The sequence below is a fragment of the Zootoca vivipara genome, chromosome 6 (assembly GCF_965207765.1).
Source record: "Zootoca vivipara chromosome 6, rZooViv2.hap1.1, whole genome shotgun sequence".
Classification (NCBI taxonomy): Eukaryota; Metazoa; Chordata; class Lepidosauria; order Squamata; family Lacertidae; genus Zootoca; species Zootoca vivipara.
The window spans coordinates 80,955,312-81,235,713 of NC_142589.1; the positions used below are offsets into that span (position 1 = coordinate 80,955,312).

The 280,402-nt window shown below is 48.6% G+C and overlaps 11 protein-coding genes, 1 long non-coding RNA gene, 1 other non-coding gene and 1 pseudogene across 29 annotated transcripts; 7 read left to right on the forward strand and 7 right to left on the reverse strand.

Moving 5' to 3' along the window:
• Positions 1 to 3,961: 3,961 nt before the first annotated feature.
• On the reverse strand, positions 3,962 to 9,658 carry OPA3 (outer mitochondrial membrane lipid metabolism regulator OPA3). Its single transcript, XM_035117725.3, has 2 exons — positions 9,509 to 9,658; positions 3,962 to 4,541 (listed from the first exon to the last, which is right to left on the reverse strand). Exons 1-2 carry the CDS (start codon positions 9,648 to 9,650, stop codon positions 4,213 to 4,215), a joined length of 471 nt encoding a protein of 156 aa, XP_034973616.3. The 5' UTR covers positions 9,651 to 9,658; the 3' UTR covers positions 3,962 to 4,212.
• Positions 9,659 to 10,063: 405 nt separating this feature from the next.
• On the forward strand, positions 10,064 to 61,231 carry LOC148685489 (uncharacterized). Its single transcript, XR_015950727.1, has 4 exons — positions 10,064 to 10,334; positions 12,652 to 12,820; positions 20,419 to 20,518; positions 61,020 to 61,231. It is a non-coding gene; the product is annotated as an uncharacterized LOC148685489 (long non-coding RNA).
• GPR4 (G protein-coupled receptor 4) lies at positions 16,209 to 42,193 on the reverse strand. Of its 3 annotated transcripts, none has more exons than XM_060275479.2 (2): positions 41,910 to 42,193; positions 16,209 to 17,691 (listed from the first exon to the last, which is right to left on the reverse strand). In XM_060275479.2, exon 2 carries the CDS (start codon positions 17,445 to 17,447, stop codon positions 16,344 to 16,346), a length of 1,104 nt encoding a protein of 367 aa, XP_060131462.2. In that variant the 5' UTR covers positions 17,448 to 17,691; positions 41,910 to 42,193; the 3' UTR covers positions 16,209 to 16,343. The 3 variants fall into 3 exon arrangements, with proteins under 3 accessions (XP_060131462.2, XP_034973598.3, XP_088528960.1); XM_035117707.3 differs by lacking the exon at positions 41,910 to 42,193 and adding an exon at positions 29,199 to 29,419; XM_088672834.1 differs by lacking the exon at positions 41,910 to 42,193 and adding an exon at positions 24,116 to 24,439.
• EML2 (EMAP like 2) lies at positions 60,376 to 98,078 on the reverse strand. Of its 2 annotated transcripts, XM_035117671.3 has the most exons (22): positions 97,916 to 98,078; positions 91,302 to 91,484; positions 89,462 to 89,582; positions 88,068 to 88,181; positions 83,176 to 83,204; positions 82,523 to 82,652; positions 82,212 to 82,361; positions 81,905 to 81,974; positions 81,306 to 81,416; positions 79,664 to 79,759; positions 78,694 to 78,828; positions 74,970 to 75,069; positions 73,595 to 73,749; positions 70,890 to 71,015; positions 69,449 to 69,580; positions 68,493 to 68,560; positions 66,012 to 66,100; positions 64,226 to 64,323; positions 62,938 to 63,025; positions 62,624 to 62,719; positions 61,640 to 61,770; positions 60,376 to 60,784 (listed from the first exon to the last, which is right to left on the reverse strand). In XM_035117671.3, exons 1-22 carry the CDS (start codon positions 97,980 to 97,982, stop codon positions 60,659 to 60,661), a joined length of 2,415 nt encoding a protein of 804 aa, XP_034973562.3. In that variant the 5' UTR covers positions 97,983 to 98,078; the 3' UTR covers positions 60,376 to 60,658. The 2 variants fall into 2 exon arrangements, with proteins under 2 accessions (XP_034973562.3, XP_034973563.3); XM_035117672.3 differs by lacking the exons at positions 88,068 to 88,181; positions 89,462 to 89,582; positions 91,302 to 91,484; positions 97,916 to 98,078 and adding an exon at positions 86,960 to 87,706.
• Positions 98,079 to 102,081: 4,003 nt separating this feature from the next.
• LOC132592248 (kelch-like protein 6) lies at positions 102,082 to 106,723 on the reverse strand. Its single transcript, XM_060275246.2, has 4 exons — positions 106,651 to 106,723; positions 104,938 to 105,016; positions 103,747 to 103,974; positions 102,082 to 103,621 (listed from the first exon to the last, which is right to left on the reverse strand). Exons 1-4 carry the CDS (start codon positions 106,721 to 106,723, stop codon positions 102,082 to 102,084), a joined length of 1,920 nt encoding a protein of 639 aa, XP_060131229.2.
• A 1,953-nt stretch (positions 106,724 to 108,676) lies between these two features.
• On the forward strand, positions 108,677 to 109,847 carry LOC118086279 (mitochondrial ornithine transporter 1 pseudogene; annotated as a pseudogene). The gene has a single exon (XR_015950728.1). The product of XR_015950728.1 is annotated as a mitochondrial ornithine transporter 1 pseudogene (transcript).
• Positions 109,848 to 112,668: 2,821 nt separating this feature from the next.
• FBXO27 (F-box protein 27) lies at positions 112,669 to 117,170 on the reverse strand. Of its 3 annotated transcripts, none has more exons than XM_088672835.1 (6): positions 116,716 to 117,170; positions 115,636 to 115,973; positions 114,833 to 114,944; positions 114,476 to 114,571; positions 114,240 to 114,375; positions 112,669 to 113,229 (listed from the first exon to the last, which is right to left on the reverse strand). In XM_088672835.1, the coding sequence occupies exons 1-6, from the start codon at positions 116,874 to 116,876 to the stop codon at positions 112,993 to 112,995; spliced, it is 1,080 nt and encodes a 359-aa protein (XP_088528961.1). In that variant the 5' UTR covers positions 116,877 to 117,170; the 3' UTR covers positions 112,669 to 112,992. The 3 variants fall into 3 exon arrangements, with proteins under 3 accessions (XP_088528961.1, XP_034973604.2, XP_088528962.1); XM_035117713.3 differs by lacking the exon at positions 116,716 to 117,170 and adding an exon at positions 116,233 to 116,384; XM_088672836.1 differs by lacking the exon at positions 116,716 to 117,170 and adding an exon at positions 116,233 to 116,364 and having other exon boundaries at positions 115,636 to 116,076.
• Positions 117,171 to 119,749: 2,579 nt separating this feature from the next.
• Positions 119,750 to 142,926, forward strand: ACP7 (acid phosphatase 7, tartrate resistant (putative)). The gene is made up of 14 exons (XM_035117694.3): positions 119,750 to 119,865; positions 122,585 to 122,857; positions 123,981 to 124,181; positions 125,370 to 125,552; positions 125,747 to 125,772; positions 126,521 to 126,618; positions 127,565 to 127,627; positions 129,649 to 129,763; positions 129,882 to 129,995; positions 135,250 to 135,307; positions 137,506 to 137,573; positions 138,328 to 138,399; positions 140,585 to 140,722; positions 141,364 to 142,926. Exons 2-14 carry the CDS (start codon positions 122,749 to 122,751, stop codon positions 141,427 to 141,429), a joined length of 1,311 nt encoding a protein of 436 aa, XP_034973585.3. The 5' UTR covers positions 119,750 to 119,865; positions 122,585 to 122,748; the 3' UTR covers positions 141,430 to 142,926.
• A 3,729-nt stretch (positions 142,927 to 146,655) lies between these two features.
• PAK4 (p21 (RAC1) activated kinase 4) lies at positions 146,656 to 223,367 on the forward strand. Of its 5 annotated transcripts, none has more exons than XM_035117683.3 (9): positions 146,656 to 146,807; positions 197,658 to 197,881; positions 206,922 to 207,629; positions 209,523 to 210,020; positions 210,946 to 211,079; positions 212,885 to 213,011; positions 217,792 to 217,917; positions 218,342 to 218,476; positions 219,009 to 223,367. In XM_035117683.3, the coding sequence occupies exons 2-9, from the start codon at positions 197,678 to 197,680 to the stop codon at positions 219,162 to 219,164; spliced, it is 2,088 nt and encodes a 695-aa protein (XP_034973574.2). In that variant the 5' UTR covers positions 146,656 to 146,807; positions 197,658 to 197,677; the 3' UTR covers positions 219,165 to 223,367. The 5 variants fall into 5 exon arrangements, with proteins under 5 accessions (XP_034973574.2, XP_060131456.1, XP_060131453.1 ...); XM_060275473.2 differs by having other exon boundaries at positions 146,671 to 146,819; XM_060275470.2 differs by lacking the exon at positions 146,656 to 146,807 and adding an exon at positions 176,090 to 176,342.
• A 6,685-nt stretch (positions 223,368 to 230,052) lies between these two features.
• Positions 230,053 to 244,672, forward strand: LOC132592247 (sushi domain-containing protein 4). 6 transcript variants are annotated; one of them, XM_088672838.1, is made up of 5 exons: positions 230,053 to 230,435; positions 235,153 to 235,315; positions 240,505 to 240,720; positions 242,510 to 242,648; positions 243,589 to 244,672. In XM_088672838.1, exons 1-5 carry the CDS (start codon positions 230,355 to 230,357, stop codon positions 243,893 to 243,895), a joined length of 906 nt encoding a protein of 301 aa, XP_088528964.1. In that variant the 5' UTR covers positions 230,053 to 230,354; the 3' UTR covers positions 243,896 to 244,672. The 6 variants fall into 6 exon arrangements, with proteins under 6 accessions (XP_088528964.1, XP_088528967.1, XP_088528965.1 ...); XM_088672841.1 differs by having other exon boundaries at positions 230,337 to 230,435; positions 235,187 to 235,315; XM_088672839.1 differs by lacking the exon at positions 230,053 to 230,435 and adding an exon at positions 230,809 to 230,885 and having other exon boundaries at positions 235,187 to 235,315.
• Positions 244,673 to 249,949: 5,277 nt separating this feature from the next.
• On the forward strand, positions 249,950 to 260,620 carry NCCRP1 (NCCRP1, F-box associated domain containing). 2 transcript variants are annotated; one of them, XM_035117723.3, is made up of 6 exons: positions 249,950 to 250,128; positions 254,260 to 254,331; positions 256,267 to 256,354; positions 257,729 to 257,824; positions 258,784 to 258,928; positions 260,336 to 260,620. In XM_035117723.3, the coding sequence occupies exons 1-6, from the start codon at positions 250,002 to 250,004 to the stop codon at positions 260,474 to 260,476; spliced, it is 669 nt and encodes a 222-aa protein (XP_034973614.1). In that variant the 5' UTR covers positions 249,950 to 250,001; the 3' UTR covers positions 260,477 to 260,620. The 2 variants fall into 2 exon arrangements, with proteins under 2 accessions (XP_034973614.1, XP_088528971.1); XM_088672845.1 differs by lacking the exon at positions 254,260 to 254,331.
• A 1,863-nt stretch (positions 260,621 to 262,483) lies between these two features.
• On the reverse strand, positions 262,484 to 263,154 carry SYCN (syncollin). The gene has a single exon (XM_035117727.3). It carries the CDS (start codon positions 263,108 to 263,110, stop codon positions 262,712 to 262,714), a length of 399 nt encoding a protein of 132 aa, XP_034973618.1. The 5' UTR covers positions 263,111 to 263,154; the 3' UTR covers positions 262,484 to 262,711.
• Positions 263,155 to 268,810: 5,656 nt separating this feature from the next.
• LOC118088043 (U4 spliceosomal RNA) lies at positions 268,811 to 268,951 on the forward strand. The gene has a single exon (XR_004692904.1). It is a non-coding gene; the product is annotated as a U4 spliceosomal RNA (small nuclear RNA).
• A 7,264-nt stretch (positions 268,952 to 276,215) lies between these two features.
• On the reverse strand, positions 276,216 to 278,632 carry LOC148685490 (uncharacterized). The gene is made up of 3 exons (XM_088672846.1): positions 278,222 to 278,632; positions 278,033 to 278,122; positions 276,216 to 277,321 (listed from the first exon to the last, which is right to left on the reverse strand). The coding sequence occupies exons 1-3, from the start codon at positions 278,336 to 278,338 to the stop codon at positions 277,214 to 277,216; spliced, it is 315 nt and encodes a 104-aa protein (XP_088528972.1). The 5' UTR covers positions 278,339 to 278,632; the 3' UTR covers positions 276,216 to 277,213.
• Between the last annotated feature and the right edge of the window lie 1,770 nt (positions 278,633 to 280,402).

The following is a 280,402-nucleotide window of genomic DNA, read 5'->3' on the forward strand; positions in this document are numbered from 1 at the left end:
TTTTTATTTTTAATAATAATAATAAAAAAGAGGATTCCCTCCCCTCTGCCTCCTATCAGGGAGCGTCGAGGGGAAAGCAAGGCATGGTTCTTGGCTTTTCTACTGAGCTGTAATTTTTTGACTTTTGTCATTTTTTTGTCTAGCTGGATGGAATATTATATTTTGATTTTTTTAATTATTATTATTATTATTACTGAACTGCCGGGTATTTCTGCCCACCCTCTGGCCTCACCGCACATGCTCACCTGCAGATCGGCACTAGGGTCTTGGGCACATGCACCAAACTTCTCTAGGAATAAATCTTTTCCTTTTTTGTAAAATTGCAAAAAAAAACAACAACAGGGCCTCTGTGTGGTTTTTTTCCCCCCCTCCCTCTTTCTGGTGGCACACTCGTTGGGCTCAGAGAACTGTAAAGGTAAAACTCGGAAAATTAGAATATCGTCGAAAAGTGCATTTATTTCAGTAATGCAAATTATTATTTTATTTTTATTTTAACAAATGCTTTCTTTTGGAAATTCCACAGTAACAAAACAAATACTATTACATTTCATTAATTACATTCCATTTATAATTGACCCGCCCAACGACAAATAATTACAATTACAACAAATAAAGGCTTGACATATCTTGCTTTGCATGTCATGCATCTATCTCATACATTGGTTTCGCCTTTTAAGTTGCATTACTGAAATAAATGCATTTTTCGACGATATTCTAATTTTCCGAGTTTCACCTGTATGTGGGATAGTGGAAAGGAAAACCCCTTCCTGGTGTTTGTTTGCAAATGGATAAGGAAAGGGGGGTAGTTGATAAGGATTGCAATGCTATTATTCCAGGCTGCATCAACAGAAGTCTAGTTTCCCTATCAAGGGAAGTCACAGTCCCACTCTGTTCTGCCTTGATCAGGCCACACCTGGAGTCCTGTGTCCAGTTCTGGGCATCACAATTTAAGAAGGATGTTGACAAGCTGGAAGGTGTGCAGAGGGTGAGCACGGTGGTCAAGGGTTTCGAAAGTTAGCCTTGTGAGGAACGGTTGGAGGAGTTGGGTATGTTCAGAGGAGATCGAGCCCCTTTGAATATCTCAAGGGCTCTGCCATGGGAGATGGAGCAAGCTTGTTTTCTCCTGTTCTGGAGGAGGGGACCTGAACCAATGGACTCTGGTTACAAGAAAGGAAGTTCCGACTAAACATTGGGAAGAACGTTCTGATGGTAAGAGCTATTGGACTCCATTGGAAAGTGGTGGACTCTCCTTCCTTGGAAGTTTCCAAGCAGAGGTTGGATGGCCATGTCAGGGATGCTTTAGCTGAGATTTCTGCATTGCAGGGGGTGGGACTGGATGACCATTGGGTACCCCTTCCAATTCTATGATCAATAGAGGTTTAAAGACTGTCTCAGGGGAAGTTTTTAAAAATGTAGTATAAACACCAACAATTGGGAAACACTGGCCTGCGAGCGCTCCAGTAACGGCCTTTACCAAAGATGTCATGGGCTTTGAAGACGCTCGAACTCGGGACGCAAGGGAGAAACGTACTAAGAGGAAGGCACGCTTGGCAAATCCACACCGTGATCAACTCCCGCCCAGAAACCAATGTCCCCACTGTGGAAGGACGTGTGGATCCAGAACTGGCCTCCACAGTCACTTACGGACTCTGTGTTAAAACTGTGTTTATGGAAGACAATCTTACTCGGCTACAAGTGATAGCCAAAGAAAGACGAAAGACATAGCCCAGCAGGGCTGGGGAGTAAAAGCAGGTGCCAGGGTGAGTAAACAAGGAACTTCTGGCTGGAGAAGTGCAATGCTATAGACAGATTCTGAGGAACCAAGATCTGCGTGCTTAATTGGCCATACTGAATTCGTCAAAGATTTCAGGTTTAGGTAGCAGCAGTCCTAAGCATTCAGCCCTCATGAACCTTGGCTATTAACCTTAACTTTAATTTGTGCCTACACTGGCTGGCAGCAGTTCTCTGGGGGTCGTCAGGGAGGTGTTCTCGCAACCAGACCTGCAGGTGTCATTGGGGATGGAATCTGGAACGTTCTGCATTGGAAGCAGGCGCTCTTCCGCTGACCCACCACTCATTTTTAAGGGTGGGAGAAGGGAGAGATTTGACGAAAAGGACCAGTGGTTGGAGCAGGTCTTCTCAAAGGACAATATTGCCACCTGCTGGCCATTTGCATTCCCAGTGCTTTTTAAGGCGGTCTTGCGTTCTGCCAAGGGATTCCCCACTTTGGGATCAGAACATATGCATTTTGGGGACCAGTTTCTTAATCTCTCGCCGTATATTTGCACAGTGATAGTGCTCCTGTCGTGGCCCGTCTTGGATCAGGCTGCCTGTTGGAAGACCAGTGCTTTGGGTCTCTCCAGCTGTTTTTGGACTACAACCCCATCATCCCTGACCGCTGTTCCTGCTCGCTAGGGGTGATGGGAGTTGTAGTCCAAAAACAGCTGGAGACCCAAGTTTGGGAATCCCTGGATCCTGGGATGCTCCCTTTGGAACGCAGCTGACCCAGCCCAAGTGTTTAAGGAGATAAGAAAAGCTTGCTGGGTCGAGAGTATGCCCCCGTCTAGGCTAGCATCCTGTTCTCAGTGGCCATAATAAAATGAGAGCTTGCTGGTTCAGGCCAATGGCCCATCTAGTCCAGCACCCTCACAGTCAACAAGAAGATGCAACAAAAGCCAGCAAGCAGGATCCGAGCACAAGAGCAATTCTCCCGTCCTGTGGTTTCCAGGAACTGGCATTCAGAAGCACTGCTGCTTCCCAAGCGTGGAGGCCGAGCCGAGCCATAATGGCTAATAGCCATCAATAGCCCATGAATTTTTCTAATTCTCTTTTAAAGCCATCCAGGTTGGCGGCCTTCGCTGCCACCTGCAGGATCTGCGTAAAGAAGGGCTTTCTTTATTGGAACAGGCAAGCCTCATCTAAAAATATGAATTAAAGGGGCAGTTTTGGGAAGGCCAAGCACAAGGTCACCTCGAATTGGTTTTGGTTCCCCTCTCCCCCCACCTCCACCCCGTATTTCATTGTCGGTAATCCTCTGCCCTGTTACTGTGTGGATTCGCTTTTGCCTCCCATCTAAGCAAAGGCAGTCGATCAAAGTGCTTTTAAGGAAATTAATTATTTAAGTAGCTCGGCAGAAGGCATTTCGATGATGCACAAAGACTTTTTGTCTTAAAGGGACAGTAGCGTTCGGTTTTGCTGCTGGTTATCATGAAATACGGAGGCTTTCCCATGATGCACCACATATCAGTACTTTGATCACCTTTGGGATTGGGTGCTGAAAGTTTTCACCCCTTTTTGGGAGGGTCAGGAAGAGGTTGCTGAGAGTCGTAACCCAAAAGGCAGCAGAGAATGCCAGGCTGGGAAAAGCTGTTTTAGGGCACGTTGAGAGGGCCTCGGTTGGAGGCCAAAACGGTGCCACCCTCTCCCCAAACACCCTGTCCTCCCTCAAAGACCGTGGATGGATTTGCTCTGCTTTATTCCTACATGTTAGTGGAATTCCCCAAACCACTGTACTTGGGGACTGAAACTTGGAGGAACCTGAAAGCAGCTCCCAGACCACCTCCCCAAAACCCCAGCTCCGTAAATGGCGGAAAAGAAGATCGCTGCACCATCTCAGTGCTGAAAAGCAGGACATGCCCTGGCAGTGTTTTTAAATCCATGGCCACAGGGCATCGGTTCTCTCTCCCCACTGCCAGAATATGGGAAATGTTTATGCTATAGATTAACACATGCCAGAAAACGGGAGGCTTTGCCCTCTACAGGTCAGGGTTACCACCATGAACACACCACCCAATATAACACAGAGTTAACCAGGGCTAAAGAACCCCTGACCGATGGCCAACTGTAGTTGGAGGGTACCCCCAGCGGTCATCTAGTCCAACCCCCTGCCATGCAGGAGTCCCAACACCCACCCGCTGCCTTTGCAGCTTCTCCCCACGATCAGCGAGGCTAAGGAGAGAGCTTTTTCTCTGCGGTTTGTTTGTTTTTAATAGATTCAGTATTTACACGCTGGGAGAAGGCCAAGAAACTCAGCACCACAGGGTACGTTGGGACGCGGGGCTTTTGCACCCCGAATCCTGCTGCGTACGCTAGGATCCCCACGGCTCCCTTCGCCATCCAGCAAGGGGGACCTCACAGTGCAGCCGGCAGTTGAGCGCAGTTTTAGGAAGCCGCCTCTCTCTCTCTCTGCCCGCCATCCCCAAGAGAGCACCGTTATTTCTTGGGGGAGGCAGAGATCTCCACGAGGACCCGGTTGACCTCCCGCAGCCGGGCGTCCAGTGTCTCCACAGTCAAGTTCAGCTCGGCCACCTGCTCCTGCAGGCTCTCAAGGGTGCTGCTCAGCTCGTCCTCCTTCTTCCTGCTGTTGGTGGCTTGGCGGGAGTACTCCAGGAAGATGCACAGCCCCCCCACCCCAAAGACGATAGCTTCGCCCAGCAGTTCCGCCCCCAGTTCGGCGGCCGCCTCCTCGTTCAGCGGCTTGATGGCGGCGCCCCGGAAGCCCATGATACGCATCTTGGCTCTCATCTCCACCCAGTGGTACACTGCAAGAGGAAAAGGAAGAGTTAGAAATGACCGGGGTGCCTTCCAGGCATCACTTATTAATTTTTATCATAAATAAACAAGAATAAAAACATGCAGCCCACCCCCGAGACCATTCCAGTGTAACTATCCAACCTCCCAACGTAGAAACATATTACAATGCCAACCAAATACGCCATATAATCCCATATATACTGGAAGACGAGACAAAACAATGGGTACACCTAGAGAGGGACTCAATTGAAAATATCTGCACCACAGCATAGCCATTCCTCCTGAACAAACTAAGGAAAATCCCCATAACACTCAACAGGTACACACAAACAATGTTCAAAGCATAGAAAGCAGAAATAAGCAAACTATCCCCTACCCCATCCCCACTAATTCCCCTGGCTTACCACCCATCATTCCACCATGCAGCACAAAAACCAGATAAAAACCTGGCAAACCAAAGGTTTACATCGCCTAATAGACTTCTATAAAAACAACAAATCTTTGTCAACACAAGAAATACAGGACAAACTAGAAGACATCCCAATGCCCTGGTTAGCACAACACCAATTATATGCCTTTCTAAACAACCCAACAGTAAAATCAACAACTAGACCCCTGACAACCTTCCAAAAACCTCCTCCTTATGACAAAAGGACACAGCAAAGGAATGGTTTCGGCAATATACAAAATACTACTCCAAAATCCCACAAACCCCCTAGACGCAATAAAAAGACAATGGGAGGATGACATAGGATATGAAATCAACCCTACCCAATGGACCAGAATGTGGTCTAAACCCCCCTTTAAATCCATATCAATGAAAAGAAAAGAACTCACCCTAAAACTCACCTACATGTGGTACCTAACACCAAGAAAGCTGGCGCTGATACGCCCAGGAACCTCACCAAAATGCTGGAGAGGGTGCACCGTCACAGGTACATACCTCCACATGTGGTGGGAATGCCCCCAAATCCAATTATTCTGGGCAACAACCATACGAGAAATATGTAAAATAACCAAACAAGTAATAGAAATTAACCCAGAATTGGCCCTACTAAACATCTTCCAAGATAATAATGCCCATTTATACCACAAAGACCTCATAACCCACCTACTTTCAGCAACCAGAAACGTCATAACCAGACATTGGAGAGACCTGTCAGGAGTAAGCATGGACCAATGGTACCAAATAGTAGGGGAAACAGCCTTACTAGAAAAACTAACCAACAAGCTGAAACTGACATGGGGACAAATATAAGAGGATGCCTTCACCCCGGTATGGTTCCCCTTTATCACACACAACAAGATTTGTTGTTGTTGTTGTTTAGTCGTGTCCGACTCTTCGTGACCCCACGGACCATAGCACGCCAGGCACTCCTGTCTTGCACTGCCTCCCGCAGTTTGGTCAAACTCATGTTCGTAGCTTCGAGAACACTGTCCAACCATCTTGTCCTCTGTTGTCCCCTTCTCCTAGTGCCCTCAATCTTTCCCAACATCAGGGTCTTTTCCAAGGATTCTTCTCTTCTCATGAGGTGGCCAAAGTATTGGAGCCTCAGCTTCACGATCTGTCCTTCCAGGGAGCACTCAGGGCTGATTTCCTTAAGAATGGATAGGTTTGATCTTCTTGCAGTCCATGGGACTCTCAAGAGTCTCCTCCAGCACCATAATTCAAAGCATCAATTCTTCGGCGATCAGCCTTCTTTATGGTCCAGCTCTCACTTCCATACAGCACTACTGGGAAAACCATAGCTTTAACTATACGAACCTTTGTCGGCAAGGTGATGTCTCTGCTTTTTAAGATGCTGTCTAGGTTTGTCATTGCTTTTCTCCCAAGAAGCAGACGTCTTTTAATTTTGTGACTGCTGTCACCATCTGCAGTGATCAAGGAGCCCAAGAAAGTAAAATCTCTCACTGCCTCCATTTCTTCCCCTTCTATTTGCCAGGAGGTGATGGGACCAGTGGCCATGATCTTGGTTTTTTTGATGTTGAGCTTCAGACCATATTTTGCACACAACCATATCTTGCACACAACAAGATAATGACAAAAATTTACCACCAGCATATAAATCAGTATGGCTAACCTGACCCCAAAATACCCACCCACTCCACTCACATATGAAAACAAAGACCATCATAGCCAATCACAAATGAACAACCCCATCTCTCTCACCATCAAAAGAACACAAGCGAATAAAGGAGTACCAACACAAACAAAGCTGACATCAAGCCCTACATATATTAAGCAAAACAGAAACATCGTCACCCACTCTCACCCCCATCCACCCTCCCACCCCCATCTACCTTGTTTTCCTTCTTTCTTATTAGTGTCTTAACAAATGAAACTGATTTGCAAAAATGATACATGTAAAAATATGAGAGACACTGCACACACCTTTGTAATTCAAGAAATCTTTAATAAAAAATACTTTTTTAAAAAACAAAAACTATCCAACCTCCCAAAATTTCAACACCTCTTGCGATGGTTTGACCCCCTTCTGTTTTAACAGTATAAATTCTGCAAACACCTTCCATATCTCCTCAAAATCATTTCTCCTGCATATTCTCCATTTTACCTGAATGGCACATGTTAATTTATCATCAACTAGCTGACCCGGCCACGCGTTGCTGTGATTCTTTCCTGTGACCCCCCCCACCCTGTCCCGATCCATGACGTATCCTGACCCTCCTCCATCCACCCCGGCTCATCCCTGTGTTTTGGTAGGATACCCTTCCCTCTGTTGTCCCTGGGGAGTGTTGACCCCTCCCCCCTGTATCTCCATACCTTGGCCCCCACCCTTCGAAAAGGAACTGTCGGCTTCTAGGTTCTATTTCCCAGCATGCACTTTTGTCTGAGCCTTCTGTTGTCCCTGGGGAGTGTTGGGAGCAGACATGGAGCAATGGATTCAAACTACAAGAAATAAGATTCCACCTAAACATTAGGAAGAACTTCCTGACAGTAAGAGCTGTTCGACAGTGGAATTTGCTCCCAAGGAGTGTGGTGGAGTCTCCTTCTTTGGTGGTCTTTAAGCAGAGGCTTGACAGGCATATGTCAGGAATGCTTTGATGGTGTTTCCTGCTTTTCAGGGGGTTGGACTGGATTGCCCTTGTGGTCTCTTCCAACTCTATGATTCTATGATCCTATTTCTGTCCTCCAGGGCAGGAAGGTGGGCAGGACACCTCCTGCAAAACATTATTTAATGGAACAGATGCCCATGAACCATAATAAGTCAGGGGTCAGCAAACTTTTTCAGCAGGGGGCCGGTACACTGACTGTCCCTCAGACCTTGTGGGGGGCTGGATTATATATTTTTTTTGGGGGGGGATGTACGAATTCCTATGCCCCATAAATATGCCAAAGATGCATTTTAAAGAAAAGCACACATTCTACTCATGTAAAAACACACTGATTCCCGGACCGTCCGCGGGCCGAATTGAGAAGGCGATTGGGCTGCATTCAGCCCCCGGGCCTTAGCTTGCCTACCCATGATATTAAGTGCTTCAGCTGGGCAAAAGTGGAGCCCCCCCCCCCCCAGCCCGACATTCAGTTTGCAGCAGAGGACAGCCAGGTGTCCCTGGGTAGGTGACATGCAGGACACTGTGGAGGCAAGCCTGCCCTGCTGCATCTCCTTGCAGGAGGTAGACTGCCTCAGCCCCTGGAAGCTCCACTCTGCCTCCCCCCACGCGCTTGAGCGAGGCCGGCCCTGCACAGGCAGGAGCGGCCACGATCCTCCTCCAACCCCGACACTGGCACCACATAAATCCTGCTCCACATTGGCTACAACTTGATTGTTTTGTATGCTGTGGATCCCATACAGTGGTACCTAGGTTTTTGAACAGCTTAGTTCCCGAACCCAGAAGCCGAATGCAGCAAACCCGGAAGTAGGTGTTTCCCCGGAGGCCGAACGTGCTCCTGAGCTTCTGTTTTTACAGTTGTGCAGCAAATTTGAGCCCCCCCCCATAGTAATTAAGGTTTCTTTGCTCCTGTTTTCACCCTTAAGCAGCAAATTTAAGTCGCCCCCCCCATCATAATTAAAGCCTTGTTTCTGACTGCAGTCTTCTGAGGTGATATTTGGTGCTTTTGTTTTAGCAATTTTTTGTGTTTTTGTTTGTGTGGCTTTTTCATTTTTCTGTCTGTTCCTTGTTTGTCGTTTTATGATTGATTGTGTGACTGTGGAAATGGATAACCCCCCCCCCCAACAATGACTATCATCAGTGCAGGTAAGAAAAAAAATAATTTTAATTTTTATCATCTACATTTATTTTATCATCTTATTCATTTTATAGTACAGAATATTGATTATTGCTTTCATTTTATGGATCAATGATCTCGTTAGATAGTAAAATTCATGTTAAATTGCCATTTTAGGGGTTGTTTTTAATATGATAAAGTGCGCCTTGGTTTTGGAACCCTTTAGTTTTGGAACGGACTTCTGGAATGGATTAAGATTGAGAACCAAGGTACCACTGTACTTGGGAATTCCCCGCCTGGGGACACTAGGCGGCTAAAGAGCACCTTTGCTCAGCCAAGCCTGTCCGGAGGCTTAGAAAGTTGGTGTGTCTGTTTCCACTCTATTGATGAATTTAAGTTTGGATTTCTAACTTAAGTTTTGAACTTTTCATTGCTTTGTTTTCATTGCTTTGTTCTATTTGTAAACTGCTTTGATGGTTTTTCTAAACAACCAAGCGCTGTACAAATTTTATTAAATAATAATAATAAAATTTCCGGCGACTCAGCCTCCTCCTCCGCCCCGTCCGCTTTCGCACGTGCCGCCAGCGAAGGGGACCTCTCAATGTCACCACCGTAGCGGCTCTGCCCCCCCGATTGGCCCACGGCTCCTAGGAGGTCCGCCCCCCTCGTCTCCCTATTGGCTTACTCCCCTTGCGTGCCCGCCCGTCCTCGCTCCCATTGGCTTCCCTTTCAACCCTGACGCGAGACTCCCCCTATCGTGGGGGGCGCTCCCGCCGACTAACTCACGTTGCGCGGGGGGCCCGCAGATGTACTGGCGGAAGAAGGGGCTCGCGCGGGCCCCGTCCTTGATGCGCGCGGCCAGGGGCTTGGAGAGCTGCCGAACGCCCAGGTAGAGCAGCTTGGCAATCGGGAAGGCGCCGGCCACCATCCTCGCGCTCCCAGCGGCCCCCGCGCGGAGCACGGCGCACGCAGACGCCGCGCCTCGGTGACGTCAGCGCGCACGTCACGCCAAACCTCCCTGGCGTGCGTCTGCGGCGTCAGCTCGCAGACTCACGCCTGTCCTGCCCCTGCATATGCCGTATGCAAATAGACCTTATTAATATGCTAATATATTCTCCCACGCATGACACACTGGGTGAGGTAACACGTGGGCGCATGCTAATGAGGCAACGTTGAATAATATTCTTTTTCATCTCATGAATATGCTAATAAGGCGAACTGGAATGTACTGTATTTGTTTTTTTCCTTTTCATAAATATGCTAATGAGACAAAGTGCAATATATTATTTTGACTGTGTTAATTACATGTGTACTTTATATTTTTACTGTGGTTTGTTTGAAGTTGGGTTTTTTTATACAGTACTGAATATACTTCTGGTTTTTTAAAAAGCAAAACAAAAGCCGATTGTTTCCCAGCCTTTTAAAGCAGCGCTCCGAAACGCATTCCTGACGTACACTTCCAGTACAGACCGGAAGGAAGCCGCTCCCATAGCCATAGAGATGACAAGGGTTTGTTGTTGTTTAGTAGTTTAGTCGTGTCTGACTCTTCGTGACCCTATGGACCAGAGTACGCCAGACACTGCCCCCCGCACTTTGGTCAAGGGATAGAGAGGTGCATTGGAACAACGCCAAAGGCGGCTGCGCATGTAATATAGGAACTTGATGGCTGAGGTCATAGAGATAAAATGTAGAATCACCCTTTAACTGTCCGGAGAGGGAACTGCCGAGTTTATGTTAGAAGCTGGTCTATGTGTCGCGCCCCCCCGGGGGGCAGGAGCCACTGCGGCCGCCTTTGAAAGCCAAAGAAGAATCCTGGAATCTCCTTATCGAAGGGGTTGGGCGGCAGCACAGAACGGGAAAGAGGCGCTCCCCTCCTTTTCCAACTTTCTGTTCTTCGTTCGGAAAACGACGTGCTTTTTAGGAACATAATCGCGGCTGCCCTTTTAGGAAATCATAGCCGGTCGAGCTTTTCAGTTTTCTTTCCCGTACAGCAATTTCAATGTTCTTGTGTCACTCTTCCCTTTTTTTCTATCTCTGTGGCGCACTTCCGCTCTCCAATGCTGGCCGTCATCCGCCTCAGCCAATCATGGCTCGTTCCGCCCTCTCCCCCTCCCTCCCGGGTTTTTGGCGGGAAAACTCTCCCGCTGCCGCGCGGAGGCCACATACCAGGAGGCTCCTCCCCTTTTCGCCTCCAGGCAGGCGGGGCAGAGACCTAGGGGCGCATTGCCACCTTCCTGTCCTGGAAAATCCCCTCCCTGGTGCTGTTGCTTCTCCTTCTATACCTATGTGGGGAAACCAGCCAGATGGGTGGGGGTATAATAAAATAATAATAATAATAATAATAATAATAATAATAATAATAATAATAATAATAATAATAATAATAATAATAATAATGTCAGCAATTCAACAGGTGAAGCTGCTGCTGCTGCTGGCATGAAGTTGCTTTCTAGGGAACAGCTTCTTCTGTTCACCTCAAAGGCTAAGGGGCAAAGGCCTGCAGCACCCACAATTCACCCTGCTCCCCAATTTTGTTCAGTGTTGCGTAGAAATGCCGGGTCTAATGGTGCAAAACGATGGAACCTGAGAAGGCAAGGAGAAGAACCTGCCTTTGTGAGAGAGCTGAGCAGCCATCGGTCTTCCTGACCAGACGCCTCCATTTCTCACCTCTTGGAGGTCTCTTGTCCTGCAGCCGATTGACCCAGCCGAGGGTTTCCTGGGAGCTGGCTTACTCAGCTAAATGTGGGGTCCCAAGTCTAAGCATCGTTTACTACAGAACCCTCCTGATAACCTCAGGTGCACTTCTTGGGTCCTGTAGCGATGCAAGTCCAGCAGAGCACAAAGACTTTGGCCGGGCTTAGTGTGTATCTAGCGATATCTGTGTTCCAAATCAAAAGTCCCTGCAACTATGTTTCTAAATAGTCTAAACGTTTGATCCCTGTGATGGTATATTTGATCCCTTGAAAGCTGAGGGAAAGTTTAAGGAATGTCTGAATAGGTCTTTGTCATATTTTCATAGAATCAAAGAATTTGTCGAGTTGGGAGGGGTCACGAGGGTCATCTAGTTTAGGGTCATGCAGGTTTCTTTTGCCCAATGTGGTGCTCAAACCCACATCTCTGAGATTCATAGTCTCATGCTCTACCAATTGAGCCATCCCAGGTCATCCGATTACGCTAAGTTTTTTTACTTCGGCCTTTACTTTTTTGCAATTTTTAAGTTTAGTACATTTTTATAGTACTAAACTTTATATTTATTTATAGTACTAAACTATATATTTCCTTACAGTGGAACCTCAGTTTACAAACACTATTGGTTCCGGAAGTCTGTACCTAACCTGAAGCGTACTTAACCTGAAGCGAACTTTCCCATTGAAAGTAATGGGAAGTGGATTAATCCGTTCCAGACGGGTCCGTGGAGTACTTAAACTGAAAGTACTCAAACCGAAGCATACTTAAACCGAGGTATGACTGTAATTTCAAACTGTAAATAGACCCTTTTTGTGTGCGTGCGTGACTTCTATCAATGCAGTGTGACTGTGATATATGTGATAACCTAACCCTGTATCTCTGAGTTTTGGGCTGACTAAATCATGTGTTTACAAAATCAGTTAAGTGCTAATGAAGGGAGACGAGACAGTTTAATACATATAAATTAGGGGACTTGAGCCTCCCGCTTGTGGGTTTCCCATTGAGGAATCTGGGTGGCCACTGTGAGAACAGGATGCTGGATTAAGATGGGCCTGATCCAGCAGGACTCTCCTTAGGTCATTGTGACTTTAAACATGCTAAAAGATTTACGAAGAGGAATGAAACTTTTATAATCCTCCCCCGAATAAGTTAGATCCTGTTTGGATCCTCAGTTGCTCTGAGGGGGTTTGCTGTGTTTTGCCTGGCCAGGAGACTGATCCCAAGTTCGTTCCTTCCCGCAGGGTCACCTAGACCGTGTGAACACAATAATTAAAGGATTTTCCTGCTGTCTGGCCTGCCTCAGATGCTGCCTTCTTGGCTCATCCTTCTCGTTAGAGCAAAACGGGGTTTTCGGAGAGAGAAACTGAGGCATGGAACCAAGGGGCAGGACCGGGGAAGTGCCCCCAAGAGGTCAGTACCATAACAGCCCAGTCAGGGTATCTAGCACAACCTAATTTCCTTCAGGTAGCCAGGGGTAGTCTTGACGTCCTGTATTGATTAAGCAATAGCGTGGAAGGAATGGAAAGGAAAGTTTGGAACCCGAGCCCCAATGGGAAATCAGAGGGCCTGTCGTTTCCTTTCCCTGCCTGCCAACACGAGGGAACCATGTCCTCTCACGGCCCCAGAGATCCGGCATGCGTCCCAGCAGCTCGAGCGGAAAAGGGATCAAGAGATTTAGGCCGAGTGAGAGGAAACTAAATAAACAGGAGCAGTGAAAGTATCCCACTATGGAATCCACTTTCATAAAGTCCAAAAAAGACCTGAGGAACTGTTTTTGTTGGGGGTGCAAATCTCTCAAGACAAAGAAGTTGATAATCATCATCATCATTACATTTACTTTCTGCCTTTTCCAAGGAGATGGTGTGTGTGGTTCCCCCCCCCTCCCCATTTTATCCTCACAGCAACCCTGCGAGGAGGGTTAGGCTGAGAACCAGTGACACACACCCAGTGAGCTTCATGGCCGAGTGGGGATTCGAACCCTGGTTTCTCCCAGGTCCTAGGCCAACACTCTAACCACAACACCACACGGGCTGGCATGTGGTTAATGGGCTAGCCCCATCCTTCACTCCTTGCCCACGTGGGCATACTTTGATCAGTTATAGAATCACAGAACAGTAGAGGAGAAAGGGGACCCCCGAGGGTCCTCTAGTCCAACCCCACCCTGGCAAATGGCCATCCAACCTCTGTTGAAAAACCTCGCAACGAAGGGGAGCCCACCGAGGCTGCCTGTTCTACTGTTTGGTCTCAGCCTGCTGGAATTGTTGGAAGGTCCCCTTCCCTCCGTGGGTATTTCCACTTGCTTTCACCTTTGGCCTCTTCCTGTTTATTCCCAGAAAGGCCCTTGACTCAGCAGCCCTCGCCTCTTGTTAAACCCTGAGATTAGGCTGCTCCCATCTTGGGACGTCACAGATGACCCTTCTCTTTCGTCCTGTTCCGCGCATTCCTGGAACGCGGAGTGAGTCATCAGTGGGGCAGTATTAGGCTCCAAGACCCATCGCCAGAGATAGAGGTTAATCCCAGGAGGTGTGGGAATTTCAAGAGGCAGCCAGGAGCAGAGGGTGGTGGCGAAAGTAGCTGGCCCTGTGTGGAAATGCGGCTACTTCTGGGGTTAAGCCTGGCAGGCAGGCAGGGATTCCTGAGTTGCCTATGAGCAAAGTGTAAATTATTCTCATGTACAGGGGATTTGTCTTGGCAGGAGGTGTGTGGGAAGGAGCTTCTTACGCAGAACTTTTTGAACTTTAGAGGAAAGGCAAGGAAGAGGCGACAGGACAGAAGCTTATCAAATTAATGCATGGCTGCATGGATAGAGAAAAGTTTCTCTCCTGCTCCCATAACTCTAGAACTTAAATTATTATACAGTACAACACAGTATCAACAGAGAAAAGAACATAGCATTACGTTTATGGCGTCCTGGAGGTTGTGAGGCTGGTGGGAGAGCTTTCCTTTATGTACGGAAAGAAGGGAGACCAGGTTTCATCAAAGGTATTTTCCGCCATAACCCCTTTTGCGGCTCTTCTAAGCCCAGTTAGATTTGCTACCAAGGAGTGTGGTGGAGTCTCCTTCTTTGGAGGTCTTTAAGCAGAGGCTTGACAGGCATATGTCAAGAATGCTTTGATGGTGTTTCCTGCTCGGCAGGGGGTTGGACTGGATGGCCCTTGTGGTCTCGTCCAACTCTACGATTCTATTCTATGGTTCTAGTCATTCTGAACCAGCTATATCAGGCACCCCCAAACTTCGGCCCTCCAGATGTTTTGGACTACAATTCCCATCTTCCCTGACCACTGGTCCTGTTAGCTAGGAATCATGGGAGTTGTAGGCCAAAACATCTGGAGGGCCACAGTTTGGGGATGCCTGAGCTATATCCCAAATATTACTCAACCACATCTCAAGAGGTAGCTCCGCCTGGGATTTCCAATGATACGCTATCACTAGGCTTGTGGCTACCAGTATAAAAATAATTAAATCTTCTTAATGCCACAACTTTGCACCTGTGGCTCTCTAGAGGAGTTGCTCTCCCTCTGTTCCATATTCATAATCTCCTATGCTGTTTGACAGCTGCATCTCACCCGTGAGAATAGGCCATGTTCTCACTCTTCCTTAAAAGGGCTTGATTTCAAAGTACAATAGGAACCCAGAAAGAGTATCAGCTTTCCTCATGCAACCTTGGATATCGGCCATCAGCCTGCCTTTGGGGCATAACAAGAGCTCCTGAAGACATGTTAGGTGTCTCTTCTTCCCATGTGTGAACCACAGGCACCTGAGGGGGCATAGCAGTCGAGCCGAGCTCCAGCCTCAGCCCCTCTCGTTTATTTCAGAACCAACCCGTTACTCAGCTAGCTCCGAGATGCACCCAGTTCTAGGCGGAGCAATTCTAAATCCCGCCCCGTGCTGAAACACAGAGCGGGTGAGCTTTGGCTGACTGCATGGCAGATTTTTCATGGTCCCCAAGGAGCTTTCTCTGCTCATTAAGCTCCATAACCGCCAGGCCTTTGGCCTCTTGTTGTAATTTGGAGATGGGAAACTGGGAGGGGGACGAATGAAAGGACATGTAATGTGTGTTTTGCTTGGGTCTCTGGTGCCACAAAAGGATCCCGTGGGCCGTTTCTCCTACTGTTTGGTTTAACTACTCCCCTCCAGTTCCATCTTTGTCTCTGCCCACCCCTGACTAAAGTGCCTTTGCAAAGAACAAACGTGGCAGGATTTCATGGCGGCTTCCAGCCTGCCATTCCAGGGGCATCGAGACAGCCCAGCAACCAATTACGGCTCGCACCTTCCAAGAACTTTCGAGGTATTTTGCATGCCCCCCAAATACCCGTGGGTATTTTGGAGTTCTTTACAAGCCCTGCAAATACTTGCATGCTCTCTAAAGAACGGCAGGGGTGTCTTCCGGTCCTTAAGCTGTCTTATAATGTGAAACCATGAGCCAAAGGGATAGGGAAGGAATGTGCTGAAATGCTCTTCTCACAGGGGCCAGCCAGATGCCCCAATGGGAAACCCTCGATCAGGATTCGAACACAGGAGCAGCTCTACCCTCCTGTGGTTTCCAGCAGCTGGTGTTCAGAAGCGTTGCTGGCTCCCGTGTCCTAAAACCTCCTTTCGAATCTTACCTTAGGCAAGCTGCTGCTTCTCAGCCACAGCACACCCTCCGTCACCCACTTGTGCCTTCAATGCTCACTTTTCTTACAGGGTTGTTGTGCTAGGGCCACCAAGAAGGGAGGTGCTCTGAACTCTTCAGCAAAGCACTACGCAGGTGCTAGGTATCGTTAATAGAATCGCAGGGCAGAAATGTGCTGGCACGTTTTAAGTTATAATAATAATAATATTATCATTTTATTGTTAGGTCCGATAGTATATCTGTTGGCCACCTGCCCCGGCGAGTTGCCAGTGGGGCCTCTACATCGTCCAGAGGCTGCGTGGATGCGGCTCTGAGCGTTCAGCGTTCAAAAGTCAGTATCTTCATCTGGAGCTCCTCGTCCCCCGCGCCCCCCGCCCCAGCCTGCGAGGGGGGCATGGGGAGCGCCAGCGGCTGCCGGCAGAAGCTGCTCTTCTTGGAGGAGAGAGGGGTGTCCAGGGTGAGGGAGGCGTTGGCCATCTCTCGGGGCTTGGAGCTGGCCAGGAAGCGCAGCAAGGTGGAGAGGGCCTTGGCCACGTCGCCCCGGGCCCCTTCGTTGGCGAAGCAGTACAGGATGGGGTCGGCCACGCAGTTGAGGCTGGTGAAAGCCAGCGCCGTGTGGTAGGCCACGAACACCGTCTCCTCAAAGCCGCAGTCGCAGGGCTTGCTCAGGTGCACGGCGCTGCGCGAGAGGAGGAGGAGGTGGTACGGGGCGAAGCAGAAGAGCAGGATGGCGATGAGGCTGAGCGAGAGGCGCTTGATCTTGGCCTTCTCCTGCCTCTCGGTGGAGATGTTCCCCCGAACTGCGCGCAGGATCCCCCGGTAGGAGAAGAGCATCAGCGTCCACGGGAAGAGGAAACCGATGAAGACCCGGTAGAGGTTCATCCACGCCACCCACTCCTCCATGGGGTACTTCTCGAAGCAGAAGGTGTGGTTGTAGCGGTCGTGGAAGAGCTCGTTGTGGAACAGCGGCGCCGAGTTGGCCCCGATCTCGATGGCCCACACCGTGGCACTGACCGCCACGGCCGTCTTGACCCTGCGGAAGCGGGCGAAGCGCAGCGGGTGTGCCACGGCCAGGTAGCGGTCGACCGAGATGCAGCACAGGAAGGCGATGCTGATGTAGATGTTGGTGTAGAAGATGAAGCCAAAGACCTTGCAGGACTGCTGCCCGTGGATCCAGTTGTCATGGTGCAGGAAGTAGTCGATCCACAGTGGCAGCGTGGCGATGTAGAGCAGGTCGGCCACGGAGAGGTTCATCAGGTAGACGCCCAGCTCGTTCTTCTGGCGCACCTGCAGGTAGGCGGCCCACAGGGCCAGGCAGTTGGTGGGCAGGCCCACGGTGATGACGGCGATGTACAGCGCCGGAGGGAAGAGGTGGTCGATCTTGGAGTCCACGTGGCAGCTCACCAGCGACGCGTTGCACATCCTCGGGGGAAGGGGGCCGCGGAGACCCCCGGGCGGCGCTGGGTCCCCGGCTCAGGACAGGGGTTTGCGGGGCCAGGAGCGGTACGGCTGCAGGGCCGGGCTGGCCATCGCGAGGAGGTTCCTGGAATCGGTGTGCAGCGAGGCCCCCATGGGACGGAGCTGGTTGCTGCCTTCTGCCGTGGCACCTAATCAGCTGGGCTCATGCGAGGGACGCTTCTCAGAGGGGCTTCCTGGCCTTGCAGACCTGGGGAAAGAAGACGGCAAGACACAGATAGAGGTTACGGGAGGGGCACTGCAGGGCAGAGACACCACCTTGAGCCATGCTCCCTACTCTTCCCCTTACGAAGAACACAAGGAGAGCTCTGCGGCTGGATCAGGCCAATGGGGGCTCGTCTAGCCCAGCGTCCTGTGCTCACAGGCGGCTCAACGAGAAACCCGCAAGCAGCATCCAAGAACCCTCTGCTCTGCTGCTTCCAGCAACGGGCATTCAGAAGCGTTGCCGCCTGAGACCCTGGAGGACAAAGCCTAACCATCATAAAAGGGTAGCCACCTGTTGCAAGAGTTGGGTGCCACAGTGAGAAGTGGCAGAGACTGCCGTAGCTTTAAGAAACAGGGTTTGTTCACCTGTTTACACCTTCAGTCTGCATGGAGGGAGAGCAGATCTTGCAGCGTGGTGCTTTCAAGAGGGGCTTGTTCTGCACAGCAGTGCAGCCAGACTTCAGCCAACCTGCCCAAGATGGACCCCAGTCTTTTCTTCCCCTCCTCCTTCTTCCTCCCATAACACCTGGCTAAAGACTCTCTTTTCCTGACACCCCACAACCAGCTGCCCTGACAACCTTCCAAGGGGAAAAGACAGTTCTATTGCATTGCCAGTGGCCCTGTGTTGTTTCTTAATGGCCTTAGCTTGGCCAGGTCCTTTTGCATAAGCTAGTCCAGGAATTCTTCCGCAGCTTGTACTTCTCCCTTCATATCCCAAATCATCCAAATCCTACCATTTATTAATTTCTACGGTTTTGGGGGTAACCCCCCCCAAAAAAAATCTATAACACATCAATAATCCTCTCCTCTTCCTCCATCAATTTGTCCAATCCTCTTTTAAAGCCATCCTGCAACTATCTTACTTTTAAAAGACATCTGAAGGCAGACCTGTTTAGGGAAGTTTTTAATGTTTAATGCTGTATTGTGTTTTTAATATTCGATTGGGAGCTGCCCAGAGTGGCTGCGGAAACCCAGCCAGATGGGCGGGGTATAAATAATAAATTATTTATTTATTTATTTATTTATTTATTTATTATCCTGCAGGAGGGAGTTCCATAGTTTTGCTTTGCAGCATGCGAATAAGTACTTATTACATGCACCTAGCAATTCTCTCTCTCCCTCTCGGTTGCTGGAGTTGGACAGATCAGGAGCAATTCCAGGTGCGGTTGGTTTGGTTGGAATCCAAACATTTTTATTGTTTTCACTAATTTATACAAGAAGCAGCCATCGATATTCAGCCACCCTCCCCAGAAGGACCAAATGTCTATTTAATTACACCTGGCGCTTAAGTCATTTCGCTTTGCAAGCAAAGGCATCATGCCATAAGCTGCCATGTGTCCTCGGAGACCTGTGAGCACATTCGATCGGCGTCGTACAACGATGCCCGGTTGATGGGAGAAGCAGTGGTTTCCTTCTCTGCTCAACTCTCTTGCGCAACTCTGTTTGTCCATGAATATTAAGATCCGGACTGAGGTGTGCATTTAGTGCGGTTTAGGAAGCGGGGCAAACCCCTCTCTGGATTTTCTGTGCCCCTGATAGGATCTGGTTCAGAGGACATTGCATTTTAACAGGGCACAGCGGCAGAGCAAGGAGAGAAGCTCTCGGACCCGGGAGAATTAATCGATGCAAAGTACAGTCAAAATACGGATCGTGGGAAAGTGTGGGTGAGCTCCTTGGATGGGACCATAGGAACAGCATCTTATTAAATTTCCTTTAGCATCACTTTCCCCTTCCCCAGTTACAAAGGGGCACAGCCCACAGTTAAGTTCTCCCATGAGATAACAAAATGAATTGTTTATTATTATTATTATTATTATTATTATTATTATTATTATTATTATTATTTGTACACTACCCTATACCCACAGGTCTCAGGGCGGTTATAACATAAAATCACAATATAGTAACACCAAATACATAATAAAACAAAAACAACCCAATAACCTCCCCTCCCCAACCCATTTTAAAAGGGTGCATTTTAAAATGAATGAGAGCTTGGGAGGAGCACAGCCATTCTCAGGGGGGGGGGATGCCTGGGGTTTGGTACTGGGTGCAAAATTAAGCCGCCCAAGAATCTCTGCATCCTCTTATCAAAGAGCCAGTGAGGTGAGAGTACTGGGACAGGGCCTGGGAGACACCAGGGTTCAAATCCCCACTTGGCCATGACTTCCACTGGGTGATGGCCTGGTGGGGGGGGGGGGTGTTCATCACTGCCGCTCTCAGCCTGACCAACTTTGCAGGGTTTGTCATTGAGGGTAAAACAGGGAGGAGGAGATCTGTGGGCCCCACCTTGGGCTCCTTGGAAGAAAAAGGCTGGGATATAAATGCAATGCATAAACGAAGGCAAGTTTCTAGCCCTCAGGCTTGTAAAGATTTGTTCAGAGAGGTGCTGCCTGGTGAGATCCCAGAATGCAGAAATTAAGAAGTCTCTCGGGGGAAGGGGATGGGGCTCCTGTGCTTTCCGGAGGTCCTTGGGGAGATGGATCAGAGCTCAGAGACGGGCACCTGCTTTGCCAGAGACAAGACTGGGCTAGAGTAGCCTCATCTGCTGAAAGGGAGCTTCTGATCTTCCTCCCCACCCCCACCCCACTGAAAGGGGGCAAAACCAGAACGGACTATGCAAACAGGAATGATTTATACAGGCTGCAGACCTCAGCGTTTTTGGGGAACCTAGTGTTTTATTTACCACTTTGCATCTTTTCTGTATTTTTAGCCCTGAGTGCACGTGGTCCGGTTTATCAGGACAATTCATGGAGTGAAACGTGGCAGAAAAAGTTGGCGGTGGAACAGAGTCGTCGTCGGGAGGGCAAGAGGTAGGCCCTTAGTTAGTGGCGGGCGGGCTTTGACAGGGCTGTTGTGGTGGGTTTTTTCCTGGCGGTATTAACACAGAGGCAGTGTGGTGCAGCGGTTAGAGCAGGGGGGTCAGCAAACCTTTTCAGCAGGGGGCCGGTCCACTGTCCCTCAGACCTTGTGGGGGGCCGGACTATATTTTGAAGGGAAAAAATGAACAAATTCCTATGCCCCACAAATAACCCAGAGATGCATCTTCTATATATATAAAAGCACACATTCTACTCATGTAAAACCATGCTGATTCCTGGACCGTCTGCGGGCTGGATTTAGAAGGCGATTGGGCCGGATCCGGCCCCCAGGCCTTAGTTTGCCTACCTATGGGTTAGATCAGGGGTAGGCAACCTAAGGCCCGGGGGCCAGGTGCGGCCCAACCGCCTTCTCAATCAGGCCGGTGGACTGTCTGGGAATCAGCGTGTTTTTACATGAGTAGAATGTGTCCTTTTATTTAAAATGCATCTCTGGGTTATTTGTGGAGCATAGGAATTTGTTCATTCCCCCCCCCCAAAAAAATATAATTCCGACCCACCGCTTGGTCTGAGGGATGGTGGACCGGCCCACGGCTGAAAAAGGTTGCTGACCCCTGGGTTAGAATGTCGGTTTAAGACCTGGGGACCGAGCCTTGAATCCCCACTTGGCCATGGAGATCCCTGGGTGGTGGCCTTGGGTTCCTGCCACTCAGCCAAGTCTCCCTCACAGGGTTGTTGTGTTATTAAACAAGGAGCGCTCGCGCGGGGGAGGGGGGAACCATGAGCTTCCTGGAGAAAAGGGTGCAATAAATAAAGGAACACATGAGAGTTTTGTGACGTCTTCGTGGCTGTAACACGTTTGCTATGGCATAAATATTCCTAAGCCACAGAAGGCTCCTCCCAGGATAGTTGGCTAGACTCTGAGCCTCATGCTGATAACGGCAAGGTTGCAGGTTCGATCCCCTTATGGGGCAGCTGCATATTCCTGCATTTCAGGGGGTTGGACTAGACTAGAGGATCCTCGGGTTCCTTCCCAACTCTACAATTCTGTGATTCTAAGTCTTTTAAGGTGTCCCAATACTCTTTTCCTTGTTTTTGCTGGAACCAGCTAACTCACAGATAGTACTTTCTGACATTAAGAGTTGCTCGACTGTGGGACGGGCTGCCTTGGAAGGCGGTGGGCTCTCCTGCATTTGAAATTATTCAACAGAACTGGGGTGGCCACCTCTTTAGCTGTGATTCCTGCAGCGTTGCAGGGGTTGGACTAGATGACCCTTGGGGTACCTTCCAGCTCGACAGGTCTGTGATTCTATACTCTCTTGAGGGCGCATCTGCCTTCCCCACCCAGATTGGTGGCCAAAAGCTCCATCCGCTGCCAGGAATCGAAGCAGCACGCTCGACGTTTCGCCCAGGCAAGCAGCCAAACCCGCCCCAAACCTTGCCCCTCTGCTCAGCGGTTCTGGGAAGGAGAGGCCATCTGCAGAGAGAGGTTGTGCCGGCAGCACCACACCTCTGTCTCGTCAGTAGATATCTCGAAAGTCGATGGGGAGCCATGCTGTCTGACTCAGGGAGATGAGAGGAGGAAACTTCCTAAAGATGAACTGCAGCCCAAAACTTTGGGCTCTAAACAGAGGGGGTCTCCAAACCCCAAGTATGTCACAGCAAGCTCACAAAGGCAGATGTGAGGGTGTCGGAAGCTCCCCATCAGGGGCACATCTTTTGCCTCCTGCAAAAAATGCACAGACATCTAAAATGTTAGAGCAAAGACTAAATAGGGGTATTCGAATCCTTATTAAGATAACACGAGCCGCTGGACCAAACTGATATCTCCAGTCTAGTCCAGCATCCTGCTCTCACAGTCGCCAACCAGACGCCCAGGGGGAAAGATTATGGAAGATTATTGCAATACGTGATCGCAACGGCGAGACTGTTATATGCACAAAGATGGAAGGACTTCTTATTACCTATTATGGAAGAACGGCTATTAAAATGAATTGATTTGGCTAGGGCCGCACAACTGACGTGCTAAACTAGAGGAAAATCACTGTTGACATTTACCAACGATTGGAAACCCCTTATGGGCTTTTTGCGCAAAAAAGAAAATCGGCTTGTGATATCTGCGTCTGAAGACTGGGGGGGGGGGAAGGTTGGAAAGCAAAAGAGATGGCTGTCACTATGGAGTAAGAATTTTGCACAAGTTTTTAAAGTGGAGAGATGGAGAAATGGAAGTATCTTCCCCTTTTTCTTTACAGTATTTACTTTCAGTTTTTATGTCTAAACATGAGGCCAGGCATGCTCCACTTTGGGGCTGCGGTTTTAGACATCAAGCACCACACCTGGAAAATGACCCCCCCCCCCTCTGGAAGGGCCACCCCTTCAATCACACAGCTGTAGGAGAGGAATGTCAAGGAGGCCCTCGAAAACAGAACTGGGCAGGTTCATGGGAGGCAATTCTCAAGAAACTCTGCTTGCAAGGTGGTTTAGGTCTTCAAAGAGCAACGCTGCTTGGGATTGAACCAGGCAGCCAAGTTCTCAACTGGTGAAACAGGCAACCATTTGTGTGCGTGATCTGAAGCCCCACAGATATATTCTGAACCAGTGGAAGCTTCTGGGCTGTTTCCTTTCCCATTTTTTTCCTTTTTGAAAGTATTTCTGTTGAATTTTATCCCTATGACCCAAGCAACAAAATACACAACCATATTTAAAAAAAACCTAGACCGATCCAAACCAAGGCTGGCATTGGATGTTACATTACCTGGAAGAAATGATAAAGCAGGTTATCCGGATATTTGCGATGAGATAACAGGCAGGTACAAGTGGAGAGAGCCGTTGTAAAAAGCGAGAGAGCAGGAGGTTTGGCACAGCACCTGACCCCAAAGAGTACCCAGAATAAAAGCCTCTCTATTACGTCAAGAAGTAAAAAATCCAGCCAATTAGATGTCACTTATGCCAAACTTGTGGAAGAGACAAATGTACTTCTTTAATGTATTCAGTAAATTCTGGGCTGTTTCCAAGGGCTTGCCCTGCCTTTTCCCTGCAAGTGCTTGGGACGCGTGCAGAGTGCAGAAGCCCTGAGATGCTGCGTTTGCAGGGCTGGATGCTGGTTTCCGGGAAATTGGGGTGGGGGAACAGACTGGGACATAGCCCCCCCCCCGAGGCATTTACCCCCAGCTTAGCTCTGCAGAAGCGTTAATTCTCCAATTAATTAATAAGAAGGGCTCCTGAAAAATTAATGCTGACCTTTCTGAGGTCTTAATCCCTCTGCCTGCAGCTGAAGGTCATGGAGACCCCCTTCCTCCCTAACACAATTCTCTGGCACTCTCCTGCCAAGCTCTAAAGGGCAGGGAACAAAGGAGACACAGGCTGATGCTGGAATGGCAGGGCTCCCGCCAACCCCAAACAGGATACAGCCACATGCCACCTTCCTCAAATTAAAAATCCAGGTTCAGTGCAGAATATATGAGGGGGTGGGGTGGGGGAAACCCTTTAGCCTTCCAGGCTGCCTCCCTCTCAACCAAGCCTACTTGCAAGAACCCCGCAGCAGCTGCCTCAGATATGCCAGTTCACTTCAGTGCGGTCCAATTAACTAACCTGCTTCAAGGACACCGTGGCAGAAGAGTGGGCCTGAAAAATCCAGAAAAGAAATGTGGAACGTGGAAAAGGTATTTTAAAAATAACTGAAGCAAATGTGCAAATCTTGGACGCTCTCGATAGGGGAGCCTGTGCCTTCCCTTGCTGCAGTTTACCAGAGTTTTAGCACCATTCATGGGCTGTGTCTAAACGGAAAGCATAAACAGCTCGGAAACGCATTCATTCATCTTGGTCATCCCCTTGGCACCTTGCAAAACAGGCTGCCGGCAGAGAATTAATTCATGGGGGAAATAAGCTATTGGCTTGGGGAGAGAAAGGAAGAGATGTTCCAAGCAAGCCTAGGCCAGCCTAGGCTGTTTTGGACTACAACTCCCATCAGGTTGGCAAGAGGTGATGTAGCAAGCTGGGTCTCTCCGGTTCTCTGCCACCTGTTGACGTGATGATGAAGAGGAGAAGATGATGGCTGCATTGTGGCCACAGCAGCAACGATCGGAAAAGTAGGAGGCTGATCGTGAACATTAGACTCCTAGAATTACAGCAGTAGGGCAATATCGGGAGCAACTGAAATGTCCACAGTGGAGAGCTTTCTTCAGCCCACCAGAACACTTCTTCAGGCTGGGTGTTAAGGAAAAATAAACTCTGTGAGAGGAAAGAGCAGGAGGTGTTGCTCCTGTGCATTGCAAAAAAAAAAAATCCCTTTTGTCTTCAGTTTTTATGATGGAACAGAGATTTAACGAGGCCACACAGTGCTGGGCATAACATAGATCTCAGGTTGCAACAAGAGGCTATTGAAGCAGCCACCGCGTCCCTCTTTGGAAAAACACAAAACAGGCGATCACGCGGACGTCTGCATCCTAAGTTCACCCAAAGAGTGGAACCTATGGGGCGTGCTGAATTGTTCAATTTTCATATTCCCAAAATGAAGGGTGGTAAAAAGTTGTAACGTGATTCGGGAATTCAAAATATATTTTGGCTAAATTGATATAATTTAGTTTTGCTTGGTAGGTAAAATGTGTGTAGAATTGCATATAAGTCACGATTGCCAAACAGCTGCAGTTATATCATCATCATCATCATCATCATCATCATCATTATTTAGCATAACTGGCATTTTCAGAAGCTAAAATTAAAATTCCTTTGTTTCCCGAAAGCAGTCCATGCGCTTCTTCATCAAACGCAGACTTGCCAAGCTAAATGTTGTCCAGTCACAAAAATAACAGCAGATTTGGTTTCCTCGCACCCAAAAGCATATCTTCACTGAAGAGATTTGCAGAAATTAAAGTCTGGCGCGCCCTGCGACAGGAGTTCAGCAGGACAGAACATCGTTTCCGTGGCTCTGCCATTATTTAAGGCCAGCCGTGCTGGCAGGGGCTGATGGGAGTTGTAGTCCAAAACAGCTGGAGGGGGGCTCAGGTTGGCGGCGGCTGTTCGAAGCACCGGTTGCCCTCATTTTTCTGAAACATGTGGAGGTGTGAGATGGAGAGCACGCATCACAACTACAAATAACAAGACGTGATTGCAGCAAGAAATGTAGGAGTAAAACACACAGGGTGAAGCCGTTCGCCCGACTGGGGGCAGGCAGCGGAGGTGGTGAAGGATCAAGGTCAGTGAGTTTCACAACATCCTAAGAGCCATGCTGGATCAGGCCCCACCATCTTCCTGATCCACCATCCCGATTCCCACTGGTGCCTTTGAGAAGCCCCTACAAGCAGGGCATGAGGGCAGCAGGCCCCTCTTTTTTGCATTTGACGGTGCAGAGTTAAACTGCGGAACTCCCTCCCACAGGAGGCAGTGGCGGCCACCAACTTGCGTGGCTTTCAAAGAGGGCTGGGCAAATCCATGAAGGAGGAAAGGGCTATCGGTGGCTCGTCAATATCCTCCTTAAAGTGTGGTGCATAAAATATTTAAAAATCCAGGGTTCAAGCTTTCTTCCAGCTTTGAAGCAACGTCCAAAGCTGGAACATCCAAAGCTGTATCTGGCAAACTCTCATTGAAGAATTTAACTTTCTGTTATGCGAAGGTGCTGGAGATGGGGGGGGGTCCTATTATCCTCTGTGAGTCTTAGAACAACCTTTAAAATTGGGGAGGTCTTTAAATTTATAAAGTTTTGTTTAGGAACGGGGACTGAAAAGCAATACTTGAACAAACGACTGGACCAGGAGTCAGCAAACTTTTTAATCAGGGGGCTGGTCCACTGTCCCTCAGACCTTGGGGGGGGGAGGAATCATAGAGTTGGAAGAGACCACAAGGGCCATCCAGTCCAACCCCCTGCCAAGCAGGGAGAGGAGGACTTGATTTCCTGCCTTTCATAAGGAGTCTCAAAGCTGCTAACAATCTCCTTTCCCTTCCTCCCCCACAACAAACACTCTGCGGGGTGAGTGGGGCTGAGAGAATTCAGAGAAGTGTGACTAGCCCAAGGTCACCCAACAGCTGCATGTGGAGGAGCGGGGAAGCAAACCCGGTTCACCAGATTACGAGTCCACCGCTCTTAACCACTACACCACGCTGGCTAAGAACGAATTCCTATGCCCCACAAATAACCCAGAGATGCATTTTAAATAAAAGCACACATTCTACTCATGTAAAAACACACTGATTCCCGGACCATCTGTAGGCCGGATTGAGAAGGCAATTGGGCTGGATCCAGCCCCCAGGCCTTAGTTTGCCTACCCATGGACTGGACTTTCAGCTGACTCACTAGAGGGGAGCATTTCAAGGAAGGAGATGGTGGCTGAGCTCTTGCGCCAGCCTTCAAACTTCACCCCCCCCCCTTCCCAACTACACACACCCCATGGAAACCTTCGAGGTCTGCATTTGCATTTCCTCCTGATAGCTCTCTTACCAAACAGGGGACCTTTGCTGCCTCATCCGGGCAGAGCCTGCCCTACAAAATCCAAACACACACACACACTGACAGCGTTCATCCTGCTGCTCGCTACCCAGCAGAATTTATCCCGCACAAGCTTGCAGCCCTACTCATTTCCAGAGATGCCCGTGCAGGAGAATTTTGCCCCCGCGGTACAGCTTCCTCTCCCTCTGATGCCTTTGACAGCATCCAAAAATCTGCCTGAGCCAGCTTGAGAGCCGCTGCTGCCAGTCAGTGTAGACAGTACTGAGCTAGATGGGCCAATGGCTCAGGACCACAATACCTCATTTCCATATGAACCTACCTGGACCCTGAGATCACCTTCTGAGGCCTTTCTTCATATGCCTCCTCCGCAAGAGGCCCGGAGGGTGGCTACACGAGAACGGGGCCTTCTCTGCAGGGGCTCCCTGTCTGTGGAATGCTCTCCCCAGGGAAGTTCGCCTGGTGCCTTCACTATACACCTTTAGGTGCCAGGCAAAAATGTTCCTTTTCAACCAGGCCTTTGCCTGACTTGATCTGCATCCTATACCCTTTTTCAAAATGCTAGCTCTTTGGGGTTTTGTTTGTTTGTTTGTGGGTTGTTGGTTTTGTTTTGATTTTATATACTGTATTTGATATTTTATGTGAACCGCCCTGAGACCTTAGGGTATAGGGCGGTATAGAAAACAAACAAACAAACAAAGGCCTGATTCTGCATGAGGCAGCTTCCTATCTTCCTAAAACTGCCCTCAGGGGACACCAAAGTTCAGACATGGTCTGTACGAAGCAGCGCTTGACTCTGTAATAAACAAAAACTCCGTAACCTATTTCTGATGCAATGAGGTGAAGGGAATGCGCAGGGGGTTCTGGCGGGGGGTGGGGGCAGCCAGGCTCTGCAAGCCCAGAACGAAGGAGCAGGATACCAGAAAGGCTCTTCTGAGAAGTATTAGGTGCATTTCTCGGGGAGGAGTCGGAGGGAGGCTGCACAGGCCCCTGGAGCTGTCTGTGCTTGCTTCTTTGTGGGTTCATTGGAATCTATGGAAATCAAGCACTTTGCATGGTCCCCGGATTTATAAAGGTGCGCTTTGCATCTTTAACAGCTTTCCCAAAGCCGCTGGTAACCGCGGGAGGGGTGAGAGGGTTTGAGAGAAGGACGCTGGGCTTGCTGAGCCCCCTTCGGACGGATCCAGGAACAGGGGTTCCTCCTAGCTCCCTGTGAGCCTGACTCCTCCTCGACCCCCAAAGCAATGCTCCGCTACTTGAGCCCGTGATGTGGGAGAGTCAGGAGAGCGAAATGAAGCAGAAAACAAGGAGCGCATCTCATGCCAGCCGGCCTGTGCGGACGGTGTTAATAATTGGCCCGGTGGTGCCAGGAGGGGCATGCTCTCATCCCATGTGCTCACACGCGGGAGCCCAAGTGAAAGGAAGAAGAACATCATTACTGACCAACCAGGCAGGACAAAACAAAACAAAAAAAATTCCTTCCAGTAGCACCTTGGAGACCAACTAAGTTTGTCATTGGTATGAGCTTTCGTGTGCATGCACCCGTCAACGTGGTCCAAAGATGCCCAGGAAAAGTTGGGCCATCCAGGCCGTGCTGTCTTTCTTCTTCCCAGCCCCAATTGAGTGCTACACACCTGGGTGGGTTTTGGGGTGGTTTTGTTTTTTAAACGAACTCTTCTCGAGTTCCTCAGAACGTTCAGTTTTGCGCCAGAATTCACAAGTTACGTGCTGGGTTTGATTCTGTTCACTTACCCGCTGCCTCTGCACAGTGATCTGAGCCCAAAGTGCTTTGCAACAAAAACCCAATTACCATCATCCACTTACTGCTGCTGCTTTGAAAATGACGTAATGATTCCACCCGAAACTCTCTTTATTCCACCCGGAATAAACTCTCTTTATTCCGGCTTTTGGCACCTGAGGTGCATGTTCTTAGGGCCCACCTTATTTCTGTGATTGTAAGTTGCTTTAAACTGCTTTTTAACATTGTGTTCTAATTGTTGTAACCCGCCTGAGACCTTAGGTTAACCATATTTCGTTTGAAAACACGTTGAGGAAAAATGTAGAAGTATGATGCGCAAAGGGCAATCATAGAATCATACAGTTGGAAGGGACCCCCAAGGGCCATCCAGTCCAACCCCCTGCAATGCATGAATCACAGCTAAAGCATCCCTGACAGGTGGAAGGAGAGTCCGCCACCTTTCAAGGGAGTCTGTTCCACAGCTGAACAACTCTTACCGTCAGAAAGTTATTCCTGGTGTTTAGTCGGAATCTCCTTTCTTGCAACTTGAAGCCGTTGGTTCGAATCCTACCCTCTGGAACAGGAGAAAACAAGCTTGCTCCATCTCCCATGGGACAGCCCTTCAGATATTGGAAGATGGCTCTCAGATCTCTTCTTAGTCTCCTCTTTTCCAGGCTAAACATACTCAGCTCCTTCAACCGCTCCTAATAAGGCTTGGTTTCCAGAACCTTGGTCATCTTGATCGCCCTCCTCTGCACACATTGCTTAGCTGTGCCCCTCCCTCCCCCCAAGGACATTGGCTTCTCTCCCCATTACCGGCCCAAATATAATTAAGCCTGTCTGGACTGTGCTGCCCACCTGCTTCCAAACAGATGAGTCGGCTGCCTCCCTGGAAGGAAGGAAAGTTGCTGGCTGCCTAGTCCCAAAAATGTTCAGCCCTGGCATAAAGATCCCTCACTCAGTGACTTGAAAAAAACGCCATGAGAATCACAGACCCTAGTAGCTAATAAACCACAACCACTGACTTCCCCAAACCTGTGCCATGGCCTCATTTATGAAGGGGTGTCCTTTGTCAGGACAGGGGGGGGAAAGAAAGAAAGATCCCAGGTCATCTGTGCATTTTTTAAAAAATTAGAATCAGATCCAGACACTTCAGAACTTTGCATACATTTTCACATCCATCTGTTGGCATCCATCTGTCTTGAGAGACAATGGAGTGCGCCTCCGAGGGTGAAGTCAAATTGTTGCGTTGGGAGCACCTCCAGGGGACGCAAGCCTGGGCAGTGTGTCTGGAGGTCCTGGGCTGCCCAGATGACAAGACCCCCTCTGGGCAGGGCAAGACGTTTGGCACCCGCTCGGCTGCAGGAGTTGTAGCTTGGCTCATGGGAGCTGGAGGGTGCAAAGATTGGGGGAGATGGGGCTGAAACGATAGGCATGGGATCAGCAAACATTTTCAGCAGGGGGCCTGTCCACTGTCCCTCAGACCTTGGGGGGTGGCCTGGACTATATATTTTTTTTGGGGGGGAGAACAAATTCCTATGCCCCACAAATAACCCAGCGATGCATTTTATATAAAAGCACACATTCTACTCATGTAAAAACACCAGGCAGGCCCCACAAATAACCCAGAGGTGCCTTTTAAAGAGAAGGACACTTTCTCCTCATGTAAAATCATGCTGATTCCCGGACAGTCCACGGGCCGGATTAAGAAGGTGATTGGGCTGGATCCGGTGGCCCCCGGCCCTTAGCTTGCCTACCCATGCGATAGGCCTTGCAGCCCCTTCCCAACCAGGTCCTAACCTGGTGGTTATAGAGACTTTAAAAACTGCCTCTACGGGGCTAGAAATGCAGGTCGCTCAGCCCCCTGCCCTCTGTGCCCCCACATGCAGGCATGATCTGCAAAGAATCTGTGGTACCTTAAAGACAGATTAATGATGGCAGATGGCATCATTTTCATCGCCTGCATGAAAAGTTCTCTTTGGTTGCCACCTCTATATCTGTGTGGGCGTGAAAGGTGGGACAAATGCGGCAGTTCTGTGTACAGATATATAGATGACCCTTGGGGTCCTTTCTAATTCTAAAATTCTATCATACACACACACACACACACCTGATTATGCAGAGTGAGCACTGTGAAGGGAATTCTGATAGACTTTTGTAAAATAGAACTCCCAACGAAACAGACTGTTGGAAGATTCAGGACCAGTAAAAGAATCCCCTTCTTAGAACTGTAGAATCGTAGAGTTGGAAGGGTCCGTGTGGGTCATCTAGTCCAACCCCCTTGCAAGGCAGGTATCTTTCACACACTGCATTACACGAACTATGGAACTCCCTCCCGCAGGAGGCAGGGACGGCCCCCAACTTGGGTGGCTTTAAAAGAGGACTCCTGATGTCCTGATGAGTCTTCAAGGCGCTGCAAGACTCTCCACTGTTTTTTGCTTCGACAGACGAAAACAGCTGCCCCTCTGGAAATTGCATGCTCCGAGAGAGGCAGGAGGCGGCGGCCACAGGCTGCAAGACTTGTGTGTCACAAAGAAGGATGGCCTGCCTGCTTCCTGGGTTCTCTCCCCCCACGACTCCCAGTAACAGCCTATGCTCGGACCCCCCAATTTGATTATCCCGCCACTGGCCTATTTATATCCCAGAAACGCACTCTCTGCCTCTGATTTGGCCACAAACCAGCTGTCGTGTGCGCACACTAGGTTTACAGGAACCCAAAACTTTCCACCAGGCTCTGGAGTTGGTGGGAATTCTTGCCCAAAGCGGCTTTTGCCCTTCCCACCGTGGCAAGCAAAAGGAAGTCATAGAATCTTAGAACTGAAAGGGATCCTCAGGGGCCATCTATTCCAACCCCCTTCAATGCAGGAATCAAAACTAAATAATCCCTGGCAGATGACCACCCAACATCTTGTTTAAAAACCTCCAAGGAAGGAGAATCCACCATCTTCCGATGGGAAGTGTCCCTGTTCTGGTAGTGCAGTGACTTGAACTCCAGAATTGAGAGGATCCACCCCCAAAAAATGCTCTTTAGCTGGGATTCCTACATTACAGGGGGTTGCACCCTGGGGGGTCCCTTCCAACTCTAAAATTCTATTATTCTATGAAGCCATTGCTTGTTCAGATTGAAGCACACCGTTGTTTGATAGCTCAGTTGGTTAGAGCTTGGTGCTGATGATGCCATGGTTGCAGGTTCAATCCCTATCTGGGACAGCTGCCAATTCCTGCCTTGCAGGGGGTTGGACTAGATGATGGTCCGGGTCCCTTCCAAACCTACGATTCACCCATCTGCTAAATGCAGACAAGTTTTTGAAATTCTCGCAGGGTCCCTGTTCCTATAGAACTTCTGCTCAACAGGCAGAAGTTCAAAAGGTACAGAATGAACCGGGCTCTGCTGGGTTTCTGCCTAGCAAACAACTCTTAAAAGACGCTGCTGGAGGCAGGGGACCCCGCTGGCTCACTTTCAAAAGGACATGACTTCTCTTAAATCAGCCTTGCAACAACCAGTTAGGAACCAGGAAGTTTAGAGACAAAGGCAGGCTTGTGACAGTGGACAGCAGTCCTTTGATTGACACCTCCAGTGCCTCAAAAGGGAAGAGGCAGCCAGGTTTTGGAAATAGGCAAATGGGTTTAAGTGGTATTGATCAACCCCAGCCGCCTTCCCGAGGCAGGCAGGGTGCTTCCGCCTCGGATCTGCTCTGAGCTGCACTCCCCAGCCTCCCTCCCAGCCCCTTGAGTCAGGGATTTTCATCACCTGGGCATGTTTGGTTTGGGCGCGTCTGCCAAGCACCTGCCCAGCTAATCTCGAGGTCTGAGTAAATAACCACGTCTAGGGTTTGGTGCAAGCCTGGGCGTGAGGAGTGTCCAGGTTGCCGGGGCCTCTTTTTGTCCCGCGGAGAGCAAGCGGGAATCTGGCACGGCCAGGCTGTAGCTGGGGCCTGGCTGTTTCTCGGTGCTGCCTGCCTCGAAATGCAAAGGAATGAAATGCAAAGGGCAGAGTGCTGCCGAGCATGTGCAGAGCACCAAGATGCCGCCACTATGTCACTGTGGCAAAAAGCAAACCCAGCTCGGATTCGTGGGACAAAAGGAGACAAGAAGAAAAGTTCAAGAGCAGTAGCCGTGCTAGTCTGTTGCAGCAAGAAGAGTCCAGAATCAGAATTGTCAATTTGAGATCCTGGGGTCATCTAGTCCAACCCCCAGCAATGCAGGAATCTCAGCAAAATCATCCATGACAGATGACCATCAAACCTCTGCTTAAAAACCTCCAAGCAAGGAGAGTCCACAACCTCCACTGTCCAACAGCTCTTACCCACAGAAAGTTATTCCTGATGTTTAGTTGGAATCTTCTTTCTTGTAACTTGAAGCCATGGGTTCGGTCTTCTCCTCTCCAGGCTAAACATCCCCAGCCCCTTCGACCGTTCCTCAAAAGGCTTGGTCTCCCAACTCTTGATCATCTTGGTTGCCCTTCTCTGCGCACCTTCCAGTTTGTCAATCTCCTCCTTAAACTGGCATGGTCAGAACTGGACACAAGACTCCAGGAGGGGCCTGACCCAGGCAGAATAGAGCAGGGCTATTCCTGCTGGACTCTAGACTTTTGTTGGTGCAGTCTGGAATTGCATCAGCCTTTTTTGGTAGCTGCATCACCTCACTAGGGAGCTAGTAGGAAGCCCCACACTCTTAACATGGCCAGAGGCACTGCCCAGGATGGCATCCTCCTCCAACCTGGTTCTCTGCAGTTGTTTTGGGCCCCAGGTTGGCGAAGTCTGGCAGGCTGATTCGCTTCCTTCTCCACTAAACCCCCACCAGCATCACAATCTCAAAACTTGTTCCCTTCTCTAGACCACAAACCCAGAGAGATTCAGATCAACCGGCCGCGCTTGTCCTCATCTCCTGCTACTGCAACAGCTGCCAATTTGTGCAGATATTTCAGCCTCGACAGATGGAGATGCCATCTCAGGCTTCCTTTCGCTCAGAAGAAATACAAAAGCTGCCTTGTGTCACATCAGAAGGTTTGCCTCTCTCTCCTGGCAGCAAACTCTCCAGGGACCAAGAAACCCTCACCAGCTATCTGAGATCCCTTTAACTGGGGTGGTGGTGGTGGCGGCGGCGGCGGCGGGGGGGCATATTCCTGTGTCCGGCCCGACCATAACTCCACCCAAGGCCAGCCACTGTTTGGGAATCTGGTTGCAGCTGCTCAGTGGCCACAAGTTTACTTGTACTTGCCCCTTCTAAGGTCTCGTGCTGGAGATGTGTGCCACAATCCTTGCCTCCCCTCCCCAAACACCAAGCCTGCATGCAACACATGCCTTGACTTAATCTGAGCAGCAGAATATGTTTCAATAAGTAATTATAATTTTGGGGTTTGCTGGTATTTACAGTACCAGGAGTCAGACTCAAAACATGTGAAATAATGAGAGAGGGAAAGACCTGAATCATCTTTCATGCCAGGGTCCCAAGTAAGAGGCGGTGGCTTTCCAGCCAGGCTTATAGAATCATCAGAGTTGGAGGAGGGACCCTCAAAGGTCCTCCAGTCCAACCCCCTGCTCCAGCATCCCTGGCAGGTGGCCAAGCAACCTGGGCTGAAAAACCTTCCGGCCTGTGCCGCTGTGGAACAGCCCGAACTGCTAGAACGTCCTTCCCAATGTTTAGTTTTAACCCCCCCCCTTTTTAATTTGGATCAATTGGCTCCAAATGTTCTCCATCACCTGTATGTGGCTGCCCTTGGGATACTGGGAGATCAGAAGAGCCTGCTGGATCAGGCCAGTGGCTCAGCATCCTGTTCTTAACAGTAGCCAGGCCAGCCAAATGCCTGTGCGAAACCCAGAAGCACAACCTCTCCTCTCAGAAGCCTTGCTGCCTCCAACAGTAGAGGCAGAGCAGAGCCATCCTGGCTAGTAGTAGCCCTTGACAGCCATCTCCTCCTCCATGAATCTGTCTTATCCTCTCTTAAAACCATCCACGTTGGTGGCCATCACTGCCTCCTGTGGCAGGGAGTTCCATAGGTTAACTGTGCATGGCATGAAGAAGGACTTGGCTGCCAGAATACCTCTCCTATCTGTCTCAGCTTCTCCGGCTGGCTAAACAGGGATCCATCTTGTCTGGCTGTTTCCCCCCTCCTAGGACGCTGTGTCTCCCGGCCACTCACTGTCTAGGATCATAGACCTGCAAGGTTTGGAAGGGACCCCCAAGGGGCATCCAGTCCAACCCCCTGCAATGCAGGAATCACAACTAGATGGCGTTGCATGTTCCAGTTTGTGAGTGTCCTCCTTCAGTTGTTGGTGCCCGGATGGGTGTCGTGGCATGTCCCCTTCTAGAAACCGACCACTGTTCATGAGGCCTAGAAACTTGTTCTTTCTGAGAAGCTGAGTCACCACTGGGAATCCTCAACTACCGTACGTGGCCTGGCAGAGGCATCAGCCCTGGGGCCCCTGAGAGGTTAAGGCATGAAGGAACCCCTGCGCAGATGCCTAAAGCACCCATGGAGGCTGAGGAACAGGAAGTCCAACCCAGACAAGACGGAGGTGTTAACAGCGGGGCAGCCCATCGTCCGGGCAATTCCTTCTGGGGAAGGTCACCCCCTCCTTGAAGGATCCAGTGTGTGACCTTGATCAAGAGTGTGTTTTATCAGCTGCAGGCATCTCTACTTGTTTGCAGAAGAAACACAATCGGAATGATCAAGGGGGTGGAGCAATTCCCCTAAGAGGAAAGGTTACAACATTTGGGGTTGCTTTTTAAAACTTTTTATCTAGCCACACAGAAGTGTGTTACATTGTGCATGTTGTGGAGAAAATTGATAGAAAGCTTTCCTCCCTAACATAATACAGTGGTACCACGGTTTAAGTACACAATTGGTTCCGGAAGTCTGTACTTAACCTGAAGCGTACTTAACCTGAAGTGAACTTTCCCATTGAAAGTAATGGAAAGTGGATTAATCCGTTCCAGACGGGTCCGCAGAGTACTCAACCTGAAGCGTACTTAACCCAAAGTATGAGTGTAATTCATTCTGGAGGTCTGTTCTTAACCTGAAGCTGTTCTTAACTAGAGGCGTGCTTTCACTAATGGGGCCTCTTGCTGCCACTGCGCCGCCGTGGGCTGACTCTTACGACAGTTGGCACATGATTTCTGTTCTTATCCTGGGGCAAAGTTCTCATCTCGAGGTAACTTCCAGGTCACTGGAGTTTGTAACCTGAAGTGTTAGTAACCTGAGGCGTTTGTAACTCGAGGAACCACTGTAAATGAATGAATGAATGGAGGATTAGTAATTTTGCGGGCATCTCTCAGTCTCCAGAGACAATGGAGTGTGCCTTGGCAGGTGAAGTCAAACTGCTCGAGAATTGCTGTAGCTGCAGAGACTGATAACTCATAACTGCTGCCTCCTGCATTGTTTTTGCTGCATTAGCATCACCGAAGTGACTTCCCCGGGGCGCAAGCTTGGGCAGTGTGTCTGGAGGTCGTGGGCTGCCCAGATGACAAGACCCCCCTCTCAGCCTCACGGATGTGGTCCAACGGAAAGCAGAGCAAGACGTTTGGCACCTGCTTGGCTGCAAGAGTTGCTGGAAGGAGGCGTACAAGGTGCCATCCAACCGTCTTAGGGATTTGTGTAGGCTTTTCTCCCAAGCCTTTTCTTTTCCTAAAGATTTCCCGCAAAGCAGTGGATACAGATTTTTCCTCGGGGTTTACTCCTGAAGCCTTTCTCAAGGCAGCAAAGGTTTAGGATCAGAGTTTTCCTTCTCCTGGATGAGCTACCTTCCCACCTGCCCAGTAATAAGGTAAAGGTAAAGGGACCCCTGACCATTAGGTCCAGTCGTGACCGACTCTGGGGTTGCGCGCTCATCTCGCATTATTGGCCAAGGGAGCCGGCATATAGCTTCCAGGTCATGTGGCCAGCATGACAAAGCCACTTCTGGCAAACCAGAGCAGCACATGGAAACGCCATTTACCTTCCCGCTGTAGTGGTCCCTATTTATCTACTTGCACTTTGACGTGCTTTCGAACTGCTAGGTTGGCAGGAGCTGGGACCGAGCAACGAGAGCTCACCCCGTCGCAGGGATTCGAACCGCCGACCTTCTGATCAGCAAGCCCTAGACTCTGTGGTTTAACGCACAGCGCCACCTGGGTCCCATCTGCCCAGTAATAGTCCCACTCTATTCTGCTCTTTGATCAGGCCACCCCTGGAGTTCCTGTGTCCAGTTTGGGTGCCACAGTTTAAGATGGATACTGCAAGCTGGAAGGTGTGCAGAGGAGCCTTATGAGGAATGGTTGAAGGAGTTGGGTATGTGTAGCCTGGAGAAGGGAAGACTGCGAGGTGACAGGACAGCCATCTTCAAATATCTAAAGGGCTGTCGTGTCACATGGAAGAGGAAGCCAGCTTGTTTTCTCCTGCTCTGGAGGGTAGGACTTGAACCAATGGCTTCAAGTTGCAAGAAAGGAGATTCTGACTAAACATTAGGAATAACCTTTTGCCAGGAAGAGCTGTTTGGACTCCCTCTGAAGGTGGTGGACTCTCCTTCCTTGGAGGTTTTTAAACAGGTTGAATGACCATCGGTCAGGGATGCTTCAGTTGAGACTCCTGCATTGCAGGGGGTTGGACTGGATGACCCTTGGGGGTCCCTTCCAGCTCTACAATTCTATGATTCAGATAAATACTGCAGGCCCAGGCCAGGCTGCCCTAAGGGGAGACCTTTTCCTTTTCCTCTTTGAAGTTAGACTGGTCATGAGGAACGTATCCAGGCCTGTCTTTTAAGTCATGTTCTCCCTTCATCCCTATCGCTCCCCCAGAGCCATTAAGCCAGGCAGATTAAGACACCCCACCGCCACATTTCCCCAAAGCAAGCAGAAGCATTTAGGGGGGGGGGAGAGGCAGTTTTAACCAGGTTGCTCATTTATGCCCCGGCTGCCGCCTCCATGTGTTCTGTACGCTTCAGAAATTGCATTTGCGCTGATGCAATTACCACTTTAAACTCGTTTTTTATCGCCACAATTTTGTTAGCTGTGCCGACGGGTGGCAAAAATGAAAACATAAATAGGAACCGGGAGGGCCCCTGCGTAGCTGGGGAGAGAGGCGGAATCTTTTTTCTTTGTGTGCTAGAAATACTCCCCCCCCCTAAAAAAAGAGAGAAATTGCTGTGAGGAGGCTCCCCCTTCAAGGCTGCATTGACTTCAGGGCAGAGTTGGACTAAACATTAGGGAGAACTTTCTGACAGCAAAGGAGGTGGTCGATTCTCCTTCATTGGAAATTTTAAAGCAGAGGTTGGATGGCCATCTGCCATGGATGCTTTAGCTGAGATTCCTGCACTGTGGGGGGTTGGACTAGATGACCCTGGGGTGTCCCTTCCAACTCTACAATCCTATGAACCTGGTGCCCTGCAAATGTTTTGAACATCTCCCATTAGGTAGAATGCTGCTGCCAATCAGTGCAGGCAATACTGGACGCAGGTGAAGCTTTCTGTGTTCACTGGCTGAGGAACGAAGGAAGCGGCCATGCACCAGAGATCATGTGATTTGACCATCCGTCCAGCCCGGTTTTGCCTACTCTGACCAGCAGCCGCTCTGCAGGGCAGAGGAGGAAATGGTTCCTTCCCACATCGCCTGCTGTATCCTCCCTTAACAGCCCTCCCCAACCTGGCGAAGGCTGCATGAGGGTGTTTGGAAGCCCTACCATGGAATACGCCCCCACCCCTTTGAGCCCCCACCCCTTCCACCACGAAGAAGGCGCTGGCACTGTTAAAAGCCATCATCTCGGGAAATAGTTTGTGATATGCATGAACTCTTTGTCCCCAAACACCCACAGCCCTGCTCCTTAACGTACTTTGCCAAGAGGAGGGTGGGGAAGGTTTTCAGGGAGGGAGGAAAAAATCCTCCAGATCAGGGTCCAGCTCTGTCAAAGGGGGCACAGCTCAGGGTCCCACACAGGGCACAATCCACCACCAAGTCCTCCCGCATAATCCCTACTGAAATGCATTGATGTCAGTGGGGAGGGGGGCCCTTGTCCAGGAGCCCCAAAGGCTGCCCAGATCCAGTTAAGACGCTGCTGATTACTAAGGGCCCCTCCAGACATCCTTTTTATTATTATTGTGCATTCGCGATGAATTGCACTTGTGACGCTGTCAGGGCGGTTATACGCGATTCTGCTTTCAATAGCTTTTGTGCCTGCAAAGCCTTTGGGGTAGTCATCCCACTCTGTTTCCAGAACGCCCAGCGGAAATCCTGTCTTCCTTTAATGCGACAGGTGATGGTGGTGATGATGATAATTTTACTCTTCCTGGGGTGTGGAGTTGTGTCCTGCATTTGTTGCGCTGTAGTACAAGATTGCTTCTCCAGATGGCAATCATAGAATTGTAGAGATGGAAGCGACCCCCCAGGGTCATATTCTAGTCCAACCCCCTGCAATGCTAAAGAATCTCTGAAGGCTTAAGACCCTACAAGGAGGAGAGTCTTCCACCTTCCTAGGTTGCCTGTTCCACTGTTAAACAGCTCTTAGCCCTCAGAGAGCTCTTCTTAATCTTTGGTTGGAATAGCGTTCCTGGTATTTGGTTGGAATCTCCCTTCTTGCAGTTTGAATCCCTGCCCCCCCCCCCCTCTGGAGCAGCAGAAAAACAAGCTTGCTCCATCATCCATGGGACAGCCCTTCGAATTTTTAAAGGCGGCTAGCATATTACTCTTGAGAGTCCCATGGACTGCAAGAAGAACAAACCTATCCATTCTGAAGGAAATCAGCCCTGAGTGCTCCTTGGAAGGACAGAGCCTGAAGCTAAGGCTCCAAGACTTTGGCCACCTCATGAGAAGAGAAGTCTCCCTGGAAAAGACCCTGATGTTGGGAAAGATTTGGGGCACAAGGAGAAGGGGACAACAGAGGACAAGATGGTTGGACAGTGTTCTCAAAGCTATGAACATGAGTTTAACCAAACTGCAGGAGGCAGTGGAAGACAGGAGTGCCTGGCGTGCTATGGTCCATGGGGTCACGAAGAGTCGGACACAACTAAACGACTAAACAACAACAACAACAACAAGCATATTCTCAACCATTCCTCGTAAGGCTTGGTGTCCAGACCCATGCGGGAAAGGTCTCAGAATAACTAATAAAACGTAATGACATGTAGATGGTCTCATATAAATCCTCCACTAACACACCATTATTGTGTCAATGGCATAGCCTCAGAGTTGGGCAGGAGCACAAGGGTCATCTAGCCCAGCCCCCTGCAATAGAGGAATATTTCGCCCAGGGCCCTGAGATTAAGAGTCCCGTGCTGTAGAAATGGAGCTATACATGTTGCAGAATACCACCCAGAAATGCCAGTCCGGAAGGCCCCGAAACCAGAACGTAGCGTAGTCTTGACTGCACAGTGGCTTTCAAGGTTTTAGAAGTCTCCTTTTGGGGGTCCATAACTGACCTCGGTGGCTAAGGGAGCAAAAGGTCCAGGGAACTGGGAGAGACAGGCAACAGTTCCCTCTGCCATCCTAGAGACATTATTAGGCCATGTCTAAAATTACTTCTCAGTCACCAGCGATCAGAAGAGAGGCTGACATTTATGGTGGCAGCGAGGCCCGGTGCAATCTTTGAGGCCCCTAATCAGGGCAAGAATAGAATCACCTCTGTAATTCCCACACTGAAGGGGGCTGGGCTAGATGAGCCTTAGGGGTCCCCTTGGGCTCTGCAATTCTCCTGCCTATCTGCCCCTTCTTCTTAACACCCAACCTGAAGAGGAGTTCTGGGGCATTTGAAAGCTTGGTCTCCACTTCCGTTGGTCCTACTTAAAGGTTGCAACTCAACTGTTCCTTTTGGGTATCTACGATTGGCCGAGGCTCCTGCTTTGCAGGGGGTTGGACTAGATGACCCCAGGGTCCCTTTCTACAACTCTACGGTTCTATGATACTTTCCCAGTTGGACCAACATGGGGCTTCATTTGAGCCCCGGCCTTAATTCCAGAATCTTTTTTCAGCCCCAGGAGTCAGATCTGGAGCTTGCGAAGGCCCCTGGGGACGTGCAAAGTACATTCCTCACTGAGCAACCAGCCCTGCACGTTATGCATTTTCACTAGGAACATTCGCCAGGTGCTTTTGTTATATACTTTTAGACGCCTGCTAAATATATACATTTCAGCAAGCCGATCTGTCGGGACGTGCAATTTAGTCATGCATACTTGTTTGTGAATTCGGCTGATTTTTATCTGCGTGATTATTTCACTTTTTTTATGTGCACAACTGGGAGATTTTCTGATTATCAAGCGGTTTGTAAAATTTATTAAATAGTTAAGTGTGTGGAATAGATCACCCAGAGCGAAGGGCTTAATTTGTAAGCAGGGCTTAGAACCCCAGAACCTCTCTTTTTATAAATTAAGCATGGACTGGACTATCGGTTTGTCTGGCTCAACCTGGCACAGACTCGAAAGGAGTAAAGATTGCCAAGGCAAAGGGGTTTTTAAAAGCCAGTCTGCTTTCCTGAGCCTGGTAGATGTCAGGCGTGGTGTGACAGATTTGGGCAAGGGAGCCCATTATTTTTTGTTACCCTGAGGGCAAAGACCCTAGTGCAAATACTGTATGTACTCAGCTATGATGCTCACTGGGGGGGTTGGGGGGGGAAGTTTCTGTCCACAGCCTCATCTACCTCGCAGGGTTGTTCTGAGGATAAATGGGGATAGCCCACTCTAATGTACATGTGTGTTTTATCGTAAGCTGCACTGAGTTGTTTTCGTAAAAACAAAACAAAAAACCAACTGGTAAATTTAATTAATTTAATTTAACCCATTTTAATGTATGTTTTTATTTACTGTTGCAAGCCTCTCTGAATTGCATAGCTGTCAAGTTTTCCATTTTCTCGCGAGGAAGCCTATTCAGCATGAGGGAATTTCCCTTTTAAAAAGGGAGAACTTGACAGCTATGGAATTGTCAAGTTGGAAGGGACCCCGAGGGTCGTCCGGTCCAACCCCCTGAGATATTTCCTTATATTAAAAAGTGACCAATACGTGTAATTAATTGCAATCGTATAATTAAATTTCTAAGAGGAGAACTTAACCATCACCGTGCGCAAAGCCCAGGCCGCGCGGCTGCCCAGAAGAAGAAGGGAAAACACTCTGCACGTGTTCAGGGGACCTCTCTCGCGCCGTGGCGCAGGAAAGAGAGTAGGAAGAGGAGCCCTAACCCAAGAGAATGGGGTCCCCGCACCCACGTCCCCGCGGCTCTCCTTTCCCAAACGCGCAATCGCCGCTGCTCACCTCCGTCCCGGCCGGTCGATGGAGAGGAGGCGGGTGCTCTCTCCGGGGCTCCCAAGGGGGCTTCTGACCGCCGCTGCCGCCTGCTCATGCCGCCGCCGTCGGGGCATCGTGCCGGGTTCCCATCGGGGTCCCCCTCTCGGCAGGTGCGCTTGGCCCTGGGGCGCAGAGACGAGCAGGGGAAAGAAGAAGCGCACCCCGGCAGCCCCGGCTCAGCTGCGCTCGCCCGGCTCAGCCCCGACTGAGCAGCGGCTGCCCGGTGGCTCCTTTCCCCGGAGCCAGCCGCCCGCCCTCCTTCCCTCTCTCTCGGGGCGTGGGTGGGGGGAGCAGCCTTAACCCTCTCGTCGCCGGAGCCTCTGCGGATAGCCCTAGCCGGCAGAAGAACCGCGGAACTGATCACCACGAGGATCATCCAGCCCAACCCCAGGCTGCGACGCATGAATCTCTTGCCCCAGTCAGAACTCGAACCCACGACCCTGGGATTAAAAGCCTCACGCTCTAACGACCGAGCTATTGCAACCGCCGTCTAAGGAGCCGCTTCCCCCTCTGGGGAAGGTGTGCATGGGGTGGGGGCACCCCCCTCGACAGAGATCCCCCCCGTACAGCCCACTCACAGCCTTTGAGAGAAGGCAAAAAAATGGATTGGGGTTTTTTTTTAGAAGTCGCCCCCATTTCCTACATACCTTCCCTGGTTAAAAGGAGTGCCCCCCCCCCCCAAAAAAACCTGCATGCTTCAATGCCAGCAGACGGAAAATAACAGAAAGTTGTTGAGGACTAGAACCCCCAAAGATGGGAGTGGGGAGGATCCCTCTCCAGGGTAGGTGGGGGTCAACCAGTGGAGAGACAGAGCCCTGGCCATCAGCCTGAAGTGAAGAGACTCATTGCTGGGGCTGGACGTTCCGCAAAGACAGCCACTCAGTCTGTACAGCATGAGACTTTAAACCTCAGGATTGTGAGTTCGAGCCCCACGTTGGGCAGGAGATCCCTGCATTGCAGGGTTGGGCTAGATTACCCACTGGGTCCCTTCCAACTCTACGATTCCAGGACTGTGGAGGTCAGGCCTGACTGGCTGGAACATGGGTCCACTTGGCAGCCCCTAAGTTTGGGGCGAAGCCTTTCAGTACTGCCCCCTGCCCCCTCTTGAAGTAGTCCATGGGGCGAATGAATCGCCACCCACCCATGAGCAGGGTTCACTTCCTCAAGACCAGCTTGGGAACAGGACACCTGGGCTCAGGACCCTCTGCCCCGAGTTCAAGATTAACCCGACGGGGGCGTGCTTTGCCAGCCAACCCACGGTGATAATTAACCTACGCAAAGCCGCAGTGGTGCAGATGAGCACCTTCTCCAATGAAGCTGAACGCTGGAAGATTCAGGGTGGAGAAAAGGGACTACTTCTTCACACAAATGCATAGTTAAACTGCGGAACTCCCTGCCACAGGAGGCAGCGATGGCCAACAGCTCGGGTGGCTTTAAAAGAGGACTGGACAAATTCATGGGAGCGTAAGCCTATCAATGGCTGCTGGTGCCATGCTCTGCCTCTCCAGTTAGCGATGCTTCTGAATTCCTGGAAACCGCAGGAGGGGAGAGGGCTCTTGTGCTTGGATCCTGCTTGTGAGTTTTCCTCTGGGTGGCCCCTGTGAGAACAGGATGCTGGACTACGTAGTCCCTTGACTTGACCCAGTAGCCAGGGTTTTCTTGTATTCTTACGGAACCTCCAGCTCCAGAGGCAGTCTACCCATATTCCTAGGTTCTGAGGGGCATTTGGCCACCGTTGAGAATGAAGGCTGGACGAGATGGTGTGTTTCCCGCTTTCCTCCAGGAAAAGGCGGCCCCTCCATCGCAGTGCCTCTTTCCCCAATCTTGTGGAAATCTCTCAACAGCACTCCTGTAACAATAAAGGATTGTTCTTGGCAGGAAACAATTAAAAGGCCTTTTCTTGGAATCAAGGAGTCACATCCAGAGGCACCCCACCCTCTCCTCCTCTCCTGTCCTCGGAGCTGACAACGCAACCTCAATCCTCCCTTCCAGAGCCCAGGGAAGGATTCTCAAGAGAGACGGTTACATGCTGACTGCAATCCATCTTTAACTTACCGTACTTTTTCTCGTCTCCCTGTGATTCTTGCACTGCAGGGGGCTGAACTAGACGACCGTTGGGGGTCCCTTCCAACTCCACAATGCTAGGATTCCCCTTCCATGCGTGACCTTCAAATCAAGCATCCAAACCAGAATTTTATAATTTAAGGTTTTCAATAAGAAATGTCTTTTTTTTTTTAATGCCCAGATTTCAAATGAGTGCAGAAATTGATTTGATTTCTCATTTCTGAGGACCTTTGTGATGTTGATTTGCCCTGAATTGTTCCCAGTGTTTCTAACATGGATTAGATACCCCATCCTGTGGCTTTTGGAAGAGACAAGAGACACCCCACCCCCGTCTTTAACCATCCTGATTGTACTTAAAATGTGTGTGTGTGTGTGTGTGTGTGTGTGTGTGTGTGTGTGTGTAATTTTCCACTGCTTATGCAACACAACATGAGGGGTTAGAACCGTTAGATTGTTCTTCCTTTCCTGACAAATTCTCCCTAAGTGTTTTGTATGAGGTTTTTGAGATCCTGTGTGCCACCAATAGCCCTCTCCTCCTCCATGAATTTGGCCCATCCTCTTTTAAAGCCATCAATGATGGTGACCATCACTGCCTCCTGTGGGAGGGAGTTCCACAGTTTAACAATGGGTATGCTTGACCTGGAAAAGAGGAGACTGAGAAGAGATATCAGAGCCATTTCCCAATATCTGAAGGGTCTGGCTTTCCCATGGAAGAGGGAGCAAGCTTGTTTTCTCCTGCTCTGGAGGGTAGGACTCGAACCCATGGCTTCAAGTTGCAAGAAAGGAGATTCCAGCTAAACAAGAGGAAAGAACTTTCTGACAGTAAGAGCTGTTTGACCAAGGGATGGAAGGTGGCGGACTCCTCCTTCCTTGGAGGTTTCTAAGCAGAGGTTGGATGGCCGTCTGCCATGGATGATTGAGTTGAGATACCTGCATTGAAGGGGGTTGGACTGGATGTCCCTTAGGGGTTCCTTCCAATTCTAGGATATGCTGTGTATCACAAACTTTTTAAAAAATCTGTCTCGAATCTCCCAACTTTCAGCCTCATGGGTTTGTACACGAGTTCAAATGAGAGCCTTGCATAATTTTATAAATGTCACCTCTGCTTATTCATATAAGGAATGAAAGCAAGAACAGGGACTCGGACCCAGTCTGTGTTACAACAAGTGCTCTGTTTGCTAAAACCAGGCAAAGTATGGATCATGCTAAAAATCTCCCCGTCCATCTCTTACCCTCTCCCTCTGCAACCACACCTTGCATAATCCTTGCTTTCGCTAATCTTGAAATCTCAGGTAATTGCATGAGGCTGCTGCTGAGATTACTGGCCTTAAACCACCATATTTTTACCGTAATTCAGTTTCTTGCCCACCTGTTGACCTCTGGGTGCCCAGGACTACGATTCCCATCAGCCCCCCCAGCCGAAGTTGTCTGCTGTGAGCATCTTCTGCTGTTTTAAATTGCACATGGCCTCCCTGCTGGCTCTGAAAAGAGACACTCTCAGAGTGGTAAATAAATGCTCAAATAATTGCTTTAATCTGCTAATTCGTGGCTCTGGGGGAGGAGGAAGAGGCGGAAGCCTTCCAGCAACTGGGATGACTGCATGCCAGACTGACACTGAGGTTTTCCCCCTGCCTTCTTTTCCCAAACTTGGCCAGAGCTTATCTTGGCCAGAGCTGGTGGCTGCAGGATTGGGTCATTTCGCATCTCACCGCTCCAAAACATTCCCAGTAGCTCTGTGTCCGAGTGGAATGTGCATGCATGCATACATTGCGTTTATTCTTTTGGTGCATTTCTACCTTTCTCTACCCCACGAAGGAGCTTTAATAATAATAATAATAATAATAATAATAATAATAATAATAATAATAATATAGGCCATGTTGCAAGCTCAGTGCAGGAATGCTACAAGAGCTCCACAAGGACAAAGGCAACAACCCCCTTCTTGTTTGCCACTCCCTGCCAAAGCGGTATCCAAAGGTAGACTGTCTCTGAACATGGGTGCTCCACTTAGCCGTTGCGGCTAATAGCCGCTAGTAGATGTTTCCTGCTCCTTGTCGTTGCCTCGTCCCCTTTCAGAGTTGGTGACCATCACAATATCTCGGTGCCTGCAAAGTGCATAAACTGATGAGCTGCATGACCAGCACCTCTGGGAGACCTTTCCTATTATTTGAACACTTCTCGGTGACCCCAGTTCACACCCTCAGCCCCCAGCCCCCGCCTTTTCTGACCACATCACACCGGTCTTGTTTAAACTGCGCTGGCTCCCGATTTGTTTCTGGGCTCGACTCCAAGTGCTTATTCTTCATACTTATTAAGGCCTCTGTGGCTCGGAACCGGGATGGTTGAGGCCGGGCAGTTTTGCAGGGAGGATGGCAGGGATGCAGGATGAGGCCTTTTTGGTGTCAGCACCCGGACTGCAGAACTTCCAGCTGTTGTCCTTTAGGTGGGTGATTAAGGAATTTTTGCGCCACCAGGCCTTCGGTGCGTTTTAATTTTACCCAGCAATGGTTTTTGTTTATCTGGCTTATTGTGACTTGAACGCTTTTTCTAAGTGCATTTGTTTCTCTTTGCCAAATGTCTTCCAGGCTCTTTTTGTAGACAACAGACAGTCTAGATGTGCTTCTGTCAATAAATAAAGACTTATCGAGAGCTGGCCCACTGCTTGGTCGCTCCACATGTGAGAGCCAGTGTGAGCCGCTGAGAGCCAGTGCGGTGCAGTGGTTAGAGCATCAGACACTAAGGCCAGGGTTCAAATCACCCCCAGGCCGTGAAGCTCACTGGCTGGCCTTGGGATCCTGCCAGTCTCAGCCTAACCTACCTCACAGGGTTGTTGTGGGGCCTCCTCTCCTGGGTGCAAGCCTGGGCAGTGTGTCTGGAGGTCTGCGGCTGCCCAGACGACAAGACCCCCCCCCTCTCAGCCTCACTGATGGGGTCCAAAGGAAAGCGGAGCAAGACGTTTGGCACCTGCTTGACTGCAGGAGTTGCCGGAAGGAGGCATACAAGGCGCCATCCAACCGCCTTGGGGACTCCACTCCGGATTTGTGTAGGGTTTACACCTGATCCTTTTCTTCTCCCTAAGATGTCCCACAAGGCAGTGGAGATTTAGGATCAGAGTTTTCCTTCTCCTAGATGGGCTCCCTTCCCAGGTGGATGAGGCCCACTTGCCCCTCTCATCCCTCTACAGCAGTGGTTCCCAACAGGTGGTCCGGGGACCCCCAGGGGTCCGCGAGCTATGCCAGAGGGGTCCGCAATATGCTATTAGAATAAAAAATATATTAAATATATTTCGTATGATAACAGATTTTTTTGTTTTGGCCGCTTCCTGCATGAGCAGAGTCTAGCGCAAAACTAGAATTAGATAGAGGCAGTAGTTCTGCTGTATGCCGTTAGGTGGCGCTTTACAAACACTACTGTTTTGCAAATGGCAGCGCGCGCATTCTACTAACGCTCACCTCCACAAGATGCTTTGCGCGCGTCGGCTTCATTTGTGCGCTACTGCGCAGGTACCCTGTCTTCTCCATTCCCCTCCCTCCTCCCTGGCGCGCGCTGCCTCTTTGCAAAACAGTAGTGTTTGAAAACAAGAAACTTGGAAATAAGGCAATGAAAAAGATCCTTCCATTTGCAACCACATATCGGTGTGAGCAAGCATTTTCTTCCATGTGTTTCATGAAAAACAAATATAGGAATCGGCTCGACATGTGGTCGGATTTCAGAGTGAAAGTTTCAAGTTTGGAACCTAATATTTCAGAAATAATGGACTCAAAGGACAGATTTAACTCATCTCATTAAGAACTGAAAATTAAAACTAACTGTATACTGATGGAGTACTCTGTTGTAACTGTAAAAAACGTATAAATATAAAATATAAAAAGACTCTTAATTTGGCTCTCACTTTTTAATTTTAGGATTAGGAATTAATGGGGGTCCTTGTCACAATAGTGGCTTGATGAGGGGTCCTCAAGAAAATTTTGTTGGGAACCCCTGCTCTACAGCATGTGGAGAAACCACCTTCTTGACCTTTGGACCCACCCTTGGCCTGGTCCACTCCATCTGCCAGAGCCAGTCTTCGCATGTAAGGTCAGTCCCTAACAGGCCGAGGGTTTGAGACCCATCAGCTCCCCTCGCCTTATTTAGGCAGCCAGTCGAAGCCGTTTCCTGGGCTTGTGGCTGTAGTTGCCTGCCGACAGCTTCCAGGAGCCACAGGTGAGAGTTGAGTGCAGGGTGGGGGACCAAAGGTGGGCAAGCTGCCCCAGAAGGAGCACAACGTGGCCCCCATCAGATGTACTACCCCTCCCCTAACACCAGAAAGAAAGAAAGAAAGAAAGAAAGAAAGAAAGAAAGAAAGAAAGAAAGAGGACTCAGTAGGCCACAAGAGGCAAGAGAGGACTGGAGGGTTTCACAAACCTGCCCCAGTGGCTTGTTGTGCACATGCAAAAGCCATTTGCTTGAACCCGCAGCCGCTAAGTACAGAATGGGCTGTGAGATCAAGGGGTGGGGGCAGCCCAGAATGCTCAGTGGTGCAAAGAGCCTTCCTTTTCGCTTCAGGTGATGTTTGCTGTGCAGATACAGCCTTGTTGTGCCAAGTCATTGCACTGGGCAGGAAGAGGGATGGCTTCCTTTTGCACCTGAGTTCTGCACCCTCCAAGCTGCTCCTCCTTAAAGGGGGGAGCCCCACCTCTGCTCACCAGCTGACCCTCTCACCTCCTTCCCAAGACAAGGTTGTTTCCAAGACCCAGTTCCTTCCTCCTTTCCTATCCAGCAGCTGAATCAGCCAAGCTGAGCGTCTCCACCCCCATCATTCTGCCCGGACACTGAGGTCCAGTACTGAGGGCCTTCTGGTGGTTCCCTCGTTGCGAGAAGCCAAGTTGCAGGGAACCAAGCAGAGGGCCCTCTCGGTAGTGGCACCCGCCCTGTGGAACGCCCTCCCATCATATGTCAAAGAGAAAAACAGCTACAGTGGTGCCTCGCTAGACGAAATTAATTCGTTCCATGGGTCTTTTCCTATAGCGAAAAATTCGTCTAGCGAATCCCATAGGAATGCATTGAAATTTTTTTGAAATTTTTTTTTGCCCATAGGAACGCATTAATTGAATTTCAATGCATTCCTATGGGAAACCGCGATTCGCTAGATGAATTTTTCGTAAAACGCATTCATCTAGCGAGGTAACCTCCACTCGAAAAATCATTTCGTTAAGCTGAAATTTCGTTAAGCAGGGCATTCGTTAAGCGAGGCACCACTGTACCAGATTTTTAGAAGACATCTGAAGGCAGCCCTGTTTAGGGAGGCTTTTAATGTTTAATAGATAATTTTATTTCATTTTTCTGTTGGAAGCCGCCCAGAGTGGCTGGGGAAACCCAGCCAGATGGGCAGGGTATAAATAATAAATTATTATTATTATTATTATTATTATTATTATTATTATTATTATGGAACCTCCAGTGCCAGAGGCAGTCTATCCAGATTCCTGCATACCAGTTGTTGGAAAACAGAGAAGTGGGGAGTGGCTCTTGGGCTCAGATCCTGCTTGCTGATTTCCCACGGGCATCTGGGTGACCACGGTGGGAGCAGGAGGCTGGGCTGGATGGGCCAAGAATGCTATTCTTACGTTCTGGGGGGGAAGTCTAGTGGGTGGGAGCGTTGAGCCCAGAGCAGGCACCCTGTCCTGGCAGAGGCAGCTGCCAGGAGCTGCAGAGTCTGGCAGAGGCCACCAAAGCTGGCTCAAAGCTGAGACCCTAATCCTGTTTGGGTGCTGTGCCTGCTGGACGCTAATATTTTAATAGCACACGAGTGTTGTTGTTCTTGTGGGTTATTTAAAGATGATATTATGATTCAACTCCCCCATCCCCTCTTAAGCCCTTTGTGAGACAGTGGCAAAAGAAAAAAGAAAAAAAGTCAGATAAATAAGCAGAAAACAAGCAGGCAACATATCTTAGAATCATAGGATTGCAGGGTTGGAAGAGACCACAGCCCTCTTCTCACTTCCGTTGTTTAAAATATTGCAGTTTTATTACACTGATACCTACAAATTTCCTACAAATAGCTCAAGGTGGTCTATAGGGTTCCCCGTCCCCGTCCCCCACACATTTTACCTTCACAGCAACCCTGTGATGTAGATCAGCTCGGGAAGGGATGGCATGCCCCAAATCAGGAGAAGACAGCCCCTCCGCAGGCTGGGAGAACAGTTTTCACCCTCCACTTACCAAAAGCCGCACAGACTGTGAACAGGGGACCAGAGCGAAAGGTAGACCCAGGGGAAACCTGCTTTTACAAGAACAAGGGCTGATCTCCAGGAGGAACACCAAATCCCAGTACAGGATTTAATGTGAACAGGGCCTTGCTAAGTCTCTGCCCCAGAGATCTTCCTATGCTAAATCCTTATGGGGTGGTTGAACTGTTAAACTGTGGGACTCCCTCCGGCAGAATGCAGTGATGGTCACCAACCGAGGTGGCTTTAAAAGAGGATCGCCATTGGCCTGATCCAGCAGGCTCTTCTGATGTTTTAAAGTTATCATAAAATCATAGAATTTTAGAGTTGTAGGGCTCCCCCAGGGTTATCTGGTCCAACCCCCGCAACAACGCAGGAATCTTTTGCCCAACGTGGGGTTCAAACCCGTGACCCTGAGATTCAGAGTCTCCTACTCTGCTGGTGGTTCTTATGAACTGTGAAGCAAGCCACAGTTGTGACCTGGAAGCAAGTGGCGCAGCAACTTTTCCAAAGCAAAGTAGATCTGGATCTGGCCCTTGTGTCCGGACAGAGCCCCGGCTTGCCAGGAAAGCCCCACAGACACGCCTTGAAGTGGCACTGAAGAAAGGGGGAGCAGCGAGAGCATAATAAATAAACAAGCAAGCAAAGAAAAAGGAAAAACCGGGTCTGAAAAGTTAGAAAAGAATGAGGCTTCTGAACATGCGCAGAGTGTGCAGCCTTCGTCAGGCCCCTGAGCCATTGCTGCTTGCCTTAGCTAGGGCTGGAGACTCCCCAGTCAGATAATGGGCTGTACATTTGTGTGTGAGAAAGGGAAGGGAGCCAGATCTGGAGCCAAGGACTTCTGTTGCTTTGCTTTCTCCTTGCGGCCTCTTCTAGAAGGAAGCAACATGATATCTTAAGGACGATGCACTCAATAAGTAAGGGGACGGGAGGCACAAGAAGAGGACAGGCAGGGAGCTGAAAGCTTCCCAAGAGCGAATCTGGCACCATTGCAGCAGAAGACAACCGGGGATTCGAGGTGGGGCGAGGGAAAGAGGGGGACGCGCATCCTTTGCCAACCAAGTGCCCTGACAATGTTTTGGACACGACTCCCATAAATGGCTGAGCTGTCTGGGGGTTGCTGGGAGTTGTAGTCCAGGACAACTGGAGAATGCCAGGTTGGCAGAGCCTGGAGTAGGTGGGCAGCTTCTGAGAGGCAGCTGGGATGCTCAGATGTCCTGAGACCCCCACGGCAGGAAACATTCAGGGGGTGCCTCGATGCTTTCCACTCAGCCACCTGGCTCATTGCAGCTTGTGGGTAGTTCTCCGGCGATGGGACTTCTTCTGGCAAATGGACCACCTAGTTCACCATCCTGTTCTTGCAGCGGCTAACCAGGTGCCCATATGGGAAACCTGCAAGCAGGATTCGAGCACAAGAGTCCTCTTCTAGAATCGTAGAGTTGGAAGGGACCCCCAAGGGTCATCCAGTCCAACCCCCTTGCAATGCAGGAATCTCAGCTGAAGCATCCCTGACAGATGCCTATCCAAGCTCTGCTTAAAAACATCCAAGGAAAGAGAGCCCACCGCCTCCCGAGGTTCCACTGTCAAATAACTCTTACTGTCAGAAAGTTTTTCCATACGTTTAGTCAGAATCTCCTTTCTTGTGACTTGAAGCCATGGGTTCGAGTCCTGACCTCCAGAGCAGCAGGAAACAAGCTTGCCCCATCTTCTGTGAGATAGTCCTCACGGCCCTATCTCCTCTCAGTCTCCTCTTTTCCAGGCTAAACATATCCAGCTCCTTCAAGCGCTCCTCATAAGGCTTGTTGTTGTTGTTGTTGTTGTTGTTTAGTCATTTAGTTGTGTCCGACTCTTCGTGACCTCATGGACCAGAGCACGCCAGGCACTCCTGTCTTCCACTGCCTCCCGCAGTTTGGTCAAACTCATGTTCGTAGCTTCGAGAACACTGACCAACCATCTCATCCTCTGTCGTCCCCTTCTCCTAGTGCCCTCAATCTTTCCCAGCATCAGGGTCTTTTCCAGGGAGTTTTCTCTTCTCATGAGGTGGTCAAAGTCTTGGAGCCTCAGCTTCAGGATCTGTCCTTCCAGTGAGCACTTGGGGCTGATTTCCTTCAGAATGGATAGGTTTGATCTTCTTGCAGTCCATGGGACTCTCAAGAGTCTCCTCCAGCACCATAATTCAAAAGCATCAATTCTTCGGCGATCAGCATTCTTTATGGTCCAGCTCTCACTTCCATACATCACTACTGGGAAAACCATAGCTTTAACTATACGGACCTTTGCAGCAAGGTTATGTCTCTGCTTTTTAAGATGCTGTCTAGGTTTGTCATTGCTTTTCTCCCAAGAAGCAGGCATCTTTTAATTTCGTGACTGCTGTCACCATCTGCAGTGATCAAGGAGCCCAAGAAAGTAAAATCTCTCACTGCCTCCATTTCTTTCCCTTCTATTTGCCAGGAGGTGATGGGACCAGTGGCCATGACCTTGGTTTGTTTTTTGATGTTGAGCTTCAAATATTCAAATATGGTCTGAACCTCATAAGGCTTAGTTTCCTACAAAGGTGCTTATCTCTCCCCACCCCCCATTTCTGGTTCCTAGCATCTGGTCCTGCTCTTAGGTCCACTGCCTCTGAATGTGGAAGGTCCATTTTAGCTGGTAGGGCTAAGTCCCACCAGCCTACCCAGCTGTAAAGAACAGATCAATCTGCCTTACGCAGAGCCAGACCATTGGCCAGGCAGTGTCTACTCTCAGAGCAGCTCTCCAAGGCCTGGATCAGAGATAAGCTGTTCCCACGGCTATTACTAGAGGCCCTGTTTAATGGAGATGTCAAGGGCTGGCTGTTTGCAAAGTGCGCTGTCATCACGGCTGAGCTTTGGCCCCAATAAAATGGTCTGCAATGCTCTTTAAAAGCCAAATAAGCCAGTAGCCGTAAACGATGAATCTCCTAAGTTGTTCCTTTTCCTGCCTTTTAAGCTGCATCTTTCTTTGCCCTGGTCCTACCGACAAGGGTGGGTGGCTGGGGAATCCAGATTCAGTGCCTCGAAAGAGGAGGTGCTGGCTCTGGCTGTTAGCAGGGAAAGCCACGCGGGAGCAGAGAAAGATTCAGAGGCGGAAGCACAAAGAGCCGCCAACTCTCCCACTCCTGGATCCTAGGAGCAACGCATGCCTTCTCCAGAAATAAGCCCCAGGGGTGCCGTCTCAGATAAATGTATGAAGGACTGAAGGCTCCACCTTCTTTAAGAGGACCCCAGAGCAGCAACTCATCCAGAGAAAGAGCAGGCAGCCTCCTCTATAGTTCAGTAGAGCTTTTGATTGATTGGTTGGTTGGTTTCTTACAGGGTCTCAGCGATAACTCACACAGCGACAGTGCAGTTAACTCTTTATCCCAAGAAACAAGACAGCCCAGGAGGCTAGGCCTAGTGAGCACAGCAACTCTTCCCCATAGATCTTGCCCCAATGAGGCAGTTGTGGGGGGCTGAAAGTTCTCACCTTCCCATAGCTCCCTAAGTCTCCTCCTCCACCGGGTCCCTCCCTAACAATCTGAGACTATGCCGACAGGCCTGTCTCTACTCCGCCCTCTTCATACCTCCAGTTACAGGGAGTCTAAGGGAAAGGGGAGCAGGGAGCAGGAGGGGGAGACTCCCTGGCTTCTTCCCCAGTCTGCCTCCACTCTGCCTCTTGGCCCCTCTCCTCTCCAGCCTCCTCTCCTGTCTGGACTGCTCTCTGCCACAGCCTCTTCCTGCTCACCAAACCCTGTAACCCCTTCAGCTTCCAGCATCTCCTCCTCCCAGTCTGCTCCTCCTCCTCCTCCATCTGGTCACATTCCTCCACCAATCCCCTGGCTCCGAGGCTTCTTCCATTGGGTGGGGGGTCCCCAACTGGTGGCTCCCCCCCCACTCCTGCACCCAGCCTGTCCATGACAGCGCTTGCATGTTAACAGCAGAATTGCCAGCGGTGGTAGCAGACACCTTGACCTGCCTTCCAGTGCCCTGCAGGGCGGCACAAAGCCCCCTGGATGTTCCCGTGCGCCAACCCTGACGCCAGGCCATGGTTACATAAAGGTGCTGAGCAGGGAGGCCAAATTGCAGCATCAGGCATCTGCGCGCCAAATCAAGGATTAATGGCAAGAGAGCAGGTGAGGAGAAGGGTGTTGCTGCTCTCTCAGTGAGGGTGACAAACCCCAACTGGGCCTGAAGGAGCACCCAGTCAATGCCAGCTGTGAGGGGTCATTTGCAAACAGGACAAGAGGCCTGGCAGAACAGTATCAACCTGGGAGACGGAACACCCACAGTGTTTGCCCAGAGAAGTTAATTTCACATGACATTGGCTGCTTCGTGTTTCCTCAGCCCTCTTCAAAAGGCTGCAAGGTGATGAGATATTATACAACACTCAACAGACTTAGAGATCCAATCAAACACGAACAAACAAAACTTTTTTTTTTTAAAGAGCTGCAGGAATCACGCTGAGACAGCTTCCCATGCAGGCTCGGAGGTCTTGCGCAGCTTCCATACAGGACTTGGGTCCAGAGGTTGCCAGGTCTTTCCTGGAGCGGGGAATGGCCTTCTATCTATTTCAGTTCATAAGATGAATGAACGGCTTAATTGCAAAAAAAGGCAAAAAGTCTCAAAGCGGTTTACAAAGAGAATGACGCCATAAAAGCTCAAGTAAAAACGACTCTTTTTAAAACATTCGGACGATAAAACCAGCAATAAACTTAAGACAGTTTAAAACACACACCTGCATTCTTGATAACTAGGTAGGCCTGTCTGAACAAAAGTGTTTTCAGCAGGCTCCAAAAGGAGTACAGTGAAGGCCTGGCGTCAAGAGGCAAGGAGTTCCAGAGGGCAGGCACCGCCACACACACACAAAATTGATTTCTTACACATGTGGAACGGGTATGATGGGTTACCTGTAGCAGCGCTAGCTCTGTGCACATTTTCTGCCTACATACGGTATGTTAGACGTTGGGCTGTGTCTGTTGAACTTACAGATCATCGAGGTACGGAGCCCCCATACCTCACGCCCAAGATGTTAAGGGATGGAGAGATCAAGGCCAGGGACAGCTGGCATCATGTGCTTAGCCATGCGCCATCCCCTTTCCCCACTGAAACATTTCGGGACGGCTTCCCTCCTAGATCTTCCAACGTCTTACAGTTTTCTTCGCTGATGCTAAGCTGGACGGCTTACGAGGGAATGCTCGGCTTTTTGAACTCTAAATCCCATCCTTCAAAATATTTGCAGTTCCTGCCAGTTGTGTGTCATCTCCACTGTAAAATAAAAAATTGTATCCCTTCCTCCCTTCCTACCACAAACCCAGAGGAGTCTTCTCCTGCCCAGAATTTCCATCCTCATAAAACAGGGGTGGGGTGAGGTGGGGAACCTCCATTTGGGGAGGGGGGCTGAATGTGACCCCAAACCTCTCAATCTGGCCCCTGGGATTCAACCCCCTCCCTCAACCACAACATCGGATTTCTCCCAGCTGAAATGCAACCTTGCAATCGGTTATTGCCTCTTCCTTCTTTGCACAGAGGTTATTGAGGGCTGTAGAAACCAGCCTAGAGTATGGAGGGAACATTTACCGGTAGGTTCATTATTCTGCTCACTTTCATCTCTGGTCCTGCCCAGGACAGGCATGTTATCCCCCAGATTGAAAAAAAAGTTCCCTATTTCTATCATAAAGCTCCCCAGAGACTGGGAATGGTCTTTGCCTTTGCCTTTATTATTACTGCTATTAGATGATGCCAATTTTGGCAATTCCAGGGGTAACTTGCTTGAGGAAACCCATCAGCCCTTGTTGCTTTTTGTGTTAGCCATAACCATGCAAGGAGTTCCATGGGAACAGCCGTAATTGGCAGTGAAGTCTCTTCCCCCCCCCAATCTTCCTCCCTTCCCAGAAGCTGCTGCTGTTGGAAATTAATCATAGGAGGTCAGTTGGGATTTATTGAGCCTCCCTTCCCTATCCCCTCCACCCCCCACTCTAGACTTTTATGCACCTATTCTCTCCCCCCCACCCCTCCAATTGCTGGTGAACATAGTTAGCACTCCTGCCAATGAGAGCAAATCTTTTTTAACCTAGGGCAACAGAGAAAGAGAATGATTTTCTCCTTTTAATAAACCCGCACAATGTACACAGCCGAGCGGACCCAGGCAACTGCAGCAGCGTAAATTGCCTGACATTTGTCAGGAAAGCTTTTATGTTGGATTCCACCTCACTGGGTGGGAGCAGGAAATGAAGTGGGGCTGAGTATTTTCTTCTTCTTCTTCTTCTTCTTCTTCTTCTTCTTCTTCTTCTTCTTCTTCTTCTTCTTCTTCTTCTTCTTCTTCTTCTTCTTCTTCTTCTTCTTCCTCCTCCTCCTCCTCCTCCTCCTCCTCCTCCTGTGATCCCTTGTAGGCAAGTAAAATTGTCTTCCATAAACACAGTTTTAACAATGAGTCCATAAGTGACTGTGGAGCCCAATTCTGGATCCACACATCCTTCCACAGTGGGGACATTGGTTTCTGGGCGGGATTTGATCATGGTGTGGATTTGCCAAGCGCACCTTCCTCTTAGCATATTTCTCCCTTGCATCCTGAGTTCGAGCCTCTTCAAAGCCCATGACACCTTTGGTGAAGGCTGTTCTCCAATTGGAGCACTCGCAGGCCAGTGTTTCCCAGTTGTCAGTGTTTATACTGTTTAAGGGGTGCAGGATAGGCAAAGTGTCTGGCTAAGATTGTTTCTACATGGGAGCTCTTAAGTGCTGTCAAATGATTGTTTTTCCATACCCAAGTGGAAGTCTTCCAAAAGCAACTACTATATTCCCAGCTTAAGAATGGAAAGCGCAATGCCGGTGGACAACAAAAGAGGCTTAAAGATGCTCTCAAGGCAAATCTAGGAAAAATATGTAGTATAAACACCGACACGACTAAACAACAACAAACAACAACAACAACTGGGAAACACTGGCCTGCGAGCGCTCCAGTTGGAGAACAGCCTTTACCAAAGGTGCCTTGGACTTTGAAGAAGCACAAAGTCAGGGCGAAAGGGAGAAATGAACTAAGAGGAAGGCATGTTTGGCACATCCTCATTCTGATTAACTCCCACCCAGAAACCTATGCCCCCACTGTGGAAGGACGTGTGGATCCACAACTGGCCTCCACAGTCACCTACGGACACACCACTAAGACTGCGTTCAATCTTACTCAGCCACGAGTGATCGCTGAGAGAGGAATTAAAACAGCAGCTCCACCTCTTCCTTGGTATGACCCCATGTCACCCAGAAATGCCCTACCCCATGGCCAAGGCCCCTCTCAGAATAGCTCCCCTTCAGCAGACGCCCTTTCCTACCTTGAATTAGTAGCTTCCTCTGGGCTGTTTCTGCCTCTTTAATAATGCTTCCTGTTCAGTCTGGTGGTCGCAAAAATCCTCAAATTTCCTGCCACTTAGTCAGCTCCTGTTCCTCACCAGAGCTTTAATTACTTTTTTCCTCTATTTTTTTTTAAAAAAATCTGCAAAATAGCTTTGCTTCTCTCTCTGGTGTGTACCAGTTTCTCTAGACTTTGGATGGCTGTTTTATAGAACATAAGGATCAGCTCTCCGTGTTGAAAGGGAGAATGCTGCCAAAAAATTTAATTCTGCATGGGACGCTCCAAACCTGACAGTGAAGCCTAGATCTCGAACATCACATTTAACACCAAAATTCAAGTGCTTAACATTTGCGGGGGGTGATCTCTTGATTATTTTGAAACTGGCAGAGCCTCAGCAGTCCCGAAATCTCGTAAGCCGTCAGCTCCAAGAATTGTATATTAACCAAATACTGTACGATAAAATCCTAAATATCATGATGTGTTGTCTGGCAAACATACCACCATGTAGCAAATACTTGGGTGCCAACTGCTAAAATCATCTAGGGACAACCTCCAGCATATTGCAATTGGGGGGAACAAACTGATTTCTAGAGAGAACGTTTGGAAGAACCTTTGTAACTAGAAATGTGGCAGATTTTTCCAGGGGGAAGGCAGTGGAAGCCCTGCTGCAGGAGACCTTTTAAGAGAACAGAGGAGAAAAATCCTGGCTGGCTTGATTTGGGTCAGGAGTGGGCAATGTCCATGGCTCTCCAAATATCGTTGGACCTCCAGGTACCCAGCCCCAGGCAGCCTATGCCAGGCATCCCCAAACTTCGGCCCTCCAGATGTTTTGAACTACAATTCCCATCTTCCCTGACCACTGGTCCTGCTAGCTAGGGATCATGGAAGTTGTAGGCCAAAACATCTGAAGGGCTGAAGTTTGGGGATGCCTGGCCTATACAGTAGTTGGGAGAGGATGGAAGCTAGAAGTCCGGCAACACTGAGAAGCCACAGGTGCCCTTGCCCTGATTCAGGCACGGAGGAGAGGGCTATTGATAGCCTCGGAGGCAGCCATGCTTCCGAATGCAAGATGCTGGAAGCCACAGGAGGGGAGAGTGTTGCATCTTCTGCTCGGATCCTGCTTGCTGGTTTCCCATAATGGGCATCTGATTGGCCACTGTGAGAACAGGATGCCAGACTAGATGGGCCATTGGGCCTGATCCAGCAGGTGCTCTTCTGATATTGACACGTTCCAATCCCAGGTGTCATTTTTTCAGCTGGAATTCTAGCTAGTTTCTGGTCTCATCTTTACAATCCCACAAATAAGGGTCCCATGTCGCCTGATTGCTGAATTACGTAATCCTAGATGAGCTCCCCCCCACCCTGCCGCTCTCCCTTCCCCACTTGCTTTCTTAAATCCCCTCTCTGTGTTTTTTTGAGAGAGAGCAGCAAAGATGAGAAACTAATCCAGTAGCAGCAGCAGCTGCAAATCATGAGAAGGAGCTGGCGAGGCTCCCCCCCCCCCCGCACACTGGGGCTCATCAGCCAGCAATGCAGGGGAGGGTTGGTGTTTGGCATTTCTATAAAAGGGCTTTCCAAAATCCTCTGGCCCAACCCCAGACTATGCTCAAGGGGCTTAGCTCTGGGACTGCTTCTGTTGCTTCTGTTCCTCTGAGCAAAGAGGCCTCACATTAAAAAGCCCCAAGCAGAGGGTGATGGAATCATAAAAGGGACACCCCAAGAGTCATCTAGCCCACCCCCCGCAATGCAGGAATATGCAGCTGTCCCATCCGGCGATCCAACCTGCGCCATGCTGTAACTAGCTGAGCTACCCCAGGCTTCTTTTGCTCCGGGTAACATGACATTCACTGGGCAAACAATTCGCCACAAGCGCATTCGACCGCACACCTGACCTCGAAAAACGCTGCTTGTTTAGACTCACCCCGTGAGGTCTGTTTAAGGTTCAGGAGTTGCCCCTGACAATGACATTTACACACAGGAAGGCGTATGTATGTGTGTGTGCGTTGTTAGGTCTCTTTTTTATTATGTCGTATTCTTATTAAACAGCTTTCTAAGCTCTGCCACATTTTCTTTGGAAAATACAGAAGACAGACAGACAGACATGCTTTGCCCCCCCTCCCCATCTTCCTGCTCCTCGGCGGGGCCTGAAATTGCCAAAAACGCATGCCCCCCATCCCCAAACCATCAATATGTCCAGTGCAAAATACCGCCAACCTGGGCTGAAAATGTGACTCAGTTGGGAGTTTTTAAAAAAGACGACTATATTGTCCCCATGCCCTCAGCTTTAGCTCCCCAGTAATCCTCTCTTTCCCTCTGATTCAGACAGCGACATGTGATTCCTCTGCTCCCAATATTGCTATCCACCCTTCTTCAACCTGGTGTCCTCTGTCAGTTTAGGAATATACAATTTCCCACCATCCCCAGACTGTTAGGGAAGCCTGGCCAAGTCCGATGCCATGGCGCGAAAGGGCAGCCGTCTTCATTCATGGCTGGATGCATAAAGTAGGGGGCAAATGGACTGGCAGGAAACCCAGGGCAGGCAAGAGAAAGCTCTTCTCCGAAGCAGAAGATTGGGGGAGCAGGAATCAAAAACCTTGATGGTCAAAGCAGGTCTCAAACTGCTTGACATCAATAGTGCAAACATCTGGGGAAGAGAGAGAAATCTGCGAGTGGCAGCTTCTCCCCCCACAATCTCTTAAAGGAGAGGAGCAGGGGGTGCCTCTCAATTTGGGAAGAAGCCCCCCCTCCCTCGCCAACACTGTCACATTCTCAGCCTGTGCAACCTTCAGCCTTTAAATATAGATATATAGAGATAGATCTGGATATATATTATCATTATTCATATAGAGATGTTTGTAAAATATAGCTCCACTGCGCCCTCTTTAAATCTTCCTCTTTCCACAATCCCCCCCCCACGCCTCTCAGCAATGATAGAGCCCCCTCCCTCCCCAATCCACGAGGGACATACCGCTGTCACTCCCAACCTCAAAAAGTGTTTAATAGGATCCAACCCCAACCCCAACCCTACTCGTTGCCCCGTTCCCTCCCCCTGGGAGGGGAAAAGCCCAGCTTGCCCCCCGCCCTGTCCTGCCCTGCCTTGCCCTCCCCCTAGACGAGGCACCACTGGAGGATGCTGGTGTCAGTCCCACCGGTGGAGAGCAGCAGGCTGTCGTCGTGGAGGAAGGCAATGTTGGTGACGTGGCTGCTGTGGCCGTTGTACGTGTGGCTGGGAGCCTGGAGCAAGAGAGGGGAAAGGGGTCTCAGCAGAGGGCAGGGGAAACCCCACACACAAAGGCCGACCGCCCCGCTTGTCAAAAGCCTTCCTGAAATCAAGACACGCTATGTCCACAGCATTCCCCTAATCCACCAAGCTTGTAACTCTGAGGATGGCAAGTGGAGGGAGATTCCAAGACAAAGAAACATTTAAACATTTCAGCATAGTACAGTATAGTTTCTTCTTCCTCTGCAGAATATGGATAGGTGTCTTTTCAAAACGAGAGCAAGAGCATTCAGTGATACTGAGGACAATCTCATCCTTTAAATGAGATCACCCAGCAAAAGCAAGCTCATACTTCTCCTCGAGTTTGCATACATACTTAAGGTACATATAGGCTTGTTTATAATTACATTTGGGGAATGATTCATGTTTTTATGTAGCTGCACGCTTTTATATTTGCTGTGGGGTCCCATGATGACATTATAAAGCAGTTGTGCTCTATGTTATAAATCAAGCCCTGCTAGGAGTTGTTTCTTTTTGTCCTCCTACGTATTTCTTATATTTAAAAAATTAGTGTGCTGCAAGCAAATTTTTATTCTGAAGGTATGGCCCAGAGAAATCTCTTCGAGAACCACTGGGCTAGGAAGGGGGGCAACCCAGAAACTCAGGCACTGCAGCAACTGGGGGGGGGCACAGGGTTGAGTGGCGGATGCTGCGAGCAACTCGGAAAGAGCCGAGCCGAGAGAGGTTGGTGGGGAAGTCTCAGGACGCTCCTTGCCCACCTTCAGGTTACTTAGAAGGAGAGCAGAAGGAAAGGATCTGGGCAAAACGAGAGGATAAGAAACCCTGGGGAGGTGGGGCTGGAGGCTCACCCGCGGCTGGCAGCAAGGGTAGGAAAACAAGTGCACTTTGCCGAAGTCGTCGGCAGACGCCAGGAGCTTCCCGTCGTGGGAGCGGCAGACGGCGTTGATGTCGGTGCCATCTGCACCCTCGGGCCAGATCCCTAACAGGGCAGAGAAAAAGTCAGAGCCAGAAATAACAGTAAAAATAATACAGTCATACCTTGGAAGTTGAACGGAATCCGTTCTGGAAGTCTGTTTGACTTCCAAAATGTTCAGAAACCAAATCGTGGCTTCCGATGGGCCGCAGGAAGCTCCTGCAGCCCATCAGAAGCCACAGAAGCCCCGTCAGATGTTCAGGTTCCAAAGAACGTCTGCAAACCAGAACACTCACAAAACGTCCGAGTCGCAAGGCATTCAACAAGCAAGGTACGGCTATAATAATTTTATTAATTGTACCCCACCCATTCAACTGGGTTGCCCCAGCCACTCTGGGCGGCTTCTAACATATATAGAAACGTAACAAAACATCAAACATTAAAAAGCTTCCCTATGCAGGGAAAGAAACTGTACATCCCACCAACCCATCTCGTTTTCCTATTTTGTGCATCGTAACCTGCAATTCCCAAACGAAAACCCTCCGTTGCATGCTGCACCAGCATGGCCGAAAGGACTGGCAGGAGTGGGTGGGGTCTGTAAGGGGCATTTGCCATATCCTATTCTGCGTGGTTTATCGGTAACCAGCGGGATGCTTGCCAATGTTTTCACGGTTTGAAAATAAAATAAAAGAAGAGGAAGTGGGGGAGCCCTGACCACCACCCCCCTAGACCAGCCAGATGGGTGAGGTATAAATAATAATTATTATTGTTCTTATTATTTCTTCCATTTGTGCTTCTGGACGGAGCCAAGGGCATCATCCTGTCTGAGGCGGTTAAAGGATGACGTGTGTGCCTCGGTTTTGGGAGACCCGCAGAGCCTTTCTTGCTCACACCACCCGCCCAGCCAGGAGACACTCACCAAAAACCCCAAAGCCCAGGACGCAGGTGGCTGTGGCCCAGTCCATGTTGCGGACGGCCTCGGCGCTGGTGATCTGGCGGCAGGTGGAGGGGTCCCCTGTGGGGAGGGAGCAGGAGGAGGAGGAAGAAGGAGACACAGACAAGAGAATGTAAAGCACGTAATGCCAACAGGACCTGAGATGTTCCCTCTGCAGGGATCTCAGATTGTGGAAAAGGACTCTAAAGGAGAAGATCGTCTGATAAGGAGGACTCCTCCTAGTCCCTCTCCTAGCGCAAAGGTGGTACTAAGAAAAAGAACCCAAACTCTATACTCACAGTACAGGATTTCGTAATCGCCAGAATTGGTGACCAAACAGCTGCTGTCAAATGACCAGTCCAGATGGGTGATGAAACTGGAGTGGCCCTGGAGCAAAGGGGAGATTTTAGATTCACACACACACACACACACACACACCTGCAAGGGGAACACTTCCTGTTACACACATAACTTGCTTGATGCTCTACAACCCCTTAGAAACCACAGAATCGTTGACTTGGAAGGTACCTCAAGGATCATCTAGTCCAGCCCCCTGCAATGCAAGATTATGCAGTTGTCCCATAAAGGGATCGAACCTGCGACATTGGCGCTATCACCCCCATGCTCTAACCAACTTAGCCCATAGCGTTTTATTTCCGTTCAAGGCGAAGGACCCTGGCACTCATGGCCACCGTGTGCCCTGCTAATCTCCTCACTGCGCCCAAATGAGGTAGACACTCTGTGCATGGCCAGAGGCTCATGTTGTTCAGCATCTTCTGGGGCCAAGTCAAAAAAGGCCCAGGAAATCAGTCTGTTGTGGACAGCTGCACCTACCCAGAGGAGTGAAGCACCACAAACCCTTATCCGTTGTTTTTTTTTAAGGATAATGTTGTTGTTTTTAAAAAGACACATACCCGGTCATTTGTTTATGCATAGCTGGCTGGACCCCTATATCCGACAGAGCAGCTCCCTCTGCTGCCCACTTGCAATATTACAGTGTTTCGCTACCTTAATATGGCAGCCTTCGTCGACCTGGTGCCCTCGATATGCTTTGAACTACAATTCCCATCAGCACCGTCACTGGGGCTAATGAGAGCTGTGGTCCAAAACATATGGAGGGCACTAGGTTGGCGAAGACCACCTTACAAGGATGCAACGGGGGGTGCCTGAAACAGAAGATGCCCAGCACATCCGTAAATGCTTCATAGCTGGACATCAGACCCAACTGCTCAAGTGGGGGCAATGCTAAGAAATCCCATTCAGCCATGTCGCCACAGGGACATTTCTGCTTCTGAAACTATATTTGGGTGTTTCTTTTGCCTTAAGTATTTGTCAGCTGCTTTGGAGAGCCTCTCTGGGCTAGAGAAAAGTGGGGTGCAAATATTCCACCCCCTGGAGACGCACCTCTTTACCCTGTTTTCAGCACTTGAGGTGTATATCTTTAGCACCTGCCTTGTTTTGTGATCGCAAGTTGCTTTTAAACGTGGCATTTTGGATGTTGTAACCTTTGGGTGAAAGGAAGTCAGGGGAGGAAGGGAATCTTTCTGGGAAGAATGCAATTCTGTCTTTGATTGTGCCTCCACTCACCGAACACTTGCCGACGCGCCCATACTTCCTGCCACCCTCAGAAACCAGGTAGATGTAGACAAAGTTGTCATGGGAGCCCAGAGCCAGGTATTTGCCATCTGCAAAGCACAAAAGCAAGAGTCAGGGGACTGGAGGGGTGGGCAGACACTGGAAGGCAAAATGGGGGTCTTAATGCAGCTCAGAATTTTTAGTCTCCAGTGCACACTTAGAATCAGAGAGTTGTAGAGTTGGAAGGGACCCCGAGGGTCATCCAGTCCAACCCCCTGCAAAGCAGGAATCTCAGCTGAAGTATCCGTGACGGACAGCCATCCAACTTCTATTTAAAAACCTCCAAGGAAGGAGAGTCCACCACCTTCCGAAGGAGTCAGTTTCAATAGGCTTAGTTTTTTTGTAATATTTTAACCGTTTTCCACTGAAAAGGTCCCGGAGAATATTCCCAACCAGGCAAAAAGAATGAAAATCACATAAGCCTTGTTAAAAACAAATTGAACAGTGGAACAACATATCTCTGGGATTCAGTGTCCCTCCAAATCCCATTGCATTATAACTAGGGCTGCCTCTGAAGATTGTTCGGAAACTCCAGCTGGTGCAGAATTCAGCGGCCAGGTTGCAAGACAGTTTGAGCATTCAGTGGAACCTTGGTTTACGAACGCAATCCGTTCCACGAAGGCGTTCGTAAACGGAGGCATTTGCTCCCCAAAGGCATGCTTTTGCGTGTGCGCAAAGCATCGATAGAGCACTTCTGCGCATGCGCGATCTGCGCATCCACCGCAGCAGAACCCGGATGTAAACATTTCCAGGTCCGCAACGTTCGTAAACAGAGGCGTTCATAAACAGCGGTAGTTATAAACCGAGGTTCCACTGTATTACACCGGACCTGGTCTGACTACACCGGCTACCAATTAGCTTCTGGGCCCAATTCAAAGTGCTGGTTCTGACTTATAAAGCATCAAACGACTCGGGACCACAATACCTCAATGACCTCCTCTTTCCATATGAACCTACCCTGACCCTTAGATCACCTTCTGAGGCCCTCCTTGAGAGGGCCGGAGGGTGGCAAACAAGAACAGGGCCTTCTCTGCAGTGGCTCCCTGTTTGTGGAATGCTCTCCCCAGGGAAGTTTGCCTGGCGCCTTCATTATACACCTTTAGGCGCCAGACAAAAACATTCCTTTTTAACCAGGCCTTTGGTTGATCTGATTGACATCCTATGCCCTTTTAAAATGTGTTTTTTTGTTGGGGAGGGGCTATTGGGTTGTTTTTATTAGGTATTTTGTCATTTTATATCTTGATTTTATTCTGAGAACTGCCCTGAGACACCTGGGTATAGGGTGGTATATTAATAATAATAATAATAATAATAATAATAATAATAATAATAATAATAATATGTTGGGAATCGCAGGAGGGAGAGAGAGCAATTGCATTCATGTTCTGCTTGTGGGCTTCCCATAGACATTCAGCTGGTCACTTGGAGACAGGACACCCTCTCCCACTGGCCAACTATCTGAATATTTGGTCTAATCCAAAGCTCTTTACACTCCTTCCATCAAGAATGGAGGAACAAACCAAGAGGACAAGCCCTCCTATCTTAACAGCGAATGCTCTGCTTGCCTTTCCCAGGCAAAAAAAACCTACTTTCAGACATCACAATTCAACAACAACAGCAGCAGCAGCAGCAGCTAAACGCAATGACAAACAAACAGATCATGGTAGGATTCTGCCACAACCTTCCTTCCAAATCCACCCGTTGGCTCCTCCCTCCGTCCCGTCCCCCAATCTCCTACCTGGGGAGAAGCTGACCACAGAAATGGGCTCCCCTCCATCCGTGTGGATGGTCACCAGGTCTCGGGTCTCTGTGTCCAGCACCAGCCACCTGAATTGAAGCAGAGAGGGGAGGGGAAAGTTTTACAGGAGGCCAGAGCAGCCGAAGATGCCTGGATCAAAGCAGAGAACAGCGCCGCAAGCTGGATTTCTGCACCTTCCCTGCCTCCAGTATCTAAGTTGTGGGTCCAGAAGCTCTTCTCTTTCTCTCCCCCTTTCGTAGGATAGAGTGTGCCTTGGAGGTGCTAAGTTTCTTTGGCTGTGTAGTGGCAGGACAGGAGGGGAGGAAGAGACTCCCCAGAGGAAAATCAGATCTGCTGGACTGATTTTGGTGAAGGGCCAGAGCTCAGAGGGGGAGCACCTGCATTGCATGCAGAAGGACCCAGGTCTAATCTCTCGCTTGGCACGTTTGTTACATATCTCCAGCCGCCAGGAGAAAATGTTTCTCTTTAGGGCTTTTGGCTGGCTAACATTCTACAGCCTTTGAAATGTGCTTTGTTTTATTATGAATTTTGTGTTCTTGTTTTGTGTTTTTAATATTGCGAACCGCCCTGTGAACCTTGGATGAAGAATCTCCACAGGCACGTCCAACAGGTAGATCGTGATCTACCGGTAGATCACTGGACGTCTGTGGTAGATCACCGGCTCCCCCAAAGAAGCTCAACAACTTTGGCTCCCCTGAAAAAAGCTCAATTCTTTTGCCCTGCACCCCCCAAAACAGGGCTTTCCTTCTCCCTAAAAAAAGCTCATCAACAACTTTGACCTGAATGCCTAAAAAACGGGGCTTTCCTCCTCCCCCCAAAATCTCAACAACTTTGACCTGAACCCCCCCAAAAGGGGGTAGATCACTGCCAGTTTTTAACTCTGTAAGTAGATCACAGTCTCTTGGGAGTTGGCCAGCCCTGAAGAATGGAATGCAAATTTAAATCATCATCTCCATCTCCAGGCAGGGCCAGGAGACAGCCCTTGTCTGAAACCCTGGAGACATGCTGCCTGTCAGTGTAGACAGAACTGAGTGAGATGGACTGACTCATTTTAAGGCAGCTTCCTCTGTGTTCCAGTGGTGAGAGAAGTTGCCATTCGCAGAGGCCTGCGGGGGCAGTGAGAAAAGACACGGGGGCAGCATTGGCAGGGGGGCGGGAAACATAAAACCGATTCTGACCCCTTCCAAAAATACTTGTGCAGGTTGAGAGTTCATTGCCCACCTTAAGGAAATTGGCTTTGGGGGCGGGGGCAGGGGCGGGGTGGGATCCTGCTGTTCCACCTCTTCCAGCCAGTGTGGTGCAGTGGTTAGAGTGCGAGACTAGGACCTGGGGGAGACCAGGGTTTGAATCCCTACTTGGCCATGAAGCTCACCGAGTGACTGCCTTGGGGAAGAGAAGGACCACACACACCACCTTGATCTCCTTGGAGGAAAAGATGGGAGATAAATGGGATGAAAAAATACATCCCAAGAGGGTCACCCAGGCAAACAGTAGGGTACCACAACATCATCTCCAGCGCCTCCCCCCCCCACACTTTGGATTGAGCATCCCTTCCCCGGCTGCCAAGGTGGCTCAACAGGTCTAGTTGGTTTGAGCATATCACACCGACCCTGGCCCAACTGCACTGGCTACCAATTAAGTTTCTGGCCCCAATTCAAAGTGCTGGTACTGAGCTATAAAGCCTTAAATGGCTCAGGACCACAACACCTCAAGGACCGCTTCTTTCCATATGAACTGTCCTGGACTCCTATGTGGCCCTTCTACTTTACGTGCCTCCTCCACTTGAGGTCCAGAGGGTGGCAAGACGAGAACAGGGCCTTTTCTGAAGTTTGCTTCCCGTTTGTGAAATGCTTTCCCCAGGGAGGTTCGCCTGGTGCCTTAAATTCTATACCTTTAGGCGCCAGGCGAAAATGTCCCTTTTCAACCAGGCCTTGGGCTGATTGGCATGGCGCTGTGGGTTAAACACCTTTCAACATGGGTGGCGCTGTGGGTTAAACCACAGAGCATAGGCCGGACTTGCCGATCAGAAGGTCGGCATTTCGAATCCCTGTGACAGGGTGAGCTGTTGCTCGGTCCCTGCTTCTGCCAACCTAGCAGTTCAAAAGCACGTCAAAGTGCAAGTAGATAAATAGGTACTGCTCTGGCGGGAAGGTAAACAGCGTTTCCGTGTGCTGCTCTGGTTCGCCAGAAGTGGCCGGAAGCTGTATGCCGGCTCCCTCGGCCAATAAAGTGAGATGAGCGCCACAACCCGAGTCGTCTGCAACTGGACCTAATGGTCAGGGGTCCCTTTACCTTTTCCTTTAACCTTTCAAAATGTGGATGGGGGGGAGTTACTGGGTTGTTCTTGTTTTCATTTTTATTATGTATTTTGTGTTTTTATATTGCGATTTTATTCTGTGAACCACCTTGAGACCCATGGGTCTAGGGCAGTTTGCAAATCTAATAAATAATAATAATTACCTGCCAGTTACGGTGCCCACCACTAACACCGAGCCGCTGGGATGGAATCCAGCCGAGCGAGCTGCATCCTGCAGGAGACAGAGAAAGGAAGTGCAATATGGGGTGTGTAGCACTAAGCATGGGAACTGTTTTATGGGAATCGGGGAGGGAGGGACCCCATGGAACTGCGTTGGCATCACCCAAATGACCTCCCTTGGGGTGCAAGCCTGGGCAGTGTGTCTGGAGGTCCTGGGCTGCCCAGACGACAAGACACGCCCCCCTCGGCCTCACTGCTGTGGTCCAAAGGAAAGCAGAGCAAGAAGTTTGGCATCAGCTTGGCTGCAGGAGTTGTCGGAAGGAGGCGTACTAGGTGCCATCCAGCCGTCTTAAGGACGCCACTCCAGAGTTCTGTAGGGTTTACTCCTGAGCCCTTTCTTCTCCTGAAGATATCCCACAAGGCAGAGGAGGTTTGGGGTCAGAGTTCTCCTAGAAGGGCTCCCCTTCCCAGGTGAGCGAGCCTCAATTGCCCCTCACTCAGAACCCTACCCGGAATGCCCGCCCGCCTAGGAACGGCTTAGGGAGCTGGGTATGTTTAGCCTGGAGAAGAGAAGGTTAAGGGGTGATATGATAGCCATGTTCAAATATATAAAAGCATGTCATATAGAGGAGGGAGAAAGGTTGTTTTCTGCTGCTCCAGAGAAGCGGACACGGAGCAATGGATTTAAACTACAAGAAAGAAGATTCCACCTAAACATTAGGTTCCCGACAGTAAGAGCTGTTTGGCAGTGGAATTTGCTACCTTCTTTGGAGGTCTATAAGCAGAGGCTTGACAGGCATATGTCAAGAATGCTTTGATGGTGTTTACTGCTCGGCAGGGGGTTGGACTGGATGGCCCTTGTGGTCTCTTCCAACTCTATGATTCTATGATTCCCCAACCCAGTCCTCGCCTCTGCCCCCCACCCGGCACAAGAACTCACCTCGATCCCCTTGCTCCACAGGGGCTGGTGGGTGGCCACGCTCCACAGGTGAACCTGCTTGTCTTGCCCGCAGGTCAGGAACTGGTCCAAAGCAGGGTGGGTGGCCAGGCCCCATAGTTCTTCTGTGTGTCCCTGGGGAAAAGGAAGAAAGACTACAGTCACCGGAACCACCCAAGTCTCCCACTGCAAGCAAAAATATCAAGGGGCCGGAGCGGCTCATCCTTTGAAGAAAGGCTGTAACATTTGGGACTTTTTTATAGTTTGGAGTAAGAGGCGACAAGATGTAAGTTCGTACAATTATTCACGGCATGGCGAAAGTGGAGAGAGAAAAGCTCTTCTCCCTCTCTCATCACCCTAAGACTAGTTGACGCTTGATGAAGCTGTTGAAGGATTCAGGGCAGATAAAAGAAAGCCCTTCACGCAGCGCATGGTTAGCTTATGCTTATGGTATTAGAGCAGGCATCCAGAAACTCGGCCCTCCAGATGTTTTGGGACTACAATTCCCATCATCCCTGACCACTGGTCATGTTAGCTAGGGATGATGGGAGTTGTAGTCCCAAAACAGCTGGAGGGCCGAGTTTGGGGACGCCTGTATTAGAGGTTACCGCCCACACACTTCGGCTGCGCTTTCTGCTTGCATGGTGGCACCTCAGTAAAACCACTTCTCACTGTTTATAGCAGAGTGTTTCCCCGGAGGCAGACGACAAGAACAGGAGTCATGGTCAAATTCCTCAGTCAAGAGCTTCTTTATTGCTTGGCGGGTTGCACAAGCATTTCTATTACAAATATATACAAACTCTTTACATGCTTTCTATATCTCCCCAGCAGGGTATAAACGCTGTGTGTGTGTGTGTGTGTGTGTGTGTGTGTGTGTGTGTGTGTGTGCTTTCCTCGTGCTGAAATTGCGGCCTGCAACTTCCTCCCTTTATTTGCACCTCCAGCTGACACCAATCAAGCCAAGAGTGCCACTCCCCCACAACAAAGAAAATTCTGGAACCCTCTTTAAAACTTAAAGGAGCTTTTATCTGTTTCTTAAATAATGTTTTCCTAACATATGGAACTCCCTGCCACAGGAGGCAGTGATGGCCACCAACTTAGATGGCTTTAAATGAAGATTAGATAAATTCCTGGAGGAGGAGAGGGGTATCGATGGCTACTAGCCATAACGAAGGCTCCGCTCTGCCTCCACAGCTGGAGGGAGCAACGCCAGTTGCTGAATAGCACAGCACAGGAGACCTGCTCTCGCACTCAGGTCCGGCTTGCGGGTTTCCCCTTGGGGCACCTGGTTGGCTACTATGAGAACAGGACGCTGGTTCAGAAGGGCCATTGGCCTGATCCAGCACAGTTCTTTTGGGGTCCTTATCAGTCACCCAGTGATCCCAGTTGCTGCAGCTCTTTGAATCCAGGCATAAGCATGCCCAGTAGCTGCCGTCCTCCTTACCTGAACTAGGAGGGAGAAGCCAGTTGCCAAGGATCCGTGGAGCACTGAGTTCCGGGTGGTGCCCACAAAGAGGGAGTCGCCCTTTCCCTCTGCAATGGTGCGTACTGGCCCAAATCCCTCAGGCACCTGCAGGGAGAGGGAAACACAGACCCCCTCAGGGAGAGCAGACAATGCCCAGACAGGGCTAGCAGAGACGTGCATCCGAAACAGTTTGCTTTGCTTTTTAAATAGGTACTCGAAAAATGCAACGCTGAGGTTAAGCATGAGCAAATGAGCTTATTGAATGAATGCCTTTATTATAATTTTTTAAAAAAAGATTTGACCTATAGGCAGATCTGACCACTGTGACCCCTCTCTGTTCAGAGACAGTTCACTGCCAACTAGCAGGTACTAGAGGACGGGTTTTACAACAGAAGATAATATAATAAATTAATAATAATAATAATTTATTATTTGTACCCCGCCCATCCAGCTGGGTTTCCCCAGCCACTCTGAGCGGCTTCCAACAAAGATTACAATACATTAAAAGATGCCACCCTGCGCCATTTGTAAACCTCCCAAACCCGGCAGAGGGCCTTCTCGGCAGTGGCGCCCGCCCTGTGGAACGCCCTCCTCTCAAATGTCAAGGAAATAAACAACTATCTGACTTTTAGAAGACATCTGAAAGCAAACCTGTTTAGGGAAGTTTTTAATGTTTGATGTTTTACCGTGTTTCTAATATCCTGTTGGGAGCCACCCAGAGTGGCTGGGGAAACCCAGCCAGTTGGGAGGGGTATAAGGAATAAATTATTATTAAAATAATAATAATAATATACACAGAGGAATTATACCAGAAAGATATGGTCTCGTACACCCCAGGTAGTGTGGTTGCTGACCTTGAGCCAGACATCTTGGAGAGTGAAGTCAAATGGGCCTTAGAAAGCACTGCTAATAACAAGGCCAGTGGAAGTGATGATATTCCAGCTGAACTATTTAAAATGTTAAAAGATGATGCTGTTAAGGTGCTACACTCAATATGCCAGCAAGTTTGGAAAACTCAGCAGTGGCCAGAGAATTGGAGAAGATCAGTCTACATCCCAATCCCAAAGAAGGGCACTGCCAAAGAATGCTCCAACTACCACACAATGGCTCTCATTTCACATGCTAGCAAGGTTATGCTTAAAATTCTACAAGGTAGGCTTAAGCAGTATGTGGACCGAGAAGTGCAAGCTGGATTTCAAAGGGGCAGAGGAACCAGAGAACAAAGTGCAAACTTGCGCTGGATTATGGAGAAAGCTAGAGAGTTCCAGAAAAACATCTACTTCTGCTTCATTGACTATGCAAAAGCATTTGACTGTGTCAACCACAGCAAACTATGGCAAGTTCTTAAAGAAATGGGAGTGCCTGATCACCTCATCTGTCTCCTGAGAAATCTCTATGTGGGACAAGAAGCTACAGTTAGAACTGGATATGGAACAACTGACTGCTTCAAAATTGGGAAAGGAGTATGACAAGGTTGTATATTGTCTCCCTGTTTATTTAACTTATATGCAGAATTCATCGTGCAAAAGGCTGGACTGGATGAATCCCAAACCGGAATTAAGATTGCTGCAAGAAATATCAACAACCTCAGATATGCTGATGACACAACCTTGATGGCAGAAAGTGAGGAGGAATTAAAGAACCTTTTAATGAGGGTGAAAGAGGAGAGTGCAAAATATGGTCTGAAGCTCAACATCAAAAAAACTAAGATCATGGTCACTGGTCCCATCACCTCCTGGCAAATAGAAGGGGCAGAAATGGAGGCAGTGAGAGATTTTACTTTCTTGGGTTCCATGATCCCTGCAGATGGTGACAGCAGTCATGAAATTAAAAAACGCCTGCTTCTTGGGAGAAAAGCAATGACAAACCTAGACAGCATCTTAAAAAGCAGAGACATCACCTTGCTGACAAAGGTCCGTATAGTTAAAGCTATGGTTTTCCCAGTAGTGATGTATGGAAGTGAGAGCTGGACCATCAAGAAGGCTGATCGCTGAAGAATGGATGCTTTTGAATTCTGGTGCTGGAGGAGACTCTTGAGAGTCCCATGGACTGCAAGAAGATCAATCCTCTCCATTCTGAAGGAAATCAGCCATGAGTGCTCACTGGAAGGACAGTTCCTGAAGCTGAGGCTCCAATACTTTGGCCACCTCATGAGAAGACTCCCTGGAAAAGACCCTGATGCTGGGGAAGATTGAGGGCAGAAAGAGAAGGGAACGACAGAGGACGAGATGGTTGGAAAGTGTTCTTGAAGCTACCAACATGAGTCTGACCAAACTGCAGGAGGGAGTGAAAGACAGGAGTGCCTGGCGTGCTCTGGTCCATGGGTCACGAAGAGTCAGACACAACTAAACATCATCATCATCATCATTATTATTATTATTAAAGCAGCTGGCTGTTTCCTGCTGGAAGGTCAGGTGCTGAACTAGAGGACCTCTGTAACATGAACCAGCAAGTTCTTGCGCCTCTGTTCCCCTGCTGGAATTGTGCCTGGCGCATTGTTCCTGCATTGCAGGGGGTTCGATCAGATGACCCTTGGGGCCCCTTCCAACTCTACAGTCCTGTGATTCTATGATCCCTCGTTCCACAGCGCCTTTGGCCATGACTGGGTCCACGCAAGACATGAAAGGCTGCTACCCTAAGGAGGCAGGACTCCACCCACCCACCCAGCCGGCCGGCCGCAATACCTCGTTCTCCTGCAGCTTCTGGTAATCCCGGCCCCAGAGCACGACTCTGCGGTCCCTGCCGCCTCCCGTAACGATGGTCCCATTCCGCAGCACACACAAGCCAAAGATGCCACCTTCATGGGCTCCTGGCACTGCATGGCAAATCCTGTTCCCCCCTGCCAGGTGAAGGACAACACTGTTAGACAGGACAACCTTCCCCCATGCCCAGGACAGAACCTGGGAAGGATTTTTCTTCTGTAGTAGAAACCAGCTTCCCTAACAGGGCCGCAGCATCAGTTTGCAAGCCTTTCCACGCTTAACTTGGGTACAAGTCCCTTTGACGTCAGCGGGACTTATTTTTGAGTATACCTGCCTTGTCTTGTGCTGTTAATCTGCAAGGCCACCATAAACCTTCCCCAACCTGCTGCCCTCCAGCTGTTTTGTACTGCAGTTCCCATTGGCCCCCCAGCCAGCATGGCCGTGTGGTGGCCCAGGGGCTGATGGGATATGAAGTCCACCACCTCAGGAAGGCATCTGAATGGGGAAGGGTGCCTTAGAGGCCCAAGTGCTTTCTGGAGACGCAAGGGAGCCTGTATGGCGTAGGGAGAGTCAGTTTGGTGTAGCGGCTGGTTTGTCAGACTAGAACCTGAGAGACCAGGGTTCGAATCCCTGCTTGGCTGAGAAACTCACTGGGCGACCTTGGGGGCCAGTCACTGCCTCTCAGCCTAACCTACCTCACAGGGTTGTTATAGGGATAAAATGAGGAGGCGGGGAACCATGTACACCACCTTGGTGAAAAAGGGTGGAACATAAATGCAATAAATCAATAAATACTTTCCCCATAATATTATGCTCCACTTCCCAAACTTACATTTCTATTCAAAAAGTGATGGCAAGAGCAGCACCCAAGGGAGGGCAAGGAAAGAAGCCCCCCCACACACACACCAGAGGAGTCATTCACCTCCCCCAATGTCTCATTCCTTTCTTTCAGAAATCTAATAGGAGAGGTGGTGCTCTTTTCTCCCCCTGAGCCAAATGCACTTGGCCCCTCTGGATATTGGTTTTGGGTTTTTTTCTGGCGTCGCATCTGAGTGTTGGGAATCATCTCTTCGGTGAACCTATGCTTCTCGTCCCAAGAACATTGTGCAAGCGGAATATTACAGGTGCCTAATAAAATGTTAATGCAGTTATGTGACTGGTCGGTACAAGAAAGGGAACGAACCCTGCATGAGAAAAGGCGAGTGAGGGATTCAGCAAGAGTAAAATCATTTTTAGTCCCTGCAGCAACTCACAAATCTGGCTGTGTAGAAACACTCGGGAGCACCTAGCTAGACTGATACAGCCCAACCAGACAGAGCTGCTATTTAGGAGCACCTCAACCCATTCCCAAACTGACCTTTCCCCCAAATGTAGAGGTTCCCCCCAGAATCTCCAGTCACAGTGTCTCCGTTCTCTGTGAAAGCCACACACAGGACATATTTGGGCTTCTCGTGTTTCTGTGGAAGGAAAACAGGTGAGCCTCAAAAACAGGGAGCAGAGGGGGCGGGAAACCCACCCCAAATCCAACCTGGAGCTCCCACTTCACCCCACTTCTAAGGAGAGCTGGCCAGCAAGACAACAGCATCTTGAAAGCTCACTGTGCAAGAAAGGGTTAAGAGTCAACCCCTTTAGCAAACAGATCCGAACTGGTTCTCCAGGACCGTGTGTGTGTGCGCACAGTAGTTGGTTCAACTGGTTTGGCTGGGTGGGGTTGGGAAAGTGCCCCCCCCAAGTCCCAGAGAGCAAACGAAGCAGAAACCCCCATCTTGTCTGCAACGCAAGAACTAGTGAGGCGCTATGGGCTGGGACCTGGGAACAAAGAGGGTTCAAATCCCTGCTTGGCCCTGAAGCTCACTGGGTGACTTTGGGGGCTGGTCACTGCCTCTCACAGCCAAACCTGCCTTGTAGGGTTGTTGTGGGGATTCAATGAGGAGGAATGGAACCTTGGGAGGAAAAGGTGGGGTAGACATGCAGTAAAGAGGACAAAGAAAATTAGTGGTCCAATTGGGCCAGAAAATGTCTCTCTGGCTCAGCATATTCATACGCTGGCCAGTTGGCATACATTTGTCTTGAGAGGCAATGGAGTGCGCCTCCAGGGGTGAAGTCAAACCACAGCGTTAGCTGCACCCAAATTACCTCCGGGGGGGCACAAGCCTGGGCAGTGCATATGGAGGTCCTGGGCTGCCCAGTCAACAACACCCCCTCTTGGCCTCGCAGTTAGTTATTACTGAAGCAATACAGTGGTACCTTGGTTCTCAAACACCTTGGTTCTCAAATGCCCAAAACCTGGTAGTAAGTGTTCTGGTTTCCGAACGTTTTTCGGAAGCCGAACATCCGATGCTGCTGTCGGCTATTGTTTCCGGGGGGCCTGCACCAATCAGAAGCTGCGCCTTGGTTTTCGAACATTTTGGAAGTCAAACGGATTTCTGGAACGGATTAAGTTTGGCACTTTTGTTTTTGCTATTTATTTTGCATTTTTGTTTTTGAGGCTTTTTCGGTTAATTCGTTTTTGTGACTGTGTGGAACCCAGGTCAGCTACTGATTGATTGATTGATTGATTGATTGTATGACTGTGGAACTGGATAAAAGCCTCCCATCCAAACAATGACTGTCATCAGTGCTGGTAAGAAAAAAATTATTTTAATTTTTATCATCTATAATACTGTCTTTATTTCTTTTATAGTACAGTTCATTGATTATTGATCAATGGTTTCATTTCATGGATCAATGGTTTTGTTAGATAGTAAAATTCATATTAAATGGCAGTTTTAAGGGTTGTTTTTAATAATAATAATAATAATAATAATAATAATAATAATAATAATAATAATTTATTATTTATACCCCGCCCATCTGGCCGGGTTCCCCCAGCCACTCTGGGCGGCTTCCAAAAAAAAACAGAAATTCTAAAATACAGAAATCCATCAAACATTAAAAGCTTCCCTAAACAGGGCTGCCTTGAGATGCCTTCTAAAGGTCTGGTAATTGTTCTCTTTGCCCTCTAGTGGGAGGGCATTCCACAGGGTGGGTGCCACTACCGAGAAGGCCCTCTGCCTGGTTCCCTGTAACTTGGCTTCTCGTAATGAGGGAACCGCCAGAAGGCCCTCGGAGCTGGACCTCAGTGTCCGGGCAGAACGATGGGGGTGGAGACGCTCCTTCAGGTATACCGGACCGAGGCCGTTTAGGGCTTTAAAGGTCAACACCAACACTTTGAATTGTGCTCGGAAACGTACTGGGAGCCAATGTAGGTCTTTTAGGACCGGTGTTATGTGATCTCGGCGGCCGCTCCCAGTCACCAGTCTAGCTGCCGCATTCTGGATTAGTTGTAGTTTCCGGGTCACCTTCAAAGGTAGCCCCACGTAGAGCGCATTGCAGTAGTCCAAGCGAGAGATAACTAGAGCATGCACCACTCTGGAGAGACAGTCAGTGGGCAGGTAGGGACTCAGCCTGCGTACCAGATGGAGCTGATAAACAGCTGCCCTGGACACGGAGTTGACCTGTGCCTCCATGGACAGCTGTGAGTCTAAAATGACTCCCAGGCTGCGCACCTGGTCTTTCAGGGGCACAGTTACCCCATTCAGGACCAGGGAGTCCTCCACACCCGCCCGCCTCCTGTCCCCCACAAACAGTACTTCTGTCTTGTCAGGATTCAATCTCAATCTGTTAGCCGCCATCCATCCTCCAACCGCCTCCAAGCACTCACACAGGACCTTCACCGCCTTCACTGGTTCTGATTTAAAAGAGAGGTAGAGCTGGGTATCATCAGCATACTGATGGACACCCAGCCCAAACCCCCTGATGATCTCTCCCAGTGGCTGCATATAGATGTTAAAAAGCATGGGGGAGAGGACAGAACCCTGAGGCACCCCACAAGTGAGCGCCCAGGGGTCTGAACACTCATCCCCCACCACCACTTTCTGAACACGGCCCAGGAGGAAGGAGCGGAACCACTGCATGACAGTGCCCCCAGCTCCCAAGCCCTCTAGACGGTCCAGGAGGATGTTATGGTCGATGGTGTCAAAAGCCGCTGAGAGATCCAGCAGAACAAGGAAACAGCTCTTACCTTTGTCCCTAGCCCGCCGGAGATCATCGACCAGTGCGACCAAGGCAGTTTCAGTCCCATGATGAGGCCTGAATCCTGACTGGAAGGGATCCAAATGGTCCGCTTCTTCCAGGCGTGCCTGGAGTTGTTCCGCAACCACTCGCTCAATCACCTTGCCCAAGAATGGAAGATTTGAGACTGGGCGATAGTTGGCCATATTGGCCGGATCTAAAGATGGTTTTTTAAGAAGCGGTTTAATAACCGCCTCTTTCAGCGGGTCTGGGAAGGCTCCCTCATGGAGAGAAGCATTTACCAACCCGCGAAGCCCATCGCCCAGCCCTTCCTGGCTAGCTTTTATAAGCCAGGATGGGCAAGGATCAAGGAGACAGGTGGTTGGTTTCATTCGTCTAAGCAGCCTGTCCACATCCTCGGAGGTAACAGATTGAAATTGATCCCACAAAACTTGACTACTTTTTTAAAAGTCTGGAATGGATTAGTCTGTTTTGCATTACTTTCTATGGGAAAGTGCGCCATGGTTTTGGAATGCTTTGCTTTTTGGAATGCACTTCCGGAACGGATTAAGTTTGAGAACCAAGGTACCACTGTATTACTGAAGCAATACGTGCGATGTGCATTTTTCAAATCGTTAGAATGCTCTGTAACACCTGTATTTGAACAGGTGTCATTTCACAGAGTCACACCAGGTTTCCCCCTGGTTTTACCCCATCTGGAGAAAGGGGGCTGACCAAGAAAACAAGGGGAACAGCCCCCTTGCCCCCACGTGGCCATGCAAAGTGCTTTGTGGAAGAGAGGGGAACCGGTCCCTGTACTTCTCAGGATGCAGTTTGTAACCCACCTAACTGAAGAGGGGTCCGGGGAAGATTTATGTGCAGAATCCACCAGGAAGCCCTCGTGTCATGTGCAAGCCTGTTGATGTGACCAGGAGCTAGACGGGGGCACAAGCCCGCCAGCCAGCCAAATCCTGACCTACCCACAATCTACTGCAGCTTATCCCTCTCCCTTCCGATCCCGCTCTCACCTCAAAAATGCCCTGCCTCTTGCTGAGGCTGCCTCCCTCCAGCGTCCAGAAGTGGATGTGAGATTTCCCGCAGGTAATGAGTAGCGTTGGCTCTGTAGGATGGAAAGTTGCGGCCAGCACAGACTCATTGGAGCACTGCGGAGCAAAAGGAGCAGGAAGGAGAGAGGGGTCAGTACAGTGAAGCATCAGCAGGCAGGGGCCAGAGGCAGGGGCCGCAAGAGACTGTGGCAGCCAGGGGCAACCTGCTGTCCTTAAGCCTCAGCGAACATGATTCCAGTCCAGAATGTATAAACGCCATTTCCAACTCCTCAAAAGATTCCATCAACGGTGTCTCCGGCAAATTTTACACACCACTTGGGAAGACAGGCGAACTATTGCCAGTGTACTGGAAGAAGCAAAGATCCCCAGTGTTGAAGCAATGATTCTTCAACATCAACTTTGTTTGACTGGTCATGTTGTGCTTATGCCTGATGATCGTCTTCCAAAGCAACTGCTCTATTCCCAACTTAAAAATGGAAAGCGTAATGCTGGTGGTCAACAAAAGAGGTTTAAAGACTCTCTCAAGGCAAATCTATATAAATGTAGTAAAAACACTGACAACTGGGAAACACTGGCCTGCGAGCTCTCCAGTTGGAGAACAGCCTTCACCAAAGGTGTCATGGGCTTTGAAGACACTCGAACTCGGGACAAAAGGGAGAAACGTGCTAAGAGGAAGGCACGCTTGGCAATTCCACACCGTGATCAACTCCCGCCTGGAAACCAATGTCCCCACTGTGGAAGGACGTGTGGTTCTAGAACTGGCCTCCACAGCCACTTACGGACTCATTGTTAAAACCGTGTTTATGGAAGACAGTCTTACTCGCCTATGAGTGATCGCCAAAGAAGGAGAGTCCAGAATGTCTGGAGCGCCAAACCCAGGTTGGGAAAGGCTGGATTTTGGCCAAAGGAATGGGGCAGAATGCAAAGTTACCTTCACGTCTGCCAGCTTCTGCTCCTTTTGCCAGTCCCACACAGATAGTACGTGGTCATTGGAGTCATCGACAGCACATAAGAGTCCTCCGCCATTCTGGTGAGAGAGAAGAGACATGGATAGAGGTAGCCGGGTAGGCGCCCCTCACTACTGCCGTCCAACACCTTGGATTCACCATGGCAAGCCATTTCTAGAAGCGAAACCTAATTAGAAATCTCATGCCAGCTCCCTCTTTCTTTAAAATACAAACCAACCAGTGCTCTGTAAAACTAAGGTTTAGGCAGTCTTGATAACAGAACTGATATCCCCCCCCCAGCTACAGAATTTGAGTCTGGGGAGAGTATGCCTTGGCAGAATATGAAGGCAGTGGGATGGAGGCTGGGCCTCCTTGAACTTGCAAACTCATCTTCCTTCCACCCCCACCCCCACCCCCCACAAGAATCACAACCTTACTAGCGGTCAACAGGCCGGGCCTTGCAAGCAGAAGCTCCTAGGTTCAATCCTGGCATCTCCAGGGTTTGGAGAAGTTCCTGCCTGGAATCCTGAATATCTGCTGCCAGTCAGTGTAGGTAATACTGAGCCTGATGCACCAATGGTCTGACTCTGTACAGTAGGTTCCAATTGCTTTCTGTGGGGGGAGACAACATCAGGGGCCTTTTCTGCTGTGGCTCCCCATTTGTGGAATTGCTCTCCCCAGGGAAGCCTTTTGTAACAAATCTTTAGGCTCCAGGCAAAAATGTTCCTCTTCTCCCAGGCCTTTGGCTGATTAATCTACGGCCTTTTCAATGTGTCTGTGGGAGGGAGGCGAGTTATTGGTTTGTTTTTGTTTTGCCTATGTCTTTTGTGTTCTTGTTTCATATTTTTATGTTGTGAACCGCCCTGTGATCTTCGGATGAAGGGCAGAATACAAATTTAATACATTGTTGGCCTCTGTCTGGCTGAGGAGACAATAGAGGATTGGGGTTTCAGGGATGAAGTCAAACCACTGGGGAGTTGCAGCTCCTGCTGTGGCTGTAGAGACCGATACAGGAGAGACATGTTTTGTTGCAGCTGGGGCAGATGAGGGTGTCCTGTTGTGCTACTGCAGATGCACTGTGGCGTTTATTCTTCCTAAACTCCCCCCCCCTGGCCTCTACTAGAGCCAGGGCCTTTTCAGTACTGGCCCCAACTTGGTGGAACACTCTTTCCCAGGAGACCAGGGCCCTGCGGGATTTGTCATCTTTCCGCAGGGCCTGCAAGACAGAGCTGTTCCGCCTGCCCTTTGGGTTAGACTCAGCCTGACCCCTGTGTTTTCCTTCCTCATGGCTTGGACTTATGGACTACTTGAAATGAGGCTGCACTTTAAATTTTAATACTGTATTTTAATCTGTATTTTAATTAATTGTTTTTATGTTTTATTGTAATTCTGTTGGTGTGAGCCGCCCTGAGCCCAGTTTTTGACCGGGGAGGGCGGGGTATAAATAAAATTTTATTATTATTATTATTATTATTATTATTATTATTATTATTATTATTATTATTTATTACCACCATCATCATCGTTATCTGCCTAACCCAAGCTTGTGGGGTGAACAGTGGGTTCTGGGTTCCCCCTTTTTGGCGGAAGGAAGAAAGGGAGGGAGGAAGGGGAAGCATCACTCACAGACTTTGAGAATCCCACGCAGCTCACAGCTCGGTCGAAGGGCCCAGGGCCCAGGACATGGAGCGTGTTCAGACTCACAGAATCCCAGACCCGAACGTGGGGAGGCAGCGGCTGCCAGAAGGAAAAATGCCGGTTCAGGATACACAAAAGGAAGCTGCCCTTCACACAACACAGAAACAACTTGTGGAACCTGGGGGGCTCTGGAAGAGGCACCGGCCACAAGGTTTGTTTTAAAAGCAGAACAGAGGAAGGCAGGGCTGCAGTCGGCTATTAGCTGCAGCTGATCACTGGTGCAACCACTTTCAGAGGGGGCAGACGCTTCTGGCTACAAGATACTGGGGAGAAACAGCAGCAGCAGGAGACCAGGATCTCCATGCCTTGGCTGGGACGGGGAAGGGATGCTAAAGTAAAGAGACATAAAGGGCAGCTCCTAAGTACACAAATGTTCAGCTGCCCCATTATTTGGGAATGGGGGGGATTTTTCCCGTTGGCTTTAAATGCATGCAATCTGTTTCCGTTTCTCCTTTGCTCCCTCTCTCTTCCCACCACCGACACCTCCCAATCTCTGGCGCCTCCTCCTCTAGCCAGTTGCCCCTCACCTTGCCATCTTTCGAAGTCCCGGCCACCTGCCCAGTTGCTATGGTGACCATGTCAGGATGCACAGCTAGGCTGAGTGAGACAGGAAAGGATAGAAGTCACACACTCGTATGCAGAGAGAGCACCGGGGGCTCCGAAAGGCCAGCCAGCCACCCACCCACTCCTTGCAATGGCTCCTTCTATTTTTAAAAGTGGCGCCGCCTCCAAAACTGGCAATGCATCTTCCGGACCCCCCTCGCTGCTCCTCTGCTGTTCCAGCTGGAGAGGAAAGAAACAGCGCAGGAACCGCCTCCCCCCCCCCCCGCTTACCACTTGATGTCATCATTGTGGCCCAGGTAGTGGCGTTGGCGCTGTTCTTCCACGTTGTAGAGGACAGCCACGGCAGCCACGAAATACACGATCTCCCCCGTGGGCAGCAGGAAAAGGTTGGCGCGGCAGTCGCGACCCCGATACCCATAGCTGGAGTGGATGCCGGTGGGTCAAGGACAAAAAGAGAGAATGGGCTTTGCGGTCCTGGCCACCAGCTCTGGGATCCAAGGAGGGGAAGATCCAGAACTCGCTTCAAGCACCCCACTCCCTTTTCTCTCCCCCCCCCCAGGAGACTGCTTTGAGTAGGATACACCCAGTCCAGCTTCAGCTTCTTATGGGGTAGATCCAGCTTGGAATCAAGGCTGTAGGTGGCGACAACAGCATCGGGGACAAACATGGGGATGGGCCGCCCCCGCAGGAACATCTTCACGTAACCATCCTCTGCGTACGGATCACCGGGGGGGGGGGGGAGAGAGAAGGCATCACGATCACCCATAACTGCACTTGCAAGACCTCCTCCAGCTGCCCAGAGGGAGCGGGGCTGCCTCTACACAAGAGAGCGCCTTGATTTCCCCTAAAACCAGATGCTCTCCTCCATCTCTCACCTTAACTGCCCTGAAGCAAAACTTGCAGAAAGATAATCACTTGGGGCAAGCAAGGCCTGCCCTCCTGGAGGGCACGAAGGGAGAATTTGCAGAAGGCAAGCTTATCAGATGAGTTTCCCTCTTTGACCGGTCTTCTCCCCCCACTATTCTAAGAACACTTGGGCTGTGTTAAAAGGGCGCGCGCACACGCACAACCATCTCTCAAGACTTGTACAACCTGGACCATGCTGGCGCACGCCATTCATATATTCCGCATGACCTCCAGGCTTCTATGGCCATGCCCAGCTCCCAGCCTCGGACTGGATTTCTGGGTGTTTCCCCCCCACCATAAACTGCAAAGTGTGGCAGCATCTACTCACCAGCGCTGAAGGTGGATTCTTTAGGTTTGCTGCGAGGGAAAGAGAGAAGACAGTTAGGATGAAAGGGGAAGTCTGCAGTGGGGGAAGAAAGGAAGGCACATCTCTGCTGCAACAATCCGACTAGAGAGTTATTCTCCCTCTCTCATCTTCAGCAAACAGCTTCCAGCTGACCCTCGCATCTCTTCCTGCCTTTCTGCCCAAATACACCCGCTGCTATCCTTGGATCCTGCGTGTGGTTCGCTCTTCCACCTCCCCTTTGCCGGGCTTGTACTCCCCTCATGGCAGCTGCACCCGCATCAAACAAATCCACGCATCCCAGCAGGCAGAATGTTGCTGCTCATTCCGTGACGTCAAAGCAGATCAGTCTATAGCAGGAGAGGCACCACCGGAGGGGAAGCCAGCTTGCAGCCCATTAGAGACGTTTGCTTCAGCAGGACAAGCCACGCCGAGCATTAGAGGAGAAGAACAGGCCTCTGCAGTCGTGCTGCTCACAAGCTTGTGAATGCTTAGGGAGCGGGGGAGTTTGCAGAAGTGCATTACCCGCCAAGCAAGTGCCTAGAGTCCTACGGTTACCAGACGTCCCCATTTCCCAGGGATAGTCCCCGGATTTGCAAATCCGTCCCCGGAAAAAATCCATCCCCTGGATGGATTTAATGTCCCCGGATTTATATTTTAAGTGTTGTAGATTAGTAGGAAATGAATGTTGTGATTGGTTCAATGGCACAAGACACATCATACGGGGGACTACTGGCAAGACAAGATGGCAGGCGCCACGGCAGTGAGCAGCTCCTGAAACCAGCCAGAGCCAACTGCCCTACCAGGCTGGCTCCGGGCTGCTGAGACTGCTGGTTCCGCCGCCACTGCCAAGGGGGAACCAGGGATGCCTGGCGCGTCAACTGGGGGAACCTCTGACCCCCATCAAAAAATCGCGAGTGCCCGGCCCCCGGCCAACTGCCCAGTGGCGCTTTGGGGCAAGGAAAACCCTGGAGCCGATGCAGGGAGAAGGAGGAGAGGAGAAGGAAGAGAGAGAAAGAGGAAGGAGAAAAAAGAGGGGAGCCCGACCTTGCCACGCCACCCAAGAGGTAGGGAAGCACCGGGAGGGCAAAGACACGTGGCCGAGCCCAGGCCTGGCCCGAGTCTACTCCACGACAGCTAGCGCTCCAAGAGAGCAGGCCGGGGCCCAGAGGAAGGCGACGCAACAGAGGAGACCACAGAAGAGAAGATATTACTTCTTAATTTTTTTTAAAAAAAACTTTTCTCTTCTTTTCTTCTTTTATCCCAAAAAAAGAGAGGTGTCCCCGGATTCTTTGAAAAAAAATCTGGTAACCTTAGCCTAGACTCCAAAACAGCACGTGGCAAAGTTTTATAGGCCGAGCCGTATTCTCTGAAGTCTCTTAATGGCTCTGGACATTTAGTCCAGTACAATTCTTAACAATGTTCCTCTGCCAGCTATCGGGATGCTTTCAGCCTTCAATATAAGGTAGGATGCAAGACGCCAGATGGGGGAACAGAGAAGAACATAAGAACCCCGCTGGATCAAGCCAAAGGGGGCCCATCCAGTCCAGCATTGTGGTCTCACAGGGGCCAACCAGGTGCCTGTGGGAAACCCGCAAGAGCCCTCTCCCCTCTTGTGGTTTCCAGCAACTGGGATTCAGTAGCGTTTGCTGCTTCCAATGTAAGAAATGCGAGTAAGAACGCAGAGCACAGAACTGTCCTGCTAAGTCAGGCCTAACGGTCAGTTTAAGTCAGCCTGCCCACCTCCAGCAAAGGGGCAGGTGGATGCGCAACAGCCTCCAGCGTGGAGACTATTGGGGTTACCTCAAGATATGTGGGTCTGGGGGTAGCTCCGTTGGTTAGAGCGTGGTGCTGATAATGCCAAGGTTGCAGGTTCGATTCCCAAACGGGGCAGCTGCATATTCCTGCATTGCAGGGGGTTGGACTAGATGACCCTCAGGGTCCCTTCCAACTCTACAATCCACCTCTCTTTCTTTCCAAGCCCTTTTTTTTGTGTGTGCTCATAACACCCATCAGTAAAACCTCCTCAAGCCCCATACTAGTGAGTTGATTAGCATCAATTAAACTTGCTCCTGCCTTCTAGTTTTCCAACCAATGAGTGCAAAAGCACTGGGATAACCGGCAAGCAGCCTGGCATGACTAAGAAGAAGAGGGTGCAGTTCTGGAGCAGAGCAGACACCTCAAGGTATAAGGTGCCAGGTTCCTTCTCAGCATCTCTGCAGAAGAGGCTCCCCTGGGGACCCCAGAATGCACTTTATCGCAGCTTGATTTTGTTACGAGAAACATTTAAACTATCAGCCTCTCCCCCCACCACTCAGCGACCAAGGGGTTAACTAACTCCCTTTCTCTCTCTCTTTTGGAGAAGGGCGGGACTACCTCCCTGCCAGTCTTCTGAGGCTCTTTTATCTCCCTCCATCCAGAGTAACAGTTGGCAGGGCGTTCCCCACCCTTTTCCATGCCCTGCCCAGGGGATTCTGCCTCCTCCTCCCTGTTTGTTTTCTCTCTCTCTCTCTGGGGGGATCCTGCTAGGATCTTGCATCAGCCAAGGCAATGGGCCTCCTCCCTCCCTCCCTCCCTCCCTCCCTCCCTGGCAGCACTGCAAGACCCTCCACCAAGGAACAGGCTGTAGGCCCCCACAGGATGGATTTTTACGCCTCCCTTGGGCTGTGCACCTGGCATCTAGTTTCCTGAGGGTTGGGGGCAGGAGAGGCTTCGGATTCAGTCCTCCTCCCCTTGGGCACAATTCCAGGAAACCGAACAGGTGGCCTTAGCCAAGTTCGAGAGAGGAAAATGGGGCTGCAGGTGCAATAATAGTCATGTATGCCAAGGCTTGGTGCTCCCCACCCTCTGCTTCTTGCAGGCTGTACCCTCCAGGACTGAGCCAAACCATTTTGCTATGGTGGGGGGAGGGGGGCAGAAAACCCAAAAGGTATTCTTCATATGGTACTTTTAAAAACAGCTGGTCGCCTGCCACTCTGTGGCACCTAAAGCCACCACCCCACAGCAGGACCAGTCGTGATGCCAACAGCCCCTCCTCAGCTTAGAGCAGTGCAATATTAGCACCTTTGCCCCCTCCACAGCCCCTTTTGTGGGATCCCCAAGCCCTGCACCAATAAGGGTCCCCCACCCTATATTGTTTAGTCGTTTGTGACCCCATGGACCAGAGCACGCCAGGCACTCCTGTCTTCCACTGCCTCCCGCAGCTTGGTCAAACTCATGTTCGTACCCCACCCTATACCCGATTTGTTTCTGGAACCCAAAGATCCTGCAGGGCTGGCCTCCTCTCCCATAAATGGCATACAGCTAGCTCCCCATCTTTTGATTCCTGCATTGCAGGGGGTTGGGGTTGGACTGAATGACCCGTGAGGATCCCTTCCAACTCCACAATTCTGCTGTTTCATGATTCCTCCCATGGAAGGCCCAACCAAGCCCAGCAAACCAAGTCACCTATCTTAAGGAACATTGCACCCTTCACTGAGAGGGAAGAACTCCCCCTCCCACTTTAACATAGAGAAACTCATATCCAACCTTAGCAACGGTATCGGAGGTGCCCCACCCCGAAAGAAGATGGCAAAGCAGGTCATCCAAACACATTGCTCCCCCTCCGTTTAAAACGAAAAGGGCTGAATAGGATGCAATTCCTTGAGAAAACGCTTAATGCACTCTGTACGTGCTCAGAGGCACTCTTTTTCATCTGAAGTTGAAAATAGGGGCTGGGGAAGAAGTAAGGCCCAAAGCGGTCCCTCTATCAACGCAAACGCCGCCTTACCTGGGGCTAAGGCTCCCTGCCGCCTTCTTCATCGTGGATGCTCGGAGCTGCCCCTGGCTTTGCTCTTAGGATTGGGGAAAGGGCTCCTGCTCTTTATATTTGATACTCCGGAGGTGGAGAGGGAAGCTTCTTACGAGCAGCGATGAGGAGGATTCCTGCCTGGGCTGCTTTTTGCCCCACCCGCCGGTAGCTGGAAATGCAAGGCAACTAACTGCAAGGCGCGTCCCGGGGGATGCGGCGGAGCAATGGGGCCCGGACGGGAAACTTTCCAACTTTCCCCTCCTTCCTGGCTTTAACTTTCCCTCCCCCAGGCCGGGGCCTTTCTTTAACCCTCTACGTGCTGGTTACCCGCAGTGGAGGAGGCGGGGGGTGGGGAGAAGGGCAGCGCTGTTTCAGACGCTTGGGAAAAAAACGGACGGTTTTCCCACGGAGCGCACGCGAGAAGCAGCCGCCGTTTCGTCCCGGCTCAACCAGCGGGCCAAGGGCCGTTCTGCTCGGAGGGATGGCTTAAGATGCGTGATGGCCGTGCACGTGTGAATCCTGCTGTGCGCGTGTAGACATGCTTGTAGGGCTCCGCGAGGGCCTTAGGAGGGCACCTGTGGCTTTAAGAGTGATACGGAGGGGAGGAAACTCCCCCACCCGGTATCAGGAACGGAGAAAAGTTGCTGCGCGCCTCAAGAAGGAGATATCCGGTTTTGGGGAGTAAGGCATCGCTTCCTCCTTGCTCGCGCTTTGAAATCCGATCTCGCAACTCTCCGCCTTTCTGCTGGCGCGTTTTGCTTCCGGTTTACGCTCCCGCGGGTGGTTTAGGTAGGCTTTCAGCTGGCTCGCGTCGAAGCAAGGCGCACTTTGCAAGACCTCAGCTGCTCTGCGAAGTAGAATCAATGGGTCTTGCAGAACCTGAGCTGCTAAAAGCGAAGGCGGAGTCCCTAGCAAATACACTCCGCTGCTTGGGCTAGTGCAAGTCAAATGAGCTTTGCTGAAGCAGAGCCGCGAGAGAGGAGTTTATTTCCCTGCCTAGAATAGCATTATGTTATGTCCGTGAAAATTGTCCTAAAGATCATTCAGCCTCCATAGATGGATTTGCAGGTCTGGCTTTCACACGTACCCGTCGCGTTTCCCGCTGCACGAGCTGCTTGAGGAAGTGGTGCGGCTCCTCTGGTCCTTGACCCCCTCGCGCTTGAGTGAGGCTGGGCGCTCTGGAGAAGGGCAGCTTCGCCCGCTGTGGGAGAGAGAGCCTCAACAATATAGCCAGAGACAAGGGCAAGGGGCAGGCAGGTGGGAGGGCGAGCTGGCCGAAGAAAAAGAGGGATGATGCAGGGAGGGAAGGAAAGCAGCGTGATGTGCGCCTAAGCAGAAGCGAGCGAGGAGCGGGAGCCGGCTGCGTGAAAAGCTAAGCACTCTGCAAGACCGCTTCTCTGCAAGATGGCTTTTCGAAAGACTTGAGGCCCTGCACCAAAGAAACTCCTTTGCAAGACCTGGGCTGCTGCGTCCTTGTAACCCCTATTCAAAGACAAGATGGACGCAGAACGACAGTGGCTCACTGGCAGTGAATTTGCCAGCAAATGCATATTGGATGCATCTTGGGCCTTCCCCTTGTGGACTCTCTGTATTCAGAGAAACTGGAAGCCGGCCATTCAGCAGCTGACTAACAGCTACTGGGAACAAGAAGCCCATGGATCTTGGGTCCGATTCAATACTTGAGCCCCCCGCACCCCAGGGTAGTCATTCAAGCAGATTCTTAAAGATGATAATTTTTGTTCTTGTGCTGTTCTATACACCTGCCAGTCTCCATTCAACCTTAATCATCGTTCAGCTCAGCAGATATTCTGAAAGCAACGCCCTGCCCAAACAGGCCTTTCAAAAGAGGGGGAAAGAAAACTAAATTCTCATTCATGCCAAATGAAAACAAAAGCGTCTAAGCCTCCCTTCTCTCTCCCTGAACCAGTCTGCAGAGAGAAAGGGAAGCGAGGAAAGTTACAGCCAGTTTTGACAAGAAGCCAACCTGCACAGTGGAAAAATTTACCCACATTCTGTGGCTTTGAAGCACCTCATTCAAGTCTCTTCTAATCTCCCCTGGTTGTTGAATATCTCTTCAATTTGGAAAAAAATGAGGGGTTTCCCTTTACTCCAGGTAAATATTTGTAGACCTATTTAAAATTAAAGTGCTCCTAAAAACCGAGCTTTAAAAGAAACACCAATCACTTCAGAATTTGAAATTTGGATTTGTGTAAATTTCTCCATTTCCTTTCCTCCTCTCTTCTGTTCATCACCTACATTTTTTGGCTCAAACTGGCCCTTAAGGTTGGCTTCCAGTCACGAACCATGCTAAAAAAAATGCATTTAAAACACAGCCAGCCAATACAAAACATTTCAGAGTAATCCCGCAGCCTCTCCCAGTTAAATAATTGTGATAACAAGAGATTTAGCAGCAGCAGGAGGAGGAGGAGAGAGGAATATGAGGCCCTTGTACAAGGTGCTCTTGTGACCAAGACCCATCACCTTTTCCCAGGAAGCAGCTCTCTCTTGGGGGATGACGGGGAGGTCGAGTAGCCTCTCCTCTGGGGGATGATCCCATTGCTCAAGCCAGGCCTGGAAGGCAGACCCCTCAACAGCTGGTAAACTGCAAGGGAGACAATGTGTTAATTCCAGAAGGGGCCACAATTGCAGAATCACAGAATTGTAGGGTTGGGAGGTACTCAGAGTCCAACCCCCTGCAATGCAGGAATCTCGGCTATCCAGAGGAGGGTATCTAAATTAACCCTCCTAGTCCAATTCTGTTGCCCAGAGCTCTTCATCAGGCAAGGTGTTGTAATAATAATAATAATAATAATAATAATAATAATAATAATAATAAATTTATTTTCTTAAATTTTGAGTCCCTAAATTTTTTGAGTCCCGTCTCATACACGGGAGCGTGTTATGCACGGAAAAATACAGTGTGTTTGGAGCCTGCCAAGTTCCTATGCAATTTGGCCTTGGTACACCTGGAGATAAATTTGGTGAAGAAAATCGGCAAACGGTTTCTTCGAGAGGGTGGGGACCGGTGGGCTTTGCTGGAAATCCCAGGCTGTGGGTGGGGAAAACCACCCCAACACTGCTTTGGCCCAGGCAGGAATGGCACTTTCAAACCCAGCAATTCCTAGACTTGTAGAGTTGGAGGGATGCAATTGTCATCTAGTCCAACCCCCTGAAGATTAGGAGCTGCCATATGTCCATATAATGCCCAATATGAGTACAGAATAATATTTTCACAGGCATCTGATAGCATCATCAAATTATTCTGTATTGAATTATACAGAGCGTTAATTCTTAACGGTCATTGCACCCACTTATTGTCAGACGCAGAAGTGTTCGTATCAGCAACTTAACTTCTTCTTGCAGCCAATAACTAAAGCTTGCTCACAGAAATGGAAAAAGCCCCTTGCTTGTAGTAAATATCCAACTTACTATGGACAGAGATTCCGAAATATATACTGCCCACAATAAATGATGGATGCGTACAATAGCGAACCTGACACTGCCTAAATTTAGGTGAACCAGAGCGTAGCACCAGATGCTGCTGTTGTCTGAAGGAAGGTTGGTGGGGGAAGGCTTTTGTAGTTGCGGCAGCCAGACTCTGGAACTCGCTCCCCCAGGGGACCCACCCAGCTCCTTTCCTGTCAGTGGGAGACCATCTTGTTTTGACAGGCCTTCAGATGATTCATTCGCCACATTCGATAGATTTCTCTCCCATGTTAGTCGCCTTCAGTCTCTTATGTATTTACAAAAATAAAAAAAATCATAAATAAACAGTAAATTAAATTACTTTTTATTTGGTTTATTGGAGGGGGCAGTATTTGGTTTACTGCTTCTCCCCCTAAAACAAATTATTCTATTGCAGTACAGTGGTACCTTGGCTGTTGAACGCCTTGGCTCCTGAACAAATCGGCTCCCGAACGCCACAAACCCGGAAGTAAGAGTTCCGGTTTGCGAATGTTTTTTCGGAAGCCGAACGTCCAACACGGCTTCTGCTTGAGTGCAGCTAATCGGAAGCAGCACCTTGGTTTTCAAACAGTTTCGGGAGTTGAACAGACTTCCAGAACGGATTAAGTTTTACAACCGAGGTACCACTGTACTGTTGCTTGCTGATTTGTAGGCCTATTTGGGCTGAAAAACAGCACATTCAGTCTTAATAAGCAACAAGAGGAGGTTTTATTAATATTATGTCCTAGTTTGGTTAAGTCAAGGACCCGGACAACTCGGACTACAGGGCGTAGCTGACCCAGACCAGAGACAAGGGAGCTGCAGGACAGACGGACGGACACCCACACCCAGTGCCTCCCCACCAACACCCTCATACCTTTGCTGGGTCCCCTTTTCTGCAGGCTGAGCCCGTTCTCTTCGCAGGTGCTGAGACGCCGCAGGACATCAGCCAGAGCAGCCTTCAACACCTGGATCTCATCTTCCTGCAGCTGTAACCGCTGCTCCAGGTAGGAGATGCGGTCATCCACCTCCATCCCGCTGATGCCTGACAAGTTATCATCTGGGGAACAGAAGGGATCAAGTGAGAAAGAAGAGGCGAGCCATTTTCTAAGGCAACATGCTATGTGTCATTTGTCAAAACAACCCAATAAGGTCGGTTTGGCTAGGAAACCCAAGCTTTTCACCCACAGTTGTTGGGTGTGTTTCCATCATGGCAAGAGACTTTATTTCATATTTCTGACATCCAAGCTCAGCATTCTACAACACTGCACCACATTCGCCCTCCAATGCCGAATACCTTGCCTTGGGAGTGTTGCTTTTAATATGCAGTGGTACCTTGGTTCTCAAAGTTAGTCCGTTCCCAAAGTCCGTTCCCAAACCAAAGCATTCCAAAACCAAGGCACGTTTTCCCATAGAAAGTAATGCAAAACAGATTAATCTGTTCTAGACTTTTTAAAACAACCGCTAAAACAGCAATTTAACATGCATTTTACTATCTGACGAGACCATTGATCCATAAAATGAAAGCAATAAACAATGTACTGCAGTCACACACACAATCAGTCAGTAGCTGAACTGGGTCACACACAGTTACAAAAGAAAAAAAAAGCCACACAAACACAAAATAAATAGCAAAACCAGACAGACCTCATCGTAACACTCATATCGGAAGCGTAACACTCAAAACTGAGCACATTTGGCTTCCAAAAAAAGTTCGCAAACCAGAACACTTCTGGTTTTGCAGTATTTGCGTTCCAAGTTGTTTGAGTACCAAGGCGTTTGAGAACCAAGGGACCACTGTAAACAGGTTTCTAGACCTCATGGCTGGAGAGGGGCACTTGAAAGGGGGGGGATACAATGTTATGGTCGAAACAAAGCTCTGCTAATTTCTTTTAAAAAAAGAAACAGCGTCCATCCACATAGGCCCATTCATCTGTGCCAATTGGAGAGGAATGTTTTATATAAAACATCTCACAAATGAGTGAAAGGAGGAATTTGTGAGCATATGAGATGGTTGTTGTTGTTTTTAAGTAGGCTCACATACTTGCATGTTCTTCTGTATGAAAGGCTGACAGGCAGAGCCCACCAAAATACAGGAGGCAGTAAGAGGAGATGCTGTTTGCCAAGGAAATTACAACAGGTCATGAGGATTAGATGATGGAGCCAACAGTTTATGGCCTTTTAATATCACTGTGCAGCTTATATCAATATCAATCTATTTGAAATACCCCTTGATTATTATTTTTAATGCACATTTACGAATATATCTCAAAGATTCAATTCCCCAAAATAGAAATTATTGGATAATATGACCACATCAGCGTGCATTATATATGCGAATTATCAGAAGCAAAAGGAAACTCATCAATTTAGGAAATGTTTTATGAAACCATTGAACAGAATAACTTGTGCTGTGTCAGTGAAGTGAGGGGAGTATCAAACTAATAGATCAGGACAAGAATGGGAGCACTTTAGAGAATATAAAGTGAACCGAAAGAGGAACACAATTTGTGGTACTTATTTCATTCCTCTTTCTGCCTCTGAAGACGGTTTGTAAACTTTGGTTGGTGCAGAATTCGGCAGCCAGGTTGCTCACCGGGGCAAGATGGTTTGAGCATATTACTCTGATCCTGGCTGCCAGTGAGTTTCCGGCCCCGAATCAACATACTGTTTCTGACCTATAAAGCCTTAAATGGCTCAGGACCACAATATTTCAAGGACCATCTCTTTCCATATGAAGCTAGGTACCCAGACCCTGATATCATCTTCTGAGGCCCTCCTTCGTGTGCCTCCTCCCAGTGGCGGAGGGAGATTCATGCACCAGGGGGCGGGAAGCAGGAGGGGGCGGGGTTGGCACGCATCTTGGGGGCGTGGAGCATCTCCTGTGGGGGCGTGGTGCCCAGCATGGGGGGGGGCAGCCGCAATGGCACCCCACCGGGATCGTTCTGCCGGGGGCGGTGCGCTCCCCCCCCCCCGCACTCCTCTTCCTCCGCTAGTGCCTCCTCCTCAAGAGGTCTGGAGGGTGGCAACATGAGAACGGGACCTATCCTGCTGTGGCTCCTCGTTTGTCAAATGCTCTCCCCAGGGAGGCTCGCCTGGCGTCTTCACTACATATCTTTAGGCAGCAGGCAAAAACATTCCTCTTCTCCCAGGCCTTTTGCTAATTAAACGATCTATTGTCTTTTAGGAACAGGTGGGATGTTTTTCAAGTATTTCTCTTTCCTCTTGGTTTGAATGTATCTATGTGGGGTTTATTGCCTGATTGCTTGTTTGGTTGGAAGTCACTTTGGGTTGCACTGGGCAAGAGAACAGATTTAATTAATAAAAATAATAATATATTAGAATTACTTCTCAATGACTAGCCTAATTTTATGATAATGTGATGTGATTATTGGTCACAAGCTTACGGTTTTATTATTAAATTACCAATATGGAAAACATAATTTTATATTGCAATGAAATTTTATATGTAGCTATGTTACATTTGTAATGAATGTGTATATTTGTTAAATTAGAAAATAAATAAATAACCAAAATATGTACCAAAATATGTAACTGTTGAAACAGTGAGCCTGTCCTGTTCAAATCTGAGCCTCTATCCACATGAATTCGGCATTTAAGCAGTGCATAAATTTTATCAAAGGATGCATAAAGTTTATGAACTAAATGAATAAATTTGGGTGATGGCAATGCCACAGTCATTGTGAAAAGAGCATATTCATGACATCCAAACAGGTTTCAGGCAATGCATAGTGTATTGATTATAATTTGTTTCGTTTCTTAGTTGTTTTTCTTGCAAATGCAGCCCAAAGCGACTTACAGTAATAAACAAGTAAATAAGATGCACTTAAAACCTGTGTAAAACGAAGCACAGAAAAATCTAAAAAGTGTTCATTTTTTAAAAAAAGGAGGATTAAAACATCCCACCTACTAAAGGAAGCCACAGATAATGAAAAAGCCAAATGCACTTAATTATTGTTTTATATATAATATAACCCCTGGGCTGAAGCCCTGCCTGCTTCTACATATGGGAGGGCTGAGATAAAAGCATTGAAATATATGTTTGGGGAGCTCTTGAATTTTGTGGATCAAAGGAGCTACCAGTATCAGTAGGGTCCAGTTTATTGCAGACACTGCCCACTAGTGGCAAATTAGTGGTACTTCCAGCTGCTTTCAGTAAATTGGTTTCTCTCTGCCACACCTGTCCTCCAGGTACGTGGGCATCAGATTATGTCGTTCACATATTTGGAAAGGGATTAGGATTTTCTCGGGGCAAGGGCATAAACCACATACCAAAAGCAACCGGTGACAGTTAACATGGAATAAATACCACCACTGTGCCCCATAGTTGAAATATACAGGTTTCAAGTGTGCATTGAAAATACGAGGAATAACACCACTGTTTGAAATCACGCTTTCGCCACCCTGGTGCCATATCCAAGACTCTTGTAATAATTAATTTGAAATAACTACCACCTAAAATTCTGTAATCATGGTCAATAATGTGTATTAAAATCCCCAGTTCACTTATATGCTGCAAAGGCGGGGAGGGGAGAATACTTATTTTTACCAGTCTTTAAACAGCTGACCAATGCTATCTCTGAATCCTATTCACACTTACTTAGAAGTAAGCCCCACTGAAACATGCATAGGATTGTGCTGTGACCAACCTCCAAGGATGCTGTGCCTCAATGCTGTGCCTTCGAAGGTTAAGGTGTATTATGGGCTAGCTAGTGGTTCTCTTAAATGGCTGTGAATACATTGATCTGGCCTCTCTGGAGCTAAAAAATGTTTCAAGACAGAGGGTCTTGTTTACTGTTTTGTTTTTCCGCCCTGGTTTTCTCTGGACCCCTTCCTGACAAGCAAGTGCTCTGTGCTGTATCTGTCTGTATTCTGCCAGGGGAGAGCTTCCTTTCTGAGGCTGACCAGGGCAAGGATTAGGATCTGGGGCCTGCTGGTGGAAGAACTTCCCCTGTGCAAATAAACAGTGCATTTCCCTTCCTGCTAACTTCTCAAAACAGGGATGCTGGGATAGCCAGAAGCTTCATTCTCTGACATGAATTCTTGCGAGTCCTTCATTGTTGGTGTGCGTGATAAACCTGGGGAGGCACTCTGTGCATTCTCAGAGGCATGCATTCTCCTTTATTTAAATCCCATGCCTTTGATAGCAGCTAAAAAGAAGTCCCAGGGCTGGTGAATTAAGCTTTGCTCTCCTGTGGTCAGTAATCAGGGTGTGATGATGGTGCCTGCCTCTGGGGGGGGGAACTGAGTTTTCAGTTAAGTCGGCTGATTTCCCCCGCTTTTCTTCTAGGCTTGCAGGTTGGTGGTGGGTGGTATGTTTTGAGAGAGCGATCTGCGCAGGCACGTCAGTTCCCTTTTCCCACCTCCCTTGCCAAGCTTTTCTTCTGGCACCTCTTAGAAATGGCACTGGAACAGCTTCTCGCTGCGCTTCCCCCACACCAGCCTTCCGCGAGCAATATTGCCATCCTTCCTAAGACCTTACACGATGAAGAGACGGCTCAGGCGCATCGACATTTGGCGTGTGCATTGCACACACTCACACATGCATAACCCGCGTGTGTTGTTTCTCCGCCCCGCCCCCCCAATGTTCCTCGAATTCCCAGAGCTCCCTCTCTGGAGGGGCTGCGGCTGCATGCAGAATTGGGCTGGGCACAGGCAAAGTGGGGCAAAGGCGAAGCGAGGGGCGCAGGGCCAGCAGCCACCCACCTGTCATGCTGGGGTTTGCCCTGGGCCCGGTGCCCTCGCCGCCACGCTGCCCCTGCCTGCCCTTTTCACGACCTCTGCCGCAGTGCCAGGGGCTCGCTCCCTGCCCTACCCGGGTGCTTGCCGCCTCTCGGGTTCTCCTCCTCTGCAATCGTATTTCTTAGCTCGCTTCTCCCTCCTCCCTCTTTGCAGCATCTCCCAGCCGCCGTCCAATCGCGAGCGACGGGCGGGCGCTGCAGCCAGGCAGAGTACCAGGTTTGAGAGGCGAGAGAGATGGACGGACGGGGAGTCTGTTCCCCCTGGACGCGGCTGATGCTGTCCAGCGACCTTGGACTGGGCAGGAGGGCGCTGGTCAGTCAGAAGTGACGTGGAAACACACGGAGCCCGAGCCCCTTGGCTTCAGAAGCAGAGGGGCGCAAGAGATTTTTTTTGGGGGGGGAGAAGTGTTCCTGCCATGGGGAAGATGTGCAAAATAAGGCTGGCACTAAAAAGAGAGAAACGGGTATGCCTGGCAGATGAAGGAGGTGCTTCAAATACCTGCTCAGCTCTGACCTTGGCCCACTCACAATTTCTTAGCCCGACCTACCCAGCAAGGTTGTTGTGGGAATAAATTTGAAAAGCCGTCGTCGTGGGCATCGCTCTTGAGAACCGTGGAGATACAAAAAAATTAAATAAAGTGAAACCCAGCCCTGAGAATGAGACCCAGAACCTGTTCGGAATGCTAGGGCTCAGCTCTTGACATGTATTATCATAAAACACTGCATCTGAACATCTAGTGCAAACTGAAAATCTGAGACAGGGTTCAGCCTCATAACCTGTTGCATGCTAGGGCTCAGCCCTGGAACAAGCATAGATTTACTCGCGCAACGAGTATCTGGAGCATGTGCAGAGTTCCCTCCCGGAACCAATACTTTGATGTATGTGGGGGCACATACTCAGGGTCCCTTGGCACGGTTTAGTTTATCCTTCGCAGTTCGCACGCACTTTAACCCTCTTTACTTACCATCGGAGTGGTAAATTTAATTGTGGCAGAAGGCTGGCTGGCTAGCTCGGAAACCCCCCCCCCCAATCTTTCCGTGCACGCTTATTATAGGCGATGCGAGTGATTTAATTCCGAAATTAGTGGTTTCGGGTGCAGAACGAGAGGTGGCAGTTATTCCAGAGCAATTATTCCTGCCTTAAAGCGCACACCTGACCCAGCCACCCACGGATGGAGGTGGATGATGGGCTTGGTTGCGAATTTCCCAGTTTGCATCGGGCGGACAAGCGCGGGTGTAGGGCGGCGAGCTAAGCTGGTGGATGACCCATTTGGGCGCGGGGTGTGGCATCGCGGCAGGGCCGGGCGAGCGCACGGGGGCTTGCTCAGAAAGGGGGCAGCAGGTCAGCCGAGCGGCCCCCTTGCACTCTCCCCACCCCTCCCTGCCCCAATGTCCCCTTGGCGCCGCACCAGCCCTCCTCGACCCTCCCTAGGCATGGAAAGGCACCCGCCCCGCCCCGCCCCGCGCCCATCCCTTGGAGTTCTTGCAGAGCTGTCTCGGAGCGCCCAGCGGGCACCTCCCTTGCTCTCGGCGTGCGTGCGCGCATGCAAGCGATGAAGCCAGGTCTGCAGCATCTTCCAAAGCGGCGGGCATTTTCCCCACCCTAGCCAGGCGTGGATGGATGGATGGAGCACTCCCGGCAGGCTGGAGGCGCGCGGGGCTGGGGCGCCTCCGAAGGGAGCCCCGGCGGTGGTCCAGCGGGGGGAGCGCGGACGTTGCAGGGACTCACCATTGCAGAACTGCAGCAGCAAGGAGGTGTCGTACAGGATCCCACAGCTGGGCATCCTCTCGGCCATGCCCGCACCCTGCGCCCCTACCGCCCCACCCCCACCCCCACAAGGACCGATTCCCCACCCACCCCGTCCCCCCACCTCCCTCCCTCCTGCCTGCTCTCCTTCGCTCACACCGTGGCTCCTTCTGTCTCTCCACCCGCCTCTCCCTCCCGCTTGGTCCCCTGCATGCCTGCCTCCCGTTACCATAGCAACCCACCTCTTTCCTGCATCTTCTTGGCTAAGCACCCCAGTGGCTCCGCTAAGGGCCCCCTCGCTGGGCTGCCCTCTTCAAGTCCCCACTTTAAGCAAATCAAATTACACATACATTACACACCCGCGCCCGCACTCACACGCTCGACCCTACCTTCAGCTCAACATGGAGCCCCACCCACAACCCCCCAGCCCCACCCACACAGCTCGTCCTTGCTAAATCTCTCTATTCTCCTCAGATCTTCACCCCCTTTTTGCTTTTTTTGTAGGCGGGAATGGAGTTGGTGTTTGCTAGGGACACAGGGTTATTTAAATAATATCCGGACGATCAGGAAAAAAGGGTTGTATCCAACCAAGTTATGCCCAGAGTAGACCCGTTGCAACTAATGGGCCTAGCCCTAGATTAGTTCTCACCCATTAATTTCAACGGGTCTACTCTGAGTAGGTCTGACATTGGCTGCAACCCAAGATTTGGAAACTTTCCCACCTCAGTTTCATCTGCTGCTACCTGTCTTTCCTGCTTTCTGAATGCAGGCAATTCAAAACTAATCAGAGGAATACCCTCCCCCAATATAATAGAGTCATAGAATTTCAGACTTGGAAGGGACCACCAAAGGTCATCTAGTCCAACCCCTTGCAATGCAGGAATCTCAGCTAAATCATCCATGACAGGTAGCCATCCAACCTCTGCTTTAAACCCTCCAAGGAAGGAGAGCACCACCTTCCTTCCCACAGTCAAACAGCTCTTACTGTCAGAAAGTTGTTTCCTGATCTTTAATATACAGTAATTGGTCTTTGGCACTCACTGCTGCAGGATACGGCTGCATCTCTTGGTATCAGTTGCTTGCTGCTGCATCTGCTTGCAATAGTGAATTGGCAGGGACAAGGGAGCCAGCAAGACAGACTTAATGTACCTCACAAGCTGCTTGTGCAGATAAAAGACAATAAACTTCTGTATGCCACCTTGAGCATCTTTGAGGAACTACCAGATAGATACCAGGCCCATCAGTAAAATACCACCCCATTGGCACAGGTAGGCTGTCTCCAAACATGGCTGAGGGACACACTTGTGACTCTCTCCTACACTGCTTGGTGGTGGTGGTTGTTTGTTTGTTGTTGTTTTTTAGCAAGACCTGTTGTCCTCTTTAAACAGCTCTAGTCCACCAAAGCTGATGTCCCAGTAAATCTATTAGTTTCCCAGGTGCCACGAGATTATTTGTTGCTTCTAACCATGAGGGCTCTATTTCTAACTAGCTATTTCTAATGATGGACGACCATGGGTTGGAGCTCTCCTTCTCCATGAATCAATCTAATCCCTTGAAAGCCACTTCAGCAAATTGCTAACCCAACCTCCCAGTGGCAATGAATTCCATAAGTTAATTAACGGTATGCCTTGCTACAGAAGAACTATACTGTACTTCATTCAATCCTTCCCACTTTATATTCATGGGACTTTTGTGACATCTAGTGGCACAGTAAGGGAATATAACTCCAGCCCACTCCATTTAAACAAATCTGGCACCTTCTGCCCGCTTTACCCATAAAAGATAAATCTCTCTTTGCCCTCTCTCACTCTCATGCATGCCTCTTTAATTTTCCTTCTAACAATAGACCTTCAAAACACAAAGTGTTTCCTTCCTTTCCTCCCTCTTGCCCTGCTCTCCCACTTCCACCGAATATTACTTTGCCCTCTTTTCTCCTAGCCTCCAGGCTTTCTTAATTCCATCCCTGTTAAAGAGGAGCATGTGAGCTCTGCATGAGCTCACCTGCATGAATCAACTCCAAGACATGGGAGATAAAAGTGGGGGTTGGAGAAAGAGAAAAGAGGGAAGATGCAACAAGGAGCAGGAGCAATCAAGGCCAGCTAAGGCACCAGCAAGCTATTGTTTGTTTATTTAGTACCTGCCCTTTACCCGAATGCCCCAGGGCAGGTTCCAGCGTTAAAACATATTTAAAAAATTGATACAACTTGCAACCATAAAATAAGTGGGTCCTTAAAACATGTGTCTCAAGTGTCAAAGGCCAGGGTAAAGAGGTGTGACTTAAGCTATATCCTGACAGTGGCAGACTTTTAGCTCTCAAGTTTCTGAATTGGTCACACTGCCCTAAAACTCCCTTTGCTTCTGAAGCTGTCAAATGAAGGTGCCAGGCACACCTCTGTGAGGAGGGAGTTCTACAGCTTGGAGGCCACCACAGAGAAGGCCACTACCCTAAGCCTCTGAAGGAAAAACTACGGAGAGGGACCCCTCTGCCAATCTCAGCTCCCAAGTGGGTCTGTTGTACTGAAGGAGGTGGTCTTTCAGATAAAGCTAGTTGAAGCATGATTGGAGGGGCTGCAGATTGCGTAAATGTGGTTTCCACCCACTCAATTTATCAGGTGCTTGGTTTTTAGACCCTCCCTTCTCTTTCTCCATTCTGTTTGGGCTTGTTCCATGGACTTGCCAATGGAGAAAGTGAACATGTTTGCAGTTGGGGAACTAACTAGCTGAAGTCTGGACTAGATCTTAAACACAGCAGAGCATCCTTTTCATCAAGATTCAAAGCCTGCTCTTAAGCCTTTACACAATAAAATGTTTTTTTTGGACCCTTTAACTTGGAACATACATTTCTAGGAATATAATTGTAACGAATGTTAAATGGCCACTTCCATACGTCCTGAATTTCCTGGATATAGCTGTTAAACAGCGTACAAGCAGTAATCGCTGAAATGTCCGGGAAAATCTGGACTTATGGCAGCCCATGTTGGTAGTGTAGATTTGGGCATATTTCATTTAAAAAAATAGCTCAAAAACACATTCTTTTTTTAATATTTCAACAGCATTTGGCCAAAAAAAGCTCAACAACTTTTGTGTCCTGATTTCCACTTTCTGAAATATGGCAACCCTACTTCCAGGTCAAACTTGGCCAACCAGGTGCCTCTTCACCCAGTGCTGGCTGGGGCTGGTGGGAGATTGGCCAAAACACCTGGAGGGCACCAGGGGAAGGCTGTCCTCCATTTCTTGATGTGAAGGCCAGCACGGGTCAAGGCAGGGCATTATGAGTGTTGGATCTTATTTGGTAAAGGGTGGGGTTTTTCACTCAATGTAAGGATTTATTAACATTTCAGTATGTTAGTAGGGATTGCCGTTGGGGCAGAGATGCAGGGAGGGAGCCCAGGGATGGTTGTGTCATGCTTCTCTCTCTGCGCATGTGTCAGAGGCGGAGGGGATGAATATTTAACAGCCATGAATGATTAAAGACAATTTGCCTCCCTCTTAAAAAACTCTGCTCTTTGCTGGAGCAACAGAGGCTTAGTCAATGCTTTCTTCGGTCAGCAAACAATAATCTTCCTTCTTCTGTCAAACACCTTAAGTCAAAAACTGAAGCTGGGTGAGGAGGCAGACTGCCCCCTGACCTCTGCCCCAGACAGTTGTCACCTGTCCTGTAGACATATTGCTTGCAGTGTCTGCTGGCAGGTGACCTCATTCAAGCCACCATGCTTTATTGACATATACTGTGCTGTTGGATTTTTATTTTATAATTTGCAAAGGCTGAGATTGTTTTCCAGCTGGAACTGGTGGCCTGCATGCTTGCTTCCGTGTCCTCACGATACCTGCTCAACCTGTACATTTGTAAACAAGAAGGTTATTACAGAAACACTAAGTTTCCAGTGCTTTTTGCTCCACAGGAAACTCCTCCTTCTGCCCTGAACTCCCCATATCTTGGGGAATAATTTGCTGAAGGTTGGGCCCTGAACCTGTGCAAAATGCTAACACGTTGGCCGAGAATGTTTAGTGCCCGCCTTGATACAGGAAAGTGAGAAAGAAGCTGACTGAGAGAGAAAGAAAGAGAGATGTTCTAGGTTTTTAATGGGCTAAATACTGGAGGAGTCCAGATGAAAATATCTCTTCCCTTTGGGGAATTTCTTCAGCTCTTATGGTGTGCCAGCTCCCAAAGATGTCAAGGGATCTGGGGGACAACTGGAGGCGTTATCCTCCCTCCTCTCTTTGAAGGGGACCTTGGTGTCTGCAAGCCCAATAGCCACCCGGCTTGCAGAATTGTCTTGGACGAGGGCCTTCAAGTTTGGCTTCAGCACCTTCAAGGTCACACATTTCAGCACCCTCCGCACCACTGTTCCTTGGCCAGTAAGGCTCTCTGGATACTGAGTCCAGGAACTTTCTCCAGGCTCCCAGTGGTAAATGGCATCGTGAGTCCTGGAGGTGCATACCCCTCCCATCACATAAATTTTCCCCTGGAAGTAAGATGCGCCTGCAAAGGCAAGAGGCAGTGGCAGTGGAGGGATGGTGACCTCGTTGCTTATGATGCCATCCTCGCGCATGAAAAAGCATTTTGAGGTACATGGAAGAAGCTGGCTGAACCTACTGTTTGGGTACGTCTGAGTGTTTTTTTTGGCAAAGAAGCCCCCTAGGATGCAAATCCCGGTCTCCATGGTGACAGCAGCTGCACCATGGAGACAGAATTCCAGAGGCACCTGTACCCAGGTATCCAAGAGGATGTCATAGAGAAGGATGCCCTGGTAAACCACTTCATCGGAATCTGCATCTCCTCCGATCAGGTAGAGCTTGTTCTTGTACGAGGCCGAGGCTGAGAAGCGCAGGACGACGGGCAGGCTGGCGATGGGTGACCACGTCTGCTTAACCACGTCAAAACTCTCCGCAGAGGCGAGGGGGCCTGTGTCATTCCAGCCACTCAGGGCAAACAGCTTGTGCTTGCAAGTCAAAAGTATGTGGACGGACCGGGGTGTTGACATGGCAGGGAGCTGGAGCCAGTGGTTGGCTACAGAGTTGTACTCGTGCAACGCCTGAGAGTAGGAGCCATCAGGGTGTTTGCCTCCTGAGATGTAGAGCCTGTGATCCAGGGCTGAGCAGCCAGGGAGCGCCACGAGCTCTAAAGGTGGCAGTTTGGTCCTGGACCCCGTAGATGGATCTAAGCACTCCATGTAGCAATCCATGTCTTCGTTGACAGAGAGGATGTCCCTCAAGCGAGGCACTTTGATGCAGATGATCCTTTCCTGGTACATGCCCTGCCGGAGACCCCCACTCGCCTGCAGCCTCCCTGCCCCGTCTAGGTCTCCCCACTGCAATTCCACTTGCTGGCCAAGCGTCGCTACATCTTCCTGGACTTGTACAATTTCCCTGGGCGTCAGGAGAGGGAAGCGTACATGTTGTAGGAGCATCTTGAGTACCGAAAGCCGCTCAGCGGGTTCAGCTGCCACCCACCGCTGCACGGCCCTGAAGACGTACATTTCGGAGGTGATGACTAGGTGGCCCGAGGAGATGAGGCAGTTCAAAGCGCCGAGGTCGAGATTCGGGAAATCTTTGTGCTCCAAGAGGGTTTCGAAGTTGAGGCCCAGGTAGTGCATTGTGCTTCGCAGCAAGGTGGGGTTGTTGTGATCGTGAGCCAGCATGTACAAGTGGAAGCAGTTCTCCTCGGATATCCTCTCTGATAGATATCTGCCAGGGAGCAAAGGAAAGAAAGAACGTCACTGGAAATCCTGTGGGTGGAAGCCGCTTATTTCTATGGCTTTTGAAACAGGTGTTGGGGAGGAATGTAAGGGGAGCCAGACCTCTTGCGCTACCTGCTGATGTGTTCAAGGGCTGGCGTGACCTGGAGGCGGCTGGCTGCTGTGAACAGATCTTCAGCATTCTCTGAAGTGAGGGCCAGTTCCCCCGAGTAGAGGTAGGCTAGCAGATTCTGGAGGAGGGAAGGATCCATGTCTTTCAGCAGAACTTCCCCGTCTCTGGATTCCTTAAAGTCGCTCGTAAACACAGCCTGGAAGTAAGGGCTGACGGAGGCTAACAGGGCCCTGTGTGGGAAACGGAGACCGTCAGATTGGCCGTGGGGCAGTTGGGTACCCTCAAGTACCAACCTTCCTTTTACCCTCAGTTGCCGCACCTGCAAAATGGGAGGTATCTCTTCTCTTGGAGGTATGTTGGGCTTATGCAAAGGAGAGGGTCTTTTCTGGGGTGGTGCTTCTGAGTACTAGCTCAGACCACGGGAGGGGAGAGTTACTCTTGTGCTCAAATCCTGCTTGCAGGTTTCCCACAGGCCTCTGGTTGGCCGCTGTGAGAACAGCATGCTGGACTAGGTGGGCCTGATCCAGCAGGATTTTCTTGTGTTCTTATGCTCCGACTCTGAACTGCTCCTTCTAAAGAGTCACGGTGCCAGGTGCTGACATTATGAGCTGTTCAGCACCTGGTGAAGAGCTTTCTATTTGTCCATGAGTTTTAGACTGTAGATGGTTTGGGGAATTGTGTTTTATTCAGTTTGGGGTTTTTTCAGGCTTTTATTTTGTCTTCCTCTGTTTTGTTACTGTTTCCGGTTGATTTTCAAATTGTATTTAGTCACACTTTCGCATGCCACCCTGCGAATAAGACTTTAAATGAAGAAATAAATTCCCATATCCGATGGCACTGCCTACACCCCCCCACCCATCAAAGGATATTAGGGAGGCTTCCAAACTTCCAAATTTCTGGGATTTCTAGGCATGGGTGTAAGAGGTTTTTATTTCCCCACCACCACTTTCTCTGGGAAAACGCACTGTTTACTGCTGAATTGGAATAAACGTCAATCGGTTTCCCACAGATTGTTCTGATTCATCAGCAAACAGAGGGGAATGCAGAAGGACAAAAGAAAAATGTCTTGGGGGGGAAATGCATGGGAATCACAGGAGAAGCAGAAGTGTGGATGAACTCTAAGAAAGAGCAGGCTGCTTGGCTCCATATTCTAAAAGGGTATTTCTGGCCCTCCTGCCCGGCATGGGACCCACCTGTTGCACGGAAACCGCTTCACCCCAGCTACCAAGGTGGCATTGCAGAGTTCCTGGGTCTTATGCAGCTGCTTCAAACCTGAGGGAGAGGGAGGGAAATGAAAGCCTTCTAGGTCATTATAGCTGGCCACCTGGAGGGAAAGGGTAGCTCCCTAGAGAGGGGAGGTTAATGTATGGGCCATAACATACAGTCCAGAACAATTGCTCAAAAGCCCCTATCCAAGGAGAAGTTTAGTGCAACTGGATTGTGCTCTATGGTCCCCTCTGCTAAATCATTGGGAGGGGAGAGATGTCACTCAGGATATCGTGGGTCAGATCACCAAAAAGAAACCCACCACCACAAACACCAAAAACCCCTCCAGCCACTTGTGTTTTATTCTTTTATCTTTTGTTAGCCACACATTGAATGTATTGTTATGAGCTTGTAAGTGCCAGACCTTTGAACACCTGGACCCAGCAAGTGTTAAAACATAAGCCAGGCTAGCTTCCTGATGAGCCATTAAGAGAACCAAGGATAGGGGCTCTGTGCCAGAGGACAAATGGGTGGGGCCCCTCCTCCCTCTCTTAGGGAGTTAGTAAGACAAAGCAGGAGACTGAGGGCAGAATTTGGTGTGATGTTACCTAGAGGGGGAAAGGTTGCAGATTGGAAAAGGCAGAGAGCGAGAGAGAGCTATGGCTGACTTCTGTTTGAATCCAAGGCTGTGGCTATGGGAGAAACAAGACCCTTTTGGGGAGTTGATGCTGTGAGCCCCTCATCGCAGGCTCAGGTTGTATATGTGTGTAAATAAACCCTATATCCTGAAGACAACACAGTCTCTGCTGTGCCTCATTTCCACAAGGAAACACAAACCCTGGGTAAGCGCCTGGAACCCCTGGAATCTTGCACCGATCAGAGATTGGGGTGGCAAGTGGCAGTATATTATCGGGCAGCCTATATAAAAACTGTTAATGATAACAGCGGCCAGAAAAATAGTTGCTCTTTTCCTGCCATGCAGAAAATGCTGCAATAATTTGCTGCTGACAGGGTTTCAAGATCAGAAAAAAAGGCTTTGCTCAGGTGGCCAAGTGAGATCAGAAGGCTGGGCTCTCAGTATTTATTCCAGGACTGGCGATTTTCCACATCCCCTCCTACCCCCCGAAGAGGCTTTGGCCTCAAGGACAATGAGGCTGCTGGCTACTATAGAATCAGAGAGTTGGAAGGGACCCGGAGGGCCATCTAGTCCAACCCCCTGCTGTTATGTATTAAGTTAACTGCAGTACTCCTTCTGGCCACCGTGGCTGCAGTTCTCACTCAGGTCCACAACATGCAAATGAAGGATTGAGAATGCTGTTCACGGATTGGGTAGCTAGGGGAAGTTTGTTACTGTTGCTAGTTACTGAGTACTATATAAGCCAGTTGGCTAAGCTACTGTTCAGTCTGGGACTCAGAGCTAGAATAAAGAGCTGGTTGTTTTGGGAGCTGTGTCTTCATCCTTCTTACCCACTATTCAACACCTGCAATGCAGGACTATTTTGCCCAACTTGGGGCTCGAACCCACGACCCTGAGATTAAGAGTCTCATGCTCAACTGACCAAACTATCTGCAGCTCAAGCACCAGAGGCCCCTATGAGCAGGGGCATCGCGCCGGGATAACCCCAGTCAGCCCTCTTTGGGCTACTGCCAGTTTGCTTCAGGTTGCCAGTTTCCGAGTTTGAGGTCAGCCTCAGACTCACCCTGGCTGAAACAAGCTTTCAGAGAAGAGGTCTCCGGCCCATGTTCCTCCTCCTTTCTGCCGACCTCTGCCATGTCCGCTGGATCCATGCTGCCTGCCGCCGAGTCCCAAGGGGCTGCCACTCTCTCTGGGAACCAGCCCAGGGGGGACTCCGATTTGCCTCCCACTTGCCCCCTCAAAGCCTCTCTTAAAAGCAGCCTGCAGCTCAGGCACCAGTGTCCCTGGGGCAGCCATCACCACCACAATGGTCGCCATGGCACCTTGGGCCTCTTCAGGGTACCCTGGGAATTTAGTGGCTTGCCCTGGCCCCAACTTGCTGCCAGGGCGGCATAGGCTGCCGGAGCCAAGGGAGCCAGGGGTGCTGCAGCAACCATTGTGAAGATGGCACCTTCAGGAACCCTGCGGTCCCTTGCTCCGCTCCCTCAATGTGGGAAGAAGGACTGGGCACCCGGGGTAGCTCCCTGCCTCGCGGCAGATCCATGTGGCACCCTCTTTGCCGGACAGAAACTCGGTTTCCGCAGCTCTCACCACCCGTTCCATTTTGGCCCGCTCCTGATCGCAACCCAATCGCTTAGTGCGTTTTCTTGTGCGGAAAGCTGGTTTTCTTTTTATCTTGCAGTTTGTGCAGGGGTAATAGTAGTATGTGCTTTGATAAGATAGCTTACATGAGAAGAGGTGTGAAAACTGTGACAAACAGAGATCACTAGGAGAACCTGCTTATTTTAAGAATGGGCCAAGAATCATTATTTTATTTATTAAATTTGTATTCTGCCCTATACCCCCTATACCCCCAGGAATGTTTGTGCAGGAAAACTCAGCCTTGAGAGAGAGAGCAGGCAGCCAGTCTAGGGCTGGGCGATATATCGATATATCATCCAAAACTGGTTTGAAGCCCATATTGTGATTTCATAATTTTTGACCTGGCAATATATCGCAAATCATGACGTGCATTAGGGGCTGGGCTATATATCACCCAAAACTGGTTTGAAGTTCATACTGTATTGTGATATCGGCAATATATCGCGAATCATGATATGGGTGTGCTATGCAAAAATCACGATGCGGGGGAAACCGTGAAGGAAGCCAATGCCTCTACATAGCTCCATCCTGACTGCAGACATTGTGACATATCCGTATATTGCGATGTTTACCGGTAGTTGGTAATATATTGCGATGTCTAAAACCAGATACCGCCAACCATGACCTTTTTGCTGAATTAAGCATCCGGCTCTGATAACGCAGGCATGCTTTGCCTCTGAGAAAGTGGTTTAATTTTTACACATGTGTAAATGTAAGCTAGGGACGTGGGTGGTGCTGTGATCTAAACCACAGAGCCTAGGGCTTGCCGATCAGAAGGTCGGTGGCTCGAATCCCTGCGACGGGGTGAGCTCCCGTTGTTTGGTCCCCCAGCTCCTGCCCACCTAGCAGTTTGAAAGCACGTCAAAGTGCAAGTAGATAAATAGGGACCGCTCCAGCGGGAAGGTAACTATTTTCGTGCACTGCTCTGGTTCACCAGAAGCGGCTTAGTCATGCTGGCCACATGACCCGGAAGCTGTCTGCGGACAAACGCCAGCTCCCTTGGCCTATAGAGCGAGATGAGTGCGCAACCCCAGAGTCGTCCGCGACTGGACCTAACAGTCAGGGGTACCTTTACCTTTTAAATGTAAGATGGGGGGGCTGCCTGCATCTCTCTAAGGCTGTGTACTTTATATGCCTGTGGGCACCACTTTCCTCCACCGGCCGGCAGTTGTTCTGACCAAGTAAAGCTGCCTCAAACATCACAATGGGGCATTTGTTGGGGGGGGGACCCACTGCAATTGCTTATACAGTAGTTTATTATGTGAGCCACCATAAGTGCTTTAAAAGGACTGAAATATAGTAGTTGTGGTAGAAGAAGATAATAGCAACAACAAATAAGAAGAAGGGGGTCCAGGGCAGGCGAGTCAGTGGCAAGTTGGAGCTGGAGAGGGGTACCCATCACATCTCCCCGTGGGCTGCAGCAAACCTCATGATTTAGAGCCACCACAAAACCAGTGGGAAACATGAAAAGTAACCCTGTCATCCAAGCTGCCATTGACCTCACAGCAGGGGCCGCAGGAGGCACTGCCCGTGTGATTACTGGCCAGCCATTTGATACCGTCAAGGTGAAAATGCAGACGTTCCCTGCCATGTACCGGGGATTTGTGGACTGTTTTGTGAAGATTTACAAGCAAGTGGGGTTCCGCGGCTTCTACGAGGGCACCACCCCGGCTCTGGTCGCCAACATTGCTGAAAACTCCGTGCTCTTCATGTGCTACGGCTTTTGCCAAAGCGTCGTGAGGAGCATCGCTGGACTGGACAGGAAGGCAAAGCTGAGCGACCTTCAAAACGCTGCCGCCGGCTCCTTTGCTTCTGCCTTTGCCACCTTGGTCCTCTGCCCCACAGAACTTGTGAAGTGTCGCCTGCAGGCCATGCACGAAATGCAGCTATCCGGGGAGGTCGTGCGCGGACGCAATACAGTTTGGTCGGTAGTGAGAGATGTTCTGAAAAAGGACGGTCCCCTTGGATTCTACCGTGGCGGGTCCAGCACCTTGCTGCGTGAAATCCCAGGCTATTTTTTGTTCTTTGGAGGCTATGAGCTGAGCCGGACGTTTTTTGCATTTGGAAGGCCAAAAGAGGAATTAGGCCCTGTGGCGCTGATGATCAGCGGCGGTTTTGGTGGCATGTGTCTCTGGGTTGCTGTATATCCCATTGACTGCATCAAGACTAGAATTCAGGTTCTTTCCATGACTGGAAAACAGGCAGGATTCATGGTCACGTTTGCAAGCGTGCTCCGGAAAGAAGGTATCTTTGCCTTGTACTCAGGACTGAAACCTACTATGATTCGAGCTTTCCCAGCCAATGGTGCCTTGTTCCTTGCCTATGAGTACAGTCGGAAACTGATGATGAACCAGTTTGATATGTAATATTTTTTACTGTAGACTTTAAATCAGTGGAAACCTTTATAGGCCACGAGAGCTGTCGCAAGAACAACAAAAAATCAAGTTTTAAAGATTCTGGTTTTATTTTTTAAAGTATCTGGTGTTGGGTTTTCCCCCCTAAAAAAACCAAACAAATAAGAAGAATATAATACTTGAACAGAATGTGGATTTGAATTCCCCCCAGGGTCAATGTAAAAAGCTCCTAGAGTGAATGAATGCCATTATTAAAAATCCTTCCAACTCTTCCCCGACTTTTATTAAAGTAGCTTTGGCTATAGGTGTGCAATTCTTGTTCCAGTAATGAAAAAATATGATAATCCACCCTTCTTTTGAAGGATTCTCTCTCCCCAATTAAAGCAACATTGCACAATGATCTCAACCCCTGTGAAGTGCATCACCTCCCGCGACCTAAGATGAACAGTATTTGCTGTAATAAAAGGATAATGAAAATAATCTATATTTAAAACTTCTGGAATCTCCAGGTATCTGAACATGTCTCTGAGGGCATGATCCAATTTGCCCTTAAACCCATTATCTCCAGAGGACATTTTCAATAGTGTCTACATTGATGAAAACGACATTGGGAGGTTGTAGACTCTCCTTCTCTGCAGGTTTTTAAGCAGAAGTTGGACGGCCATCTGCCATGCTTGATCTCCTCATGTTCCAGCAAAAGGGTTTAGGCCTATGCATTTGTGTAACGAAACCACTGCAGTGTGTTAATTTTTCACAAAAAAACTTTAATTTGGGCCTAGTTTTTGCGGAAGGGCATAGCCTACTCTCTGCACTGGGTACGTCAGGTTGTGTGCTTTTATTTTCTGAACATCCCTCTATTTGGAGGGAGTTGCAAAAATGTTTGGGTTTTCTGTCGGTTCCTCCCTCCCTCAGAAACCTAATAATACTACTTCTACTAATGATAATCATTTTATTTTTTGTTTCAGGGTTGTTTCTTTGGAGAGGTTAGACATTTTTCCTCAGAACAGGCAGGGATTTGAGCAAACAGGGCAGAGACCCTCGAGCTGAGGCGTTTTCCCGCCTTTTTCCTCCTCCGCTGGATTAACGCCAAGCTCAAAATGGTTCCCTTTACGGAGCTGCCTCCACCTCCTCGAGGCCTGGAGGGCCAGGTGAACCTTTCCAAGGCAACAATTTCTAGAAGATTTTGCAGCCAAATAACATGTATAAACGCTCTTTCCCTCAGGATTTTTTCACAAGAAGGTTCTCCCTCCTCCATTTCATTCTCTCATACACACACACACACAGCACATTTTTCTCAGCTGGTTACATACAGTGAAGATACCAGGTAGCCTGATATCTGGCTGGTTGATAGGGGATCAAATACTTATTTCACTCATTATAATGCACATCAATCTCTGACTTTTGTCTTCTGGGTTTCTGGGGTTTTTCTTGATGTTATTCTGTCTCTCACAGCTACAATAACCCTACCATTAAAATTATGGACTGGTCATTAATTCGTCAGAGGGCAAACGGGCAAATTTAGCAGGGGATCAAAGACTCCCCCCCCCACTGTATTTTCCAGTTAATAATATACATTCACATCATTATTATCCACTTTACCTCCCTGGCTCTTTAGAGCCTATCGACTTCCTTCCCTCCCGCCTCATGGCTTTCAAAATTAATCTTTATATCATTGCATTTTGTACGTTTTCCAATTCCAATTGCACTCATTACAAAATAGCTCAAAATTTAAATAAATCTAGAAAGGTAGAAAACTTCTCACTACAAGTCAAGAAAACTTCTCATTACAAGTCATCGGACAACCCTGCAAGGGATGTTAATTGTTTACGATAATCTTTCAGATATTGTATAAATTTACTCCAGTCCTTTTGGAATACTTGATCTTGCTGGTATCGGATTTTTCCTGTCAGCTTCGCCAGTTCTGCAAAGTCCATCATCTTCATCTGCCCCTCTTCTTTCGTTGGTACTTCTTGTTTCCAGTCTTGAACAGTCTTTTATCTCCCCTTGGTATCTCTTCACCTACTATACCCAATAAAAAGGCTTCTGGTTTTTTAACAAAAGTATTTTTAAACATTTTCTTTAACTCATTATATGCCATTTCCCATAAAGCCTTTACCTCTTTACAAGTCCACCACATGTGGTAGAAGAGACCTTCCCTTTCTTTACATTTCCGACACTCGTTGGTTCTTGTCTTGTACATTTTAGCAAGTTTAGCTGGTGTTAGGTACCATCTGTACATCATTTTCATAACATTTTCTTTAAGTGCACTGCATGCAGTAAAATGAATACCTTACTTTCACAACCTTTTCCAGGATTCTAACTGAATTATTATATCCAAAATCTTTAGCCCATCTCCCTCCATTTTGCCCCAGGGTTGTTAGCATTAGATTTTGAAGCTGAGGAATCCCACTCCATCCTTAGGGGATCTTCCATCCTTAGTGGAAATTAGGAGGAATTTCTGCGGGCTGGAGGCCGTATGGTTGCTATATTGTCCTCTGTTCCCAAAGCACGTCCTCTTTTTTATGAGCAGTCTCGTCATAGCGATCCATAGTTAAAACTAGAAGTTGGAAAATGTGTCCTAATTTTCTGCTCTTCGAACTATGGCAACCCCTAGCCAAGGACATTTGCCAACTTCTGTTTTCCCCTCTGCATTCTCTTAAGTCTTACAGAGTATGGATTCATGGGTTTTGGTTGTCCCGGTTGCCTGTGTGACGTAATATTTTTTTTGTTATCAGGTATGGTCACCATGGCCTATTTTGTTGCAGGCATGGTCCCCAGTTAGATCTTGGGTGGATCCTGCCCCAGAAGTGGAGGCAGAAAACTTTGAAAGGCCCCTCCGGTCTGGTGGGGGAGAAGATATCCCTTGCGCAGTGTCTTCCAGCCACGTCTTCCTACAGACCTTTGTGGTTAACGGGCCATTTCCATTTTTCTTCCCTTAGTGATCTGCTTGTCTAGGTGCCCAAAACACAAACATTTTAATATTTTAAGACTAGCATGGTTGTCTTAAGAGAGAGAGTGGTTGGGCCCAAGAACCTGGAAGATGCTGGTTGCTGCAAGCGGAATATTCAGTTTCAAGGAACCAGCCAAATCTTTTAAAATTTTATTGAATGATTGATTCGAGATTATTATAGTAAATTGAAGAAAGGAGGAGGCAGAAAGAATAGAAAACAAAAAAAATAGAATATATATATATATATTTTAAAAAACAGCCTTTGCTCAAGGTCTCTTGTGAATTTAAGTTATTTTCAGAGTGCAAAAAAACCCCAGAACATTAGTTAAACATGGATTATTTGATTTCACAGTAAGGGAACCCAAGGGGTTCTTTAATTTGATATATTTTAAAAAATATATATGTTTAGGTTCCTGTATCTCAAAACTCCTCCTTGCAAGCCGCAAACAACGTCCTCTCATCACTTCAGGATTTTTCTCCACCTGGAAGAATGTGATCTGGGTGGAATATGTTTTGGCGGCAGCGAAAAAAACACCCTGGTGGGAGACCGCAGGGGCTCCGGCGAGAGTTTTACCAGGACTGTAGAGTTTGTGATCCGAGCCCCATAATGCCCTGCCCAGAATTGTGTGTCCACCCCTTTGTGCCAGAGCTGGACATAGTGAACACCAGGGCCGTAACTCCTGAAAACGTGGGACACCTACAGAGGCAGAGAGGGGAGCAAAAAGTCAAGAAGGAGCACCCTTGGAAAGCAGCAACACCTTAAAAAGCTTTCTCATGTCCTGCATCTTTTTTGCTTTGATTAAAGCCTTGCAGCGCTTCCTCCAGAGGCAACATTGGCCGATGTTGCTCTCCATACAGTCGGTCTTCCTCTGTTAAGAGATTTTTTTTCATGGCGATACAGGCATGGTCACACCAGTGCCTGAATTGTTTAATGAGTTTGGATGAAGCCTTGGATTTCAAACAGGTTTTGCAAGAGCAGGATTGTATCATGAAACAAAGTGAAAATTATTATTGGTGTCTCTGCAGATCAGTGTTTCACGATACAGAAGGCTACCTTTGGAGTACATGATGGCCCTTACGTTTTGACATAATTTACTTGTCCATTTTACTTGTCTAAATCTTTTCTCAGCCTCTGTGTTCAGCATATCCATGTACACTCTGTACGAGCATTCTGAGTGCTATGGTTTAGTGTTAAAACTAGGGGTAGGTGGTCACTCTCGAGGCGTTTTATCGCCTTGCAGGTGGTTATAGTGTTTAACAGACTATGCGAGGGTGCAAAGTAATCAATGGTGGAGGCTCCCGTTCCTGAAAGGGATGTGAATTCTCCCGTTCTGTCCCCTTCAATGCTCCCATTTAAAATTACTACATAATAACGCCAAGATCACGGGTTCGTTCCCTGTGCCTTATAAAGTGGGCAAACCTAGCAAAGAATGGAGCAGTAATTCAGAGTTTTAACTGAATACCCTGACTTTAATATAATTAGCTTCAAAGTAATCTTACCTGACACTTGTATTTAGGTTTTGCTGTTTTGACAAATGAGGCTGCCATGCCTCCTTAGTGGTCCATTAACTCCTCCTCCACCCCCACCCCCAGGTTTTGGCTTTGCATCTGCATTTGGATCAGTACTATTCCCATGCAGCCTTTTGGCACCTAGGATCTTTAATCCTAAAAAGAAGGAAAATAGGCCTTGGAGATAGCAAATAACACCTTTTGATACTGGGCGTCGTTCCACTGCGGAATGGGATCTGGATTAGCGTTGAACTCGGCGATTACTGACCAATCCGCTGCCAGGAGCTCCACGCGGATTTTGTATCTGCAGCCGCAGTCTTCCCGGGCACCCCACCTGAAAGGGATGGCAGAGGATTGGGTATATCCAAGGCAGCGAAAGGAAAGGAGCATATGTAGGCTAATTCTCTGGAGATCAAAAGAAGAGTAGAGCTCACCAGTCGCAGATAATAACATCAGGTTGGCAGGTATCCATGAGCTCCTCCGGAAAACCTTCTTTCAGCAAATCAATCAGCTGTGATTTTACACACCACCTGGGTGGGGGGGAGTGGGGGGGACAAGAAAGACATTAATGCTATGTTTACAGCGTGTTGGGCTCCTTGCGTCTTCCAGAAAGACGGCATCATTACAGAAACACAAAGCAGCTAAGAGTTTGTGACCTGTAAGGGAATAGCAAGGAAAAGTGGTAACTCACCACCAGCAGCGTTTCAGCTGCAGTTAAAAAGGATGTCCCAGGCCACAGGGAAATGGAGTTGCCAAAAAAGGGGAATGTGACATTGCCCACATTGACTCACACGTATGAAGAGGCAAAGCAAGTCTGGGCCTCTGCTCCTTCCACTTGCTGTCTGTTCTCTTCCACTCTCCACCCATCCCCTCCATGCCGGATCACCCAGTGTCGAAACTGCTCTGTGGGCACAATAACGGGTTTCAGTGGAGATATTTTCGGATGCAAACTGCGAGGGCTCATCCACACTGATTTCCTCCACACTTTCTAGGCACAGGTCTGTGCTTTCCTGGACACTGTCTGTTTTTGTTTCCCGCCCTGCCACTTTCCCCACGAAGAAACACTCTTGGCAATCCATGAAAGACCTGAATCGCCGTTTGTTCCAATTCAGCATTAAAGAGCAGGTCTTCCTGGGGAAGGTAGTAGTGCAAAACAAACCAACGGAACAGCTCAGACACAAACTGGGAAAACATCAAAATGTGCCTAGAAAGCTTGGGGTAAAAAGTAAATGTGAATGAGCCCCAAGTTGACGTAGGAATGTATTAAGAGCCTGGCTGCTGGATCAGGCCCAAGGCCCAACTGATCCAGCATCCATGAGTACAATGCACCACCAGAACTCAGAGACATACCGGTAATGCTTCTGCCAGGGGAGGACAGACCTTGACATCATGACTAATAGCTGTTTTTAGCTCCTGCTTTGGAAAGCATTGAGAATTGTCTCTGGGAATACGCAGAGTACGTTTCCTCACACCACAATCCCAACAGTGTCTTTGAATAGAGTGCAGGCATTTGAAGGTACAAGTTATGAACTTTAGACTCCCTGGGACCCACCTGCCTCCCACCTTCCTGACCCATCGTGCACAGCTCCCTCACCTGCCCCACAGGGATTCTTGATCAGGTTCCTCCCAAAGGGCTGCAGGACCCCGACTCGGCTGCAGTCCATTCGGGGGCATCGGTGGGCAGCTTCAATGGCATCGTGCATACGTGGGTCCCTCTCCCACTGAAGTTTCCAGACTGTGGGCCTGTCAATTAGGTCCCTCCACCTGTGGCACACCAGGCGGCAGTGGGTCACCAGTGTCTGGGCAGGCACCCAGCTCAGGATCAGCTCCAGCAGTTCCTCGGGCAACGGGTTCAAATCCACCAGGCACTGGATTTCCATTCCATTTGTGGAAGTGCTCTTGCTTTTTACAAGTCCCATGTCTGGTCTCTCACTGTGGTCAAGTTTCAGAAATAAAAGTTGAATACGTTTTAAACTAAAATACCTTGGGACAGAGGCCTGTTCTTCTCCCCCATCCTCCCGGGAGTAGTGTTACCCTGGAAAGGAAAAAACCTGAGGCTGCTTTCTTGCTGTGATAATTAAGAGTGAACTGGAGTGCAGACAACAAATTCAAGCTTGGTTCTCCCACCCACCGAGAAGCAAAGTGATGCCTGCTTGTTTGTTTTCTTGCAGAAACCACGACGTTTCTCTACCTTTTCCATCGCAGGTATAAACCGGCTTGCCCAGGGACCACTCCTTCCGCAAAAACAAACCGCGCCTGGAGGAAGAGCAGGGAAAGGAAGCGAAGCCGGCAGGACCTGGTTCCCGTGTAGACAGGAAAAGCCAATCAGCTGCCGGGGAAGAGAAAGGGGCGGGTCCTTCGCGCGCAAGAGCAAAGCTAGCGAGGATTGGCGAAAGGGTTGATTGGCATTTGCCACGCCCGTCATTTCCGATCACGAGCCTTGGAACTCCAGGCGGCAGGCAGGAATTCAATAGGTGAAGCTTCCTCGTGCGCAACGCGCTGGGCAAAGAGCGGCGTGGGGGGGGGGATGGCAGAGCGGCGGCGGGGGGGAATGCAAACTTTGGAAGCCGCCCGCACCATTAAAATAACCATTCGCTTCAAACCAAGGAGAGCATTAAAACAAGGCAGCAGAACCAAGCAACAGCGGATCAGAGTGTAAATGCCCAAAGCTTACCTTTGAAAGATATTGTGGGGGTGGGGGCGGAGTGCCTTCTGATCCCTGCCAAAATCTTCCTTAGCAGAACTGTGGAAGGTGCGCAGGAGCCCTGCCGCCCTCTTTCTGCATCCGCAGAACCATAGGATTGTAGAGTGGAGAGAAAGGGTGCCACAGGTCATCTAGTCCAACCCCCTGTAATGCAGGAGTTCCTTCGTCCGGTCGAATTGGTGGGGGATTGGAGGAGCCCCCATGCCTCCCTGCCAAAGATCAACAGGGGACGGGGCCCTCTTCCTTCCTAGCCTTGTTGGGACCCTCTCTGTCCCTGCGCCTCTTCCATCATCCTCCTGCCTCCCGGCTTCAGTTCAGCTCCGGGATGACATCTTCTCTGCCTGGGCTGGACTTCCGTTTTCTGCTTGGCTCCGGAGCGCGATGCTCCAAAGTAGAAGGGAAAATGTGCTACTCCCTGTAGTTCTGGGTCATCCAGTGCATCTGCTGGGTCCAGGAAAGGCACATTTAGCATTTCTACCCAGGGCCACAAGATGTGGCCAGGCGAAGGTCAATGGCTTAGGTTTTTTTAAATGCTGTATATCTATAAGAGTATTTGTATCCCACCCTCCTATTGTAAAAGCTATGCTCATCGTTTGGGAGGGGCGACGTTATTATAACATTAAAAATAAGAAGGGATACATTCAATTACAGTATTCTTGGTTTCACAGAATGAAACCAACAGTATTCTTGGTTTCACAGAATGTGTTGACAGTTGTTTTTGGGTGCTGAATTAATCAAATGGGCAAATTCAGAGACAGCAATAAACATTTTTGGATGGGTCACACAGCAGGGGCCAGCCACCCAGCCAGGAAAGTTTCTTTCTGATAGGATTACTCAGATCACACTAACAGGAGGGTTGAGCTAAACTCCCCACACTTCTTTTTAAAGGACATGCTATAATCTGTTCTTGAAACAAACCATGTCTGGGTAGAATTACTGCTCTTCAGTTTACAAGGAAAATAACATTCAAAGCGATAGGATCTCTTTGTTTTCTTTTTATAGAGCCCAGACGTGTAAATAGAAGCAGAAGAGAAAGTGATTCAGCCGTCAAGATGGAAAACACCCACGATATTCTGGAGAAGTACATGACAGTCTTCATAATACTCTCCCTCCTCCACATTTGGGCTTAATTTAACCATAAAGTCATGGAATTGTAGAGTTGGAAAGAACCCAAGGGTCATCTAGTCCAAAGCCCTGCAATGCAGGAATCTCAAGTAAAGCATCTATGACTGGAGCTCTCTCCAGGGCCTGTGAAAGTATATTTGTTCTTTTAATTAACTAGAGCTGCCCTCGTTTCTGTACCAGTGGGAGGGGGCAACAGGCAAGATTTCAGCAGCATTTACCCATCTCTTCATATATTTGAGGAAGCTGCCTCGTTGAATATCTGCTTGCTTGCACTCCTCACTATGAGGTGAGGGGGCAGTGCCTCGGATGCTCTCTCCCTTCTTCAGGCACTTAGTTTTCAAAATGAAGAGGCGACTTGCAAAGGGGAAAAAATAAAATGGCAGAGTTGAAAGGGAAACCCACGGTCATCTAGTCTGACTCCCTGCAATGCAGGAATCACAGTCAAGCCTTCAATACTGGTAAATTGCCTTGAAATATTTTTATGCTGCTGTAACACTGCCCTGGGATTCTTGAACGGAAGAGTGTGTATAAATGTTAAGAATGAAAACATCCCTGTGGGTAGCACAGTTGGCAGAGCTCTTAATCTCAGGGTTGTGGGTTTGAGCAAAAGATTCCCGCATGCAGGGCGTTGGACTAGATGACCTGGGTGGGCGGGTGTCATTTTCAACATTACAATTCTATGAATTAGGGTTGCCATATCTTGAAAAGCAAAAAAGAGGACAGTCCAAGTGGCTGCCAGCCTGAGCTGGTGTTGCCGGCGCCAATGCTTGCATGTCTCTTTCCTGGCTCGGGCTGGCAGCAGCCATGGCATGCAGAGCCACGTACGCCTGTACCCGTGCCTGAGACTGAGCTGTCCAAGCCAACCCCCCCAATAAATATATAAATCCCAAAAATCCTTTAAAATGTGAAAAGTCCCTCAGATGGGCAGGACTGGATTTAGGTTTGATGAGGCCCTAAGCCAGTGATGTCCAAACTTTTTTCAAAGAGGGCCAGATTTGATGAAGTGAAGGTCCGTGGGGGCCGACCCAAGGGCCAAAGTTGTTGAGCTTCTTTTTGGATTGAAGTTGTTGAGGTTTTTTAAGGATTTTACCCCAGGAAATAAACTGCCACAGGGGCCGGATTTAACCGACCAGCGGGCTGGATCAGGCCCCCCAAACGGACTTTGGACATGCCTGCCCTAAACTACTGAAAGTAATGGGGCCTTTTATATGTCCAGCTGTCCTTTGTCAACAACAAATTGTCATTTTTGGGGGTAATTGGTGGACCTCATAGGTCCATACACAACACAAAACCCTGTTGCTGTAGGTAGGTTTTATTTTTATTTTTTAAATCTTATATTTTGGAAATGTACATCCAGTTTTTTCCCCCTTTAAATTTTTTGCCCCCCCCCCAAGAGAGTGGAGACCTAAGCTATAGCTTGTTTAGCTTACACGTAAATCCGACACTGCGGATGGGCCTGCTAGCCCCCCAAAAGAGGACATGTCCGGGATTTCCCGGGCGCTGCGCAAAGAAGAAGCCCTTTCTTTCACCTGCCTCCCCATCCCCTCCCCAAAGGAAGCAAAGCAAGACCCAAAGCAAGACAGCAGCTGCTGTCATCTTCCATTTTTGGGGAGGGGAAGGAGACGGGGTCCGGTGCTGCCAAACCGCAGGCATTCTCGGGCCGGGCCAGCCGTGCTCCTCCTGCTGCATCTCGGGGGGCGGGGAGTTGGACTAGATGACCGTAGGAGATCCCTTGCAACTCCTCTGAGCCTCTGGCTCTCGGCTACCCCTCAATGCAGAGTGAGCCGCCGCCAGAGGCTGCGAAAAGAACCAGGAAATCCGGTGCGCGGACAGAGGCGCTGAGCGACGCGTTCCCTTCGGGGTGGGAGGATCTTTTCCCAGAGTCCAGAGAGCAGCAATAGAGCAGCCCCGTACTTCCTTGCGATCGACGCGACCTGCTGCTCCGCTTTGCTCTCCTCCAGCGCGCAGAGGCGTCCGGCGAGCCTTCGGTCACAGGTCAGTGCTGGGAGGCGCTCTGCACACGCTCAGGAGCGCCACCCCGTCCGGATTTGCGGCTTCCTAGCGGCTAGCCAGTGCTTGATTTCCAGAAAGGAGAGGTGCCGGGGCTCAAGGCTGTTTAAGGAAAGGGGGGGCATCCCATGTCTTCTGCTTCGTATGCTCCCAGATTTAACTCGCTAACCCCGTGATACTGTGGGCTTTGGGGCTTTAGTATGGGGTCGCCTTCCATCTGAGACGCTGGAGTGCTGCTGTCAGTCAGTGTGGGGCGGATGGGAGTTGTAGGCTAAAACGTCCAGGGGGCACCAGGTTGGGGAAGGCCGCTGTAGTAGACACGCCTGAGCCTGATGGGCTAGTGATCTGATTTGGTATACCCGGCGTTTTGCCCAAAGATGCCAGGACGTCTCATGGCGTGTGTGTTTGTTGGGTTGGCAAGCTCAGTCCCCCAATTGTGCTAATGTATGATACACAATGGCCCAAGTCTATTTTGGGCTGTACACACCCCAGTTTCTTCTTTGTAGCAGGACGAAGGCAGCGAACTTGAGAGTGTCTTGCACCCAAAAGTGTAACTGGGGCCAGAACAATGCCAGGACATCTTATTGGGGTCTGGGGATATTATCTGGGGTGGCTCATATCCTCTTTTTGAGGGTGTAAATCCCCAGTTCCTTATTCCTTAGTCAGTGTATTGCACCTTGCATTTTGAGCTTTTGACCCGAGAGAAAGCTCTCCTTGAAAAGTGGTGGTTTCCGTGTGTGTGTGTTTCCTATTTTGGGGTGCAGGGATAAGTAAACTTGGATTCCTTACTCGGTCTGTTGGTCTGTTCCTTCAAATCTGTGTCCAATAAGAGGATAAAATGTGGTGAGGGCAATTAATTTGGGGTTTAGACACATCACACCTGTTCCACATTTGTGAGAAATCCATCTTCTAGTATGGTGGCAACTCAGAACTTGGAACTCCTTGCCTATTTGTTGTTGTTTAGTTGTTTAGTCGTGTCTGACTCTTCGTGATCCCATGGACCATAGCACGCCAGGCACTCCTGTCTTGCACTGCCTCCCGCAGTTTGGTCAAACTCATGTTCGTAGCTTCGAGAACACTGTCCAACCATCTTGTCCTCTGTCGTCCCCTTCTCCTAGTGCCCTCAATCTTTCCCAACATCAGGGTCTTTTCCAAGGATTCTTCTCTTCTCATGAGGTGGCCAAAGTATTGGAGCCTCAGCTTCACAATCTGTCCTTGCCTATTTACCACCTGCTAAAAACATTTTTGTTCAGGCGAGATACGTAGAATGTGGACATGTGTTTTTATCTGGTTTTATTTTTTGTGGGTTTTATTTTATTTTTTTTAGAAAAGGTCTAATTAGTTGTTTTAAATTGTTTTTATTGATAATTTTATCATTTAATTCTCTCTATATAAAACAAAATGTTCACAAACTAGAACCAGGGACCAACATTAGCCTTAACGTAGCCTTTCAGAGAACATGTGACTTTTAGAAGAGGTTGCTGCCCCAAAGAGCTTGAATAATAATTAAAACCCCCCAAACTGGAGAGATAACAAGGAGGAACCAGGAAGGCATTCTTTGATTATCTGACTTACAGGAAATGGGTCACCTGGTCTCCTCCCAGTCATTATCTGGCTGGTAAACATTTCCTAGGCTCTGCATTCACTTTAATGGCACCCTCAGCCTTGATTGGCTTTTCCCAATTGTTGGATAGCCAAGAAATATTTTCCCCCTAATTTAAATTTGTAATCTCCCTTAATAACTGAAAACCCCACCCTGTGCTATCTTTGTGAGTCAGTGTTTCGGTGTGCACCGACTGATTGTATTATATCTCTGATACATACAGAGACATAGTATACCTGAAGGAGCGTCTCCACCTCCATCGCTCTGCCCGGACACTGAGGTCCAGTGCCGAGGGCCTTCTGGCGGTTCCCTCGCTGCGAGAAGCCAAGTTACAGGGAACCAGGCAGAGGGCCTTCTCAGTAGTGGCACCCGCCCTGTGGAACGCCCTCCCACCAGATGTCAAAAAGAAAAACAACTACCAGACTTTTAGAGGACATCTGAAGGCAGCCCTGTTTAGGGAAGCTTTTAATATTTAAGAAATCAGTGTATTTTAATATTTCTGTTGGGAGCCGCCCAGAGTGGCTGGGGAAACCCAGCCAGATGGGCGGGGTATAAATAATAATAATAATAATAATAATAATAATAATAATAATAATAATAATAATTTATTATTGGCTCCCTGCTCTCAAGCTGGGCATTTCTGTTGCGTTCCTGCCTCAGGACCAGTGGTTCACATTATACCTGTTGCTGAGATGCCACAGGAGAATTAATTCCATGGCAGGCTGCAGCAGGGCATCACTCAGAGAGCCTTCAAATGGTTTTCTGTTTGGGTTGGGCAGGCAAATTTCGTAGAATCGTAGAGTTGGAAGGGGCCCCCAACTGGAGGGTCATCCAGTCCAACCCCCTGCAATGGAGGGATCCTGCCTGCAGCTGTCCCTGGGTGGATTCGAACCAGCAGCCTTCTGGTGAACAGCCAGGCGCACTGAGATTCCACAGACAGTAAAGCTACCATGAGGTGTCCCTTTTCCCCCCCAAGGATCAGCACCCACTGCTGCTGGGCACCTGTGTCTTGTCTTTGCAGCTCATCTGGCTTTTGTTGTTCTCTGGCCTCGGCTGCCCTGCAGTAACCCTGGACTCTCTCTGAACTTCTTCCTTCCCCAGCCTCGGGTTCCTGAGTGCAAAGCAGCACCAGCAGTTTGCGACGTAGGACATTATAATAGCCCCATGACTTAGCAGACCGGCTTGCAGCGACCCTGCCAGGGTTTGCAGCTGGTCTCAGTTTGCTTCTGAAGGATTTCAGCAGAGAGGAGACCTTGGTGTGCAGCATGAGTCGACTGGGGAGGCTGGTTGGCTTCCTCTGCCTGTGGCTCCCTCACCTGCAGTGTCAAGGGTTCAGCTACACCCAGCCTGAGCAGGTGCACCTGTCCTATCCAGGTGAGTTTTACGGCTAAGGGGGCTTTGTGTGTCTTCAGTCTCTGCCTATTTGATGATGATGGAGATGATTAATATATTTATTACCCAACGTCCCAGGACAGGTCAAAGCATTAAAAACAATATTATAAACAATTTAAAAGAACTTGCAAATGTAAAATAAGCTAGGTCTTCTTCTTCTTCTTCATCATCATCATCATCTTCATCTTTGTATGGCCTTTCATCCAAAGATCTCAGGGCAGCTGACAGCTTAAAAATATAAGATAAAAACACAAAATGCATACTAAAAACAAGAATGAGAAGAAAACAAACCAATAACCTCCCTCCTACAACTAACATTTAACAGGTTTTGCTGTTGTTGTTTAGTCGTTTAGTCGTGTCCGACTCTTCGTGACCCCATGGACCATAGCACGCCAGGCACTCCTGTCTTGCACTGCCTCCCGCAGTTTGGTCAAATTCATGTTCGTAGGTTATAGGATATCATAGGTTATAGGATATCAATCAGCCCAAGGCCTGGTTGAAGAGGAACGTTTTTACCTGGCGGTTAAAGGTGTATAATGAAGGCGGCAGCTGAACCTCCCTGGGTCTGCCTCTGCATCTGCGAGGCAGCTCTGACAGTGGTTTGCAATGCCAGCAGCCATTCCTGACTCTCAGCGGCTTAACAATTATTATGGTTATTTTATTATTATGCTGTGTACTGCATTTTTATTATTAAGCTCCATAAATTATGTTCTTAATATTGTACACTGCCCTGGGATCTTTGGATAAAGGTATAACAACAACAATACCTTTGGATAAAGGTATAACAACAACAACAACAACAGTATTGATTTATTAATTACCTTCTAAACCACCACCTCAAGGATATTTACACATAAGGTAATTTGTGGCTGGGGTCTGCGTCGGGCATCTTCGTAACTTCCTGTGCTGTAACTCATCATAGAGGAAAGGGTTTTCAATGGCTGTTAGTCATGATAGCTATGCTCTGCCTTCACTGGCAGTGGTGATCCTGTTGATGGAAGCACCTGGAGGGGAGAGGGTTCTTGTGCCCAGATCCTGTTTCCTTCTTTGGAAAAGGCATCTAGTTCTGATGTTCTTAACACAGCTGCCTGTCCCTTCCCCACAGGAGACCCCACCACCATGATGGTCACCTGGACCACCTTTGGCCCAGCAGAATCCATCGTGGAGTTTGGCCCCGATCCGGGAGAGGCCTTCACTCGCTCGGCCAGAGGAGATGCCACGCGGTTTGTGGATGGCGGGAAGCTCAGACACACCATGTTCATCCACAGGGCCACCCTCCAGGGTCTCGTGCCAGGACAGCGCTATGGTAAGGCATGCCGGCATTCTGGAGCTGTTTGGCAAGTGCCGCCAGAGAGAGAGAGACCCACCTCCCTGTTGACTGAGCTGCACAAGCCTCTAGCCAGCAGTGTTTGATCCCAGAAAGAGCCACGGCGGAGGCAAGGATTAGGCCTCAGTGGTCTGTTATTGTGAGAGATGGTCAGTGCAGTGGAGCAGTAGGAAAAGGAGGTCTGAGTTCGAATCTCTGCTCTGTGACAAAGCGCCAGGTGTGGTTTTATGCCTCACCTGCCTCACAGGGTGGTTGTGAATAAGGGAAAAGTGGACATGGACACCCTCTAGCTTAGGGTGTGACTTTCTTTGGAAAGGGCAGTCCTCTATTTAAAGGCAGCCCATCTAGGAGAAGGACCCTAAATCTCTGCTGCCTTGCGGAACGTCTTCGGGAGAAGAAAAGGCTAAAGAGCAGTGCTGTTTTTCAAGAAAAAAAAATGGTACCGGAACTCACCACAAATGCCTCCCCTGTTCTCTTAGAACGGCAATGGCATCCACCTGAAATGTGCCGGAACTGTGTTCTGGTGAGTTCTGGCTGAAAATAGCCCTGCTAAGGAGCAAACCTTACACGAATCTGGAGTGGAGTCCCTAAGAAGGTTGCACGCCTCCTTCCAGCAATTCCTGCAGTCAGGTTATTGCCAGATCTCTTGTTCTGCTTCCTTTGGACCACATCAGTGAGGCTGAGAGCGGGGTCTTGTTGTCTGGGCAGCCCACTGCCTTGGCTTGCACCCCAGGGAGGTCACTTTGGTGCTGGTAATGCAGCAGTTTGACTTCACCCCCAGAGGCATCTCTCCAGACAGATCTCTCCAACAACAACAGGGTAGGGGGTGTTTGGAAACTGCTTAGAAGGTGAGAGCCATCCGGATGCCCTGCATTGGGTACGGAGATACCCTGGGCCACCCTTTGTCAACCCGGTGCCCTCCAGATGTTCTAGACTATGACTCCCATCAACCCAGGGCACCAGGTTGGCAAAGGGTGTCCAAGGTCAACTCTGGCTGCTTACAGGCGGGGTGGGAAGGGAGTGCTGCTGTCTCCCAGTCCCACATCAACTTGGGCACATTTGGTTTGGGGGAAGGAAATGAATGAACTTTCAAGCGCAACATGCACATCCCACCTGGAAAAGCATTCTGGGAGTTTCCAAGCTGATCTCTCCTGTCCTCCTTTGCAGCCTACCGCTGTGGAAGTGAACAGGGCTGGAGCAGGTCCCACGGTTTCCGGGCCTTGCTGAACGGCACCGACTGGAGCCCCCGCTTCGCCATCTTTGGGGACATGGGCCTGGAGAACCCCCAGTCTTTGCCTCGACTGCAGCAGGAGGCCGAGATGGGCCTGTTTGATGTGGTGCTGCACGTAGGTACGATCGGAGAGGGACTAGTCCCATCTGAGGATTTATCTTGAGGGGGATGCGAAGCCAGCTCTCCCTAAGACCCCCTTCCTGATTTGGAGGAGAGGACCAGCATTTGTACTTCTTAAAAATTAAAAAGTCCTCTTTTGTCCCCTGCAAACAGCCCTTACCCTGTTTGATTCCAATCTGGTTTCCCTCCACAGGAGATTTCGCCTATGACTTGGACACGGTAAGAACTACATAACTGTAGAGTTGGGAGGGATCCAAAGGGCCATCTAGTTCACCCCCTCCTCCCTTGCAATGCAGGAACCACAGCTAAAGAGGACTTGCTACCTTTGGGATTGGAAATGGGTGGCTTTAAAATCGTTATTTGTGTTATTTACTTAGAGCAGTTGAATCCTGGTCAAAAAGGCTCCTAGCGTGGCTTACATGCAGCCAAAGCAAGACAGTCCCTGTCCACAGGCTTACAATACTAATAAAAGTAATCACAATAATATGACATGAAAGGGGAAAGGGATGGGGAGAGAAGAGGAAAAAACAAAACCCTGCCATTGATTCTTAAGCAGTTGTTGCAGAATGGCAGAGCTGGCCTGTCCTCACAGAGCTGATAGAGCGAGTCCTGCTTCTCACTGCTGGAATGGATGTGGAGTAACCACATCGGCCTGGCTGATGCCAACAGACAAGTCTGTGTGCTCCTCTGAGCTTATGAGAAGTCAAAATCCTCTGCCAAGGCAACTCCACGTGAAGCAGATTTGCACAAGTTCTTTCAGCTTGCATTTGGCTTCCCTGTTTTGCATGATGAGGCTTACGTTGGGGTGTCAACATCAGACCTCAGTTCCATCATAGACTGGACTGTTGTAACACACCGGAAATTTCATGGAAACATACAGGGGTGTGGAGCGTTGCTGTAGAATCCTTGTGGGTGGCTCTGCCTGTGCTTTCCCCTCACGCCAGGCTTGCTTTTCCCTGTCTTGCAGGACAATGCCTATGTTGGAGACGCCTTCATGAGGAAGATTGAGCCTGTGGCCGCCTTGGTGCCATACATGACTTGCCCAGGGAATCATGAAGAAAAATAGTGAGTAGCATCCAGCTAACTGAGAATAAACTGGTTTTAGCAGGCGCTGAAAAGAGTACATTGAAGGCAGTAGGCAGGGCGTTTCAAAGATTGAGTTCTTACAAGTGTGGAACAGGTGCATCAGGAAGATTTGGGGCATCACATGGCAGGGCAGAGTCTCAAACAAAGATGTGTTCCCCAAGCCCACATTCCCAGCAAGCATGCTTGCACTCCTGCCTCAGTGACATCTACGCTGGCTTGGCCATGTCTACAGAATCGAAGATGGCAGGATCCCCAAGGATGTGCTCTGCGGGGAGTTGGCTTCTGGCATGAGACCAACTTTGAGCTACAAAGATGTCTGCCAACATGACATGAAGGCTGGCAACGTCAATCCCGCCGTGTGGGAATCCCTTGCAGACGACCGCAGTGCCTGGAGAAGGACAGTCAGGTTGTGCATCCCTAGTGGTGACCAGAAGAGGAATGACTGCTGGGAGGAGGGCAGAGAGAAGAAACGCTACGGTGCATCTGCAGCAGCTCAACCAGACGCCTTCATCAGCCCCAGCTGCAGCAAAACATGTCTCTCCCATATTGGTCTCAGCTGCAACTGTCCCAACAGCTTGACCGCACCCCCAAAGATGCACTCCTCCACTGTCTTCCAAGACAGACAAATGCCACTATTATGTGGCACCAGTAAGGGTGCCAATTCCTTTTGTGAGTTCAAAGCGATCTCACAGGTAAAATGGTGCCAAGTTGTTCAGGGCTTTATGTACAAATAGCAACATCCTGAACTTGGTCCAGTATCAAATCGGCAGCCAGCACAGATCCCTGAGCACGGGAGTTGTATGCTAACAGATGGGCGGGGTATAAATAATAAATTTATTACTATTACATATAAGCTTCAAAATGAAGGGCAGGGGCTGAGATGTCCCTCTTCCCCCGTGACTTTCTCCCTCGCTTCCTCTTTCAGCAACTTCTCCAACTACCGCTTCCGCTTCAACATGCCCGGTGGCACGGAGAGCCTCTGGTACAGGTGAGTGTCGTCTAGCCCAGGCAAAGCGGCCGGATTTCCTGCTCGTTTGTAGCCGTCTTGCAAAATGCTGAAGGGATGGGGTGTCACTAGAGCCATCCGGGTAATGTGTGCATTTATGCTGATTTGTGTAAAATGCAGGCTTCCTGGAAAAGGGCCTATTGCAGAAGCCACCACCATTACCTTGAGGGCACCACTGGCCATGCCAGGAGAGCTCAGGGGTTAACAAAGTGAGTGGCAGCGGCCTCTGCAGAAGAGGTGGTATTCCCCAGGGGGTGCCCTAAGAGAGGCGGGAGGGCAGTTTGCTGAAGGTACTGTAAACGACTCTCAGACTTTGAAAAGCTGGTATCACGGGACCAAGTTCTCCCATTTGGGTGAATTAATTAAACTAAATAGCTTTAATTGGATTTTGAATAAACGGGCAATTAATCGTTCCTGGCTTGAATTTTATTGTGTCATTATCTTCCTTAGCGGGCCTTGCAAAGCCCTATTCTGAACAGTGCTTTTCATAGAGTAGAGGGCACTGGAGATGAGTTTATGGAACTGCAGGGGCAGTGATCCAAAAAAGCTTGAGAACCACACAGCTTCTCAATCCTTTTTTTTAAAAAGCAATTTATTAGATTTTTCAATTAAAACACATTAAAATACATTAAACAAAACAAACATTAAAAAAAACAATACCACACATACATCAGTCTTTTTTAACCATTCTCTCCAAATCTCTCGTTAACAATGCTCCGCCGAGCTTGACTTCCCTCCCTCCCCTCATTTGGTTTTCTATTCAGTTCTTATCTCGCAGTTCCTTTATACCTCCCATTTAATGTCAATTTGTAGGATTTATTTCAGTCCTGCAAGTGTCTTTAAACTTCTACAGTTCTTTTCCATATAGTCCACAAATTTACTCCAGTCTCTTTGGAACCTTGCTTCCCCCTGGTTCCGAATCCTGCTAGTCAGTCTCGCTAGTTCTGCATAGTCTATCATTGTTAGCCCAAAAATGGAAAACTCAGGACTTACCAACGATTGAAGAGTGGCAGACAAAAATGATAGACTATGCAGAACTAGCTTCTCAATCCTAGAATTGTAGGAAGGGACCCTGTGGGTCCACCAGTCCAGCCGCCTGCAATGCAGGAATCTCAACTCAAGCATCCATGACAGTGGGTCATCCAACCTCTGCTTAAAAACCTCCATGGAAGGAGAGCCCAGCAGCTTCCGAGGGAGTCTGTTCCCCTGTCAAACAGGTCTTACTCACAGAAAGTTCTTCCTAATGTTTAGATGGAATCTCCCTTCTTGTAACTTGGATCCATTGCTGGGTATATTGGTTGAAAGAATTTAGAGCATCTCCCCGGAGCAATTGGCTGGTTTTAACAAAAACAAGCTGGGTGCACAGGAGCATAGAGGAGAGGGAGCTGTGAGCAGCCCGGCCTGCTGCATTCTAGGGCTGGGCCTTGCCATATTGAAGTGTGACACTCCTAATAATAAAAATAATAATAATTTATTATTTATACCCCGCCCATCTGGCTGAGTTTCCCTAGCCACTCTGGGCGGTTCCCAACAGAATATTAAAAACATGATGAAACATCAAACATTAAAAACTTCCCTAAGCAGGGCTGCCTTCAGATGTCTTCTAAACGTCAGGTAGTTATTTATTTCCTTTACATCTGACGGGAGGGCGTTCCACAGGGCGGGTGCCACCACCGAGAAGGCCCTCTGCCTGGTTCCCTGCAACCTCACTTCTCGCATGGAGGGAACCGCCAGAAGGTCCTCAGAGCTAGACCTCAGTGTCCGGGCTGAACGATTGGGGTGGAGACGCTCCTTCAGGTATACTGGGCCTTTGAGGCCGTTTTGAGCCCAAAGGCATCAAACACTTTGAATTGTGCTTGGAGACGTCCTGGGAGCCAGTGTAGGTCTTTCAGGAGAAGTGTTATGAGGTCTTGGTGGCTCCTCCAAGTGAGGAGGTGGCTCCTCCAAGTGAGGCTTGTTGGTCTTCCCCTGGGGTCCTCTGACTGCTCATCTTTCCCCTTCAGCTGGGACATTGGACCTGCCCACATCATTTCCTTCTCCACTGAGGTCTACTTCTTCTTGAAATATGGACAGCAGCTCGTGGCAGAGCAATTTCAGTGGCTGGAGAAGGACCTGCAGGTGAGGAGCAGACCCCTGTTTTTTTGGGGGGGGGGGAAATGGGAAAAGTGGCACTTTGCGTCTGGGAGGGGTGGTGTCACCACTCACTGCTGACGGCTACCTTTTCCCTCTCCGGCAGGAGGCGAACCAGCCCGAACGGCGCAAGGAACGTCCCTGGATCATTACCATGGGGCACAGGCCCATGTACTGCTCCAACAACGACCAGGATGACTGTACGCTGTACGAGAGCATTGTAAGTGAGAGGAAGGAATAATAGAATCATTGATGTAGAATGGACACCAAGGGTCATCTAGTCCAACCCCAGGCAATGCAGGAATCCCTGACTGATGGCTACGCAACTTCTGCTAACACTCTCCAACCAAGGAGAGTCCTTTCCACCTTCTGAGGGAGTCCTTTCCACTGTCGAACAGCTCTTACCGCCAGGAAGTTCTTCCTAATGTTTAATGCGAATCTTCTTGCTTGTCATTTGAATCCGTTGGTTCGAGTCCTACCCTCTGGAGCAGCAGAAAACAAACTGACTTCCTCTTCCTTGTGACAGCCCTTCAGATATTTGAAGAGGGCTCTCGTATCTCTTCTCAGTCTCCTCTTTCCCAGGCTAAACATACCCAGCTCCTTCAACCGTTCCTGGTTTGGTTTCCAGACCCTTGATCATCTTGGTCGCCCTCCTCTGCAAACCTTCTGGCTTGTCAATATCCTCCTTAAACAGGGGTGTTTATGCCATGTCCCATAGGCTGTACCGATTCACAGAGCATACAGTGTAGAAAAAGGGCTTTTCATGCTTGGCACAACTAATTCCATTTGACCCAGATACCAGGAGGCTGTGGAAGGAAGGAAGGAAGGAAGGAAGCCTCTTCAGCTCCTGAGATTTTACTAGGCATTAGTTCCCACACTGTCAAGCATATCTTTGCCACCATGAGGGCTAGAAATTTGTTTTTTTGGCTTATTAAAATGAGAGTGAGATTTTTTGGAAGCTGGGTTCTCCACTCAGTACCACATCCTGTCTTCTGCAGAACTGAGGTGGGGATGCATTCTTATAAGATCCTAAGAACTTAGGAAGAGCCTGCTGGATCAGGCCAATAGCCCATCTAGTTCCCATAGGGGCCAATCAATGCCTGTGGGAAACCGGCAAGCCGAACGTGAGCACAAGAGCGACTCTTCCCCTCCTGGGGTTTCCAGCAACAGGTGTTCAGAAGCGTTGCTGCCTCAGGTTGTGGAGGACGGAACATAGCCATTGTGGTAGGAGCCATTGAAAGCCTTCTCCTCCATGAATTTGTCTTATCCCTCTTTTAAAGCCATCGAGGTTGGTGGCCATTGCTATCTCCTGTGGGAGGGAGTTCCACAGTGTTATAGGAAAAAAACTGTTCCCTTTCCCTTATGGGGTATTCCAGGGCCTGTATAAAGTCCTTAAGTGGGTTACCTATCGGTAGGAGAAAATAACAGAGGCCAACCAGAGTATGCTGAGTAGCAAAGCAGCTAGTTGTTGTTGTTGTTTAGTCGTTTAGTCGTGTCCGACTCTTCGTGACCCCATGGACCATAGCACGCCAGGCACTCCTGTCTTGCACTGCCTCCCGCAATTTGGTCAAACTCATGTTCGTAGCTTCGAGAACACTGTCCAACCATCTTGTCCTCTGTCGTCCCCTTCTCCTAGTGCCCTCAATCTTTCCCAACATCAGGGTCTTTTCCAAGGATTCTTCTCTTCTCATGAGGTGGCCAAAGTATTGGAGCCTCAGCTTCACGATCTGTCCTTCCAGGGAGCACTCAGGGCTGATTTCCTTAAGAATGGATAGGTTTGATCTTCTTGCAGTCCATGGGACTCTCAAGAGTCTCCTCCAGCACCATAATTCAAAAGCATCAATTCTTCGGCGATCAGCCTTATTTATGGTCCAGCTCTCACTTCCATACATCACCACTGGGAAAACCATAGCTTTAACTATACGGACCTTTGTCGGCAAGGTGATGTCTCTGCTTTTTAAGATGCTGTCTAGGTTTGTCATTGCTTTTCTCCCAAGAAGCAGGCGTCTTTTAATTTCGTGACTGCTGTCACCATCTGCAGTGATCAAGGAGCCCAAGAAAGTAAAATCTCTCACTGCCTCCATTTCTTCCCCTTCTATTTGCCAGGAGGTGATGGGACCAGTGGCCATGATCTTGGTTTTTTTGATGTTGAGCTTCAGACCATATTTTGCGCTCTCCTCTTTCACCCTCATTAAAAGGTTCTTTAATTCCTCCTCACTTTCTGCCATCAAGGTTGTGTCATCTGCATATCTGAGGTTGTTGATATTTCTTCCGGCAATCTTAATTCCGGCTTGGGATTCATCTAGTCCAGCCTTTCGCATGATGAATTCTGCATATAAGTTGAATAAGCAGGGAGACAATATACAACCTTGTCGTACTCCTTTCCCAATTTTGAACCAATCAGTTGTTCCATATCCAGTTCTAACTGTAGCTTCTTGTCCCACATAGAGATTTCTCAGGAGACAGATGAGGTGATCAGGCACTCCCATTTCTTTAAGAACTTGCCATAGTTTGCTGTGGTCGACACAGTCAAAGGCTTTTGCATAGTCAATGAAGCAGAAGTAGACGTTTTTCTGGAACTCTCTAGCTTTCTCCATAATCCAGCGCATGTTTGCTATTTGGTCTCTGGTTCCTCTGCCCTTTCGAAATCCAGCTTGCACTTCTGGGAGTTCTCGGTCCACATACTGCCTAAGCCTGCCTTGTAGAATTTTAAGCATAACCTTGCTAGCGTGTGAAATGAGCGCAATTGTGCGGTAGTTGGAGCATTCTTTGGCACTGCCCTTCTTTGGAATTGGGATGTAGACTGATCTTCTCCAATCCTCTGGCCATTGCTGAGTTTTCCAAACTTGCTGGCATATTGGGTGTAGCACCTTAACAGCATCATCTTTTAAAATTTTAAATAGTTCAGCTGGAATATCATCACTTCCACTGGCCTTGTTATTAGCAGTGCTTTCTAAGGCCCATTTGACTTCACTCTCCAAGATGTCTGGCTCAAGGTCAGCAACCACACTACCTGGGGTGTACGAGACCTCCATATCTTTCTGGTATAATTCCTCTGTGTATTCTTGCCACCTCTTCTTGATGTCTTCTGCTTCTGTTAGGTCCTTACCACTTTTGTCCTTGATTATGGTAATCTTTGTACGAAATGTTCCTTTCATATCCCCAATTTTCTTGAACAGATCTCTGGTTTTCCCCATTCTATTGTTTTCCTCTATTTCTTTGCATTGCTCATTTAAGAAGACCCTCTTGTCTCTCCTTGCTGTTTTTTGGAAATCTGCATTCAGTTTCCTGTATCTTTCCCTATCTCCCTTGCATTTTGCTTGCCTCCTCTCCTCCGCTATTTGTAAGGCCTCGTTGGACAGCCATTTTGCTTTCTTGCATTTCCTTTTCCTTGGGATGGTTTTCGTTGCTGCCTCCTGTATAATGTTACGAGCCTCCATCCATAGTTCTTCAGGCACTCTGTCCACCAAATCTAAATCCTTAAACCTGTTCCTCACTTCCACTGTGTATTCATAAGGGATTTGATTCAGATTGTATCTTACTGGCCCAGTGGTTTTTCCTACTTTCTTCAGTTTAAGCTGGAATTTTGCTATAAGAAGCTGATGATCTGAGTTACAGTCAGCTCCAGGTCTTGTTTTTGCTGACTGTATAGAGCTTCTCCATCTTTGGCTGCAGAGAATATAATCAATCTGATTTTGATGCTGCCCATTTGGTGATATCCATGTGTAGAGTCGTCTCTTGTGTTGTTGGAAAAGAGTGTTTGTGATGACCAGCTTGTTCTCTTGACAGAACTCTATTAGCCTTTGCCCTGCTTCATTTTGAACTCCAAGGCCAAACTTGCCAGTTGTTCCTTTTATCTCTTGATTCCCTACTTTAGCATTCCAATCCCCTGTAATGAGAAGAACATCCTTCTTTGGTGTCATTTCTAAAAGGTGTTGTAGGTCTTCATAGAATTGGTCAATTTCACTTTCTTCAGCACCGGTAGTTGGTGCATAAACTTGGATTACCGTGATGTTAAAAGGTCTCCCTTGGATTCGTATCGAGATCATTCTGTCATTTTTGAGATTGCATCCCATTACAGCTTTTGCCACTCTTTTGTTGACTATGAGGGCCACTCCATTTCTACTACGGGATTCTTGCCCACAGTAGTAGATATGATAGTCATCCGAACTGAATTCGCCCATTCCCTTCCATTTTAGTTCACTGATGCCCAGGATGTCGATATTTATTCTTGTCATCTCATATTTTTCTTTACAGCATCGGACTTTCCTTTCGCTTCCAGGCATATCCGCAACTGAGCGTCCTTTCGGCTTTGGCCCAGCCGCTTCATCAGCTCTGAATCTACTTGTACTTGTCCTCCGCTCTTCCTCAGTAGCATGTTGGACGCCTTCCGACCTGAGGGGCTCATCTTCCAGCGTCATAACTTTTATATGCCTGTTGTCTTTGTCCATGGAGTTTTCTTGGCAGGGTTACTGGAGTGGCTTGCCAGTTCCTTCTCCAGGTGGATCACGTTTAGTCAAAACTCTCCACTATGACCTGTCCATCTTGGGTGGCCCTGCATGGCATAGCTCATAGCTTCTCTGAGTTATTCAAGCCCCTTCGCCACGACAAGGCATTGATCCATGACAAGGCATTGATCCATGAAGGGGATGGATCCTTAAGTGGGTCCTTAAAGTCCTTAAGTGGGTTACCTATCGGTAGGAGAAAATAACAGAGGCCAACCAGAGTATGCTGAGTAGCAAAGCAGCTAGTAAGCCTGATCTTTATTCAAGGAACTGTTGCAACAGGGTCCCCACTCACCCCCCCAAAACAACAACAACATCATACATACATCACAGAAGAAAGCAGTCTACCTGATAATGGTCACTCATTGCATTACCTGGGCAGTCTGGCCATTCTTTTGTGAGGGTAAATATTTTAGTTCCTGAATCCAGGTCACAGGCTCACTCTATTCATACACGAATACGACCTTAAGACAGGATTTGCAAGCGACAATGGGAAGACTTTCCCCATTTGCCTCCCTTCCTCCAGAGGAATATCTGAGGTCATTGGGAGAGTCAAAATGGCTTCAGGATTGCTCTCCCATGCTATTTCAGACACGTGGCTCATATATTTAGATTTGTGTGCATTTATGAATATTTATTCTATATTTGAGACCTTAAAATTCTTGTACCAACAGTTTGAACTGAAAGGGCGGCTTTCTTTCATCTGCCCTGAATCTCCCAACATCCAGCTTCGTTGGAGGTCCATTAGTGTCATGAGAGAGGGAGGCAAACTTTTCTCTATCCGCTTTCTCCAGGACATGCATAATTTTTAAAATTTCTCTTGTTTTGCCTCTGACTCGCCTTTTCTCCAAACTGAAAAGTCCCAAATGCTACAACCTTCATTCACAGGGGAGTCTTGAGTAAGTAGTGGCCTGGCATGGATTAATCTGTTCTTTCTCTCTCTCCTTTCCCCCCACCTCAACTTCCCAGATCCGCCGAGGCCTTGACCCACAGCAGTTTGGCTTGGAGGACCTGTTCTACAAATACGGTAGGCCTTGCCCTTCTGCATCTCTTCCTCCTTCCCTGCCTACACTTCCATTCTGGCTATCGGATCTGTTGAGATTATACATTAAACTAAAGCTAGCAGAAATCTGCCCCGAAGAACTCCAACAGTGACACAGACCTCGGTTCTCTCACGGGAGACAATACTGTATTAACTTTTATAGCTTAAAGTTCTCTTCTCTGAGTGGCCAGGCTAAGAACTTGGAGGGGAGCTTCTCTGACAAACTGGTGCTACGAAGCAGGGCAAAGGCCACTTGTGGAACAATTAAACTATAAAATAACATAAAATTGGGACGATTAAACGGTAAAATAAAATTGGCACAAGCCCCGAAGCATACTCTTTTGCAATTGAATGATGTGGCTTTATTATGTACATGGCTAAGAACAAGGGACCCAGGTGGCGCTGTGGTTAAACCACTGAGCCTAGGGCTTGCTGATCAGAAGGTCTGCGGTTCGAATCCCTGTGACGGGGTGAGCTCCCGTTGCTTGGTCCCAGCTCCTGCCAACCTAGCAGTTCAAAAGCACGTCAAAATGCAAGTAGATAAATAGGAACCGCTACAGCGGGAAGGTAAACGGCGTTTCCATGTGCTGCTCTGGTTTGCCAGAAGCGGCTTTGTCATGCTGGCCACATGACCTGGAAGCTATACGCCGGCTCCCTCGGCCAATAATGCGAGATGAGCGCGCAACCCCAGAGTCGGTCACGACTGGACCTAATGGTCAGGGGTCCCTTTACCTTTACCTTTAAGAACAAAACTAGAGGGCTCCCCTCACATTATAAAAACTGTTTTTATAATTTAAACGGTTTATCACCTTCTACTGTATGTAGATTAGAATTAACATTGTTTTGCATGTATTGCCTAAGGACCGGCTCCTCGTCTAGGGTGGTATAGTTCATTATTATTATTTTATTATAGTTTTTATTAAGTTTTTCAAATTTACATTTCAAGATAATCATTTAGACAACCTTAAATCAATGACTTCCCTTCTTCTATTTCTGTGGTTCAATTTGCATACTCTACATCACTGCAAATCAGCGAGGTGTGCATATTCCATCAATTTAAGTTGCCATTCTTCTTTGTTTGGGACCTCGCTCGTTTTCATTTTTGGGCTCACAGAACACAGGCTGCAGTAGTAGCATACATAATGATTATGTATGATTAAAAGGTAAAGGGACCCCTGACCATTAGGTCCAGTCGTAACCGACTCTGGGGTTGCACGCTCATCTCGCATTATTGGCCGAGGGAGCCGGCGTATAGCTTCCAGGTCATGTGGCCAGCATGACAAAGCTGCTTCTGGCAAACCAGAGCAGCACATGGAAACGCCGTTTACCTTCCCGCTGTAGCGGTTCCTATTTATCTACTTGCATTTTGACGTGCTTTCGAACTGCTAGGTTGGCAGGAGCTGGGACCAAGCAACGGGAGCTCACCCCGTCACAGGGATTCGAACCGCCGACCTTCTGATCAGCAAGCCCTAGGCTCAGTGGTTTAACCACAGCGGGTAAAAGGACTCCTGACCATTAGGTCCAGTCTCGGACAACTCTGGGGTTGCGGCGCTCATCTCGCTTTACTGGCCGAGGGAGCCGGCATACAGCTTCCAGGTCATGTGGCCAGCGTGACTAAGCTGCTTCTGGCGAACTAGAGCAGCGCACGGAAATGCCATTTACCTTCCCACCTGAGCGGTACCTATTTATCTACTTGCACTTCGACATGCTTTTGAACTGCTAGGTTGGCAGGAGCAGGGACCAAACAACGGGAGCTCACCCTGTCACAGGGATTCGAACCGCCGACCTTCTGATCGGCAAGCCCTAGGCTCTGTGGTTTAACCCACAGCGCCACCCGCATAATCTTTTTTGACACCTGGGAATTTCCGACTGAATTATCCCCAACGAAAAGGACTCTGGTTTTTTGGGAAAGGTACTTTTAAACATTTTTTTCAATTCATTATATATCATTTCCCAGTATTCTTTTACCCTTTTACAAGTCCACCACATATGATAAAACGTACCCTCTACCTCATTATTAATCTGTATGATGTTGTATGTTGAAAGAATTTAATAATAAATAAATAAATACAATGGAGCAGGCCACTTTGGGGGAGTAGAGGTTGGGGCAGGGGCTTTTCTCTCTTACTGGCACCAGCTGCTGTTCTCTGCCTTGCCAAAGCCTCTTCTTCTCCTCCCTCCAGGGGTTGACCTGGAGCTGTGGGCCCACGAACACTCCTACGAGAGGCTGTGGCCGGTCTACGACTACAAGGTGATTCCAGGCATGGCACAGGGGCAGCATCCTGTTCAGAAGCAGAGAAGGGCACCCAAGACCTAGGATAAGGGGAAAGAGTCCTTACCCCACAGCAGAATCTCTGCGGTGGGAGATTCAGAGACCTTGCTGGGTTGGAATCTGTAGAAACTCGATCTCTGCTACACCTGCTTCAGTGGCTGGGAGCAGCGAGCATCATCCCAGAGCAGGCATCCCCAAACTCGGCCCTCCAGATGTTTTGGGACTGCAACTCCCATCATCCCTAGCTAACGTGGTCAGGGATGATGGGAATTGTAGTCCCAAAGCATCTGGAGGGCCATGTTTGGGGATGCCTGTCTCAGAGTTTTGCCAGCAAATCCTGAGCCACGTGATCTCCTTTTGCAAAAGGGTCCCCTGCTCCGAGGAACTGCCCATCCTCAGGCAACTGGCCTTGAAGGGGCTGGTTTCATTCAACTGACTTGCCAGCAGGAATTTCACCACTGCTAAAAGAGTCCTGCTCTTCTTACTTGAACAAGCCCAATCTCATCTGATCTGGGAAGTTTAGCAGGGTCAGGCCTGGTTAGAGCTTGGATGGGAGACAGTGTAGGAATACTGGCTGCTAGAACCTGGTAGACCCAGTCATGGCCTCTCAGCTTAACCTACCTCGAGGGTCATTGCGGGGATTAAATGAGGAAGGGGGAAGGACCAGGCCCACCCGTGACAATGGAATGGCCCAGTAAATGAATAATCTTCCTCATCTCTCTTTCTCCTTCAGGTTTGCAATGGCAGCACCGAGGCCCCTTACACCAACCCTTGTGCCCCTGTTCATATTATCACTGGATCAGCTGTAAGTGTGAGGTTTTGGGTGGGTGGGTGGGCAGACTTAATTTTAAATGGTGGCTTATGAGCTAATTACACCGTCCCTCTGAATATATACAGAGTTCCTCACATATCAGACTGTTTTGCCCATCTAGCCTACTGTCAGGGTGCTGTCAACGGCTCCCGGCTGGCTGCCCAGGAAAGTATAAGACAAGGAAAAGTTTCATAGAATCATAGAGTTGGAAGAGACCACAAGGGCCATCCAGTCCAACCCCCTGCCAAGCAGGAAACACCATCAAAGCATTCCTGACAGATGGCTGTCAAGCCTCTGCTTAAAGACCTCCAAAGAAGGAGACTCTACCACACTCCTTGGTAGCAAATTCCACTGCCGAACAGCTCTTATTGTCAGGAAGTTCTTCCTAATGTTTAGGTGGAATCTTAGGTTTAGGTTTCCTTCAGTCCTTTTTTATTTCAGTCTTTACAGAGAGGCTATAGAACCCAGCCTCTTGGATAATGGTGTTGTCCCATGTGAATCTCCACAAACACACACACACACACACACACACACACACACACACACACACACACACACACACAGGTCTCTTCCCCATTCGTCATTCTCATCGTCTCCTCTACAGGTTCTGCTATGTGCTCTCTGTCTGAGCTCTTTGCTCTCCTACTTTTAAGGCTCGCCAGGTTCTGGGAGATGGAGGGCCTGGCATGCTTTCTGATGATAAAGTGTCAGCCAGGTGTTGCTCTGCCTCTCCCACAATTTCCCAGCTTTCACCCTAATCTGCCTCTGAGCTGCAACCTCCCGCAAACCCCTGTTGTAAATCTATACTGTCTTCCTCGTCCTCCTCCCTGCAAGGGTCAGGATGAGGAGGTGGGTCTTTACCACTCCTCCTCTGCCCAGTCCCTGACACCTAGGACAAAACATAATATGAGCCTGCTGGATCAGGCCATTGGTCCATCTTGTGCATCATCCTGTTCTCACTGGGACCAACGAGATGCTTCAATGGGAAAATCAGTGAGCAGAACATCAAGTACAAAAGCTGCCGAGCCCGATCACAACCAGGGAACCACTCAGTACTTAGGAATGGGACCATGCGTCAAAGGTGCCCTCCTGTGGTTCCCAGCCACTGGTATTCAGAAGCATTGCTGCCTCAGACTGTGGAGACAGAATATAGCCATTGTGACAAGTAGCCACCGATAGCCCTTTCCCCCCTCCATGAATTTGTCTCATCCTCTTCTAAAGCCACCCTAGTTGGTGACCATCGCTGCCTCCTGTGGCAAGGAGTTCCGTAGTTTAACAATGCATTGCACGAAGAAGTAATTCCTTTTATCTGTTTGTCCTGAAACATTTGGCTTCATGGGATGTCCATGAGTTCTAGTGTTATGAGGGAGAGTGTTGTTTCCTCCCGCCGGTTACTGGTCTCCAGAATTTTGGGCAGAAGGGAGCCTTTCTCATCGCCTTCCACCTGATAGCCTTCCAACCGGATATGCCACCGGATTGAACCTGGGACCTTCTGAATGCAACACATGTGCTCCACCTTTGGCGCATGGTCCCATTCCTAAGTACTGAGTGGTTCCCTGGTTGTGATCGGGCTCTGCAGGTTAGGGAGTGCTACCTTGCTCTCTCCCCATCTGAGCAGTTTCCAGAAACAAAGTGAGGGGAGGGAGAAAGGAAGCCTTGGCAACTGGAAGGGGTTAGGGCAGGAATTCCCAAAGTGGGCATCCCCTGTGGGGGGAGGCAGGGGGCACTGGAAGGGTAAATGATTGCCAGTCTTTGAAAAGTTTGTATCACTGGATTGAGGTCATCAAATTTCTTCAGTTAATTAAATGGTTTTAATTGGATTTTGAATAAATGCGCAAATAACAATTACAGATTTGGATTGCTTTGTGTAATTTATTATCTTCCTTAGTGGGGACATGCAAACCACTATTCTGACTAATGCATTTATAGGGTAGGAGGCACTGGTGATGAGTTTATGGAATCGGGGAGGCCCAAGAATGTTTGAGAACCACTGGGTTCTCTGTTGTGCAGCTAGGCCAGCCCTCCCCAACTGGGCGCCCTTCAAATGTTTTGGACTGCAACTCCCATCTGGAGGGCACCAGGTCGGCAGAGCCTGAAGAAGACCTTAAGTTTCTGTGCGCTGTGGAAAACTCCTCCAAGCTGCCCGGCCTTTGAGCCTCTTCCTTCCTCACCCCACCAGGGCTGCAGAGAGCGACTTGACCCCTTTGTCCCCGACCCACGAGAATGGAGCGCCGTGCGGATTGAGGATTATGGCTACACCCACATGCAGATCATGAACAGGACTCACATTTGGCTGGAACAAGTGTCGGACGACCAGGTAGGCAGTGCTTAAGTCCTGCGAAAGAGCAACGCTGAATGCAGGGGTTTCCAGTGTAGCTCAGCTGCGGTCCGATGTCATCCAGGGTTGCAGCAGGCCTGCCATGGCCTCGTGTCAGAGCACAGGAACCATTCATACCCGCTGGATCCCGATGAGAAGAAGCCTTGGGGCCCCTGAACCCATTCCCTTGCTCCAGAAACAAAAAAAATTGTTCAATAAATGTTTAACGTTTACTATTTGGGACCCCCAGATGTGCCTAACCTCTGCATTGTTTCCAGTATCGTATGGAGAGCCACTGTGGCGTAATGGTTATAGTGATGGACTATGACCTGGGAGACCAGGGTTCGAATCCCCACTGGGCCACGAGGCTCATTGGGTGACCTTGAGCCAGTCACCGTCTCTTAACCTAACCTACTTCACAGGGTTGTGAGGATGATATGGGGAGGAGGAGAACCATGTGCATTGCCTTGAGCTCCTCAGAAGACAAAGTGGTACATAAACGTAGTAGTAGTAGTAGTAATGTTTCTGAAAAGCCATATATTTGAACTAGGTGTGCAAACTGCAGCTAGGTTGTACAGCTTTTCCTGGAGAGCCTCTAACCCCAAAGACACTCTCTCTCCCTCTCTCTCTTTGCTTTTCAGAGTGGGAAGGTCGTGGATGGGATTTGGCTGATCAAAGAACTGCACGGCCCAGAAGCCTGGCACTAGCAGGTCCTTGGTGACATCCCTGTTCCCTTCCTGGTCTAGATGGCGCCTGAGGCCTTTTCCTTGTGACAACCAGCTTTCAACGCAGGAAGAAGAGGAAGCCACCAGAGCCATCTCCCTCACTAGTCCCAGAAGCAGTAAGAACGTCAGAAGATCACAGCGAGGGGATCAGGCGAACGACCCATCTATTCCAGCACCCTGTTCTTGCAGCGGTCAAGCCGATGCCCCAGAGGGAATCCCGCAAGATTCCCTCCAAGCACGAGAGCACTTTCTCCCTTCCTGTGGCTTCCAGCAACTGGTATTCAGAAACGTTGCTGCCTCCAGCTGTGAAGGCAGAGCACAGACATCATCGTCATCGATAGCCCTCAGTTTCGTTGGCTCACCCCATTAGGTTCTACTGTTATGAAAAGTAGCATATTCTCTTTTTTTATTTGAACTCAGGAAAGTCACCAAGGCAGCTGTGGGTAGCAGGGCATGCCATTATAAGGGGTGAAGCTTTATTTTTGCAAATCTCTTCAGTGAGAGATTTAAATTATAACATAAAATTATGCTTTGGGGGTGTGAGGAATTCAAATCTGCTATAATTTTGTGACTGGACAACATTTAGTCTGGTTTGTCTACAATGGATGAAGAAGCACATAAACTGCTTTAGAAAAAGCAAAGAATTTAAATTGTACCTTCTGAAAATAATCATAATAATAACATAGTGGACCCTCTGGATATGATTGTAATTTGTTCCAGGGGGTCTGTGCGCACCCCAAAAATTAGAGGTAAGTAGAGGTGTCACTTCTGCGCACGCGAAACCCGGAAGAATACACTTCCGGGTTTGCCACATTCGCAACTTGAAAGTAACGTAACCCGAGGGTCCACTTTAATAGAAAATTAATATATAACGTAACTGCAAGTACTTGAAAATCATTTTAAATGATTGCTATTGAATTCTACACACAATTTGCTTACCAAGCAACAGTAAATACAATTAATTAAACCAAAATATATTTGGAGCGTTACAACTTTTTAGCACCCCTCATTTTTGAAAGTTGAAAAATGCAACCCACCCTACCGTGGGTAGGATCCTGCTTTGCTGTCTTTCTTGCCATCTCTGCATTCTCCTCTTCAGCAACCACAACCTGGGATTTCTCTCTCTTCTTCAGTGTAGTCTTTTGCTTCGCTTGCTCCTTAGCCAACCGCTCTTCCTCTCTGGAAGCACAAGACCTGAGGCAGGTGTTTGATTCACATCTCTACTCAGAACATGACCAAGCAGAAAGTGAAAGGAAGTCTTGTCACTACGCAGATTTGCAGGTGAAATTAATATTATTAAATGGCAAGTTGTGAATGACGTGCAGCCGCAAGCTTTTGAAAGGCTTAAGAGCCATGGGAATTGCTGTCACCCAAGCAATAATCTGGTGTGAATTGTGTTTTCCTGTAGCACAGGACAGAGAATATTGTTTTTCCCCCACAACAGAGAAATTACTTGAATAAAAGTTTGGAAAAAGGGAAGCCCAGAATACTACAGTTCTTTTTTTAAATTCAGCACCCTGAAACAGTTGCTTGTATAGATGACCCTTGGGGTCCCTTCCAACTCTACAGTTCTACCTGCTCAAGCCAAGATATACTGAAACCCAAGAAGACAGGTCGGTCACCTCTAAAAGATGACACACAGGATGTTCACAGAAGACACAAAGTAGCTTGTATTAGTGCATTTTACCATGATTTTGACTTCATCATCATCATCATTTATTATTTGTACCCCGCCCATCTGGCTGGGCTTCCCCAGCCACTTTGGGTGGCTTCCAATATAAGATTAAAAATACATTAAAACATCAGTCATTAAAAACTTCCCTAAACAGGGCTGCCTTCAGATGTCTTCTAAACGTCAGGTAGTTGTTTATCTCTTTGACATCTGATGGGAGGGTGTTCCACAGGGTGGGTGCCACTACCAAGAAGGCCCTCTGCCTGGCTCCCTGTAACCTCACTTCTTGCAGCGAGGGAACTGCCAGAAGGCCCTCGGCGCTGGACCTCAGTGTCCGGGCAGAAAGATGGGGGTGGAGACCAAGGCCATTTAGGGTTTTTAAAGTGAACACCAACACTTTGAATTGTGCTTGGAAACGTAGGTCTTTCAGGACTGGTGTTATATGGCCTCAGTGGCTGCTCCCAATCACCAGTCTAGCTTAAGTGGGAGATAACCAGAGCATGCAAGACAGTCTGCCCTGGACACAGAATTGACCTGCGCCTTCATAGACAGCTGTGAGTCCAAAATGTCTCTCAGGCTGGGCACCTGGTCCTTCAGGTGCACAGTTACCCCATTCTGGATCAGGGACTCCTCCACATCTGCCTGCCTCATCCCCCCCCAAAAGAGTACTTCTGTCTTGTCTGGATTCAACCTCAATCCATTAGCCTCCAACCGCCTCCAGGACCTTCCGCCTTCACAAAATTGTAGCAGTGAAAATCAGGATTTAGAAAGCATGGGTCTCAGCCATTTCCCCCGTGCTGCTCCCTTCCCAGCCTGCAGCTTAGCTCTAAATCGGAACAAACCCAGCTGCTGTTTGCTCTAATCAAGAGCGGGGTTTTTTGCTTGGGGGGGGGGGGGAATAGTAGGACAAGTGGAAGTGTGGATCAGCCCTAAGACACACACACACAAGGCATTCTAGATTTGCAGTATCTGAAGAAGTGTGCATGCACACGAAAGCTCATACCAAAATAAAAACTTAGTTGGTCTTTAAGGTGCTACTGAAGGAATTTTTTTATTTTACTTCGATCCAGACCAACACGGCTACCTACCTGTAACTAGATTTGCAGTGTTGGTAAAAAGCAAATATGTGTGTGTGGCGGGGGGAGCCTTCCTGCCCTGTTCTTCCAACGGCCTCCCCCTAGACTTACTGCAGCGAGTGGGGAATGAGAAGGGGAGGCGAAGAGGACAGGGGGGAAAGCAATGGCCTGGTCCCTTGGGGGGCTGGATAATTTTTAGCTGGGTAGGTGACAGCATCTGTTTGACACTTCCTCCAAGTGGCATCAGCAGCCTTGAATCTGTAGTTTTTCTTAATATTTAGATACCAGCTGCTGGGATTCAGGCCGAGGAATAGGGAGAGACGTGGCTCAGATTTTAAATGTGGCTGGCTGCACCACCAGGCCTCTGGCTTTCGTTGCGGCTGTTACTATTGGCAATTGCCCTCCGTTCGCTCTAAGGTCCCTGGGCAGGTTGCAACATCAAAATACCAAGATTAAAAACAGTTTAAGACACCTTGCAGAAGTAAGGCGGGTGCTGAAAACATACACCTCAAGTGTCAAAAACTAGGGCAAAGAGGTTTGTCTTCAGCATTTGCTGGAAGCCGTATAATGAAGGGTCCAATGGGCACTTTGTGGGGAGGGAGGGCTACAGCTTAGGGGCCACCACGGAGAAAGCCCTCTCCCCATGGGCCACACCCTCCCGAAGTTTCTGGGAGTGGAGGACTCCCTCTGCCCTTCTCAGCACCCGAGAGGGTATTGATGAGGCAGAACTATGGCCTGAGGGCCACAGGTAAGTGATAGAACATCTACATACTATGGATGCAGAAGGTCCCAGGATCAAGACTAGGAACGATAATTTAATTCATTTCTGAACTGCTTGCATTCCGAAGTGATTTACCATGAAGCGATTTACCACGTAATAACCTTTATAAAGCAGTTACGTATATAAAAACAATGGTGCGTATAAAAACAATTAAAAAGCCAATTATAAATATAAAACCAGCTTAGAACAACAGGACAAATGTTATGACCAATTCAGTTCCAAAACAAGATACCAGTCGAGGTAATGATTTTAGAAGGCTGGAAGAGGAATGTCTTTTGCAGGTTTCAAAAAGACAACAGAGAAGGTGTGTGTCTGACAGGCAGTGGGAGGGAGTTCCAAAGGTGCCACCACACCTGAAGGCACCTGGGCACATGGGATCTGCAGGACACCCTCTCCAGCGTGACGCAGTGATGTTTTGGGTACATATGGGGTAAGGCAATGTTTTAGGTATCCTGGTGTCAAGCTGCCTAGGGAATGTCCCCAACCCTGAAAGCTTGGAGAGACGCTGCCAGTCAGTGTAGAGTAGACAATCAATACTGAGCTAGATTGAGCAGCTTACTACATTCCTCTATTTGGCTTTTGCTGCACTGCCCACAAAGGGGCGCCCTTGCTCTGCAACGGAGTCCCAAACTGAACAGGACTTTAAATTTCCACTTTTTCTTACAAATTAGAAATGCCAGGCTCATTTCATCCTTCCACCCAAAAAACAGCTTTGCGTTAGTTTGGGCTAGGCCTGGTCCTAGAACCCTGGAGAGACACGGGTTCGAATCCCCATGCAGCAAGGATGCTTGCTGCGGGTGACCTCTCTCCTGAGCCTGCCCTACAGGGTTGTTGTGATGATAAATACAGGGAGTGGAGAAACACGCCCAGAGGAAAGGTTGCCTAAACTATAAATTTCTAAAAACAAAAACAAAATGATCATGATGATTATTAAAATTAACACCATTAATCTTAAAAATCAGATTAACCATGTTAATGTATTTTCATTGATACAGTAATAAGTTTTATACGATGGTTTTGATAAAATCAATGCCATGACTATTAGTAATTAATTAGATCATGTTAATGTATTTACAGTTATAATTATTTAATACTTACGATTATCAAAATTAAAACTATCAATACTGTATGCATATTTAGGATAATTACACTAATATATTTGCACTAATATATTTAGTTGCACTAATATATTTAGTTATAATTATTTTATACTTACTGTTATCAATGTTAATACTGTCAATATGCGTAATTAGGTTAATTACATTAATGTATTCACAATTACTTCATACTAATCATTACATAGATAAATGATTGGATTAATTACAACGATTATATTAATATACTCACAGTTATTTTATATTACCGGTTTTTAAATCAGTATTATCGATGTGAACAATAATAACAATAACAACAATAATACTAACTTACTAACAACAACGATAATATCAATGTATGTATAGTTAGGGTGATTTTCCTCCTTCCCTCTCCCGTCTCCTCTCTCCGTCAATCATTCATTGAGGCAGCCAATAGGCGCGCGGGCTCCTCCCCTCCCCTCGCTCACCGCGCTGCTGGGCGACGCCCCCTGAGGAGCGCCGCCAATCGGAAGCGGCGTCCGGCCTCCCCGGCTGTGCGGCGGGGAAGGGGCGTGGCCGCTGTTGCCGTGGCGACGGCGGGAGAGCGGGCTTGTCCCCGGATGTTGCCTGGTTTCGGCTGGGCCGGCTCCCAAGATGGCGGCGCGGCAAGGGGGTCCCTGAGAGGGAGCCAGAAGGCGGCGAGGAGGAGGAGGTGGAGGAAGGAACGAAGGGCGGCCGGAGCGCGGACCGGAGAGCGAGTGAGCGAGAAGGCAGGCAGCGGGGAAGGGGCGCGGAATTGGAAGCGGGTGGGGGGGGAGAGTGCTCTCTGGGGTGGCCCACCTTGCGGGGTTGTTGTTGGCGGGCAGCCCAGGGGGGCGGAGCTGGCCTCGGGGCGGGGTTGGCGTGGCTTATTTATCAATATGCCGCTGTTCACATCCCAACTTTGCCCCCTCTCTTCCCCCCCCCCACCGGCACGGGGTTCAAATTCTTCTCCCTGTTTTATCCTCGCCACAACCCTGCGAGGTAGGCCAGGCGGAGCGTCAGTGAGTGGGTGGGCGACAAGGTTCTCACCCGGCGGGCTGAAGGGGGGAAGGGGCAGGAAGGGGGTCTCTCCCCCCCCCCAAGGTCTTAGCTACGCCATGCACCCGGTGTAGGTAAAGGACAGGTAGGAAATGCAGTCGTAATATTCGCATCCCACCCTCTGCTCCAGGAAGCTCAAGGTGGGATATGTAGCTCTTTGCTCCCCCACCGCCCACCTCCTATTTTATCCTCACAGTAACCCTCCAATGTAGGATGAGAGGAGAGTAAGCAGTGGCCCCCAAGGTCACCCCCTCCCCAGTGAGCTTCATGGCCTGGTGGGGATTTGAACCCTGGTCTCTCCCAGGTCTTAGCTAAGCCATGCACCCGGTGTAGGTAAAGGACAGGTAAGAAATGCAGTCATAATAGTAGCAACCATTCGCATCCCACCCTCTGCTCCGGGGAGGTCGAGGTGGGATATGTAGCTCTCTGCTCCCCCACCGCCCATCCCCTATTTTATCCTCACGATAATCCTCCGAGGTAGGATGGGAGGAGCATAAGCGGATGGCCCCCAAGGTCACTCCCCATGCCCGTGAGCTTCATGGCTGGGTGGGGATTTGAACCCTGGTCTCTCCCAGGTCTGGCGCTCTAACCACTAAGCCAGTGCTGGATCTTTCTGGGGAGTGGAAGGGCAGCAGGGTTTGATGGGTACAGAGGGGCTGGGGTGGAATTTGTGGTAGGGAGATTTGTGAGAAGCAGCAGTGTGTGTGTGTTGGGTGAAGATCGCTGGGTTCGAATTCTGGGGGGGGGGTTGTCCTGGGGGAGAAAGGGGGTGTGATGGGGGCTCCTGGGGGATGTGGGCGGGGGAGGGTTTTACTGACTCATTTTGGCATTCGTTAGCTGCCTTTTCCAGCTGAAGCTGAATGTTCATAAAACAATAAAATGCAATGGGAAAGAAGGAACTGCAGCGAAGCCATTTCGTCATCAATATGTATTGGGGGGGGGCACCACCACCTGGGAGAGTCAGGAGGCCAAGGCCCCAAGGGCCATCCTAAAGAAAAAAGATATTGTCTTAAGAGTTTGATGACAGGCCTGCAGCTAAGGGGCCACACACACACACCTGGAGTGTGGAGAGGTGTTGTCCAGGCACAGTGCTGCAGCTAAGAAGTCCTTGCCCCGTGCCAACCCAACCTCTGGCAATCTCGGCTGAGGACATTAACACATGAGCTGCGCCCTATAGGGAAAGGGGTCTCTTTTTATTTATTTAAGTTCAATATCACCCTTCATCTGAGGGTGGTTTACAATATAAAAAACACAAAAATACATAACGTAATGACAAACAAAACAATGCCCCCCCCAACACAAACACATAGTAGGAATGGCTGCAATAGCTGCTAGAGGGGAGATGAAGCGGTGGCTGCTTGGGGTGGCAAAGTGGGCCTAAGGGTGAACAAGTCACAATGGCTGTCTTCTGTATCTCCCCACCCCCCTCAGTTATGAAGCTCTCTTATTATGGGTTGACTTGGGGTGAATTTTCTCCAAGGGGCTCTAAGTGGTGTACATAGTTCTCCCCCTCCTTCAATCCCCACAACATCCCTGTGAGGTAGGTTAGGCTAAGAGGCAATGACTGGCCTCCAAGATCGCCAAGAGAGCTTCATGGTTGAATGGGATATTGGAACCCTGGCCTCCCAAGTCCCAGACCGGCAATCTTGGCAACTAGACTACACTGTCTTTCTCTAGTTTCTTGCCATTAGACCTTTGTGACAGAACAGGCTATGCATCTGAAGAAATAATGGGAGCAGGTAAAGGTGGCTGTTTATGAAGTAGTGTGGGCATGAAGGGTCAAGGGGGCAGGAGCAAGGAAGAGTGGCATGTGGCTTATAAGAGTTTGGCACGTTCCAGATTCTCCCTCATTCTTTATTCCATAAACAGCATATGTTTTGTACTCACGGAAATGATCAGTCTGTATTTATTGAGCCTGAAATAATGTGCCAACAGTTTTCCGCCGCTGAAAATGGTAAAACACCCTTCTGCTACTTGGCAGGATTGGCCTTCTGCCGTTTCAAAGACTGTCCTGCAACAGAAACCCTTGTCAACGGAGACAAATAACTACTGTCCAAAAAGCTGCCTGTGGTTATTATGAGCTGTGTATCCAAATTGAGTGAATGTATCAAATAGCCCAGGGGTCATCAACTTTTTCAGCAGGGGGCCGGTCCACTGTCCCTCAGACCTTGTGGGGGGCCGGACTATATTTTGAAAAAAATAAATGAACGAATTCCTATGCCCCACAAATAACCCAGAGATGCATTTTAAATAAAAGCACACATTCTACTCATGTAAAAACACCAGGCAGGCCCCACAAATAACCCAGAGATGCCTTTTAAATAAAAGGACACATTCTACTCATGTAAAAACACGCTGCTTCCCGGACCGTCCGCGGGCCAGATTTCGAAGGCGGTTGGGCCAGATCCGGCCCCCGGGCCTTAGTTTGCCTACCCATAAACTAGCCAGAATGGTGTTTGGAGAGCCCATCATAGCCTGAAGGTTGGTCGGGGACACAGGGATGGACACAGGGCATTTCATGTGGGAAGGAATGCCACTTCAAAAGGCAGCTGTTTGGGCTGTGGCATTGCAACACAGCTTATTGCAAGATGAAATGGAACCTTATTCATAACACTTCTTTGCTTGTTTCATTGGATGGGGCGGAATCCAGGGGGGCACTTCTGCCAGAGTGGCTGTAATCTCTTGGGATGGAGCTTGCGTGAACTGACCCCTTTTTCCTATCGTCCATTGAGCAGATGTCTCCAACAGACGATTTCTAAATCTCCTTCAATTAGCTAGAGTGGAAATGCCTCTAATTGCTGGGAAGTGAAATGCAAGTGAAAATTTAAAAGTGAAGCGAGCCTTGGCCTCTTTGCACCCGGAGACATTTCTGTTTATGCAGGAGGGTGCCGACCAGTCCCCTTTGGTGGATGTGCTTGAAAAGTATCGCCTTTCTCTAAAAGCATATTGATTGGTGGACATGCTTCCGGAGGCTTTTCTCTTGGCAGAGTTGCTTCTGATTGATACATCTCGTCCAAATGGACAGAGCGCTGGCTTGTAATTCACTTAGGAAGGGCGATTAATACATCTGGTGTGACGATCAAAGCTCTGCTGCAACACTCGGAGCGAGTGTGTTGTGTTGTTGTAGTTACAGACACCAGCAAGCAGGTTTCTCTTTGCCAAATGTTCAGCCCTGGGGATGTTCCACAGTTGCGGGACAGCCGCTATAAAATTTCCAGGCTGGGAGTGCAGCAAATTCAGGAGGTCCTTATCTAGTCTTTTGGCTTGTGACAGCTAATTTGGTTTGGGATGGGGGTGTTCCTGTATCTTCTGCAAAAGGTTTTTTTGTTTTTCTTTGAAGTGGAGAGATTCCCCTTTTGGTTGTTTAGGACAGGCATCCCCAAACTGCGGCCCTCCAGTTGTTTTGGCCTACAACTCCCATGATCCCTAGCTAACAGGACCAGTGGTCAGGGATTGTGGGAATTGAAGTCCAAAACATCTGGAGGGCCGCAGTTTGGGGATGTCTGGTTTAGGATTTGCACTTCCTACAGCAACCCACAAGCCACATTCACTTCTTCAAGTGTTTGTATGTGGTTCACAGGCACCTGGAAAATCCATTACTGCAACATAATGTAATAATAGTAAACTCAGATCTCTGAGTGCTGGTCCTTGTGTATCCAAAATGGCACCATCCATGCAAAAGGAGGAAGTATCAGAAGGCTTTGGAATACATGAAGGGCAGGGAGAGGAGGCAAAACAGCCAGTAAGATCTGAGCATATTCAATGCCATGAGATGCTGGCTCATTGCTTAGAGGCGAGGGAATGGAGTATCCTGGAGCAGGGCATAGCTGGCTAGGGCCCTCAAAAGGAACACTCCATACAGCAGTATATTGTTTTAATTCTAGCTCTCAGGGTTACAGAAATGTAACTTGAGAAACAGGCTTGGGGAAACAGGATCCAGCTCAAGGGCCAAATCCTTATCCCCCCCTCCCATGGACCAAGTTTGACTTGGTGGGCCTTCACCAGCCACATTTGTTAAAATGATTTCCGAAATGTAACTTGTCAGCAGTGTGCAACCAATATTTGTATTCTTGTTTTTCAGTAGAGCTCAAAAGGGGTGTTTTAACCTGGCAACAGCTGTGCGGCAAAGATTAGCCAAGAGAGTATCACTTGCCCAGGGCCATCCGCTTAGCAGGAGTCTGATTTGGGGTTTTCCTGTTCCAAACTCAGTGCTAGCTACTGCACTAACTGCCACGATTTATCACGGGATCTTTTGGACCTGGTAAGCTGAGCAAGTGATAGAAGAAATCTGCTCCGATAAACCCTTGCTCAGAATAAAGAGGTGGCCTGTGTGTTCAGGTAGCTCCTTATCAGATGCATTTCTGCAGGCTTGTTTACCCAGTCATGGATCAGATGCTATCTCAAGTTTATTGGGGGAACAACCCCTGCCTTCACCAGCAAGGCATCCCAGGATGTCCCAGTCGTGTACCTTTGCTGAGTACTGTGTATTATAGCTCATTTACAAGGTCACTGGGTTTCTCTACGAAACTCTGATTTCTATCCACCAGTAGAACTGAGGCTGATACTGATTGTCTCATGATATACATACTGTATATGAGATTGATGACTCAGAATTGTGTTTGTATAGGTCGGTAGTAAAAGCCGAGTCTAGTCTTGCCAGGAGTTGATTGTCTTCCAGCTCATTTTAACCTCGTTTGCCCCTTGGACATACCAACCAAAAAAGAGAGGTTTGTTGCAGGGGGTTGTGCCCCATGATCATGGAAGAAATACAAAAGCACTCCCAAAATGTTTCACAGAATTGACAAACCCTCTGATGCAAAAAGCAGACCTGTAGCTCTTGGCCCCTTCTGGCAAGCTGACACTGTTATGTATAATAACTAGCTTGGAACCACTTCAAAGGAGGAGAGGATCTCTCAGCAAGGAAGCAACCAAAGGAGAACCCAGGGAAACTGAAGATGAAACCATTTGTAAACTTGGCAATAGTCCTTAAGGCATGTGGCACAATTGCAAATTTTTCATGAGGGGAGGGAGAATTATTCGTCTTTGAAATGTTTGCCATTGGAGTTGCCTCTCTACAAATGGTGAGGGCTAGAAACTTGCTGCTTTAAACATGATGAAAACGAGAATTCTCAGGGCCTAATGAACCCTGGGGCAAAAGAGCCCCCGGGGGGGTGAGCTGTGATTCACATTAGGCAGCCCACAAGCGTCTTACTGGGTATCTACAAATTGCCGTTTGCTGGAAACCCCCAGCTGCGGAGGGGAAAGAGATGTGATTGACTCTGGCAACTCGAAAGAATGCTTTCGATACAAAGCACCAAACAAGGCCTGAAAGCTAGCCAAGAAGCAGCTTTCTCTTGCCAGTGAAAACATTAACTAATCCCAGCAACATTTTAAAGAAAATGCTCAACTTCTGGTAACGGAACAAACCTGTTGGATGAATAAATATATTGTTCTTTGCCTCTTACAACTCTGGCTGGGGATAAAAAGACTTATGGAAATAAGACTCCGGAAGCATCGTTGTTGAGTTCAGGAAGCGGGCTGCTTGTAGGCAGTGGGAGGAGAGGGGCCTGGCTACGCACAAGATGGTCCTGTCTAGTATTGCCCCAAAGTTCTGGTCATTCGGACTCCCTGCTGTACTACTGCATTTTCCCAAATCCATGAAGTTTAGAATCAAAAATTCTAGTTGAGCATCACTGCTTTTTCTTACAAGTGAATAACTTCAGAACAAAACCCCTTGCCTATTCTTGATCAGAATATGGTTCAGTCTAGTCCACCTTTCCAACTCCAGCAGTGGCCAGCTAGAAACTTACAAGCAAGTGGCATATTCTGTGGTATATTGCCTCTGCATGAGGAGGCTCTCCTTTGTTGTCACAGGGGCTGGAGCCCCTCCCCTAGGAAATAAGGTGCCAATGTTGGGGGGGTCTTTTAGTTTGTGAGGAGGAAAAGTGATAAAGGGGGACATGATAAAATAATGCATGGTCTGGGGGGTGGGGAAAGGAAGTTTTTTATCTGTCTCATAGTACCAGAGCCCAGGACCATCTGATGAGGAAGCTGAATGTTAAAAACACGGAATCTTCTGCCACAAGGTGTGGTGACAGCCATAAAGTTGGATGGCTTTAAAAGGGGTTTAGACCAATTTCTGGAGGATAAGGCTATCAGCAGGTATGAGCCGCAATGGCTGTGTTCTGCCTCCACCACCAGGAGTAGGAGGATTCTGAATTCCATTTGATGGGAATCCTAAGCGGGAAGAGCAGAGGTTGCTCTCAGGCCCTACTTATCACAGGGATCTGGTTGGCCATGGTGGGTAACATGATGCTCGACTAGGTGTTGATGAGACCTCTGCTCCATGAATTTATGTTTCCTACGGTAGTTCTGCTGGATCTCTCAGCGGCTTTTGACACCATCGACCATAACATCCTTCTGGACCGTCTAGAGGGGTTGGGAGCTGGGGGCACTGTCATACAGTGCTTCCGCTCCTTACTCCTGGGCCGTGTTCAGAAGGTGGTGGTGGGGGATGAGTGCTCAGACCCCTGGGCTCTCACTTAAGGAGTGCCTCAGGGTTCTGTCCTCTCCCCAATGCTTTTTAACATCTACATGCAGCCGCTGGGAGAGATCATCAGGGGGTTTGGGCTGGGTGTTCATCAGTATGCGGATGATACCCAGCTCTACCTCTCTTTCAAATCAGAACCAGTGAAGGCGGTGAAGGTGCTGTGTGAGTGTCTGGAGGCGGTTGGAGGTTGGATGGCAGCTAACAGATTGAGGTTGAATTCTGACAAGACAGAAGTACTGTTTGTGGGAGACAGGAGGCGGGCAGGTGTGGGGGACTCCCTGGTCCTGAATGGGGTAACTGTGGGACCAGGTGCGCAGCCTGGGAGTCATTTTGGACTCACAGCTGTCCATGGAGGCGCAGGTCAATTCTGTATCCAGGGCAGCTGTTTATCAGCTCCATCTGGTACGCAGGCTGAAACCCTACCTGCCTGCGGACTGTCTCGCCAGAGTGGTGTATGCTCTAGTTATCTCTCGCTTAGACTACTGCAATGCGCTCTATGTGGGGCTACCTTTGAAGGTGACCCGGAAACTACAACTAATCCAGAATGCGGCAGCTAGACTGGTGACTGGGAGCAGCCGCCGAGACCACATAACACCGGTCTTGAAATACCTGCATTGGCTCCCAGTACGTTTCCGAGCACAATTCAAATGTTGGTGCTGACCTTTAAAGCCCTAAATGGCCTCGGTCCAGTATACCTGAAGGAGCGTCTCCACCTCCATCGCTCTGCCCGGACACTGAGGTCCGGTGCCGAGGGCCTTCTGGCGGTTCCCTCGCTGCGAGAAGCCAAGTTACAGGGAACCAGGCAGAGGGCCTTCTCGGTAGTGGCACCCACCCTGTGGAACGCCCTCCCACCAGATGTCAAAAAGAAAAACAACTACCAGACTTTTAGAGGACATCTGAAGGCAGCCCTGTTTAGGGAAGCTTTTAATCTTTAAGAAATTAGTGTATTATTATTATTATTATTATTATTATTTATTATTATTATTTATCTAATTTTTTTAAAGCCATCTAAACCAGAAGCACTTGCTTCCCTCTTAAGGAATTATGTGTGTGAAATTGTACTTAATATTTTCAACTGTTATATGTATAGCTTATTGTTGTAGGGAGCCCAAGAAGAAAGGTCCCTGCCCTGAGATGCTTATGATCTAAAATTTGACCCCGGGGCATCACCTGCTACCTGGCACCTGCGATTATCAAGAGGGATATTGTTTGGTTTGTTGCTATGTATTTTTGTGGTTTTGTACTGTAAACCACCCTATGATCCTTCAGATGTCTTCTAAACGTTAGATAGTTGTTTATTTCTTTGACATCTGATGGGATGCCACAGGGCAGGCACCACTACCGAGAAGGCCCTCTGCCTGATTCCCTGTAACTTCGCTTCTTGCAGTGAGGGAACCAGCAGAAGACCCTCGGCGCTGGACCTCAGTGTCCGGGCAGAATGATGGTGATGGAGACGCTCCTTCAGGTATAATGGGGCGAGGCCATTTGGGGCTTTCAAGGTCAGCACCAACACTTTGAATTTTGTCCGGAAATGTCCTGGGAGCCAATGTAGGTGTAACCAAGTGCAGCTTGTATGTAAAAAAAAGTCTGCTTTTTTTTTAAAAAAAAGTCTTCCTGTTGAAACCTTGCTACTTGATTTTTGTCTTCTTTCAAATGAAAAATTTCATGGTTTTGAGAGGAAAGGAAGAGACCGGGGGGGGGGGGAGGAGGAAGAGATATTTTTACATCTGAGTTGGAAGCCTCGTTATTTTGCAGAGCCTTATGCTCTAATTTCGAGTGCCTGAAAAACATATGGAAGACTGTCTCTTTGAACATCTATGCTCAAGAGTGGGGGGAGTCTCCCATCTGTTCAATGTACAGTTTGATGTGTTCATAGGCTGGACAGGGTGGAAGCCTCTTGCCTGTGCCCTTTGTGCTATCCACAATTCCATGGATGCATATTTATAATGTGGTAGTGTGGACAGAGCCAGGCATCTCAAAATCTGATACCTGGAAGCTTTAATTATTGTTTTTTAAGGCTTGTGCTGCAAGGTGCCCAAGTTTAATGCTATCGGCTTAAAAAGCCACTTCTGGTGTCTAGGAATAATTTTAGCTCATATATATATATAGAGAGAGAGAGAGAGAGAGGTGTTGATCTTGAATGGCATTACTTTGGTGACTTGCAGATGCAAATAGCATGACATGTGGAAATGTGCTAATTGGGCAGGGAGAGTAGACACAAGACAGATGGGGAGCCTGTTGTCTTAACACTGCAGAAGAAAAACGTAGCATGGCTGCAATTTTAAGGCAGCGAACTCCGAATTGATTAAAAATTGAAGTACTCTGAGAATCCATTAGACGGTCTGTTGGTATGCCTGTACTTCTAACAATTTAAAGCCGCATTTTCTGGCAGAACGGCACTTGGAGTGGCATGCAACATGGCAATAAAATAAAGCAGTAATAAAAAATTCACAAAACACCAACATAATCCTAAAAGCCAAAGACAGATATATGAAGAAGAAGAAGAAGCACCAGTTAAGAACAGGGCACAGTCAGCCAGAAGGAATTCTTGAAAAAGAAGAAGAAATGTTTTTGCCAGCTGTTGAATGGACAACAAGGAAAGACCTCCTGGGGAAGCAGGTTCTGCAGATGGGGTGGCACCACGACTGTATACGTTGAGCCCCTGCCTTTTCCACCCACCCCAAAAGTCTCTCTTGTCAATCTGAGAGAACAGGGAGCAGGTGCTTCCTAAGGTACTCAGGACCCCGACCATTTAGGACTTCAAAGCTCAAAACCTGCCTATTAAATTACATCCAGGAGCAAATAAGCAGTCAGTAAAGCTTCCCTCTGAAAATCAGATAGTGTCCATACATGGCTTGTAAAAACCTCAAGACAGATCTGAGGCAGACCGAGGCTGGACGTGCTTGTGCAAGCTCTGATCGCCAGACCAAGCTCCACCTCCACATAACTCCTTAATGGATCTGTGTTACAGGTTGGAGCCAAGTTATCCTTTGACACTCTTGAGTAATTTATATTTCATGGGCTTTCAGGGGCTGGGAGAATGGGCAAGTTCAGGGTGGTGAAGGTGGTGCTCTGCCCACCTGCTCAGTGAACTTGCCCACTGCCTCCAATTTTGCCTGCTAGTGCATCTCTGATCTTCTCTAGCCTGGCTTGTTGGGGGTCCTCTTCCAGGGCATTCCGAAAGTCTGTGCTGAGCGTCCATTATGAGTCAGTGCCGGGCTCTAGTAGCATGGCAGCCAGGTTTGAGCTCTGTGATCTGCTGGGATGCATTTGAGATTTCTCTTCTAATGATAAGCAGTAGAAAAATATTATTAAGTTAACTAAATGAACTGTATAGATTACATATCCCTAACCTCGTCTTCTTTTTTTTTTTCCAATAAATTTTTATTGATTTTTTCCATTAAATTCTTTACAACAACTTAATATCTCCACATTGTATCTTAATCAGATTCTTACAAGTTCAGACTTCCCTCCTCCCTTTGGTAGTAGGTATAGTTTTCTTTAGTTTGCGCATTTTAGAAAGGCATAACCCCACTTTGACATCTTATATGGTTAACCAAAAAGAATAACTTGAAAACATCAACGTTGTAGGTTCTAACATATACCCGCCAGAGTCTTTAAACTTTTATAGTTCTCCTTGACATACTCCCGAAATTTGTTCCATTCTTCACTGAATTTCGTGTCCTCCTGGTCCCGAATTCTGCATGTCAGGTTCGCCAATTCTAAATATTCCAGCATTTTCACTCGCCAGTCCTCGATTGTGGGCATTTCAGTCGTTTTCCATCTCTGGGCTAGAAGGATTCTCGCTGCCGCTGTGGCGTACATGAACAGTCTTTGATCTATTTTCCGAATTTCGTTTCCCATCAGCCCTAGCAAAAAGGCCTCCGGTCTTTTTGGGAATGTGTATTTAAATAATTTTTTAAGCTCATTGTAGACTTGTTCCCAAAAGCTTTTGACTTTGTCACACGTCCACCACATGTGGTAGAAATGGCCTTCAGCTCCCTTGCATTTCTAGCATGCTTTGTCTTTTTTTCTATACATCTTTGCCAACTTAGTTGGCGTCATGTACCAACGATAGACCATCTTTAGTACATTTTCTTTTAGTGCTATGCATGCTGTAAATTTAAGGTTTTCCTTCCACAGTTTTGTCCATTTGTCAAAATCTATATTATAGCCCAGATCAATAGCCCATTTTATCATGCAATCTTTCGTTATCTCATCCATTGTATACCAGTTAAGTAACAGAGCATACATTTTTGATAACAATTTAACATCACTCTCCAACAGCTCAATTTGGAATTTCAATCTTTTCTTTTCAAATCCTAACTTTTTCTTGTCTGCCAAAAATAAATCATTAACCTGGTGGTACTCTAGCCATACAGAAAAACAATTTCTAACCTCATCATATGGTTTTAATTTGAATCCCGAATCCGTTTCGATAACCAAATCCTCATATGTGGTCACTTTCTCCTCCATGTTTACTTTTTTAACTGACAATAGATTTGTTGGGGAGATCCACCATGGGGTTTTCTTTTCCAATATTCTTTTAGTTCTGTCCCAAACCTCATAAATTGAACTTTTGAATATATGGTTTAGAAAACCCCTGTGGGCTTTGACTTTGTCCTGCCACAAATATGAATGCCATCCGAACCGGTTTTGGTAACCTTCTAGATCTAAAATATCCGTATTTTTTAGCAAAATCCAATCTTTCAGCCAACATAAACATGCCGCCTCATAATAGAGTTGTAATTCTGGCAGAGCAAAGCCCCCCCTTTCCTTTTTATCCACCAATATTTTCATTTTTATCCTGGGTTTTTTGCCCAGCCAGACGAATCGTGACAGAACTCGCTGCCATTCTTTGAATTGAGCAACTCCCTTAACCACGGGAATGTTCTGAAACAAGAACAGCAGCCTAGGCAGTACGTTCATTTTGATCGCGGCTATTCTGCCCATGAAGGATAGTTTTAATCTTTTCCAGTCTTCTAAATCCCTTTTAATTTCCTTCCAGATGGCTTCATAATTGTCTTTGTACAAATTTATATTTTTCTCTGTCAGCCAGATTCCTAGATATTTGACCTTCTTGGCTACCATAATCCCAATTTCATTTTGTAATTCCGTTATCTCTTCCTTTGTCATATTTTTGACTAATAATTTCGTTTTTGTTTTATTAAGTTTGAAACCTGCCAATTGGCCATATTCTTCCATCGTCTTCAACGCTTCTTGTAAGCTTATTTTTGGGTTTTCAACTGTAAGAACCAGGTCGTCCGCGAACGCTTTCAATTTGTATTCTTTAATCCCAATTTTTATGCCTCTAATTTCCTGCTGCTTCCTCAGATGTTTATTCAAGACCTCCAGGACCGTGATGAAAAGAAGCGGCGACAATGGGCAACCTTGCCTAGTGCCCTTGGTTATTTCAAATTTGTCTGTTAGATTGTTATTGATTATCAATTTAGCATTTTGTTCTGCGTAAATCGCCCTGATCCCCTTTAGAAATGTTTCTCCCATTCCCATCTCTCTTAAGTTTGTTAGCATGAAGTGCCACGAGATGTTGTCAAACGCCTTTTCGGCGTCGACGAACATCAATGCGGCCTGTTTGTCACATCTATTTTCCAAATATTCAATTATATTGACCACATTTCTGACATTGTCTCTTATCTGGCGGCCAGGTAGAAAGCCTGCCTGGTCTTTATGTATTGCTTCATTCAGAACCACCTTCAATCTGTTCGCCAGAATATCTGCGAATAACTTATAGTCATTATTAAGCAATGAGATGGGCCGGTAACTTTTAACATTTAAGGGGTCCGAATCTTTTTTTAGTATTAGTGTAACAAATGCTTCCTTCCAAGAATTTGGAATTTCCCCCGTTTTAAGGACATTATTCATCACTTCACATAACACAGGGGTTATAAGCTTGCCCAAAGTTTTATAATATTTAGCCGATATGCCATCCGGCCCCGGTGCCTTTCCCATCTTCATCCTCTTTATTGCCGACTCGATTTCCTTAATTGTTATATTGCCATTTAATAAATCCTGTTTGTCTTTTGGGACCATCTGTATTTTATTTTTCTGAATATATCCTTCTATTTTTTTAAGGTCTTCCTTTCCTTTTCTATAAAGATCTCTATAAAAGTTTTGGAATGCTCTACTTATTTCCTTGGGGTCCACTGTTTCTTTTCCAGCGTGCACTAATTTGTTAATTGTATTTTGTCTTTGTCGCATCTTGATCTGCCAGGCCAAGAATCTACCTGCTTTGTTGGCCGATTCAAAATTCTTTTGCCTCATCCATTTGATTTTCTACTCCACTTCCTGGTTGATCAGCATTGAAAACTGAGTTTGCAACATTTTGATCTTTCGTTTCAAATCTTCATCCTTGGGTTTACTTATTAATAATCTCTCACTTTCCATGAGGTGGTTTAGGATTTCTTCCTTCTTTTTCCCCCGTTCCTTTCTCTGTTGGCTATTTTTCTGTATCAGGAAGCCCCTCATCACGGCTTTTCCGGCGTCCCACACCACATCAATCGGTGTTTCTTTATTTAAGTTCCATCTCAGATAGTCCTCTAGCGTTTCTTTCGCTTTCTCTGTGATTTCCTTATTGTTGAAGAGGCTTTCATTCATTCGCCACCTGAATGATGTTTTATTTTTATCTTTTAACTCTAAATAGATTGGATTGTGGTCCGCTAGCGTTCTGGGAGAAATTTCCGTCTTGGAGACTCTTGGGACCAAATCGTTAGACACCCAGATATAATCAATCCTTCCCGAACTCTGGTTCGGTTCCGAAAAAAAGGTGAATTGTTTTACAGTTGGATTTTTGAGCCTCCAGATGTCTACTAGACCCGCCATATTAACCATATCGAAAAATGATCTTGGTAGCTTCCCCTCATTTTTGTCTTTTCTTTTCATCGATCTATCTAGATCGGGTATTACCACCCCGTTACAATCTCCCATTAGGATTATCTTAATATCCTGATAGTCCAACAATTTCTCGTTAAGGTTTGTATAGAACTCAGCTTTCCTTACATTTGGTGCATAGATGCCGATTAATATAACTTTTTCACCCTGGAGTACCACTTGGATCATCAGAATTCTACCTTCCTCATCCTTATAGACCCATTTAGGTTCATATTTTTCTTTAATATACATAACAACTCCCCGTTTTTTACTGACATCTGATGCAACAAAGTCAATCCCAAGTCTCTTATTTACCAGAACTCGTTTGTGTTTTTTCGCAATATGAGTTTCCTGTAAACATAACCTCGTCTTCTAGATGCTGTAGGTCTTGAAGCCAATTGGGGATCAAGGGGTTTTGTGAATGGATCCCCCAAATCCAAGGTCTCATTGCTGACTCTCTCTCTCCCCTACCTGCCCCGCAATGGTGTGGGCAGCACTGGAATGTTAATGGCTTGCCCATTTCTACTGTGAATGACTTTTTTGTTGCTGTTGTGCAAGAAATTTCCTGGCTACCCAACCTTGCCTTTTGCCCTCGGGTTCAACTGCACCTGCATCTCTTAATAAAAGCAGATTTTCTCCAGCACGGAGGAATTTGCAAAGTGGAGTCAGGCAGTCTGCTTTTAAAAAACAACTGCTGTGCATCGTCCTTGTGCAGCAGATATCTCCCTGCGGTTCTCCCAGACAGCGCAAGGCTTTGCTCAGGATTTGGGCCTTGCTTTTCTCCGGGGTTTCCATAATTGTTAAGATGGAAGTGTGCTGCTTTAACTGTGTTCTTCTTCCTCCATCCCTCTCCCCCCCCCCTTTTCTCTCCAGGCTTAATGGGAACACACTCATTCAGGAAAGAAAAGAGAGGCAATTTCTGAGCGCTTTGCTGATTTGGCTAATCCCAGATAGCTAATTCTCTTGTATGGGCCCAGTGAGGCAGGCTGCTGCGTAAGTCCCAAACACAGCTCAGCAGCAGCATTTGTGCACCCGTATTGGGGGGGACCTCTGTGGTGCTTTGCTTTCCTCCAAGGAAGAAAACCTCTGCTTTTTGCTGGCACCGGCTCCCTTTATGTCGCTTTAATGGGAGATTTCAGAAATAGGTCTGCTGCAGAGAGCATATTATGGGGGCAGGAACCCCCAGCTCTCAGGGCCTTAGACTTCCATAATCCCACCCTTCTCATATTCCTCCCCTTGTTGTTTTTTAACCCTTTAGGTTAGCTCCTTGAAATAGCTGTGCTCTTCTGGTAATTGGTGAAGCGCATTGCAGCCTCTGTTCCCTTAAGAAGATTCGAAAAAGGTGGAGAGCTGTGTTGATCCATTATTTTGCTTACACCCACAGAGCAGGAACACTGAGCAGAAGGCCCAGTTTATTAGAATCAGCACAGCTGCATTCCTGAGCATGGTTCCCTGGGAGGGAGTGCCACTGATCTCAGAGGTGTTGACTTCTGGCTGAATCGGGTCAACTTGTAAAACACCTTGAGCTTTAACAAAAGATATTCAGCCAGCTGAATTTCAGTCTCTAGCTTTTAACTGGAATTGCAGACCATCTTCCGAATAATTATTACAGTTTGAAATGCTGGTGTGAAGTTAGGAGCTGCATCAGATAAAATGAATGGATCCGACCTCTTTGTGATCGTTGTCTTCATTCTCAGGCTGCTTCTATGCTAATTTGTCTGTGTCGTGCAATTAATCTGGAAAGTTTCGTTATCCCTTTATTTGCTTCCCAGTAACTGTAGTGCTCGTGCAGGTGAGTTCATTGTTCCTAAAAGCCCAAAAGGAGCTGCACTTCACTGTATTTCCCCTCCTCCACTTCACCAATGGTTCAAGCACCATCTCTTGTGCAAGCTGCTCTTGGAAATAAAATGCTGCAGAGGGTGGACTCCTGCCTTTAAGCCAATTGCATCTGAGGGATGCACACCAAAGCCCAGGAACTGCAGAGGAAAGGGAAGCTCAAACCTCCCTCTCATGTGATTAGTCTGCTGCTTCATGTTCCTCGTTTATTTTACCACGCCAGTTGCCTCCCCCCCCCCTTTCACGTTCCTGCCACAGAGGTCTGCGTGTCCATGGTGAACTTGCCAGCGTTGTTGCATCCTTGGCCTTTTCTCCTTGGCTTTGCTCCAAAGAACCAAAGACAAGTGTTTGGGAAACTTTATTCTCCTATGTCCGTATAGTTAAAGCTATGGTTTTCCCAGTAGTGATGTATGGAAGTGAGAGCTGGACCATAAAGAAGGCTGATCGCCGAAGAATTGATGCTTTTGAATTATGGTGCTGGAGGAGACTCTTGAGAGTCCCATGGACTGCAAGAAGATCAAACCTATCCATTCTTAAGGAAATCAGCCCTGAGTGCTCCCTGGAAGGACAGATCCTGAAGCTGAGGCTCCAATACTTTGGCCACCTCATGAGAAGAGAAGACTCCCTGGAAAAGACCCTGATGTTGGGAAAGATTGAGGGCACTAGGAGAAGGGGACGACAGAGGACGAGATGGTTGGACAGTGTTCTCGAAGCTACGAACATGAGTTTGACCAAACTGCGGGAGGCAGTGGAAGACAGGAGTGCCTGGCGTGCTCTGGTCCATGGGGTCACGAAGAGTCGGACACGACTAAACGACTAAACAACAACAACATTCTCCTATGTGGTGCTATCTGCATTCAGGCACGGGGTGGAATGCAACGATTGTCTCATCTTGTTGATGGGAGTCCGACAGGGAGAGGTGTGTAATCTGTCACCCTGTTAAATGGAATATTCGAGTCCGGTGGAGAAAGAGAAGAGCAGAGGCCCAATCGCCGGAGCAAGGTACCTCTTCCAGGTGTGTGGCTTCATGGTTAGGCCCAGGGCAAGTGCCTCATACATGAGTGAGCTGCATACGCAAGTGAACCAGACAGCCGGTGTGGTGCAGTGGTTAGAGTGTCAGACTAGGATCTGGAAGACCATGGTTCATATCCTCCCCCCATTCAGGCATGATGCTCATTGGGTGTGACCTTGGGCCAGTCACTGCTTCTCAGCCTAACCTACCTCACAGGGTGGGGATTAAATGAGATGGGGCAGAATTGTGTACACCACCTTGAGCTCATCAGAGGAGAGGGTTGGGATATATATACACAATTAAAAAAAAACTTGTGAGGTGTGAGCAGTCCTAATAGTGCTGCCTGTTTGTACCTCTTGCTCTTAATCCAGATAACTAGGAAGTCTCTGGAAATTCCAGAAATTTCTTGGCTCTCAGCTTCTGCGCTTGAGATGGTTCCAGTTGTTGCCTCGTTTCTGTGTGTCCCTTCCTTTGTTTACATTGTGCTTTGAAAAGTAATGAGGGTTTTGAATGTTGGCGACATGTTTGAATGAGCAAACTCTGGCAGACTCAGTTTCTGACATAGCCAGCCTTGCAGGAGGGAACTTTCAGTATTTAGAGTGAAAATGACAAGGCAATTGGCAGGAATTACTTTAATGGGTAAGAATTAGTTTTAAATTATTCTCATTATAAATAGCTGGTATTGTAGTTCCTGGCTCTGAAGCAAGCAAGATGGAATGATGTGTCACAGAAAGGAAAGGTTGTAATTAATAAAACAAATCTTAGTTAAACTAGCACAAAACACACACACAGAGAGAGGGGGGGGGAAGGTTGGTAAATCAATTACATTCATCCATTTCCCTACAGATCTGCCTCTAATTCATTCCGCAGGAGTTGGCTGAGACTTGCAGAGCTTTGTGGGATGGGGGCGAGAGAAGATGCTCAATTATTAGGCTGCATCTTTTAATTATATATATTGACACCTGCTTTACAGAGGGAAATAGGGGAGAACTGACACTTCCTAGGTTTTCTGTAGTGGGTAGGTGCCATTCTCTAGTGGAGAGGTTGTCCCAGCGCCATCATGGTTGAGATGAGCAACAGATAAGGAAGCAGCAGAACCTTCCCCTTAGACTCACTTTGATATTTTTTAAGTAATGGGTATGCTTCCTGCTAATGAAGATTAGTAGCAATTGCTGTGAGTTCCACCAAACTGTCCTTCCCTCCCATCCCACGTGTGTGTGTTTTAGCAGGGAAAATATGCTGTAATTTTGGTAACGATGTAAAGAGCTAATTAAGGGTCTTGCTCAATCAACTAGCAGCTTAATTACCACCAAATAGTAATCGCTTGCGGAAGCACTGCTGCCACCACAAGCCCTGTGACATTTCTGGTTCTGCACCTGAGGGGCTTGTGCAAAATGGGGAAAGGACACCCCCCTTTTAAAAGGCCCATCCCAACTGGGATTTCTGGAGGCGGTGGGAGGATCTGCTGAGGATTGTGATTCCTTAAACGTCCACATCTTCCCTTTCCACTGGGGAGTACACAGGGTGGCATATATGGGCCTCCTACAGGGAGGTCTGCTATTCAGACACCACTTGGACTGTCTTTGCCCCCACAAGGCGCCTTCTGACCACCTCTTCGGCCATTCAAAACAAAACAGTAAACCCCAGTAAAGGGGCGGGGTGTGAGTGAGTATTCCTTGCATATTTTCCTTGTCTTCAAATATTCCTCCCTGGGCCATTGCTCACTGGCAGAAGGTCCCGGCTTCCATCCTCAGCATTTTCCAGCAGGGCTGGGTCAGGCTCCTGTCTGAAACCCTGGACTGCTGATGCCAGGTGGTGTATAGACAACGCAGACTTAACTGGACCAGCGGTCTGACTGTACAATGCAACTTCCTGTCTGGCTTGTCTAGCCTGATTGCACCACTGCTGTTTGCGTGTGGAGGGTTGGCACAGCATTTCCATGGCTCAACCTTGCCTCCCAGTTCGTGTGGCCCCAGGGAAGGCTTTGAGCCTGGTGTCTCCACCAGAGGCATCCCTGCCACAAGGCAAGGTGAGATGGTCACCTCAGATGGTAAATTTTGGGTGGCCGAGTGAGGGAGAGGGACTTGACCCAGGGCACAGTGTTGGGTTTTCATTTCCATTCCGCCTCAAAACAGTTGGATTGCATTCTATGTTTTAAATGATTTGGGGGGGGTGGAATTCTGTCCCACTCAAGCCCCCTAAAGAAGAAAATGCCATAGGCTGATCCTGAAGGCCACATGACTGCTGAAGAGCTGGTCCCCAGAGTGCAGCGGCTGGCGTGTTCTTGAGGTGGGATAGCTGGAGATGCCTGTGTCAGATCTCTCCGCATTCCTGGCATGCCTGCTGGTCCCCCTGCCTCCCTCCTATGCCCCTCTTTCCTTTGGAGGCTGCTCAGGCGCTGACTGCAATTGGCCAGGGCCTTCTGCATCTCTCAGAGCTGCAGTCCATGCGGAGGCTTGTGTGTGTGCTGAGAGATGATAGACCTCTTGTTGCCCTCCCTCCTTGTTTAATGCCTGCACCTACCCATTTGCCTTCTGGGCATGCTAATCCCTAGAGAGAGGGATGAAATCAGAAGGTGCCTGACTCTTTGAGAGGGAGGGAAGTGAGTGCACTCGGCTGGACCAGCAATTTCCAGAAGTCCAGTTTGGCGCAGACCCATTCTGAGCTTGGCTTTTCTCTGGTGTCCTGATGGCAAAAGCTCTGGGGCAGAGTATTTCAGTGCCTCTTGAGTGAAGCTGGCAGCCAGACTCTGGCAGTGGCTGATAGTCCTCAGATATGACTAATAGAGAGTCACTCTCCTGGCAGCAGATGTGAAAGATTTCATAGGTCACTTTGCACACTCTTTATCTGGTTACAGGGGAAAGAGTTTCCGCTGGTAAGAGCAGAGGCCCATTGGGAATGCTTCTGAGGCCAGTGGGCTTGAATGGGCAGAGCCTGCTGAACCTTGAAGCTCACAGGGAGCCTGGTGCAAATCACTATTTCAGTTTGAACTATATTTGTGGATATAGCAGACATGTTCTGGCCTGTGGGAAGCAATAATTTCTTCTAGAGCTCTGATCTTACAAACATCAGAAGAGCCTGCTGGATCAGACCAATGACCCATCTAGTCTGACATCCTGTTATCACAATGGCTGACAAAATACTCAAAAGCAGAACCCGAGCAAAAGAGCCCCTCTCCCTTCCTGTGTTTTCCAGCAACTGCTATTTGGAAGCTTCAACTGTGGAGGCAGAGCATAGTCATCGTGGCAAATAGCTATTAATAGCCCTCTTCATCATTTGTCTCAATCTTTTAGAACCATCTAGGTTGGCGCCCATCACTGTCTCCTGTGCAAGCGAGTTCCATAGTTTAACAATCTTCAGCTGGTGTGTTTGGACCCCCTACTGGGTCAGGTGGGTTACAACAGGAGCACCAGCACCGTTCAAGTGTGGGGCCCTGGGTTTGAAAAGGTTGAAGACCACTGGTCTAGAGAGCTGGTAGGAAAGGTCTTGTAAGCAGGATGGGAATGAATAGGTGATGTGAGGTGAGAATATTCTCTGCTAGAAAATTCTCCAGAGAATATTTTCCACAAACTGTAAATTTTAATGTAAGAACCAGTTTTACAACCCACATTTTAAAAATCTAGTAAATAATAAGTCAAGCTGTGATGTTGCCAGTGTAAGTAATGAATAATGATTTTTTTTTGATCCAGTTACATTACTGGGCATTGTGTCATTCACCATTGGCAGTTGGCAACCTAATTAGAATTCAGAGTTGATGGTAAGTATACAGTTAGTGGCAAGCTTAGTGATCGAATCATTCACGTTGAATTTTCAATTTCAAGTTTGTTGCAAAAAATCAAAGAATGCAAATTCACAGCATTGCCCCATTGAATAAAATTATCTGTACAGTTTTTGGTTGCCATCTGAACAAGTTTACCCATGAATAAACATGTACAGTATATTAACTAATTATATCATTTTCAATGTACGGTATTAAAATTATATCATTTTCAATGCATTAAAATGAATATTCTCCTATTTTAAATGAAAATTCTCTAATATTCTCATTAATCGAGAATATTCTCGAGAATTTAACATCACTAGTAATGTGGTCTCCCTTTATTACATCTTGCAGATATGACTTAAACAAACCTAAGGGCAAGTAAGGCATTGTGGATTAACCGGCATCTCCAGCTATCCCACCTCAAGAGCAGGCAGGCTAGTTGCCCAAGTTCATAAGGCCCACAGTTGCAGAAATTGCAACTCTGTTCAGGACTTGCTTTTGAGCCCCTCTTCCCCCCCCCCACCATAACATAGAATGACAAATACCTGGGGTGGCTCTCCAGGTGTTGTTGGAGTCCCAGTAGTCCCCATCCACCACAGCCAGTGGCTCCGGATGATGAGAATGGTAGTCCAACAATATCTGGAGAGCCACGGTTTCACTATTCCTGCCATATGCAAACAGTTGTGTGGGTGAGGGGAGCCAAGATAATGCCTTTAAACTCTTTTAATTTTTACTTTCCTGTCGGGGGTGGCTCTGGTGGTTGTGATGTTCTTTATTAATGAGCACTTTGGAATCCTTTGGTGTCAAGTATATCTTTGTAGAATTGGGTAGGAAGTCGCTTGAGGAATGTGTGGAAGCCCAGGCCTGTGAAGCTTCAGCCTCTGCTCATTAATGTCACAGGGAAGCCTTTATCTCTTACTTCCCCCCTGCACGATGTGCCTGCTTTCCCATCACAAATATTTCTGTTTGGCTGATTAAAAACAGATGTGCGATGTGTGGGCTGCACACAGGGGTGGACGCCTGGGAGAAGCTGGAGAAGCGTAACGATACCGTTCTATGAAAAGATCAGTGAGAGGACTCCTGTCAGGGGGTTTTAGGGGAGTGACAAAGTATTTGGAAAGTTGTAGCAGCATTGGCTGTAATTCCTCCTTCAGGCCTTGGATGCAGTCCGCCAAGCCCTGTCAAATGAGTGGCAGGTTTTCAGAAAGGTGCCATATGCCTTGGGTTTTGGGGTGGAGACAGAACGGTTCACACGAAGCTCTTGTGTGCATCATTCAAGACTTTGATCCTGCCATAGTTCATTTCTGGGTTCACCATCCATGGTTGACTCGAAACAAGCTGCGTTGCAGAGAACCTGGGAGAAGGCCACATACATGGTGCCTCCCCTTCACCCTTATCATCTTGGGAGCCTCCCAGATCATCTCAAACCAGGATTATGTTTTGAAGCATCACCACAAAGCTCCTCATGTGCCCTGAGATCTGGGCTGCAGCTAATCACTGCTTCCTCTCTCTTTCACGTCTTAGCTTTTATGTGTGAATTCATTATGCAAGGTTTCTTGGTTTGTTTTTTTTAAGCTGTGTAGATTTATTTCATAGGAAATCCTGAGATTTTTCAAAGGAACAGACTTGCAGATGGCTGGCACTTTTGCATTTTTAAATGCGCTGCTTTTCCCAGTCTTACCTGATCTGGTGCCGGATGCCTGTTTGCCACATTTATGAAAGACACCTTTAGTTTGGATATATTTCCTTTTCACCACAATGTTTTCCAGTTTGGGTCAGTGTTAGAAACTCAGATACATAAGTTGGAGCCCAATGGCTCTGTAAACGAAAGTTACAGTTGCCAAAATGGAATGTCTAGTTGCCATTTTGGAGAAAGACAGCTCTCAAGTCTTATTTTTCAAATGATGGACTGACTGTGATTAATTATCAGTTAAACATCTGTCTACTTCAGATGACAACCTTGAGCTAGGTTAAGGGCTTTGAGAACTTAAAGAAGAAAAGTCCCTTGATCCAGGGACAGTGATACCTTGGTTTAAGAACAGTCTAGTTTAAGAACGATTTGGTTTACAAACTCCACAAAACCAGAAATAGTGTCTTGGTTTGAGAACTTTACCTCCGTCTAAGAACGGAATCCGAACGGTGGAAGGGCACCGGTGACGGGAGGCCTCATTAGGGAAAGCGCACCTCGGTTTAAGAACAGTTTTGGTTTAAGAACGGACTTCCAGAACGGATTAAGTTCATAAACTTGAGGTACCATTGTATTGGCTTATTCTGACTTCCTTTTCTTAATGGTAACATGGACCATTCACAACTGTGAGCAGGGCAGTGGGGTGGGGTAAGGGAAGGCAAGCAACAACAATTCACTATAACATTGTTCACTGCTCCTGCTCAGGCTGCACAGAGAATGAATTTTTGGTTCCTGAAATTGATTCTGATTGTGCAGATAAAATATAACGGATAAATAATGCTGTGGTATTAGTGTGTGAAAACAGTCAAGATCCAAGGATCTCCAGGCAGGCACCTCCAGATGGTGGTGGTGTCAGGCACCATCCTGGCATCCAGGCACCTTCACTCGGTTGCAAATGACTGATAACCAGGTGCAAAATGTGCCTGGTGCCTGGCTAATTTCGAACACTGGTTTAGGTTCAAGCAGGCTCTGCGAAGACCCACCTAGGCAGGCTGCTGCCACGTCTGCCTGAATTGCTTTCAGGCAGGTCTTTCGGTTTATCTTCTCAAGCAGCAAGAGGAGGCCAGCTAAATGGAGAGCTCTTGCACAGCAAAGCTGGTAGGGGAACAGCTGGAGAGACTAAATTAAGCTTAGGAGGCCTGCAAACAACCTGCAGGGGGAAAAGTCTGTTTTCTGAACATTCTTCCCTCCATCCCTGCCAGTGATCTTTCTCTGTCCTGAAATGCTTTCGCTGCATGACCCAACTCGACAGGGTTGAATGGTTTCTGCTGCTCGTTTTTAACTGTTCCTGTTTTGTTTAGGTTTAATATTTGTATTTAGCTTTTCCAAAATACCAAGTTGAGCTCAAAGTGGCTCGTAATAGCATTAAAAATTAGCAAACATCACTATCACTAGGCTAAAGACACAATAGTGTACAAATAAGGCAAAAGGGGAAAAAGCTAATGAGATAGTTAATACAATCTCATAGAGATGCAGAAATGGCTGCTGGGCACCAGCCCTGTACCAGTTGAAGGGGCTTCTGTACCCACTACATCAGCACAATTGCAGGCAGTGGTCACTGAAAATGCAAAGGTTGCCATTTCACGCCCATCCCACGAGGAAGGTAAGACTTGGTTTCAATCTCATTTCTGCTGGTGGAGACCCTTAGGGACTTGGTATCACTCTGAGAACAGAATCTTTCTTGGGAGGTTGGGAGGGGGAAAGAAAGAAAGAACCCACAACCTCTGTGTTGTCCAGTGAAAGGATAGATTTCGCGTAACCCCCCCCCCCAACACAATTAGTTCTTAGCGGTATGGTCTGCTGCCAGACTGCATTAAAATCATCATTACAGCAAATTCCTCTTGGAAGCCATCAAGAGACTAAGATTGATTATACGTAAATGAAAAGGGACTTTGATTTCATTTGTGATTGCTTTATTGCTTAGAAAAATCTTAACGTTGCCGTTGGGAGTTTTGTCCAGGTTTGCATGACCTTGTAGGAGAGTTTCTCTGTTAAGGTTGGAGGTGAATTGTCACTGTGTTTTGTTTTGTTTTTTCTAAAAAGCAACAACTTGGAAGCTGACCTTGACTTATCCTTGAACAGAACCTGCTTCAAAGGCAAAGTCCAGTTTCTTGTTGGCAAAAAGTGCTTTGGTTTTGAAGTCCTTTCCTTGTGTGTGTCTCAAAGGAATGGCTAACGCTGGCGCTTCATGATACATGCCCCTCATTTGACTGGAGGAGCACACTTGTGTGGCATGACGCATCTTTCGGCTACTTGCTTCTCTGACTGGTGCTAACAGCTCCTAATTGTTTTGGGTTTAATTAGAACCGTCTTCAGTGAGAACATTCTAATTAAGCCCAATGTATAAAGAGACCTAAGGGTGGAAGCCCTTTTAAAACACAAGAGGGCTTCCGGAATGACCTTCCCTGGTACTGTGTAAGCTTCCAAATGCCTGTGCAGTGAGCTCAAATGAGCCCAAAGCCGATTCCTTCCTCCTTGCCCTTTCTGCCATCGCTAAGGGCCCCTGTGCCTTTTTCTGTGATTCTTGTGCAGTAGGAAGTTAGTTACTGCACAACTTGGAAGAGAGCTGGCAGAATCCTTGGGGCCAAATCGGTTGCGTCTTGATTCGTGGCAAGAACACGAAGCCCATTTGCGCCATCCCAATCTCCAAGCAGTGCACGAGACCAGGGGCCCCAGGCACTAACCCAGGGTTCATGTTTCCTTTTGGAAATGAGGTACAGCAGGGACAGTGGTGTCTTTACCTGGACCTGCGATGGAGCGGTTCAGAGCATTAACACACCAAGGGGGAGCCTTGCTTCTCCCATCTTGCAGCCTTGGATTCAAACAGAAATCAAAGTTTGCTCTCAAACGTTGCTCTGGCTCGCTCTCTAGCTTGCTGCTTTACTTCTAGGTCGCATCACTGCAAAACTCTCTACTCCAAACTCTGGCTTTGTCTGTTAAGGGAGGGGCCCCAGCCCATTTGCAGGGTCACATGGAGCCCCTTGACCCCCCATCATCTCACCGGGAAGCCATCCTGGCTATTTTCGGAATTAGAAGGCTTGATTAGCTTTCAGCCCTTGAGGGATCCAGGGATTAGAGGGGGTCTGGCATGCAGCCTATTTCCCCAAACTCTTAACATTAGGTTAAATTTGGATTTCGCCTCATTTGGAATTGTGGGTCGTGTAAATGGCATTTTTGTTGGTCCTTTTGGAGAAGGAGTAGAGCTGAGTGAGCTTGCAGGAGAGTTTGGATTAGAGGATTCAGGGAGGGATCAGGAAGTGCTGTGCCAGTGGTTTTAAACCAGTGTGCTGTGGTACCCTGCAGTGCCTTGAATGATGGTCAGGGGTGCTTCTGTCCCTCTTTCCTTCACTCCCTTACGTCTCTGCCTGCCAAAGGCTTGCACAGCTGTTTATTGCAGCAGCGCTGGCTATAAGCTCCACAGGTGAATGGTGTCTCTGGGAAACACCTCCCTTTGAGGAGGCGGCGGCGGGGGGGGGGAGAGCTCAGAGACTCCCAAGGGGAGAGGAGTGGAGGCTGAGAGAACACTCCACAAGGGAGGGCTTTTGAAAAAGAGTGAGAGGCTGCCAGCTCTGCAGGCAAGGGGTGGTGTAACTGGGCTCCTGGGGTGCCGCAGAAAGAATGTAGTTGGTTAAGGGAGCCATTGACTCAAAAAGGTTAAAAACCTCTGTGCTATGCAGAACCTAGTTGACTCAGCCCTGGTGAATTGGCCGGTGAGCTGCCTGAGACTTGCACCTGTCAGGAGGAGGACCAGGAAACCTGCTGGTTTCAGCCCCTCGCAATGTTGATGACTAGAAGTTGAGTCATCGTGTTGCTTGCAATTTGGAGGCGTGAGTTGGAAGATCAGAATGCCGACCCAACTCCCCTAAAGTTTCAGCTGACAGTGTTTTTAGTAGGGCTGGAGTGTAAAAGGTTAACGTACCTGTTTAGAGTTGGCTTCGTAAGCCAGCTCTTGTGGCTGCCCACTCAGTGGAAAGGGGGCAGGGTTAGTGGCTAAGAAAAAGGTCTTTGTCAGTCTCCACAGGTAAATTGCTCCACCCAGAATTGTCCTGAAGAATGGAATGGAAGCCATTGAGCCAAATTAGTCTGGTTGCTTGGATACCACTGACCGGATAGGGTTGAGCCAGTGTGATGTAGTGTTTAGCTTTGACAAGGAAGATCCCTGTTATGAAGATGGGTGTGTCCCTTAAGTCTCCCTTGCTGGTATACTTTCTATGGGGCAATTAAAAATAAGCTGGGGGAACTCCTTGCCCATGCCTGGAATCCAACAGCTGTTAATTGGCCACTTACCTGAATGGCTCGTCCTTACAGATGCTTTTGAGGTTGTGCATTTCCTCTGCTATGTGATGGGGCAAATCTGGAATCGCTTGGATATTCCTTGGCTCAGACTTGCTCTTTCCAGACAGAGACCTGTTGTACCCCACCTCTTGATTCAGGTCAGAGCTGGAATACTGGTCAGACACACACTGCAGGGGATGCAGACTCCCTTTATGGAGTGGTTGTAATGATTGCTGAGATATTTTTTTTAAATGCATTTATCTTGTGAAGCACCCTGAGACCTATTGATGAAGGGTTTGGGTGGGAGAGGGGTGTGTGTCGACATTTTGCATTCTGTGCACAAATCAAGGTGATGTTGTTAACCTTTAAAGCCCTAAACAGTTTCTGCCACTTTGTGCGGAGTAAGGGGAGTATAGCCATCTGGAGATCTAAACCAGTGTTTTGAGCTTACGTTGCTACCTAAGCAGCTCGTGGACTCGCCTCCTGAATTGCACATGGAGGGTTCTGCAAGGCATAAATGGCATTCTTTCCTTGGTGATACTTTGCAACACGGGGTGGTGGTTAGGGAACACCTGAGTGCTTTCTTCTTTTGAATTGCACTCCTGTGTTCCTCGGTGTTCCTCGATGGGCATCTCAGGATTTACCACTATGTTGTCCTTTTCCCTGAACCCCCTTTTCCCTTTTGATGTTGAACCAGCAGATGCGGCACCTGATTGGCCATCCTTGTTTCAAAACGCTGCCGCCTCATTGGCTGCAGGCGGAAACCTCTGTGTGCTTTTCTCCCTCAAGTTCCTTCTGGCTACAGTCCCTCTTTCTGTTAACCCCTTTCTCTTCTGCAAGATCATGGCATGCCAACAGGCTCGAACACAACCAGAATCTGGCAGATGGAAGAGCTGCCAGAAGAAACAATAACAAGGAAATCATAGCAGCCTCGAGTCATTACCGGGGGTGGGGGGGGGGGTGGAGGAAGCCGAGCAGGGAAATCCTTTGAAACCCTGATACATCTCAAGGCACAGGCTGGGGCTTAGGGGAATTTGTGCCTCTTAGGAAATCTGGATAAGTTGTTTGTACCATAAAACCTCATTTGTTCTGTGTGGTTTAAAAGTGCCTGTGCATTTCTAACACGTGCAGAAAGTTCTGATGCCGGGTCCCCAGCAGGCCAAGAACTTGGCCTCTCTCCCCAGCAGGGGTATATAAGGTATATAAGAGAGGACACCCCCCAGGGAAGAGCCATTAGCTGGATGGTGAACAGATCTCAGTACAGTACATGTTTTATGTTCCTTTGAGCCTAGAGACCTTGTTACTTTCCTCCATAGGACAGGATATATCTCAAACTCTTTAAAGGCACTGGCGAAGTAGTGCTAAAAAAAATGATTCCTTTGCTAAAGATGACTGCTTCTGCATACTTAAAACCCATTGCCCTGGACATTGTGCATAGGCCAGGGTTTCCATTTTTTTTAAAAAAAATTTTTTTACTCACTCTACCTGGCTTCTGAATCTCAGGTTTCGTATCTCTCTGTGAGAATGTCCATCTCCTTGCTATAGATAAAACCCATTCTGATTTTCTGTGGCTTGTGTTAATCAAAAAGTTGAGGTGGGTTCTTTAATATTGTATCTCTGAAAACAGTTACAAGCTTAAAATTGGAAACTTGTAACTGACTGGCATATTTTCCCCTGGCTTTGGTTTCTTCAATTCCACAAACTTCAGGCTGCTCCTTTCCTTGCCTCTGATAGCTTTCAGTCCTAGTACAGTACAGTATTGGTAACCCAGCCAAGTGAAACTATGAGAGGATGGGAGGGTCCAAAGTCCCCGTTCTATTGGATCTGTGTCCCAGAGCAGAGTAGGGTTACCAGCTTCCCAAGATGTGGGAGGTTGCTGTAGATCTGTGTCCATTTGAATCAATATAAGTAAAGAAGGAGGGAGATTATGTTTTAAGATGGTGGGGAGGAAAGAGTAGATAACAGGCAGGCGCTTTTGTGTCCTGGGGAAAGGTGCCAACTTCCCCCTGGAGATAACAGCTGGAGGAAAAAGGAAATGCCGCTTGATTGAAACTCCACGTTCATAGAAAGGTGTACAAAGATCAAGTGACAGTATAGTTGGCAGCGTCCTGGATGTTCTAACCTGATGAGGCAATTGATGAGGACGGGTGATTTTCTAGATAGCTGTGTCTTTCCCACCTTGTTTGGTAACGGGCATTGAGTGTGAAGTGTGTGCTGAGTCCAGTGAACGGCATTTTGACATTTCAAGCGCCATAGTAAGGGGTGAGATAGGAGAGAAAGACTGAGCTCGAGTGTGTCGTTTGGGAATGGCTCTGCCATTTGCACACCTGCATTTCCTGTTCGCACATCTGCACATCCCAGTCTCTCCCACAGATGTATTCAAAGCCCAGGGTGTGAGGGCACCCACTTTTCCCACTCTGCGATGGAGCCTAATCTTGAGTCAAACCTCACTGTCGTTGCATTGCGCTAGACCCAAATGTTGGGGTTGGGCTCTGGGCACATCATTTTTATTCATTAGTCGCTTCCCCCCCCCCCCCGAAGGGTGAACTGAAAGCAACTTTACGCCCTCAATCTTAAATTTTGTACTTGTAGTGTTTACTTCTGAGCATGTGCAGAGTGTTTTCCCTTCATCTTTCCCTTCCTGGGTCGCCACCCCACACCCTTAAAACCAAGAGGCTTTCGAAGCTCATTTTGCAAATGCTGCTGCTGTTAAGGGGGACCCTTTCCTACAAATAATCTTGGCCCCTTCCCTTTGAATGCATCAAGAGGCCCGAAACGGCACCAGGCTAACCCCAAAGTTTCCTTCGCCTTTTCACATCTTCCTCTTTGGGTGTCGCTGCCTCACTCCTCCAGTGAGGGCAGTGCTGCTGCCTTTCCCCTCCTTTCACCCAGTTCAGAGTGCTGGGAAGGGAGGGGAGGGTGGGGTGGAGCTTCTGGCCTTGCAACGTCAGGAAACTTGTGTGTAGCAGCCAAGCGAAGGAGTGTGTGCAAGTGTGTGCGTCCCTACCCGGATCAAGTGTCTCCTAGTCAGGGAAACCAACTGACTCTCCTCTCTTGGGCAGAGAAGAAAAATCCAATCTCCTCTTCCAGAGGAGAATCGTTCTCTCTCCCACCCTGTCCGCCCACCCTCTACTCTGCCGTGTGATTTATTCCTCTCCAGCACCCTGTGGCTGACTTTTCAGGAAGTACAGCGATGGTGGAGGTAAGTGAACTTGCTGGCCAGTTGCTCCCCCTCCCCCACCGGGCGCTTTCAGGAAGGGTGGGATCCCTGTCCATGCTGGGCAAGCGAGGGGGATGCCAGGCTCTCCCCTTACCCCCACTCCCCCCCCAAAAACCCCAGTGTGTTCAAGCAGGGCATTGACCTCTGGTGGAAGCTGCTCAACTCGGAAGAGGCACACAAAGCGGCGAAAAGGGAGAGGCTCTATTTTCAGGGTGGCCTCTTTCTTTGTGCATTTAATTTCAATTTTCTGCAGAATTTTCTCTTTTGCAAAAAAGCTTCTGGAGAAAACTTTTTAGAATGGAAATCTAGTGTTGCAGGTTTAACAAGAGAGTTGCTCACCCATTTCTGAAATGGTTGCCTAGAGGCTGAGGGCAGGGAAGGGCATTTTGACAGTCAAAAAGTAGTCTAACTTCACGGTCAAATAATCTTGAGTTAGATGTCTGCACCGCCCAGTTGACTGCAGCCTGTAAGGCTGGGGAGGTGGGGAGGCAGTGGCCAAATGGGTGAGGCTGCGTGTTAAGAGTTGGTGAACTGCTCCTGTACTTCTAAGCCTTTGGGCTTAGGAAAGGGCTGTGGAGATAAAAGGCCCCAATAATAATAATGCAAACTTCAAAGTGCCTTTGGGTATAAACCTATATCCCCTTGCCCAGTTTGCTCAGGACCAGACTCAATTTATCAGCATTGCAAAACTCAAGTGTGTGGTTGCTCCAAGGAGTTTACAATTAAACGGAGAAAGGGGAGGGAAATGGAGTTGGGGCCAGCAGGGAGCTGTGTACGGTTATTTCATATTTCAGTTCTGTGTACGTAAGCCTAGTTACTGTGGGGTATGGAGATGGAGGAGTTCTGCCAAGAGCTTTATGCAAAAGGTGCGTCTTGAGGGGGAATGAGGGAAGAAAGAGGGGAAGCAATGGGGAAATATTCTGTGAGGGAGCTTGTGGCATCAGGGGTATCCAAAGGAAAAGTAGACCTTCAGGCGGCTTGGAGTGGTGAGGCTGGACTCCTGAATGTCTTTGGTGAGGATGTAGCAAGAAGAGGGGTGGGAGAGAGAGAAAATGGGGACCACAGAGGGCTTGGGAGTAGCATGTTTGTAGTAGCAAGAATCCACCCTTCAGCTTTGGCAGAGAGAGTGCATAAGAAAGTGGGGATCCCTGGCTCCAGGTTGTTGTGTTCCACACTAGGAGACCTCAAGATGAGAATTGTAGCGTGCAGCTATTTATATGCAATTTGCAGCTTTCATTCCCTGCCTACCAAGAGCTGAGCGTTCTCTTGCTTTTCTTTCTCCCTTCCCCCCATGCTTTGCCTGCAGCAGTGTGGTGCATAAATGCTGCTGCTTTTGAATAGGCCTCTGCTAAGAATGAAAATTCCACTATTGAGCCCAAAAAAAGGGGACTGGCTGAGCAGGGTGCTAATGGCAGGGTAGTGTTGCAAGAAGGAGCTGCCTGCTGATGCTTGGTAGCTATGGGTTTTCTGGGAAATTTTTATTAGAATTTTTTCTGATGCCCATGTGTGATCTAATTTAGCATGTTTGTTTTACTTGTGTTTACTAAACAAATCTAAACATGTTGAAACATCCAAGCTTACCTAATACTGTATTTGCGTTTGGCACCTGTTTATTGTTACGTACCCAGTACATTTCCAAGCACAATTAAAAGTGTTGGTGCTGACCTTTAAAGCCCTAAATAGCCTTGGCCCAGTATACCTGAAGGAGTATACTCCTTCAGTCTGGACACTGAGGTCCAGCGCTGAGGGCCTTCTGGCAGTTCCCTCCCTGTGAGAAGTGAGGTTTCAGGGAACCAGACAGAGGTCCTTCTTGTCCGCCTTGTGGAATGGCCTCCCATCAGTTGTCAAGGAAAGAAACAACTATCTGACTTTTAGAAGACATCTCAGTCCCTGTATCGGGACATTTTTAATGTCTGATGCTTTACCATTTTTTATGTGCCGTAAGCTGCCCAGAGTGGTTTTTTTTTAAAAAAAAAAAAAAAAAATATATATTTTTTTTATTAATTTTCCAATTAAAACCAATTATATCACATTCAATATTTCAAATTATACACATATATATATCAATCAAACCGAATGTTATGCCAAATCATCTAAATAATTTATTTTTGGGTTCCCATGCTTCAAGAAATTGGGAATTCCTCGCAACTGTCCACTGCCGTCTTATTTCTAAAGTTCAAATCGTCCTCCAAGCTCATAATATTCCAAATCTTCCCCTTACAGTCACCTAGATGTTTTCCACTTTCATCCGATTGTTCCAGCTGCTGAGATAAATGTCAAACGAAGTTTCACAGATGTTCTTTCTCCTGTGTGAGTTAATCAGTCCAGCCTCCCCATAAATCTTCTTAGTGGAGCTCCCTGTTGCGACGGAGTAGCAGCGCCATCTTAAAAGGCTCAAATCACTTTCATTTTCTCTCATAGCCATGAAGATTTACGATTTATTTATCTTTATAGAATTTACATCTTTTTCAGGCAGGAGACCCAAACATCCAACCATGAACTCTTGGTAAATTAATGGATCTCCTTGCCCTATAGCTGAACTTAGCTTCAGGTCGCTGCTCCAATTTAAAGTGCGTCACAGCTCATAAATCCTCCGAACGCGTCCAGAACTCCTTCCGTCTGACTAGGGGGGGGCTTTTCTCATCGGCAACTTCACATCTTTAAGAAATATGCTCAGTAACAAAGCTATAAAGTTCAACTCACACAGTCTTTTGCTTCTCTTTCACTCCAAACAAGCCAGGACATCGCGTCCGGGAAGATACGAGGCAACAATATGAAGAAAAAATAAAAACTTGCTTCCCTTATCGCTCCGTCCCCATCAATCCTTCTTCCAGATGCCGTACATTCTTTGACTCCTCTCGCTCAGCAGCATAAAATTCTCAGCAGTAAACAGCGCTTCTTCCCCTCCTTCTGAAGTATGTCCATAGATTTAAGCCTAATTATCTTCTTTAACCATGGAAATCCCCGCCATGCAGATTAGCGTCCGGGAGTCCTGGCCGTCGTAAGTGCTCAGCCCAAGCTCCCCCCACTCCAAAAACAGTCGGAGTGGGTCTGGGGGCATCGCGGGCCAGCGGCCCCTCTCCGTAACCCCCGGAGAGGGTAGGGGGTTGCCATTTACTCCCCTAGCAACCGCCAAATTCCTTACGAAGGTCAGAGAGATGGAAAACAGGTCCGCCATTCCTGCCGGCGGAGAGATGGCTGGTGGCTCCTGCAGATGAGCTTTGTGATCGAGCTGGGATATAAGGGTTCAGGCACTCCCTGAAATACCCAGGACCTAAGTTGTTAATAGCTTTGCAAATCAATACAAGAACCTTCAACCTGGCCTTGTAGTAGATGGGCAGACAGTGCAGATGCTTTAATGACCACATGTTCTCGACCTAGTGTCCACATCAGCAGTTTGGCCTCAGAGAACACCAGCTGGAGTTTCCAAACCAGACCCTAGGGCAGCCCCTCATGGAGCACACTGCTGTAATCTAGCCTCGCGGTTACCTGTGCATGGACTCCAATGACTAGTGTTCTTGTATTGGATAGCAGGAATGTGCTCAGAAGTTAGAGCCGATCAACTTCTACCTTGAACTGTCCTGAGAATTTTTCACGCTGCTGCCACTTTGGGGTGGCATAAAAGTCACTTCACAAAGTCACTACACTGTGGAAGAACAGTCTTGTGCTGGGAGTGGAACACCTAGTGAACTCCTCAGGCTACAAGTGGAAGCCAGGTGCAAGATGCTCTCTGAGGGTTGTCTGGTGCCTACATCCAGGGATGTAGGGCAGAAAGTTTTCTGTGGGAGAATTTCCATTTCATAAAATAATTAGCAATGATGGAATGCCAAATGGCAAGCCTAACAGTTTTAAAAATGACATTTGGCATTCCATCATTTGTAGCCTCTTTAAAAAAAAAGAATTACAAGGAGAATAAGCATGCTGAATTAAATAACTATCGGGCAGTGGTTCCCAATTAGCTAAGTACTGTAGACCCCCTGTTTTTGAAAAGCCAAGCCATTGACCCCCTACTTATGAAAATGTTGATACCTCTATTGTGGTATTTGTTATGTGAATGGTGTCATGGACCCCCCTGGGTGGGTTACACAGACCCTCTGGGGACCACCAACTGGGAATCACTGGTATAGGGCATGGAAAATTACCCTATGCAGATTTACCCCAGAAATCTTTCCATCAATTTTTCCATTTCAGATTTTTTTTGAAAACCTATTGTTGCCTTAGGCTTTACTGTGGAAACCTGACCGACATCAACCCAGTAACTGAAGCTTCCCCTTTCACTGGGCTGCCAACAGGATTTTGGGGGGGCCCACGTACTGTATGTGGATTGGGCCCTCTGCTGTACTCACTAAAGAAGACTTTATGTCATGTGCAATTTTGTACCCTTGTTTGCAGGTGGGGTGGAGTGCCCCAAAATAAATCTGGAGTCACACAACTCTACAGAATGTCAGCCAGTGACACTTTCCCTATAATTGTTTCATACTAGAAAAAGCTTGCCCTGTTTAATTTCTGCCTGCCACATATCTGTTAAAGGCACAGAGCCCTTTTGTCCTCATGTGCCACCTCTAAACCATTCAAAGAACTCAAGTTTCATGGGTTGTAAACATTATACAGTATGTCATCAGCCGAACTTAGGGTGGCAATACTACATTCAGGGCAAGACCAAGAATGGCATTTCAGATGGAGGGGCGTCAAAAGTGAATTGAGATCTACTACAGTTTTTTCAGATGCTTGTGCCTGAATCAATTCAAAGTGTAAATGGTAAAAAAGCAAGCACTGTGTTCATTTCTTATGGCTATTTATTAATATATAACAATTGTGGCGTTTCTTTCTTTCTTGTGAAGATGGCAGCATTTCTGGATCTAGAACAGGCATCCCCAAACTTTGGCCCTCCAGATGTTTTGGACTACAATTCCCATCTTCCCCGACCACTAGTCCTGTTAGCTAGGGATCATGGGAGTTGTAGGCCAAAACATCTGGAGGGCCGCAGTTTGGGGATGCCTGATCTAGAACATCTTGAATTTCATTTATGTTTACATAGTAGACACAGGAATTTACACGTTGATGCTGTAGATTCTTGCATAAAAGTCTTTGGGCAACATGTTTTTTTTCAATGAGTAAAACCTTGTTTACCAGGCAAAAATGTTCCTCTTTAACCAGGCCTTTGGCTAATTGACATCCAATGTCCTTTTTGTTTTTATCTTGATTTTGTGTTTTGTGTTTTTATTTTGTGATTTTATCTTGTGAACCACCCTGAGACCTGCGGGTATAGGACAGTATACTACTACTACTACTACTACTACTACTAATAATAATAATAGCATTTCACTCATCCCAGAAGAGGGTTTTTGCATCTCTAAGTGTAGAGTCTGTAGACTGTATGCTTTGTGTGTGGAAGGTCTCATAATCAGTCTCCATAGAACTGTGAAAGATCCCACCTGAACCCTGGAAAGCCACTGCTAGTTCTTGTAGACAAGGCAGCACTGATCCAGGTGGGCCCGTGTTCCTCCTTGCTCTAAAGCAGTTCCCAAAGGTGTTGTGAGCAGGTTAATTTCAGGGGGCCGCAAATGTTTCTAAAACATTATGGTTGCATGCCCAGTAGGGGTTTCCTTTGTATCTCTGCAGATGGTCTTAGAATCCTTTTCACACAATGCCTGTGTGCTGACGCTGTTGTTGTAACTCAGCCGTACAAATACACAGTGTTCCAACTTCTTTTTAAAAAGCTGCACCACAGAACCAGTTTATATCTGATCCTGAAGAAACTAGTTTTGTCAGTCTCTTCCAGTCTCCCTCTCTCTCTCTCTCTCTCTCTCTCTCTCTCTCTCTCTCTCTCTCTCTCTCTCGCTGTCTTTTTTTTTTTTAAGGTGGTGGTTATATTTTCAGCCAGTGGCAAGATATTAACTGCTGGGTGTGTGCTGGTGTGTGCTAGTGGACGTGGGTGTGCTTGCTCTGCTCCTCTGCTTATCCAGGGCTGTGAAAAAGTGTTGGTTTATGGCTGACTAATTAAACAAGGCAGGGAGATAAAGGGAATTTGACCTAGGTTAAGGTTGGTGGATGTGGCTAGTGGGGGGGTAGGCCCTTGGAGAGTAATTTAACCTTCTCCTCTCCTTCAGCAAATACTGTATGTACTTGTAGGTCCCTTTGCAGAGGTGGCAAAAATGAAAAAAAGTGTTAGCTCTGAACTTAACCTCCCCCCCAAAAAAAATCTCTGGAAACTGGGTGGCAATCGGTCTTTAGTTGCTTAAATGTATTGGGACTCGGCTTTGTGCATCCCCTTAAAAACTGCTCAGCCATGAAGATTGCTGCTGAAGTTATTCTGGGAGTTAAAGTTCCCAGGGCAAAAAGGGTTTTGCCCTTTTTGAGAGGGTGCAAAACCTGGAAAGGGAAATTTTTTGTTTGACCATTTAATGAAGTCTCCCCCCCACCCCCGCTGTGTAGTATTAATATTTTGCTGGATTTCCTCAAAAGACAGTTGGATGGCACCTTGTACTCCTCCTTCCGGCAACTCCTGCAGCCAAATGCACTGCTCTGCTTTCCTTTGGACCCCATGAGTGAGGCCGAGAGGGGGGTAATGTCATCTGGGCAGCCCAGGACCTCCAGACACACTGCCCAGGCTTGCGCCCCAGGGAAGTCACTTCAGTGATGCTAACACAGCAGTTTGACTTCACCCCTAGAGGCACACTCCATTGTCTCCCAAGGCAGACGGACGCCAACAACAATATGTTTTCATTGCACAGCAAGAAAATTGTTTTACAGTATGTCAAAAAATCTCTTTTAAGTCATAGAATAATAAAATGCAACAAGTAAGATGAGTGAGGCGGAGTAAAAATATTCTAAATTAATTATTTTTACCTTATGTTCTGGGAGGATCGCTATTGGCTAACCCATATTCACCAGGCACCAAGTACAGCGGTACCTCAGTTTAAGAACAGTCCTGTTTAAGAACGATTCGGTTTACGAACTCTGCAAAACCGGAAGTAGTGTCCCGGTTTGCGAACTTTACCTCGGATTAAGAATGGAATCCGAACGGTGGAAGGCCACCGGCGGTGGGAGGCCTCATTAGGGAAAGCGCGCCTCGGTTTAAGAACGGTTTCGGTTTAAGAACGGACTTCCGGAGCAGATTAAATTCTTAAACCGAGGTACCACTGTAATGGCAGAAGTACTTGAGCTCCAAGGAGAAAAAGGTGGCAAATATATGCAACAACAACAGCTACCTTTTCAATAGGGGATCTTCTATCTGCCTTTTTCTTACCAGACTTGCTTCTTCATTTGAATAAAAAATAGGAAGGACCTCACTCAGCATTTATTTATTTCATAAAATTTATATATAGCTTGATTATAGACAAAAACTGAAAATGGTGTTCTAGCCCACGCTCTACTCATGGCAACCTTGTCTGCCTGAGCAATTGATATATACTACATCCCAGTTTCCAGAATCAACTTATTCAGTGGTAGTTAGACTTTTACTCCGTCTCCCATCACCCCCATTAATGGTTTTAATTCCAGCTTACTTTTTCTGCAGTAGAAACTGTGTGTCTCCTTCTTTTGGTGCAAAACGTGGAGAATTTCTCCCCTTTTAATGAACGGAACGCCAGAGTCAATTCGGGGCAAATCTCATCAGGATTGTAAAGCACACTGAATGTGTCATAGGAATACAGGGATTGGAATATTTCCAGCATCACCTGGAGACTGAAAATATTACTGCATTTCTTTTGCTTAAGCTTTTTTTAAAATTCCATTTTATAATGTAGTTTATTGCATTTTCTGACACATCAGCATCTGGGGTCAGGAGGAATTTTCCTTCACACTGGCCATTGCCTGGGTGTATCGCTGTCCTCTTCCAAGAGGCTCTGGCAATCTACATTTTCATCAGCCTCTGGGCATTTCTGATATGATTCTCTCCTGCTCCTTTTGTGGCATTCCAATGAGGGCTAGGCTCATCCAAAAGTGGAGAGTGGAGGGATCTGATATTGCCTGGAGCTTTAATCTTAAATCATGTGGGAAAACCTGGGCTACAGGGTGGATCCTGATCTTCCCCCAACCCTGACCCACTTTTGATGGGTGGGTCTGTCCACCTGCCAGTCACCTGACACCGCCATGATGCTGGGCGCCTCAACTTCAAAGGGAAGAATATGCTCAAGGTGGACTGAAGAGGAAAACAGTGCTCCTTTGCAATAGTGCCGTAAACAAGATCAGCTCTAGAATGATAGAATTGTAGGGTACCCCAAGGGCCATCTAGTCCAACCCCCTGCAGTGCAGGAATCACAGCTATTCACAAGTTGCTGAACTCTAATTTCCATTTGCCCCAGCCAGCATGGCTGGTGGTCAAGAATTATGGGAACTGTAGTCCAGCAAGATCCAGAGAGGGCTGCAGGTTTCTCCATTCCTGCTGCTAGTGCACAGGCAGCCAGAAATGCCAGGGAAACAGGAACCAGCCCACTTTCCACAAAGGCAGGTAGGGCAGCAAATAAATACAGTGGTACCTCTACTTACGAATTTAATGCGTTCCGAACGCACATTCGTAAGTCGAAAAAAATTGTAAGTCAAATCCCATAGGAATGCATTGGGAGAAAAAATTCGTAAGTAGAAGCAACCCTATCTAAAAATTCGTAAGTAGAAAAAATCCTATCTAAACCGCATCCAAGATGGCGGACGGAGCTCCATTCCTAAGTAGAAACATTCGTAAGTAGAGGTACCACTGTACTTTGTTTCTGAAGCATGGGTGTGGATTGAGTGCTACCGTAGTTAGTTCTTCTCATTAAGACCCACACAAGCATGTTTCAAAGCAAGCCTTGTGACCTGTTGAGGTCAGCCAGCGGTGGGACTTGAGGGCAAACGTACCCAGAGCTCTTCTGTGGAGCTCCAGCAGGCCAGATTCCCTCATGGATCCTCTGCCAATCGACTGGGATGGGTCGGAGGGACGGGAGAAGGGAGGATACCCCTTTCCGATCCTGGATTGCCTTGTTACATTAGGTCACCCCTCCAGAATGATCCACAGAAGCATGGGGGGGGGCATGTGGTGGCGGAAGGGTTATAAGAGAGGTGGGCTGGGCATGCAAACAGATAATAGACTTGTCTTTGTCTTTCCCCCTCATGCTTCATATGTTGATCTTGTAGCAGGAGTGGCTGAGGGCTTCTTTCACTTCCAGATACAATTCTGTCTTTGTTTAGACAGCGCATGTGGGGAACGCCATGCAAATGGTGTGAAATTGCTAATACACTCCTTAAGGGATAGTGGTGTGGTTCCTTCCTGGCTTTTCCCACAGTACAAAGGGGCCCCCAAGCAATGTTTTCCCTTTGCCATTTGTCCGGGTCAACAGGGGGCCAGTAGAGCAAGTTTCATTGGGCCTAAATGGTGGTCACATGACCAGAGATTGTGTGTACGGGTTCAACCACTGTGGGGGTTGCACACAGCTAGTATTTTTAGTTTGTGGCTACTTGTTATTTAACCCTGTGAGGGCGGTTAGGCTGAGAGGCAGTGTGAATGGCCCAGCATCACCCGGTGAGAGCTTCATGGCCGACAGGGGATTTGAACCCTGGTCAACCATGTCCCAGTTCAACACACGAACCACTACACCACACTGGCTAATTTCTCTTTGATCCTGGGTGCTCATGTCTCATTCATGTAAACAGGTTATTTTAATTGCAAGGTGCTGAGAGAGGTGTTGGCTAAGTTTAAAGGACAGGTAGAAAACGTTAGAAATGGTGATTTGCTGAGCTGTGGTCAGCTTGTGTACTTGGTGTTTTGCTGCTTTGAGGCTTTCCGTTTATTTAAAGCAGGGCCCCCCAAACTAAGGCCCGGGGGCCAGATGCGGCCCAATCACCTTCTAAATCCGGCCCGCGGATGGCCCGGGAATCAGCATGTTTTTACAAGAGTAGAATGTGTCCTTTTATTTAAAATGCATCTCTAGGTTATTTGTGGGGCCTGTCTGGTGTTTTTACATGAGTAGAATGTGTCCTTTTATTTAAAATGCCCCACAGGTTATTTGTGGGGCATAGGAATTCGTTCATATTTTTTTCAAAATATAGTCTGCCCCCCCCCCAAGGTCTGAGGGACAGTGGACCGGCCCCCTACTGAAAAAGTTTGCTGACCCCTGATTTAAAGCGACTGACAGACACAATAAATAATATTCCCTCTGTTACTCAGCTCTGGGGGGGGGGGAGTGAAGTTACCTGCAGTTGTCTTCTGCACTCTCAGCTCCCATTGGTCCCAGCCACCACAGCTGTGCTGGCTGATGAATATGGGAGCTGCAGTCCAAAACATCTGGAGGGCACCAAGTTGGGGAAGGCTGTTTTTAAAAGGAGGTAGGAGCTGATGCGGTATGTTAACAACAGGTAGGTGCCTTTGCTGTACTCTTTTGCCTATATGTCAGCAGTTCCCATTATGGGCCCCCGCCTCCTTGGTTCCATAAATTCCTCGCCAGGGCCCCTTACTACCCTACTGTATAAAAATTTTTTTATGTATGACCCACTAAGAAAGATAATTACACAAAAAACGCAGACAATTAATTGCACATTTATTAAAAATCCTATTAAAACTACTTAGTTTAATTAATTCAGCACAGTTGATCCAGTGATGCCAACTTTTCAAAGTCTGATAATCTACTTCAGTACCCCGCCCCTGCTTCTTAGCAGCAACCCCCCCCCCCCGGTAATTTCACTGCCCCCAAGGGCTCTGTGCTATGCCAGTGCTAGTGATTTTAAGAACAAGGGCAAAGGTGGCCGTGTTCTGTTGAATTGAGGGTGGGATGCAGAAAGTGACATGTGTTCAACCCAAACACATTTTTGCCACATCAGGGCTGAGCGGAGCCTGGAAGCTAGTTGGGATGCAATATTTTTGTGAGGCACAAAACAGATCATGTAGCCCCTTGGTGTTGAAGTTTAGTTCTGGGCCTGGAAAACACTTCTTTAAGGTGTGTGCAAGAGGCTTCTGAGCTCTTTGGTGGTCTCTGGGAGCGGCCCTTGAGATGGTGGCCTGCAAGGGTTTGTGCTTCCAAGCAGCAGATGTAAGGAAACTTCCACCCAGCCAATGGACTGAGGAGAAGGGAGGGGTCACCAGCCGTTTAATTGAACAGAGGATGGGCCAAAGAGTCATAAACAGGAGCTTAGTCTTGGTTACTCCCTTTTTGACGCGGCAGCCTGTGGAGGAGCGCCGAGCAAACCAAGATGAAGTCTCACGAGGAGGAATGGGATTGTAAGTCTGGCTGCATCTTCACTGCTTGGTTCAGCACCAGTAACACTGAGAGCCTTTTTTTGCTGGGTTTGTCCAGAACTTTCGGTAGCGAAACTTCTCTGCAATCCTCTTTGTAGTTTCTTCTTCTTTAGCTGTGACTAAACATGGCCACCCATCTGGAAATTCTTGAGCTCTGCTCTCGTAATCATTACCAGGGAAGGCAAGGAGGGTGTGCATCCTTCTCTGGTGGCTCAGATGCTGTATCTCTTAGAAGTTGTAACTGGCTTGGTCTGGAGTTTGTCAGCTCTTTTGCCTGGTGAAGATATGTGTTCAGCCGAAAGCTGGTATATTATTCTGCTTTGTGGTCTTGCTGTTGGGCCCGCAGTTGCGGCACTTCTTAGAGCCTAAGGTTGCAATCCTAACTCCGCTTACCTGAGAGTAAGCCCCATTGAATTCAGTAGTACTTAGTTCTTAGTAGACATGGTGAAGATTGTGCTGTTTGTTGAGGAGGCACTATTCCTCTGTTGCGGTTCAGAGATAGCACTGTTTCTTGTTTTCTGGGACAATTTAAGACATCAAATTCTTCACACCCCAAGAGGAGAGCAGGAGTGAGGCTGGGAGTTGCCGTTGGCTGAGAGTTAGCTGCACAGTGGGCTGTCTTAGCTCTTGGGCTGTGCTGGATGGAAGGAGTGTTGGAGAGACATGGCTTGGGACTCTTTGTCAGAGAGGCGCTTTATGATTCTGATGGTTTTCAGGGTGTGGAAAAAGCAGAATGCCACAGAAGAAGCACAAGGGACCTGAGAAGTGCAAGCTCAGCCCTCAGAGATCGAGTTGGTGCTGTCTTCAAAGGAGCTTTTGCAAGCCTTCTGCTGTTTAGTGGCTGTTCCTGCTGTAATGTGTCATTGGAAACTGGACGGCGGCTGCACAGAAATAGGAGAAGTGGTTACTTACTCCACTTGGAAGGCTTTTATCCCATATGCATTCTTTAATTTAGCAACCCAGGAAGCAAAATGGCTATAGCGCACAAAAAGGCATCTTTTAACAAGACTTGTCTGCTCCCCTGTTCTTTCTGATTTCTCTGTGAGAATATATGGTTGCCATCTAGCTGGCTGTTTTAGCACATGCATTGATTCTTGTTGGGGAGGGCAGCAAGTTTCAGGGGTAACTAATATGTCTGGGGATGATTCAGTAGCCAGAGGTGAGACTTTCTAGTTAAGAAATTGAGGCTTAGGATAGGTCTTCCCCACCCCAGTGGCTAGTAGAAGCCGAGGAAATTATGTCAGTTTAACTTAATTTGCTAATTGGCTTAATTTGCACCTTTTCTTCTAGATCAGGCTTCCTCAACCTCGGCCCTCCAGATGTTTTGAGACTACAATTCCCATCATCCCTGACCACTGGTCCTGCTAGCTAGGGATCATGGGAGTTGTAGGCCACAAACATCTGGAGGGCCGAGGTTAAGGAAGCCTGTTCTAGATGCACAACTTGGCTGTTCTATTGGTGAAGATTTCTGAATTTTCAATCTCCAGCAGAGTGTTTGTTTGCCCCCATCTGCATCTAATTTTGCAGGAGATCCACTTGAGGTGGGGGAGAGATATAGTGAGCCAGCTCTCCCTCACCATCCTGCAAAGTGGAGGGTGCCCTCTAGGCTTATTGCCACGGCCACCCCTTCGCGACAGGGAGTGTGAAACAACTGGTGCTATTCCAGGATCTGGATTTGACTCTGGGATCAGCAGTTGCCAATCTGGAATGTTCAGGACATTTCTAGGGACCAGCCCCAAATGTCTAGCATTTGTTCCTGTACAGGATTGCTGACACCTTTGGTGCTCGCATCAAAAGGCTGGGCGAGCCAGGGACATGGACCTCTTCTAGACTTGTAGATGGGTGGTGCCCGTCTGGCAACCTGGGCAGATTATGGGCAGGCCCCAAACAAACATCCTCCTTATGAAATTGTTATTGTTTGTTAATATGGATTAAGTGCTCATATTCTTGCTCTGATTAGCAATATCCTCAAGACTGCCAATTACAGGATATTGGCAATTTGGGTATGCTGGTGTTTTGCCTTCCGGGTAGCAAGGTGAGGTGCAAGAGGCAAAAAGTACATGAAATTATCTCTTATCTGGCCAGCTAATAAAGCATTGCAAGCTGTTGATTCCAAGGGGTGTTTCTTCAGCGGTGCAAGAAGTTGGAAGAACCATCTCTTTGGGTTGGAAAGCTTGCTGGCCGCCTTGAACTTTGATGAAGATCTGTTCTTCACCCCAGTCCTGTATAATCAGGAGATAGTAAATCAGCATGATGCCCAGCGTGTTAACCTTTTGGTCTTGCTGCAGTTCCTGCTGCTTCCTATTACAGTGGTACCTCTACTTACGTGCCCCTCTTGTTACTTATCCTTCGGGATACGCACATGGCAAACCCGGAAGTATATTTCCGGGTTTCGCCATGCACGCATGCGCAGAAGCGCTTTATCGCACCGTGTGCAGAACAGGCACCTCTGGTTGCAGAAACCTTGGGATCCGACCAGAGCTCCGGAACGGATCCCGTCCACAACCGGAGGTACCACTGTATGCTTAATTCTCCAGTGCAGGAATTCACAGGCTTGTTCCCTTTACCCAAGTTCCAAGAAAGTATAAGAGGAGGAGGAGGACTGCTCTTGTGCTCAGATCCTGCTTGCAAGTTTCCCACAGGCATCTGGTTGGCCACTGTGAAAACAGGATGCTGGACTAGATGGGCCATTGGCCTGATCCAGCGTGCTCTTCTGATGTTCAGCTAGCCACATGCCCTCTATTTAACTTGTAACATGGGGTCAAAGAGAGAGCCATCTACCCAGAGGCTCACTTCAGACACAAGGGCAAGACTTGGTTTGTCCTTAGGAAAACGAGCCACTTCTTCCTTTGAAGGAAACTTTTGCTGCAGACTTAAAATCAGAACCTTTGGGTGCCCTTCCCTTGTTCATGAATGAAAGGGAAAGAGGGACCATTACTCAAGTCCTCCATGAACTGCTCTAATCCCCTTTTTAACTTGTCCAAGTGAAGAAGTACTTTATTTTGTCTGCTCTGAATCTTTCAGTATTCAGTTTCCTTGGATGACCCTGTTGGATTTTAATATTATGTCCCCACTCCAAATGTTGTGAGCTTTCCTCAGATGGGAGTTGCTTCGCCCCCTGAATCTTTTCCAGCTCCACAGCATCCTTTTGGGGTCTGGCAACCAGAACAAAACACATTATTCCAAGTGTGGTTGCACCCAAAATTTGTAGAACGCCATCATGCTATTGGCAGTTTTACACCAGCAATTCTGCATGTGAATTCTTTTAAGAGCTCTCAGGAAGACGTCATCTGGACCCGTGATTAGTTCATTTCTAATTTGCCAGGCTGTGACTGGTAATACAGTTTGCAGGTATGCCACAGGTATGTTACGTGGCGGCTGTGATGTACCTTAATTGGCTTAAGGGGTGACATCCCTGCAGCCGGTTGGGTCCAGCAGTGCATCTGGGGTCATGGCATATCTCCAGCCCCGCCAAGGAAGCCTGAGGTTTCTCTTGAAGGATCCGCTAAGGGGATCAAAGGCTTCTGCAAACTTTTGTAGGTCACCAGTTCAGATCCAGAGCAGGTCCACCAGATGGTTCCTGTGTGAATCGCAAAGTGGCTGGCTCAGAACTGTCCCCGCTGGCCAGATGCCAGTGTGTTGCCACTGGCAACCTGGGCATCGGGGTCACAAGAGGTGGCAATGCCAGGTCACTCCTGATCCTTCCCAGCTTTGGGGTCAGGCACTCTGCCAAACTTGCCCTGCTTGTTTCAACCGCATTTCCACACAGATCCCACCTTGGCCTGTGGCAAACCCTGGCTCTCCATTTGAAAGAGGGTTTTCCTGTCTCAACACAAAATGGAGGAAAATGGGGAGAGGTTGTGTTTATCCTGCGTTATACTGGCTGGAGTTTCGTGCTTACGTACCCAAAGCCACAATGCCCACATGTGAGAGAAGTGCCTGCGGACTTGTGGGTGACCACAAGGTATGCTGTTTAGTCGTGTCTGACTCTTTGTGACCCTATAGACCAGAGCACGCCAGGCACTCCTGTCTTCACTGCCTCCCGCAGTTTGGTCAAACTTATGTTGGTAGCTTCGAGAACACTGTGCAATCAACCCCAAGGTATACACAAGTACAAAAAAAACCTACAGAGAAAAATTAATTTATAGGAGTGGTACTCAAAATGAGCCCCTTAACTCAAGTGGCACAGGATGTTGAGAGATTGATAAGGGAACGGCAGGACAACTGCATGGTGGACAGCTGGGGGCTAAAATGCAGTGGTATAGATGGTGCATATATTTAGTATGGATAGAAAGAGCCATAGGTTACTTCCTGGTTCACACTGAAAAGCTGTTTCTCAATGTCCCCAGGGATAGAAGAGAGAGCTTCCCATAGACTTCACTGGAGAAATTAAAAGAATGCAATATATCTTGAATTGGACAGAAGTGTGTTCCTCCCTAAATAAATAATGGAGGATAGAATGGAGGCAGAGGCATTCCATACGGCAATATTTTGTTGTAAGGCCCCAATGGTTTTAAAAATCCAGCCTTTTGGCCTCAGATATTAAAAACCCTCTTCATTCTTAGAATTGCCTGGTCGTGCTGCTTCTATTTCAAGACTGCACCAATTTTCTTCCTGGAATTTTGGCTGCAATTTTAGCTGTTTTTGCCACAGCACATGGTTTGAGGCGACTTTGACAGAGAGGTGCCTGCAGGTCAAGCCTTTAAAATCTCGGTTGGGGTGAAAGAGGAGGGATCTTTGTATGTGGAAGGGGCATGAACTCCAGGTCCGTGTTTTGTGGATTAGAGATTTGAATCCATTTTCTGCCTTGTGCCCCTCCACAGTCAACTCGGTCACTAGCAGATCTTCAGTGAAATCCTTCGCAGCAATCTTAAGATGCCTTTGTGCTCAGTTTTGCCAAAGGATCAGACTTCTTCTTGCTTCTCCACCCTCCTTTGTGATATGAAAATCTGACCCGCTTCTGTGTATTCGCTTTGCACTTGAAAGCGAAAATGTCAACCAGGACAGATCATTCATGCTTTGGTTTTCGTTCTGCTCCATGCTTTTATTTTAGTCAAGTGGTGTTGTAAAAAGTGATCTGGGAAGGTCAGGACTCAGGAGTTAACACTTTCTGCACTGCAGAACCCCCCCCCCCCCCCCGCATCTGAGAAATCTGATAAGGGGGTTTCCTCAGTGCCCTCATAAACCAAAAATCAAAGTGCTGTTAACAGTCAAAGTGCATGTTTAATAGACGGAGAGAGAAGCCAGCCGTGTTTCACGTTTACAGTGCATCTTAATAATGGGTCAGTCCTGGGTAGAGAGATCGTTCAAGGAACAGGGTTCCCACTGTAAATCCCTCTGGAGCTTGGAGGGTCTTAGAATACCAGTTTTATATAGTTACTTTGGTCAGCATGCACATTTATTCAGGAGAGATCAAAGGAAGTCCATCTTCACAAAGCACATTGTTAATCTATGGAACTTGCTCCCCCAGGAGGCAGTGGTGGCTACTAACTTGGATGGCCTTAAGAGAGAATTGCACAAATTCATGGAGGAGGAGAGGGCTATGGATGGCCACTGGCCATGATGACTCTGCTTTGCCTCCATGGGTGGAGGTAGCAATTCTTTTGAATCTCAGTTGCTGGAAACCGTAAGATGGGAGAGAGCTCTTGTGCTCAAGTCCTGCTTGCAGGTTGCCCTTTGGGGCATCTAGTTGGCTGCTGTAAGAACAGGATGCTGGACTCGATGGGGCACTGGCCTTGGCCCAGCAGGCTCTTCTTATGTTCTTATTTATTTTGTTTATTTATATGCTGCTGTGTCATAAAATATATCAAAGCGATTTACAGCAACAAAACATAAAACCATACAACCAGAACCATAAAAAGGTTAAGATCAGACATCAAATAACCATTATGGAAGGATATATTCTTAATTGAGGGACGCGGGTGGCACTGTGGTCTAAACCACTGAGCCTAGGGCTTTCCGATCGGAAGGTCGGCAGTTCGAATCCCCGTGACAGGGTGAGCTCCCATTGTTCAGTCCCAGCTCCTGCCCACCTAGCGGTTTGAAAGCATGCCAAAGTGCAAGTAGATAAATACCTTTACCTCTGACGGGAAGGTAAACGGCGTTTCCGTGCGCTGCTCTGGTTTGCCAGAACCGGCTTAGTCATGCTGGTCCCATGACCGCTGTCTGCAGACAAACGCCGGCTCCCTCGGCCTATAGAGTGAGATGAGCGCCGCAACCCCAGAGTCATCCGCAACTGGAACTAATGGTCAGGGGTACCTTTACCTTTAAATTCTTAATTGCCTGCATAGGCCTGGCAGAATAGAAGTTTTCAGCAGGTGTTCAAAAGTTGGTACAGAAGGCGCCTGATGACTGTCTAGTGGCAGAGAGTTGCACAGGACTGGACCAGTGCCACTAAAGGCTTGGTTTCTTGCTGTCAAACGAGCCTCACCAACTTGGAACAGTCAACGGCACTGCTGGAGATGATCTTGGCTATTGAGATGGAATATAAGGGTTCAGGTGGTCCCTGAGGCTTGGTAGTGGGTAGGCAGTCAGTGCAGATGTTTTAACAATGGAGTCACATGTTCTCAACCAGAAGCTCCCAACAGCAGCCTGGCTGCCACATCCTGCATGATCAAGGGCCCTGTAGGAAACCTGGCCACTTAAGACCTGAACTCTGGTGATGCCTCTTGCTTCCCTGGATGGAGAAAAAGTCACATGTTGCCCCACCCACTTTCCCCCCTGCTCTCCTTTGTTTTGGCAACCCACAAGGTGGCTTGATTTAGTATTAAAAGAAGTGTGGCACGTAATAGCTCCCACAGCCTCTTCTGGTCAGCGGCATTAAGTATGGATCTCCATTGACGCTGATTTTCCTTCAAGTACATACAGGCTGCCTGGTTGAAGGGAAGGCAGTGGATGATCAGCAGGTGAGATCATAACCAGAAATACGTAACCATTTTGACTGCTTCAGCCATCTTCTTTGTACTGATTCTGAGTGCTCTTCAGTCTGCCTTGAGGAAAATGTTTGCCTGTTCTCTTGTCCTGCTTTTGTCTTTCAAGGATGCACCATCCTACGGATGTAAACAAGCCAGGCCTTATTTACACCAGCTCAGGAAGACCTGCTTAGATCTCCCTTGGTGCCAAAGCTTCCTTGCAGCCCAGAAAAATCTGATTTCCTCAGATCTCTCTGCAGTGTCACCCTCTGCTTTTGGGTCTAGAGCAGTACAATCGCATCCTGCATGCATTTGTGTGATTTCAACCGGGCAAGATTGAAGGCAGGCTGGTTGAAATGGCGTAAGTTAGATCCAAGCAAAAAAGCTCTTTTGTATCAGGTTTGCTTGGGGTTACCTGGTGCAGAAGGAACTTTTAAGCTCTCCACCTTGCTTGGGGAGCAAGTCGCACTCAGCACACGGGCTCTGGAATGCTGCTGTGAGGTCATTGTGTTTCCGTAAGATCTCACATGAGCACCCCAGCCTCCTTGAGTTGGTGCACTGAGCAAGCCTTGCCCCCCATGCAAATCAGAGAGCATAAAATCTCTTTTCACACTGAGTCCTCTGAGTTACCAGGTGCAAGCAGCTCTTTTAAGCTCTCTCAGCACATAGTCTCTGGGCATGTGGGGATTTCTCTCTGCCCCTCACCCGCTAGCTGCAGGGCAACTCCAAGGATTTGGATAAGACATGATTATATTGTACAGGAAAAGTTGTGACGCGATGCTCTCTTCATCATCGCTGATCAGAGTCTCTTGGAAGTGGTTTGGAGTTCCTCCCTTGCCCTGGTTCAAGAGAGGGCCACTGTCATTGTGCAATAAGAACCGGATGTGTCTGTGTGTTTGCAATTAAGCCTCCAGCCGGGATTGACATAGATCTGATCCTACAAAGTGCTGAGCGCTTCTGATTGCAGTCAGTTTTAGGAATGCTTTCCGGGGTCATCGAGGGCTCAGGCACCTGTGGGACAGAGGAGTCAAAACAAAACTATTCCTCAGAGTAGGAGGAAGCTCCCCCCAAGGATGCACTGAGGCAGGGGTGTGTGGGCAAAAGCAGGACAGAAGCTGGGAAAGGACCAGCCTGGCATGTGGAGCAAAGAAGAGAGATCCTGCCCCACTTTCAGAATATATTTGGCTTGCTGTGGGGAGTCTAGAAGGGGCAGCTCACAGAGTTCCTCAGGAGAACTGTTGTTGTTGTTGTTGTTGTTGTTGTTGTTGTTGTTGTTGTTGTTGTTGTTGTTGTTGTTATACCCCACCCAGCCACTCTGGGTGGCTTACAGCACATATAAAAACATAGTAAATCATCAAACATTTAAAAAAACCTTTCCAATACAGGGCTGCCTTCAGGTGTCTTTTTAAAGTTACGTAGTTCTTTATCTCGTTGATCCACATCCCCTCCCTATTCCCAGCATCTGGTGGCCAAGAGATATTTTAAGAAGCATGGGAATGTCATCAGGAGTCCTGTGGGTTTTTTTAAAAGCACTACCTGTACACATTACCTGCTCTGACTCTATTAAAGAGAGCTTCACTTGTATGCATCCGATCCTTATCCTCGTGGCTAAAGTCTCACTTCAAAACACACTTTGTTTGTATGACTCGTAAGTGGCTTTTGTATCTTCGAGTTCCCTTTGAGAATGTTTGATGTGCTGCTGTATTGATCTCCAAGGTTTCCCTTGGAGGAGGCTTTTTTCCACCCTGTTTTATGTTAACCAAGGCAACCTGCAAATGCTTTAAATAAATGAGGTAAATAAAAATACTTCTGTCATGCCATGCGCTGTGCTATTCCGTGCTCTAATGCAGTTGTGTGTACTTTTTTGGCATTTCAAGAAATGCCTAATTACAAACGATATAGATAGATAGATGATAGATAGATAGATAGATAGATAGATAGATAGATAGATAGATAGATAGATAGAGATAGATAGAAATATAGATATAGATATAGGTATAGGTTGGATGAAAGGTTGTCTTCACTTCCTCCAGGAGAGTAGATTCTCCAAAAGTGTTTGGAAGGCTTTTGGTTTCATCGCTGGAGGAAGGTTTACAGCCAGCCGGCTCTGTAGTCCTTTGTAGCCAGAATTCAAGGGTTCCCAGAGTTGTGACTAGGAATGAGTTTGCACTGATTATGCTGCTGACATTGGAAGCAGTGATCCTGCAAGGTGTCTTGCCCCGAATCTTACTGACCTCGTGGCTCTATTCTTTCTTGTGTGGAGGGACTATAACTCAGTGCAGAGCACCTGTTTTGTAGGCAATAAGTTTGAGGCTCAGTCCCTGGCAGAGCCTCCAGTTAAAAAGACCTGAGTAGCAAGGAATGGGAAAGACCGCTCCCTCTCTCTGAGCACAAGGCCCCGGAGAGCCATTGTCAGCTAGAGGAGAAAGTACGGAGCTAGATGGGCAAACAGGCCAAACGGATAACAGCTGATTGGTATTGTAGAACTTGAGTTTGGATCCCAATGGCTTGTCTTGCTTTTCTCTTAATATTTGTCAAGCGCCTTAATCGGTTTCTTCATTGTGCAGCAACTGCAAAAGAAGAGAGAGCACAAGGCAGAGCACATAAGAGTGTAAGAAGAGCTTCCTGGGTCAGGCCAATGGCCCATCTAGTCCAGCATCCTGTTCCGGCAGTGGCCTAATTAATGCCTGTGCAGAAACCAGCAAGCAGGATCCGGGCACAAGAGCACCCCTCCCCTCCTGTGGTTTCCAGCAACCTATCAGTCTTGAGCAAAGGAAGGGAATGACTGGAGTGTTTTTCTAGCTCCTGCAACAAGCCTGAGCTTCATTTGCTTGAGGTTTCTTGAGGCTCATCCTTCCCCCAGCCTGGTACCCTCCAGATGTTTGGGGCTACAGGCGCTGTACTGGGTGGGGCTGGTGGGGGTTGTAGTCCAACATTTCTGAAGGGCCCCAGTTGGTGAAGCCTGGTCCTAGGAGAGCATTTGAGTTCTGTGCCCTTTTAGTTTGCTATATGTCTGTGAATGGCTGACCATGTTGGGGATGTTTCTGCAAAGCTGTTGTCCATTTTCGATTTCAAGCCATGGCTTTCCAAAGCTTTATACTGAACCTTATTTGCCTGTTTTCTATTATTTCCTATTGCTTTTAGTTTTTCTAAACCGCCTTCTGTGTTTCCTTTCAGGTCTGCTAGCCAACATCACCATGTTCAGCAAGAAGAAGAAGCGCATTGAGATCTCTGCCCCCTCCAACTTTGAGCACCGGGTCCACACGGGGTATGACCAGCAGGAGCAGAAGTTCATAGGGCTGCCGAGGCAATGGCAGGGCATCATCGAGGAGTCGGCCAAGCGGCCGAAGCCGTTGGTGGATCCAGTGTGCATTACGGCTGTCCAGTCTGGCTCTCAGAAGGTAGATGGCACAAGCTTTGCTCTCGTGTGGGACCTGAACGTCATGCATTTCTGTTGGAATGGGAATGTGCTTCTGAGCGGTGGCTTAGCGAGTAAGCCATAAAATGGCCAGCTAGTAGCTGCAGCCTCTTTGATGCTGTGTAAGAAGTATGCACCGGGGGGGGGGGGAGAGACACACATCCTGAACCTAGAGCTTCAAACAGCTAGAGGAGACTCTCAAAGCAACCTTGGGGTTGTTTCACACAACCACTTTGTCACCAGCCATAAGGTTGGAGTGGTTTTGGGGAACTCAGCGTATCCCCCAAGACTTGCAGTTTGCTGCCATCTGGCAAAACTCCTGGACATGTGAGTTGAGCCGGGTGATGGGTTCCGGTTGCAGTGTAACCTTGAAGGCTTTGGGGTGCGTTCACAAGACTAAACGCAACATCAGAGCAGCTTCCTGATTTTCTTTCTGATGAAGTAATGAGCAGATTCTGTAGGACTCGAGTTCTGCCCATGTCAGAAGTTTGCTACCCTCACCCACCCGGTATCCTGTCTGTCGCTTGTGCTGTGCTTGGATATAGGAGTGACTGGAGTTTTGGACCCACGTCTCTGGGGTGTAGCATGAGAAGCTCCCCTTGCCGAGCATGCAAAATGAGATGTTGTCTCTGAACTATTGCTTGGTTCAGGCATAGATCCTGGAATGGCCCCTTCCATTTGTGAAATGGGGCAGTGTATGTGTCCTGCATGTAATGAGTTTGCAGCTCAGCTAATTTTCCCCCCAGGGTGAGGTGGGTGGGGGAGAGAGTGAACCGCAAGCCTGACACATTTCGGAGCTGCGGGACAACCAGGCCTGAACACCAGAGCCAAAATCTGGATGTTGGAGTGGAGTCCCAGCGCAGCAGGCAAGGGGTCAAATGCAACATGTGTGAGGCAGCTCTGAGTTGGCCTCTGGGGGCAGAAGCGCCTGGCTCTTTCAGAAGCATCACGAGGTTCAGCTTGAGGCGGAGGAGCTGAAATGCCTTCTGTTGGCGGGTGCAGGGGGGTTGGTATAGTGCTGCATGCTAGCAAGCCAGGAACTTGATCCTGAAAACAATGTGGTTTGTGTCCTCAAGTCAACAGTGATTCACCCAGACCTGGAAACCGACAGGCTTTTAAAGGTTTGTGTCTGATGGGGGAAGGGGTTTGCTGGCTTGTTTTCCTGGGTTGGAGGAAGAGATTTATCACATTTCCTGTACTATGGGGTGCCGGTTTGGGACTCATCCTGATAGCCAGCCCACCCTTGACAGCTTACCAGTATGAACATCCATAGCGGTAAGGAGAATGCCTGTGTTTGTCTTTTTACTTAGCCAAGGAGGCACCAAGGGATGCCCTGCTTCAGCTTTTAGTTCAAGCCAGGAGCAGATAGTAACAGGCAACCCTGTCAGGGTTAGCTGATGGAGAAGGTAACTGTTTAGGCATTAGGATATCAGTGTCTGGCTTTCTATGGGCTAGCAGGATTCAAGGACAACAAAGTGTGTTGGGAAGAGTTAAATAAATCATTGTACTGCCAGGCAGAGGGCAGGCGAAAGGGGTGGGCTCTCCTTCACTGGAGGTTTTTAAGCAGGGGCTGGAGGGCCACCTGTCAGGGGTTCTTCAGCTATGATTGGGGGTTGGACTAGATGATCCCTAGGGTTCCTTCCAACTCTACAATTCTATGACGCTTGGTTAGGTCTGAATGCTTGCATGGCATTGAACCTGGCCTTGAGGCTTCAGTGTTCATACCAAAATCGATTGGAATGCCTTTTTGCGTGTCCAGGTGTTTTGTATGTGGTTTATCTCCTGGTCGCTCTGCTAAAAATACTGCATTTTAAAATGGTGTGTGCATGTTTGTTTGTTTCATTTATTTTTGTAAGCCAAAATGTTGGCTTTTTAAATAAGCCTGCTGGCTGGCACGTCCAGGCGCCACCTGCTTGCTTCCCCTGCCTCCAAGTACAAGGTAGGGGAGGAAACCCTGTCTCATCCCTGACCACAGAGGAAGTGGCTTATGACTTTCAGGTCACAGCAGAGGCTGCTGCTCCGTGTAATTTCAGCAGAGAGTGACTAAGCCAGTGTTGCCTTCCTGGAGAGAAGCGAGGGAAAGGCTTGGGTCTGAATAAAAGCCAAAGACCTGTTGTTCCAGTCCTGCCGCAGCCTGGTGTGGGGCTTGATGAGACTGGTCTGCTTGGGTCCAGGAGGCACTGATGGCAGGAGAATTTGTCTCTTAGCCAGAGCCCCACCTTGTTATTCTGTGTTGGAAGTGCCAGCTCAAATCTCCCCCTGCCCCATGTTCTAGCTGCAATATTCCAGTAGAGCCACCTTGCTGGATAGCAGCTCCCCCACCCTACCTTCTTGGCTGTTCTTCCAAACCTCTTCCCTGCTTTTCCCATGACCACTCACCCACACCTTTCCCTGCTTCTGGTGTCATCCTGCCCCCTGCCCCGTTTCCCCGGGCAGCCTAATTTGCCCAGAATTTGGGACGTGCCTTGTTTAGGGAACTAAACTACCCCTCCCTGCCTTCCCAATAAGCACTACAGCAGTTTTGTAGGGATTGCTTGTTTCCCTTGGAAGCGCAGCTCTGCATTTCTGGGGAGGGCGAGGCACCTCGTTCCAGGGGTGCTCTGGGAGCTGCAGTGGGGAGGGGCCCCTGTTGCCGCCTCCGATGAGGCGGGGGTCCCATTCCGTGTCCTGCAGCTGCAGGGTGGGATCTTATGTTTCTGCAGGCCTCTGCAAAATGCCTCTTGTTTACCCAGGAGGACACTTCAGAAACTCATTCAAGGCAATATGTTGTGCATTGCTGCTTCAGGCCATTTCCTGGCGAGCCCGAGAGAAATCCAGGAACAGCATTTGGAGCTGTTGCTGTGTGAAGAGGCCCATCCCTCTCCCTCTTGCTCTTTGTGCTTAGGCACAGAACCTGCTTTGGAAGGTTCAGCTCTGAGAAACACAGAACTGTAGAGCTGGAAGAGACCCCAAGGGTCATCTAGTCCAACCCCCTGCAATGCAGGAATTGCAGCTAAAGGATCTCTGGCACATGGCCATCCAGCTTCTTTTTAAAAACCTCCAACGAAGGAGAGTCCGTTCCACTGTCGAATAGCTCTTACCAGCAGGAAGTTCTTCCTGATGCTTCATGTCATCTGAGCACATGAAGTGGTATTCGTGATGTGTCATTTGAGCACATTGGTTTGGGCCATCCCCTCTGGAGCAGCAGAAAACAGGGTTGCTCCCATCTTCCATGCGGCTTTAGATACTACAATCTCCCTTTTCCCTTTTTTAAACAAAACACCTGCCATTGTAGAGAGAGCAGTTTCCATACATGTGGGAGCAGTTAGCGCACTGCACTTGGGTATTTCTCTGACACCAGGCACAGATCCCGCACGGCTTGTGTGAACTTCAGTGGTTTTGTCAGACAAAACTCCTGAGCAAGGCCAACCACACCATGTGCCTCTCCCGGGACCCCCTTTCACTCAGCCTTCCCCTACTCCCTGTTGCCTCATAGATCTCCTCCTGCTGCCACATGCCCACACGGAAGAAACCTTCTGGTTCTGCCCCTTTGGATGCTGCATTGGACTAGAGCCAGTTTATGCCAAGTGTGCTTGAGTAATGGCACATTATAGCGATTAGGAGTGTTCTTGGCCCAGAATCTGGACCTTGTTTGATCAGGTCGGGATGGATTCTCCTTCCTTGGAGTTTTTAAGCAGAGAGTGGATGGCCTTCTGTTGTGTATGATTTAGTTGAGATCCCTGCATTGCAGGGGTTGGACTAGGTGGCCCCTGGGGTCCCTTCCGACCCTGCAGTTCTGTGATTCTATGTTTTTACCTTGACTTGGGAGAGCCTTTCCCCCTGGGCTGCCTGGTATCCCTCTCCTCCTGTGTTGATCCTGTATCTCAGATCTCTCTCTTCCATGAGCACATTCCTTCTCTTCCCCCCCACCCCACGCCCTCCGGCAAGCCTGCCTCTTGGGAATCTTTGCCTCTTGACGTTTCCAGCTGGCTAGATGAGGGCCGAGCACTCTCTGATAAGGAAATCTTTATGCTCTTGCACAGCTCTCAAATGAAAGAGGTTCCACAGTGTGGAGCTATGCATTGTGTAGGTTGGGGGCAAGAGGCAGCCGCTCTTGGCATACTAAACACATTCATTGAGGACGGCCCACATCGACCGAAGGGGCTTCAGCGGGGGAGGAGGGCACGTGCATGGATTTTGTGCGCTGATGCACTATAGATGTGTCCCTCCTCTCTTTCCCATCTCCGTCAGCCACTTCCCTTTCCTAGGGGGCGTAAGGCCCTGAATGGCTCCTAGTCATGCTGGCTCTGTGTCCTGCCCCCAGAATCACTGAAAGCATGCGCCTTAAATTCTGGCAACTGTAAGCGAGGAGAGTGGCGTTGCATTCGGGCATCTGGTTGGCCACTGTGAGAACAGGATTCTGGGCTAGGTGGGCCCCCTTGGCCTGATCCAGCAAGGCTGCTCTTGGGGTCTTAGGTCCTCACCTCCAGTGATGCTGTGCGGCCCCTTTTTATACAGTCTGCAGGATTATGGACTAAAATGGTGCCGTTTCAGGCTGCAGGGGTCTACTGAAGTTTTGCACATAGACAACATTGTTACATATAGAAGAGGCTATGCTGCAAGCTCTTCTCCCTGCCTTCCTAATAATAATAATTTTATTATTTATATGCCACCTGTCAGGGATGCTGGTGGCTACCCTCGAGTAACAATGCTCCACACCGCCGTGTCTTTAAGACTTTTATTGGCGCATACTTATTTACAGTGCAAGAGATAAGAGAAATATGACTGTTCAGTCTTCATCAGAATCTCGCAATGGCGCTTTCCCACTACGCGCCCAGCAAAGTAGTTTGGGGACCCCTTGCTCCTGTGGGAGCTGGCACGCCTCAAATCAGGCGTTGGGGGAAAAGGGCACCTGTCTGATGCTCCTCCGCTGGCCATTTCCTGTATAGGAGATCTAGGCTGTAGTTGCGGCTCTTGGATGCTGCCGGAGCCCTGTACTGACCTGCTCAATTCCTCCTGCCCTTCACTGGACCCGCTGCTGGAGCTCTGACTGGTTGAGGAGCTGGACTTTATGATGGGGGGGCTGTTCTCTGTAACTCTGCCCCCTTGTTGTTGTTTAGTCGTTTAGTCGTGTCCGACTCTTCGTGACCCCATGGACCATAGCACGCCAGGCACTCCTGTCTCGCACTGCCTCCCGCAGTTTGGTCAAACTCATGTTCGTAGCTTCGAGAACACTGTCCAACCATCTTGTCCTCTGACGTCCCCTTCTCCTAGTGCCCTCAATCTTTCCCAACAGCAGGGTCTTTTCCAAGGATTCTTCTCTTCTCATGAGGTGGCCAAAGTATTGGAGCCTCAGCTTCACGATCTGTCCTTCCAGGGAGCACTCAGGGCTGATTTCCTTAAGAATGGATAGGTTTGATCTTCTAGCAGTCCATGGGACTCTCAAGAGTCTCCTCCAGCACCATAATTCAAAAGCATCAATTCTTCGGCGATCAGCCTTCTTTATGGTCCAACTCTCACTTCCATACATCACTACTGGGAAAACCATAGCTTTAACTATACGGACCTTTGTCGGCAAGGTGATGTCTCTGCTTTTTAAGATGCTGTCTAGGTTTGTCATTGCTTTTCTCCCAAGAAGCAGGCGTCTTTTAATTTCGTGACTGCTGTCACCATCTGCAGTGATCAAGGAGCCCAAGAAAGTAAAATCTCTCACTGCCTCCATTTCTTCCCCTTCTATTTGCCAGGAGGTGATGGGACCAGTGGCCATGATCTTGGTTTTTTTGATGTTGAGCTTCAGACCATATTTTGCGCTCTCCTCTTTCACCCTCATTAAAAGGTTCTTTAATTCCTCCTTGCTTTCTGCCATCAAGGTTGTGTCATCTGCATATCTGAGGTTGTTGATATTTCTTCCAGCAATCTTAATTCCCTTCATGGATCAATGCCCTTCATGGATCAATGCCTTGTCGTGGCGAAGGGGCTTGAATAACTCAGAGAAGCTATGAGCTATGCCATGCAGGGCCACCCAAGATGGACAGGTCATAGTGGAGAGTTTTGACTAAACGTGATCCACCTGGAGAAGGAACTGGCAAGCCACTCCATGGACAAAGACAACTCTGCCCCCTTACACCACCCATATGACTGGGTTGCCCCAGCCACTCTGGGCGGCTTCCAAGAAAATAATAAAAACACAATAAAGTGCCAACCATTAAAAACTTCCCTACACAGGGCTGACTTCAGATGTCTTCTAAATAGTTGTTTATTTCCTCGACATCTGATAGGAGGGCGTTCCACAAGGCAAGTGCCACTACTGAACCAAGCCTTCTGCCTGGTTCCCCGTAACCTTGCTTCTCGCAGTGAGGGAACCGCCAGAAGGCCCTCGGAGCTGGGACCTCAGTGTCCTGGCTGAACGATGGGGGTGGAGATGCGCCTTCAAATATACAGCGTCCATATTCCTAATTTCCTGTGTAGAGGCAATTATTTTCTGGGGGAAGCGTTCACCTCTCCTCCCCACCACCACCATAGCCTGAAGTGGTACAGTCCAGGAAGAAAGCCTGCTGATTGTGTAAACTGGAACGAAATCACTCTTTGCAGAAAGATCAGGGATCCTTGGGACGGCTGCAAGCGCTGAGGTCAGGTTTTCATATCCAAAGGAGCAAGGAGCGAGAGTGCATTTCTGGAATATTTATTTATAAATGCGTCCTCGCTGCCACCATCGCCTGTTCATATAACTGTACAGTCACTGAGCCAATTACCCGAAAGCTGTACTTTTCTCTGTGGGTGTGGGTGCTTATTTGTGTTGCTGCTTTGGCCCACATGTGAGGCTGTTGGTGGAGAGCGTTTTTTAAAGCTCCTGGTCTGAGGAATCTGTGCATTGTCCTCCCAGGGTAGAGTGAAGATGGCAGCATCTTGCTTGCTTTGGATTTGGGCCGGAGGAACATTCATGGCAGCAGTCGGGTGTCACCATGCTATGCGTCTGGCTTACGAGTCCTGTTTTGGCAAAGGCGGAATAACAGAAGTTTGTGTGCCCACTCGTCTAGTCTCCTCCTCTCCTTCACCAACCAGCCTCACTGGGCTTAGGAGCCGTTCTGAAGGCAGAGTGTGAGACTTCCTATCAGGCTTCTGGAGCCTTAGCGCTGCTTGTTCTGGAAATAAAGCATTGCATGTAGGCCACAAATAGAAGGGAGGTTCTTGGTTCTAGTAGGTCACACATAACTGAATGTTGACTTGCACCATTTGCATCTCTGTGAAACCAGTGTTAGAAACTCAGATATGTAAGCTGGATGCCAAATGACTCCCAGGGTTACAGTCGCCAACACGGAATGCCTAGTTTGCCATTTTGGGGTCCAGGCGGCTTGAAAGTTGTATTTTTCAATATGACTTTTTGATCCTGAAATTTGTTCTGATTTGGCAGATAGAATATCACTGATAGAATTCTAAAGGATGTGTTGTTAGCGTGCAGAAAACAAGCAAGAACCAAGGATCCCCAGCCATGCACCTCTAGACAGTGGAGACGTCAGGCACCGTCCTGGCGCCCAGGTATCTTCGCTTGTTTGCAAGTGACTGATAGACAGGTGCAAAATGCACCTGGCAAATTTCAAATGCTGTGTGAACCAATGGCTGTTACGTTGGTGCTGGAAATTTTTCCTTAAAGTCTTCCAGTGTAAAAGCAGCTCCACCAGGCCTCTCTTGCAACTGTCATTTGGGGCAACCATTCCACCAGACTGTGTCATCAGGAGAGATAGGAAGCAGGGCTCTCACTTGATCAGCTTTACTGAAAGGCCAGTTCCATCAGGCACTTCCTGCCCCTGAACTGTGACTGCTGGTCAGTATAGAAACAGCTGTTTAGAAATGGGTGCCTGAGTTTTGATTTTTCCTCTTCCCTCCTTGTTCCCTTCCCCTTGAGTGTCTTTTCTTTTAGATTGTAATCTGTGGGCCAGGGACTGTCCTGTTTTGATGGGATATAAGCCGCTCTTATACCTGAAGAGCCAGGTACAAATGCTCTAAATAAATCAGCATGGCAGAAAGGGCCCTCGTGAGTGAAAGCAGCCATCCTTGGAAGCTCTCCTGCTAACACCCACAGATCTATACTGCAGGCCTCGCACAGGCCTTGCCTCCCAATTCCTTCAGCGCTCTTGCAGGAGTTTCTTGTGGTGGATTGTGTTGGGGTTGGGGTTGGGTGTCTTGGTTCCAGACACCGCAATCTGTTTTCAGTCTGGTAGGGTGTGCTTCAGAGTGTTCTAGCAGATGTGTGGGTCTGGTTTTGAAAGGGGAAAACATCATCTGCAGGCCTGGCCTGGCCTGGCTGTTGTGTCCTCTCGCTTGCTTGCAGCATGCAACTGATCTTTGCACTGTGCAGAGTGTGATAAGAGCCGGTGCAAAAGTATAGGATCAGGCCTTGAGGAGGGGAGGGGGGAGCAAAGCAACACATCTCTGGTTCGGAAGCCAGTGGAAAAGGTGGGATGTGAAAGTTGCTTTGCATTTGAAGTGCTTGGCAGGCGCAGGGGGGAGGGGGGGAGGGAAAGGTTCTTGCATTCTGGCTAGAGGAAGAGACGGTGGCCATGCTGTGATTGGAAGGTTCTGAAATCAGAGCTTTGCAGACTTATGCAGCATAAATGACAGCAATGCATTTTACGTAGATAGCATCTTGGTTTGTGCCTTCGGATAACAAATCTAGAGGCCTTACTATTTCCTTTAAGCAATTGCTTTTTGAGTCAAGTGTTGTTATCGCCTGCATTTGTGGTTTTTCAAGGAAGGTTCAATGCACAGATGGAATGGGTGTACTTTGGGGTTAAGAGCAGCTTCCTTAAAGGCCTTGCATCTCCAGTGTGTGAGCAACAGCGCCCCCTCCCGACGCCCGCATGCTTCTGTACGCTTCATTTTGTGTGTGCGTGTGCCAAAACTGACCTGCTGCCAGGCATCCACCAGACCCATTAATTTCTTTTTTGTTTTTGTGTTGCTCACCTTATTTTTCTTTTGTGTTTGTGTTTGTCTTTTTTCTCCCTCCCCTCCCCGCCGCTTCCGTTTTCCATGCCCCGTGCATAAAGACCATCGTGCGGGGGAACAAGGCGGCCAAGGACGGCTCCCTGGCCTGGCTGCTGGATGAGTTTGAGAACATGTCCGTGTCGCGCTCGAACTCCCTGCGCAGGGACAGCCCCCCCTTCCCACCTCGGCACGACCAGCTCTACCAGGAGAACGGCCTGAGCGAGGCCCTGGCCAGGCCCTCCCGCCACCACCACCACCACCACTACCATGCTGCCACCACCGAGGAAGACTCTGGGGGCAGCAGGGGCAAAGAGCTGAAGGAGCGGAACCGCCACGGCTCCCGAAACGAGCTGGACCAGAGCAGGGAGAGGAGCCGGGAAGACAGGACAGCCGCTCAGCACCCCCGGGGGCAGGAGCCCACGGGCAAACCTCACCATCGACCGCCCCCTCCAGACTACCACAAGCCCTTCTCGGACCACAGGCACAGGCCACACGAGCGAGACGGGAGGAGAGAGATGGGCGCCGAGAAGGAGCCATTGGAGCGCGTGGTCAGAAGGGAGCGTGCGGACATCCCCGACAAAAGACCCAAATCCACCTACACCGGGGAGACCAGCCCGCAGTCCCCCCGGGAAAAGCGGCCCCTTTCTGGACCCAATATCCGGACCCCAAATATCCCCATCTCTGAGGGGGTCATGAAAACGGCACAGCAGACCGGGCGGCCTTTTAACACGTACCCGCGAGCAGACACAGATCCCGTCCGGGGTGCTCAGGTAATGTTTCCCCTTGTAGGTTGTGGCTCTCTAGCCCTTGCCAGCCAGGACTGACCCCCCGCAAGTGCCTTTTCCTGGAGCACAAGCTCATCAGCAAGTGAAGACGCCTCTTGCTTTTAAAAGGGATTTGCGTCTTACTGCCAGCATCCCAGAGTGGCTGATGGTGTGGTGGGTAGTGTGCACCTTCTGAGCCGCAAAGCCCAGCTCTTCTGCAGAAGCTCCACCCCGTAGAGACCTCCGAGGCTGGCTCTTTGCTCTGCTCCCTGCCATGTCGCTGTGCCTCCTCTTTCTCGGGCCTTCCTTCCTCCTCGGAGCAGCGCTCCCTCGCTTTGTAACCCGCTGTCTTCCTGCAATGCCTGGGTGTCTGTTCCGCCTTTCCTCTCCTCCACTGTCACAGCCCTTGCTCCCACTAACCTGAGATACTCTGGTGCTGCCTACCTTCTGAAGGAGACACTCCTCTCTCTGCTCTTCTCCCTCCGTGTGCTCTCCTCTAACCTCCCTCCGCAGCCCTACGGCCTCCTGCACAGTGACTCTCTCTCTCTCTGTAGAAACACTGCAGCAAAGCAGCCACATACTGCGCTGTGGGTGCCGCAAGCCTCCATCACAAGGGAATCTACCGTACAACTGTCAGGTGTCTGGGACCCTTTTTTCTTGCACCTCTGCCACTTTTCTTTCTCCTCTTCCTCTTCCTCTTCCTCCAAGGGCAACGCCACCCTTAGCTTCAACTTTCTTTTGCGTCTAGCTAACCGCTATCATCTCTGCCTCGGTTCCTGTCTTTTGTGCTAATCTAGCAGGAGGTCCTTCTGCTTTCCTGTTGTGTGCGTATGTGTGTGTTTGTATTCTGGGCATAACTCTGCCAGGGGCAACGGGAGAGATGAGCTACAGAGGACAGGTGCAGCTCCTGTTGCTTTCTGGGTCCCGTCCCCCCCCCCATTTGCAGGCTTCATCTCTGCTATCTCCAATTAAAAGAGAACCTGGTTTGTGGGCTTTCCAGAGGGCATCTGTTTCGACACTGTGGGGAGGAAAATGCAGGGCTAGGTGTAACTTTGGTCTGTTCAAGCAGTCTGTTTTTACTTTCTTATGGTATAGGTTAAAAGGGCTGGGGAAACACCTGTATGTCTGGGTCTCTTGAGGCGTTACTGAATTGCAGGAGGTTGGACTAGATGACTCTTTGGGTCCCTTCCAATTCTACAATTCTATGATTCTGCTGTTGGGCAGAGAATACGGCCCTGGGCTGAACGGATCAGCAGTCTGTCACTCCATATTAGGCTGCAAGAGCTACCCACAAATCTCTCTCCATCAGTGCTCTTCAATTGTTGGGTGCCCAGGTGTTGTTGGACTACAAAACCTATCACCCCCAGTTTAGCTAATGGTCAGGGATGATGGGAGTTGTAGTCTGGCAACATCTGGGGGCCCAAGGTTAGAGGGCACTGCTCATCCGTGAAAAGGGAACGTGCAGAATGACACACAGAGAGTTTTCATCTAGGGAATCGGATAACATAATTTCTGGGGCGGGTGGGGGTTTCAGAACACATGACCTGCTTGTGGGCGAGATCCATACTTCACATATTATCGGAACTGGCGGTGGGGAATCTCAAATCCTAAGGCACCAACATCACCGTATTGGTTTCTGCCACTCAGTGCACTGGTTGAGGGTCCCTTGGCAACCAGGCAGCTGGAGTGTGACCTTCTCTGCACCTTCCCTTTCTGGTGAGTAGTCTGAGGGGATAGTCAGCCTTTCCACACTTGCCTGAAAGTAGACAATGCTGGGGGTTGGACTAGATGCCCCTCCTGGGCTCTTCCAAGTCTACAGTTCTATGGTTCTCTGATCTTTCCTGTCCTTTCCAGTTGCTGATGTAACCATTTCACCCCACCCACCCCTGCTTCTTTTAGGCAGAGCACAGGCCCGGGAAACCCCAAGAAACAGCTTCCAACGGCCCCATAAGTGGAAACAGCAGCTCCTCCAGGCCCCCACCATCGGGCCCAACGAGATCCCGGAACCCAGAGCCGCCCCACCCAGGACTCTCCCAGCACGCCTCGGACCCCCACTTGACACACATCCCACCGTCTGCCCACCAGCCGCCGTACTCTCAGCAGCCCCCTCCCCAGCATCCGCCCCCACAGCCCCCAGGCCCCCCTCCCCCAGCCCCACAGCAGCCCCGCTCCCCACAGCGCGAGCCCCAGCGGGTCTCCCACGAACAGTTCCGGGCTGCCTTGCAGATGGTGGTGGACCCGGGCGACCCCAGGACCTACCTGGACAACTTCATCAAGATTGGTGAGGGGTCCACTGGCATTGTCTGCATCGCTACCATCAAGAGCTCCGGGAAGCTGGTGGCCGTCAAGAAGATGGACCTGCGCAAACAACAGCGGCGAGAGCTGCTCTTCAACGAGGTGAGGGGCCGGGAGGTGGGGTGGAGAAAGGTCCCCGCTCCGTAGCCTCCCTTCCTGTTCTTCTTCCTGTGTGTGTGTGTGTGTGTGTGTGTGTGTTGAAAATGGTGCTACCCTTCCCCAAAGGGTATTGGGTATAAGGTGGGGTGTCCTGGCAGCAGAGGCGGCTAGTATAGAAAGCCCTTAACACAGCCTTTCTCAAACTTGGGTCTCCAGCTGTTGTTGCACTGCAACTCCCATCATCCCTAGCTAGCAGGACCAGCGGCCAGGGATGGTGAGAATTGTAGTCCAGCAACAGCCGGGCACCCAAGTCTTAACAACTTGGGACCAGTTCACCTGCAAGATCGCCTCACCCCCTTTGACTGCTCTGCGGAACTCTTCCAGGTGCCATGCAGTGATTTTTTCCCCTTAAAAAAAAGGTTTAGGGGTACTCTCATTTTCCTACTCATATTGAAATACTGCCCCTCAATGAAGCCAAACTTAGATTCACAAAATGTTTAGGGGTATGCATACCCCTGCGTCCCCCCCCCCCAGAAATAAAGCACTGGTGCCATGTAACACCTGTTCCATGTTTTGTCAAGGCTGCACCTACACTTTGGAACTCCCTGCCTCTTGAGATCAGGCAGGCGCCTTCACTGTACTTCTTTGGGCACTTATTAACAACATTTTTGCTTTGACAAGCCTGCCCAGGTGTTTTGAAAGTTGATGCGAGTGTTAATCTGTTCTTAATTTGCTGTTACTTTGACTTGTTACTTTAACCGCAGGAGGGGAGATTTGCTCCTGTGCTAGGATCCTCCTTGGCATGCTTCTCTTTGGCCCACCTGGCTGGCCACTGCAAAAACTGGATGCTGGGCTAGATGGGCCACTGGACTCATCCAGCGGCTCTTCCTCCCTCCCAGCTGCCACTGTCTATTTCCCCCCCTTTCAGGTTGTGATCATGAGAGACTATCAGCACGAGAATGTGGTGGAGATGTACAACAGCTACCTGGTGGGCGATGAGCTATGGGTCGTCATGGAGTTCCTGGAAGGAGGCGCTTTGACAGACATTGTCACACACACGAGGTATGGGGAGCGGAAGTCTTGAGCCCCTTCTCTCCCAGGACTCTGCTGCTATTCTTCCCATTTTCCTTACAGGTTTTCTTGAGTCCATCTGGACAGTAGGGCTGGGCGATAAAACTATATATTGTCCCAAACTGGTTTGAAGACCATATCATGATACTGGTTTCATAATTTTTGACCTGGCAGTGTATTGTGCAAATCATGGTGTGTGTGTGTTTGTGTGCGCTATGCAAAAATCACAATGTGGGGGAAACCATGAAGCCAGCCAATGCCTCTACAAGTGCCATCCTTATTTCAGACATTGTGCTATATTGGTATATTGCAATGTTTAGCTAGTGATATATCACAGTGTTGAAAACCAGATATTGCCCAGCCCTGCTGGACAGAGAACCCTGTTCTCCTAACAGCGGCCGGCTGTGCATACACTGACTTTTGTGACCAGCTAAAAGAAGCCAGGAGTGTGCATGTGTTGATGTAAAGGCCTTTAGGGAAAAGAAGCATTTCCAAAGCTTTGCAGCGTGGGGCAGGGAGAGAAGTGTTTGTTTTTAAGTGCTCCACAATGGCCTGACCTTGCTCTTCACTTGAAAGGCAGTCCCATGTGGCCGAGTTGGAACTGGGACACAGTTGAAAGTCCCTTTTCTACTCCAGCTTGGAGCAGAGCTTCAGAAGATGGTTCTCTCTCTGACCTCGGGTCTGGCTCCTGCTGGATGTCCAGAAATTGTGGACACGCAATGGAGCTGAATATTGGAAGATTCAGGACACATAAAAGGAAGTCCTCATTCACCCACCACCTCCTAGTTAAACTGTGGAACTCACTCCCACAGCTTTCTCCTAGTTAACTGTATAGAATTTCAGCTTGTACAGAATGACTGTAAAAATACATACCGTAACTTCCCCCCCCCCCTAATGATTATGTTTTTAAAGGAAAAATCATCTCAGTATGGAATGTCAAAAGGTATAATTGAAGCAATTATCAAAAAGAGCAGCTATGCAGAGAGCAGCATGTAGATTCAGATGTTGGCCAAATTTTGCCCAAAGGTGAACCTTAGGAAAAACAAAGGTAGAAACTAGATGAGTGACTATTTGAGAAAGTGCAACTTTAAAAGAGGATAAGACAGATTCATGGAGAAGATGGCTCTTGATGGCTGCTAGCCAGGATGGCTGTGTTCTGCCTCCATAGTCAGAGGCAGCTGTGCATCCGGATCCCAGTTGCTGGAAACCCCAGGAGGGGAGAGGGCTTTGCTGGTTGAATCCTGCCTGCAGGTTTCCCACAGGCACCTGGTTGGCCACATAAAAGGGATTTCTTGGAGAGACAGGAAGACGAACCAAAGTTTATATTCCAGATCGCCAACTCCTCTTTAAAAGGAAAGCAATGGGAGGTTTTTCTCACTCTCTCCAAATGCCAGAGCTTGGGTTTGGGACAGGCCACAGAGAGTCCCTCACACAGCACAGAATAGATTCATGGAATCTTCTGCCACGGAATGTGATGAGGGCCGCTGGCTTAGGTGACTTTAAAAGGCAGCTCCATAAATTCGTGAAGGAGCAGGAGGGAGGGGCCTGTCACTGGCTATTTGCCATCTTAGCTGAATGGGACCCACTCGATGTACAGGAGGCGCCTGACTCAGAATTATTGCCGCTTGGGGAAACAAGAATGGGCAAAAAGTTGTCGCCTTGATGCCCTGATTGTGGGCTTCTCAGAAGGGGATCCGGTTTTGACCTCTAGAAGCTGTGGACAAGGTGGACCCACCGAGGTCTGAACCGGCCGAGCTGCTCTTTTAACGGGGGCTGTGTTCTTATTCCGCTTCCAGGATGAACGAGGAGCAGATTGCGGCCGTCTGTCTGTCTGTCCTCAAGGCGCTCTCCGTCCTCCATGCCCAGGGTGTCATCCACCGAGATATCAAGAGTGACTCCATTCTGCTCACACACGACGGCCGGGTGAGTTGCACATGGTCCTAGGTGCTGATTTTAAGCTCGAGGAAAAAGTAGGAGGAGATGCCAGCTAAACGTCAGGCAGAACTTTCTGACAGTAAGAGCCGCTCCACAGTGGAACGGTCTCCCTCGGAAAGTGGTGGGCTCTCCTTCCTTGGAGGCTTTTTAACAGAGGTTGGATGGCCGTCTGCCAGAGGTTCTTCACTTGTGGTTTCTGTATTGCAGGGGGTTAGACTAGATGACCCGAGGGGGTCTCTTCTAACTCTATCATTCTGTGATTCTAGCCCATCTTTCCCTAATAATTAACGGTGATGGTGATTATTACCCAACCTTCCCCAGCAGGTCCCAGGGCAAATTGAAACAATTTAAAATTCAGAATTCAAAACAGTTAAAACAAGTCACAGGAATTGGGTCTGTCATGAAAACACACAATTCACATCTCCAGGGTAAAGAGGAGCACCTTCAACATTCGCTGAAAGCTGTGTGGCGAAGGTGCCAGTTGCAATTCTGTGGGGAGGGAGTTCCACAGCCCAAATATTTGCAGGCAGTTTGCTCCTATCACACCAGTTTACATCAGTCGCACTGGTTATACCTTTGTTTCTGAGTTCAAACCCTTCATGAAGTTGCCTGGGCTCTGAGGTTGGCCTCTGCAGCCCTGCTCTTTGGCACTGTCACTAAGGGCCATCGGGTTGGTGGGGACCAAGGATTGGGACTCTTCAGTGGTGGCCCCACACCGGTGCAACGCCCTCCCCTGAGAAACACTGCCTGACCTTATGCAGTCACTAAAAACTTGTTATTTCTCCATGTTTTTATTGATTTTATTGCTGAACTCCTACATACAATTTCATCTGATGCTTTTTTTATTATTGCAAGCCAACTTGTAAGAGATTTTCCCTAAGAGGTGGGGGTAGAAACAAAGGAGTAAAATAATGTCCCTGTCCCACGTTCACCTTTTGCTGAAATTGCCTGGTCCTGCAGTGCCACCTGGAGGTGACTCTTCAGTGGTGTCAGGCGGCCCCAAGACTTCTGAGGAGAACTTAAAAACATAGTCATAGAGTTGGAGGGGGCCCCAAGGGTTATCTAGCCCAACCCCAGTGCAATGCAGGAATCTCAACTAAATCATATGCAACAGATGACAACCCAACCTGTGCTTAAAAACCTCCAACGAAAGAGAGCCCACCACTTTCTGAGGGAGCCCGTTCCACTGTCGGCCAGCTCTCACTGTCAAAAAGTTCTTCCTAATGTTTAGTTAGGAGGCCTTACAAATAGCGGAGGAGAGGAGGCAAGCAAAATGCAAGGGAGATAGGGAAAGATACAGGAAACTGAATGCAGATTTCCAAAAAACAGCAAGGAGAGACAAGAGGGTCTTCTTAAATGAGCAATGCAAAGAAATAGAGGAAAACAATAGAATGGGGGAAACCAGAGATCTGTTCAAGAAAATTGGAGATATGAAAGGAACATTTCGTACAAAGATTACCATAATCAAGGACAAAAGTGGTAAGGACCTAACAGAAGCAGAAGACATCAAGAAGAGGTGGCAAGAATACACAGAGGAATTATACCAGAAAGATATGGAGGTCTCGTACACCCCAGGTAGTGTGGTTGCTGACCTTGAGCCAGACATCTTGGAGAGTGAAGTCAAATGGGCCTTAGAAAGCACTGCTAATAACAAGGCCAGTGGAAGTGATATTCCAGCTGAACTATTTAAAATTTTAAAATGCAGAGACTCCATCAGGCAAGGCCTCTTTCCACCCGCCTTGCCCCCTCCGGCCCTGGGACTCCTCATAAGGGAGCTGTGCCTGGAGGAAGAACTGTGAGGGGAGAGACTCCATCAGGCAAGGCCTCCTTCCACCTACCTTGCCTCACCCTCCAGTCTCTATTTTTCAATTTGTATTGTATTGTTTTATGCACTGTGGCTTGCTGTTGTTTTATTGATTATTGTTTTGAAATTATTTATTGTAAATGTCAAGAGTGGGTTTCTGTTTAATTTTCATATGCTGATATTATTCTATACTATTTTAATGATTGTTGAACGTTACATTATTTGATTGCTTATTTTAAAGCTATGTTTTATTATCATATTTGTGTATTGCATTAGACTGTTATAAGGTTGTTTTGTATTGTATGAGATTCTGTTTCTTCAGCTTGTAAACCGCTTTGAGTATTGTATGATAGAAAGGCGGTACACAAATTAAAAGTGATGATGATGATGATGATGATGTTAAGGTGCTACACCCAATATGCCAGCAAGTTTGGAAAACTCAGCAATGGCCAGAGGATTGGAGAAGATCAGTCTACATCCCAATTCCAAAGAAGGGCAGTGCCAAAGAATGCTCCAACTACCGCACAATTGCGCTCATTTCACACGCTAGCAAGGTTATGCTTAAAATTCTACAAGGCAGGCTTAGGCAGTATGTGGACCGAGAACTCCCAGAAGTGCAAGCTGGATTTCGAAGGGGCAGAGGAACCAGAGACCAAATAGCAAACATGCACTGGATTATGGAGAAAGCTAGAGAGTTCCAGAAAAACGTCTACTTCTGCTTCATTGACTATGCAAAAGCCTTTGACTGTGTCGACCACAGCAAACTATGGCAAGTTCTTAAAGAAATGGGAGTGCCTGATCACCTCATCTGTCTCCTGAGAAATCTCTATGTGGGACAAGAAGCTACAGTTAGAACTGGATATGGAACAACTGATTGGTTCAAAATTGGGAAAGGAGTACGACAAGGTTGTATATTGTCTCCCTGCTTATTTAACTTATATGCAGAATTCATCATGCGAAAGGCTGGACTAGATGAATCCCAAGCCGGAATTAAGATTGCCGGAAGAAATATCAACAACCTCAGATATGCAGATGACACAACCTTGATGGCAGAAAGCGAGGAGGAATTAAAGAACCTTTTAATGAGGGTGAAAGAGGAGAGCGCAAAATATGGTCTGAAGCTCAACATCAAAAAAACCAAGATCATGGCCACTGGTCCCATCACCTCCTGGCAAATAGAAGGGGAAGAAATGGAGGCAGTGAGAGATTTTACTTTCTTGGGCTCCTTGATCACTGCAGATGGTGACAGCAGTCACGAAATTAAAAGACGCCTGCTTCTTGGGAGAAAAGCAATGACAAACCTAGACAGCATCTTAAAAAGCAGAGACATCACCTTGCCGACAAAGGTCCGTATAGTTAAAGCTATGGTTTTCCCAGTAGTGATGTATGGAAGTGAGAGCTGGACCATAAAGAAGGCTGATCGCCGAAGAATTGATGCTTTTGAATTATGGTGCTGGAGGAGACTCTTGAGAGTCCCATGGACTGCAAGAAGATCAAACCTATCCATTCTTAAGGAAATCAGCCCTGAGTGCTCCCTGGAAGGACAGATCGTGAAGCTGAGGCTCCAATACTTTGGCCACCTCATGAGAAGAGAAGAATCCTTGGAAAAGACCCTGATGTTGGGAAAGATTGAGGGCACTAGGAGAAGGGGACGACAGAGGACAAGATGGTTGGACAGTGTTCTCGAAGCTACGAACATGAGTTTGACCAAACTGCGGGAGGCAGTGCAAGACAGGAGTGCCTGGCGTGCTATGGTCCATGGGGTCACGAAGAGTCGGACACGACTAAACAACAAAACAACAATGTTTAGTTGAAACCACGTGCCATATTCAGACTTGTGAGAGGCCAGATTTTTTATAGCACCCTCTGGAATCTCAGTTGCTTCCTCTTGTCTTCTCTCCCCTGGAAGTCCCAAAGCAATTACGTTCAATAATGGTTTGAAATTTCTGCCAATATATTTTTTAAAAATTGTATTGTACCTACACACGCAGCAAACTTTCACGGGCTCCTCCACCGTTGTGAAGAAATCCAAGTCTCTTTAACCCATGGGTTCCACACGTCTCTGAACCAGAGTGTGTCTAAGGTCGAGCAATGAAGTGCCCCAAAACAGTTTCAGGATGACAACATGCTTGGGTCCATATCAGTGGTTTCCAAAGTACCGTAGGTGGTACCCTCCGGGTTAGGGTGGGGAAGTGGAATTCCCTAGGGGGGGTTCTAAGAGGCAAGGGGTCAGCATGGGGGTGATGAAAATGTAAATGACTATCAGACTTTGAAAAGCTGGTATCCTAGGATCAAGGTCACCCATTTTGTTGAATTAATGAAACAAAATAGTTTTAATTGGACTTTGAATAAATGCTCAATTGCTGTTTCGATTCTTGCTGTGTTACTATCTTCCTTAGTGGGTCGTGCAAGCTGCTCTTCTGAATGATGCTTTTTATAGGGTAAGGGAGGGGGAACCGGGGTTGAGTTAAGTAAATAATCATTATTATAACCAAGGTGGCGGCAGTGGCCCCAAAAAGTTTGGGAACCACTGGCCTGGGGGTGGGGCATGTTAGGCCCTTGCACTGAGGTTTAGACTAAGTATGGAATTGAGCCTCACGTTAATGAGGTGGGGGAGGGAATCGCTCAGTGGCGGAACGCAAACTTGGCATGTGGAATAAAAGTCCTTGGTTCACATGTTGGCATCTCCAGCTTCCAAGGACATCTGGTAGCCAGGATGGGCTGCCACTTGTCAAAACGGAGAGAACTGGGCTAGGGTGACCAGAGGGGTGAGGCATCACGATAAGGCAAAGCCATATATTTGTGGGAGTTTGTCTGCCTCTCATCACTTTTTTTTTTAAAAAAAAGGAATATTGCTGATCTGCACTGCAAAGGCTGGAAAGATGCTTCCCACAGAAAATGAGCCTTCTGCTTCCCAAGCATTCAGCCACTGACCTCCTTCGTTTGCTTGGCTCTCCCTTCCAGGTCAAACTCTCCGACTTCGGGTTCTGTGCGCAAGTGAACAAGGAGGTGCCGCGGCGCAAGTCCCTGGTTGGGACCCCTTACTGGATGGCGCCAGAGCTCATCTCCCGGTTGCCCTATGGACCGGAGGTAAGAGGGCTTCAACTTTCTGAACCTCTGGCTTTGCCTAAACAGAAATGTTTTCAGCAGATGCTGAAAGAATGCAGTGAAGGAGCTTAAGAGGCAGGGAGTTCCAGAGGGTATGTGCTGCCATGTTCCACTGATCAAAGCAGTCAAGTGGTCATTTACGTGGTTTTGATGAAGTTCTCATCTTCTCTCATCAGATTTTTTTTTTGCCTCCGTCATCCATCCTAGGCTTTCAGGGGGAGGGAAGCTGTAAAATCCAAATGGAACGAAAAGCCTGCTGCCAGGCAGACTTGCCAGTCCAGTAGGGCCCCCATTTTGCAAATCAGTTACAAAACTGTCCAGGCTGGGGAGGGGGGGCGGAGGCACCTTTTGCTCTTGTTCGCCTTTCTCAATTCCCCTCTTCCCCCCCCCCATCTTTCTCTTTCAGGTGGACATCTGGTCCCTAGGCGTGATGGTGATAGAAATGGTGGATGGGGAGCCCCCTTATTTCAATGAGCCCCCTTTGAAGGCCATGAAGATGATCCGGGACAACCTGCCCCCCAAACTCAAAAACGTGCACAAGGTAAGAGACCCCTTTTCCTTCTCTCTTACTTTTCCTCACTTGACTTCCCCACCTTGGAAGGATCAGATTCAGGACTGAAATTTGATGTCGGGCCTCTAAGGATGAGGATCGCAGGGTCCGGGTCAAGTCATATGACGAGAGGCAGTCCTGAGCCATTTGGATTAGAGAGCCAGTGTGTTGTAGTGGTTAGAGAGCTGGGCTAGGACCTGGGAGAGACCAGGGTTCGAATCCCCACTCGGCGAGGATGAAGCTCACTGGGTGATCTTCCGCCAGTCATTGCCTCTCTCAGCCTAACTTACCTCACAGGGTTGTTGTGGGGATTAAATAAGGACTACAGGGCTTGTATAGAGGTACCCCCCCCAGCTTTACTTTACACGTGCATAGAGAACAAGCCATATTCTTAGAGAAAAAGCATGTCTCTGTCAAAGTGTATACTATAGTTCCCGCTACAGGTGCTTCCCCTTCCTGTTTCTGCCCTCCTTACTCTTCTGCCCCAAATGCGGCTCATGCCTTTCCCCTTCTTTCTCCGCAGGTCTCTCCCTCCCTGAAGGGCTTCCTTGACCGCCTGCTGGTCAGGGACCCAGCCCAGCGAGCCACCGCCAATGAACTCTTGAAGCACCCCTTCCTGGGGAAAGCTGGCCCCCCTTCCTGCATCGTGCCCCTGATGAGGCAGAACCGGATGAGATGAAAGAGGCAAAAGAAACTGGACCATCTTACCAAAGAGAGAGAGAGAGAGAAGACACCTGCATCGTCCCTGGCTAACCCCCCCACCCCACCCCAACGGCAGCTGGAAACCCTCCAGGGACAGCGGGCACCCTGTGGCACCTCCCAGCTCTGTTCCTGCTGAAAGAGGGGGCTTCTCTTCCTTCCTCCGGGCAGCGTGGCCAGGGAGACTTGTCACCTCTGCGTTCCACCCTCAGGCCGATCCTCCCTTGAGGGACTCCTCTACATCCGCCGCTGATGCTGGAGACACAAGTCCCACAAACAGTGTCCTGCCTGCCCACCTCTGGCGAGTAGGACGCCCTCTCTGCGCCACACCTTCCGTACTACTGAGCTCGGAGCAGGGTTTAGTGCCCTGGAGGGAGGGGGGATTTTTTTTTTAAAAAAAGACTGTAACATTTCCGATTGCTGTTTAGCCATTCATATCACACAAGTCTGGGGGCAGCGGCGATTTGGGTGGGTAGGGGAGAGCTCGAAACACAACCCCTCTTCAGTCTGGTTTCCGAGACCCCTCTCTCGTTCTTCCCTCCTTGGTAGCATGTCTTTCCTCCCAGATAGCAAGAGGACAGAGGGGGCGGGGGCCATTGGCAAAGAGTGTCCCAGAGAGGGGGTGGGGGGCAGGGAAGCCCCCCTCCCCACAGTCCAGTCAGATTTCTGGGGACTTCAGTTGAGCCAAGGCTGCCTCTCCCCCTCCCTGAATAATCCTCTCCCTGCCCCCCCCCAAGCCAAACCTGCCTCAGATTTTTAAACTGGGGAGAAGCACTGCTTCTCCTGGTATTGGAGAGGAAGAGAAGGAAGTGAGGTGGGTTTTCTCAGGGGCTTCCATCTCAGGCAAACGAGACTCTCAGCTCTGCAAAGCGGTCCTTTTTTAGAAAAGAAAAACCTCCCTCCATAAATTCCTCCGTGCTCTTAACTGCCAGTTAAAGAGTTTCAGGCCCTCTTTTTGAATCAAGATGGCCGCTTCCACCTACCCAGCCCAGTTCTCTCGTTTTTAAAACTGTCCCTTTTCACAGGGTTGTGCCCTTCCTGAGCTCCTTCCCCAACCCACGTCTCCTGTGCTGCTGAGGCAGGAACTGCAGTCGTCACTGGGAATCCTGACCTGGGAAGGCTGCTTTTAATCGCAAGCCTGTCTCTTTGTCCCTGGTTTCTGCGCCTCTTGTCGCCGCTTGGCCAGGATAGAGCTGCACTGGCCCCTCTCTCCCCCCTGCCTTGTCTTCTCTTCTCCCTTTGCTCTTTCTCCCTGCCTGCTGTTGCCGTGCTGAGCTTGCTTCCTGCCTTTGATAGTGGCAGCCGTTGCCCCTCTGCTTGCTCTTGAGCTGTGTGCTTCCCACCCCAGGCAAAACTGTGACTAGCAAGTTTCTCCGGCCTGGAGGGCAGACTGGATTTATGGAAGTCCTCGTTGTGGGTTTTGTTCTGATCTCGGCCTAGGGTGTGCCAAGAACAGGCCTTGTTCTGGTTTTATTTTTTTGTCCTGTCTTGCAGCGGGGAGACTTTCTCTGGACTTCTCCTTTGTGGCTGGTGACGCTCAGCTTGGAGGATGACTTAGTCTGCCGCTCGCAATCTCAGAAGTGTGGTGTGGGGCTCCTGGGGCCAGGCAGCCACGCGCCTCTTGGTGTTGCTCACCAGACCTGGAAACCTGCCCAACCCTCCCCGCACTGCAAACCTTGAACATAGCAATGTTAGGCAGGAAGAAAAGGGAGCAGGAAGAGCAAATGAGCTTCCTGGGTGTTTCTCTGTGAGACTGAACCCGTCTGTGGTTGTGATGCTCTGTCACTTTGCTCCCCTCCGGCTGAACAAGCAGTGGGATACCAGCAACAGGGCCTCTCCTGTCATTGCCCCCCACCCCAGCTTATTGCTAGGCTGGGGGGCGAGGAGATAGGGAGATCACTGCTCCTATGTTCCTAGTCTTTAAAATAGAGGCCAGTATGAGCTTGCAAAGTGGCACTTCCCTAAGCTCTTGCATTGTTAGCTTTTTTTGGGGGGGGGTCTGCCTTGCCAGTTGTTGGGGAGCAGCAGCAAAGGCCAGAGGCCACCCCCTTGGCTCCCGACATGTCCCTGTGTGGCGTCTTGTGGCATGGACAAGGCAGGAATGTCAGGGGCAGGACAGCAGCTTGAAAGATGAAGGCCACCAGGTTTGCTAGCCCTGGGTTGGATCGGAAGCTCAGGCCCGTCCTTCCCTCCGCACATGCACCCTCTGGGTTGGAGAGGGCTTGAGTCCCCCGTGGCAGGAAAGTGGGGAAGGGTGTGGCATTCACAGCGCTTTCTGGAAAGGAGGCTTGCTTGGGGGCCCAGGAGACACCAAGAGTCCCCTGGCAGGGGAGGGGAGGTGTAAAGTAGGTGCAGCTGCCTTGAGGAACAGAGCTGGCCTCCAAAGGTCTCCACCCCCCCCCTCCTTGCCACACAAGGCACCCCCTCCTTGCATGCTTGTACATACAGGATGGGCTTTTCTGCATGCAGAGTTACGGGGGAAGGGTTTTGCAGGGTTTTCTTCTTCAAGAGTTTGGGGAACTTTCTTGCTTCCTGGTTTTAGGTTCTTACGGGTATAGGTTATGCATCACATTTGCCGTGGAAATGCTTTTTGGGAGCGGGGAGGAAGCACCCCGCTTTCTGATGCCCCTCCTAGGGCTCAAAGAGCAAATATTTCTCATTTGCCCCTCCGCGAAACCAGGATCTCCCTGTTGCTGCTTTTGCCACACTCCTGGCAAATTTGCTGTCAGTTTCAACCACTCTTGAGGGAGAAAACCCAGGCGTTTGGTTTTTAAAATCCTGTGGGTTCCACTCCTCATCTCCATTGGCATTAGCCAGGTGCAAACTGGCATATTTTAGGAGGGATTTGCAGGTGAAAAAGAGCCAACCTTGGTCCACGCAGGGCAGAATTCCCGCAAGGGTCCAGGACTGAGCCCCTCCCCGCCAATGCTGTTGGCCTGCAATGCAGGTATTCCGCAGGACATCCCCTTCCCCCGTTTGCTTCCTGCTTCTGGTGCTTTTCTTCTCAAAACTGGACAGTGTTTCATCTCTTCCGATCTCTAGAGGAACCCTTGCTTGCAACCAAGCTAACCTGGGCCTTCCTTCCTAGCGCACCTGGCTTTTGCCTGCAGGCAAAGGCTTTACCCAACACTGCGTTTGTGGATCTGTTCTGTTCTGCAACAAAGCCCAGGGGCTTTCCTCGAAGGGTTTCTCAGCTTTGAACCTCAGAACAGGCTAGTCTTCGAGGGCCTAGCAATCATCACCACTCCAACCCCTTTCTAAGAAGCTGGGTTTTCCCACCTCTGGGAACAATTCTTTTTGTAACTCTATATAGCTGCAGCTTTAAATCTGAGCCATCCCACGGACTGTTCATCTCCTGGTAGCTTGCTTACAAATGGAAGGAGCTGGCAGCCCTAGAATCCCTGGCTCCGGAGTGCTCACTTCCCCTCTTCTCACAGCCGTCTGCTGCCTCCGCTCTAGGAATTGGTTTCCCCCATGCACACAGGGGGAAAAGAAACTATTTTTTTATGGCACTAACACAGATGCACAAACACTACACTTTTCCTGCAGTGGAAAATACTTCAAATCTCATCCTTTCAAGGTGGAGGGTGATAAACTCTCAGCCTTCCCAAATCCCACATAACACTATATTCTCTCCCTCCCCCCCCCCCCCAGTTTCCTGAGATGCAGGACTGGAATTTTAACCACAGGCCCTGGCAAAGAAGCCTCGCCCTGTCCCACAGAACTGGCCCCAGAGCCACTCCCTCGTTCCTTTCCCTCCCCATATCCTGCCTCCTTGTAGCTTGAAGATTTTTATATGACTGGAGGTTTAGGAATGGGGGTCTTTCCCCCCTCCCTGTGAGAATGACTACTGATTCATTTCTGTGGGTTTTTGTTACTTTTTTAAAAAGAGAAGTTATTTATATTGCATTTTTTTAAAAAAAAACACACAACAGTATTTTGCGTTGGGATGATTTCTCCCCTCCCCTTCGGATCTGTTTCAGACAGACTGCTGTGACAAATTCTAGTAAGACGTTCTCACCATGAGTTGTATTGTATAAAAAACCTGGATTCTTCATGTGATGAGATTTGGCTGTGGGTTTCTTTGGTTCGGTTGTTGTTCCCCCCCTCCCCCCTTTTCAAATGTGGTGTTTGAATTTTGGGTGAAAAGTTTTAAATAGTCAAAATTCTAGTTTTACAATTACAGAGGCGTGCTCCTTCCTTTGTTTTTAACTCTCTCGGGTCTTTCTTGGGAGGTTCGTCTTCTGGGTTGGTGAGGGTGCGCATTAAGAACGAAGCCGTCCGACGATCTGGATCACGAGGCACACCTCTTCCTTACAGATGCAAGAGGACAGAATTGTAGAGTCTGAAGGGAGCCCCTTCCGAGGGTCATCTAGTCCAACCCCCTGCGTTGCAAGAATCCCAGCTAAGCAACTTTGTACTGAGAACATGCTATTATCCTCCTGATCGAAATGCTCAGGGGGGAGACCCTTATGAAGAAGATTGAAGGAAGCATTACAAAAAGGAAATGTTGTAATGGGTGACTTCAGCTACAGGCTGGCTGGCTATATATCTTCCAACCATGATAAAGTAAAATTTCTAGATACCCTAAAAATGACTGTGCCCAAGTACAAGGAGCTGACCAGAGAGACAGTGGCCCTGGAGTCGTGCGGCACCCAATATCTGGTGCGAACTGCTTGGCGACAATGGCCATAGTTTTATTAAATGGCCTATTGCCAAGAAGATCCAATACAGGCAACCAGAATGATCAAGTAGGTGGAGAAACTCACTCTATGAGCATCTGGGGGGGGGTTGGGTTTTTTTTTTTAGTTTAGGGGAAAGGTAAGAGCTGATCTGAGAGGAGTGTATAAAATGGTGCATGGCATAGAGACGTTCCTTTCCCTTCTAACACTGGAACTTGTGGGCCTCCAATGAAGCTGAACGTTGGGAGGATGCAGGGCAGATAAAGTCCTCTTCCACACAGCGCAGTTAACCTGCGGAACTCCCTCCCACAGGAGGCAGTGGTGGACACCAACTTGGAAGGCTTGAAAGAGGATTAGATGGGTTCGTGGAGGATACGGCTATCAATGGCTACTTCCAGCCTCGATGGCTGTGCTCTGCCTCCACGGTGGGAAGCAGGATGTCTCAATACCATTTGCTGGAAGCCTTGGGAGAGGAGAGGAATCTCATTCTCCGGTCCTGCTTGTGGGCTCCCCTTTGGGGCATCTGGCTGGCCACTGTGAGAACAGGATGCTGGCTTGATCCGGCAGGCTCTTACATTATTGACACCACATTTTGAACCCTCTCATTGCCTTCATGTGGGGCAGAAAGCTGGTCTGAAATCCTCTGTGATGTGCAACTTTTAAGCTGTTTACACGGTTTAGCATCCCAATGTGTTTCCCTAGCCTCTGCCCCTGAATCGATGCAACCATGAGATGTTCCTACTTGTGCAGCCACAAAATGCGCCTGGTATTGGTGGGCATTTGCCACCAGCGATGGATTCAGAGCAACCATTTTGTCCTCCATTTGAGATCACTTTTATAGGCACCAGGTGCTGTAAATACGGACCAGTAACTTCCCCGCTGGGAGTGGTTGCTTTCAGTATGGCTATAAGAAGAGATCTCTCCTCTCTGGGGTATAAATTAAGACTTGGATGAGCTAGCAGTGCACTCACCTTCAGAACACACACGCTCTTCCCAGTTGGGTTTTGAAACAAAGAAAACAAGTTGCTCCAAACTACTATAAAGCCCTTTTTGTGGCAACACTTAGAATTCCCCCTCCTTCCCTTGAGCTGCTTTTAATAGCCTGCAGGCGTTGCATCAAGAAACCCCAAAGCCCAGTGAAAGGATTCTCAATTGGTTTAAAGCGTCTGGGGCAGGTGAAGGGGAGAGAAGCACTATTAAAACTAAGAATACACAGTGCTGAATTTTTTATTTTAAAGAGAGGATCCATTGCTTGGAAGGGCACCTGCAATGATTCTTGCAAAGATCTTGTCCAGGGGTCAGCAAACTTTTTCAGCAGGGGGCAGGTCCACTGTCCCTCAGATCTTGTGGAGGACTGGACTATATTTTTTTGGGGGGTGAACAAATTCCTATGCCCCACAAATAACCCAGAGATGCCTTTTAAATAAAAGGACACATTCTACTCATGTAAAAACACGCTGATTCTGTCCATGGACTGTCCACGGGCCGGATTTAGAAGACAATTGGGCCAGATCCAGCCCCCGGGCCTGAGTTTGCCTACCCATGATCTTGTCTATGCTGACAATGCATGATGCTGCAGGGTCCGTTCAGAAAGGCAGGCTATATACTGAGAGCTGCTCTGGACATGCATCATTTGGGGAGAAAAACATATTTTAGGTTAAATCAGGGGTCTGCAACCTGCGGCTCCGGAGCCGCATGTGGCTCTTTTACACCTTTGCTGCGGCTCCGGAGCGGATACGAGGGGAGGAGGCGTCCGAGCCATGCGCCGCCTGAGCCATGTGGCGGCACCTACCATGCCCGCCAGACACTCGCGCGGTGCCCACCGCCGCCGGAGCACACAGCTGCGGCGGCGCACTGTGCGCCTGCGCCCCGCACAGCGCCCGCCGGAGTCCACAACTCCTCTGTGCGCGTGCGCTGTGCAAAAAGGACGCAAGGTGACGTTAGCAGCCCGGGGAGCGTGGTCGGCCCCCTCCCTGCATCAGCCCCTCCCCGCCGCATTTCTGCAGCCAATAGGCTCACGGGTGGCGGGGGCGGAGTTATTTATTTTTTAAAATGGGCGCGCTTCTTCCCGCCCAGCAGCAGAAAAGGCTTGCGGGCTCGGAGCGCGTGTTTGCTGCTGCTGCTCCTGCCTGCGGCCTGCCTGTGGCCTCCTGCTGGCCTGGTCAGGAGATAGATGTATTAATCAATGGGTTGATTCAATATGAGGAAATTTTATAAGTTCACTTGATGGGAGCAACACACATGAAACCATACAGGTGTCCTAATAAGGGAGTCAGAGTTTTGCCCATTCCCAGTAATCAAGGCAGCCCAAACTCATAAGGCAGTGGTTGCTGGTGCCCATTCCCAGTACAGTGGAACCTCGGTTTATGAACACCTCGGTTTATGAATTTTCGGTTTACGAACGCCGCAGACCCCTCTGGAACGGATTAATTCATTTTCCATTACTTTCAATGGGAAAGTTCGCTTCAGTTTATGAACGCTTCAGTTTATGAACAGACTTCCGGAACCAATTACACCCATGCTTCAGTTTATGAACACTTCAGTTTAAGTACTCCGCGGACCCGTCTGGAACGGATTAATCCACTTTCCATTACTTTCAATGGGGAAGTTCCCTTCAGTTTATGAACGCTTCAGTTTATAAACAGACTTCCGGAACCAATTGTGTTCATAAACCGAGGTACCACTGTAATCAAGGCAGCCCAAACTCATAAGGCAGTGGTTGCTGTTGCCCATTCCCAGTCATAGCTGCCAAGTTTTCCCTTTTCTCACGAGGAAGCCTATTCAGCATAAGGGAATTTCCCTTAAAAAAGGGGAGAACTTGGCAGCTATGTTCCCAGTAATCAAGGCAGCCCAAACTCAAAGTTATTTTTATAATGACGAGGATGACATTGGACCCTCATTATTAATTATTATTTACATCAGGCACTGATTATGATTTATGGTACACTGGGGCCCTGAATAATTTTCTATGGCATTTTGGGGCATTGATTATTGGGCATAGCAAATTTTGCTATGGGGCCCTCTGATTTCTAATTACGTTCCTGTTTTGTGGCTCCCAGTTTATTTTTTTTCTTCGGAAACGGGTCCAAGTGGCTCTTTTTGTCTTAAAGGTTGCAGACCCCTGGGTTAAATGAACAAAGCTTACTAGCAAACCAGTCAACTGCTTTAGTGTCGCCTATGAGACTTAAAACAGTTTGAGTTAACTCGCTGTGTGCTGACCTATAAAAAGCGTAAATATGCACAGGTTTCAGAACATCACTCATGACCTCTTCTCCCGTCACTGTGCTGCTTCATGGGCTTGTGGGAGAGACTCCTAAGAGTTTGCTCATGCTGTAAAAAAATCCCCTCCCTCCATGGCCTTTGCGCCCACCCACATCCATAGACACCGACCTACTTTCAGACACATAAATCTCCTTAGGCTGCTAAGGCTATTGCAGGAGTCTATGGAAATTTGAACACACTGCCTTCTAAGGAACTGGCTGTCTGGTGGGGCGGGGGGGGGGGTTGCCCCCATGCCTCAGGACTAGAAAACCTTTGAGACCAGATATCTGGGGAGGTTTTTTTTGGTTTTGCTGACATTTAAAAGGGGAAATTAAAAAAATTCCTTCAGTAGCACCTTAAAGACCAACTAAGTTTTTATTTTGGTATGAGCTTTCGTGTGCATGCACACTTCTTCAGATACAGAAGTGTGCATGCACACGAAAGCTCATACCAAAATAAAAACTTAGTTGGTCTTTAAGGTGCTACTGAAGGAATTTTTTTAATTTTACTTCGATCCAGACCAACACGGCTACCTACCTGTAATTTAAAAGGGGAGCGTTTCTCCCTCTGCACCCAGCCACCTCCAAGTGTTCCAGTCCTCCTGCAATGGCTGTGATGCTCTGCTTGCCACCTACCCAACAGGTAAGATCAGGAATTCCAGGTATCTAGGTACTTCTGTGCATCATTGCAGGGTTCCTGCTTGCTCTCTTCACCCCCCCCCCCCCATCTACCCAAGCAACACTTGGGAGCAGCTATAAGGCTTCTTTCACCAGAATCCCAACCAGAGTTAAGAAATCAGAGTTAAGAAACCCAGGTGGCGCTGTGGGTTAAACCACAGAGTCTAGGGCTTGCTGATCAGAAGGTCGGCGGTTCAAATCCCTGCAACGGTGTGAGCTCCCGTTGCTCGGTCCCAGGCAGCTCCTGCCCACCTAGCAGTTCGAAAGCACATCAAAGTGCAAGTAGCGGGAAGGTAAACTGCGTTTCCGTGCGCTGCTCTGGTTCGCCAGAAGCAGCTTTGTCATGCTGGCCACATGACCCGGAAGCTGTCTGCGGACAAACGCCGGCTCCCTCGGCCTATAGAGCGAGATGAGCGCCGCAACCCCAGAGTCGGACACGACTGGACCTGGTGGTCAGGGGCCCCTTTACCTTTTACCTATAAGGCTTCTTTCACCAGAATCCCAACCAGAGTTAAGAAATCAGCCAGGCTCCGTGAGTGTTTTGCGACTGCCATAGGTCCAATTGCGACCACGTGGAAATATCTGGGTGCCAGGTTGGTGACTGACGTCTCCATCCGACTGGCCCCTCCAACTTCCTTAAGCAGCTCAGCAGAAGAGCATATTTTTTGCTTTTGTATCCCACCCTTTTCTCCAATAAGTACATGGTTTACCCCATTCCTCAGTTAATCCCTACAATGACCCTGCGAGGTAGGTTAAGAGGGCTCCAAGGAGTTAGATGAGCTTCACGACTGAGGAGTTTTTGCGCTTCGAGGTCCTGGTCCAACACACTAACCACTGCACCCCACTGGCTCCCTAGAGTCGTCCTGCAAGGAGGCAGCTCTATAATTTAGGTAGGCAAATAAATATGGGGAAAGCTAAATGTCACTTGGAGCAGGATCTAAGATATTTCCCTTGGAGCTTGAATTTGGTTTATTCTGGATTTTTTAATTTGATCATAGAATTGTAGAGTTGGAAGGGTCCCCCATGGGTCATCTAGTCCAACCCCCTGCCATGCAGGAATGGTGTCTTAATGGATTGTAAACCGCTTTGACATTTTTTTTCTTTAAAATATAAAGCGGTATAGAAATGAAATTAATAATAATCAAACTCCATTGCAGAAAAAGGTGCCCAGACATTCTGTTGTGGTGACCGTAACCCAGGTTTAAGAGTTTCTAACAATGAATTCCCAGCAGGACTGTGCTCTTAGGAGCTTGGCTGAGACCTGGCTCACCTGCGGCCTTTGACTCCCAATGTCCCCCCCCCCCTGACTTACTGGTTGTGCTTTGGGGTGTGAGTTGTCATTCAGCAACACCTGGAGGGCCTGCATGTTCCCTATCCCTGCCTTGGAGAGATGCTTGCTCCCCACTCAAAACACTTTGGGGGGGGGGGGAGGTGCATGCAAAATGAAAGCAGGTTGGCATGAGCCAATAGCTGCAGAAAAGTTCTTCCTCCGCACGGTGCAGAATTAACCGCCACAAACTGGGATGGTGCCCTTGGTACATTTTATTACTGGTTTCCTATCCCACCCTTTCTCCAAGGAGTTCAAGCTGGAGTTCCTGGTTCTTTCACCACCTCATCTTATTAGCCTCACAACAGCCCTGCGAGGCAGGTTAGAAAAAGAGGTGGTGGCTGTCACCCAGTGAGCTTCATAGCTGAGCGGTGATTTGAGCCGTGGTCTCTCCCGGGTCCTAGCCCAGCACTCTAACCACTACACCGCACTGCCTCAAATGCCCACCATTTATGTTGGCAGGGAGAGCTGGTCTTGAACCCTTCCTGCTTCCCAGGAGCTCCTTTGGCTTAGCAGCCGTTTGGTCCGCTCAGGAGGGGTGGGGGTGGGAATCTCCCCTCCCGGCCACCAACAAAAACACAGAACAATGGGAGATCAAGGCAAATTCCAGGAAAAGCTGCCGGAAGCTCAGTGAAACACGCAGCTTGCTCCAGAGTTGCGCAATCTCCAAGAGCGCTCCTGTGCGCTCTGTTTTAAAAGAGGAGCACGCACTTGGTGCAGAAGGGCTGGGGGCTGATGGGAGATGTAGTCCAACACATCTGGGCGGCACCACGTGGGCTGGGGCAGGCTCCTCCCCCGCCAGTGTAGTCCGCGGACGGAGCAGCCTTTCTCAGCCTCGGGTACCCCCCCAGGTGCTTGCTGGACTACAACTCCCATCATCCTTAGCTAGCAGAACCACTTGGCCAGGGATGATGGGAACAACACATGGCGACCCAAAGTCGAAAAAGGCTGGTTAGAGTGCCGGAATGGGAGCTGGGAGAGACCAGGGTGCAAATCCCTGAGATGGACTACAAAAGCTCACCCTGGGGCGGGGGTGGCAGTCACTCAGCCCCTCTCAGCCCTAACCTACCTCGCAGGGACGGGTTGTTGCTGAGAAGCAGGGAGATTTGAACGATTTGCGCCGCCTTGAGCTGCTTGGGGAAAAAGGTGGGAAATTTAAATGCAACAAATAAATAAATGACCCAGGACAGCTACCCGGTACGGAGCCTGTTCGTTGCCCAACGATGCCCAAGGTCAAGAGGAGCCGGAGGCGGTTGCTGGCTCTTGCGGGGGTGAATATGGTGCTGGCGAGGCCAAGATGGCAGGTTCGATCCCCGTATGGGACAGCTCCATATTCTTGCATTGTACGGGGTTGGACTAGATAAGTGGTTCCCAACCTTTTTCTTCTTTTTTTGCCATGCCCCACCTGAGCACCTCTAAAATCCTGATGCCCCCCCCCCTTGTGACATATAATGCACATTAACTGTTAACAACTCATTCTCGAATTGTCCCCCTTAAAAATCAAATTGCCCCCCTGTGGGGCGTGTGCCCCATGTTGGGAACCATAGAGAATCATCAAACTGGTCCTTTCCAAATCTACGATTCTGCTAATCCGGATTACCTATGAGCCAGGCGAGAAACAAAGAAGGGGCGGGGCTTGGCCATGGCCCCTCCCACACAGGGAGGATCCCCTCCCTACTTAAATCCACCTCCCGCTCGCACGCGCCTTTTGGATACCTTCTTCGAGGAGATACGCGAGCCGGCGCTGGAAGTGGGTTAGTCTTGTTGCCTTTCTCCCCCCTGCCCCCCTGCTCATGTTCCCACCCCTACCCCCCACCTCCCGCCTTCAGGGGAGGCCATAGAGCCGAGCCGCGCACTTTACGCGGAGACTGGGGAAGGGGCGCGCAGAAGCAGCGGGCGCCTCGCGGTCGGTGCGCCGCGCGCAGCACATTATGTTTGAAGCGCCCCGGGGCTTAAGGAGGGGTTTCCTCGTTTCTCCCTCCCTCTTGTCGTTTTAACTTTTTGTATGCCTTAAAATCATCTCCGATTGTTAGCATAGATCCGTCCAGTCATCTTTCACAGAGGTCCTTGGGGGTCGGCTCCCCAAACTCTGCTGCCTTTCACCGCCAGACCCCCGTTCTTTGCCTGGCCCCTTTCGACCTTGTGCTCATTGCCCAAATGGCTGTCTAAAACTCTTCTTGCTGAAGCTTACCATTGTAAAGGTAAACTGGCACCTCCTTATATATTAGTAAAGGTAAAGGGACCCCTGACCATTAGGTCCAGTCGTGACCGACTCTGGGGTTGTGCGCTCATCTCGCATTATTGGCCGAGGGAGCCGGCGTATAGCTTCCAGGTCATGTGGCCAGCATGGCAAAGCCGCTTCTGGCAAACCAGAGCAGCACATGGAAACACCGTTTACCTTCCCGTCCGTCACAGGGATTCGAACCTCCGACCTTCTGATCAGCAAGCCCTAGGCTCAGCGGTTTAACCCACAGCGCCACCTGGGTCCCTTCCCTTATATACTAAACACGCATTATTATTGTTATTTGGGAGCCCCATTACCGGTTTATACATTAAGTATATGTCAGCGTCTTCTTCACTGCACATCTTTAGGTGCCGGAGCGAAAATATTTCTCTTTGGTTGATCAACTTTTGATGGCTTTTAAAATGTGTTTGTGGGAGGGGAGATATTGGTTTGGTTTTATGGCGTATTTTGTTTTCTCGTTTTGTATTTTTCTGTTCTGAAGCACCCTGCGGTCTTCAGATGAAGGGCAATATACTACTACTACTACCACCACCACCACCACCAATAAGTGAACTTACTCCCCAAGGTTTGATTTGGAGCCCAGGGAAGAGAGCAAAGGTCACCAGGGAGCTTCACGGCTTAGTGGGGGATTTGAATCCGTGACTCTTCCCTGGTCAGAGTCCATTTCTCTCCTTCTCCATCTTTGAGCCATTGATTGGCTTAGCCCTGGGGTTGTGTGTATTGTGGTTCTTGTGGCGCAGTGAGACTTTCGCCTTGATTGCAGGCTGGAAAATGGGCTTAAAAGCGGACCTTTTTCGGAGCCCAAGTTGCTGCTCCCTGTTGCCTTCTTGCAAAGGGGGTGGGGTGGAAAACAGCTGATGGCACATGGTTAGTCAGTGGGGCTGACTTCTGAGAACTGGAGGAAAGGGGGAACTCCTCTGTGGCTAAGACTTGCCCAAGAGGCAGGCCTGTCATGAGATACAAGAAGTTCTTCACTGGAAAATGGCAGGAGTCAGGAGAAAGTCTGCACCATCTGGACTGTTCTATGGAGGCAGAAGAGCATGGATCAGGCCAGTGGCCTATCTATCCTGTTCTCAAAGCAGCCAGTTAGATGCCCCAAAGGGATGCCTGGGAGCAGGACCTGAACACAGGTTCACTTTCTGACAGTGAGAGCTGTTCGACAGTGGAGTGGCCTCCCTCGCAAGATGGTGGACTCTCCTTCCTTGGAGACATTTAGTGGTAAGCAGAGGTTGGATGGCCATCTGTGAGGGGTGCTTTATCGGAGATTCCTGCATAGCAGGGGGTTGGACTGGATGGCCCTTAGGGGTCCCTTCCAACCCTACACTTCTATGATTCTCCCCTCCTGTGGTTTCCAGCAACTGGTGTTCAGGATGGTGTGGTGGACTGGATGAGAGGGGCTGCTTGCCTGTTCTGGGTGGGGTTGAGCTCCCTCTGAAAGGTTCAGAGTTGGGGTGTGTGTGTGCCCCTGGATCCATCTTTGCCTCTGGAGTAGTAGTAGTAGTAGTATTTTGTTATTTATACTCCGCACATCCGGCTGGGTTTCCCCAGCCACTCTGAGCGACTTCCAACAAATTATTAAAAATACAATAAAGCATCAAACATTAAAAACTTCCCTAAACAGGGCTGCCTTCAGATGTCTTCTAAAAGTCAGGTAAATGATTATTTCCTTGACATGTGATGGGAGGGTGTTCCACAGGGCGGGTGCCACCACCGAGAAGGCCCTCGGAAGTGGACCCCGGTGTCCGGGCTGGGTGATGGGGGTGGAGACACTCATTCAGGTATTCTGGGCCAATGCCGTTTAGGGAGCTCATGTACCCTCAGTGGCAAGGAGTGCCTTTGACATCAACTGCAGCTGTTCTTGGACCAGGGATGGTCTGTCCACGGTGATCCATGCACCGGCAGCCTTGATTATTGCAACACGCTCTTTGCAGGGCTATCCTTGGACCTGGTCTGGAGGCTCCAGCTGGTGCAGAATGCCACCCCTGGGTGGCTGTTGGGGAGAAAGTATTGCCAGCACATAATTTCGGTGCTCAAAAGTTTGCACTGGGCCAATGTTCTTGTTTTACTCAGCATGACTTTTATAAATTGCTCTAATCAGGGCCAGATTTAGGTTTGATGAGGCCCTAAGCTACTGAAGGTAATGGGGGCCCTTTAAATGACCAGCTGTCCTTTGTCGCCAACAATTTTTTGCTGTTTTCTGTGTTGAATGTATGCTATATGGTAATTTATTGACCTAATAGGAGTCTATGGAACCCAGGTGGCGCTGTGGGTTAAACCACAGAGCCTAGGGCTTGCTGATCAGAAGGTCGGCTGTTTGAATCCCTGCGACGGGGTGAGCTACCGTTGCTCGGTCCCAGCTCCTGCCAACCTAGGAGTTTAAAAGCACTTCAAAGTGCAAGCAGATAAATAGGGGGGGGGGGAGGTAAATGGCGTTTCCGTGTGCTGCTCTGGTTCACCAGAAGCGGCTTTGTCATGCTGGCCACATGACCTGGAAGCTGTATGCCAGCTTCCTCGGCCAATAATGCGAGATGAGCGCCGCAACCCCAGAGTCGGTCACGACTGGACCTAATGGTCAGGGGTCCCTTTACCTTTAATAGGAGCCTACACAACACAAAACATTCTTGCTGTATGTAGGTTTTATTTTAATTGTTTATCTTATATTTTGGAAATGTACATCCAGTTTTTTTCCTTTAATTTTTTTGGCGGCCCCATGAGAGTGGGGCCCTAAGCTAGAGCTTGTTTAACTTGTACGTAAATCCGGCACTGGCTCTAATGATTAATTGGATCAATGCGATACTGAGAGCCAGTGTGGTGTAGTGGAAGTCTCTCAGCCCCACCCACCTCACAGGGTGTCTGTTGTGGGGGAGGAGGGGAAAGGAGAATGTTAGCCGCTTTGAGACTCCTTCGGGTAGTGATGAAGCGGGATATCAAATCCAAACTCTTCTTCTCTTCTTCTTCCTGTCCAGAAAACCATCTCCCAGGGCCCAACACTTTCTTTCTTTCTTTCTTTTCTTCTTCCCTTTATATACCACCATTATCTTCCAAGGATCTCAAGATGTACAGTGGTACCCCACAAGACGAATGTCTCGCGCAACGAAAAACTCGCAAGACAGCGTTTTGCGTTGCACGAGGCGTCTCACAAAACGAAGTTTTATACGGCCGTGCTTCACAAGATGGGGATCCGCTGCCATTGCCGGCCCAGAATTTGCCCCCTCAGCAGCGCCGCCGCGCGCTTTCTCCCGCTCACCTCGGGCCGGCCTGGGATCGGCCCCTCAGCGCCGCCTCTGCTGATCAGCTGAGAAGCGGGTACAGTACAGTGTACTGAGTGTGTGTGTGTGTGTGTGTGGAGGCAAGACAAATAGGAATGCATTAATTAAATTTCAATGCATTCCTATGGGAAATCGTGCCTCGCAAGACAAAATTTTCGCAATACGAAACGACTCGCGGAACGAATTAATTTCGTCTTGCGAGGTACCACTGTACATGGTTTGCCTCCTCCCCATTTCACCCTCCTCACAACCCTGTGAGGTAGGTGACTAGCCCAAAGTCACCCAGGGAGTGGGGATTTGAACCCTGCTCTCTCAGGTCCAACACTCTTAAAACCCTTTATGCCACACTGTTTTCATTGGCCTTCCTCAATTGGGTGCCCTCTGTGTGTTTCGGATGTCCGGTCCCTTAGCTGGCGCAGGGTGAGGTAGCCCAACCCTTGAATGCTGAGTCTAGGTGTTTCTCGGGCATGCAAATATTGATCCCTTCTTTCTCCTCCTCTGCCACAGGGTCCTTGGGTGACCTTTGACCTTCCTCCCGCAGGTGTTGCTCCTCCCTTGCCAGAGCTGATGCTCAAGATGTCCTGCTCTCACGGGAGGACCACAAGAAGCCTCTTCGTCTGCCTGGCTCTCGTGACTCTGGGCGACACCCGACTTTCCTCGCGGAGAAAAGGTGAGCATCCTTGGCGGTTCCTCTGTGTGTTTTTATCCTCTGGCATCAAAGCAGATGGCTGTGATGGGATCTTTGTCTAGACTGAGCAAGGTTTCCCCAACTTGGGTCCCCAGCTGTTTTTGGACTACAACTCCCATCATCCCTAGTTAGTGGGACCCAGTGGTCAGGGATGATGGGAGTTGTAGTCCAAAAACAGCTGGGGACCCAAGGTTTGGGAAACACTGAGATTCCAATTTTTTTCAGATTCCCCACCCCCACCCCACCATTCCGTAAACTCATCCTCATAAACCTGCCTATTAAAAAAAAGCATTGTTCCGAATAGCGGTTTGCATAACCCACTATGGAAGAAAATAACTGTAAAATTCAAAGCAGTAGCAATTAATTGCACATTGATTCAAGGGTTACTGTACATCTGCGATAGGTGAAGCTTTGTGCATTTAAGTTATACATAAATATGTTATGCTACAAATTTCCTTTATGTTTTTGTCAGTAAAAAATGTGCAAATATATATTTTTCCATGCAGTGTTCTCTGCTGTATGTTGTGTTTATAGCTACAATATTAGTGGTGGACGTGCAAAAAGGCTAGAGCATTCTGGGAAATGATATATAATGAATTGAAAAAAATGTTTAAGATAACTTTTGTTAAAAAACAACAACCCAAAAAGCCTTTTTAATAGACATTACAGGAGAAGAAATACCAAAAGACTGTTTATGTATGCAACGACAGCTGCAAGAATGCTTTTTGGCCAACCAAGGAAGAGTGGAGAGTGAAAACGATGGACTATGCCAAAATGGCGAAAATGACTGGGAAGATCAGACACCAAGATGATAGTAAATTTAAAGAAGAATGGTATAAATTCATAGAGTACCTTAAGGAACAATGTAAACATTTAAAGACATTAGCGATGCTCATTATCGCTAGCCATTGGGCATGCTGGCTGCAGCGACTATTCCGTGCCCCTAAGCTGGTCTGCTGCCCTCTGGAAGATGCTGCCCCACCCAGATGGACAGGCTTGAATGTCGAGTGGCCGCCTGTCATCTATGCTTTAGCTCAGGTTCCTGCATTGCAGGGGGTTGGTCTGGATGACCCTTGGTGTCCCTTCCGACTCTACAGTTCTCCCAATTCTGTGTGCAGAGGAGGGTGACTGAGACGATCAAGGAAACAGAGTCGTATGAGGAATGGTTGAGGGAGCCGGGTCTGTTTCAGCCTGGAGATGACTGAGAGGCGACATGGGCATCCAATGAATGTTGGAAGATTTAGGGCTGATAAAGTACTTCTTCGCATTGTTAAACCATGGAACTCTCTCCCACAGGAGGCACTGATGCTTCACCAATCTGGCTTTTAAAAGGGGGTTAGGCAAATTCCCGGAGGTCTAGCAACAGTTCCTAGGCATGATGGCTCTGTTCTGCCTCCATGGCTGGAGGCAGCGATGCTTCTGAATGCCAGTTGCTGGAAACCCCAGGACAGGAGAGGGCTCTCATGCTCGGACCCTGCTTGCGGATTTCCCACAGGCATTTGGTTGGCCCCTGTGAGAACAGGATGCTGGACTAGACAGACTTCTGGCTTCATACAGCAGGAGGGTTTTCTCATGTTCCTGTGGCCATGTGATAGGAGAGCCATCTTCAAATTTCTCAAGGGCTGTCGCATGGAAGATGGAGCAAGCTTGTTTTCTCCTGCTCTGCAGGGCAGGACTCGAACCCATGGCTTCAACGCAATAAAGGAAATTCTGAGATTAGTAAGAACGTACGTTGTTTGACAGTGGAATAGAGGACTCTCCTTCCTTGGAGGTTTTTAGGAAGGGTTTGGATGGCCATCTGTCAAGGAATCTTCAGCTGTGATTCTTGCATCGCAGCGGGTTGGAGTGGATGACCCTTAGGGTCCCTTTCAACTGGTGGCAATGATTCGACCACTACTCTGATCAGTACAGTCGTACCTTGGTTTTCAAACAGCTTAGTTCTTGAACATTTTGGCTCCTGAACGCCGCAAACTCGGAAGTGACTGTTCCGGTTTGCGAACTGTTTTTGGAATCCGAACGTCCGACGGGGCTGCCGATTGGCTGCGGGAGCTTCCTGCAGCCAATCAGAAGCCACGCTTTGGCTTCCAAACATTTTGGAAGTCGAACGGACTTCTGGAACAGTTTCCGTTCGACTCCCAAGGTACGACTGTACATGAAATGGGGTGGGGGGTGGGGAGGCGCCTTCCTACTTCCCCTCTTGCTGATCACCTGCCTGTTGGGCGGCCGCCCCCTGGCTGTCGGAAGCTGAGAGAGGTGTGTGCATTGCCTTCTTGGTCTGCTTGCAGCTGGCTCCCCTGGGGAGACCCCTGGCTCCCTCTCCCCTCTTGGGAACAGGACTCAGGTGGAAACTGAGGTCTTTCCTTGTTGCATGTCTTGGAGCTCAAAACCTCAAGGGCCAGAGAACAGAGCGGAGTCGCCAGTCGGAAGCCGTCAACTGAGGCCGTTCCTCATCTGCATTCCCAGGACAAGCCAGCCTTGCTTCATGCCAGCACATCGGCTGCCAGAAACGTTCGCAGAATGGGGTTGTTGCAAGTTTCTTGAAAAACAGGTGTGTTGCAAGCTGAAGTTGGAGGCTGCTTTGGTCACAGGAGTTTGATCGTAGACTTCCTGTCAGCAACAGCGCTGAGGCCGAAATGCAAAACCGGGAAGAGGCTCGGCGAAGGCGGCACCTTCCTTTTTTTATCCCGAATTCGTGGATTCCCTGTTTTGCAATGTGTCTGTCTGCAGGGGTTTGTTGCCACACTGAGCCGTTACGCGGAATGAGGAAGAGAAGCAAGCTCTGACGTTTCATTGTGTTACGTGATTCTCTATTTTGTCTCTCTGTGCTCCAGCTTCCGACACTTGCTGGGCACTGCCCACTCTCTCTGCCCGCCCCCCGGTAAAGGTTTTTTTTTAAAAAAAAATCATTGTTAAATGTGTATAAAACAGAGGGAACAATTACAGGACTAGAGGAAAAACGGAAAGTTGAGAAACGAGACTATGGAATGAGGCACGTAGAATGAGTAGAGCACATGGCTTAAAATAACACACACAAAAAAACCCGTGTAAATAATATCAGCATTATCTGATTATAAAGTCTACTTCCAGATTTGCCAGGCATGGGACAAGGGGAGTTTTGAAAATGATGATTTCGTTGTACATATAAGGAAGGACTGCCAAGTCATTTAAAAACCACCTGGAGGTTCTAGTCCCTGTTGAAATCTCAAATGATGGGTAATTTTCTCCATTGTGGCTACATTCCAGAGTAAGTGGTACCCAAGCATCTGGTGCAAGATTTTGGGCTGCTTTCCACCGAGTAGCAATTACTATCTCTGAGCTGCCAAGATCATATATAACCCTCTGCCAATGGTGATCTTTGCAATTACAGTGGTACCTCGGTTTATGAACACAATTGGTTCCGGAAGTCTGTTCATAAACTGAAGCGTTCATAAACTGAAGCGAGCTTTCCCATTGAAAGTAATGGAAAGTGGATTAATCTGTTCCAGACGGTCTGCGGAGTACTTAAACTGAAGCGTTCATAAACTGAAGCGAACTTTCCCATTGAAAGTAATGGAAAGTGAATTAATCCGTTCCAGATGGGTCCGCGGCGTTCATAAACCGAAAATTCATAAACCGAGGTTCCACTGTATGAGTGTTTGATAGATTTTGGCTCGGTCGGCAGAGCATGAGATCATTAATCTCAGAGTTATGGGTTTGAACCCTACGTTGGAGTAAAGATTTCTGCATTGCAGGGGGTTGGACTGGATGACCCTCGGTGCCCCTTCCAACTCTACAATTCTATGATTCTTGAAAGGTGAGCTGAATTCTCCAGCCAGCATTTTTATTTGTATCCCGCCCTCCCCGGCCGAGGCCGGGCTCAGAGTGGCTCACGTCATAAAAACAACACAAAATGCATTAAAAAAACGGACATCAATTAATTAAAATACATCTTAAAGTTAATTCAGATGAGTTAAAATCTGGGCAGGTGGCAATTACCATGTTTCCACTGATCATGCAAGGACTTGTGAGCGGGTTGGAGGCCTCCTTCGGGCTTGTTTTATACCAATTCCCATGATCCCTATCTAAGTGGACCAGTAGTCAGGGATGATGGGAATTGTAGTCCAAAACATCTGGAGGGCCAAAGTTTGGGGATGCCTGTTTTATACATCTTGCAGGTCCTGTGGAAAGATGTGAAATCCCACAGGGCCCTGGTCTCACATGGGAGAGTGTTCTACCAGGCCGGGGCCACAACCGAAAAGGTTAGAGTCTTGGACTTGGACTTGAGAGAGACCAGGGTTCGAATCTCTCCACAGCCACGAAGCTCACCTTGGACTGCCTTTCAGCCTGAATTATAGGGAGATATGAACTTCCCAGTAGCCTGGACCTAATCTATATGGGGCAGTGGTTCCCAAAGTAAGGTGGGGAGGCAGTAGGATTACTTAGGAGGACACTGAGAGGTAAGGGGGCAGTGGGATTGGGGGGGGGGTCTTGGAGGGGTACACAACTTCCAGGCTTTGAAAAGCTGCTATCATTGGATCAAGTTCATCTATTTTGTTGAATTCGTTAAACAAAGTAGTTTTAATTGACTTTTTGCATAAAATGTGCAACTAATTGGTACTGTTTTGAATTTTATTGCGTGATAGTCTGAAAAATGCTTTTTTTGTAGATTTAGGGTGAGGGGTGATGGGGATGAGCTTATGGAACCAAGGTGGAGGCAGTGGCCCCCAAAGGTTTGGGAACCACTGGACGCAGAGACTGGACGAGGGCTTTATAGCTCATAGCCAGCACTTTGAAATTGTCTTAGAAGTTATAGAATCATAGTGTTGGAAGGGGACCCCAAGGGTCATCTAGGCCAACCCCCTTCAATGCAGGAATCTCCCCCCCCCCCCCGCCCCCAGCGTAGGACTCAAACCCACAACTCTGAGATTAAGAGCCTTATGCTCTACCGACTGAGTTATCCCAGCTTGTCTGGATGATTCTCTCAGCTCCTTAGATGCCTTAAGGAAGCTATTTTTTAATATCCTTTAATATCCTTTTAGGGCCTGTTGCAAGGTCTCTGTTTCTTGTGTCTCAGGAACTGGGCCACCGCAACACACTCAGGGATTTGGGGGGCGTTGGGCTTTCGAAAAAGCCAAGCTATGGGTTTGCCCATTTCCTGTGTGCTTCATTAGATCTTTTTCCTCTGACTCCAGGGTGTGTACCACCAGACCCGCCCGCTCACAGCACCTACCGATGCCAGGCCCCCCTATGCCAGGAGCCTCCCCCAGACTCGATCCTGTTCAAACCTGAAACGGTGCTGGAATTCTACTGCCAACCTGGATACGTCGCAACCATCACGCCAGCCCTCGCCATCTGCCAAGGAGGGCAGTGGAATATGTTGACAGACTTTGCTTGCATGCCCCAAGGAAGTAAGTGCTGTGATCTCTCCCTCTCCCTCTCCCTGCTCCCCCACCCAGAATCAAAATGCAAAGGGAAGAATAATTTGTGTATCCGGTTTGCCAAATCAGAGATGACCCAGGAACAGCTCCTTGAGGCTTTGACTGACTCCCCTGCAAAGGAAGGTTGTGGTATCTTGTTTTTTTTTTTTTAAAAAAAAGTTCAGTCCAGAGTTTCCCAAACCTTGGGTCTCCAGCTGTTTTTGGACTACAGTTCCCATCATCCTTGATCACTAGTTCTGTTAGCTAGGAATGATGGGAGTTGTAGTCCAAAAAACACAGCTGGAAACCCTGGTTTAGAGAAATAGTGAGGAAGAGGGGGACAGGATGGGAGTTTATAAAATGATGCATGGTATTCAAGAAAGAGGGCAGGGGACAGCTTTTCTCCCTGTCATGTAACGCTAGAACTCGTGGGCACCCAGTGAAGCTGACCGTTGGGAAATATCGGGGCAGACAAACGCAAGTCTTTCTACGTCCAGCATATAAACTGTGGAACTCACTCCTGCAGGATTTGTGGAGGAGGAGAGGGCTATTGATGGCTCCTAGCCAGGATGGCTGTGCTCTGCCCTCCATAGTTGGAGGCAGCAATGCTTTGGCATCCCAGTTGCTGGAAACCCCAGGAGGGGAGAGGGCTCTTGTGCTGGACTCCTGCTTGTCGTGTTTCCCAGTGGCGCATCTCCTTGGCCACTGAGATAATAGGATGCTGGACTAGATGGGCCACTGGCCCGATCCAGCAGGCTGTTCTCATGCAATATTTCAAGTGGTGTGTGATCCATGGTGCTGGGTGCATGGCTAGCATTGCACCCCACATCCTCTGAAGTTGCAAGGGAGGCTTCTCCTTGTGTTGCCCGGTCGGTGTGTCGTGGCCCAGTCCTGAGTGCCATTCATACAGGATCCAAAATTCGGATTCCCTGGGCTCAGAAATCAAGCCTCTCCACGGTTTGGTCGCCATCTTGTGGACAGAATCGCAACAGCAGTTCACTCTGTCACCCAGAGTTTTGCAGGTGGCTGGCATTAGCTGCCAAGGAGAGGAAGAATCTGACTTTGCAGATGGTTGTTGGGCTCAGGGATGATGAGTCGACTTGCAGTCCAGCAACATTTGCAGGGCACCAGATTGGCTGTTCCTACAGCCACTGGAAAGGAGTGTTCAAATTTTAATCCCGGGGATATGAATTCAGACTCATTCTGATTCGCATTTATTTGGGTCCAATTTATTTGAGAGAGTTGTCTGCTTCGCAAAGTTGCTCAGGATTGGGTTGGGGGCCTTAGCGAGCCAACTTTCAAGTATGCAAGCTTTTGAGTCCAACGGAGTTCTTGGTCTATTGGCAGCGGTGGGTGTCGGCTGCCCTGCTACAGTATAGGGATGGTTGCTGTTTATTGTTGCTGCTGACCTTGTGTGTAATCGTCCTGCCAGGGCCCTCAGGGTGGTCTAAGATTTAAAATATTCCAGCAGCGAAATGAATCTCAGTGTTCGGGTGGCAGAATGCATGCAGGCTTCTCAAACACACCACCCCTGTTAGGATGGGCAGCTGGCCTGGATGGGCCAGTTTGGGTCGTTCCTGTCACCAGACATTTTTGACACCTCTTGCCCTAACCTTGATTGGCGCACCAAGAGGCAGCTTGCCTTATTCTTCCATCTGTGTAGGTCTGCCCTCCCTGTTCAGTTTTGGGCACTGATACCCGCAATCCTTAACCAACAATTTCCCACCTTCCTAAGGGTCTCCATTAAAATCTCTCCTGCCTCCTCACCCAACCCCTGCAGCTCCACGTCCTGACGCCTTCCTCTCCGCTGCCTCCGTCCCCGTGGTGCTTGCTGCCGCCGTGGTCTTTTCCGCCATCCTGGTGACGGTTGTGGCTTGCGTTCTCCTGAAGACGAGACTCCACGTCTGCCGCTGCCTCAGGTGAGTGTGAGCAAACTCCAAGGGTGGATCCTGTTTGTAGTGTGCTACCTTACACTGTCAAAGTGTATTTATTTTACAGTATGTGTTATAAGGGGGGGGGGAACTGCTCCCTTTTCCTTATGGGGTATCCAAGAGCCTGTATAGAGTCATTAAGTGGGTTCCCTATCAGTAGGAGAAAATAACAGAGGCCAACTAGAGAATATTGAGAAGCAAAGTAGCTAGTAAGCCTGATCTTTATTAAACTGTTGCAACAGGGTCCCCACTCACCACATGCAGGAGGAGGGAGAAGGAACCCAGAACAATGGTGCGCAAGCCCTTATATAGATTCTTGAAATTGCCCACCTTGTAGCCCAAGACCACCCCCCAAAAAAACATCATACATACATCATAGAAGGAGGTGATCTACAGCAGAAATCCTGCTTTTCCAGGATACCTGCTAATGGTCACTGATTGCTTTACTTGGGCAGTTTGGCCATTCTTTTGTGATGGTAAATACTTTAATTCCTGAATCCAGGTCACAGGCTCACCCTTTTCATACACAAATGTGTCCTTAAGACGGGATTTGCAAGCAAAAGACAATGGGGAGGCTTTCCCCATTTCCCTCCCTTCCTGCAGAGGAATATTTGAGGTCATTGGGAGAGTCAAAATGGCTTCAGGATTGCTCTCCCGTGCTATTTCAGAAACATGGCTCATATATTTAGATATGTGTGCATTTATGAATATTTAATCTATATTTGAGACCTTAAAATTCTTATAACATACTCAAGACTGCTGTTTTAAAAAATGAATAGCTGCATACAGATATTTTTTTAAATGAATAGATTTTCCCTTTTTACACACCTTTCCTCCCTTTTGCAAGCTGCGGGGGTCACACTTTGCTCGGGCTTTTAGAGAACTTTGGTGCAAAGACCCTCACGGTGCTGTTTCTCCCCCCCCCCAGTTCCTATGAGCACCTGGACGACCAGTGGGAGCAAATAGAAGAGCCTGATGTGCCGGGACTAGACTGCAGCGGAGGCCCCCTCCCCTCGTACGAAGAGGCCGTCTCTGGTCCCACGGGGAGCCCACGGCTTTCCCAGGAAGCCTGGGCCCGCCCAGATCTCTGCGGCCTTGGAGAGGAGCCCCCTTCCTATCAGGACTCCTTAGGGGCAGCTTCTGCTGAATCTGGATCTCCCCCAGCAAGAGAGTCACCCTCCCAGCTCCCTGCACCACTCTTGCCCCCAGGTGTTGGAAAGAAGGACGGTCCTTAGCCCAGGTTCCAGGGCTTTTGTTGAGTCGCCTTGGAGCTCCTCCACCCCTTTCCAAGTGGCTCCTTGTACAATCTTGGGGGGATTACGGGGGTGCCCTAAGGAAGCGCTGCTATTGGAGGGCTGCAGTGGGCGGAGCGATACATCCGCCAATGGGGGACTGAGTTGATACCCCGGACAATGGCCCTGCGGCAGTGGAGCCATATTGTAGATTCATTGGGCTGCTTGGTTTTCCGTGTCGGGACGCAAGTAGGAATTCTGTCCTGAAAATTCTTGGTTTGTTTGGTGGTTGTTTTTTTCTTAATTTACGTTTTCATTTTATTTTAAAGCCTTTTTTAAAAATTAATTTTATTTCCCAAAGCAAAATGTGAGTGTTTGGATATAGGGGAAACTCATTGTTCCTTCTCTCCAAAGCCTTTATTGCCTGCTGTGCTCAGAAATCACACAGCTTGGATGGAGGCTGCATTGTGTGCTTGGAGGGGACCAGTTTGGACCTGCCACGGACTGGTCCCTTGCCCCAGTTATGGATGGAAGTCTTGGCCCAAATGGCTCGGGGGGACCGGTTCATATATTGACTCCCTCTGCTGAATTTGGTTCTGCAGGAGCAGACTTGTGACTTTGCTGAAGAGGCCAGCCTGAAAGCAGTATTGACATTTGCAAGAACTCTGGGTTTATCGGCCCACGTTGTCTGAGTGTACACTCTCCGATATACTTTCGAATGCTGGTTGTGGTGTTCAGAGATTTATTTTTTAAAAAGCAATTAAAACTTGATTCATTCTACACTTGTGGATTATTTTTTACATCTGCCTAGAGCAGAAGTCAGCAAACCTTTTCAGCAAGGGGCCGGTCCACAGTCCCTCAGACCTTGTGGGGTGCCGGACTATATTTTGAAGAAAAAAAAATGAACGAATTCCTTTGCCCCACAAATAACCCAGAGATGCATTTTAAATAAAAGCACACATTCTACTCATGTAAAAACACACTGATTCCCGGACCGTCTGCAGGCCGGATTTAGAAGGCGATTGGGCCGCATCCAGCCCCTGGGCCTTAGTTTGGGGACCCCTGGCCTAGAGTTTGTGGACGTTTTGGGGGAAAAAAATCTGCAAAGCGTTAAAAGTCGGGACCGGGATAAGTTCCGGGGTGTAGAAAGCCCCCCCCCCCTGATGTACTTATTACAAATTGTTTCTGAATGGCTGGTTATATAGATGTCGGCCCCGTGTGCAGCAGCTGGGGGAAAGGCAAATTCCATGCGAGAGATCATTAGGAAAGGAAGTGAATATCAAACTGCTGATGTCATAATGCCATTGTACAAATCTAGGGCGCAGCCTCATTTGCACACAGTGTACAGTTCTGGTCACCTCAACTCAAAAAGGATATCGCAGAGTTGGAAAAGGTTCGGGAAAAGGCAACCCAAACGACCAAGGGGCTGGAGCGACTCCTGTGAAGAAAAGTTTGCAGTGTTGGGGGCTTTCTAGTTGAGAGAAAAGGCGAGGAAGAGGCTACATTTATAAAATTCTGCATTGCAAGGAGAAAGCAGAGAGAGAGAGAAGCTTTTCTCCCTCTCTCATAACACACCTATATAAAAAAATACTTCTTCAGTTTAATTTTCCTTTCCTAATGATGGAATTTGCCTTTTTCACAGTCGCCGCACACTGACTTTGCCTCTTCTTTGAGCTCTCCGCTATGACCCCCAAGGTCTCGTTCCCGGCCCACCACTTCCAGTTCAGACTCCGTAAGGGTATATGTCAAATTAACATTATTATATTTTTGCTCACTTTACCCTCGCTTCCGTTGAATTGCTTTTGCCATTTTGCTGCCCGTTCTCTCCGTTTGGAGAGGTCCTTTTGGAGCTCTTCGCAATCTCTTTCCGTTCTGATAATTTAGTGCCGTCGGCAAAGCTGGTCACCTCACACTGCTCAACTCCAAATCCTCTATGAACAAGTTCCAAAGCACAGGTCCCAATACTGATTCTTGGGGGAGGCTCAACCCCTAACCCTAACCCAGCCACATGGGATGGGTATAAATAAAATTGTTATCAGGAATAACTTTCTGACGGTAAGAGCTGTTTGACAGCGGAAAGGACTCCCTTGGGAGGTGGTGGACTCTCCTTCCTTGGAGGTATTTAAGCAGAGGTTGGATGGCCATCTGTGAGGGATGATTTAGCTGAAATTCCTGCATTGCAGGGCGTTGGACTAGATGATCCCGTAGGGCCCCTTCCAACTCCAATTGGGCTCAATAATAATAATACAATAATTTTTTTATTTATATCCCGCCCATCTGGTTTCCCCAGCCACTCTGGGCAGCTTACAACATACGTAAAAACACAACAAAGCACCAAACATTTAAAGAACAAAATGTCCTATACGAGCAACAAACCAACCAACAAATCAATAGAAACCAGTAACAACAACAATATTAACAATAATAAACAGTTTACAGCTATACCCAAATTAAAATAACCGCCAACACCAACTAAACATTTAACCAACACCAACCCGACGAAAGCAAAACAGAGGAATCAAAATCCGAACCATTTAAAACATTTTAGAAAGTAAGGTAGGGGATTTCTAGATTTGAATAATGAACTTTTAGTTTTGTTGATGTTGCGTCCTGATGGCACATGCTTTGGCGATCCTCTGATACAACAATGCTTCCCTCTCACACCAGGTCCTGGGCACCACTCAGGATCAAGTCCAGGGTCGTCCCTTGCCCTCTGGTTGGTTCCAGCACTAACTGTTCTACTGCACACACATTTTAGGGTGTCTAGGAATGCAGTAGCTAGACTGGTGACTGGGAGGGGTCAGCAAGACCACATAACACCCGTCTTGAAAGACCTACATTTGCTCCCAGTACGTTTCCGAGCAAAATTCAGAGTGTTGGTGCTGACCTTTAAAGCCCTAAACAACCTCAAAGGCCCAGTATACCTGAAGGAGCATCTCCACCCCCATCATTCAGCCTGGACACTGAGGTCCAGCACCGGGGCCTTCTGGCAGTTCCCTCCCTGCAAGAAGTGAGGGTACAGGGAACCAGGTAGAGGGCCTTCTCGGTGGTGGCGCCCATCCTGTGGAACACCCTCCCATCAGATGTCAAGGAAATAAACAACTATCTAACGTTTAGAAGACATCTGAAGGCAGCTCTGTTTAGGGAAGTTTTCAATGACTGTTGTTGTTGTTGTTGTTGTTGTTACAACTTTGGTATTACTGGAACACAGATGAGCCAGCCAATGCAATTCTGGGCTGCATCAATAGGAGTACAGCATCTAGATCAAGGGAAGTAATAGTACCACTATATTCCGCTCTGGTCAGACCTCACCTGGAGTACTGTGTCCAGTTCTGGGCACCACAGTTCAAGAAGGATACTGACAAGCAGGAACGTGTCCAGAGGAGGGCAACTAAAATGGTCAAAGGCCTGGAAACGATGCCTTATGAGGAATGGCTTAGGGAGCTGGGCATGTTTAGCCTGGAGAAGAGAATGTTAAGGGGTGATATGATAGCCACGTTCAAATAAAGTAAAGGATGCCATATAGAGGAGGGAGAAAGGTTGTTTTCTGCTGCTCCAGAGAAGCAGACACAGAGCAATGGATTCAAACTACAAGAAAGAAGATTCCACCTAAACATTAGGAAGAACTTCCTGACAATAGGAGCTATTCGACAGTGGAATTTGCTGCCAAGGAGTGTGGTGGAGTCTCCTTCTTTGGAGGTCTTTAAGCGGAGGCTTGACAGCCATCTGTCAGGAATGCTTTGATGGTGTTTCCTGCTTGGCAGGGGGTTGGACTGGATGGCGCTTGTGGTCTCTTCCAACTCTATAATTCTATGAAGTCACCTGTTAATGCAATGTTTCCCCTTCAAGATGCTCCCTTGAGTTCATTCCTCATCTCGAGGTCTTGAGCATCTTGATCAGGGAGATGGTAGCACGTCCCCAGCACTAAGCTGCTCTTAGGCCCTGGAATCGCCCCCCGCAATGATTCTGCAGAGACGTGTGTCCCTTCGGGGATCTCTCGCTTGCTGGACTCAGCCCTGCCTTTGATGTACATGGTGACACATCTCCGCCGGCTCACTGCTGAGCTCTGCAGGACAAGGCAGTTGTTTATGCGAGGTGGGGTTCACTCACTGCCGGGAGAGTTGACGGTCTAAGCTCTCCCATTGATCGGGGAAGGTAAACACTACTCTGGGTGCGCCCCTAGACAGATGCACCTGTATGGATCCACTTCCTTTTGCCCTGGGTGGGATCAGCTAACTGCTTGCTGAACCTGTTTTGTAGGCAGGTCTCCTTCATGCAGCTTTACCCTGGAATGCAAAAGACAACAGAGAGATCTTCTGTTGCAAGTGGTTCTTGTTATATAGACCAACTGTCCAGGACATCTAGGCTTTCAGGGTGGTGGGATTTTGGCAGGTGCAAATTCTATCAATTCTGCTTCATAGAGAATCATCGGACGGCTGGTCCACCTAGTTTAGTGTTGACTGGTTTGCAAACTAATGCCAGTGTATTGGAAGAAGCAAAGATCACCAGTGTTGAAGCAATGATTCTTCAACATTAGCTTCGTTGGACTGGTCATGTTGTGCGGATGCCTGATGATCGTCTTCCAAAGCAACTGCTCTATTCCAAATTTAAAAATGGAAAGCGTAATGCTGGTGGTCAACAAAAGAGGTTTAAAGACTCTCTCAAGGCAAATCTAAAAAAATGTAGTTTAAACACTGACAACTGGGAAACACTGGTCTGCGAGCGCTCCAGTTGGAGAACAGCCTTTACCAAAGGTGTCATGGGCTTTGAAGACACTTGAACTCAGGACGCAAGGGAGAAATGTGCTAAGAGGAAGGCACACTTGGCAAACCCTCGCTGTGATCAACTCCCACCCGGAAACCTATGTCCCCACTGTAGAAGGACGTGTGGATCCAGAACTGGCCTCCACACAGCCACTTATGGACTCACTGTTAAGACCGTGTTCATGGAAGGCAATCTTACTCAGCTACGAGTGATTGCCAAAGAAGACGACACTGGTTTGCAGCAATGGGTATTTTAAGTCAGTGGCTCTCAAAGGAGAGAATGGCAACTGCGGCAGGAAGATTCAAGTACAAAGAAACATTTCAGTGTAATATAACATCAAAATAATTGTTTTATATATATATATGCAACCAGAAGCAGTATCCACGCCTCTCCTCAAGAACATTGACTATTTCCCCCCCTAAGTCTCAGTTTTCCCTGTCTGTAAAATGGGAAGGGGAAACCCACCTTCTGGGATTGTTGGGAAGATGAAATCCAGGGACAATGGGAAGACACTGCCAATTTTCATTGTCTTTTTCTAAACCCCAAACCATGACTTGCAGTGGGGCTTGCGGAAGATTAAATGCATTTTCCTGCGAAGGCAGCTGCCCCCCGCCAACATGAGTGGTAGGTAGGTGGAAATTCTGGTGCCCCTCAGGGGTTGGCACTTCTGGGCATGCTAGCTTTCCAAAAGTGTTGCTTTCCCCTGAAAACATGAGGTCGCTCGTGCCACAGCTGGAGTCGCCTGCCGTGCATGTGCAGAGTGCTTTTACCCCCATGCAAGTTTAGTCAGCCCTCCCTCTCCAGGGCATGCCTTGTGTATCTAGAGTAGGGGAGGAGGGTGCCCCAATATTTGATTTTGGAAAAAGAGAGCCACTGTGGTGTGGTGCTTAGTGTGTCGGACCTGGACTGGACCTGAGTTCAAATCCTCCCACTAGACCATAATAAAGCTCGCTGACTTGGGGACTACTAGTCACTGCCTCTCAGCCTGACCTCCCTCACAGGGTTGTTGTCGCAAAGATAAAAAACAAGGGGGAAGGAGACTCGTCATGCGCGCCGCCTTGCGCTCCTTGGAGACAAAAGTCAAGTATATACAGGCAACAAATAGGATAGAAATCGACGGGTGGGGGTGAGGCAGGTTGCTGGGCGGGTCTCCTCGGCTGCAGGAGGCCGTTTTGCATCGCTTCCCGCCCTCCCTCCGGGAGTTTCTGTGGCCACCGGCCCGCCTCTCCCCTCCCTCCAGCTTCCAAGGTAGGGCAGCCTTGCGCAAGCCGCCCGCCGGCAGTTTGCAAAACTTCGCCTCCGCGGCCGCCCGCTTTGCTGCCCTGCAGCTCCCGCCATTGTCCCGATGGCTTCGGAGGAGGAGCAGCAGAAGAAGCGAGCCCAGAAGCAGCCGCCTCCGGGGGTCTCCGTCGCCCCCGACCCTGCGCTAAAGCCCTTCGAGAGGAACCTCCTGCGGAACCCCAACCCCGAAGGTACCACGCGGCTCCCCCGGCGCCCGCTTCTCCTTCAGCCCCTGCGAGGGGACCGGGGGCGATGGGGGGAGGGGTGACTGCTTTGCAAAAGAGGGGGATTGACCACCTCCACCCTTTCTAAGGGTCAGCATTGCAAGAACTGGTCCCCCACCCCCCTGAGCAAAGCGTTTTTGGCACTTCTTAGCGGCAATTGCTACCTCGAACGGGGTTGGGCTAGGTGACCCTTGGGGGTCATCTCTATAAGCCTATGGTTCTAGGAATCAATGAAATATCAATCCCAACCCTCTACATGTTACTGAAGCTATCTATATCCCAGCCTTCATTCACCTGGCGTTCTCCTGATCTCGAACTACAACTCCCATCAGCCTCAGGTTGGGGCTAATGGGAGTTGTGGTTTGGCAACACCTGGAAGAAGACAGGTGGGTGAAGGCTGCTCTGTTCCACTTCTGTGTTTCCTTTGCAATAGCATCCCTTGCTCTGCCTGAAGAGCCAAGATGGGGTTGCCTCTTAATTTTAAAATGACATACTTGGAGAAACTAGCAATCCAAAACAAACAAAAAAACCTTAAGAGCTACCGGTATGCAGAGGAGATGGAGCCAGACCTCACTCTGTGTGGTGTCTTTCTGGCAGGCCTCTGTGTTTACACGGGAGTGTGCTGGAGCCAAGATGCATCCCCTCGTAGATTCAGCTTCCCGAGACCCCGAGAAGAGAACTGAACCCTGAAGAATGACAATGCTGGCAAGAAGGCGCAAGAGGAATTTTAACAAGGCGTTCCTCCGATTTATCAGAGACTAGAAAGCAGGGACACGTTTGCCCATTAAAAGATACCTCTAACTGAAGTGGATTTTCTCCCAGCAGGGATCACTGTTCAATAGCTATTTGCTAGACTTGCCCTTGCAGGAGTCTGAGATAGGAAGACTGCCTGACTTGCCAGCCAGTCAGCTCCTCACTCAGAGCTACTATATCAAGCAGTTGGCTTATTGGGTGACAGCAGGCATGTACAGTTTTGCATTGATTCAATTTTGCATTTTGTTACTAGGAGTTAGTACCTGAGCTAGCTTGTTTTCCTCCTCCCTCCCCTCTCCTTTTCCTCTTGTGCCATGTCTCTCATTTGTAAGGCAGAAGGCAAACAGGCTCTTCCTACTGATTTTGTAAGTTGCTCTGTTAGCTGTTTCGTTTCATTTTTTTACTAAGGCGCAGGGCGAAAATCTTTACACGATTCAAAATGTATCTGGATGTGGAGGCCGAGGAAAAAATAACGGAGATGTGGAATGCAGGATTTAGGAGGGATGTTTGCAGGAATTAGGGGTGCTTGTCTCACTGGAGGTTGGGTAGATATTGCAAGAGCTGAGTGATGAGCATTGAGAGGACTTAGCATTCTGCTGGGGATGTGAGTCTATGATAACTTCCATATTTGAGTTAGAGCATTTGCCGGAACATAGAAGAGGTGGCTCATCTCTTGCAGGCAGAGAAGTCTCCACCTTCAGCCACATTACCAAGGCCACAAATACAGCGGTACCTCTGTTTAAGTACACAATTGGTTCCGGAAGCCTGTACTTAACCTGAACTGTACTTAACCTGAAGCTAACTATCCCATTGAAAGTAATGGAAAGTGGATTAATCCGTTCCAGACAGGTCCGCGGAGTACTTAAACTGAAAGTACTCAAACCGGAGCGTACTTAAACAGAGGTATGACTGTACTTGAGCTTGTTCTCAGAGTCTGAGCTGAGTTTAGGAATCAGCTGTCTGTCACTTACAGGCTTACCTACAAGTACCTTAGCCAATACCATTGGCAGCAACTGCTGTGATGTCACAGAACAGTCAGGAATATTCTCTTCTTTCTAGTCTCTTCTTTTCATCCTTCTCCAGATCAGCACATCCCACCCCTCCCAATGCACACACACCCCAATTTACATTTCCAAGGGCTCAGGGTAAATCAATCTGAGACTGAAATAATAATAATAATTTATTATATATACCCCACCCATCTGGCTGGGTTTCCCCAGCCATTCTGGGCGGCTTCCAGAAAAACATTAAAATACAATAATTAATCAAATATTAAAAGCTTCCCTAAACAGGGCTGCCTTCAGATGTCTTCTAAAAGTCAGATAGTTATTTATTTCCTTGACATCTGATAGGAGGGCGTCACTAACGAGAAGGCTCTCTGCCTGGTTCCCTGTAACCTCGCTTCTCGCAGTGAAGGAACCGCCAGAAGGCCCTTGGAGCTGGACCTCAGTGTCTGGGCAGAACGATGGGGGTGAAGACGCTCCTTCAGGTATACAGGACCAAGGCCATTTAGGGCTTTAAAGGTCAGCACCGACACTTTGATTTCTGCTCAGAAACATACTGGGAGCCAATGTAGATTTTTCAGGACCGGTGTTATGCTGTCTCAGCGGCCGCTCTCAGTCACCAGTCTAGTTGCCGCATTCTGGATTAGTTGTAGTTTCTGGGTCACCTTCAAAGGTAGCCTCACATAGAGCGCATTGCAGTAGTCCAAGCGGGAGATAACCAGAGCATGCATCACTCTGGCGAGACAGTCTGCGGGCAGGGAGGGTCTCAGCCAGTGTACCCGATGGAGCTGGTAGACAGCTGCCCTGGACACAGAACTAACCTGCACCTCCATGTACAGCGGTGAGTCCAAAATGACTCCCAGGCTGCACACCTGGTCCTTTAGGGGCACAGTTGTCCCAGTCAGGACCAGGGAGCACATAAATCTGAAAGAGGAGGGAAATACTTTCGCTCTTCCAACTTTCTCCTTTAGCCAAAGGTCCTTTTCAAGAGAGGAACAGGAGGCTGCCCTCACCACCTGCTGGCCCAAGGGGCTGTGGGGCAGGTGGGTGGGCTCAGAGGCTTGTTATTGCCATGTTGGCAACCCCTGTCCCAGCTGCTTAAATGCCTCTTCTTGACCTTTTGCCTCTTAGAAGTTGGAATGTGTGTACTCATTCTGTTACATCCCAGCCAGGAAGGTTGGTGATCAGCTGGCAGAGCTGCACAGTATTTATGAATGGGTTGATTCTCTCTCTGGAACCGCCTCTAGAATCCTTCCAGCCAACGGACCGCAGGCATGCAAATGAACGTGTGGGGGGGGGAGCAAGGAGGTTGCTTGAGAGATCTGACAGTATCAGCCTTTAATGAAAGGTCCTTTGCCTGTTTCCCTTCCAGAAAATAGCAACGGCATGGCAAACGGCTTTTTCTGATGTTGAGCCAAGAAGAGTTTTTGGTGTTCTGGCTAGTCAGGGTTCAAGGCCGCTGCAAGGCAGGGTGGATGCCTAAACACGTTAAAACTTGTTGGTGCAGGAGATTAACTCCCAGAGCTCTGAAACAGCTTGTCTTTGGCCTTGCTGGTGCCGCCCGCCTGGGGGTGCGGGAAGATCTCCACAATTACCGTAATTAATTGGCGGTCATAATCCTTGCACGTTTGCAAGGAGGCCTTGTAGCTTCCAGGCCTCCTCTCTCACTCCCAATTAACACAGCCCTTTCTTAAGAATGCAACAAGTGTCTGCTGGATCAAGCCTGAAGGGGCCCATGTAGTCCAGCGTGCTGGTCTCACGGGTCCCAGCAAGATACCTCCAGCCTCTTTCAAATGCATTTCAGCGAGAGAAGTTGCTGTGGAATTTACCACCATCTCCTCACCTCTGGCTGCTGCCAATCAACACATCGCCTCCCTATATTTTATCCGGACAAGGAAAAACATTTGGGAGCCGTCAGCTTCTTTCCGTGGAGGCAATTTGCAGGAGGAAAACGGAGCCGCCAGAGGGATTTATAAAGAACTGTTTAGTTAGAAGGGAACCGCCCATCCCCTTGCAATGCAGGAATCAGCTATGCATGTGAGAGAGGTTCAGGGCAGGGCAGTGGCGTAGCGAGGATTGCTGGTGCCCAGGGCAAGGAAAGGCACGTCCGTGTGGTGCTGCAGCTGTTGCCAGACAGAGCTGCAGAGCAGCAGCAAGACATGGGTGCAGATCTCCTGTTAAGGTGGCAGCTGCAGAGGTGCACCTGTAATTTTCCCCCCCAGTTGCCCTGGGATCCCCCTCCCCACCCCCATGCTATGCCTTTGGCTGGGCTTGGTGCTAAAAGCAGTCTAGGGAAGATCAGGGTTCAATTCCTTTTCCTCTTCCCCCATTTATTTTGCAGGTGTGAATATTTCTGAGCCAGCGCCCCCCCTGACGCTTCCCAGGGCAGCTTGGAATCCCCTGGACCCCAAAGGTGACGTAATGCACGACAGCGGGGAGGTGATTGGGGTTGTGGCAACTGAAGGTGGGCCTCTCCTTGCAAGCCCAGAGCTGGCTGGCATCTGCAACTTCTTAATTTCCTCTTGAGCGGAAGTTATCGATAGAAGCTGAAAACTCGCTCCTTAGGAATAAAAACACACAGCGAGTGTAAAAACCAGTTGATTGATGAATAAAACTCAAACCAGAAACCACAAAATCATATTCTGGGAAGCTTCGGAACAGCAATACTCTGACCCAGGTCACGGATGGCCATAATCCTTTAAGCGTGACAACAACATAGCAGGATCTGTCAGGGATCCGTCAAAGGGGACGGATTACGTTTTCACAATGGGAGGAAGAGCATAAATCGAGCCATCAATAGAGAAATGTTTGAACAAGCGATCAGATGACTCAAGCCAGATTAAACAGATCAGAATGTCAAAAGGAAATGGAAATGAGTGGCCCAAGGTGGGAGACAAAGACTTGCAATTCACGAGATGACTTGATGGACAGGTGTCAAGTCACAGGTTCAGATTTCTGACTGATACCTGCGATGTTTCTGTGTTGCACATAAATGTTGCGTTTTCAAGGAGGTATTTCTGTGATGGGGGAAATGGAACTTTTAAAAGATGCCATAAACCCAGATCAAGGCTGCTTCTTCCTCTTCCTCCTTCTTTGGAGGTCTTTAAGCAGAGGCTTGACAGGCATATGTCAAGAATGCTTTGATGGTGTTTCCTGCTTGGCAGGGGGTTGGACTGGATGGCCCTTGTGGTCTCTTCCAACTCTATGATTCTATGATTCTTGCTGTTTTGAGGGGAGAAACCTTGCTGCAACAATCAAACACTCAGGCTTACCAGCTTTGCCTTTTCCTTGTGCCTGGTTACAGACTGCAGTTATTTCCTCTGACCAACAAGCAGACCTCCACGGAATTGCCAGTCCCTTGAGCCAGGGATTGGAGCAAAAGTGACCCCAATTTTTACAACAGGCCTTTTGAAAAATTTAGCCCCAGAAGGATGCGTAAAAGGCAGCTTCCTTGACAGGAAGTGGGTTGTTTTTTTGTTGTTGTTTTTTTAAAAAAGGACCTAGGGTGTAGCCTGTGTTTGCATTTATGCAAAATAGTTGAGACAGTGGACCAGGTTGTTAATTCTGTATCATTCTCTCAGTGGGGCTTCGCTTGCGCTTGACCCAGAAGATGCAGTCCACGCAGAATGCTGCAGCACGATTGCTGACAGGAGAGAGCCCTTGTCATCATATAACGCCTGTGCTCAGAGATCTTCCCTGGTTGCCAATTTGCTTCCAAGTGTTGCTATTAGTCTTAGCCCTGAACAGCTTGGGATCGGTTTACCTGTGGGATTGCCTGACCCCACACGTGCCCACTTGACCGCTTCAATCGGCAGAACTGGCCCTGTTGCAGGTGCCTCAAAATCGCAATTCCGCATTTATAATAACTTGATCTTTGGAACTGCCTGCCTCTTGACATCAGGGAGTTGCTTTCACTGTACTTTTTTCTGTACAGTACATGTTAAAAGCATTCTTGTTCAGACGGGTCTACCAAGATATTTAGAAAGTTGATGCGAGTTTTGTTTTTATTGCTGTTTTACACTTTGAATGTTTTAAATAGATCTTTTTACTGAAATTTTTTATTGTTTTATTGTTTTGAGGCTTTCTTTTCTTCTGCAACCAAGCAGTGTATAAATTTTATGAAATAAATACATACATATTCGGAAGCTGCACATGCTCAGGGACACTGTGCCCTTGTGTTTATTTTTTTGGGGGGACCCACATGTTCCATCTAGAGGGGGGAAGCATTCTGTGTATGCTCAGGGGCACCTGGCTCAAGATGCCAGATTGCAGGGACACAGGAAAAAGGCAATTTACTAAAACCATTTCCCCTTCCTCTTGGGGGTCCCCTTTCCATCTCTCCCCACAGGTATTTTCAAAGGCTGGCAAGTCAGCATCGAGCCTTTGGAGGCAGACAAGGCAGATGTCACCCCCAAGTCTGTCTTGCCACGCTATAGGTGAGTGGGGGACTATGTCTCTGGCAGAGCCGGATTTAGGTTTGATGAGGCCCTAAGCTCCTGAAGGTAATGGGGCCCTTTATATGCCCAGCTGTCCTTTGTCAACAACAAATTGTCACTGTTTTTTTGTGTTGAATATATGCTCTGGTTATCTCCCGCTTGGACTATTGCAATGCGCTCTACGTGGGGCTACCTTTGAAGGTGACCCGGAAACTACAACTAATCTAGAATGCGGCAGCTAGACTGGTGACTGGGAGTGGCCGCCGAGACCACATAACACCGGTCTTGAAAGATCTACATTGGCTCCCAGTACGTTTCCGAGCACAGTTCAAAGTGTTGGTGCTGACCTTTAAAGCCCTAAATGGCCTCGGTCCAGTATACCTGAAGGAGCATCTCCACCCCCATCGTTCTGCCCTGACACTGAGGTCCAGTGCTGAGGGCCTTCTGGTGGTTCCCTCGTTGCGAGAAGCCAAGTTGTAGGGAACCAGGCAGAGGGCCTTCTCGGTGGTGGCGCCCGCCATGTGGAACACCCTCCCATCAGATGTCAAAGAAAAAAGCAGCTACCAGATTTTTAGAAGACATCTGAAGGCAGCCCTGTTTAGGGAGGCTTTTAATGTTTAATAGATTATTTTATTTCATTTTTCTGTTGTAAGCCGCCCAGAGTGGCTGGGGAAACCCAGCCAGATGGACGGGGTATAAATAATAAATAATAATAATTATTATTATTACATGGTAATTTATGGACCTAATAGGTATCTCAAGCCATTTGCACATGTTGCCACACAAAATGTAGGCGCCCTATACATAGAAAGGAGCAAACCAGTGATATTTTAGGGAGCAAGCTAGCAGGCAGGGCCCATGACTTACATCATAGGAGCCTGCACAACACAAAACACTGTTGCTGTATGTAAGTTTTATTTTTTTTTATTTTTTTTCCTTATATTTTGGAAATGTGCATCCAGTTTCTTTTCCTTTAATTTTTTTGGGGGGCCCCCAAGAGAGTGGGGCCCTAAGCTATAGCTTGTTTAGCTTATACGTAAATCCGGTACTGGACTGGAGTCCCTGTGAGCTGGTCTTGTCTCTTTGATTCTAGTTATAGGTAGGTAGCCTTGTTAGTCTGACATAGTCGGGAAAAAAATAAAATAATTCCTTCCTTCCAGTAGCACCTTAGAGACCAATTAAGTTTGTCATTGGTATGAGCTTTCAGGTATCTAAAGAAGTGTGCATGCACACGAAAGCTCATACCAATGACAAACTTACTGGGTCTCTAAGGTGCTACTGGAAGGATTGTTTTTTTTAAAAAAAATTGTTTGTCTCTTTGAGTCTCATTGGAACAGCTCACCTGCTTCCTCCTCTCCCTTTTGCCCTTTCTAGCTGGTGCGTTAAGCAGCAACATGTAGACTTGGTGGCCGAAGGATTCTGGGAGGAGCTGCTGGATTCATACCAGCCAAACATCACTGTCATGGACTGGTAAGTGTGTGTGGCTGGCCGGCGGTTAGTTTCCCACAGATTACTGCATTGCAGTGGGTTGGACTGGATGACCCTTGAGGGTCCCTTGCAAGTCTACAGTTTTTTGATTCTATGACCCTGTCTCTTTCTTGGCCTTGTTTGGCACAATGGGCAAGAAGCACACTGAGAGCATCCCAGGGTCTCTAAAAAGAAGTGCTGGGGCTTGATGCTCTCTAGAAAGTTATGCCGTCTGAACTGCCTGTTTCTACAACTCCAAAACAACTTGGGCTCTGCTTCATGAAATGAGTGTTTTGCGCAAGGGCCATGCAGACGGTCTCTGGCAGAATCCTTCCCATCAGCCCCATAGTTTAGGGAATTTTTAATGTCTGATGTTTTATTGTATTTTTAATATTTTGATGATGATGATGATCTTTTACCTCCCCTGTCCTCTTCTCTGACCTGCTCTCTTACCCCTGGCTCACTGTCAAAGATTCTCCCTGACACCATTGATGAATACCCTATTTTTAGGGGCAAGATCCCCAAGGCTGGCAGTTCCACAGGAGTGAGGGAAATAAACTTTGTGCATGCTCAGATGCATCCATCCCTTGCTTATCATATATTCTGATAGCAAAATTCCAGGCTAAGTTTTGGAGAGCCCTGGTTCAAATTAAGATGCATAAATGTGGTTTTTTTTTTTGGCTGGGGGGGCGTGATGAATGGGAGGGACATATCTTGCATAATATCATTCAGCTTGCCTTCAACCACATATGTTTGAAATTGCAGAGGTTAAATGCATGTACGGTGCAATTGCACCATCACTAAATATATCTATAGGTAATCAGGTGCAAAGTGTCTTCACACACATGCTTTATTTCAGACCACCAGAGGGCAGCAGTTCTCCTCTGATAAAGCTAGTCTGGGGGGCGGGGGGGGGGGACGACCAACAACAAAACCATCAGCCCTCTGCTTTCTTTCTACAGGTACGAAAACAGCAAACTGGCTGACTCTGTCTATGAACTCCATGTCCGGCTCCTGGGAGCTGACGGGGCCACGGTGATGGGTGAATTTCACCACGTGGCGCACAAGGGCGAGCAGGACGGGCAGAAAAACAAGTACTGGCATCACGTAAGACCCGGGTGGCACTGTGGTCTAAAGCACTGAGCCTAGGGCTTGCCGATCAGAAGGTCGGCGGTTCGAATCCCCGCGAGAGGCTGAGCTCCTGTTGCTCGGTCCCAGCTCCTGCCCACCTAGCAGTTCGAAAGCACGTCAAAGTGCAAGCAGATTCATAGGTACCGCTTCGGCGGGAAGGTAAACGACATTTCCGTGCGCTGCTCTGGTTTTGCCAGAAGCGGCTTAGTCCTGCTGGCCACATGACCCGGAAGCTGTCTGCGGACAAACGCCGGCTCCCTCGGCCTATAGAGCGAGATGAGCGCGCAACCCCAGAGTCGTCCACGACTGGACCTAACGGTCAGGGGTACCTTTATCTTTAAAGAGCCGCATTGGGTGGGCACAGCTGGCAAGGACTACGGAGATTCCTGCATTGCAGAGAGCTGGACTCTCTTGTCCAGCATCCTGTTCTCACGGTGGCCAACAAGATGCCTGTGGGAAACCTGCAAGCAGGATTCGAACACAAGATCACTCTCCACTCCCAGTTTCCAGCCACTGCTGTCCAGGAGTATTGCTGCCTCTGACTGTGCAGGGCAGAGCATAGCCATCGATAGCCCTGTCCTCCCCCATGAATTTTTCTAATCCTTCTTTAAAGCCATCCCAGTTGGGGGCCATGGCTGCCTCCTGTGGCAGGGAGTTCCGCAGTTTAACCACACACTGTTTAAAGAAGGACTTCATTTTCCCTGTCCTGAATCTTCCAACGTTCAGTTTCTTGGATGCCCATAACTCCTAGCGTTACGAGAGAGGGGAAATCTTTTCTCTATCTGCTTCCTTCATGCCCTTCATAATTTTATAAAGCACCGTGTATCCTCAGTTGGCTAGAGCACTGTGCTGATATAGCCAAGGTTGCAGGTTCGATCCCCCCACGGGAAAGCTGCATATTCCTACATTGCAGGGGGTTGGACTAGATGACCCTCAGGGTCCCTCCAGCTCCATAATTCTATGATCCCAAACTTTAAAATGCCAAACACTGTAATCCTTCTTCATAGGGGAGTTCCTCAATCTTTATTGCAAACTCCTGGATGTCCACAAGTTCTAATGGCCAGCCATGAGGGAGGGAAGAAAGCTTTTTCCTATCCACTTTCCCCACGACATGTGCAGTTTTATAAAGTTGCATCATGTCGCCACTTCCTCGCTTTTTCTCTAAACTAAAAAAGCCCCAAATGCTGACTGATCTGGGTCTAACTGGGTTGGTTGAGCCGCACTGCCTGCTGTAAAAAAAACCCCTAAGGACTCAGTTTGCCTGTCCAAGAAATGGGTACATATGTGCGCGTTAAGCTGGAGGGACTTTGGGGTCTCCAGCCCGGCACCCCTGTGGTTGTGCCTTGCGGACTGAGACCGTTCCCCTCCCCGATCTCTTTCAAGGTCTCCCACGTATTCCAGCGCTACGGAGCAGGACTGCGCCACGTCCACTTCCTCCACAAGGCCAAGGAGGTCGAGACGACGGCAGGATTCCTCCGGACGAGAGTGACGGACAGCAGCGTCTCTGCCCAGCTGCGGGACTGATGGCGCTTGGGGGAGTGGTGGGGTGGTCAGGCATTGTGTGGGGCATCAAAGGGGGTGCCCTGAGCCGCCCAGATCCTGTAGGAAGGCCCACCCTCGAATGATGTTTTCTTGCATATTGATTAAAAGTAGATGTGAAACTACAAACAGCATCTTTTGTAGTATATAGAGGAAGAGACTCTGCCCATTTTGGGAGGCACTGTTGTTCTTCCTGGTACCATTTTATTCCAGGTCAGGGATATGGCATGCTGGGAAAAGGTCTGGGGGCTAATCCCTGGTTCCTCGCTTTCTCGGATCAACCTCTCCCTGTAGAACTGACACCTCCCCAGCTAAACTGGCGACTTCCTAGCAAGTGAAGCCTACCCTTTGCACTCCTCATAATGCACTCCTGCTCAGGTTTACTCGGAAGCAAGTCAGTGAGGCTTCTTCCCTATTACAGTAAATGCATTTAGTGCTGTAACCTCAACGCCCAGTGTCCCATCCGTGCTGTGGCAGTAATACTGGCCTACCTTGCAGGGGTGGTTGTTTAGGGAGAGAAGATGGGATTCAGTGGCCATCTGCCAGCGATCTTTTATCTGTGATTTTCCTGCATTGCAGGGGGTTGGACTGGATGACCTTTGGGGGTACCCCCAACTCGCTAGAATTCTATGATTCTTTGGTTCCAGGCAGGGAAAAAAGCTCAAGGTGTGAAATAGGACCAGTGGGGGATAATGGTCCCTGCTCTCCAGCCCTGGATCAAGGATAAGGCAGCTTTTTGGCCTGGCCAGCCCTGTGACATTTCCATAGAATCATAGAGTTGGAAAGGGACCCTGAGAATCATCTAGTCCAACCCCCTGCAATGCAGGAATCTTTTGCCTAATTTGGGCTCGAACCCACGACCCTGAGATTCAGAGTCTCAGCTATCCCATCTAAGTAGGGTGGTGGTGGTGGTGGATTTCATCTGTCAGAAATCTTTTAGCTGTGATTCCTGCATCACGGTGCTTAGATTTGTTGACCTCTGGGACTTTCCAACTATACAGTTCTGTGGCACTCTGCTGGTGCTCAGAGGCACCCTCTCCATTAGTTCCCCCCCCCCCGCCCAAACTTCAAGCCTTGATCTCTCTGGCATTGAAATTGGTGAAGTGGCAAGTCCTGGATCAAACTCCCTTCTCTCGCACCCCACCACCCTCCTTTGGCCGTGCCCAGTTTGAAGATGCCTCGGAGGAAGGGAGTCAATTGAAAACAATCTGCTCGGTGGGGATTATTGTATTCTGCTCTCGGCTTCCTGAAAGCTCTTTCCAATTAAATGTTTACAAGAGGCGAGAAAAGAGTAAAAGCTACCCATCATTTGCTGACCTTGAGCTACAAAAAAGAGAGGGAGACGGAACGCGTTCCGAAAGCCGTGTTCTTTCACTTTTAATTATGTTTATCGTGGCGAAGCAGAGGAATTAGTGGCCGAGACGAGGCAGAAGGAGCCTTTGCTGCAAAGAGAGACACAATGGCTTTGAAGATGGAATGCCTGTCTTAAAAAGCCAAAAAAAGAAAAGAAAATAAACGCACCCAGAACAAAGTGGGGAATGTGGGAAAGGTCTTAAAAGCATCAGAAGCTACATATCTTTCGAGCGAGGTGTCCATCGTCAAAGCTCAGGGAGAAAGCCCCTTCTTTGCCACGGTTGTGAAAAATAAATTCACTTGCCAGTTTCTGCTTTTTCGTGACGTCGTTCCTGCTCCCTGTGGGTGAATTATTTGCTATCAGAAGATGGATTTTTTCCCCCCAGGGGGTGGTGGTGGTGTTCGCATTTCGTTTGGGTGCAGAGATCCCCCCAGTTGGGCAGAGCTTTTGCCATGGCCCATGGCCGGAGCAGAGGATTCTGGGAGGGAGATCTTCCAGTTGATCAGAGAATTTGCCCTGGAGATGTGACGAGAGCAGAGGGTTCTGGGAGAGACTTCTCCCAGTTGGCTAGAGATTTTGCCACGGACAGCGCAGAGGATTCTGGGAGGATGATCTTCCAGTTGGCGAGAGAGCTCGTCTTTGATATGTGGTGAGAGCAGAGGATTCTGGGAAGGACACCTTCCAGTTGGCTAGAGATTCTCCAATGGGCAGAGCAGAGGACTCCGGGAGGGAGAACCTTCTAGCTGGCAAGAGACGGGTGCAAGACCTGCGGAAACATCGCTTGGGGTGCTGCGGGGTCAGGCTGGCAAGAGCTGCTTGTGGCCACGGGGTCCTTTCTCATCTCGCTGGGCTCCGGCATGGCCTCTTCAACTGCACTTGCAATAGTAGGCGGAGATGGCATTGGCCCAGTCGCCAAAGATGCCCTTCCGGTATTCTTGGAGACGCGGGTAGGCGCCGGCCTTGAACTTGCGGGTCTTGCCCCCTTTGCCCTTGCTGGACCAGACGGTCAGCTCACATCTCTGCCCCACCACCAGGGAGGTCACCTTGTTGTTGAAGGCAGATGGCATGTAAGGCTGGTCCTCATCCGGTGGCACCACCAGGACACTGCCAGCGCAGCACTGGTCATAGTAGGGGCTGTTCTTGGTGTAGAGCTGGGCGCAGATCTTAGTGCCGTTGGCCGTCTTTAGATCGGCTGGCACCGGGCATTGGGCCCAGGCCATGGCGAAGAGCAGCGGGACGAGGAGGAAGCTTGGCGAGGCCTTCATCGCTGCAGCGGCTGAGGGAGAAGGAAGGTTGCAGCCTGCGGGGAAGAGGCTTGCTCTTATAGAGCGCTGCCCAGGGCCGAGGCGGGCACAGAGATAGCAGGAGGGAGATATGGGTGGGAAAGTGGCAAGCTGTGGCTGGCAAATCAAGGCGCCTGTTTCTGGGGGTGGACATTCTGGGAGCTGGGCAGAAAAAACACCATTGTGTGCACAGAAGAAAATAAATATTAAGAGGAACTGGGGAACGTATAGCAATATATTCAGTTTTTCTGAAAGTGCTTGTAAACTTAATAAACAAGAAGAGATCCAAGAATGGATTTCTGTTTTGTTTCAGCATCGTCAGGTAACAACAAAGGTCTGATTTTGAAAGTACTGTAAATCGCTAGATGGTAAAGTAAAACTGAAGGCAGCCCTGTTTAGGGAAGTTTTTAATGTTTTGATGTTTTATTGTGTTTTCAATATTCTGTTGGGAGCCGCCCAGAGTGGCTGGGGAAACCACTCTGCCAGATGAGCAGGGTATAAATAAATTATTATGACTATTATTATTATAAAACTGATCTCGAAAATAGATATAATGTTATTGGAATGGGAAACGAAAGATGAATTGGTTAATTGAGCAATGATACACTGGACCTAAAGATCGAGGTCACAGATAGTTAAGGGGCCAAAGGCCTGGTGGTTATAGAGAAAGGTGTCAGGCAAACCTCTCTGGGGAGAGAATCCCACAAGCAGGAAGCCACCGCAGAAAAGGCCCTGTTCTCGCTGGACCCCTCATGGCGGAGGCACACAAGAAAGACCCTAACGAGGCCTAGGTATATAAGTGTTATTATTATCAAAATGCATATATGGTTATTTATAACCTACTACATTCTGTCATAAATGGGTTCCAAATACCATTATGCTTCTCCATTCAAAGTCCACATCTGTAAGCAATCCATTCATAAGTTGTGAGTCTTGTCAAATCTTCATTGACTAAAAGTGAGGCATAGGTTTATCTTTCCAATGCATCAATATCAAGTCTTTAGGCCGTAGTAAAGGGATGGGAAATCCATTTACGTTGCCAAATTCCATCTAGTGGGTGTGTAATTCAAAACGATGTTTTCCTCCGTAAAGTTCAACGTTTCCCGCACAGTCACGTTTATACAATCCAAATATTTTCTCCCCCAACTCCGGAAGTGCAGGATGTTGTAAAACAGCGAGGCTAATAGGGTGAGCCAGCTGTGCTCTCCTTGGGTGGAGGTTCTTCAACAGAGTTTGGGCAGCCATCCATCGAGGTTCCTGCATTGCAAGGGGGTTGGACTAGATGACCCCTTGGGGAGGAATCCCTGCCAGCTCTAACCCTGACCCAAATGGGGGTCCTAACTTGGCCGTAATGTGGAGACATTTCTTCCCCCCTTCCTTTCTCCCCTCTTCCCAACTTTCAGCAGGTAAAAATTAGGAACGCCACCTTTCCCCAAAAGAACACCTGCAGAGACTACCGTATATCTAATCTTTCCACATTGGAAACATCTATTTTTGTTTTCCTCCGCCCTCCACCTGCTGCCTCTCCCAAGGCCAGGTGCAGATTTCCCCTGGGTGGGGGCACCCTGCCTCCCTTGTCACAGCACCCACCCACCTGCGTCACCCTCAAGGTCACCCTGATGGATGAGCTGCAGCTGCCAAGCCCTGGTGCTGTGGTTGTGTGTGTGTGTGTGTGTGTGTAGAGGGCAAGGCACCTTCAGAGTCAGACCCTGCATTCATTTCTCTCCATGTCGCCTACACTGACCAAGCGCAGCAGCTCTCTGGCGTTTTGAGCAGGAAGTCTTTTTTTTTGCAGCCCTACGAGGAAGTTTTGCTCGGGATTTGAACCCAGGACCCTGAGCAAGGCACGTGCTCTGGGGTCCCCTGACCTGTGAATCTGAAAATAAGGATTCCAGTCCTCATGACTTCCAGCACAGAGTTGATTTCAAATGGGAACAGGAGTGGCTTTATATGGGAGAAGTGGCCTTATATTACATTGGTTCCTTGGTCTATCTAGCTCAGTATTGTCTGCACTGACCGGCAGCATCTCTCTGGGGTTTCAGGCAGGGGACATTCCCAGTTCTACCTGGAGAGGCAGCCGGAGATTGAGCCCGGGTCCTTCTACTCCTGAGCTGCCACCCTTCCCCAAATTATTATTATTTATTAAATTTGTATGCCACCTGTCACCTGCAGCTCTCACAGCAGTATGCAATGTAACAAGACGGGATAGAAACACAAAATACTTAATAGAAACAAGAGTAACGTTATAAGAAAAACTGCTCCCTTTCCCTTATGGGGTATTCTGGAGCCTGTATAGAGTCATTAAGTGGGTTCCCTATTGGTAGGAGAAAATAACAGAGGCCAACCAGAGTATATTGAGAAGCAAAGTGGCTAGTAAGCCTGGTCTTTATTCAAGGAACTGTTGCAACAGGGTCCCCACTCACCACACTCAGGAGGGAGAAGAGGAACCCAGAACAATGGTGCGCAAGCCCTTATATAGACTCTTCAAATTGCCCACCCTGTAGCCCAAGACCCCCCCCCCGAAATATCATACATACATCACAGAAGGAGGTGGTCTACAGCAGAAATCCTGCTTTGCCCAGGATACCTGATAATGGTCACTGATTGCTTTACCTGGGCAGCCTGGCCATTCTTCTGTGATACCGGTAGTAAATACTTTTAGTTCCTGAATCCAGGCCACAGGCTCACCCTATTCAAACACAAATGTGCCCTTAAGACAGGATTCACAAGCAAAAATTGGGAGAGTCAGAATGGCTTCAGGATTTCTCTCCCATACTATTTCAGACACATGGTTCATATACAGCAGGGGTCAGCAAACTTTTTCAGACCTTGTGGGGGGCCCCTCAGACCTTGTGGGGGGCCAGACTATATTTTGAAAAAAAAATGCACGAATTCCTATGCCCCACAAATAACCCAGAGATGCATTTTAAATAAAAGGACACATTCTACTCTTGTAAAAACATGCTGATTCCCGGACCATCCGTGGGCCGGATTTAGAAGGCGATTGGGCCGCATCCGGCCCCCGGGCCTTAGTTTGGGAACCCCTGATATACAGTATTTAGATATGTGTGAATTTATGAATATTTGTTCTATATTTGAGACCTTGAAATTCTTATAACAGTAACAACAAATAAGCACAAACTAATAACCTCCTTACCCCTCCCACAAACACATTTAAAAGGGTATTGAATGCCAGAGGAACATTTTTGCCTAGCGCCTCCAGGTATATAATGAAGCTGCCAGCCGAAATTAGTCTCGCCCTTCTGAAGCCAGCAGATAGGAAGAACGGTTGCCACATGAAGTCTTTGTTCCTGCCCACAAATTGCTCCCCTCTTCTGGTTATAAAAAAGGGGGTGTCAGTAGCCCTGTGTCTCGTGACAAAGGGGCTGGAACGAAATTGACCCAGTGGGGCAAAAGCATAAATTTTGAGTCCTGAGCTCAATAGTTAAGGCGGGTGTTGGCCTTTAACTCCCACCCAATTTTCAGCTTTTGATTTTTTTTGGGGGGGGGGCATGTTTGCTTTCTCTTCTTCAAGCCCAGAGAGAAAAAAAATAATAGCTCAGAGATAGAGCATCTGCTTTGCATGTAGACATGGAATGGGGTGCTATGGTGGTAGTGGTGGGCAGAGAGGCAAGCACCCCCCCCCAAAAAAAACAAGGAAATTTCTCCCACCCACCCCAGGTCTGGAGTGAGACATAGCCTAATTGTACGTATAAGCAAAAGACATTAACTTTTTTTAAAATATTCTGATTACATGTTGATTGAAAGTGTTGAGGCCACTCGTGTGTCTCGAACTGAGACATATACAAGATATTGGTGCAAAATGTTAAGTGCAGCTGTTTCTCTGGGTGGACTGGTTAATAGCTTCTCAAAATATCTCCAGCAAATGAAGCAATACTTTTGTTCCCATATTTTAAAAAAGGGCAATGTGGCCTAGTGGTTAGATGGCATTGGACTTCGTTCATGGAGATCCGAGGGCAAGGGCACATCTAATGCTCGGTCACCAAGCTTTCGGGGTGACCCTGACCCAGCCACCAACTCTCCCTGGATAGTCTACCTCGGAGGAACGTCGTCAGGAAGTCTGAGCTCGCTGCAATACAAGCTTATGACTGTTTGCTCATCATTGACCGGTCCCAGCCGCCACAATAATACCTCTTTCGAAGCCTGGATGCGGTTTTCGTGACTGCGGCAAATTAAGACCTACTTGAGGAGCAGAATGGGTGATGAATCACTAAGTAACATTGCTGTAGGATTGGTAATTGAAAAGAAATGATCAAAAGCCCTCGACCTTGAAGCTGTTGTCAGTTATTTTGCAGAACTGCATGAAAATCGGTGTATTCAGCTTTTTCCTCCATTGCCTCTCAGTGAATGACAATCTAATCAGCCAGAACTGATGCAAAACTTTAGGTGTATCCAGATGTCTCACTTAACTCTTGCCGAGAGTCTGCATTCCTGGTTCTGCCTGCCCTGGTTCGAAAAGAACTCTTTCCTTACAGGGAGCCTGTTGTGTGTCTAATTTGTATGTCGGTGAAACACAGTGTGGTGTGATGGTTAGAGTTTTAGGACTACGATCTGGGAGAGACCCCGGTTTGAATCCCCAGCCAGCCATGGAGCTCAGTGGGTGCCAGTCATTATCTCACAGCCAAACCAGCCTTGCAGGGCTGTTGTGAAGAGAACCATGTACAAAACTGTGTGCTTCTTACAAGTGTAAAAATTAAATAAATGTTTGTGAAGTAACTCAGCCTTGTCTGAAAGCCCTGTTCTCTTTCTGCAATTTGAATTTGTGGTATTAAAAATATTATTACCTAAATTATGTATGACTTACACTTTGGGGGGAAATGTTTAGTCTGAATGGCAGTTTTAGCGTGAAATACCTGATTATTTTTCTTTCTTTCTGGGGGGCAGTCATTTTTTTTTTCTGGTGTTGCCACTGCATGCAAGAAGCCTGGCAGCATCTCCACATAGGCTTGGATCCATACTTGTAAACTTGGAGAGCTGCTGCCAGTCAGATGCAGGGAACACTGAACTAGATGGGCCAATCGGAGTCGCGCTGCAGGAAATCTACATTATTGCATATTTTCTCCTTTTTAATTCCGTAAAGGTAAAGCGCCGTTTATCTACTTGCACTTTGATGTGCTTTCGAACTGCTAGGTGGCAGAAGTTGGGATTCGAACCACCGACCTTCTTATCAGCAAGTCCTGGACTCTGTGGTTTAGCCCACAGCGCCACTTGGGTCCCCGGGTCCCCACTTTTTAATTCCTTCCTAAGTAGCAAAAAAAGAGAGAGCAGGATCTGTGACGCAATGGGGCGGAGCTCCTAAGTCCCGCCCTTCCATGCCCTTTAATGATTGGCTGCCCTCCCCGCCTTATTTTCTATCATACCCGCCCTCGCTCCGCCCTCTGCCCCTCGCAGAGCCCGGGAGGGAGCAGGGAATCGATGACGCGCCTTGATTCATATACATACAGCGCCCAGAGTGCTTTGCGGCAGCCCGCCGGTGATACAAACCGGAGCAAAAGCGACGGGGGTCTTTTTGAGAATAAACTAGAGCGAAGGAATGGACCGGGGGACACCGCGGAGGGGCTTTGAGTTGTATTTCAGCTCCGGAGAGCGGTGAGAATCGGCTCGCCCTCACCTGCCCAGCCCTCTGACGGCACGGCTCCAGCGCCGGCCGGAAAGAACGGTAGCTTTGCGCAGTGGCAGTATCGTAGCCAATGAGGTTAATCCGAGGCGCGATTATTGCTAATTGAAAACTTTTCCCAATACCCCGCCATGACGACTTGAAATATAGTCGGCAATGGCAATTTTTGACAGTCTCTACGGAGACTGAACTTTCACTTGTTACCAAAAATAGATTCAAGGTCTTAGTGGAGAAAACTATAACGCGTTTGATTTGTGGTTGCTCTGCAAGTTTTAGCTCGTGCTGCGTATTTCGCACGGGAGGTTTATAATTGTTTCTGCAGAAAGCTGGGTTTTTGCTTTGTGTGTTAGGTACCGGGTTTTTTTTGCAACATCTCCCTCCCAAGAGATGGTTTTCCTTGGGCGATCACTTGTAGCCGGCTAAGATTGTATTCCATAAACACGGTATCTGAAGAAGTGTGCATGCACACGAAAGCTCATACCAAAATAAAAACTTAGTTGGTCTTTAAGGTGCTACTGAAGGAATTTTTTTTATTTTACTACGGTTTTAACAATGAGTCTGTCGGTGACAGTGGAGGCCAATTCTGGATCCACACTTCCTTCCACAGTGGGGACATTGGTTTCCGGGCGGGAGTTAATCACAATGAGGGTTTGCCAAACATGCCTTCCTCTTAGCACGTTTCTCCCTTGCGTCCTGAGTTTGAGTGTCTTCAAAGCCCAGGTATCTGAAGAAGTGTGCATGCACACGAAAGCTCACACCAATGACAAACTTAGTTGGTCTCTAAGGTTCTACTGGAAGGATTTTTTTTATTTTGTTTCAAAGCCTTTGGTAAAGGCTTTTGTACACCTTTTTTTTACACCTTTGGTAAAGGCTGTTCTCCATTTGGAGCACTTGCAGGCCAGTGTTTTCCAGTTGTCGGTGTTTATAAAACTTTTTTTTTATTTGCCTTGAGACAGTCTTTAAACCTCTTTTGTTGACCACCAGCATTACGCTTTCCATTTTTAAGTTCAGAATAGAGTAGTTGCTTTGGAAGACGATCACCAGGCATCCGCACAACATGACCAGGCCAACGAAGTTGATGTTGAAGAATCATTGCTTTGACACAGGTGATCTTTGCTTCTTCCAGTGCACTGCATTAGTTCGCCTGTCTTCCCAAGTGATGTGTCAAATTTTTCGGGGACACTGTTGGTGGAATCTTTCAAGGAGTTGGAGATGGCGTTTATAAGTGGTCCATGTTCCACAAGCGTACAGTAAGGTTGGTAGTACATTAGCTTTGTAAACAAGCATTTTGGTTTCCCTGCGAATGTCCCGGTCTATGGCAGCCCTAGCATCTCTGGTGGGGCCACGTGATGGGGTAGTTTGTCCATCCTTGGTCCCCACCCTGAACTCAGCTCTCACCTGTGGCTCCTAGAAGCTGTCAACTGGTTGGCTCAACCAGGTGGGGGGAGCTGAATGGTCTAAAACCCTCGGTGAGTTAGGGTGAATACTGCATGTGAATACTGGCCTGGCCCTGGTGGATTGAGACCATGTGTGGGTCCAACTGTCAAGAAGGCCGCTTCTGCCAGTGTTGTAGAAGGAAGTGAGGGGCAGGTGGGGCTCGTCCACTCTGGAAGGTGGTCCATTGGGAGAAGCAGCACTCTGATCCTAAACCTCGCTCCATGATCTCACTGACCTTGACAACCAGGAAGGTCAAGGGTGACAAAGGCAGGTCTTAGGCCTCACGAAGCCGTCGGTCCACAACTGGCAAAACGAAATTGAAAGGGATCCTTCCATTGTGAGAGTTGAGGAAGGGCTGCAACTCATGCAGAAGGTCCCAGGTTCAATTGCCGATGGCGTCTCCAGGTAGGATGGGAGAGGCGCCTTCCTGAAATCCTGGAGAGCTGCTGCCAGTCAGTGTCGGCAGTACTGAACAAAAATGGACCGGTGGTCTAACATAATCTGCCTGACCCTAAGGCAGATTCCTGTCTTCCTCAACTGGCAGTCTTTGCGAAACGAATTCAATTTAACCAATTCATTTTATCCTGCACATGCCTACTCAGAAGCAAGACCTGCTGTTTTAAATGGTGCCTACTCCCAGGTACAGGATTGCAACCTGAAGGTTACATTCTCTCCATCAAGCGGCGGCTGTTTCCCTTCTGCATGTCTCCGGCGGTAAAATATCTGCAAATTCACCTGCATCTGCCCATTAGATCTGCATCTTTGCAGTGTCTGAAATGATGCTTTTAACAGAGGACACAGCAGAACGGTCCCCCTTGTCACTTGTAGCGCGAACCATTAATGCACAACCCTCTTTCTCTCTTCCCCCTCCCAAACCTCAATTAATTTCCATCCCTTTTATCCTCCCACGGCAGCGGCAATTACACCGACCCTTTTCGCTCTTGTACCTTCGCCCTACCTCCAATCAGCCAACAGGCTCCGACTCCATTCTGGGACCCAGTGAATGGGAAGCAACAGCCGATGTGCTTTGCAAATTGGCGCAATTTGGAGGACGTCGTGAAAAAGGCTCCATGTTCCTCCCTGGACCATTGCCTGCTCCATGTGACTGGCTACACTGCTCGCCTCGCGCCTGCGAATGGGAAGGCAGGCAATTTATACACCCATTTCATATTTCCCCACCTAATAGTTTTATGTCTCTGGACAAGCTTCAGTTGTTTCTTTGAGAGCCACTGCTAAGTAGTTTTCTGCCTTCTGCTGGTAAGGTTGAGTCGCAAATTAGCTTTAGTGCTGGGGAGGGTGGAGGTCTGGGGAGAGGAAGCTTACACACACACACACACACACCCCACAGGCTACAGAGAGGGAAAAATTCAGAAGGAACATCAAGGCGAACCTCAGGGATGTGTGTATTTTAATGGATCATTAATGGACAACTCTAATGATGTATTCTCATCCCGAAAGGGGCCTGTCCATAATAGAGGATTCAGTGCTGAACTTTATCCTGGTGTGACTTTGATTCTGTCCGCCTCTCCCCTGCAGGAAGGATGGTTGGCATCAGGAATAAATACAGAGATACTGCAGGTGAATCGTGGGTGAATACAGATGTATTGTAGGTGAAAAAGTGTTCTCTAAATAGCTTGGCCACTGCTTCTCTCTCTCCCCCCCCTCTCATTACAAATACATCAGAGTGTGCTCTTTAGTCTAAAGGCTTCGCAAGCATAAAAACAAGAAATAGCGTCCATTATTAAAAAATAATTCCAAAACAGCAGCACAAACAGAGAAGCCTCCTAATTTAAAAGAGCTTGAGCTGAAAGGATTGAGAAAGTGGAGAAGAAGAAGAAGAAGAAGAAGAGTTTGGATTTGATATCCCGCTTTATCACTACCCGAAGGAGTCTCAAAGCGGCTAACATTCTTCTTTCCCTTCCTCCCCCACAACAGACACCCTGTGAGGTGGGTGGGGCTGAGAGACTTCAGATAAATGTGACTAACCCAAGGTCACCCAGCAGCTGCATGTGGAGGAGCGGAGACGTGATCCCGGCTCCCCAGATTACGAGTACCACTCTTAACCACTACACCACACTGGAGAGGTTTGGAGCAAACAGAAAACTCCTCTGCAGACACACTGAAAAGACCCCACAGGGGGCCTTCCTGGAGAGCCGATTTCAGACCTGGTGGATATTTTTTCCTGGTGTCTACCAACCTCGATTCGGATGTCTGGTGTGGATTGCGGGTGAGGAGACCCAAACAAGGAAGACAACTTCTGGGATGATCTGTTCAATACTTGGGCAAATTCACGTGGACCTTTCAGGTGTCTGTTGGTTTATTTATTCCATTTCTACCCCACCTATCCTTCAGTCTCAAGGCGGCATGCGTGGTAATCTCTCTCCCCATTGTGTCCTGACAACAGCCCTGCAAGGTAGGTGAGGTTGAGAGGCTTCGGCTGGCCCAAGGTCACCCGCTGACTGTCATGGCTGGGCGGCGTTTCGAGCCCTGATCTCCCACTGTGCCACACTGTCCCTCAAGATGGGCACCGCTCACCCACCCCGCTTTGGGTGCATTTGCCGGCTGGGATGTGTCCTCGAACTTTGACCGTGACTCTTGCGAGCTTGGGTGCAGGATACAGATGTGTGCGCAGAAACCAGCCTACTCTGCAGGGGCGAAGTTCTCGCCTGCTGCCCCGCCCACTTTTGCCCCTGGCCACGCCCACCCCTGGCATTCGGCCCCTGGAAGTTCACCCAGAAGCGGATGCGGCCCTCGGGGCGACAAACGGCTCCTCGGTTTTGCTGTGAGAGTCTGGTGAGTTTCCCGCCCATCTGTCTGCTGTCTGAGCTTGAAATTCGCAGCTCCCGCAGCTGATCTCTGGTTAGCGCAGGCTCCCTTCACTCTGGCGGGGATGAAAAATGGGGACAGCAAAATTCGGCGCTGCACTGCCTGAGACCGGCTCCCCCTCCCTTTTCGGCTTAACCTTTACATCGGTGTTTTGGCAGCAGATGGGAAAGACTTAATTTATTTAAATGAAAAAAAAGGGAAACAAGTGGAGGTGTTTAATTGAATTACATGTCGGGGGAAAAAATTACTAATCCCATCAATGCGTCGTTAGCTCCTGGGTGATTAACGCTGACATTAAGTTGAAGTCATTCTCTGCAGCCTCATAGATGTGCAGGCGGAATCAGTGGCGGGTGGAGGCCGAAAGGAAACCGGTTCATAATACTTCCCCTGTGGGTGAGGCGAAGGGAACTAGAGCTTCCCAGACAGGCAGCGTCAGGGAGAAAGGGGTGCTGGTGCGCCCCAAAGGTCCAGGAACATCACCCCAAAGGTGGCAGAACGGGAAACTTGGTAACAGCAAATACATAGACTCCTAGTGTTGGAAGGGACACCAAAGGTCCTCTAATCCAACCCTCTGCAATGCAGGAATATTTCACCCTACACGGGACTCGAACCCACAACCTTGAGATGAAGACTCTCATGCTCTACGCCAAAGTTGTAGTTTCTACTGAGAGGTGGAATGAAATGGCTAGCTTCAGAGTCCAGAGTGCTAACTACAGTGGTCCCTTGGTTCTCAAAGGCCTTGGTTCTCAAACACCGAAAACCCAGAATTAAGTGTTCCGGTTTTTGAATATTTTTCGGAAGCCGAATGTCTGATACAGCTGTTAGCTAGTGTTTCCGGGGCCCCTGCACCAATCAGAAGCCATGCCTTGGTTTCCGAACATTTCGGCAGTCAAACGGACTTCTGGAATGGATTAAGTTTGGCGCTTTTGTTTTTGCTATTTTGCGTTTTTGTTTTTGAGGCTTTTTTTGGTTAATTTGTTTTTGTGACTGTGCAGAACCCAGTCCAGCTACTGATTGATTGATTGATTGTGTGACTGCGGAAATTGATAAAATTGTGTGCAGGCGCATTCGGCGGCAGTGCGCTTCTGCACATGTGCAGACGGGGGCAGCTGCTTCTGCCCATATGCAAATGGCAGAAGCCGCTTCTGCATGTGCGCAAATCGCGGCAAACCCGGTACAGTCATACCTCATGTTGCGTCTGCTGCTTTTCAAGATCAGTAAGCGGCAAACCAGGAAGTGTTACCTTCTGGGTTTCGCCGTGCGCACATACGCAGAAGCACCGCTCTAGTTACGGACTTTTCGGGGTGTGAACGGCACCCCAGAAAGGATCGAGTCTGTAACTAGAGGCACCGCTGTATTTACTTCCGGGTTTGCCGTGGTCGCAACATGGATCAGGCCCAAGTAGAGGCCCTACTGTATAATAACGTAGCTTAGTACTTGCGCCTCAAGCCTAGCTCTGCTGTTATTTTATTTTTTTTAAATAACTATTTATTGAATTTTCCAAATAAACACATTTAAGACATTATACAAAACTAACAAACAAACAAACAAACATTCAAAATACATACATCACTCTTTTTACAACTCTTATTAATCTTATCCAAAAACATACTCCGCCGAGTTTGACTTCCCTCCCTCCCCTCAAAAGGTTTTCTAATCAATTCTTATCTAGCTCTGCTGTTATTGACTCTGTGAGGGCAATGTGTGCTCACGTCGCAAAGACATGAGTCACTGAAGCACATTGCATAGCTGCCAAGTCCTCCGTTTTTCACGGGAAACCCCCAGATTTTAATCCGTTTCCCACTGTTATCCCGAATAGAAAAAAAATCCCGGAAATCCCCCGGATTTCCTACCTGCCAGGGAGGCTCCATTTTGGGTGCCGCTCTGCCCATGTCTGGGCACCGGAAATCGGGCAGAGCGGCACCGGAAGTTGCTTCTACACAGGGCCGGCTCTAGGGGTAGGCTGGGTGGCGCAGGACGCCAGGGTGCCGGGCTGGCAGGGGGGCGCCTTGCGGAAGCTGGGCTGCGCACTGCGCCCGCCCACTAGGGCGGGGGCGCTGGAGCGATCTCCGCACCACAGCGCCAGGGCACCTGACCTGCTTGAGATGGCCCTGCTTCTACGCATGTCTCGACATGCGTAGAAGCGACTTCCGGTGCCGCACCTCTGCTGAGCCCGCATTTTTCAGCGGGAGACTTGGCAGCTATGACATTGGGGAGGAAGATTGATGGATCTCTTGAGCGGCACACAGAAGGGAGAGACGGGCTGGCACTTAGATGTTGTTTGCCTTGGGGGGGGGCCTGCCCACAACAGACCTCACCCCTAAAGGCTCCTCCATTGTCTCCCGAGACAGACAGATGCCAGCTTTGTCCCCTGGAAGACGGAAGAAGCTTGCAGGGCAGGACCCAAACCAATGGATGGAAACGACTGGAAAGGAGATTGCGACTAAACGTTAGGAAGAACCTTATGGCAGTGTGGGCCGTTCAGCAGCGGAACGGACTCCCTTGGAAGGTGGCGGGCTCTCCTCTGTTGGAGGTTTTTCAACAGACGTTGGGTGGCCATCTGTCAGGGCGTGTTTAGTTGCAATTCTTGCAATAATAGTAATAATAATAACAATTAATAATAATAATAATAACTTTTATTTATACCCCGCCCTCCCCAGACAAGACTGGGCTCAGGGTGGCTAACATCAAAATATATAATAAGTTAAAAACATAAAGTCAAACAATCAATTAAAATACAGTTTAAAATCAGATTAAGATAAAAACAAAATCAACTATAGGGGTTGGGGACATTAAGTGCTCACCAGGCCCAACTATTTGTGCTGGTCTTATGTGGGCTGGTGGGCTAGAGTTAGGGAGGCCACTTCCAAGCAGGGTCTTATAAAAGGATCCTTATAAAAGGATCTTATAAAAGGAGGGAGGGCCAGACTTTGCAAGGGGGTTGGGCTGGATGACCCTTGGGGTCCCTTCCAACTCTATGATTTTGTGATTCCAGCCTGGCAAAAATACTCAGGGTGTGAGATAGGGCCAGCCAGGAGTGTGTGGCCAGGGAAGGGGGCCAGAGAGAGAGAACTTGGTTCCCCCCACCCTCCTGGGTCACCCTCCTGCGTCTTGACCCACTGTAGCCCCGCGTAATTTCCAGTCTTTTTTTTTTTTAAAAAAATGTAGGTGACAGAAAGGCAAGAGTTTAGGTTCCCATCTTTTTATTAAGATTGCAAAAGAACAACAAGAAAGACAACAGTTTTGGTTGCAACCTACATATGTACAGTATATATAAAATAAATAAAATAAATAGCTAAGTCCAAAAGGTCCCTAGGCTGGGAGAAAGCTGCTCTATTTTAAGTGGATTCCTCTGAATTAAGAAGACTGTGGATTTGCTGCCAAAAACAATTTAGCAAAATATCGCAGCCTTTGATTTTGCTCCACACCTGCTCGCGCCAGCATCGTCGGATTTCAAATCCGAAAACCAGGTTTGAATTCTGGATTTGCTGATGCAATTCCGATGCAGTTGCAGCAGTGTGCGCAAAGCATAAATCCTTCCAGCAGGGGGCAGCCTGGCTTGTCCGGGGAGAGAGAGAGAGAGAGAGAGAGAGAGAGAACTCTTAAACCACAGACACAGATGCATGAATAAATAACATTTTTATGAATGCGTTGCACTTTAAATAATGATCCCCCTTTCCCCTCCTCCTCTTGAACTTGTTAATTCCAGGCCCAAGGAAATTAAAATAAATGGCATAGTTTATTTTCTGCAATAGAGTTCCGTCCAGATTTGCTAGCACTCGTTTTTTTCCTTGAGGTGCTTGGCCAATATTGCTTTTCTCTTGCCGGAAGAGAATTGCATCTGGATTCGCAAATACGGTACAAGAGGCTCCTAGGTCTGGGGGTGTAAGGCTTCTGGCGAATGCTTTGCACACAGGCGTGGAAACTTTGCACATCCGAAAAGATGCAGGCATGCTTGCGCCTGGGTGTTTGTGGTCCATGCTGGCTGGGAAGGATGGGGTTCGTGGTCTAGAACGGCTGGAGGGCTGTTCAGAGCGGGGAAGTCAAGCATTTGGTTCCAATTTGCAGGTGGCAGCATCTTTACGTGATGAATGGGGCCGGGTAGTCTTCCGATTCCATCTGGTCGCTTTTGAGAAACAGTAGGATAAAGAGGGAAGCAGGTCCTTGGTTGGCGCAAATGGGTCTTATCTGGAGGGTTTCTGATGGCGATGGTGGCTGATTTGCCTTATATCTTTGTTCAAGAGACCAACTAGGTGCATCCCCACAGCCACTTCCAGACACTCTGGAGATTGCTGGGATGGAGAGAGAGAGAGAATATATGAGAACGAGAGCACCTGCATACCTGTCGCAACATTTTGGCCTTGCCAGGCCTGTCTTGGAAATGACGTAATGATAATAATGACCAATCATCTGTTAAATTATGCCAACTCATGTCTATGTAATAAAAGGGCACCAAATCATATATTTAAATTGCCTGGAGGTTCTGGTCCTTGTTGAAATCTCAAATTATGAGTACAGTGGAACCTTGGTTCTCAAACTTAATCCATTCCGGGGGTCCGCTCGACTCTCAAAACCGTTTGAAAACTAAGGCGCGGCTTCCGATTGGCTGCAGGAGCTTCCTGCACTCAAGCGGAAGCCGTGCTGGATGCTCGGCTTTCGGAAAACGTTCGAAATCTGGAACACTTTTGGCGTTTGGGAGCTGATTTGTTCATCAACTAAGCCGTTCGAGAACCAAGGCTCCACTGTGATTTTCTCCATTACAGCTGTATTGCGCCCTGTGTGAGTCAGCCATTGCAATGTTGTTCTGGCATAACTGGGGGGGTCAGGGGTCTCCTCCAACTTTACAATTCTGTTGTTCTGTTTGCAAGGCTGTGCAAAGCTTCCCACCCAGTCCTCTCTTTCCAGCCCTCAAAGCTTTTCCCAGACCACCGCTCCCCCCCCCTTTGGCCGGTCCTGTCTCGCATCCTGATGAAATCCTCCGGGCTCTCTCCTGCCCCACTCACCTGGGCATTTCTGGTGTTAAACGTCTGAAGCTGTCTCCTAAATTCCTGCAGGTGACTGTGGGCTTCGTGATCCGAAGGCTTCTTCTTTATCTAAAAGAGAGAAGGGATGTGGTTTAGAAATTCCCCTTCCTGGCAGAACTGGGGGCAGCGTGGGTGAGTGGGACAGGAAGGGACAGAGAAACTTCTTACGCAGTTCGCGAGTGTCTCTTGTAGGGGCATCAGGAATTCCAACACGGGCTTGACAATTCCGGCGGAAACATTCTGGCTGTGGTTCCGCAGGACGGAGATGACCAAGTCGAGCTTCATCACCAATGCTTCTCGTTTATCCCATATCTGCCGAAAAAAAGAGAGTTCAGAGATCCTACCTTGTCATTGTTCCTTCCTGGTGAGGCAGATTCCTGAAATTGCTTTTGGAGGGGAGCAGGGTACGCAGCTGTTTAAACTCCCCATCTCCCTGCAAAAGCACCCCAAGAGCCACAAACAGCATTCCCCACTTCTAATGCCCACCAGCGCTGGGGATCCCTCCAGGAGAGAGGTCCGCGTCTAAGGTGGCACTGAGAAGCCTTGCTGGGACCGTGGAGGCAAAGCAGAGCCATCCTGGCTAGGAGTCCTCTTCTCCTCCAGGAATTTCCCCAATCCTCTTTCAAAGCTGTCTAGGTTGGTGGCCATCACAGCCTCCTGTGGCAGGGAGTTCCACAGTCTAACCGGACACTGTTTAGTGGTTTCTTTCACGTGAATCTCCCAACAGGATGTCCACAAGTTCTCATGTTATGAGAGAGGGAGGAAAACGTCTTCCTCTCTCTCCACTTTTACCGTGCTGTGTATAACTTCATAAACTGCTGTCTCCTCTATCTCTCCTCTCCTCTGAAACGTCCCAAATGCTGCAATGTTCCCTCACCGAGGAGTCTCTCCACTTTATTGGTGGTTATGCTTGCCTGGGTTATGGCTATTTGTGGCCAAAATAGGCTTTCCCAAATCTCTCTTAGATACATTTTCCTGCATCTAAAGGAGGACACTTCACCCCTCTTGGGTCCTGCTCTCTCCGCCACGGCAGGCAGCGTGTGGGACAGAATGGGGCTCATGTGCGATGCTTCCCCACCCCCAAGGAAAACAGGGCTCACTCACATTGTCCAGAGATTCTTTGGGCCACCTGAGATGCTCCCCAGAGCAGTTCTTCCATGGCTGAGACTGTCTCCTCAGGTCCTCCTGGAATGACAAGACACAGAAGCAAAGTTAGGGCCTCCTTGACAACATGCCAGGATCAAAGCAGGTCATAGACTCATGGGATTGTAGAGCTGGAAGGGACCCCAAGGTCCAGCCCCCTGCAATGCAGGAACAATGGAGGTCGGTGGTGGCACGATGCTGTCAGGAGAATAGGGCATATTTTGACATATTCTACAAAACTGGTTTGAGTCCATAGCCTGATACCAGTTTTGTAATTTTTGACCTGGCAATATATTGCAATCATGAGGATATTTGGACACTGCTAATTAGATTGGACCGAATTTTTATGGCTCTAGCACAGAATTTGGCAACCTCAAATATCCTCAGAACATCTTCAGGACTAGCTAAAGAGGATCCAGTGATATTAACTGCTATAGTCTACCTCCCTAAGTAGTAATACTCCTTTTAATTAGTTTTCTTTTAACCAATTGTTAGAACTTATACTTATTGTCTATTTTTAGATATTCTTGTCTTCTTTTATTGTTTTTATGTATTGCATATTTATGTGTGCTGGTCAAGAACCGTAACAATAAATCAAATCAAATCAAATCGCAAATCATGATGTGTGTGTCCGTGCTATGCAAAAATCATGATGTGGGGAAAAACATGAAGCCCTCCACATAGCTCCATCCTTATTTTGGACATTGTGATTTATCAGTATCTTGCAATGTTTAGCTGGTGATCTATCACAATGTTGAAAACCAGATATCGCCCAGCCCTGCAGGTGAATTCGCCTTTCCTAACCTAGGTGCTTTCAAAACCTTTGGAGAGCACCCAGTTTATGGGAGCCCGCCTTGCAGGTTGTTTGGCGTCATGCCGGCCTTGACACACATTTGTTTAAAACTCTTTATGAAAACATGAGAACCTCTATGACAAGCGGGTTTAAGGGGGGGAGAATAAGCCACTAATTGGAATTTTCTTGGTGGCTGCACATAGGGTTATATTGCTATATTCTGGAAGGGCTTAAGAGGTGAGGAAATGGGAGCATGGTGCAAGAGAGGGTGGCGTATCGCCCTTACAGAAAAGGACAAAACAAAAAAAGGTGCACAAATTGAGACAAGAGGATCAAAGCAGAAAGGCAGCTTTGCGAGAGAATTTGGGAGCTTCATTTTGTCTGGAAAACCAAAGGCCGGTTGGAAGGGACCT

Excerpts from the sequence above, each read along its gene's own strand:
- PAK4 (XM_060275472.2), top strand. The coding sequence starts at position 194,787 with ATGCATTTGTGTGATTTCAACCGGGCAAGATTGAAGGCAGGCTGGTTG. Across the intron at positions 197,882-206,921 it reads TCCAGTCTGGCTCTCAGAAG|ACCATCGTGCGGGGGAACAA; the intron begins GTAGATGGCACA and ends CCGTGCATAAAG. Across the intron at positions 210,021-210,945 it reads GAGAGCTGCTCTTCAACGAG|GTTGTGATCATGAGAGACTA; the intron begins GTGAGGGGCCGG and ends CCCCCCTTTCAG.
- EML2 (XM_035117671.3), bottom strand. The coding sequence starts at position 97,982 with ATGGCCGAGAGGATGCCCAGCTGTGGGATCCTGTACGACACCTCCTTG. Across the intron at positions 82,362-82,522 it reads AAGCTGAAGCTGGACTGGGT|CTATGGGTATCGGGGTCGCG; the intron begins GTATCCTACTCA and ends CATCCACTCCAG. Across the intron at positions 81,975-82,211 it reads CACAATGATGACATCAAGTG|CCTAGCTGTGCATCCTGACA; the intron begins GTAAGCGGGGGG and ends TGTCTCACTCAG.
- LOC148685490 (XM_088672846.1), bottom strand. The coding sequence starts at position 278,338 with ATGAAGCTCGACTTGGTCATCTCCGTCCTGCGGAACCACAGCCAGAAT. Across the intron at positions 278,123-278,221 it reads AAGAGACACTCGCGAACTGC|ATAAAGAAGAAGCCTTCGGA; the intron begins GTAAGAAGTTTC and ends TCTCTCTTTTAG. Across the intron at positions 277,322-278,032 it reads TTAACACCAGAAATGCCCAG|CAATCTCCAGAGTGTCTGGA; the intron begins GTGAGTGGGGCA and ends TCTCCATCCCAG.
- LOC132592247 (XM_088672838.1), top strand. The coding sequence starts at position 230,355 with ATGCCCAAGGTCAAGAGGAGCCGGAGGCGGTTGCTGGCTCTTGCGGGG. Across the intron at positions 230,436-235,152 it reads TGGCGAGGCCAAGATGGCAG|GGTCCTTGGGTGACCTTTGA; the intron begins GTTCGATCCCCG and ends CCTCTGCCACAG. Across the intron at positions 240,721-242,509 it reads TGCTTGCATGCCCCAAGGAA|CTCCACGTCCTGACGCCTTC; the intron begins GTAAGTGCTGTG and ends CAACCCCTGCAG.
- GPR4 (XM_060275479.2), bottom strand. The coding sequence starts at position 17,447 with ATGTGCAACGCGTCGCTGGTGAGCTGCCACGTGGACTCCAAGATCGAC.
- NCCRP1 (XM_035117723.3), top strand. The coding sequence starts at position 250,002 with ATGGCTTCGGAGGAGGAGCAGCAGAAGAAGCGAGCCCAGAAGCAGCCG. Across the intron at positions 254,332-256,266 it reads GAATCCCCTGGACCCCAAAG|GTATTTTCAAAGGCTGGCAA; the intron begins GTGACGTAATGC and ends CTCTCCCCACAG. Across the intron at positions 257,825-258,783 it reads AACATCACTGTCATGGACTG|GTACGAAAACAGCAAACTGG; the intron begins GTAAGTGTGTGT and ends TTCTTTCTACAG.
- LOC132592248 (XM_060275246.2), bottom strand. The coding sequence starts at position 106,723 with ATGGCAGAGGTCGGCAGAAAGGAGGAGGAACATGGGCCGGAGACCTCT. Across the intron at positions 103,975-104,937 it reads AAGCGGTTTCCGTGCAACAG|GGCCCTGTTAGCCTCCGTCA; the intron begins GTGGGTCCCATG and ends TTTCCCACACAG. Across the intron at positions 103,622-103,746 it reads GCCCTTGAACACATCAGCAG|ATATCTATCAGAGAGGATAT; the intron begins GTAGCGCAAGAG and ends GCTCCCTGGCAG.
- ACP7 (XM_035117694.3), top strand. The coding sequence starts at position 122,749 with ATGAGTCGACTGGGGAGGCTGGTTGGCTTCCTCTGCCTGTGGCTCCCT. Across the intron at positions 124,182-125,369 it reads CGTGCCAGGACAGCGCTATG|CCTACCGCTGTGGAAGTGAA; the intron begins GTAAGGCATGCC and ends CCTCCTTTGCAG. Across the intron at positions 137,574-138,327 it reads GGCCGGTCTACGACTACAAG|GTTTGCAATGGCAGCACCGA; the intron begins GTGATTCCAGGC and ends TTTCTCCTTCAG.
- FBXO27 (XM_088672835.1), bottom strand. The coding sequence starts at position 116,876 with ATGACCTGTGGCACCCTTTCTCTCCACTCTACAATCCTATGGTTCTGC. Across the intron at positions 114,376-114,475 it reads GATGTTATTATCTGCGACTG|GTGGGGTGCCCGGGAAGACT; the intron begins GTGAGCTCTACT and ends CATCCCTTTCAG. Across the intron at positions 113,230-114,239 it reads ACGACGCCCAGTATCAAAAG|GTGTCCCACGTTTTCAGGAG; the intron begins GTGTTATTTGCT and ends CTGCCTCTGTAG.
- SYCN (XM_035117727.3), bottom strand. The coding sequence starts at position 263,110 with ATGAAGGCCTCGCCAAGCTTCCTCCTCGTCCCGCTGCTCTTCGCCATG.
- OPA3 (XM_035117725.3), bottom strand. The coding sequence starts at position 9,650 with ATGGTGGCCGGCGCCTTCCCGATTGCCAAGCTGCTCTACCTGGGCGTT. Across the intron at positions 4,542-9,508 it reads CTGCGGGCCCCCCGCGCAAC|TGTACCACTGGGTGGAGATG; the intron begins GTGAGTTAGTCG and ends TTCCTCTTGCAG.